This window comes from Notolepis coatsorum (genome assembly GCF_963971535.1).
Source record: "Notolepis coatsorum genome assembly, chromosome: 3".
Classification (NCBI taxonomy): domain Eukaryota; kingdom Metazoa; phylum Chordata; class Actinopteri; order Aulopiformes; family Paralepididae; genus Notolepis; species Notolepis coatsorum.
In genome coordinates, this window is record NC_140167.1 from 31,454,678 (window position 1) to 31,743,035 (window position 288,358).

At 44.6% G+C, this 288,358-nt stretch overlaps 2 protein-coding genes across 3 annotated transcripts in view; one reads left to right on the forward strand and one right to left on the reverse strand.

Moving 5' to 3' along the window:
- Positions 1-29,136: 29,136 nt before the first annotated feature.
- Positions 29,137-188,446, reverse strand: kif6 (kinesin family member 6; the record flags this gene model as incomplete). Its single annotated transcript, XM_084311142.1, has 13 exons — positions 29,137-29,289; positions 43,331-43,436; positions 76,643-76,746; positions 89,961-90,047; positions 90,501-90,644; positions 94,845-95,051; positions 107,323-107,452; positions 119,018-119,127; positions 121,190-121,337; positions 129,573-129,647; positions 132,026-132,135; positions 149,493-149,506; positions 188,323-188,446. The coding sequence occupies 13 exons, from the start codon at positions 188,444-188,446 to the stop codon at positions 29,137-29,139; spliced, it is 1,512 nt and encodes a 503-aa protein (XP_084167268.1).
- An 82,346-nt stretch (positions 188,447-270,792) lies between these two features.
- The window catches only part of daam2 (dishevelled associated activator of morphogenesis 2), a 109,476-nt gene continuing 91,910 nt past the window's right edge, over positions 270,793-288,358 (forward strand). For both annotated transcript variants that reach the window (XM_084310212.1, XM_084310213.1), the window contains exon 1: positions 270,793-270,950. In XM_084310212.1, the coding sequence (XP_084166338.1) occupies positions 270,906-270,950 (45 nt within the window). In that variant the 5' untranslated portion in view covers positions 270,793-270,905. The remainder of the gene's footprint in view (positions 270,951-288,358) is intronic.

Here is a 288,358-nt window from a genome sequence, read left to right on the forward strand (position 1 = left end):
TTGGGATTGTCTGTGTGGGTTGTGCTAGATATACCATGACATCATCAGCAAAAAGACTATGATTATGCTCGCCATCTGCCAAGCCTATTCCCTTTATGTCAACATTTTGCCTCATCCATTGGCTCAAAGGTTCTATAAACAGGGCTAATAGGATCGGTGAGGCGGGACATCCCTGCCTGATTCCATGTTCTAGGATGAAGGATTCCGACAGGTCCCCATTAATTTTGATCCTTGCGGATGGATTGTCATATAATGCTTGAAAAGTTGCAATAATAGACTCATGAAAGCCAAATCTCCATAGCACCATATATATATATATATATAAAAAATACCACCTTACCAAATTGAAAGCTTTCTCTGCATCCAAACTTACAAGGGCTGCCTCAATTCCATGTTGAGTGATGTGTCTGATCATGTGTAGTGATCTTCTAATGTTGTCTTGTGTTTGCCTTTGTCTAATGAAACCTGTCTGGTCTAAATTAATGAGGTTAGGTAGGATCTTATCTATTATTCGTGATATTATAGATGTAAACAATTTATATTCCACATTTAAAACACTTACCGGGTGATAACTACCAGAATCTAGTCTTTCCCTTCCTTCGGTATGACAGAAATGATTGCTTCCCTCCAAGAGGGTGGAATTTTCCTTTTCTATAGTACCCAATTAAATGCTCTCAGTAATGTTGGGGCCAATGTTCTCGAAATGTTCTGTACCATTCAGCGGTGAAGCCATCTGTGCCCGGGGATTTATTTGCCTTCAATCTCAAAATTGCAGAGTGTAAATCTTCTATTGTTATTTTGGTTATCAAGTCTTCATTTTGTTTATCTGTGACTGTGGGTAAATCAAGAGAGGAAAGGAATGACTCAATCTGGAAGTTGTTATCCAATTTTGGTTGGGAATATAATGTCTTATACAATTTTTCAAAACTCTGTTGAATTTTGTCTAGCCTACATTCAATTGCTCCAGATTCTGGATTCCTTATTTTATAAATTGCATTATCTGCTTGTTGCTTTTTTAGTCTATATGATAGCATTTTCAATGATTTCCTGCCTACTTCATAATATTGTTGTTTTGTAAATTGCAGTTTTTTTGTATTTCCAGATTACCTACAGTATGTCATCTATCTCGTTCCTTATATCTTTCATTTCTTGTTTCACCCTGTTATCTAAATTGTTACCATGTTGTCTATGTAGATATTTTAATTCGATTTCTAGGTCTAGTCGGTGTCCTCTAAGTTTCTTTAACTCATTATGCGCCATACCAGAGTAAAGTCGGGTTATCTCGCCGTGCGTTGAGCGTCAAAACCCGAGTATACTCAGGTTTTGATCCTTTGATATTTTCCTTTGATCCCCGTTCTATACGGTCAGCCGGAGTCTAGGTGTCCCTGATTCATCTACCTATGTTGGAATTGCAATGACGATCGAATCTCACCAGGTGGCAGTATCACTTACCTTTTGAACTGGAATGGCTTGGTGTGGATACACCTTTTCCTTTTTTTTGCAAGGGCTCCTCCTCCTCGGAGACAGAGAGACACAGCGATCGCCTCGAGATTTTGTTGCCTGAAGCCTATTTCCCATATAAATGAGTATAGACATATACACGGGTAATCGCGATGGCGATGCGATCACTTGGAATTATTCTTTTTGGAATACCTTCTGGCTAAGGTAAGGAGCTTCGTTGATGGCCTATGTTCCTTTGGGAATTTAAAGGCCTAAGTAAGTAAGTAAGGTAAGGTATATTCTATGTCTATTTTACCGAACCTGAAACATGTTTTTGTAACAATCAGTTTCATGTTTTATCGGACGTAAAACATGCTCGACAAATACGATCGCAGTTTCTAGTTTAAACGACTTGATGATTTTGTGAAGGCACATATGTACATGGTATATACCTTTGATTTTGGAGTATTTGGGGTTTCAGGCGATCAACGAGAAGGATTTGGGCTTATTGCATATAACGCGGCGTACCTTGCGATCTATGGAAAAAGACTGGATTATTTTGGAAAGGGCCGATGTTTAGCGTGTAGCGTGTAACAAACTACAGTGTGTAGAAATGAACTATTTAGTCAGTAATGGATTATGAACAATGCCTGTCAAATGAGCCATACTATTGTCTCCATACAGCTATAATACAAAATTACAGAACTGCAAACATCGCTAAAAATGGTCAATAACGCTGGCCCTAGCCAGTGCAGATGGGGAAAGCTTGTGGCGCTCAAAGAGTTAAAAGTGAAGTAATGGCGATGATTTTGCCTCTCAATACCGCTTTAAGCACATCGCATCCTAGAGCATAGTCGGTGCCACCTCCCCATTATCATTTAATTCTAAATATGTTTCAATTTCAGTCTTCAAGGACTCCCTAGTTTCTGGAATATTCAGGACATTTTAATTCAACCTCCACATTGTAGACCTTGGCTTTCTATTGAGGCACACATACATGTAAATAGGGCTACCTACAGTATGAGCAATTGGACCTATGTCGCATTGACTTATTCTGTGTAAATCTTTATTATAAATAAAGAAATAATCTATCCTTGAGTATGCGGCATGGGGGGGTGAGTAATGTGTGTAATCCCTACTGGACAGATAAACTTCTCTCCATACATCTATGATTCCCATTTCCTTCATTAATGCTTTTATCTTCCTAATTATGGGTTTTGACTCTGGGTTACCACTAGAGGCATCCAGTCTTGGATTTAGACGAACATTGAAACCCCCCCTGCAAATTAAGATTCCCTGGGATTTTGTGGCCATTAAATCAAATATCTGTCTATACAACTACCAATCACTACCAGGGGGAGCATACATTCAGTAAACGTACTAGAGTTCCCTCTATTTTTCCTATTATCATTATAAATCTGCCTTCTTTATCCTCATATGTCACCGCCTTTGAGATTAGTATTTACCTGTTTGCGGACGACTCAGCCCTGCTGGTCTCTGACAGGAACAAGTTACAGGTTGAAAAAACCCTCAGCTCGGAACTAGGCAAAATCTGCATATGACTTGCCAATAACAAACTATCTTTACACATGGGCAAAACAGAGTCCATTCTCTTCGGTTCAAATAACAAACTCAGCAAGACCAACGGCTTCTCAGTTACAGTGGGTGACAATATTGTCACAAGGAAAGATGAAATTACCTACCTGGGTTCCATCCTAGAGGCTAATCTTTCCTGTGACAAAATGGCATCCAATGTAATAAAAAAAAGTCAACCAACGAACTCGATTCTTGTACCGGATCTCCTCTCTGGTAAACAAGAATACCCTGAAGACTCTGGCAGGAGCACTCATTCAAGGGTACTACGACTATGCTTGCACCTCATGGTACCAAAGCACCTCAAAGGCATTAAAAACAAAATTACAAACATCTCAAAACAAACTGGTCAGACTACTGCTTGACCTTACTCCTAGAACCCACCTCACCCCTGCCCACTTTGACAACCTAGGATGGCTTAGAGTAGACGACAGAGTACAGCAACTTGCAATGGGCCTGGTCTACAAGATACACTACACGACCAAGGTACCCATCTACATGTCAAAATACTTCCCAAAGGTCAGTGAATACCACGATCACAACACCAGAGGGAGCTCCACAAATCATGTTAAACCCAGATTCGGCTCAAACAAGGGACTAAACACGTTTTGCAATTATGCCACATCAATGTGGAACGCCCTACCCAAAGCTGTAAAGGAATGTGAATCACTACCCACTTTCAAAACCACTCTCAAAGAACACCTACGGGAGACTGCAATTCGAAACTGGACCCTGTAAATGTCCCAACCCAACCCCCTCCAATGTACAGTAAATGATGAAGTATGGTTTTGTCAATATTCCAATGTACAGTTTTGCAGTGTCCCCCACCCACCCCTCCTACCCAACCCCGTTGACGTTAAAATAAATAACTTTTACCTAGGGATGCTCGATATTGGCTTTTTTACCGATACCGATATACCGATATTGTCCAACTCTTAATTTCCGATACCGATATATGCAGGGTTCCCCCCCCCCCCCCTAAAACGGAATAATTTCAGGTAAATAACATTACATATCTCTTGTTGTGGAATTAACACAACATTATGCATACTTTTGACAATAAATAAAATCAGAATTTGTTCTTACTTGCTTGCCTGGGTAAATAAAGGTTAAATAAATGTAAAAAAATATTATGATAATAAATATTAAAAAAAAAATTAAACCGATACCGATAATTTCCGATATCACATTTTAATGACAATATCGGCCGATAATATAATAATAAGGTGTTCATGGAGTAGTTTTTCCACAAACATGATCCTCAACGGGGAGTCCTTTTCTGCCCCCTCCTGGATTCCGTATATTCTGATATTTTCGCGCCTGGAGCGGCCCTCTAGGTCTGTTCACTTATCTTCCATTTTAGCCTGTAGCTTTAGCATTTCCTTCATGATATCATCCGTGTTCTGACTCCTCTCCTCAGTCTTCATAATTCGCCCTTCAGCCTCGTCCAGTCTTTTGTTAATTCCCCTTTTATCCTCGAGTTGGGTCTTGTTGTCCCATCGAAAATCTCTCAGTTCTTTAAGTATCAGGCCCAAGTCCACTGTATTTTCCAGAGGCGTTGAATCACCCTCATTGCTATCATAGCAAGCATTAGAAGGGGAGCTGCTATGACTTTGCTCGCTTTCGTCTTGGAACTTTAGCTGTGTTTGTTTCTTATCTTTGTTCCTACTGTAGTAGTCATTTCTGCCCTCTTTCATATTTTAATTAGTAAACTTTCATTACATTTAATTAGCTGTTTGAGGGACTTTAGAAATGCTTTTGAACGGGAGCTCTTTCTTCGCGCCACCATCCCGTCCGTCTGTCTGTCAGTTCAAAATAGTGTATATTTTTCCATCTACAGATCCACATTGATATGTTAAGAAATATCACAGATTGGGGCTATATATATTTATATATATATTTATATATATATATATATATATTTATATATATAGTATTTTATGTATTTCTGGTGGCTGGACGTGTGCTGCTAAAAATTCTCTCCACTCTAAAATGCGAATATCAGCATACAAAAAATATGTATTTTCATCCTCTTGTATTGCGCTTGGCAGACAAAAACAACAACAAAGTCATAGTTATCGAACAAAACAAACTTACCTCTTTTCCTGTAATGTGTAGCTTGCCCTCTGCGGTCAAAGAGGATGGTATCTGTCCCTCCCCCCGCAGTTAGTGATGTAGTGGATGACTTCAAGGCACTCTGGGTGGCCAGGCTGTGGCCCTGGGTGATGTTAGCCAGCTGGGCAGCAGCGTCCTGGGCCCTCCTCTTCTCCTTCTTCAGCATACTAACTAGAATACCTGGAAGGCAGCTTGTGTTAAGGAGAAGTAGGTGAGGGTTTTTGACATTGCATTGATGTACCATTCTCTATCCTCGATGGCAGCGTGTGGAATGTTTTTAGATGCCAAGCGCCTCATAGACCTCATCGATTCACATACATGCACTCACTCACTCACTCACTCACTCACTCACTCACTCACTCACTCACTCACTCACTCACTCACTCACTCACTCACTCACTCACTCACTCACTCACTCACTTTATGTAAAACCCGTTCAATCCATGACCTTCACATCTGTAACACTATTTTGTGCATAGTCTGGTTCAGTGCAGGTACACTAAAAGGGTTCTGGATAAAGGCACCACAACATACAGTATTAGGAACAATCTCACTTTTAAAACGGCACCCGCAGGGATCTCATCATGATTGTTCCTCTCCTACATGAACGAGACATGAACTGCTCGGTATTGCAATGGAAAACCAAAGGGCATTGATACTGTACCATAACAAGAGTTAAGCCCAATGCACTGCAGGTACAGCACGGTACCTGTGTAATGGAGAAAACTCAATTAGTATAATACTTGTTGGGTTGGGTACACAGTTAGGACAGCCGAAACCCGTCCAATCTTTCAGCGTCGAAAGTATTTTTTTTTTTTTTTTTACGGAACTAACCTTACTGTCATGCACTTGTCCTAATATACTAACCTACACTGTAGCACTCAACACTTTGATGAACATTGTCATTCAGCTGATTTGAGTTGTGCCCTTCCTGATGACTTGTCGTACAGAACTTGTAAGTCGCTTTGGATAAAAGTGTCAGCTAAATGACAAAGGTAAATGTAAATGAGGATGGTAAGACCACGCTAGATGTTCTTTAATAACAGCAGAATGCTGGTCTGGTGAGGATGGTAAGACCAAGCTAGATGTTCTTTAATAACAGCAGAATGCTGGTCTGGTGAGGATGGTAAGACCAAGCTAGATGTTCTTTTGGTTAGTTCAGTGCCGACATGTACTCAGAGAGTCTGACCTTACGGGCCCGGCGGGGAGATGTCATGGTCTGGGATGAATCAGGAGAAGGAGAGGAGCCGGAGAGGCTGCAGAGAGCATGCCAACATTCCACAGGATATTCTCCCGGCTGATGAGTCTCTGTGTGTGAATGTGCATGCGTGTGCGTGTGCGTGTGTGTGTGGGTTTGTGTACATGTATCGCTATACTTTTGAGGGCCAACCTTTCCAGACTAACTTCTGAAAACGCAACAGACAACAAAATGGAGAAAGGAAGTACTGTATGTATATAAATGTCACTGTGACATTTTAGACTAGTGTGAGCTGAGGATGGTAAAATGGTGAAATCATACCGGTGTTTTACGGTTAGGGTAAGGTGCTAGCGCCTTATTGTACGTCGATGCAGTGTCCTCGCGAGTATAGTAATACCAACACGTGTAGGTGTAAACACAAAGATTTAAACATTCTTTTCAGGATTCACATCCATACGAAAGAACTGCACACCCCTTGAGAGGTAACGCACGACGGGCCGACATCTTTATTCCATTCATTTCACATAGTAAAAAGATGAACGAAGCATTTCGCAAGAGCGTTTCAGCAAGTTCGTTTCTAAGGCGTATAAGTGTCTTTGTGTAATGCATGTGTGTAAATGGACTTTTATCCAAAGCGCTTTACAACTTATGCCTCACATTCACCCATTCACTCACACACCGACGGCGGAGACGACCATGCAAGGTTCCAACCTTCCCACCACTTCCAACCCGACCAATTTTCCGCTGTCGACTAAAAACACACTTCTTCAATCAATATCTGAAATTAACCTTCGTACTGTCTTTTACTATCATGCACTTTGCCACTAAATAATCTTCCTTGCCTATTACTTAATTTTTTTTTACCATGCCTACTATGCTAATATGTCTCTACTATGCTCTCAAGACTAGCACCCAAGTTTCAACACTGTTTGATGAACATTGTTACTCAGCCGAAATCAAACCGAGAACCTTCTGATTACCGGACGACCCGTTCTACCTCCTCACTGTCCCGTGTGTTTCTACTAAAGTACAGTAAATGTGTGTGTGTGTGTGTGATTATGATCTGTGGGTTTAAAAATAAAGCATTTAAAATGTGTGCATGTCTACATCAGAGAACGTTTAAGTGGGTGCAGAGGAAGGAAGAGGAAAGAAAGGCAAAAGGAATCACGCTCACACTGCTAACTCCATTACATGCTTCACTTGGCCTTTGTCCTTTAGGATAATTGCTTGTGATGTTCTTGTGTTTGACGTACAGTACGTGGTGCCAGACGTGGCCATCAGACAGACCAGGGGTGTCTGGCACCGTGTGGCTCCTTCAGCAGCTCCCCTATTTTGCATTCTTCATATGGGATGGAAATAAAATAACATTGGTTTGTGGCGGCGGCGGCGGTGGCGTGAAGGTTAGGAGGAACGGGCTGGTGACTAGAAGGTCGGTGGTTCAATCCCCCGGACCGGGAGGAAAAATCTGTGTGGGTGAGTGAAGGAATAACGCTCTCCTGTCCCACAATATCAATCGCTGCAGTGCCCTTGAGCAAGGCACTTAACCCACAACTGCTCCAGTGGGGCTGCTCAGTGGCCAACAGTGTCAGACTAATCATGCCTCATTGTTTACATGAAAAATAAAAAAAATATATAGTATACATATATTTGTCGTTATGCCAATTTGCCCTGGTTGTTGCACTACCCTACTGTCAATCTGGAGAGGGTATAGACTACATATGACTACCATATGCCTCCTCCAATACATGTGGAGTTGCCGGCCGCTTATTTTCACCTGACAGCGAGGAGTTTCCCTGGGAGAGCGTAACGCAAAGGGTACACACTACACACACACTATCTCCTCCAGATACCCTCCCTGCTGAACAGGCGCCCGACCAACCAGTAGCTGTTGCAACGACCAGCACTCATACCCCACCGGCTTCCCACCTGAAAACACTGACAATTGGTGTCCGTAGGGACGTCTGACCAAGCAAGAGGTCTCTGTGGTGGTAGGCTAAGATCTCTACACCACCCAGCCGCTCCTAGCCACTTCTAAAATCCATATCTTCCATGACCATAGCACAAGAGGAACCACCACACAGCCCTGGAACAAGTAGATCCTGAAGCCATACTGCATATAACAACCAGCTTGTTTATGTGCAATGAAAAGTGCTGACAAAAGGACAAATTGCAAATGTATGAAAATAAAATAAAATCATGATCAAGAGGTCTCTGCGGCTAGGCTAGGTTAGTTTCTGCCATCTCAACAGAAAGTATGTGATCAAATCAAAGCCTGCCACAGATTTTCTTTTTAAGTGACTTCATCCTGATTTACTTCCAAAGCTTACAGTAACTACTCTCTAGAAAGCATATTTGTGGTATATATATTTTTTTTATTTGCAGACCTGTCCTGAGTTTCAGTTTTGATCAATGCTATAACATAGCATATTTCTTATGAATTGAAGCATGAAATGTCATCAAGTATTTCACAGAGGGCTATCATTCTACCTTACATATGGAGAACAGCTTACTTCATATTTGCCTGTAGTTCCACTAAACAGTAGGGGGGCGGGGGGGGGGGGGGGGGGGGGGGCGTTTGATGTCCTACTGACAACCAGTAATTTACAGTTCATACATTAGCCCAGGGCCTCTCAGGAGATAAGAAGATGTATAGTTGTGGCTACAGCTAAATTAGCTTGGTCAGAAGACCATTTAGCCCGTTCAATCAAACCCAGTCAAAAAGGTCTGCATTTTAGAAGATGAATGGTCGTGTTTTTTTCAGGGGAGACGGAGATAATTTAATTGATGCTCCTGCCAGAGGACACAGAGGACACAGAGGGAACATCACCGTGAAGGAACTTACAACTACAATTATAGTTTCCAGACATTCTTACAGTGTCAGAATCTAAGACCAACAGAATTCTAAATTACCCATTACAAGCCAAGTCTTCAAGGACAATATGTCAACACGTGTTTTTGATGTGTGGCTCCCATGGTGTTTTTTCATAGGAGTTATTACCTCAGACAGTTGTTTGGCAGGTCGTTCCATTATTGAGATATTTGATATCCATTTATGTGCTGGTTGAACAAGGCCATAGGCTTCTAAAGTAATGTTAACTGAAAAAGTATCTTAGGGGGCTGACCTGGTGCTCATACAGTACTCCATGTGCTCCCAATATTGTGGGTTTGAGTCCGGCTCACAACCTCTATCCAATCACTCTAGTTCCCTCCACTGCGCTGTCCAATAAGGAGAATCAAGAGGTTGTGTAAAGACTAGAGATGCACAGATATGTGAAGATAAGAGAAGGCAGTGGAGAAGCGATGGGTCTTGGGGCAGGATTGGTGTTGGGAGATCAAGTGCAATAAGCAGGTTTCGGACTTGACACCGTCAATACGACAAATTAAAATATATGGGAATATTTGTAAATTATGGTTTGAATGACAATTCATTAGGCTTGAAAAGTTCTTGAAACGTGCGTGAAAAGCAAGAAAAATAGACTCAAAAGTGAAAACAGAAGTAACACATCTTGGAAAACGTGTGCACCACAGAGCTGAGACATGTGTGTAAATGGAGCTGGTGGAGACGGAGTGTTTTTGTTGCCTGGTTACGTGCGTGTACAAGACACGGCTGAGATGTATTTGGTGGAGACAAGCTGTGCCACTGAGCAGAGCAGAAGTGCTTTCTTCAATGAAACACTAATCCCATTAGGAGGCCTGGAACAAGTTCATCCCAAGAAAGAGTTCTCCTCCAAGAAGCATGCAGGACATGCCAGCAACCCGCCACCCCAACCCCCCCATGCCAGTACTGATGCCAATGCCTGCGCCAACCCAGCGGTGGGTGGCAAGTGGGCTTAAAATCAAAGCGTCATTAGGAAACATCATTCATTTCGATTGTGCCAGATATTTTAGCACCTCTCCACTTCAATTCATCTACAGTATGTCACACAAGGCCATATTCTCAAACACATAATGGGCGCACGCACAAAAACACATTACGGTACATCAAGACACTAGTCATAACAACTGTCCAAATGCATCCATCTTCTTGTCCCATTCTTGAAGTAGAATAAGTACAAGTTAAGACCTGCCAGAGAGACAGGCCACTATTACTGAGGAGCAGAGGTCAGTGAGGTCAGAGACAGAGTAAGGTAAATGGTGAATTTATACAAACGTTTTTATCCAAAGCGCTTTACAATTTGTTCCTCACATATTTTACCCATTCACTCACACATTCATACACCGAAGGCAACCATACAAGGTGCCAACCTGCTCATCGGGAGCAATTCGAGGTTTAAGTGTTTTGCTCAAGGACACTTCGACACACTGCCCAGTAGAGGAGCAGGAATCGAACTCACACTAAAAGCCCTCGTCAATACCACTTCACTCTGACCACCTGTCAACAAGGCAGACACATTTTCAGTCAGCCAAAATACCAAAAAGAATCCACACCATAACATGCAGGCAAACGCTTTAACCATCCAACACAAAACCACGGGCCTTGCGTATTTCCTACGCTTCAGAGCGGCGCGATGTATTGGAACTACTCCCAGTGTGACGCAGTTACTACGTCCTGGGGCTTGTTCCAATATGAATCAAGCAGTGGAAATACGCCAGTCCTGTGGTTTTCTGTTGTGGATGGTTAGAAATGTTGCCTGTATGTCACGGTGTGGATTAACACTTTTTGGTCTTGTGACCCCGTTTGCTGCCTTTCTGAAGCTTCCCGGTTGGCTCGAAGTGTCAAACCACTTAATATCCAAAAATCATCCAAACTATCCCTTTAATCACTACACCATCTTTGGACACTTGACTTAATATGGTTAGATAGTTACATGTCAGGTTATGTTATCACAAACACAAGTGTTGGGTGGGAGGCGCAGGCAGAAACACTCAAACAGCGAAGTCTGAAAAAAGGTTACCGTGTTTATTTTGTGGGAGCGGCAGGACAGTTTGGCCCCGCTGAAAAGTGATGGGGGAGCATATAACTGTGGGAGAATGATCAAAGAGATGACATCATGCCCTAGTGGATACCGTACATGCTCGAGAGCATGTCTTTCAGGCGTTGTGTGTGTTTATGGCCTCCGATATTCATACCAGCAGGTTGTGTTTCCTGAACAACGCAGCAATGATGATGATTTAGGGTGAAGATGCTCACAAAAAACAGAAGGGGCCACATTCATAAAAGCTCTCTCATGCACAAAAAACAATGCTGTGCACTGCTTACTAACAAATCCAAATCAAAAGTTGTAATTCATCAATAGCTCATCTTGAGGTTTCTCCAATTTTCCAGGATACAGTAAAAGCTAAAACCAATTTCTATCATTACCCAAAGTTTGAATGCTATAGATATAGTTTTCATCTGTTTTTATCATGTTCTTTTAAATGATCATACAAAGGAATCTAGGATGAAGTCAGTCAAAATGTTGAGAAATCAGGCTCCAGGAGTTTTAGGAGGACGTTAAAAAGATGAATGATACACACTATCTTTTTCAAATCCTTGATCAGCTACTGCTTTTGATACTACTTACAGGTAGCCTACTACTACAAAGCAATTACTTGCGTTGCGAAAACCCATATAGTCAAAGTGCAGACTCAAGAAGAGCTGAGACAACCGACATGGCTAGATTGGCTACCTTGCAAAAATGCGACTAAAATCATTCAAGTGAATACTGTGCATTCAGAAACTATGTTTTCTGAATGCAATCATTTTCAGTACCCACAGTATCTTAAACAGTATTTGGAACCTTACACTTCCATACATCAACTACGACATTGCTCCCAGGTTTATTTTGAATTTCCATCAGTTGGCAAAAAAATCATTTAAGTTTAAGGCTCCTTCTGACTGGAACAATCTACCTGTTCATATCCGTTCAATAACTTTAATCTTACAATAATCTTTTATTTTTTTTTATCCACTTTTTTCTCCCATCCCAATTTAGCTGTGCCAATTCTCCCCTCCCCTGTCTTGAACGTTGCTTGCATGTGCCCCCCACTGGCCGGTTGTAGGGAGGATAGAAGCCCATCGCATGTCCCCTCCGATACATGTGTAGGCAGCCAGTCGCATCTTTTCACCTGCCAGTGCGGACTCTCATTTGGCGAGGAGTAACGTGTAGGAGACTCACACTGCCCCCGCCATTTTTCCTGTCTCTGCTGTGCAGGCGCCCCAAACGACCTGTAGGAGTCGCTGTTTGCAATGTCCAGATTACCACCCATCGACTTCCCACCAGCTAACTCTGCCAATAGAGTTAGTATGACGGCCGGCCCAAGCCGGAGTCTCGTGTGTTGGTACGAGCGCAATGTCCGCTGCGCCACCCAGCCGCCTCCGTTCAATAACATCTTTTCACTTATTTAAAACTGCTCTTTCCTCTCACTTTGAGATTACCTGTCCATGTTTTGACTAATCATCATGTTTTGACCATTCATCATTATCACAGTTCATTGATGCAATGATAATACTTATGTGTTATGTGTACTGTTGTAGTTATTGTAGTTGTTACTGTTGTGTTTTCTTTGTTTGTTTTGTTTAGTTCTTTGTTTTGTTCGTTTGTCTGATTGATGTTGTCTGAACTGTCTGTAAAATATCTTGTCGTAAATGATTATTTTGTAATCTGGGACCTCCTTGAAAACGAGATGGTTCATCTCAAGGGGTTATTCCTAATAAAGAATTTCAATAAACTGCTGTTTCAAAAAACCTGTAAAGAAGATAATTAAACATTCGGCTACCTCTTGTACACTGACTGGACGAACAAGTGCTGTGAATGTTACAGAAGTACAGTATGTAGCACTGTTGTATAAATGTTATCAGTCATCATCACCCCCCTTTTGAATTCATGTATTGCCTTGTATAGTCTATACATTTGCATAGTAGTTTTATTCTGCCTGTCTGTGTCAAAGTAGTCAGTTAGCGATCCCGACCTGATACTTTTTCCTAATGTGTTTTTCCTGCCTGCGTTAATAAATACCCAGTGCTCGTCATCGGCCTCCTGTGTTTGCTATCTGCACTTAGATCCACATTCTTGTCCGGTTGTTACACCCACGCCTGTTCCAAAGGCTTTAGAACTAATACAAAGCTGTAACACTACTGTACATCTCCTCACCAACATGGGCAGTGAGCATTGCTTTAAACCCCTGTACAGGAGGAGCAAGGGGGCAAATCGGACATGGCGAGAAAATTGGGCAGACAGAGTGCCATGTGTGTCTGTGTGTACTGTGTCGTCCAATATGGCTCACAAATTCCTGCACAATCATTCTATTCGGCGAACAAAGTGGTTCTGATTTACAATAAGGTGCATCGAGGGGCGATTTTACAACTCTACTGAACTGGAGAGCAACTCTACTGAACTGGAGAGCAACTCTACGGAACTGGAGAGCAACTCTACGGAACTGGAGAGCAACTCTACTGAACTGGAGAGCAACTCTACTGACAACTCTACTGAACTGGAGAGCAACTCTACTGAACTGGAGAGCAACTCTACTGAACTGGAGAGCAACTCTACGGAACTGGAGAGCAACTCTACTGAACTGGAGAGCAACTCTACGGAACTGGAGAGCAACTCTACGGAACTGGAGAGCAACTCTACTGAACTGGAGAGCAACTCTACGGAACTGGAGAGCAACTCTACTGAACTGGAGAGCAACTCTACTGAACTGGAGAGCAACTCTACTGAACTGGAGAGCAACTCTACTGAACTGGAGAGCAACTCTACGGAACTGGAGAGCAACTCTACTGAACTGGAGAGCAACTCTACTGAACTGGAGAGCAACTCTACTGAACTGGAGAGCAACTCTACTGAACTGGAGAACACACACACCATGTGCTCGCCACTTTACGAGTTTGAGTTTGGCGCATGACCCGTGTTGCATGCCATCCTTTTTCTCCCTCTCCATTATCCTTCCTGTCACTCTCCACTGTCTGCCGTCCAGTAAAGCAGAAACACCAAGAAAAAATACCTAATACATCAGATAATAAGCATCTCTCGTACAGTAAATCCATTCCAGGCCGGAGAGAATGCAGAGAGTGCAGGCAGAGAAGACTGTGGGGCCTATAAGCATCGGCAAAAGTAGGGGCATTATTTAGATGGAGGGGTATCGGGAGTAATAACGTCTTGACGTGAGAGTGATCGTCCAGCAATTGCCAAGGCTGTTAAGGGAATCCTGGAGATCCCTGCAGATCCATGCCAATAACGCAAACGCGCCGTCACAGATTAGTTGTGTGCGTCGCGTCGTACTGGCAATTACAACATAGTATTAGCTAAATCTCTTTCTTGGATACAATCATCAATTCACTTTGGGCCAAGAGATAATAAAAAAGGGAAGACCTGCTGGTTGTTATTATTACTGCTATTCATCAAATTAGCTCTAAGGCAGAGTTATTCTACTGCATATTCTTGGATCAAGACCATTGAGCATCTCAGAGTATTTACACTTATTCCATTCTGAATTTGTCAAATAAAATAAAGTAGGATAAGGGCTTACTACAATCATGCCACTGTTGAGAACATTCTCAAATGTGTTGCAAGACGGTTTAGATCCACACAAGGACAGGCAAGTTGTAAGAAAAAGAGGTTTGGGGATTGAGATACAAAATAAATATTTCTGTTTTGGGTTTGGGTTTGCTCACTCCACTGCTATCAAGGATAAAAAAAAAATACAGACCAAAGCCAGAGTCTCCTGGGCCCAGGAGTTCAAAACTTTGAATCCCTATCTGATCGGATCAGATTTGGATTTTGGGTAGTTCAAAACCAAAAAACAGGATCAGGATCACTTTGATATCCGATCAGATCAGGAAATCAAATCAAAGCTTTAATCTGGATCAAATCTTCAAAATGGGTATTTCAAACCGACAACACAGGATTGGGATCAATTTGATCCCAAAAAACTGGATTATCTTGATCCCACCAGAGGGGTGGATTTCCAGTGGATTACCAGAGCAAAATGTACTATACAATTTATTTAAAAATATGTTTCAATATAAATAAGATGGCAAAGTTTGTTAACTGAAATAATACACAATTCAAATCAATTTTATTAAAAAAAACATTTGGTCGCATTAATGGTGGCCTATTTTGTTTTCAACCAAATGCTGATGACATAAATGTTTATGCTCATAAAAGTCACAACAAAGATCGTCAATCACAAATGTAATTTAGATTAAAGAAAAAGTATCTTCAACAAAAAAAGTCAATCTGTCATCACTCATCACCTGCAGCAAACTGAAATATCACATAGAATTCAGCTCCTCAAAGCACGTCTGGATGATCAGCTGCCTTTGAATTAATGTTTTATTGTTGTTACCCTAGTGGGAGTCTTTTTTATTACAATTCCATTATGATTTTATGTCCTTTATGTATTTAACAATATAATTAGACATTATACTGTAGATGTCTCTGCAATGTGGTGCAATGTGGTCCTTGTCTTCCTTTTTTTCCATATCCACTAGATGGAGATCGGTAGGATTAAAGCACTGATATTCAGGATCTAGTCATCTTGAAAAGTTTGAATCTGGATCAGGGTGATCCTATCCTGGATTGCTTTGAAATACCGGGACAAAATATGGCAGAGTTGTCTGATCCTGGATCACAGAAAATGGGATTAAAAAATCTGATCGAATCAGATAGGGATTACAAGTGAACTCCTGGGCCCTGGAGATTATAGACCATATCAACATAACTATTTCAGATAAACATCAGTTCCAGACCTGTTGCTGATGATCATCTGATCATCTGATGTAATGCTAAACTTAACTCCAGTATATTGGACTCTTTCTAAATTAGTAGAACATGGTACCAACACTAGGATTAGGAGTTCCATTAGTAGTTGCTTGATGCCACCCTTCCTATGCATCCCAGCATGTTTCACCCTTCCTATACTTCCTATCACCCTTCCTATGCTCCCTATTACCATCTAGCATGCTAATGCTAATCTAACTATAAAGGAAGGAATCTGTCTACGCACGTGTATTTCTGTCCGTCTCGAACCATATCTGGAACCATTTATCTGATTGGCATCACGCTCAGTGGGTGTATTGCTGAGGACCCAGGGGAGTGCAGTGTCAAATATTGTGCCATTTGGCCAGATGGTGGTGCTATAGTGCATGTCTGTCCTTCACATATTTCGAGAACCATCGCTTATAGGCCGTAAGCTGAAGGCTGTATCGTTTTAAACCCTGTTCCCACCTCCCCAAATTACACAATTTTCACTCTGGGTGAAAGATATATTGGTGTAGATTTAGGAACAAAAAGTTCTCCATTGACAAAATAGCCCATTTTGCGCAATCATAATTTTAAAGTTGGGACTAGATCTTTCCTCGCAAACGGATGTTTGGTCACCGCAGAGTTTTTGCAAAAAAATAAAAACATTTATGACATACACGACATATATACAAATATATATCATGACATTTATGACACAAATCAATCTCTAAACAATGTTTGTATGTCTCCACAATGGTATGATTCTGGCCTGGTAGGTTAAGCCAACGTTCGATGCAGTTTCTATATCTATCCCACCGTGTCTGTGTAAAATCTTGTACACGTTCTTTCTGAACGGACGTGAGATGCATATAACATTGTTTAGAAACCGTTTTGCGAACTTTAGAAGGTGTTTTCTGTCCATTTTAGTCCGTAACGTTAGTCTGTGGATGTAATTTCTTTCTTGACACCGGATCGACCAATAGCAGCTCTCTTTGTTGCGGCCGTATCCTCACAACAAAGAGGAGAGCTGCTATTGGTCGAGCGCAAGATACGTGACCGAACTCGCACCAATTGCGTCAAATAAAACTCTGCGGTGACCAAATATCCATTCGCAAGGAAAGATCTGGTCCCGACTTTAAAATTATGATTGCGCAAAATGGGCTATTTTGTCAATGGAGAACTTTTTGTTCCTAAATCTACACCAATATATCTTTCACCCAGAGTGACAATTGTGTAATTCGGGGAGGTGGGAACGAGAATAGTTTTCTAGCCACTTCTCAGCCTTCACCATACGGCATATTAGCAGGTGTCTTGCTAAGTATCCAGGCATGTGGTATAGACTTTAGTGCCATCTTGACAGATGGCGGCACTATAACAACAAACTGTACCTGGCGGGTGTATTGCAGCGGAGCCATTGGAGTGCCAAGCAGCCATACCACGGGTCGAATGTGCACTGCACTAGTAACTGTAATTGGAGAGTGGTCAAAATCAGTCAGTGTGTTTGTCTGTGTGTTTGTTAGCGTTAGCATGCTAAAATACATACATGTTGTATATACAAGGCACTTTGAATAAACGTGTCCACCAAACGGTAGGGCTGACCTTGACTAGTCGAATAGTAGAATAATCGATCGACAGAAGCCATAGTCGACTGTCAACATCGTAGTAAAAAAAAAATTAAAAAAAGTATTATATATATATATATATATATAGTATATATATATTTTAAATCATTCTTTCCAAAAGCAAAGAGGCCTAGAAGCGTGGCTAATGGCGCACAGAGGACAAGAAGCCTTCAGTCGACTTCTTCAGACATTAAGCACCCCCCACAGCCCAAATAGAATGACCCTCCCCCTCAAATCTTTTTTTTCGGCCAATCAAAGTAATCTATGGGGACAGCCCTACCAAACGACATGTGTAAAATGCAGAGAACCACTGGCTCAACGCATGTCAGAACATGTGGATAAGGGGACAATTGTGTGCCTCAATCGACTAGGGTGCATGCCATTGTTTTCACCACATTGTGAGTTTGAGTCCAGCTCGCGGTGTGGCTTGTTGCGTACAATGCCCTCTCCCTTCTCCACCATTCCTGTCCTCCTCCCCTGCTGTCCAATAAAGCTGAAATGCCAAAAATAATAATAATGATCCTTAAAACTAAATATGCAATCTCCCATAAAGTACAGTACATCCGCCAACACAGCCATTGGGCCTGAGGGGAACATACTGTATCTGACTGGAAGAGTGTTTGTTTTTTGCCTCCCCTCCTGTTACTGTATCATAATGTTCCATGTTAGCGGGCTGATGTGTCATCGTTGCAGTAGGCCGAGTTAACCATTCCCAGGTGCCCGCTGGAGTCCACCCAGTAGCGAGTACACAGGGGTGGGTAAGGCAGGGATACACCCAAGAATCCCAGGATGGCTTTGTTCCACGTGAGGGAAACTCTCCCACAATAAACCACAGGTGGAAAGAGCACTGCCATACATGGTATAACACAACCAGAAGCAAAATAGTAGCGTGTTATATACTGTAGTACTCAAGGACAAAGCTTGGCGGACAAAGACTGCTTGTGGCGCAGTCGGGTGGTCATGTCAAATATTTCCACGGGCCATTATAAGTCAAGAGGTTTGGGAATGGTCCCCTGTTTATTCACATCAACACACGTGTCAGATATGAGAGGTAAACTCCAGAATGAGAATGTTTTGCTGTAAATGAAAGTCCTCATTGTAATCACTACTGTTATAACCTAAATAAAACCTTACTCAACTATCATTAGGAGTAAATCCTTTAATACTCACTTGACTCGAGAAAAAGTACAGGCTTTTAAAAGTACTCAATTTACAGTAACTAGAGTAATTGTAATTAGGCTTGTTCCTTTCCACCTCTGCAATTAACCCTGCGGAGACCCAGCACCAGTCTGGCGACGCTGGCCATGTGGCACAGGAACCCCCCCCCCCTCCAATGTGTGGGTGGGACACATTGGTCATAAAGACATGGGAAGCGCAGTGATTAGTGAGCGGATGCAAGGTTTTGTTGTAGGCATGCCCTGGATCTAGACGGCTATTAGGGATAGGGCTGAGGGTGATGTCATCGAAATTGGTCGACCAAAGAGCTTGATTACATCCCTCACAGAGACCACCCTCGCTGACGGTTTACTACAACTCAGCCTGTGAGGGTTTCATTGTTACAGCCACCTGGCAACGTTGGCTTGAACACTGGCTGCTTCTATGACCGACACATCACTGGTCCCAAGACTTGGGAATTTTGTCCTAAAGCTGTGATGGCGAACTCGAGGAAGATCATTCAATAGGATAACGTTTCAAACTACTCCGTTTTGTTTGAATCCTATTTCCAGTATATCTGCATTTAGACAAGTGCTTTACGAATAAAGATATTGATGATGATGATTATGATGATGATCATCATAATAATAATTATTATGATTACCAAGTATTTTGACCATAAAGATACATTAATATGCAAACCATCTGTATAATGGATCCACACTCAGAAAATGGTGCTTTCAAATATACATAAAAGAAATGCTCTGCTCCATACAACGGCAGTTTGGCAAATGGGGAAAACCGCTGTTTGGACGTGTGTGACCAATTGTTCATCATTCTGAAGGGGATCCTCTACAGTGAAGAGGAAAGGATTTCACATTAAGTGTTCTCGCTCCAAGACACACTACAATTAAATATCTACACGATAATATACTATTTACTTTGGAGGTTATTAAAGTTTTTGTTTTCTTTTGCGGCTAAATAATCAAGACATCTCAATGTTCCTACTAACGCGCTGCGATGTAGCGACGGATCGCAGTGGCGCGCGGGGGGGGGGGGGGGGGACAAGCGAGAAAGAATCTTCCCGAAAAGGCTGTTTGGAGCGAGAAAGAATCTTCCCGAAAAGGCTGTTTGGAATATCATCCTCAGACATGAGCGATTATGATTAATAGCTGTAATTGCAGTCATTAGGCGGTGGAGGATATATTTGAGGATACACATTACAACAACATTCCGTGTGTATTTTGGGGGGCCCGTGCAACGAGGACTTCGACCCTGCTTAAGTTACATAATTCATGTGTTTTGTGAAAAGCGCTGCGATCCAACCATGCAATAACAGTGGCAGACGTACTGTAGGTGAAAGAAACTCTCAAGTAATACAGTTCCAACTGTTCCGCCACTAACAGCATGATTAAATTGGTTGGCTAGACACACAGCTAATAAAATGTAAATTTAGGCTGAAACCCTGAATATCCTCTAGTCATAAGCGTTCAGTATATCATATTATTTGGGACATCTTTGGTATATTCACTTTACTAAAGGAAAGTTTGACCCAAACCAAACAGAACTATAGTAGTTGAAACCGTGCTGGATAGAACATTGAGGTCTATTCTATTCACAATCAAGCGTGAATTAAAAAGTTTAAAACAGTTGAACAAAAATACACATCACTCACAGTGATGATCACAGTCAGATGTCCGATGTCGTATGTGACTGGATGGTGATTATTGGGGTGACAAGGATGATGATGATGATGATTACTGTGGTGTTGATTTGTTGATGGCAATGAGAATGCATTATAATGTACTTTGTACATTATTGTACATCTTGTTGTCACATGACGCATTCCTCTTTTAACCACAACTGCATTTTCCGAAGTAGGTTTTCAAAGGCAGACCTCGGTCAAATTGGATTTGCAAATCATTCTTAGCATTTGTTTTAAGCCTGCTGGGTGGAGGTAACCACATCAGGAAAATTCAGATCTGTAGGTTGTCAGAAAGATATTTTCTGTGAATTTGACTTCCAAACGGTCTAAACATTCTTGCACTCGTTGCATTGTCCTCCTTAGCACAAATCCACTCGACAGTTACTATACGCGGGTTCAAACAAATGCTGAAGAATTACTGGTGAATACTACTAATACTAATACTACTAATAATAATACTAGACCCAGGGCTGTTGTCAAAGGATACTGATCTCATTGTCACGTTGTGAGAGCATCTCGTTTAGCTTCATCAGATCAGTTGGTGAGGGACTGTCTTGGTTTCCTGCTGTTGGTGATGCCAGTCCGTCACCTGACACAGTCCCACTGGCCAGTTTCTCCCGAACCATCACCTGCACAGGGAAGCACACAATTCAAAAGAGTTTTAATAGCACTAAGAAGCATTGCATCTCTATTTCAGATAATTCATAGATTCTGTCAGGGTAACAACCAAATAATGCTTGTTTTTATTATGTGGTTAAAAAGAAAAGAAAATGTATCTAATGATATCTTTTTGTTTAAGAAACTGTGAGAGGGAACGATAGATTCTGAGTTATGATATATATATATATATATATTAGCTTGTGGCTAGCGGAGCCTATTGGTTTCAATGAGGAATGTTTTTTGCCTTTAAAAGGAGGAATCTGGTTATTTTCAAGCTAAACCAATTTCTTTCTGACATCATGCCGACTAAAATGTGTGTTTGCTATCTGCACTTAGATCCACATTCTTGTCCGGTTGTTACACCCACGCCTGTTCCAAAGGCTTTAGAACTAATACAAAGCTGTAACACTACTGTACATCTCCTCACCAACATGGGCAGTGAGCATTGCTTTAAACCCCTGTACAGGAGGAGCAAGGGGGCAAATCGGACATGGCGAGAAAATTGGGCAGACAGAGTGCCATGTGTGTCTGTGTGTACTGTGTCGTCCAATATGGCTCACAAATTCCTGCACAATCATTCTATTCGGCGAACAAAGTGGTTCTGATTTACAATAAGGTGCATCGAGGGGCGATTTTACAACTCTACTGAACTGGAGAGCAACTCTACTGAACTGGAGAGCAACTCTACGGAACTGGAGAGCAACTCTACGGAACTGGAGAGCAACTCTACTGAACTGGAGAGCAACTCTACTGACAACTCTACTGAACTGGAGAGCAACTCTACTGAACTGGAGAGCAACTCTACTGAACTGGAGAGCAACTCTACGGAACTGGAGAGCAACTCTACTGAACTGGAGAGCAACTCTACGGAACTGGAGAGCAACTCTACGGAACTGGAGAGCAACTCTACTGAACTGGAGAGCAACTCTACGGAACTGGAGAGCAACTCTACTGAACTGGAGAGCAACTCTACTGAACTGGAGAGCAACTCTACTGAACTGGAGAGCAACTCTACTGAACTGGAGAGCAACTCTACGGAACTGGAGAGCAACTCTACTGAACTGGAGAGCAACTCTACTGAACTGGAGAGCAACTCTACTGAACTGGAGAGCAACTCTACTGAACTGGAGAACACACACACCATGTGCTCGCCACTTTACGAGTTTGAGTTTGGCGCATGACCCGTGTTGCATGCCATCCTTTTTCTCCCTCTCCATTATCCTTCCTGTCACTCTCCACTGTCTGCCGTCCAGTAAAGCAGAAACACCAAGAAAAAATACCTAATACATCAGATAATAAGCATCTCTCGTACAGTAAATCCATTCCAGGCCGGAGAGAATGCAGAGAGTGCAGGCAGAGAAGACTGTGGGGCCTATAAGCATCGGCAAAAGTAGGGGCATTATTTAGATGGAGGGGTATCGGGAGTAATAACGTCTTGACGTGAGAGTGATCGTCCAGCAATTGCCAAGGCTGTTAAGGGAATCCTGGAGATCCCTGCAGATCCATGCCAATAACGCAAACGCGCCGTCACAGATTAGTTGTGTGCGTCGCGTCGTACTGGCAATTACAACATAGTATTAGCTAAATCTCTTTCTTGGATACAATCATCAATTCACTTTGGGCCAAGAGATAATAAAAAAGGGAAGACCTGCTGGTTGTTATTATTACTGCTATTCATCAAATTAGCTCTAAGGCAGAGTTATTCTACTGCATATTCTTGGATCAAGACCATTGAGCATCTCAGAGTATTTACACTTATTCCATTCTGAATTTGTCAAATAAAATAAAGTAGGATAAGGGCTTACTACAATCATGCCACTGTTGAGAACATTCTCAAATGTGTTGCAAGACGGTTTAGATCCACACAAGGACAGGCAAGTTGTAAGAAAAAGAGGTTTGGGGATTGAGATACAAAATAAATATTTCTGTTTTGGGTTTGGGTTTGCTCACTCCACTGCTATCAAGGATAAAAAAAAAATACAGACCAAAGCCAGAGTCTCCTGGGCCCAGGAGTTCAAAACTTTGAATCCCTATCTGATCGGATCAGATTTGGATTTTGGGTAGTTCAAAACCAAAAAACAGGATCAGGATCACTTTGATATCCGATCAGATCAGGAAATCAAATCAAAGCTTTAATCTGGATCAAATCTTCAAAATGGGTATTTCAAACCGACAACACAGGATTGGGATCAATTTGATCCCAAAAAACTGGATTATCTTGATCCCACCAGAGGGGTGGATTTCCAGTGGATTACCAGAGCAAAATGTACTATACAATTTATTTAAAAATATGTTTCAATATAAATAAGATGGCAAAGTTTGTTAACTGAAATAATACACAATTCAAATCAATTTTATTAAAAAAAACATTTGGTCGCATTAATGGTGGCCTATTTTGTTTTCAACCAAATGCTGATGACATAAATGTTTATGCTCATAAAAGTCACAACAAAGATCGTCAATCACAAATGTAATTTAGATTAAAGAAAAAGTATCTTCAACAAAAAAAGTCAATCTGTCATCACTCATCACCTGCAGCAAACTGAAATATCACATAGAATTCAGCTCCTCAAAGCACGTCTGGATGATCAGCTGCCTTTGAATTAATGTTTTATTGTTGTTACCCTAGTGGGAGTCTTTTTTATTACAATTCCATTATGATTTTATGTCCTTTATGTATTTAACAATATAATTAGACATTATACTGTAGATGTCTCTGCAATGTGGTGCAATGTGGTCCTTGTCTTCCTTTTTTTCCATATCCACTAGATGGAGATCGGTAGGATTAAAGCACTGATATTCAGGATCTAGTCATCTTGAAAAGTTTGAATCTGGATCAGGGTGATCCTATCCTGGATTGCTTTGAAATACCGGGACAAAATATGGCAGAGTTGTCTGATCCTGGATCACAGAAAATGGGATTAAAAAATCTGATCGAATCAGATAGGGATTACAAGTGAACTCCTGGGCCCTGGAGATTATAGACCATATCAACATAACTATTTCAGATAAACATCAGTTCCAGACCTGTTGCTGATGATCATCTGATCATCTGATGTAATGCTAAACTTAACTCCAGTATATTGGACTCTTTCTAAATTAGTAGAACATGGTACCAACACTAGGATTAGGAGTTCCATTAGTAGTTGCTTGATGCCACCCTTCCTATGCATCCCAGCATGTTTCACCCTTCCTATACTTCCTATCACCCTTCCTATGCTCCCTATTACCATCTAGCATGCTAATGCTAATCTAACTATAAAGGAAGGAATCTGTCTACGCACGTGTATTTCTGTCCGTCTCGAACCATATCTGGAACCATTTATCTGATTGGCATCACGCTCAGTGGGTGTATTGCTGAGGACCCAGGGGAGTGCAGTGTCAAATATTGTGCCATTTGGCCAGATGGTGGTGCTATAGTGCATGTCTGTCCTTCACATATTTCGAGAACCATCGCTTATAGGCCGTAAGCTGAAGGCTGTATCGTTTTAAACCCTGTTCCCACCTCCCCAAATTACACAATTTTCACTCTGGGTGAAAGATATATTGGTGTAGATTTAGGAACAAAAAGTTCTCCATTGACAAAATAGCCCATTTTGCGCAATCATAATTTTAAAGTTGGGACTAGATCTTTCCTCGCAAACGGATGTTTGGTCACCGCAGAGTTTTTGCAAAAAAATAAAAACATTTATGACATACACGACATATATACAAATATATATCATGACATTTATGACACAAATCAATCTCTAAACAATGTTTGTATGTCTCCACAATGGTATGATTCTGGCCTGGTAGGTTAAGCCAACGTTCGATGCAGTTTCTATATCTATCCCACCGTGTCTGTGTAAAATCTTGTACACGTTCTTTCTGAACGGACGTGAGATGCATATAACATTGTTTAGAAACCGTTTTGCGAACTTTAGAAGGTGTTTTCTGTCCATTTTAGTCCGTAACGTTAGTCTGTGGATGTAATTTCTTTCTTGACACCGGATCGACCAATAGCAGCTCTCTTTGTTGCGGCCGTATCCTCACAACAAAGAGGAGAGCTGCTATTGGTCGAGCGCAAGATACGTGACCGAACTCGCACCAATTGCGTCAAATAAAACTCTGCGGTGACCAAATATCCATTCGCAAGGAAAGATCTGGTCCCGACTTTAAAATTATGATTGCGCAAAATGGGCTATTTTGTCAATGGAGAACTTTTTGTTCCTAAATCTACACCAATATATCTTTCACCCAGAGTGACAATTGTGTAATTCGGGGAGGTGGGAACGAGAATAGTTTTCTAGCCACTTCTCAGCCTTCACCATACGGCATATTAGCAGGTGTCTTGCTAAGTATCCAGGCATGTGGTATAGACTTTAGTGCCATCTTGACAGATGGCGGCACTATAACAACAAACTGTACCTGGCGGGTGTATTGCAGCGGAGCCATTGGAGTGCCAAGCAGCCATACCACGGGTCGAATGTGCACTGCACTAGTAACTGTAATTGGAGAGTGGTCAAAATCAGTCAGTGTGTTTGTCTGTGTGTTTGTTAGCGTTAGCATGCTAAAATACATACATGTTGTATATACAAGGCACTTTGAATAAACGTGTCCACCAAACGGTAGGGCTGACCTTGACTAGTCGAATAGTAGAATAATCGATCGACAGAAGCCATAGTCGACTGTCAACATCGTAGTAAAAAAAAAATTAAAAAAAGTATTATATATATATATATATATATAGTATATATATATTTTAAATCATTCTTTCCAAAAGCAAAGAGGCCTAGAAGCGTGGCTAATGGCGCACAGAGGACAAGAAGCCTTCAGTCGACTTCTTCAGACATTAAGCACCCCCCACAGCCCAAATAGAATGACCCTCCCCCTCAAATCTTTTTTTTCGGCCAATCAAAGTAATCTATGGGGACAGCCCTACCAAACGACATGTGTAAAATGCAGAGAACCACTGGCTCAACGCATGTCAGAACATGTGGATAAGGGGACAATTGTGTGCCTCAATCGACTAGGGTGCATGCCATTGTTTTCACCACATTGTGAGTTTGAGTCCAGCTCGCGGTGTGGCTTGTTGCGTACAATGCCCTCTCCCTTCTCCACCATTCCTGTCCTCCTCCCCTGCTGTCCAATAAAGCTGAAATGCCAAAAATAATAATAATGATCCTTAAAACTAAATATGCAATCTCCCATAAAGTACAGTACATCCGCCAACACAGCCATTGGGCCTGAGGGGAACATACTGTATCTGACTGGAAGAGTGTTTGTTTTTTGCCTCCCCTCCTGTTACTGTATCATAATGTTCCATGTTAGCGGGCTGATGTGTCATCGTTGCAGTAGGCCGAGTTAACCATTCCCAGGTGCCCGCTGGAGTCCACCCAGTAGCGAGTACACAGGGGTGGGTAAGGCAGGGATACACCCAAGAATCCCAGGATGGCTTTGTTCCACGTGAGGGAAACTCTCCCACAATAAACCACAGGTGGAAAGAGCACTGCCATACATGGTATAACACAACCAGAAGCAAAATAGTAGCGTGTTATATACTGTAGTACTCAAGGACAAAGCTTGGCGGACAAAGACTGCTTGTGGCGCAGTCGGGTGGTCATGTCAAATATTTCCACGGGCCATTATAAGTCAAGAGGTTTGGGAATGGTCCCCTGTTTATTCACATCAACACACGTGTCAGATATGAGAGGTAAACTCCAGAATGAGAATGTTTTGCTGTAAATGAAAGTCCTCATTGTAATCACTACTGTTATAACCTAAATAAAACCTTACTCAACTATCATTAGGAGTAAATCCTTTAATACTCACTTGACTCGAGAAAAAGTACAGGCTTTTAAAAGTACTCAATTTACAGTAACTAGAGTAATTGTAATTAGGCTTGTTCCTTTCCACCTCTGCAATTAACCCTGCGGAGACCCAGCACCAGTCTGGCGACGCTGGCCATGTGGCACAGGAACCCCCCCCCCCTCCAATGTGTGGGTGGGACACATTGGTCATAAAGACATGGGAAGCGCAGTGATTAGTGAGCGGATGCAAGGTTTTGTTGTAGGCATGCCCTGGATCTAGACGGCTATTAGGGATAGGGCTGAGGGTGATGTCATCGAAATTGGTCGACCAAAGAGCTTGATTACATCCCTCACAGAGACCACCCTCGCTGACGGTTTACTACAACTCAGCCTGTGAGGGTTTCATTGTTACAGCCACCTGGCAACGTTGGCTTGAACACTGGCTGCTTCTATGACCGACACATCACTGGTCCCAAGACTTGGGAATTTTGTCCTAAAGCTGTGATGGCGAACTCGAGGAAGATCATTCAATAGGATAACGTTTCAAACTACTCCGTTTTGTTTGAATCCTATTTCCAGTATATCTGCATTTAGACAAGTGCTTTACGAATAAAGATATTGATGATGATGATTATGATGATGATCATCATAATAATAATTATTATGATTACCAAGTATTTTGACCATAAAGATACATTAATATGCAAACCATCTGTATAATGGATCCACACTCAGAAAATGGTGCTTTCAAATATACATAAAAGAAATGCTCTGCTCCATACAACGGCAGTTTGGCAAATGGGGAAAACCGCTGTTTGGACGTGTGTGACCAATTGTTCATCATTCTGAAGGGGATCCTCTACAGTGAAGAGGAAAGGATTTCACATTAAGTGTTCTCGCTCCAAGACACACTACAATTAAATATCTACACGATAATATACTATTTACTTTGGAGGTTATTAAAGTTTTTGTTTTCTTTTGCGGCTAAATAATCAAGACATCTCAATGTTCCTACTAACGCGCTGCGATGTAGCGACGGATCGCAGTGGCGCGCGGGGGGGGGGGGGGGGGACAAGCGAGAAAGAATCTTCCCGAAAAGGCTGTTTGGAGCGAGAAAGAATCTTCCCGAAAAGGCTGTTTGGAATATCATCCTCAGACATGAGCGATTATGATTAATAGCTGTAATTGCAGTCATTAGGCGGTGGAGGATATATTTGAGGATACACATTACAACAACATTCCGTGTGTATTTTGGGGGGCCCGTGCAACGAGGACTTCGACCCTGCTTAAGTTACATAATTCATGTGTTTTGTGAAAAGCGCTGCGATCCAACCATGCAATAACAGTGGCAGACGTACTGTAGGTGAAAGAAACTCTCAAGTAATACAGTTCCAACTGTTCCGCCACTAACAGCATGATTAAATTGGTTGGCTAGACACACAGCTAATAAAATGTAAATTTAGGCTGAAACCCTGAATATCCTCTAGTCATAAGCGTTCAGTATATCATATTATTTGGGACATCTTTGGTATATTCACTTTACTAAAGGAAAGTTTGACCCAAACCAAACAGAACTATAGTAGTTGAAACCGTGCTGGATAGAACATTGAGGTCTATTCTATTCACAATCAAGCGTGAATTAAAAAGTTTAAAACAGTTGAACAAAAATACACATCACTCACAGTGATGATCACAGTCAGATGTCCGATGTCGTATGTGACTGGATGGTGATTATTGGGGTGACAAGGATGATGATGATGATGATTACTGTGGTGTTGATTTGTTGATGGCAATGAGAATGCATTATAATGTACTTTGTACATTATTGTACATCTTGTTGTCACATGACGCATTCCTCTTTTAACCACAACTGCATTTTCCGAAGTAGGTTTTCAAAGGCAGACCTCGGTCAAATTGGATTTGCAAATCATTCTTAGCATTTGTTTTAAGCCTGCTGGGTGGAGGTAACCACATCAGGAAAATTCAGATCTGTAGGTTGTCAGAAAGATATTTTCTGTGAATTTGACTTCCAAACGGTCTAAACATTCTTGCACTCGTTGCATTGTCCTCCTTAGCACAAATCCACTCGACAGTTACTATACGCGGGTTCAAACAAATGCTGAAGAATTACTGGTGAATACTACTAATACTAATACTACTAATAATAATACTAGACCCAGGGCTGTTGTCAAAGGATACTGATCTCATTGTCACGTTGTGAGAGCATCTCGTTTAGCTTCATCAGATCAGTTGGTGAGGGACTGTCTTGGTTTCCTGCTGTTGGTGATGCCAGTCCGTCACCTGACACAGTCCCACTGGCCAGTTTCTCCCGAACCATCACCTGCACAGGGAAGCACACAATTCAAAAGAGTTTTAATAGCACTAAGAAGCATTGCATCTCTATTTCAGATAATTCATAGATTCTGTCAGGGTAACAACCAAATAATGCTTGTTTTTATTATGTGGTTAAAAAGAAAAGAAAATGTATCTAATGATATCTTTTTGTTTAAGAAACTGTGAGAGGGAACGATAGATTCTGAGTTATGATATATATATATATATATATTAGCTTGTGGCTAGCGGAGCCTATTGGTTTCAATGAGGAATGTTTTTTGCCTTTAAAAGGAGGAATCTGGTTATTTTCAAGCTAAACCAATTTCTTTCTGACATCATGCCGACTAAAATCTTGCCAATTGGACCAGCGAGGTAGAGCGGTCGTCTGGTAATTTGAATGTTCCTGGTTCTATCCCGGCTTCCTCGAACAAGACACTAAACCCCTAGCTGCTCCCGATGAGCTGGCTGTTGCCTTGCACAGCTGCCTTCGCCAATGGTGTGTGTGTGTGTGTGTGTGTGTGTGTGTGTGTGTGTGTGTGTGTGTGTGTGTGTGTGTGTGTGTGTGTGTGTGTGTGTGTGTGAATGTACCTCATTATGTTGTGAAGCGCTTTAACTCAATCAGCGCCAGACCCGAGGAAAGTCGGGTTAACTCGCCAACCGTTCAGCGCCAGACCCGAGTATAGTCGGGTTTTCATCGTTATTTCTATTATTCAATCGTTTTATTCATTTCTCTCACACAGACCTTGGGGTTACCATAGGGAACCACTCTGAGATCGCTAGAGTACAATACCAGCCGCATCCTGGTAGGTGGCAGTATCGCCCACCCTTCTAAACCTTTTTTTCACACCCGGTGTTACGTTTAATAATTTTTTTGGTCAGGCGAGTCTAGCGGTTCACTAGAGATGACATTGAAACGCGTCCAATGCCCCCGATGCATGTGTTGGCGACACGATGGACACCAATACTGGAAAAATCACGATCAGACAATTGGAATATTCTTTTTGGGGTACCTCCTAGAGAAGGTAAGGACTATATGACATCAATCCTGCTTTGATCCAACCATGATTTCACATCGATCGCAACGACCATGTGTAACGTACTCCAGAACGTATATGCCGTTGGTGACAATCAAAGCATCAAAATAAAATAAAACGACCCCCCCCCCCCCCCCCATGCATTCATGATGAAACATAATACCTATTATATACATTTGATTTGGAAATAGTAGCGTGTCCAGGCGAGCAATGCCAACGCTTTTAGTAAAATTCACGTATTGCTCCATAGCGCCTTTTTATGGAATTAGCCTGGATCACTCTGAAACTATACTTATATTCACCACGGTATAACACACAAACGTATACATGAAAAATGTATTCTTTTTCACATATCTAACGATGGATAGTTGATGTCAAATGAGCCATAGTATTGTATCCATAGCTATAATATAGAATATAGATACAGTATAGCCCTGCAAACACCGCCACGCATTCCTATCTCTTAGAGCGGTGGCACAGTAGGAACAAAGATGGGCTAGGCCCGCGGCTCTGAATGAGTTAAGGGATTTGAAGACTATGAAAAGCTTTATATGCAGTCCATTTGCCATCAACTGAATGAGTTGTAGTTTCAGGCGTTCGAGTTGACTGCAACTCTCCCCTGCTTCAGATACACGCAGTCAGGGCAAGTGCATGGTTGCTCTAAAGCTACAGTCATACTGCATACTACGTTCATACTGCATACTACGTTCATACGTTCAACATGCTCTAACATTCATACTGCATACGTTCATACTGCATACTACGTTCATACAGTCAACATTCTCTAACATTCATACTGCATACTACGTTCATACTGCATACTACGTTCATACTGCATACTACGTTCATACTGCATACTACGTTCATACTGCATACTACGTTCATACTGCATACTACGTTCATACAGTCAACATGCTCTAACATTCAATGTGTCGTCAATGTGTGAATGTGTGAGTGAATGGGTGAATGTGAGGCATGAGTTGTAAAGCGCTTTGGATAAAAGCACTATATAAATGCAGTCCATAAGGCTGCTATAATGAATACTGAAAAGCCTTAGTGCTCAATTCAGATTTATTGCACATATCAGATTATTTAGTTTGGCTGTAAAAAAAAAATGTACATTTTATTAAATTTTCTTTTTTTTACGTGGCCAATATCAGATTCCAGTGTGAACTGATCACGGTCCTGAACTGACCCGCGGTTGCAAAAGAATAACAAAGACATCACACGCAGCACGCTGTCGTACGGAAGTAACATGGAGGCCACTGACGTCAGCAATTACGGTTTCATTTATAAGTTGAAGTGCAGCAGAAGCCGGCGAACACGTGAACAGATGAGGATGAGGATGATGACTTTTTGTGGAACAATGGCTGCTACTTCTGTACGGAGGTGTGTCTGGATACGGAGTGGTGGGATTGTGAGTTTTGCTTGTACAGAAGTGTCACCCCAGATACTTATGAGGTCTAACACCTCACTGGCCCTTCACTGACCACTACCTCCATAGCAGCTGTCTTCCATGCTTTTATTCACAGAGTGACTCCCGTCAGCGCAGCATTGTGAAGAATGTCGATCTAGAGTGACGTAAAAGCATTCAAAGCATTCATTCTGATATGACTGTTCAGACTGAGGTCGCATTGCAAAAAAACAGAAAGTTAGTGGCCCAGGTCAGAATTAAAAATATCTGATTCCATGTAATTTGTGCTGTTCATATTGTTATGGAAAGAAAGAAAAATGTATCTGCTTTGGGCCACTTTTGCCTACAGTCTGAACATCAAGGCCAAAAACACCTAAATATGTCCTTTGGTTAATGGTCCACCTCTCCAGCTCAAGGCCATCCTATGAACAGCCCTCATGAACTGACTTGTGGGGGCATTTTTAGCATCTATATTCATTTATCTCTATTACTATAGTAATTATAGTAACTTTCAGGGGGCATTTTTGCACCGAGAGCATGTTTCCTGCCATTGATCAGAACGCTACTTCAGTAAGATGGACAGACGGAGAAAGACCACAGACGCGAAGGACCCGGCCAGACAAAAGAAAAAAACAAGAGCGAGAGAAAAAAAAAGAATCGAACCAGATCCAAATTCCTCCAGGACCATCCGGAGTGTGACTGGGGTGATGCGCTGCAGGAATGTAAACGTCCAGAGGAGATGGAGTTTGGAGGGGATCATAACAAACTGAGGAAGAGATAAACAGACACTGGAGAAGGTTCTGGAAGGGCTTCTGGTAGCAGCTCCAACACCAACCGAGGAGGAGAGCAGGAATGCGTCTGTGTATTGCATGCTGGTTCGCAATTCTTTTCGGGTACTTTTACATTTTTCCAGGGAATGTTGACAGAACAGCCTACTAAAGGAACGCTCCTGTGCGTATTATGTGCTGCAACGACCTTTGCTTAATCGGGCAAGGACTTCTGGGAACCCCCCCCGCCTCGCGCTCATCCAGTTACACATGCGCTCACACGCAGGAGCTGCCCAGTACGACCACCGTCTTGACACGGTGGGCCACTGGGCAGTAGCTCCACCGGAGCGGCTGGGGGTTAAGTGCCTCGCTCAACGCCACGATAGTTGCAGAGGGAGACGGGAGCGTTTCCTCATATACCATTCCAGGGGTTCAAATGGGTGACTTTGCGTTCACAAGTCCACTTCTCTAACCCGCCTCTGAAATTACCTATTCTTTTCATACATCTTGTATATGATTACAATAATAACCTTCAGCTCTATAAACCTTGCTTACTGAGAAAAGGTGTTTAGGTGTCCCCAGTTTGCGCTCCTCACTGAAGCAAGCTACTGACTAGCACCTTTACATTTCAATGCTAACCATGCTAACGTGACATTTTTAAGGGGGAAAAGAAGGAGAGGACATAATGAAGAAAAATAACCAACTGACATTGAAAATGTCCAGGGTATGGCTTTACAGACAGTAACAGACAGTGGTAGATAGAGGGCGCTGAGACACCAGATAGTACAGTGGTCTAAACTGTAGGAGTCAGAATGGTACTGTAGATACTGTAGGAGTCAGAATGGTACTGTAGGAGTCAGAATGGTACTGTAGGTACTGTAGGAGTCAGAATGGTACTGTAGGTACTGTAGGAGTCAGAATGGTACTGTAGATACTGTAGGAGTCAGAATGGTACTGTAGGAGTCAGAATGGTACTGTAGGTACTGTAGGAGTCAGAATGGTACTGTAGATACTGTAGGAGTCAGAATGGTACTGTAGGAGTCAGAATGGTGCTGTAGATACTGTAGGAGTCAGAATGGTACTGTAGGAGTCAGAATGGTACTGTAGGTACTGTAGGAGTCAGAATGGTACTGTAGATACTGTAGGAGTCAGAATGGTACTGTAGGAGTCAGAATGGTACTGTAGGAGTCAGAATGGTACTGTAGATACTGTAGGAGTCAGAATGGTACTGTAGATACTGTAGGAGTCAGAATGGTACTGTAGGCGTCAGAATGGTACTGTAGGCGTCAGAATGGTACTGTAGGAGTCAGAATGGTACTGTAGGCGTCAGAATGGTACTGTAGGAGTCAGAATGGTACTGTAGGTACTGTAGGCGTCAGAATGGTACTGTAGGAGTCAGAATGGTACTGTAGGTACTGTAGGCGTCAGAATGGTACTGTAGGAGTCAGAATGGTACTGTAGGTACTGTAGGAGTCAGAATGGTACTGTAGGAGTCAGAATGGTACTGTAGGCGTCAGAATGGTACTGTAGGAGTCAGAATGGTACTGTAGGAGTCAGAATGGTACTGTAGGAGTCAGAATGGTACTGTAGGCGTCAGAATGGTACTGTAGGAGTCAGAATGGTACTGTAGGAGTCAGAATGGTACTGTAGGAGTCAGAATGGTACTGTAGGAGTCCGAATGGTGCTGTAGATACTGTAGGCGTCAGAATGGTACTGTAGGAGTCAGAATGGTACTGTAGGAGTCAGAATGGTACTGTAGGAGTCCGAATGGTGCTGTAGATACTGTAGGCGTCAGAATGGTACTGTAGGAGTCAGAATGGTACTGTAGGCGTCAGAATGGTACTGTAGGAGTCAGAATGGTACTGTAGGAGTCAGAATGGTACTGTAGGAGTCCGAATGGTGCTGTAGATACTGTAGGAGTCAGAATGGTACTGTAGATACTGTAGGAGTCAGAATGGTACTGTAGATACTGTAGGAGTCAGAATGGTACTGTAGGAGTCAGAATGGTACTGTAGATACTGTAGGAGTCAGAATGGTACTGTAGGAGTCAGAATGGTACTGTAGGAGTCAGAATGGTACTGTAGATACTGTAGGAGTCAGAATGGTACTGTAGGTACTGTAGGAGTCAGAATGGTACTGTAGGTACTGTATGAGTCAGAATGGTGCTGTAGGAGTCAGAATGGTACTGTAGGAGTCAGAATGGTACTGTAGGTACTGTAGGCGTCAGAATGGTACTGTAGGAGTCAGAATGGTACTGTAGGCGTCAGAATGGTACTGTAGGAGTCAGAATGGTACTGTAGGAGTCAGAATGGTACTGTAGGCGTCAGAATGGTACTGTAGGTACTGTAGGAGTCAGAATGGTACTGTAGGCGTCAGAATGGTACTGTAGATACTGTAGGAGTCAGAATGGTACTGTAGGAGTCAGAATGGTACTGTAGGTACTGTAGGAGTCAGAATGGTACTGTAGGTACTGTAGGAGTCAGAATGGTACTGTAGGAGTCAGAATGGTACTGTAGGTACTGTAGGAGTCAGAATGGTACTGTAGATACTGTAGGACTCAGAATGGTACTGTAGGAGTCAGAATGGTACTGTAGGAGTCAGAATGGTACTGTAGGAGTCAGAATGGTACTGTAGGAGTCAGAATGGTACTGTAGATACTGTAGGAGTCAGAATGGTACTGTAGATACTGTAGGAGTCAGAATGGTACTGTAGGAGTCAGAATGGTACTGTAGGTACTGTAGGAGTCAGAATGGTACTGTAGGTACTGTAGGAGTCAGAATGGTACTGTAGGAGTCAGAATGGTACTGTAGATACTGTAGGAGTCAGAATGGTACTGTAGGAGTCAGAATGGTACTGTAGGAGTCAGAATGGTACTGTAGATACTGTAGGAGTCAGAATGGTACTGTAGGTACTGTAGGAGTCAGAATGGTACTGTAGGAGTCAGAATGGTACTGTAGGTACTGTAGGAGTCAGAATGGTACTGTAGGTACTGTAGGAGTCAGAATGGTACTGTAGATACTGTAGGAGTCAGAATGGTACTGTAGGAGTCAGAATGGTACTGTAGGTACTGTAGGAGTCAGAATGGTACTGTAGATACTGTAGGAGTCAGAATGGTACTGTAGGAGTCAGAATGGTGCTGTAGATACTGTAGGAGTCAGAATGGTACTGTAGGAGTCAGAATGGTACTGTAGGTACTGTAGGAGTCAGAATGGTACTGTAGATACTGTAGGAGTCAGAATGGTACTGTAGGAGTCAGAATGGTACTGTAGGAGTCAGAATGGTACTGTAGATACTGTAGGAGTCAGAATGGTACTGTAGATACTGTAGGAGTCAGAATGGTACTGTAGGCGTCAGAATGGTACTGTAGGCGTCAGAATGGTACTGTAGGAGTCAGAATGGTACTGTAGGCGTCAGAATGGTACTGTAGGAGTCAGAATGGTACTGTAGGTACTGTAGGCGTCAGAATGGTACTGTAGGAGTCAGAATGGTACTGTAGGTACTGTAGGCGTCAGAATGGTACTGTAGGAGTCAGAATGGTACTGTAGGTACTGTAGGAGTCAGAATGGTACTGTAGGAGTCAGAATGGTACTGTAGGCATCAGAATGGTACTGTAGGAGTCAGAATGGTACTGTAGGAGTCAGAATGGTACTGTAGGAGTCAGAATGGTACTGTAGGCGTCAGAATGGTACTGTAGGAGTCAGAATGGTACTGTAGGAGTCAGAATGGTACTGTAGGAGTCAGAATGGTACTGTAGGAGTCCGAATGGTGCTGTAGATACTGTAGGCGTCAGAATGGTACTGTAGGAGTCAGAATGGTACTGTAGGAGTCAGAATGGTACTGTAGGAGTCCGAATGGTGCTGTAGATACTGTAGGCGTCAGAATGGTACTGTAGGAGTCAGAATGGTACTGTAGGCGTCAGAATGGTACTGTAGGAGTCAGAATGGTACTGTAGGAGTCAGAATGGTACTGTAGGAGTCCGAATGGTGCTGTAGATACTGTAGGAGTCAGAATGGTACTGTAGATACTGTAGGAGTCAGAATGGTACTGTAGATACTGTAGGAGTCAGAATGGTACTGTAGGAGTCAGAATGGTACTGTAGATACTGTAGGAGTCAGAATGGTACTGTAGGAGTCAGAATGGTACTGTAGGAGTCAGAATGGTACTGTAGATACTGTAGGAGTCAGAATGGTACTGTAGGTACTGTAGGAGTCAGAATGGTACTGTAGGTACTGTATGAGTCAGAATGGTGCTGTAGGAGTCAGAATGGTACTGTAGGAGTCAGAATGGTACTGTAGGTACTGTAGGCGTCAGAATGGTACTGTAGGAGTCAGAATGGTACTGTAGGCGTCAGAATGGTACTGTAGGAGTCAGAATGGTACTGTAGGAGTCAGAATGGTACTGTAGGCGTCAGAATGGTACTGTAGGTACTGTAGGAGTCAGAATGGTACTGTAGGCGTCAGAATGGTACTGTAGATACTGTAGGAGTCAGAATGGTACTGTAGGAGTCAGAATGGTACTGTAGGTACTGTAGGAGTCAGAATGGTACTGTAGGTACTGTAGGAGTCAGAATGGTACTGTAGGAGTCAGAATGGTACTGTAGGTACTGTAGGAGTCAGAATGGTACTGTAGATACTGTAGGACTCAGAATGGTACTGTAGGAGTCAGAATGGTACTGTAGGAGTCAGAATGGTACTGTAGGAGTCAGAATGGTACTGTAGGAGTCAGAATGGTACTGTAGATACTGTAGGAGTCAGAATGGTACTGTAGATACTGTAGGAGTCAGAATGGTACTGTAGGAGTCAGAATGGTACTGTAGGTACTGTAGGAGTCAGAATGGTACTGTAGGTACTGTAGGAGTCAGAATGGTACTGTAGGAGTCAGAATGGTACTGTAGATACTGTAGGAGTCAGAATGGTACTGTAGGAGTCAGAATGGTACTGTAGGAGTCAGAATGGTACTGTAGATACTGTAGGAGTCAGAATGGTACTGTAGGTACTGTAGGAGTCAGAATGGTACTGTAGATACTGTAGGAGTCAGAATGGTACTGTAGGTACTGTAGGAGTCAGAATGGTACTGTAGGAGTCAGAATGGTACTGTAGGTACTGTAGGAGTCAGAATGGTACTGTAGGTACTGTAGGAGTCAGAATGGTACTGTAGGAGTCAGAATGGTACTGTAGGTACTGTAGGAGTCAGAATGGTACTGTAGATACTGTAGGAGTCAGAATGGTACTGTAGGTACTGTAGGAGTCAGAATGGTACTGTAGATACTGTAGGAGTCAGAATGGTACTGTAGGTACTGTAGGAGTCAGAATGGTACTGTAGGAGTCAGAATGGTACTGTAGGAGTCAGAATGGTACTGTAGGTACTGTAGGAGTCAGAATGGTACTGTAGGAGTCAGAATGGTACTGTAGGAGTCAGAATGGTACTGTAGGTACTGTAGGAGTCAGAATGGTACTGTAGGAGTCAGAATGGTACTGTAGGTACTGTAGGAGTCAGAATGGTACTGTAGGAGTCAGAATGGTACTGTAGGAGTCAGAATGGTACTGTAGGAGTCAGAATGGTACTGTAGGCGTCAGAATGGTACTGTAGGTACTGTAGGCGTCAGAATGGTACTGTAGGTACTGTAGGAGTCAGAATGGTACTGTAGGAGTCAGAATGGTACTGTAGGAGTCAGAATGGTACTGTAGGTACTGTAGGCGTCAGAATGGTACTGTAGGAGTCAGAATGGTACTGTAGGCGTCAGAATGGTACTGTAGGTACTGTAGGAGTCAGAATGGTACTGTAGGTACTGTAGGAGTCAGAATGGTGCTGTAGGAGTCAGAATGGTACTGTAGGAGTCAGAATGGTACTGTAGGTACTGTAGGCGTCAGAATGGTACTGTAGGAGTCAGAATGGTACTGTAGGCGTCAGAATGGTACTGTAGGAGTCAGAATGGTACTGTAGGAGTCAGAATGGTACTGTAGGCGTCAGAATGGTACTGTAGGTACTGTAGGAGTCAGAATGGTACTGTAGGAGTCAGAATGGTACTGTAGGAGTCAGAATGGTACTGTAGGTACTGTAGGAGTCAGAATGGTACTGTAGGTACTGTAGGAGTCAGAATGGTACTGTAGGAGTCAGAATGGTACTGTAGGTACTGTAGGAGTCAGAATGGTACTGTAGGAGTCAGAATGGTACTGTAGGAGTCAGAATGGTACTGTAGGTACTGTAGGAGTCAGAATGGTATTGTGGGAGTCAGAATGGTACTGTAGATACTGTAGGACTCAGAATGGTACTGTAGGCGTCAGAATGGTACTGTAGGCGTCAGAATGGTACTGTAGATACTGTAGGAGTCAGAATGGTACTGTAGATACTGTAGGAGTCAGAATGGTACTGTAGGAGTCAGAATGGTACTGTAGGAGTCAGAATGGTACTGTAGGAGTCAGAATGGTACTGTAGGAGTCAGAATGGTACTGTAGATACTGTAGGAGTCAGAATGGTACTGTAGATACTGTAGGAGTCAGAATGGTACTGTAGGAGTCAGAATGGTACTGTAGGTACTGTAGGAGTCAGAATGGTACTGTAGGTACTGTAGGAGTCAGAATGGTACTGTAGATACTGTAGGAGTCAGAATGGTACTGTAGATACTGTAGGAGTCAGAATGGTACTGTAGGAGTCAGAATGGTGCTGTAGATACTGTAGGAGTCAGAATGGTACTGTAGGTACTGTAGGAGTCAGAATGGTACTGTAGGAGTCAGAATGGTACTGTAGGAGTCAGAATGGTACTGTAGGTACTGTATGAGTCAGAATGGTACTGTAGATACTGTAGGAGTCAGAATGGTACTGTAGGAGTCAGAATGGTACTGTAGGTACTGTAGGAGTCAGAATGGTACTGTAGGAGTCAGAATGGTACTGTAGGAGTCAGAATGGTACTGTAGGTACTGTAGGAGTCAGAATGGTACTGTAGGAGTCAGAATGGTACTGTAGGAGTCAGAATGGTACTGTAGGTACTGTAGGAGTCAGAATGGTACTGTAGGAGTCAGAATGGTACTGTAGGTACTGTAGGAGTCAGAATGGTACTGTAGGAGTCAGAATGGTACTGTAGGAGTCAGAATGGTACTGTAGGCGTCAGAATGGTACTGTAGGTACTGTAGGCGTCAGAATGGTACTGTAGGTACTGTAGGAGTCAGAATGGTACTGTAGGTACTGTAGGAGTCAGAATGGTACTGTAGGAGTCAGAATGGTACTGTAGGAGTCAGAATGGTACTGTAGATACTGTAGGAGTCAGAATGGTACTGTAGATACTGTAGGAGTCAGAATGGTACTGTAGATACTGTAGGAGTCAGAATGGTACTGTAGGTACTGTAGGAGTCAGAATGGTACTGTAGATACTGTAGGAGTCAGAACAGCGTGGCTCAAAACCGGCGCGACTGTAAATTGTGCCTTTCAATCTTTAGACAACTGTGCAAGACACCTGTATCTTGGTTCCGCAAACGTACAAGTTTCGTTAGCTTGTGTCGTATTTTGTGACTCGTTTATGTGCATAGTAATGGATGTTACAGTATTATGCAGGCTGGCTGATGTGATAGGTATAATGGTTTGTCTATCATATATATTGCCCTGTCCTGTGATGTCCTAGTATCCTTGCAACATGTGTGTCAGTATGTACCTTGAAACACAGAGATTCTCTGTGCCAGTGTCACCAAGACATATCCCTGTACATGTATTGTACCTGATGAATTAAAGTGTTTTCTGATTTTGATTCTGAAGTGGTGCACCTCCCCTGAGGAGTCAGAAGGGGGAGCCATTCAAAAGAGCCGAGTGGTCACTCAACCACTTGGGAGGCAAGGGAGAGAGTGACTGTTTGTATGGTTCAATGGGGGTGGGTTGAAAAGACGAGACGTGGGATCTGATCCCAGGTCAGCTTGGGAGTACATGTGGTTCTAGAGGTGGGGTTCTTGGGTCTAATCCCAGACCAACACGAGGAAGAAGGACAGAGGAAGAGGATTTCAAAGGACAACCAGTCAAAACATACACTTCTGGGGACCACCCAAATTAACAATTCCAATATCGCTGCAGGCGGGACAAAACCTCATAACTCCAAAAACCCAACTTTTCAGCAGATGAAAAAAACGAACACAGATTTGAGGGCGAATAGAGTTACGAGGTTTAGACAGATGATTGGTTTAATGCTTTCCCATTGTGTAGACTTTGTAAAACCACACACACATGGAGGATGATCTACTGAGTTGATTAAAAAAAATATATATATATATGGAGTTAGGAGGTTTTGTCCCGCCAGCAGCAATATGTTATTTCCATGGCCTATAAAACTTCAATATAACATGAGCTACTCAAATTGTCCTCTGGAGCAGCTTCAAACTCCTTATACCTGATGACATCACAAATCAGAGTGTTAGCACCCTACAGTAGTTACTTTTTATTAGTGTTAACTCATGTCTTTTTTTAATTGTCTTGGACCATGGGAATATGAATTCTTAGATTAGGCGTCGTTCCCCTTTAATGGTGAAAGGTTGCCGCCAGTAGCCAGTTGGAAATGGCTGTGAAAATAAATCAATGCCGCTCTCCCTTTCAACAACTCCCCTTGAGGTGCCCTTGAGCAAGGCACTTAACCGCCAGCCAGTGGAGGTGCTAACTGTCCGGCAGACTGTGGTCATACCTGGGCAGCAGCCAGGTGTGACTGAGTGTGTAGGGGGACGTTGCTGGGTACGTTCAAGTCAACCTTGACTGGTTATATAAAGAAAAACTAAAACAAAACTAAAAACTCTGTGGAATCATATTTGCCGTGGTCAGCGTTTCGTGTGTGGAGACCGTCATGCTTGTATGATAATGATAATGACATGTATGAAGAAACTGTGTATACGTCCAGAGTTGTACATACAGACGGGGGATACGCATGGAGGACAGAAGGAATACATCATCAGACTATGAAAAATGACGGGTAGAGAGAGTGGAGAGTGGAGAGAGAGAGAGAGAGAGAGAGAGAGAAATATGATATATACATCATATAGAGACAAGGAAAGTGATAGGCAATGTACAGTATACAGTACATACAGAGAGAGAGAGGTAGAGATACAGTATACAGTACATACAGAGATATAAAGGTAGATATACAGTACAGAGATATAAAGGCAGAGATACAGTATACAGTACATACAGAGAGAGAGAAAGGTAGAGATACAGTATACAGTACATAGATATAAAGGTAGAGATACAGTATACAGTACATACAGAGATATAAAGGTAGAGATACAGTATACAGTACATACAGAGATATAAAGGTAGAGATACAGTATACAGTACATACAGAGAGAGAGAAAGGTAGAGATATAGCATACAGTACATAGAGAGAGAGAGAGAGAGAGAGCGAGAGAGAGAGAGAGAGAGACAGGTAGAGATACAGTATAGAGAGGGAGAAGTTAGACGCAATGCTATGGACGCCGGTTGCCATCTTGATAAGGGTCGCTGACATCATTTTGCATTGAGAAATTGTTAAACAGAGGAAGGGATAGAGAAAAAGGATCTCCAGTGATGGTCGTGAGATTTTCTGTGGCAGCGAAAAATACTTCCAAACCATCTTTTAAAGAGTCCATATTATGGCCATTTCCCAGTTTAATATTTTCATTTCCGTGGTCTATTTACAAACATTTGCATGTTTTTATGGTTAAAAAGCAACTAGTTACAGCTGTACAGACTGACTCAGCAGGCAGGCTCAGTCAACCTCGAACAAGACGTTTTGGCTCCTGTGAAAATGAGCTGCTACTGCCCTGTGCTGCTGCACTTCCTGGTTCACAAAATTCAGATCAAACTGTAAAACTAGCCATTGCAGATCAGATCCATTACGATCTTACTTCTTGCCTAAAATGTTGTCAGAAACAGTTTAGTAAACCGCTTTGGTGGGAAAAGATAAAGAACGGAGACACGTAAAGTCAGAGTCAGACCAGACCGGAAATGCACAAACACGAAACATTGTTTTTATCTTTTAGATAATGCTAAGGTAGCTGTATTCCAACACAACAAATGTTTAGTGGTAACATTACTCTAGTATATAGAATCCTCATTTGTTTTCCTGGCTCACACGCACGCACCTCATGAATCCAGCTGCGTCGAAAGGTAAACGCACACACGCACACGCCTCACAGGATTTCAGAGCGAGACTGCTGTTTGTTTGAGCTAGATTTCTGTTTCAGTGGCAAAAACAAGCACTTTTAGTGGACGTACGTTACCTGGTAACCAAATAGAAATAAGAGGGAATTATTTTCACAGGATATTATGACCGGAGAGATTTTAATTATGTCAGACTTCAACAGATGTTCAAAAAAAATTGCTGGATAACAGAAACTCTGATAGTGGCGTAGATATGTAACGGAAGAAAAGGCTGGACTAAGAATAAGTCATTTGAAGCGGTTCAGGAAGAGTGATTATTGTTGTTATTATTATTATATTAATAATAAAATATAAAAAGCATAATATGGTAACTTTAACTAAAAACCTGTATGTATGGTGGCTTGCCCTGTATGTATGGTCAGCTTCCAAAACCCTATACAATATATCGATAGACAGATACAAAGAGAGGGAGAGAGAGAGATGAAGGGAGAGACACAGAGAGAGAGGGAGAGATGAGAGAGACAGAGAGAGGGAGAGAGGGAGAGAGATATAGAGAGAGAGATGAAGGGAGAGAGAGAGAGAGAGAGAGAGAGAGAGAGAGAGAGAGAGAGAGACAGAGAGAGAGAGAGAGAGACAGAGAGAGAGAGAGAGAGAGAGAGAGAGAGACAGAGACAGAGAGAGAGAGAGAGAGAGAGAGAGAGAGAGAGAGAGAGAGAGAGATTTCAGTACCTTCAGTAGAGAGAAACAATAATGAATTTTTCTCATGTCTGCTCCTAAGGCCAGTGTGACCTCAGGATCGGGGTCCTCCAGAAAGGCCTTGACCAACTCCTCCAACCTGCACACACACACACAGACTTTAAATACTCTCCTTGAATCCACAAAGTATAGATGCCACATACTGTATATAGGATTCAAATATTGACAGAGGTGCGTGCAGTACTTTTGAGGACATCTTATGTCTCTGCCACACTGCCTGGTTACTCATTACAGTGCACACACACACACACACACACACACACACACACACACACATTCATTCATTCATAACCCCTAATTTCTCACTTTTTATGTTGTGTCTGTCCACTATGTTTGTTACTTTTGTTATTTTCCCCCCTATGTATTGTAAAGCGACCTTGGGTCTTTTGAAAGGCGCTATATAAAATGAAGCTATTATTATTTATTATTATTCAATCTTTATTTAAGCTCGAAAGATCATTGAGAGCAGGTTCTCATTTACAATGACGTCGAGAGGAACAACACATAATACAAAAACATAAAAACAAAAGTCAATTAATTAAACAATTCAAACCAACCGAAACAGTTACAGACTGACTTTAAACTGACCAATGGATACTAAAGTATTGAGTTTTAAGGTGCTTTGCAAAACATTCCACGTGTCAGGGGCACAGAAGCTAAAAGCAGATTTTCCTAATTCAGTGCAAACTGGGGACCTTAAAGGAACACACCAACATTTTGGGAAATTACTGTAGCTTACCGTCTTCTCCAGAGAGAGACAAGAAGATAGGGCAATGAATGGAAGCGGACAGTGCCGGTTAGCCTTCGGGAGAGGTGTTAGTTGGACATGCCTAGTGAAGGATGTCTATGTTTTTCAATATGTATATAATGTATATATATCGGTGTGTGACAGCGTCTACTCAGACGGATCTATAGATCTTAAAAGTAGCTGGCAGTCAGAGAGTGTGTTGTAGCAGACTAACACCACAGATAAGGCTGTTTAACATCAACAGCTGATAGACACAGCATCAAGGTCAAGTGTCTACAGCAGCGCTGGCATCACATAGCAGTGTAACCACAGAGGGGGGATAATATCAACATTGCCGTTGCTATAGTGATCTGGGTCAAATAGCTGTGGTCAAAGACAGCGCGTCACATAGTAACAAGGAGAGGGGCGGGCCTGTCGTTGCTATGGCGAGAATAATATAATGTGAGTTATTCCGGGTGTAAGTTAGACTGAGCTACGACACACAGAGGAGAAGCGTTGATCAGAGACTTTGAAACGGCTCCCTCCTCCCCTCGCAAAAGGGGGGGGGGGGGGCAGCAATGGAGAAGATGACACATCATCACTAGCAGATATGGTGGTTGGCTACGACGAGGCCCAGAACCATCGGACTAATGACAGGAGACGGAGAGAAGAGAATTAAGACTGAACAATGACAATACAGAACTGGTTTACATCTGATGACGAGGCTATGTTTATAAGAATAAACATGAGGATCTAAGGAAAGAGATCAAGTTGCAGTGTTGTTTCTTATGACTATGGATGTACTATCAGGGGTTGCAAGAAAAACACAACGCACAACAGAGAGAGAGACGAAGGAGATGATGAGATGAGATTGGATGATTGCCAGAATCCAACACTAGGCTAACCGGCACTGTTCGCTTCCATTCTGCAGCCTCTCTTGGCTTAACGTTGAAAATCGATTGTCTTTTAATATACTTGTGCTGTTCAAGTTGGTCATGAGCAGTAAAACTCCTGTTTTTATACATAATCAGATTGTTTTTAGTAATACTGTGCACGAGCATTACACTAGAGGTTCCAGTAGTGGGCAGCTTGAATTGCCAGGTCCTAAAACCAACGCTTTAAGGAGATCTTTTATTTTTAGAGCATTAACTCTTTGGAATAACCTGCCTCAAATTGTTACAGTAGTTTCATTATGCATTGTGTGTACTGACTTTTAATAATTTTGTTTTTGCAATAATAATTGTTTTTGTTTGTTTTTTTGTGTGGACCCCAGGAAGACTAGCTGGTTGCTATGGCACCAGCTAATGGGGATCCCTAATAAAATAAAATAAAATCATTCATTGTGCTAAGCTAGGCTAACGTGCAACCAGATAGCTTTCTACTGAACGCACAGAGAGGAAACTGGTATCTGGTAAGTGAGTGTCTGGTAAGAGACCAGGCTGTTTCTTTCTCTAAATAACTAACTTGAGCCCTGTCTCGATGCAATACGGTGCAGTGTGATACGACTGATTCAATTCAGTGCAAACATGTCCTTTGTGCATATTGCTGCTTACCTATGTAAAGTAGCCATGTGCTTTCTTTTGCACATGTTTACCTATGCAAAGTAGACATGTGCTTGCTTTTGTGCATATTGTTTACCTATGCAAAGTAGCCATGTGCTTTCTTTTGTGCATATTGTTTACCTATGCAAAGTAGCCATGTGCTTTCTTTTGTGCATATTGTTTACCTATGCAAAGTAGCCATGTGCTTTCTTTTGTGCATATTGTTTACCAAAAATACATGCATGTTAGGCAGGGACTACGGATGAAAACTAGCTCATTAGCTAACTCTAGCACATTTACATTGATGTGGAAACTGAAAGTGTTGATTGATGTGCATTGTCCCTGGGTAATAAATATTTTTATAAAACAAATAAATAAAGTAGCCATGTGCTTTACTTTGCACATTGTATTTACAGATGCAAAGAAGCAATGCGTTTTCCTTTGTTAGCAATCCTATTGAGTGCCCAAAGTCCCGAAGGAGGAGGTGGAGAGTTTGTTTTCTTTGAGCGAGAGATGTGGGACGGACGGGCGACATGTGATGTGAACTGAGAGGCACAGGAGGGAGAGCAACACACAATACCAAAGGAGCAACAAAGGGAATTATTAGATGCAAAAAATTATATTTGAGTGTTGCATCTGGCTTTACCAGATATTTTATTGCATCCATTTTATTCCTCCCAACTCACCTACCGAGGCTACAACCAAGGCCATGGCCCATGTGGCGATCCCCCTCCTACAGTTTATACTCAGGCTGATGCTCCAGGCACTCAAACAGTTCTACATTTGAGCTGAACTCCTGGTGTTTAAAATACGGGTCCAGTCAAAGAAAACTATTTACATAAAAGTGTGCTAGGGTTCCACTGAGCCGGCCTGTTGATAAACTATCACTAGATGATAGTCCAAACATTGGTTCTTCAAACTCTGCGAGCAGCCACTGGAAAAGACGGCCAAGGAGGGTGGGGCAACCGTCCAAAGCGTATCCGATGCAGGCACAACGACGTGCGGTCTCGTTTTCCGCTCCGGCATCGGCGGGATAGAAACATGCTACGTTTACACGAGAGGAGGACTTAAAACAAACGGGCCATTCTGATCTCAAGGTCCTGCAACTCATCAGGGCCTTTCTCTCTCCCCCCCCCCCCCCTCACTACAGAGGCTGTTAGAGGACGTCCGCCGATGCCATGTACAATATTTAGGAGAGGGAAGAATGGGCTACTTTCAACAGCCAGGATTCAGACGTTTCCAAACAGTGACTCGCCGAGGTGTGTGATTGCAGGGTAGTGAACACAGACGAGCTGATGTTGTATTGAGAACAAATTTATCGAGTTTCGCTTCGGCTGTTTAGGTCCCGTGGCACGCAAGGTTGAGAGGAATGATTAGATAGATACCAACACTGGTGATGGATGGCATGCCTGACACCAGGCTAAATAGTGTATTTACAGTAGATAGCAGTAAATCGTGTATTTAAAATAATGTATTAGAGTAACGTGTATTGGTGTTACAGTAACGTGTATCAGTATTAGAGTAACATGTATCATATTATAGTAACGTGTATCGGTATTAGAGTATCATGTATCTGTATTAGAGTATCATGTATCTGTATTAGAGTAACGTGTATCATATTAGAGTATCATGTATCTGTATTAGAGTAACGTGTAACATATTAGAGTAACATGTATCTGTATTAGAGTATCATGTATCTGTATTAGAGTAACGTGTATCATATTAGAGTAACATGTATCATATTAGAGTAACATGTATCATATTAGAGTATCATGTATCATATTAGAGTAACGTGTATCATATTAGAGCAGGGGTAGGCAACCCTAGGCACGCGTGCCTGCATAGGCACGCGGGGGCATTTTCATAGGCACAGGGGGCAGCATTAAACTTTTTTTTTTTTTTTTTTTTTATTATAGTGAACTATTTTGCACTGTTGTCTCATTTATCCTGTTGAAATCCTCCCACAGGTTCTTTTTACTACCACATATTTAATTGAGACCCTTTATTTGTTTATTATTTCAATTTAGCTGGAAATACATTGCTACATCATTCAGTAATATTTGCAGAGCCTTATAACAAAAACATTATTACGGTCACCATTGTGACCAGTGGGATTAATCAACACATTTTATTATTTATTTGTCTATTTCATTGAACATTGCACATGTTAAAAGCCATTTTTTTTACTCTAAATGTGAGTATTACCAAGTCAACCTGTGTTCTTAAAACAATGACAATAAACATAGTTTTATTAGGTTGAAATAATGTGGTTGTGTACTTATTTTTCTGTTAACTTCTTATGTATTGAAAACTGAAAACATTAATGCACAGTAACTGAACTCAATATTTTTAAGTTCTGGTAACTTATTATTATTTATTTTTTTACAGTGTAGTCTTGCGATCAATCAAAACCTATTTACACGATATACCTCACATTCACCTTCCATTCACATCCTGGTGTTCTCCTGGTGTTCTCCATTAGGCCTGTAGGTGGAGCTATGACAGCACACGTACAGTACACACACAGATGGTGTGTGATGTGTCCAAAAATGAATGGGCAAATGTGAGTGAAATGGTCGCACTGTATGCAGCCGTTTGTCTGCATTGCATCCCCCCCCCCCCCCCCCCCCAACTCAGATTTAGGGTTGATACAACCATCATAATAATATTGTTAATAATAACAATAACAATAATGATGTAATAATGTAAAAATTATCATTAAAAATACCTGATTATGAGAAAAAAAATTATGATGCATGGAATATTGTTGAGGCACACTAGTTACAACTATATTTCAAACAGGCACTCCATGTCAAAAAGGTTGCTGACCCCTGTATTAGAGTAACATGTATCATATTAGAGTATCATGTATCATATTAGAGTAACATGTATCATATTAGAGTAACCTGTATCGTATTAGAGTAACGTGTATCGGTATTAGAATAACGTGTATTGGTATTAGAGTAACGTGTATTGGTATTATAGTAACCTGTATCGTATTAGAGTAACGTGTATCGGTATTAGAGTAACGTGTATTGGTATTATAGTAACATGTATTGGTATTATAGTAACATGTATCGGTATTAGAGTAACATGTATCGGTATTAGAGTAACGTGTATCGGTATTAGAATAACGTGTATTGGTATTAGAGTAACGTGTATCGGTATTAGAATAACGTGTATTGGTATTAGAGTAACGTGTATTGGTATTATAGTAACATGTATCGGTATTAGAGTAACATGTATCGTATTAGAGTAACGTGTATCGGTATTAGAGTAACATGTATCGTATTAGAGTAACGTGTATCGGTATTAGAGTAACGTGTATTGGTATTAGAATAACGTGTATTGGTATTCAAGTAATAATATGTATTGGTATTAGAGTAACGTGTAACGTATTAGAGTAACGTGTATTGGTATTCGAGTAATAATATATATCGGTATTAGAGTAACGTGTATTGGTATTCGAGTAATATGTATTGGTATTAGAATAACGTGCATCCTATTAGAGTAACATATAACCACAGATGAATATGAACTGATGCCATCAGATACTCAATAGTGCTAAAGACAGAGCCGATCCTACAAGTTACGCCTCTGACAGGCGGTACTCAGTACTGGCAAACAACGCTCTCAATTGAAGCATTAAAGTTGTCATATCAAAAGTGTGATATGCTGTGTTTTACTGTATAAATACAACAGCTTGTGCCAGGGACGTGAGTTTTGACCCTGCCTGCTGGAACAAACGATAACATTACACTGTGTTGGTTACTTTGGCTTCTGTGATGTGATTTTAATTGTTCACTGGGGTGGCTGTAGACCACATTAAGTTATGGCATACAACAGTCATTGGCTACTGTGTATAGAAAATAAATTAACTTTCGCTTCGGCTGTTTACGTCCCGTGGCACGCAAGGTTGAGAGGAATGATTAGATAGATACGAACACTGGTTCAGATTCAGATTCAGATTTATTTGCCATATGCAACAAGTACAGTGGGATTCTTACTCTCCCGTTTGCTCCACAGCATAAAGGAATAAAAAACAACAATTAACAGAATTAAAAGCAGGTATTTATATACAATAAACTGTCTGTGGTATGTGCAATAACATAAGCATAAGTAAATAAAAATAAGTACACATTAGACAAGTTAAAGATAATTGCACATTATATTGATGCACAAGGGTGCAGTAAAGTGTCTGAGCATTGTAGCAGTATTTGAGTCCAGTAATGAGTGGATTAACTGTTCATCAGGCGTACTGCCTGTGGGTAGAAAGTGTTCTTGTACTGGTGTTTGTTTGTATGCTGCGGTACCGGTGACCGGATCGCAGGAGGGAGAACAAAGGTTATCCTATAACCCTAGTTATATGAATACTGGCTGATTATGGCCATTATGAGATGTCATCTCCTCGCACCTACTGTGCGTGTGAAAAAATTGCACATGCACGTCACTTGCACGTGACCACGCCTACTCCCGTGCGTGCCTACAAGACACAGGGAGTGGTCACGTCCCCACACAGCTCACCCACGCGTTTAGCGGAGGTGATGGCCAAAAGGAACGCGGTCTTATGACAGACGATCCAATGGCGCCTGCTCAAGAAGCTCAAACGGTGCCCCCAACAGCCTTTCCAGGAGCAGTTGGAGGTCCAGACTCGGAGACAGAGCACATTCCACAGGCTTGAGACGCCGTGCGCCAAGCAGGAAACGTCCCACGAGAGGGTGTCAGAACAGTGTTCTGCCCTCAAAGCCCACATGACAAGAAGATATAGCTGCGGCGTATACCTTCACTGTCTAGGCCGACCGCCTATCCAGGATGCTTGTATCCTTTCGGCAAGCAACAAGCCGTTCCGCGTTGCTCTGATTGGCCGAGCGCGCGCATACGCATGACGGTGGGGCTAATCGAAAGGACTGGACACGGACAAGTTAAACTAACCTAAAGTTAGTTGTTCACCAACGATCTACAGACACAAACAAACACAGACCCGGACTGTTATATTAAATTAATTGATTGCTGTTTAACGCGTCCGTGTCCAGTCCTTTCGATTAGCCCCACCGTTCATTGTAAACAATGATGCATGTAGTTACTGTGTGTTGTTGTAGCCACCGGTTAATTCGCGATTTTTTATTGGTTTGTCATGACAACCCAATTACATAATCCAACATATGTGTAAAGAAACAACATATTCCAGTTAACGGTATATATTTTAAATGATTCGTTACGTCGAAATCAATACTTCCATTTGTATAAATTGCATTAAGCGGAGCTTAGTATTCCTGCCTGGCTGAGTGGCTTGTCGCGGCTCATGCGCATGCGCACGCTCGGCCAATCGGAGCAACGCGGAAGGGCTTGTTGCTTGCCGAAAGGATACAAGCATCCAGGATAGACTGGAGAAAGGACAGAACTGAGTCCAGGGGGCATGACCGGGCCCAGGCCCCCAACCTCACACCACTCTCGAACCATACGCCAATTCCCTGCGTAAACCGCGGTAGTGGACGGAGCGCGCATGTTCTGGATGGTGTTAACCACAGTAGAGTTAAGACGCATCCCCTCCAGATTCACCCTTTCAGCAGCCAAGCCATTAGAGGCTGCCCCAGAACAGGAGGCAGAAACAGTGTTCCGCGTGCCTGAGAGAGGGCCCGCGGTGACCACGGAACAGGCCATGGCGGGGCCACCAAGAGCTGAATCAGGGCCGGGAACCACACAGTTGTGCCCCGGTCCGGCGCGACCAGGATCAAAGTCCTGTGCTCCTGACGTACCCGCCCCAACAGCTGAGCTATCCGGTGTATGGGGGGGAACGCGTATAGAATCCCGGGCGGCCACGGACCGAATCGGGACGCGTACTCCTCCCTGTCTGTTGATATACGACGCTGACGTCATGCTGTCCGTCCTGATCAGAACATGCTCGCCCATCACATGATGGCCGAGCTGTCCGAGGACTAGAAGCACTGCCTTCAATTCCAACACATTGATATGTAGTGCAGACCGGGCAGCATGGTCCTTGCCAGCTGCCCCCTACTGCGTCGGTCCGACACGTCCCCCCCATCCCGTGAGGGAGGCGTCGGTGAAGACCGTGACGTGTGACAGCCTGCTGCCCATGGGGACCCCGCTGGTGAGGGCCCCAGGCCCCCCCCAGAGGGCGAGGTCCCCCAGTACTGACATGGGAACCTTCAGCTGCTTCCACTTGACTCACAGGGTCTATTTTCATACTGAAAAACCCACCTCTGTATCCTCCTCATGAAGAGGAGGCCAAGAGGGACCACAGCTTGAGCAGATGCCATAATCCCGAGCAGGCGCATCACGGACAGCGCCGTAACCGTCCTGCCAGGACGGAACCTCCCGAGCGCGCCGAGAATATCCTCTCGCCGCCGCTCTGAGAGGGATGCCCACATAGACCTTGAGCTTAGAATTAAGCCCAAGTACTCCACCTGTTGACTGGGAAGAGGAGTACTCTTTTTCCAGTTTACAGCAAAACCCAGGCTGGTGAGGAATTCCACCACCTGCCTGGTATGAGACCTGGCGATCTCCTCTGACCGGCTGAGGACCAGAACGTTGTCTAGGGTAGAATACAATTCGTATCCCCTGACGACGCAGAGGCCCCAGCGCGGTCTCCACGCACTTGGTGAAGATGCGAGGAGGCAGAGAGTAGCCGAACGGCAGCCTCTGGTACTCGTACGCTAAGCCCTGAAACAGGAAGCGTAGGTATTTCCTAGGAGGGAAGATCGGGATGTGAAATACGCATCCTTCAGGTCTATGGAGGTGAACCAGTCTCCCACTCTGACAGCGCTTAACAGGTGGTTGACGGTCAACATTCTGAACCTTCCATGGGACAGGTCCAGTATGGATCTGACCCCCCCCCCCCCCCCGACCCTCACGACCCTCTGGATGGGTTTCTTATCCAGAGTGGTGGTGTTGCCATACCACACAGTGATACAGCTCGTCAGTACGCTCTCTACGGTGCATGGTTAGAAGTTCACAAGCCATTGCGTGCTTATGCCACACTTCCTGAGGCACTGCAGGGGGGTAGAGGAGCTGGTGGGCCTTCTTGAGCATGACCTCCATGTTGTAGGTCCACCGTAGGTCGTCGGAGATCTGGGCCCTCATTTGCATAGAAAGTGTTCTATTTTCGTTCCTACGCACAGTAATATGTATTAGAGTAACATATATTGTATTATAGTAACGTGTAACGGTATTAGCCTGTTAAGCTGTAGGGTAATCTGACTCTGCCGTGTACTTTGGCGCATGCCTCACATATCGGCATGTAACTCGAGAACCGCTGAGCGGATTTTGTCGCCTGAAACGGCAATCGACAGGCAACAAATATGGCTTTAATTCTATATATATTGTATTAAAATAAATGCACACCCGAGCCACTAGAGGTCGGCAAAGTGGCGCGTTGCGAATCGTCCTCAAGAGGGCCCACATGTGGATGCCCTTGGATGTTAAGAGGTTAGAGTAACATGTATCAGTATTGGAGTAACATGTATCGGTATTAGAGTAACATGTATCAGAATAGAACCCATAATTGAACATCACCTCTCGGATAGCCAAATGGATTTCTGCAAAGGAAAAGGAACAAGAGATGCAATCTGCCAACTCAGAATCATTGGCGAAAAAATCAATAGACCAACAGAAGAAGCTGTATATTTGCTTCATCGATTTCACGAAGGCCTTCGACAAGGCCTTCGACAGAATTCTAAATACCAGTTTCTGACCGAAGAATAATTGCCATACTGGAGGCAGAAGGCTAATCTTAGAATAGAAAAGGAGAAATCAAGATACTTCCTGGTGGAGAAGGGTGTAAGACAAGGCTGAATCTTGTCCCCTGTACTCTTTAATATGTACAGTGAATCACTGATGAAAAAAGGTCTGAGAGGAGGGAAAGGAGTAAAACTTGGCGAAGAGAACATCACCAACATAAGATATGTTATAGTCTGTAACTGTCAAGAAGATCTACAGGACATGATGAATAAGCTGAATGTCGAATGTAAAAACTATGCAATGTCGCTAAACACAAAGAAAACAAAAGTAATGATCATAGAAAAAACACCAGGAACTGTTTGTAAAATACAGGTGGATGGAGAAAAACTTGAACAAGTGAAGGAGTACATGTACCTTGGATCAGTGAAGGTGGAAGAGCTAACATGGACATTAAGAGAAGAACCGGAATTGCCAAGAGAGCGTTCTGGAACCATAAAGAATTATTGAGACGAAACATAAGTTGGAAAACGAAGACCAGGGCCCTCATTTATCAACGTTGCGTACGCACAGATATGTGCTTAACCCGTGTGTACGACCATTTCTAAGCAAAGTGTGGGATTTATCAATTTGAACGTGAACTTCAAGTCAAGTCAAGTCAAGAGTTTTAATTGTCACGGCATACAGGTATACAATGAAATGCGGGTGGTCTTGCCCGCAACGATGTGCAATACAGTGGTACATATAATAGAATCAAAAGAAGAAAACAACATTGTGCAGTAACAGGTAACAGGGAGTGACATCTCGGTATCTGTACATAGTTATTTACAGAGCATATGGGACATGCTAGTTAGCTTTGGTAGTGCAATACACTGTTCCTGTTATTCTAATTTAAAGTGTCCTTTCCTTTGGCCATAAGTGTGCGTGTGTGCGACATGAGTGTGTGCCCGCTCATGTTAAAGTGTTAAGTGGCTGCTCGTGTGTGAGCGTGCACAGTGTGCGTGTCGTGTGTGTGTTCATGTGTGCTTGTGTGTGGACAGTTCAATGTTCTGAGCACTCAATGTTCATTGTTCATGGCTCTGATGGCCTGGGGGAAGAAGCTGAGCCTAAGCCGCTCTGTCCTAGTAGCTGGGGTTCGCAGGCGTCTGCCTGACCTCAGCAGCTGAAACAGGCTGTTATTGGGGTGGTGAGGGTCTTTCATGATCCTGCAGGCTCTGGATTTGCACCTCTTGTTGTATAGAACCTGCAGGGGGGGTAGTGCAATACCCGTGGTACGCTCGGCTGAGCGCACCACTCTCTGTAGGGCCTTCTTGTCCTGTGCCGTGCTGTTTCCATACCAGGCAGTGATGTTTCCGGTCAGGATGCTCTCTACAGCTCCTGAGTAGAAGGACTGGAGTATCTTTCCCGATACTCTGAACTTCCTTAACTGTCTCAGGTGGTAGAGACGCTGTTTCGCCTTCTTTACTACTGTGTCTATGTGTGTTGACCATGTCAGGTCCTCTGAGATGTGGACCCCCAGGTACTTGAAGCTGCTCACCCTGTCCACGGTAGCCCTGTTAATCATCAGTGGTGTGTGCGTCTCCTGCTGTCCTCTCCTATAATCCACGATCAGTTTGACTTTGTGCTTATATCTACGCACAGCTCGGAGCATGCGTACCTGACGCCCGGTGGTAGAAAATGATACTGCAGACGGACGGCATATGCGCTCATCAGTTTCATGCATGTTTCAATGCGGAAATAAGCTTCCGTGCATTACTCCCGACACTGGCGCGTGTTCTGTATGAACCGTAATTCATTATAGTTCATTGTGAAATAGCGATAGTAGTGTAATTATTGCCAAACCCTAAATAGCATGTGGAATAGGTATTTCCGAATGAATTCAGCCTGGTTCATAGCGTTATTATAGGAATACTTCTCCGGTGTGCGCTCAGATGTTTTCAGAGATATAGGGTCTATTTGCAGAGAGAGAGAACATAATAATATTAAGTAGAGTTCGCTACCTGAGACACATTCTCCTTGATTTGTACCGCAATTTGAGACCCACATTGGAGCGTGGAGCAAAACGCAGTGTTGGATGTCTAATTTCCCCAACCCCACCAACCATATACAATATCCATATATCAATAACAGGAGGCCAGAGAGGATTTTACGCCAGGTTACCCAACATCATCGGAGCAATATATAGACTGTACCCATATAGCTTTCAATGCTCCATCAATAAACAAATCCAGTAATGTGAACGGGATTCCACTCGGTCAATGTACAGATAATCTGCGATGCGCATTTTGGCTGATAATGTGCCGGTGGCCGCGTCTCATTCAGGCCTAATTGTATTTAATTCAATTGTAATGTTATTACTGGGGTATCTAAAACATCACTTAAATGCAGATTAGGGTTATCCACTGAAGCCATAATGACTGACCAGAACCACGGGCTCATGACGAGCGCACATACTAGGCATTGTAGAGCGCAGAGTTGGCCTGCTGAAATTGATTTCATTTCAGTCATTACAGTGCTTAATGTCGGGTCAGCTTGTCATTTATTTCTGTCAATGTGCTGGTTCTGTAGCAGGACTGGGTCAGTCAACACCCTTGGCTCCCGGCGCACCGAAGATAGTCTACACGCTCCCTCCTCCTCAGCGGAGTTGTCTGTGAACTTGGCAACTTCATTGGATTTATTTATTCTCTAAAAATATCTATAATCATACGATTAAATATTGTTTAAAATAAAACGCTAAATACTATTATTCTGTGTGTCATGTTTCCAAATAAGATTGTTCACAACGGGAAATGCTGTGTATACGTTCAATTTGTTGGTTGGACCTCGGTGATCAATCTCGCTCTCAGTGAAGTCTCTCAGAGTTCGCTCGGGTTAGACCATTATTTCACATCCCATGGGGGTGTTTCATGACCATATATGGATAATCGGGGCGGTTCTGGTATGCAAATACTTAAAACCATGCACGAGCTCCAACGTGGGATCAAAGTGATATTTATCAAGACAGGTGTGCGTAGGACCTGTGTATGCACGTGTGATAAATCCTGTTTTTTTTGTGCGTGCACACATTCTAAATTCTGTGCTTACGTATGAAAATAGAACAATTTCTAAGAATAGTTGATAAATGAGGGCCCAGGATTTTGGAAACGTATGTTATGTCAGTCTTTTCATATGGATCAGAGGCATGGGCGCCTGCATATATCGGTATCGGAAAATAAGAGTTGGACAATATCGGTATATTGGATATCGGTAAAAAAGCCAATATCGAACATCCCTAGAATAAACAAACCTAAAACGCTCCATTCTCCCTCTCCCTGTGTGTTCTGCTATTGGGCTCAGCTACCGCCGCCGTAACAATTAGAGTAACGTGTATCAGTATTATAGTCATATGTATTGTATTAAAGTAACATATATTGTATTAGAGTAACTTGTATCTGTATTAGAGTAACATGTATCTGTATTAGAGTAACATATTGGTATTAGAGTAACTTGTATCTGTATTAGAGTAACATGTATCAGTATTATAGTAATATGTATCGTATTAGAGTAACATGCATCAGTATTATAGTAACATGTATCTGTATTAGAGTAACATGTATTAGTATTAGAGTAACATGTATCTGTATTAGAGTAACATGTATCTGTATTATAGTAACATGTATCTGTATTAGAGTAACATGTATCTGTATTAGAGTAACATGTATCTGTATTAGAGTAACATGTATCTGTATTAGAGTAACATGTATCTGTATTAGAGTAACATGTATCTGTATTAAGAGTATCATGTATCAGTATTATAGTAATATGTATTGTATTTGAGTAACATGTATTGGTATTAGAGTAACATGTATTGGTATTAGAGTAACATGTATTGGTATTAGAGTAACATGTATTGGTATTAGAGTAACGTGTTGCGATATTAGAGTAACATGGATTGTATTAGAGTAACATATAACCACAGATGAATATGAACTGATGCCATCAGATACTCAATAGTGCTAAAGACAGAGTAGATTCTACAAGATACGCCTCTGACAGGCGGTACTCAGTACTGGAAAACAACACTCTCAATTGAAGTTGTCATATCAAAAGTTTGATATGCGGTGTTGATATGTGGGTACTGGCAAAATGTTCAATCTCCTTTCATCACTGCGTGTCCAAAATCAAAAAACCTACTCGGCTTTCACACTGAACGAAGGTTTGCTGCACTATCGCTATTTTGTTGCTCAAACCCATGAATGGAAAATATGAATCTGGTTCTCTTTTCAGCAGTCAGAAGGCAAAACAGCTGTTCTGCCTTACAATCCTGATTTCATTCTATTGTATAACATTGAGAACTAATTGCTTACAGAGGCAGCTGCAGCGGGACAAGATGCAGGATGGAGAACTTTCACTGCGGCTGCCACTGTATCTCCATATGTTTTATCCACTGACCCCCAAGGAATGTTCAACATCTATACGTTTCAGTAAAAGTAATGAATTGGATGTATCAGTCAAACAAGCAAGGTATTAGTGTTGTCACGATACTGGAATTTCTCCGGAGCTATGCCTCGGACTCGGAGCATTTATTAACGTTACATTTTCAACAAGATTGCTGCTACTTAAACACTTCATGGAAACGGGGTAACGTTATGTCAAGTTCATACGTGTACTAGTGTAGTTAGTATGAACTCGACTTAACGTTACTCCGTTTCCATGAAGTAATTATAAAGGTGGCCAGCTAGCTAGCATAAGCTAACGTTAGCTAATAGCTGTATCGTTGGCACTGCTCTGTAACAACGCTTGCAAATGGGCATCGTGGCATCTTTAGCTTTTCCCGAAACGGGGTAACGTTATGTCGAGTTCATACGTGTACTAGTGTAGTTAGTATGAACTCGACTTAACGTTACTCCGTTTCCATGAAGTAATTATAAAGGTGGCCAGCTAGCTTGCATAAGCTAATGTTAGCTAATAGCTGTATCGTTGGCACTGCTCTGTAACAACGCTTTAGATTTTCCTTCGTCGTTTACTTCAAACCCGAAGTACTTCCAAACAGCACTTCTGCTGTTTTCTTTATCCACAAGCACAAGTTGCGGAGGCTCTGCACTGGCCATTATTCGGAGCTAAAATCTTTTGTTTACAAACTGAAGACAGGTCTGCGAGGGGGAGGGCTGCAGCGGAGGAGGAGGGGCAAGCGTGCTCTGCAACAGCGTGCGTCTGTCTGTCAACAACTTGCGGTAGAACACTGCGAGCAAGCCAGCTGGTATCGATACTGCAGAAAGTATCGATATTTCGGGAAATGAGTATCGAAACCGTTTTAAATATTCAGTATCGATATGTTTCGATATTTTGATATTTTTTACAACACTACAAGGTATATTAAACAGGACTTCCGGTTACGCTACAACATGTAGCACACGCATTTTGCAATTGCTCCGCTCCCACTAACGCTAATTTCGTTTAAAAACATTATTTGGACAGTAAAGAAAGAGAATAGACCACATCGTATGTATTGTTAAGACCCTCTACTAACCATATCAAAAGACAATATGGTTAAAGGTGGAAAGAAGGCAGAGAAAATAACTACGGCAACTTCAACGGCGCAGGACGTAAAAAAACGAGATAGACGCGTCCGAACCGTCGCTGGTTCTGAGCCGACGGCGACAAGCTCCGAGGAGGAGAAGGAAGAGGACAACGTACCGGGATCATCGATTACGGTCCCCGAAAGAGAGTCAATAGAGACCAACATAAAAGAAGGTACAGATTCAAGCTCCGTGAGAGGGAGAGCAGCCAGATTTATGGATTCCAACGTCACTGCATCTATCTACCATTTGCCGTCAACTGAAGTAAGCAGAAATCCACCCGATTTCAACACATTGTCTAACCTGATGGTAGAACAGTCTAACATGATGAAAGAACAGTTAGAACAGTCTAACCAGATGAAAGAACAGATGGTAGAACAGTCTAACCTGATGAAAGAACAGATGGTAGAACAGTCTAACCTGATGAAAGAACAGATGGTAGAACAGTCTAACCTGCAGATTACACACATCAAGGCGCTCGAGGCAAACGTCGAGGCTAAATTCGATCGCATCGAGGCTAAATTCGATCACATCGATGAGAAATTAGAAGAAGTCAAGAAAGCGTTCGATGCACAGTCAGAGCGAATCACGACAGTGGAGATTTCGGTGACAGAAAACACAAAAGCAGTCAAGGCGAACGAAGGTATCATGACAGTGATGGGAGAAGAGATGGAAAAAGTTAAAGATGAATACCGGAGGGAAATAAAATTGCTTAAAAACGAAGTGATGGAGAGGCAACTAGAAACCCATCGTTACCACAGGCGGAATAACATCCGCATTGTGGGGCTTGATGAATCAGTGAACTGCGATGACATCAACTTTCCAAACGAGTTATCAACGATTTTGAATAACTCCGATCCAAACAAAGTGCCAGAAGTGGAACAAGTTTACAGAATTGGTTCCCAGGGGCAAAATATCAACGGGCCGAGAGTCATCATTGTCACTCTGCGGAAAACTACAACAAGGGATGAAATCATCAAATATGCTCGCAACCAACGTGGGAAGCTGAAGTATGGTGATAAACCAATATTTATCTACGAAGATTTGAGCAGAGAGGCCATCATCCGACGTCAACCATACAAAGTTGTGATGCAAAAGCTGTACACAGCCGGCCACAAGCCAAGGCTAGCATATCCGGCGCTGTTATCATTCTTGGACAATAACGGCCGCAGGTCAGGTCCATTTACACCCTTTGATGCTGAGGATTTCCTGATTCAAAATGCAGCAAATAACCCAAAGCATGACGGAAATGCCGGAATCAGTTAAGCCTCTCTCTAAATATATACCAGTGTAGGAATGACTTTATTGTGTTCATAGAAGTCCACTATTATCCCTGTACCCAAAAAATCCAAGCCTGCTTGCCTCAACGACTACCGCCCTGTAGCTCTCACCTCCATAGCCATGAAGTGCTTTGAGAAGCTAGTAAAGGGCTACATCTGCTCCTCCCTCCCCATCAACATGGACCCCCTGCAATTTGCATACCGCCCCAACAGGTCCACGGAGGACGCCATATCCCATGTGCTGCACACAGCAGCATCACACCTGGACAAGAGGCAGGGGAACTATGTGAGAATGCTATTCATCGACTACAGCTCGGCATTCAATACCATAGTCCCCTCCATACTCATAGCCAAGCTCAGGGACCTGGGCTTGGGCTATGACCTCTGCCAGTGGGTCTTGGACTTCCTGACTGGCAGACCCCAGGTGGTGAGAGCAGGCAACTGCACCTCCTCATCCATCACCCTCAACATAGGGGCCCCCCAGGGCTGTGTTCTGAGTCCCCTCCTCTACTCCCTGTACACACACGACTGTGTGGCTCAGCGGAGTAGCAATACAATCGTCAAATTTGCTGACGACACAGTGGTGGTGGGCCTGATCTCTGCCAACGACGAGAGGGCCTACCTGGAAGAGGTCAAGGTCCTGGCGGGATGGTGCCAGGAAAACAGCCTCTCCCTGAACGTCAGCAAAACAAAGGAGATGATTGTGGACTTCAGGAGGTCGGGGGTCAAGGACTACAGCCCCCTCAGCATCGACGGGGCACCGGTTGAGAGAGTCAACAGCTTCAAGTACCTCGGAGCCCACATATCCGAGGACTTGAAATGGACCATACACATTAACAGTGTGGTGAAGAAGGCACGACAACGCCTCTACTTCCTCAGGCGCCTAAGGAAGTTCCAAGTCAGCCAGAAGATCCTTAAGAACTTCTACTCATGTACAATAGAGAGCATCTTGACCGGCAACATCACCTCCTGGTTTGGGAATAGCACTGCAAAAGACCAAAGCAGACTACAAAGAGTGACACGTTCAGCCGAACGCACAATCGGAGGGGGGCTCCCCACCCTCCAGAACATTTACTACAAGCGTTGCAAGGGGAAGGCTAAGAGAATTATTAAGGACTCGAGCCACCCGAACAACTGCCTCTTTGAACTGCTGCCGTCAGGCAAGCGATACAGGAGTCTCAAGGCGAGCACAGAAAGACTCAGAAGTAGCTTCTATCCCCAGGCCATCAGGCTGCTAAACGAACAATGAATGAACACTACACAACAACAACCACCAAACACACATAGCACACACATCCACACGCACACACTCACTTTAAACAAACACACTGCAGCACCCACTACACACACTTCATAGCACACACCCACTTTAAACAAACACACTGTAGCACCCACTCCCCACACTTTATATTTATGGATGAAGGATTGCACTACAACTCGTACACCTTACTGTAAATTGTACCTAAAATTGTACCTCATCCCATTTCTGCTTTGCACTAGATAGTACTGTACATTAGTACACTGCATAGTTGTGTATTGTATATTATATGGTAACTCAGAACATTGTACATATGTCTATACCGAACAACTGTGACCTCATTTTCTTCTTCTAAATTCATGCTATATTATGTTATTATGTTATTTGATACTATCTTGTCTAGCACAGTCTCTGGAGCGTAACAGTAAGAAGCATTTTGTATGAAAGTATTCTGTACTTCTGTATGACAACTATTAAAGAACTTGAACTTGAACTTCATCAATGAGGTCATTCCACCAGTGTTGGAATAACATTGCTGTGTTCATCAAAGTAGCAAACGATATGCAAGTCGTCTATAACAATGTTTACTGTGTATAATACGATTCATAATACATTATAATTTCAGTCTCTGGTCTCTGAGGGGACAAATAAATATCAATGCAAAAAGATCTATCTGGAATATTCTGGGTTTATCGCTCAAATGCCCTGGGTCTCTTAGATCATTCTGGAATGTAAAATAGTCTAGGCACTAGTATATTCTACAACCTTCTAGAATATAAGGCACCATGACAACGAAGTAAAATAGTCTAGGCACTAGTATATTCTACAACCTTCTAGAATATAAGGCACCATGACAACGAAGCATACAACTCTAACAATAACATTCGGTGTGCATACACATAGCATATATAAATTAAATGAAGTGCAATCAGCCCTTAATAATACTTTAAAATTATCCACACATAAACGTATGGGCACAGCAAGGTTATTCTAACAATTTAAGTAATCACTCCATTAAAGGCACATTGAAGCGCTAAAAGGCGCTGCTTTTCTATCTTATCTAATCAGTTAAATCGGTTCTAGTGGCTTCTCCACGTTGATAATTATTTATCTCTTATTCCTTATCTATATCTTTCCATTGATTTTTATTTTATTAAATTTTTTCTTCTCATCACCCTATATTTTTTAAATATAATTTAACTTACATTGTTCTTTTCCAATGTTCTTCACATTAAGGTGTCAATATTACTATATATTTTTTAAATATATTGTAACTTACATTATTCTTTTCCAATGTTCTTCACATTAAGTGTCAATACTGATCTACAATCTTTTCCTTTTTTTTTCCCTCACACGTTGGTGGAGGGTTCAAAGGAATATGTCGATAAAGGTTTATTCTCTTTTTATTTTATTTTTTATTTTTATCTTTAGGTTATTTATCACAATACTTCATTACAGTAAGGGAAGGTGCAAGACCAAAAGCGACATTCTATTGCAATAGAATGGAAATGTTAGATCCTATGGCAATGAGCATAGGAAAATTAGGATTACAATGCTCAGGTTGGGCAATCCGGTGGACCATGGGAGAAAGTCAATCGCGGAGGATGTGTTCTTGGAACACAGGCATGTTCGACTTTCTGGGAGAGGGGAAAATAGGGGATTTTTATTTGTATATATATATGTTTTTAAGCTCAGCTCTCAACGGGACCTCATTAATTGGATGTGCATCTATTGTAGCTTCATACTCCAGAAACATTACCAAAAACTACACGAAAACATGCATAGACTATGGCTAGTTTGAATATAATGGTATGGAACACCGGTGGGATAAACAAACAACACAAGCGCAAAAGCGTGCTTACACTGATGAAAAAAGAACATGTGGACGTGGCACTATTAAGCGAAACGCACATTTTAGAGGGAGACATAAATACGTTAGCGGATAACATATACCATAATATTGGTCACTCTTCTTTTGCTACGAGAACTAGAGGGGTAGCCATAGTCGTCAGACGCAAATTAAATATCGAATTGAAAGGGGTATGGTCGGATGCTGAGGGGCGCATAACTATAGCTAGGATTATACACAATAACAGGAAAATTGCATTGGCAGCGGTATATGCCCCGAATTTGTACGAAGTGGGTTTCTTCACTTCACTAACAGGAGAAATGTTAAACCATCCCGAGTACTCATACATAATAGGTGCGGATTTTAATGCCATTTGGAACCCAAGGATGGACAAAACTTACCTTTCCTTCTCCAGCGAACAAAAGAATTCATCTAAAGCATTAAAAGATTGGTCGAAATCAACAGGAGTAACTGATTTATGGCGTTCACTTAACCCCATGACCCGCAAGTACTCCTGTCGTTCGGCGAGACACAACACACTATCCAGAATTGATTACGTCTTTGCATCCCGAGAATATTTGATAAATACGAAGTGGAAATGACACCCAATGCGCTATCAGATCACTGCTACTTAATCCTGAAAGCAACATTTGGTACATTATCTACCCGGGCCCCAAGATGGCGTTTTAATTCGATGCTGCTTAACAACAAGGAATTCATTACACAAATTAAAGAAGCTCTCACAGTATTCCTACAAGTTAATGCTAACTCGGTGCAAGATCCCAGAATATTATGGATGTCGGTAAAGAGTATGATCAAGGATTTCTCGGATAGATTTACCTCCATATTGCGCAAAAATCAAAACACAAAACTGTCTGAAATGGAAACGCTTTACTCAACGCTTTTTAATTCTTTAAAATACAACAACTCTACTAGACTAGATAACCAAGTTAACATTCTAAAGACCGAGATCAAAGCAATGTACAGACAAAAATCGGAATTGCAAATACGCAGCACTAGACAACAGCAGTACTTCCAAGGTTCTAAACCTAGTCACCTATTAGCCATGCGACTAAGAATTAATGCAAAATTTGCAGATATAACTGCCATTAGGAAACAACAAGCTCTAGTAACAGAACCCAAAATAATAAACGATACATTCAAAGAATTCTACTCCGATTTATATAACTCAGAAACGACCTTTGATCAAGACAAATTAGACACATATCTTAATCAAATTACTCTCCCTAAACTTACAGATGAAGACGCTAAACAGTTAGAAGTACCGATCACATTAGAAGAACTCAAGAAGGCCATATCCGGAATGAAAAACGGCAAAGCTCCGGGAATTGACGGTATCCCATCAGAAATGTACATTTCTTGCTGGGACATATTTGGACCCTTATTACTAAATATGATCTTATACTCAGTCAAAGAGGGAAGCTTCATCGAACACCAAAATACCGCACTCATTTCAGTTCTTCACAAAAAAGACAAAGACCCCACTGAATGCGGTAGTTACCGTCCTTTAAGCCTCCTCGGAACCGATGTCAAACTGTACTCTAAGATATTAGCCATCAGATTGCAAAAGCATATGACGTCTTTAGTTCATACGGACCAAACAGGCTTCATAAAAGGCCGCCTGATCAATGATAACATAAGGCGAATACTGCACGTACTAGATACAGACAAAGAGGACATCACACCTAAGGCGATACTATCCCTGGATGCTATGAAAGCATTTGACAGGTTGGAATGGTCGTTTCTATGGGCAGTATTGAAAAGGATGGGGTTAGGAAAAGGTTTCATTGATATGATTAAAGTACTATACAAGGACCCATCGGCCATGATTACAACAGGCACAATCATCTCCAAAATCTTTCCGGTATCACGCTCTGCCAGACAGGGTTGCCCTCTTAGTCCCGGACTATTCAATTTATCATTAGAGCCTTTAGCACAATATATAAGACAATCCCAATCCATAGAACCAATCGTAATCAAGGGCACACAACAAAAAATTAGTTTATATGCGGACGACGTAATATTGTTCATGCAAAACCCCAACACCACATTGCCTCATCTGCTCAAGTTGATTGAGAACTTTGGTGATTTATCGGGATTTAAGATAAATTGGCCGAAGTCGGCTTTCCTTCCACTTAACACCCCTGCAAAAAAAGATATAACCCTCCCAGGTGCGATACCGATGGTAAAACATTTCAGATGCTTGGGAGTGGAAATATTCCCCACCATAAGACAAACGGTGAAGCACAATTACACAAAAATACAGAACAAAATCAAGGACGACCTGGACAGGTGGGCAAAACTTAAAAACTCAGTACAGGCAAGGGTATCAATAGTTAAGATGGATGTATTACCAAGAATCAATTTCTTCAGCTCAATGCTTCCGTTACCTCCTCCAGAGGGCTACTGGAAAAGATTACAAACCTCCACATACAAATTTATTTGGAATAACAAACCACCTCGCATAAAAAGATCCACCGCACAGAGAAGTAAAGCAGACGGTGGCATGGCAGTCCCAGATTTTTTACAATATTTTAATGCCTTCACATTAAGACCATTGAAGAAGATATGGTTTGACCCCGAGGCTTTAGTATCTTGGAGAAAATTAGAAGAAAACATAGTAGCCCCACAGAGATTGAAAGACATAGCATACACTAAACTTTCAATCAAGCATTGTGAGCGAGAATTTGGCCCAATAATAACCCATGCAATCAGGACATGGCGGGAAACTCAAAGGAAATTTCCTAACAATCAAGTATGGCATAATCACACTCCCATATTCAATAACAATGCTCTCTTAATGGGAAAACGACCTATAAGATTCCCTGTATGGGAAGAAAGAGGCATACACTCATTAGGGGATATTTTTTATAACAAGGGCCTCTGTAGTTATGTCGAAATATGCATAAAGTTTAACCTCACCGAGTCCACATGGCTTTTTTACATACAGTTAAAACTTTGTATGAGATCTCACGGTGTTCCATTACACATACCAATTGAACACCACAGATACCACAAATTTTTCTATGACAGAAATACATTGGGAGGTTTTGTATCAGGTTTTTATTCACAATTACTAACGTCCTCGTACGAAACCCTTCAACTAGACAATGTCTGGAGGAGGGATATACCAGACCTGGAAAATGACTTTGATTGGCAAGGAGCCTGGGCAAATGTCCGACTTACATCAAGGAACCCGGATCATCAACAAATCAATCTGAACTATATTCACAGGACATACTTGACTCCTATAAGGCTGTGCAAAATGGGGCTTATACAAAACTCCAAATGCTCCCAATGTACAAATGGGGACGAAGGAACATTTATGCACATGTATTGGGACTGCCCACCAGTTAAGGCATTCTGGGAAGATGTGTCCCAACAATTATCAATACTCGTATTTTGGAATATACCTGTACACCCCGCGGTATTGCTATTGAATGATGTTTTTGAGTTTGCAGTGAACCCACAACTAAAAAGATTGGTTTTATCGGGTATCACAGTAGCTAAAAAACTGATTGCATCACGTTGGTTTCAACCGGAAAAAATGTGCCGGAAAGTGTGGTTTCTTACATATCTTGATGTGATATATCAAGAAATATCAACAGCAAGAATTCTAGGGCTCAATGAATCCAAAATGTTAATGTGGTTAGAAGTGGTGGAGAGAATAAAAGCTAGCCTATAATGGTGATGTCTGGTTAGGAGTGAGGGATAATGGAGGTACTATCCAAGAGGGGGTCCGGGAGGGGGGGATTTGAGCTGGAGCATATGTGTGTAGGGTTTTAGAAAATAGGTATTCGGGGTATATTATATACTAACATTTATATAATTGTAACTTCGCTGGATATACACGGCATACGGTTAAAATGTTATTATTGACTATTTTTGTTTTATCCTGTTTCTGTACTTGCATATATTTTAACCACCTTTACTGAAAGTTTCATTATACATTGTGTGTTGAGTACTGACTTTTAATAAGTTTTGTTTTGCAATAATAAAAAAAAAAAAAAAAAAAAAAAAGGTATATTAAACAGATAAATAAGTTAAGATAAGATGGCTCTTTATTAATCTATGTAGGGAAATTCTGGAGTCATAGCAACAGAGGGAGAGGGGAGGTACATGCAAGATAACATTAATAAAATATGAGAATAAACAAGACTAGGCAAGCCTAATTAAAGCCGGATCTGGATACATGTATGATTAATGTAAACAACTATGTGTGTACCGTATCCAATGTCGGTGGTACAGTACTTGATGCATGCACTACAGTTTGGGGGCTGGCTACTGGCTAGCAAAGGTTATTTAGATTCAAATGTGTTAGTCCGATGGGAAATTAGAATGGACTGTATTGGTCAAAAACACAAAAACAGGCTCTCGTACAAAAAAGGGATTGTTCAATACTCAGTTGTCTTCCGGTCCAGGGTCAGTACACAAGGGGGTTTCTCAGCCAGTCTAGGGTCCAGTACACAATGAACACCTTCTCGCCTTCACCTCTCCTCTCACTACCTCTCACCTCACAAAACTCTGTCAACAACAATCTCTCTCTCCATACTTCGCTCCTACCTCACCTCCTCTCAACTATACTCTGCCTGTCCTAGTGTTTTATGGTATGTGTGTCTGGTGTGTGTGGGATGTGGGTGATCTACTGGTGCACAGGTGTGTTCTATCAGTCCTAATCAGCTGCCTAATTGCTTCCTCTCCTCCTGTGGCAGTAGTATCTCCCATCCTTCACGTAGCCATGGGACGGGGGATGATATCTGCCACAATATATACGGTAGGGGTGTAACGGTACACAAAAACCACGGTTCGGTACATACCGTGGTTTTGAAGTCATGGTTCGGTACGATTTCGGTACAGTGGGGGAAAGTTTGCAGAACGTGGCTTTCCATGTTCCACTCGGGGGTGATGTAGTGTGCAGCTATTGTTAAGTAGGGCTATCAATAAATATTCTATATTCAAAGTAATAATTGATTATTCAATCAATTCAGCCCCTGGCTGTCTTCCTCTGAACTTCTCACGTGGGCCTGAATGCGCTGCATGACGGACAAGAGACACGTGATGTCACTTTCATTGATTTGAAGAACGTGCCAGTAGTAACAACAACAACAACAACAACAACAACCACACAGCGTGATGGCAGAGAGTTCAGAACAGTGCAGTGCAGAACAAGACAGTGATTTGCACTCTGAGCAATCTAAAAGCCCCGTTTGGAAATACTTCAGATTTTGATAAACTTGTGGAACCTTGAGACAAAGTTGTATGCAATCTATGTAAACTCTACAGCTGGCCTACCTTCTTTTTTATGCTACTGTACAGTAGGGGTGGGACGATACATCGATCCAGATCGATATATCGATCTATTATCAATAATCAAATAGGATCGATGCAACGTAAAAAGATCGATTCATATTGCGATACTCTTATTTTGAAAATCCTGCGAGTCGTATCCGCCCAGTATTGTGAAACGCCGTGTAGCTCTGTACAGCAGAACAGGGCTACAGAGCGCCTATTTTGCGACGCGATATAAGTCTGTGCAGTTTTTTCCCCGCAACGGGTCAAATGCATCTAACATGCTTTGCATCCTTGCCATTACTTTATGCCCACGTCGCGTGGGCAGACCTAAATTAACGTTACGTTAGCTGCTTAAGCAGTAGCGGCCGGCCGATAGAGGGCGCTGGGGCGCTGCCCCCCCCCTGGTAAAGAGAGAAGGAGAAGAAGAAAATGTTTTTAAATTTTCTTTTATTTTAGACCCCTAAAATAAAATAAACATGTTTAAAATGAATGATGATTACTCATTTTAAGTATGTTTGTGTTTCAAATGCACAATAACGTTAATATATCAAATATAAATCATTGTTTTGTGGGTGATTCACATGACGTCACTCTCTCTCCTGATAGAGAGTAGACCTCCGAACCTGGGTGCATAGACTTAACGCGCACACTGTGCCCGTCACTGTATCGTTGCAGCCAATGTAAATAGGTCAAGCAAATACATTTCGCCTATCAGGCGAATATGATGTCTCGGGTAGGGCTGCAACGATTAGTCGACATAATCGACGACGTCGATTATAAAAAATCGTCGACGAGATTATTTTTTTTTTTTTTTTGGTGCACTACCTATCTTTGTGAGAGTGGCTTCTCAGGGTTCCAGACAACATCATAACATGATGATCCCATAGCAAATTTTGGACATTGAAAACATTGTTCCCCTGCAGAGATGATGATCAGACTAGACACACAATACATTACACACGTACTCCTCTCACTCACACACAGCGATCAGAGTAAGACACACACATACACACTCCTCTCACTCACACACAGCGATCAGAGTAAGACACACACACATACACACTCCTCTCACTCACACACAGCGATCAGAGTAAGACACACACACATTCACACTCCTCTCTCTCACACACAGCGATCAGAGTAAGACACACACACATTCACACTCCTCTCACTCACACACAGCGATCAGAGTAAGACACACACACATACACAAATTACACAGTACACACCTCTCACTCACACAGCGATCAGAGTAAGACACACACACAAATTACACAGTACACACACTCCTCTCACTCACACAGCGATCAGAGTAAGACACACACACATACACACACACACGGACTCCTCTCACACACAGCAAACAAAAGTTATTTAAAGTACACTTCCACTTTAATTTGTATTATTTAATTTATTTATCTTGTTATGAGTGATTGCTGTATTGTTCTTCAAATACATTTTCATTTAAAGTGGCTTAAAGATCCAAATTCAAATGTTTCATGAGTCATTATTTTAATTTGCTATGGGATCATCATGTTATGATGTTGTTGTTTGGTCCTGACAAGAGTCTCAAAGTCTGGGGTGATGGTAGACAAGCAACTCTGAGGTCATGCTCAATGTCCAATCTGTTCCTCTGCTCTGTCTTCAGCTGGACCAGAGCTGAGAAGCCACTTTCACAAAGATAGGCAATAAAAAAAAAAAATCATTTTTATTTTTTTATTTTTGGTTTGTTGTTGTTTACATTGGTTTTCGATTAGTCGACTAATCGAAAAAATAATCGGCAGATTAGTCGACTACCAAATTAGTCATTAGTTGCAGCCCTAGTCTCGGGGCATGTTTTCTAGCGCTCGAAGCAAGCTCTGCGCCACTGTACTCGTCACGTCGTCAGACAGAAAAGAATGCGAGGAGGAGCCAGTCAGTCCAGTAGTATTTTAATTTTGATTCAGTGCGTTAGCTTAGCTAGGCTCGTGGTTCGGTAATAAGATATAAGAAGTGTATTCTCAGGAGTTGGAGAGATCAGCACGAGATACTGTACATTACTGACAGTGTTGGATTTGGATTAATATGGAGTCTGGACACACACTTTATCAAGCCCGGACCACAAAAGCTTCTCGAAGGGTTAACGCGACGGCTCGAGGCTTGTTCCAAACAACAAGTGAGTCTAACAATATGTACTGTTCTGTAGTTACTGAAACTGATTGAATATGGCAAGTCAAGATTCAAGAGGTTTATTTGTCACATACATACACAAGGCGTGCAGTGAAGTCTGATATATGAGTGAGTGGCCAGCACACTTGATGCATAGTTTGTCCCAGTCTGCCGTCCACTGCACATCCACAACACAAGAAATAGCATCTTATATTTGGCAAGAGGAGAAAACTCAAATGTGCTAGCCTAAGCATAGCATGCAGGGGCCCACAGATCTGGAACAAGCTTGACGAGAGTCTGAACATGTCTAAATCCTTCAAAACATTCAAAAAATCACTGAAAGAGGAACTGCTTAAATCATATCTCTAAATAGAATCATAACTTAGGTATATAAATTGTCTGTATTTATGTATCTATGTTGTATGTCAGTTAGTAGGTAGGTGTGTAAGCCTACCCACGTTGTATGTTTTGTTTTGTTTTTGTTCTTGTTGTTTATATTTTGTCTATATTTGTGATCAGGCTCCCTCCAAAAGCTTTAAATAGCTTCTTGGGAGACCTGGCACATGCACACAATTGCGTCGTTGTTGTATCACATGAAGATATGTACATGTAATATATCGTGTGTGTGTGTGTGTGAATAAATTCATTCATTCATTCATTCATTCATTCAATCAATCAATGTCAGGGACCCGATGGACATCAATACTGGAAATCGCGATCAGACAATTGGAATATTCATTTTGGAATACCTCCTAGCAAAGGTAAGGACTATATGACATCAATCCTACTTTGATCCTACAATGATTTCACATCAATCGCAACGATCATATGTTACGTACTCCAAAGCGTATGCCGTTGCTGACGATCAGAGCATCACAAAACTACCCCCCCCCCCCCCTTTGATGCCTTCGTGATGAAACATAATACCTATTATATACCTTTAATTTGGAAATAGTATCGTGTCCAGGCGAGCAACGCAAACGTCTTTCGCAAAATGCACATAGCGCTCCATAACTCAGCTTCCAGGAATTAGCCCGGATCACTCTGAAACTATACAATATTCACCACGGGATAACACGCGAACGTATACATGAAAAAATCTTTTTTACATGTTGGACGAGAGATAGTGACTGTCAAATGAGCCATAGTATTGTCTCCATAGCTATAATATAGAATATAGATATAGCTCTGCAAACATCGTGACGCACCGTGAAAATGCCTATCTTTTAAAGCGTGGCCCATTGACCACAGGGATGGGGATACACGCTGGCGCTGAAGGAGTTAAGAAGAGAGAGACATTGTGATGCATGACAAAAAAGCTAAACATACTCCTGATCAGATGATTACATGCCGTGGACTACCTACATGAAACTTCTTTGCATTTCAACATTTAATAATCCAACTGTGGTGTCCGTGTAATCGCCTTCAACAGAATAGTTATAATGAGGTATAACAGCCTACGTGCAAGGCCTGCTAACGGAGCCTAAATAGAAATTAACCAGAACTTATATTGTGCTTAAGAATCTCCCATATTAAACAATACAAATGAGACCCCACCAACCGCCACCAAAAAAAACAAGGTTTCCGTCCTCTCCAGCTCTGAAGTGCTGTAAACATATTGAGACTGACGCAGCACTATTCCCCTCCTCTATGTCCTGAGATGACTGGCTCCCCGAGGACGCCTGCTGCTGCTCACATATATCTCTCTCTCTCTCTCTATCTCTCTCTCTCTCACACACGCGCATGCACGCACACACACTAACCGAGAGGCCCTGTTGGACCGAACCGTTCTAAACATACTCTTGGTTCCCTGGCCCACATCTGTCATCATCAGATCTGGAGAGAGTATCAGGAGCTGTAACGTTAAGGCTTTTGCTGTGTCAGGAGGAGGAAGTAGCTATGATTTATGATGTCACTTGAGCAGAGGCGTTATGGTGACTGAAGGGATGCGGCGGTAACACAGTTTTCTCTGCTGATGCCAAGTCTGACTGCTCTATAAACCTTGTATTGTCTACAGACGACCCGTTAATTAACTTGTACCAACTTTACAGTATAGACCAGGGCTCTTCTACTGCTTTTTGACGAAGAGCTGTTTTTCTGTTGTCTGAATTGTTCTAAGCAGACACTGTGGGTGCCGGACTATCAAATAGATCTATTAGATCTATCTGCAGCCTTCGACACAGTCAACCACCAGATCCTCCTCGCGGCTCTCGCAGGAATGGGAGTGGCTGGCTCTGCGCTGACATGGCTGTCATCATACCTCAATGACCGCTCCTACCAAGTGTCATGGAGAGGGACCCTGTCGGCCACCCGTCCCCTGCGGACGGGTGTCCCCCAGGGCTCTGTCCTAGGACCCCTTCTCTGCTCCCTCTACAGTAAATCACTGGGTAACATTATCACGTCTCATGGCTTCTCCTACCACTGTTATGCCGACGATACTCAACTCTTCCTCTCCTTCCCTCCCTCAGATATCCACGTCTCTGAGCGGATCTCGGCCTGTCTGTCCGACATCTCCGCCTGGATGACGACCAACCACCTCAAACTGAACCTAAGCAAAACAGAATTGCTCCACCTGCCGGCCAAATCCTCCCCCCTGACCGACCTTTCCATCACAGTCGAGAATGCAGCTGTGACCGTGTCCCCGACTGCCAAGAACCTTGGTGTTGTCCTCGACGACCAGTTGAACTTCTCTGCTCACATCGCAGCGACAACCAGAACCTGCCGATTCCTCCTGAGCAATGTCAGAAGGATCCGCCCCTTCCTGACAAAAGAAGCCACCCAACTCCTCGACCCACTCATCTCCCGCCTCGACTACTGCAACGCACTGCTCGCTGGCCTCCTGGCCACTGCCACTAAGCCTCTTCAACTCATTCAGAACGCAGCGGCCCGCCTGATCTCAAACCTACCGAAGTCGGCCCATGTCACCCCACTTCTTAGGGACCTGCACTGGCTCCCCATTGCTGCATGAATCCGCTTCAAGGCCCTTGACCTAGCATACCGTGCGGCAAAGGGAACCGCTCCCGCCTACCTCCGGTCAATGGTCTCTAACTACACACCCTCAAGACCCCTACGCTCTGCATCTTCTGGCCGCCTCAGACCTACTCCTATCCAAGCTCCGGGAGGGTCATCAAAGAGAAGTCGCCTATTCTCAGTCCTTGCCCCACAATGGTGGAATGAACTACCCACCCCAGTTAGGACAGCCGAAACACGTCCAATCTTTCGCCGTCGACTAAAGACGCACTTCTTCAACCATTATCTGAATTAAAATAAAAATAAAAATAGAAATATCTAACCCTAACTAACCGTACTGTCATGCACTTGTCCTAATAAACTAACCTACACTGTAGCACTCAACACTTTGATGAACATTGTTGCTCAGCTGATAGAGTTGTGCCCTTCCTAATTAGAGATGTTCCGATACCATTTTTTCCTTTCCGATCCGATTCCGATACCTAAGCTTTGGGTATCGGCCGATACCGATACTTATCCGATACCAGTGCATACATTAAAAAAATTAAACAATTAAAAAAATATTATATAAATTATAATTTTTTTTTTATTATTTTTTTATAAATACAGCTACTGTTTATATACTGTTTTTTAGTAATAACTATAACGTTTTATTCAACAACAGGTGATTGTATAGATTAGTATTAGTATCAGTAATTGAAAACTATCTCAATGAGTTCACCCACGGAAAGGTTGTTGGCACATTAGTTCCACACGGACATTATTTGCTGCACTTGCTTCCACAAGAAGGCTCCGTTTAGTAGCAGAGGCTCTGTTGTTGTGATTTTTGCACAATAAATATTCAACATTCTCTTTTGAGACTCCGCCTCAGACTCTTATCATTTGGCACTAAAAGCTAAACATTGTCGCCGATATGGCTGTCCGCAACATGTCATTAATTGTGTATGCGACGTGTAATTGTGCAATGACGACGTTACCGTGAGCTAGGTTAGCTAGCATCAGAGCTACCGGTATATGGAAAAACTAACGTTACTGGTGACATTGTGATTTAACTTGGAATACTCCTTTGCCAACCTGCTGTACTTTGCTTGCAGGTCTGCAGCCATTATTGCTGGATTATCAATAGCCCCAACTTTAGCCAAGGTAACGTTATGGCTAAACCTTTAACGTTAGTTAATGCTAGCTTTCGGTTAGCTGTTCAGCTAATGCTAATAACATCAGAGCTCCCCGCCAACAGCGCTCTGCCGGGACGATGGCATTTTAAGAAAGTATCTGCTCTGCTGTTAAAATGGCAATTGACACTTTAATTCACGGTCGATTAAGCACACGTTTGTTTTATAATGCTCACTCAGCGAGTAGGGTATATCTACAGAACCCAACGTCCGCAGTGTTGTTGATAAATTACGTCATATGGTATCGGAGCGCAACATTAGAGGGTACTCGCCGATACCGATACCAGCATTTTAGGCAGTATCGGCGGCATTTCCGATACTGGTATCGGTATCGGAACAACTCTATTCCTAATGGCTTGTCGTACAGAACTTGTAAGTCACTTTTGATAAAAGCGTCAGCTAAATGACTAAATGTAAATGTAAATGTAAATAGAAAATATTAACTATTATGCCTATTATTGTTTAATATTTTCACTTAAAATTATATTCACACTATTTTTATTAGCCTGTATCAGGGGTTCCCAAACGTTTTAAGCTTGAGACCCAAAAGAGAGATTTGGTGTCTCCCCAGGACTTACAAAAATACAGCATGAATTGCCATAACATCTACTACTGATAAAGAACACAACCAACCATGAACTAAAAGTAACCCTCATCACATGAACTAACAGTAACTCTAATCACATGAACTAAATGTGTGTGTGTGTGTGTGAGAGTGAGTGAGTGAGTGAGTGAGTGAGTGAGTGAGTGAGTGAGTGAGTGAGTGAGTGAGTGAGTGAGTGAGTGAGTGAGTGAGTGAGTGAGTGAGTGAGTGAGTGAGTGAGTGAGTGAGTGAGTGAGTGAGTGAGTGAGTGAGTGAGTGAGTGAGTGAGTGAGTGAGTGAGTGAGTGAGTGAGTGAGTGAGTGAGTGAGAGAGAGAGAGTCTCAGCCTGTCTCATTCACGTTATCCCCGCAAGATCAAATTCGGCATAGAGAACTGCTCTGCTGTGAACTGCTCCAGTGTGTTTTGAGCCAGCTTAGTATGTTAGCGGGTTACCTTTTTACCTTGACGCAAGTCTCCTCTCTGCTCGTTAGCAGTGGTTACTCTGCAGTCAGCCACTCACACACAGACAAAGGGACTCTTAAGAGGAGCTTTCACCGCATGCACACAAACAAAGGGACTCGTGAGAGGACTTTTCAAGGAGCAATGTCATATTCACTGTCCGTGGTGCTGAACAGGACAGTGGAGAGGCAACTGAACTGGAAAAAAACAAATTTCACATTCACTTATACAAAAACTAAAACTAAAACTGAAACTGATATCTATCTAACGGAGAACCCTCTTCTTCTATTTTAATTAGGAAAATGAAATCACATATAATTGTTATGTTATTTTACTCTGCCAATTGGTGACCCACTAATATTTTGCAGGCTGGATGGGAAGCTTTGGCGGGTCGGATGTGGGCCACGAGTCACCAGTTAACGTTGCATGGTAGAGACTTAGATCATTTGTTTGGGGATATGTTAAAAGCTTATTTTAATATAATATAATATACTGGTAATATATCTAGAGAATATATATGCATATACCCCACTTTGATACGGCACAACGAATCACAGATTGGGGCTTTAAGTATATACTTAAATATATATACCAGTCAAGACCTTTACTTTGGTGTGTGTTTTTATTTTTATTTAATCATTTTTGTGTGTGTAGCTGCTGTACATGCTGACACTATTATCTGACATCAAGCAGAGGGAGGCTAGTGGTGAATAGAGACAGGAGGTGACATACGTGTGGATCTCCTCCTGAGTTAGATGTTCCTCCCTCTGCTCCCCTGTCGCCATGGCCAGCTCCTCCTTCAGGGACTGAATGTCTCTCTTCAGACGCACTATCAGCTGTGAACCACACACACACACACATGGGTTAGTGGGGATGAAAAAATACAAACGCAGTAAGTGGGTACTTTCATTAGCAGTTACTGTAAGTATTGTGAGTGACACAAATACAAATCCACACACAAACACGTATACACACACAGTAGTTTCCAGTACCTAACACATATTTTAATGTAGGAACATGAATAATGCCACCAATGAATGAAAGAAAGAAAGAAAGAAAGAAAGAAAGAAAGAAAGAAAGAAAGAAAGACAGACAGACAGACAGACAGACAGACAGACAGACAGACAGACAGACAGACAGACAGACAGACAGACAGACAGACAGACAGACAGACAGACAGACAGACAGACAGACAGACAGACAGACAGACAGACAGACAGACAGACAGACAGACAGACAGACAGACACCGCCAAGTGCCAACTGATGACAGAATCCTCCTTAAAAGGATCCCGCGGTCAGATCTTACTGATGCGTTCTGAGGACAAACCTCAGCTCCTCCAGACAACTGGATGCTCCAGCGACAGAACACAGGAAGCCCTGGAACACCACACCGGAACGTAAAATAGCAGTAACCAGCTATGGTGGTGAGAAGGGACACATACACAGTCCTCCTCCTGTCCGCACGTGTTTGGTTAAGGCCCCATGTGGACCCCGCCAACAGGCTGGTTGTCGTGGGTAACCACTGGCTGGATCCTGTTACTGTAAATATACTGTATTTGTTTTTTAAAAAGCGAAAAATCTCACCAAGCCCAGATGTAGCTCCTTAAACCAATCTGTAGGAGAGTTTCATAGATAGCCATTTTCATACTGTAATAATACAAAGAATGCACATTAATGTCAAAGTCGTGGTCAGAAGAGAGACGTTGCAACGGGAGAGCGTAAAAAATAAATTGACTTTGTTTTCCTACGCAGCCTATGAAATATGATTCCTTTGATTCAACTGGACAGCGGAACGTTTCTCAGGCCGTCTACACCAGATATACTGCATTCCCTACCTGCTGACCAAATGCTGACTCCTACATAGACATTTTCGATTGCATAGATCTTTTGACTAGAATGGGGGTTCATGTGGACTTTATCACCGTCGGTATTTGAGGCATGAAAGCAAGAGTCCTGTGATGACCTATGTCTATAGTATAGGCCCTGGGTCTGTTTGTCTGAGATGGAACCTTTCATCTCTGGAGATAAGCCTATGGCAGCGGCGGTGGGACCTCCCTCTCTCCTCGTCCAGGGGCCGACGCCCACAGAGGTCAAAGCCCGGCCTGATCAGCTCCCCGTCAGCCTGGTTGGATCGGCTTGTCAGCCTGGTTGGATCGGCTTGTCAGCCTGGTTGGATCAGCTCCCCGTCAGCCTGGTTGGATCAGCTCCCCGTCAGCCTGGTTGGATCGGCTCATCAGCCTGGTTGGATCAGCTCCCCGTCAGCCTGGTTGGATCGGCTTGTCAGCCTGGTTGGATCGGCTTGTCAGCCTGGTTGGATCAGCTCCCCGTCAGCCTGGTTGGATCAGCTCCCCGTCAGCCTGGTTGGATCAGCTCCCCGTCAGCCTGGTTGGATCAGCTCCCCGTCAGCCTGGTTGGATCAGCTCCCCGTCAGCCTGGTTGGATCGGCTCGTCAGCCTGGTTGGATGGGCTCCCCGTCAGCCTGGTTGGATCGGCTCATCAGCCTGGTTGGATCAGCTCCCCGTCAGCCTGGTTGGATCGGCTCCCCGTCAGCCTGGTTGGATCAGCTCCCCGTCAGCCTGGTTGGATGGGCTCCCCGTCAGCCTGGTTGGATCGGCTCCCCGTCAGCCTGGTTGGATCAGCTCCCCATCAGCCTGGTTGGATCAGCTCCCCGTCAGCCTGGTTGGATCAGCTCCCCGTCAGCCTGGTTGGATCGGCTCGTCAGCCTGGTTGGATCAGCTCCCCGTCAGCCTGGTTGGATCGGCTCGTCAGCCTGGTTGGATGGGCTCCCCGTCAGCCTGGTTGGATGGGCTCGTCAGCCTGGTCAGATCGGCGGGCGTCAGGCCTGCTAGCACCCGCTGGTAGTTCAGAGCACGAGTGGAAAGTACCTGTAACTAAGTACTTTTTTATTTTTTTTATCGACTTTTTCTCCTCATTTTCTATTTTTATCCCATCCCAATTTCATATTGCCAATTCTCCCCTCCCCTGTCTTGAACGGTGCTAGACTATGCCCCCCACTGGTCGGTTGTAGTGAGGATAGAAGCCTTGCATCACGTGTCCCCTCCGGTACACAAGGAGGCAGCCTGTCGCATCTTTTCACCAGACAGCGTGGACTCTCAGTGGCGAGGAGTAACGCGTGGGAGGCTCACGCTGCCCCCGATACTTCCTGTCTCTGCTGTGCAGGCGTCACCCAACTGACCTGTAGGAGTCGCTGTCCACAACGTCCAATCCCCACCCATTGACGACTTCCACCCGCTGACTCTGCCAAATGAGCCAGTACGACGGCCGGCCCAAGTCGAAGGCAATGCTGAGACTGGGATTCGATACCGGAGTCTCTTGCATTGGTGATGAGCGCAATCTCCGCTACGCCACCCAGCCGCCTTAACTAAGTATTTTTGTACTTAAGTACAATCTTGAGGTAGTATTTTTGCCATTAAAAGGGGACTTTATATTTTTACTCCATTACATTTCAAACTAAATATCCTACTATTTAGTCCGCAATATATATGGCCTTTGCAGCACATTATTTACTTTGTTTTGCTACAATACATGCAACGGATTCATGAAATTATGTACTTTTAAACATACTACATTAATCATAACTGGACCACCAACCAACCCTTTCAGCTTAACCTATGATGTTTTAAATATATACATACAGAATGCTTCTTTCAATTTGTAATACTGTAGTGTAGAATCTTTGAGAGGACACAGAGGACCTTTCAGGGTATTATTATTAGGGATAGTACTATTCTATTCTATCAGGGTATTTCTATTCTCAATGTACTATTATCAGGGTATTCCTATTTTACTAGAATACTATTATATCAGGGTATTTCCATTTTTACTTTTGGGTTTGGATTTTTCAAGGCAGGTTATGGCTGAAGTGAAGTAGGAAAGGATTCTTGACAGCAACAACAGGTGCTCAGATGGGACGTACCCTAATCATGTCTGGCTTTGGACCTCATACCAGTATCCTCCAAAGCGTTCTATCCACTACTCTCTTTGTATAATGAGGCGTGTCAGATAGGGAGCATTTCACTTTCAATCTCATTCATTCTGGTTTCCAAATTCATACTTCAGTACTGAGAAGCTTTTGGTATGACAAAGGTATTTGGTATGTCTAACCTATTAACCAATAACTGAGAATGAATGTGCTATCATTGGCACATAACTTAAATAAATATATAAATAAATACAATTAAGTGATTCACAGATCACTAAGTCCTTAAAGGGGAATATAATATAAGAGTTTATATTATTTAGGCAATACAACATGTTAGAAAGAAGCCCTCATGCGGTTAGGTGGCGTAGCGGAGATTGCGTTCGTCACCAACCCCGGAGCTGTGAGCTGGATTCGCCTGTTCGAATCCAGCTCACAGCTCCGGGGTTGTCACCAGCTTGGCTGGCCGTTCACACTAATACAATTGGCTGCATTAGAGGGTGGGAGAAGCTGGCAGGGTGGGTCCGGGTCGTTGTAAACAGCGACTCCTACAGTTCGGTCGGGGCGCCTGCTAAGCGCGGATAGGACCTGAGTGGGATAGTGTGATCCTTCCACATGCTACGCCCTCTCAGGGAGGATCCGCGCTGCCAGGTGAAAAGAAGCGGTTGATTGGCTGGCTGGACGTGTGTCGGAGGAAGCACGTGATAGCCTCCACTCTCCCAGATTATCTGACTGTGGGGGGTAAGTGCGCAGCGACCAGGAAGGGGTTTGTTTTCCAGTGTCCATTGATTTAGTGAGTTTACCACCAAAGGGAAGTCAGGACATCAGTGCAGGCAGGGCCGGTTTTACTGCACTTTACTGCTTGATACATGTTGCAGTTACTCTCAATGTGCATGTCCTGACTCAAAATGACTATTGCGACTATTATCACCATTGCTACTCTCACTCAACCCTACACAACACTGGTAAGCATGACTTCTGAATCTGACTTGTAAACAAAAAGCAAATCGACCAAATTGACGAGAGCACCGCTCGTCTGATGTAGCCTGTGTCCTCCAACCACACAGTCTTCTGCCATGCTTTAGAGGGCAAGCTTACAAAAACAATGGCCACGGGAAAACGACCAAACTCAGAAGTGTTTCCTCTTCCCGAAAATGGTACACAGCCTGTAATTTAATCTGAATTTTAAGTTTTAATTCCACTTTCATTCCACTTTCATTAATTTCCTTGTTGGGCTGCCTGGCGAGATTCTGGTGATGGCGCTCTCCCCACAAGGTCGCTCTCAGCACAGGCAGGAGGACAGTGCACCTGTACCTACTAAATAATACACATTTTCAAATGGCCGTTGTTCCCCTTTAAGCCATTTGTAACAGAGCTTGATTTATTTATTTATTAAACAACTAATGGCCAATTAAACAAATGATCCGTTGCTGTTGGATAAACCCCATGTCTACAATGAATTAATCCATCCTTATTTTTTGTATATTTCTTTTGTTCCTCGACTTTGCACCAGCACAGTCTTTCCAGTGGAATGAGATCAAATCCTTAGCCTCTGGGTCAAAGATCAACCTACTCAATATGCACCCCCCCCCCCTCCCCCCCTTTGATGTATGCCAGTAAGCTGGTACCTCATGCTGGCTTACTAGCCGTTGCTTTTGTAATGTGCCATAGTTTGAACCCGACACGCTATGCCTTAAATGTGTATATGTCAGCACGGGCCGGAGAAGGAGTGAGAGGACGGAGAGAGAGAGGAGAGAGAGAAAGGGGGAGGGGGTGTTTATGATATAGTGGTACAGCGTATTTTATACGACAGCAGCTGATATTGACCAGAAAACCAACATTTCTGTGGCACTGAAACCTTCCCAAACCTCCATCCTCAGCACACATAAAAAAAAAAAAAAACCCGAGACAGACTGTGAGACTGGAAAATGCCACAGCGCTACTAGCAGACAAACACAACAGAAAATGGCAGCTATTCGCCAGAGTCGCTGACACTGAGCTGCTAGCAGCTGAGGGTCACTGGAGGTCCACCCGAGGTCGGAGGTCGGGCGAAGTGAACTGAGCTAACTAAACTTAGTGACGCAGCGCCACTTCTAGCACCTCCATCCCCTTTCACGTCAGACGCCGTAACCCTTTCACTACCACACTACAGAAGGTTAACCTTTCACTGCCACACTACAGACGGTTGACCGCCTGTAGTGTGGTAGTGAAAGGGTTAACCGTCTGTAGTGTGGTAGTGAAGGGGTTAACCCTGTGTCGTGTGGCAGTGAAAGGGTTAACCGTCTGCAGTGTGGTTGTGAAAGGGATAAAGCCAAGGGGTTCCTGAGAAGAGCCAGTGCTGCCGTGTGGGTTTGTGTAGGTGCCACTTGGGCTGAAGGCAGATGTTATCTCTAATCCACCCCATAATGCCCATGTCGTGTTATTTTTTTACACTGACTAATCATATTCAACCATCCCTTGCCCATAGCCACTCCCTGGATCTCCTTCCTTGCAGCTTACACACCCTATGGTCTGATGTAATACTCCCAGCTGTGCCCTCAAAGACTCCACTGCCAGTCGTCGGTCAGCGGACTTTGGTCGGACTCTATTTCGGAGCGTGGAGCCCACGCCGGTACCACAGCAGCACCACAGCAGCCTAGCATGCGCTCTGAATAAAGCCTGGCTCGGATCCAGTGATGTCAGCGTATTTTAATGGCGCACCGGGTCAAGACTGTGTGGCGGGACGTGAGCCGGTGCGGCGCTGGCGGCGACGCGGACGATGGGGTATTAGCTACTTGCTCTCTGCTGAAAATGTATGCATGGCTGTCTGGGTACAAGTCCAGTAGATATAGAGAGGTAGTGAACCAGCATTGTAGACATGAATAAAAAGTCTCGTGTTCTCCAGTGTTTTAGAACAGGGGTTGGGGATCTCATGTTTTCGTGTCAGGATCCCCCCCAATAGAAACTCACCAGACTAGGGACACTATTAGATATGTCGCTGGGATCCCCATCTGAGTTTTTTTGTTGTTAATTATGATTGAGTACATGACAGAGAGGAGAGAACAGGCGGGCGAGTGAAACCTATAATCAAAATGGTCATTCTTAAGACATTCCTTCACGGTGCTAACTTCCAGTATTTAAAGCAAGAGTGAAATTTTAGCCTACCGTAAGTGCTGCTCATCGTCAAGGGCCCTTCCTAAGGACACCTGGGGGGAACCACCGACCCCACTTTGAGAACCACCGTTCTAGCAAATGACCCTCCCTGGACAGAAATACTACCCCACGCACACATTAAACACACATACTGTAAAGTGCATTGCAGCAAAACAGCAGATCCGACTCGGTATCCCCGCATCGTGTATCAAACCGCTAACAAACAAGGTGCTATTATGGGGCCCCTTTTCTTTTTATGGAGGAGGCATGTTTTTGCTGTTTGAAAGAAAAAACTTAGGTCTATTCTAACCCCACGACAAAGCAGGAACACATGCGGGTTGTGTTCCGTGTATGGCATCATTTAGAGCACGTGGAAGGCCCTAGGGGAGACGTACTGTACCCCACAACCACGGGAGTAACGAGAGCTGCCGCTTCCCTCCCCGTCGGCCCTAACCATGCAACGCTGCCCTGACCAGAGGGGGGGGGGGGGGGGGGGATGGGAACAAGTGACCGCAGGAATTTTCACACCCACTTCCCAAACATGTCTCTCTGGCGGGTTAGAAACAGGCTTCTGTTTGACTCACAGGTATGCTCTAATCAGCACTGTCTGCCTCAGGGGAAGGATGGAGTGTGTGTGTGTGTGTGTGTGTGTGTGTGTGTGTGTGTGTGTGTGTGTGTGTGTGTGTGTGTGTGTGTGTGTGTGTGTGTGTGTGTCAGTTGAACAGGGTCGCACAGAGGCTCCTGTTTGCCACCGCACATTACTGCCCAACAACCATGGGATCAACCGTTTCCGCCCTCAAAAGGGGGAAAAAATTGATTCTGGGGGCGAAGTTTTGGTGATGGCTCAAGCACCGCACAGCGGTCCATACGTAAAATGTGGTGCACATTCGGTACGACTGGAGACGAAGAGAAGCGGTGTGGTGAAGCGGTGTGGTGAAGCGAAGCGGTGTGGTGAAGCGGTGTGGTGAAGCGGTGTGGAGAGTTGCTCGGATCCGGACCCTGATTTTGTAAAACGGAATGCAATGCAGTCTGATCATCAGACAAGAAATAGAGGAGAAGCTGGGGAATAACAAGTATTAAAGCACATACTCGATATATATATATATATCCATGCAACAGGATTTCTTTAGTGCAGTATTGGTGCAGATATTAACAAGATCGTTTTCTTCAGAGATCCCCGTCATTGAGATGCGAGTCCATACGGTGCTATCACTCCGTACTTTAGAGAGGCTTCAATGGGAAGGGTGCTCGTGAAAAACATCCATGAGATATGAAACTGTGATTATGGGTGAAAGCGACTCCTAGTAAGAACACTGTACGCTGCAACCATGTAGTCTCTCCGTCCTTATCGGCAAAAAGGGATACGATTTGAATCAAAAGATTTGGTCACTTGAAGATCTACTTTGCTTTAACAATTGTATGTTGTTATTGTTAGAGTTAGGCAATGGAGGCACAGCTCGAAAAGAACGGAGTCTCTCTCTCTCTCTCTCTCTCTGACACACAAGTCCTCTATCTCAGACTTTTGGGGATTTGGGATGGTTCTCCTTCAGGTTGGGATGGATAACAATGGTAGTTTGGAGACGGTTGTTGGGGTGGGGGGGGTGATTGCAAGCACTGGGCGGAAGAACTGAAGCAGACATCTGACTCTCTGATGACCGGGGACCAGGATTAGTCTAGGGGTCTACATGGCGGATTAAGATGGAAGGATTAAGAGGAACGTATCATGTGCAGCCTAATATGGCCCGGCTCTCTCTGTAGCCCACTCTTGGATGATCTCATCATGTCACTTTCAGCACCCCTCCCGTTCCCGCTCTCCACCGCCGGGTCAAATGTTATGTCTGCTACGCCTGCCGTCTAAAGCTCGACTCAACACTTGAGAGAATTTCAGCGCCGTTCGACCCAAAATACTCGACATTTCTAACTCCAAACTCAAACCGAGGCCACTTGGGTCTAGTTTGGTCCGAACCCAAGCCTATAATGACAGCTCAAAGCTGCTAATAATACGACGAATAACAACAACGCTAAAGATCCATTAACCATTCATCTATGTCGGTATTTACAATAGAATAGAAGTACTTTATTAATCCTGAGGGAAATTCAGCACCACAGGTCGCTCACAATAAACATTTAGGTAGTCAAAAATAAGAATACACAGTCAAGATACACATTCTAAAATATGTATATACATTCTAAAATATACAGTCCAAAAAAATATAATATAATGTCAAATGTACCTGAGCCAAACCTGGTTAAAGGAACACACCAACATTTTGGGAAATTTGCTTACCGTCTTCTCCAGAGAGAGACAAGAAGATAGATACAGTACCAGTTTCCTCTCTGTGTGTTCAGTAGAAAGCTATCTGGCTGCATGTTAGCCTAGCTGAGCACAATGAATGGAAGCGGCACTGTGCCGGTTAGACTTCGGGAGAGGTGTTAGTTGGACAATGCCTAGGCTAACCGGCACTGTGCCTTTGCTGTCGCAGCCCCTGAATTGTGGAACAGCATCCCCACCTCCATTAGGCTTGCCCCCTCGATAGATGCCTTCAAATCTAGGCTCAAAACCCACTTCTACCTACTAGCCTTTCCCGTTCACTGACTCATGCCCTGTTTTCCAATGTGTTTGCCTGTGTGCCCTCCCATAAAACGGAGTGTGATTGTTGTCAATATGTATATCTACCCTCTGTACAGCACTTTGGTTGACACGTGTCATGTTAAATGTGCTATATAAATAAATCTGATTGATTGATTGACTGTCCACTTCCATTCATTGTGCTAAGCTAGGCTAACGTGCAGCCAGATAGCCTTCTACTGAACGCACAGAGAGGAAACTGGTATCTATCTTCTTGTCTCTCTCTGGAGAAGTTAATTTCCCAAAATGTTGGCGTGTTCCTTTAAATAAGTAGGATTTTGAGCTCAACCCAAGTTGAGTCTGTTTGGGCATGAATGTCAACCTCATTGCCGTCCTGACCCATGCTATTATGTTTACCTTAAAGGCCAGTGAGTCCATAATTGCACCCTATCGAGCTACAGTCGCCCCACCAGCCACCACTGATTTATGGGACTGCAGACATTTTTAGCTGTTACCAAGCAGATACTATAAATCCATCAGTCTGTCCATCAATCCAGCATTATTTAAAAATAAGCTCCGACTGATCCAACTTGCGGCAGAACTTGTTGTCGAGAACCATTCCTTTCATATCATAGCCTAAAGGCTACGGTATTGGCTTTATATGGTCTGGTTCTGTGGCCCCAACGCTGAATGTTGTAAAAAGTAGGTTCCAAAAGTCATGAAAGGAACCGGCCAAGGCACCAGACAACGTGCCTTCAGACAGTCTGGCCAAAACGGTAGTCTGACTGTCACCACCAAGACGAATTAGATCATTCACATCTAAACTACACAGCAGCATTAATTTGTGCCATATCCAAGGGGGGGGGGGGTGAGCGAGAGAGAGAGAGAGAGAGAGAGAGAGAGAGAGAGAGAGAGAGAGAGAGAGACCCTAGATTGACACACTTGTGTAAAAAGAGGCAGGGTGAAATAGCGAGAGAGAGTAAGAGAAGATGATATGAGAGGAAAAGAGAAGGAGAAAGGAGACGACAAAGTAGCAAAAAAAGAGAGAAAGAAAGAAAGAAAGAAAGAAAGAGAGAGAGAGAGAGAGAGAGAGAGAGAGAGAGAGAGAGAGAGAGAGAGAGAGAGAGAGAGAGAGAGAGAGACCCTAGATCGACAGGCAAACTGAGGCAGGGAAACAAGAAAAGCGAGAGAAAGAGCAAGAGAAGAAGAGATGCAAAGATAGAGAGGAAATGGAAAGAGAGAGAGAGAGAGAGAGAGAGAGAGAGAGAGAGAGAGAGAGAGAGAGAGAGAGAGAGAGAGAGAGAGAGAGAGAGAGAGAGAGAGAGAGAGAGACATTGGCAATGTAAACGTATGTTTCCCATGTCAATAAAGCCCATTTGAATTGAATTGAGAGAGAGAGACAGACCCTAGATCGACAGGCAAACTGAGGTAAAAAGAGGCAGGGAACTAAGAAAAGCGAGAGAAAGAGCAAGAGAAGAAGAGATGCAAAGACAGAGAGGAGATGGAGAGAGGAGATAAGCTAAGACAAAGAAGTACTGTAGCAAACAAAGAGAAAGAGAGAGAGAGAGAGAGAGAGAGAGAGAGAGAGAGAGAAAATAAAGGAGATAGAGAGAGAGGAAGAACAAGGCAGACAGAGAGAAGAGGGGTGAGGATTCCACCAGAATAAAAAAGTCATGCAGTAAAGAGCGTTGAGGAGCTTTGCCCACATGGAGCTGGGCTTCGCCCGGAGCTGTAACCGGGCCGGACCCAACTGGGAGCCGCCAGACACCGGCACAATTACTGAGCCGGCCGCAGACTCTCTTAAAAATACCTCTCCGGGGTTTGCAAAGTGGCCAGCCAACCCCCGGTGCAGTAATACAGTAGTAGTAGCAGCAACCGATCCTGATGTATGTGTGTGTAATGGTGATGGCTTACTTACTGGATATTATATTCCCTAGGGAGACAAGGGGCCTGTGACAGGTCTGTTTAACTAGGGTTAAATGGTACAGTAAGAGAGGGAGAGAGCTAAGCACTAACCGCACTGTTTCAGATGAGTCTGGTGCTCTCCATGACAACAGAAGGAGTCCAAATGAATCTAACCGATAGGTGATGACCAGAGGTTTACTCTGTTGTGTGTGGGTCCTGCAAACCATTAAATGGCAATACCCCAATTTAGCACGCAAGCCTACTGGGTCAAATGGCAGCTACATTTGCTAGACAGCCACGCTACAGCTAAGCTGTAGAACGGTCTAGATGAGAGAGAGAGAGAGAGAGAAAGAGAAGAGAGAAGAGAGAAGAGAGAGAGAGAGAGAGAGAGAGAGAGAGAGAGAGACATTGGCAATGTAAACGTATGTTTCCCATGTCAATAAAGCCCATTTGAATTGAATTGAGAGAGAGAGACAGACCCTAGATCGACAGGCAAACTGAGGTAAAAAGAGGCAGGGAACTAAGAAAAGCGAGAGAAAGAGCAAGAGAAGAAGAGATGCAAAGACAGAGAGGAGATGGAGAGAGGAGATAAGCTAAGACAAAGAAGTACTGTAGCAAACAAAGAGAAAGAGAGAGAGAGAGAGAGAGAGAGAGAGAGAGAGAGAGAAAATAAAGGAGATAGAGAGAGAGGAAGAACAAGGCAGACAGAGAGAAGAGGGGTGAGGATTCCACCAGAATAAAAAAGTCATGCAGTAAAGAGCGTTGAGGAGCTTTGCCCACATGGAGCTGGGCTTCGCCCGGAGCTGTAACCGGGCCGGACCCAACTGGGAGCCGCCAGACACCGGCACAATTACTGAGCCGGCCGCAGACTCTCTTAAAAATACCTCTCCGGGGTTTGCAAAGTGGCCAGCCAACCCCCGGTGCAGTAATACAGTAGTAGTAGCAGCAACCGAAACCGATCCTGATGTATGTGTGTGTAATGGTGATGGCTTACTTACTGGATATTATATTCCCTAGGGAGACAAGGGGCCTGTGACAGGTCTGTTTAACTAGGGTTAAATGGTACAGTAAGAGAGGGAGAGAGCTAAGCACTAACCGCACTGTTTCAGATGAGTCTGGTGCTCTCCATGACAACAGAAGGAGTCCAAATGAATCTAACCGATAGGTGATGACCAGAGGTTTACTCTGTTGTGTGTGGGTCCTGCAAACCATTAAATGGCAATACCCCAATTTAGCACGCAAGCCTACTGGGTCAAATGGCAGCTACATTTGCTAGACAGCCACGCTACAGCTAAGCTGTAGAACGGTCTAGATGAGAGAGAGAGAGAGAGAGAAAGAGAAGAGAGAAGAGAGAAGAGAGAAGAGAGAAGAGAGAAGAGAGAAGAGAGAAGAGAGAGAGAGAGAGAGAGAGAGAGAGAGAGAGAGAGAGAGAGAGAGAGAGAGAGAGAGAGAGAGAGAGAGAGAGAGAGAGAGAGAGAGAGAGAGAGACTGTACTGTAGGAAGCATAATGATCCAATCAAATGAAAACAACCTATGTGTCCTCATACGTATAGTAATCTAACAGATCTGCAAAGCTGTGCATGCATTTGTACATGTTTCCACGTGTGTAACAACGCGTGCGTGCGTGCGTGCGTGTGTGTACAGACATGTATACATCGTCTCCAGCTGGACACATGAAGAGCAGAGACAGAGCAGTCAAGTATTGTGGTAGAGATACCATAACACAGTCGTGGGTATGTAAACAGACATAGACGGAACTGTCTAAATAAATAACACCACGCGACAGACAGACGTCTACATGCTAGAGGTGGAAAATGCTGTCTTCCCCGATGACTTGATGACACAGGGAAAAGTGATTTATTGTTGGACCTCCAGAAAGGACACATGAGGACAGAGTGGTTTACACTGAGCCAGCAGTTATACACTTATTGGCCATAATTCATGATCACTAAAGGGGCAGTTCACTCAAAACACACGCACACACACGCACGCACGCACGCACACACACACAAGAAAAACATGTTTATCCCCTTACACGGAGTATTATCTTTCCATCCTGATAGTGTCAGTGTGTTTGCAGAAGTTTGGAGATACCTGATACAATGAAGCTCAATGGGCCTTATCTTGTGACGCTCAAATTTGAAACACTCGACGGCAATTGTTTTGGGGGTTTTGAGTGAACTGCCCCTTTAACATTTTTTTTTTTTTTTTTTTTTATCCTTAACCAAGCCCTCTCCAAGAACTGTCAAAAAACCTTTAACGTCAGTGTTTTTGCAAACAACAGCTAACACTAGCCAAACCACTAGTGTGAAAACTTTTTGCGGAATGTTTTAAGAGGTTGGTTGGTTATTGATCAAGCCATTAGGCTTTTAAAAGAAAGCTGGAAGCTCTGAGGAGGGTCTGGCCGTAAACTACAGTAACAGCACATAAAAATTATGTCAGTGTGGTTTCCCAGTTCTGCAGCAGTGCCAATTAGTATTGAGTGTTATGGTGCTTGTCTCACCAGAGCAGGGTCCAGCTCTTCATTCAACAAGGCCTCGTTCTTGATGAGAGCCACACGCTGGGCAAAGCGACATGTGGAGATGGACTCCTGCAGGGCCCAGAGGAACAGGTCAAGACGCGTCAATCCAAATGGCATTTTACAGTTTATACTTGAACCGTCTCCACATGGCATTAGTATTGACAGGCGAGGTCTTGGTAACGGTAATTATCACCTGGAAGCCTCAATGAATGTTATGCCGTCTGGTAGATGTCAGTTTTTTTCGCCAGCTAGCTACCATAATAAAATCCCAGCCAAAAATACCAAGATTTTTTTCCCCCAGAAAAATCTAGGGTCCTCTCCACTGTGATCTAATTTCAATCCACAGCACTATTTTGGCATTAGACCCACATCACTATGTGTGGATGCACTATTCGGATTATGTTTTGTAAGCCTGTGTGGACTGGGCCTATTTTGATGCAAGACGCTAAACCATTCATTCATTCATTCATATTTTCCATGCTAGACAGCTTCATCTAAACATGGCTATAGGCCCTTACTTACGTCAATGTTCGTCTTATCCACTGAGACAGTAGCAATCATTGTGGTCATGCAGTTTCCACCCACGCTGTCCCTCAGTACTGAGGTCATCATGGAGTTCCTGTAGGGGATGTGGGAGCGGTTCTTCTCCGACAGCGCTATGATCACCTGGAAGGAGGGAGGGAGGGAGGGAGGGAGGGAGGGAGGAAGGACGGAAGGAAGGAAGGAGGGAGGAATGAAGGAGGGAGACAAGGGGAGAAGGCTTTGTTTTCTTGTTGGATTTACACAACGAGCAAGGAAAGTGCAACGGTCACATGATGATCTGTAAACAACATTGGAGACACCTGTAATTGCTGGAGATGCCCAAATGAGGCATTTGGGCATTTTAACCCACAAGCTAAAAATGTACCAAACACAATTTTGAAAGATCAGTGATACCAGGCGTCTCAACACCGTGTCATCAAATGACGTGCACTTTCCTAGAGGAGTGTTTGTGAAAGAGTACAGGAGGCTGAAATGTTATTCACCTCGTGTTATAAAAGCTGCATGCTCTTTGGTCCCAAAAACTACTCATAATGAAGCTCAAAGCATTGTCTAATGTGTCTGAGCCCCATGGCCTTCCTCAGGTGAGGAGAAGAAGACCTGACCTGATGTGTCTGAGCCCCATGGCCTTCCTCAGGTGAGGAGAAGAAGACCTGACCTGATGTGTCTGAGCCCCATGGCCTTCATCAGGTGAGGAGAAGAAGACCTGACCTGATGTGTCTGAGCCCCATGGCCTTCATCAGGTGAGGAGAAGAAGACCTGACCTCTTGGTCACCAACCAGTCATTATAGTTTGTCAACGTATTCAATAGCCGATATAATTCCATATCTCACATTGTGATCTTTCTGCAGATCAATGCAGTCATGCAGAGTGACCTCTAAATCTAGTGCCAAAGCATATTGTAAATATTTATGTGATGCCAAGTAATGCTATACCATTATCCAGCAATGACTAATTTACTAATAACACATTCAGCATTAAGAAGAATTTTATTATAATGAATGGCTAATTAAATAAACAAAAGTGAACAAAGACATCCTGACGTCTCATGATTAGTCAACTAACTGACAAAGTGGGAGAACTCCTAACAAGAGGGGCGCTGAAACGCGCCGGTCACTGACGGCAATTCTCTATGACTAACATGTTAATGACTAACAACGATCATAACAATCTGCAGCCAACAAAATAAAGGCCTTGCTATGCTCGACTCACTTCAACACTCCCTGACGAAGACAGCTTGAAGTCGCAGCGCGTTGGAGCGTATCCAGGTTTGACTAAAAGGACGAGTGCCTCGGATCCCTTCAAATCTGCCCACCTCTACTTTGGACTTCCATTACACGTGAGCTGGAAAGTGTCTGTATTGAATGGTATACTAGCCGCCCCGTCCTTGAAGAGCACCAGATTGTTCTACTTCAACATTACCATCATCAGATTTTTCTTACCCGGTGCAGTGCTCTCTGTTTTTTCTTCAAAATAAAAGACCTCTTTCCCTCTTTTTTCACTGGAATGTATCTTTCCTCGTATCGCTCCAAGATATACACACTATATGCAGAGGTGAGTGAGCCAGAGCGAAGGAGATAAAGCATGAGGGATGTCCATGGAGGATTATACTGGACGCCATTAACTATGCAAGGTTGATTAAAGAGAAAGATAGAGGTGGCTTATGAATCCCAGACGAAACATAATTAAATGCCTGAGTGATAGTGTGATTACATCTTCCAAGCCGATGGCTTATTATTACAGCTAATATAATGACGGTGCCATAAATCAAAATGCAAACTTACTTTGACGTGAACTGAACTGAACGGTGCTGAACAAGCTCACCTGAATCGAACTCAGCTGGGCTGAATTAGAAGCCTTATTTAGTGTATTTTCCATATTATTTCCATACGTGTAAAACATCAATCCAACTATAAAGGAAGGAATCGCTGTCTGCGTCGGCGGGCGTATTGGTGAGGATCATGGGGAGGGAGGGTCCAGTGTCGAATTTGGTGCCATTTGGCCAGATGGTGGCGCTATAGTGTGTGCGTCTGTCTGTCATTTGCATATCTCAACCGTTCATCCAATCGGCTTCATGCTCAGCAGATGTATTGCTGAGGGCCCAGGGGTCCGATTTCGAATTGTGTGCCATTTAGCCAGAGGGTGGCGCTATAGTGCGTGTCTGTCCGTAGCATATCTTGAAAACCGTTTATCCGATCCACTTCACCTTTGGCCGGTGTGTTGCTGAGGACCCGAGGGAGTGCAGTAACACGTGTGAAGTTGAGCGATGAGCGGTTCTCAAGAATGCTGCAAGCAGCCATACCATGGGTCTCCACAACACTACCAGCAGCTCTTCCGGGAGCACTAGGCCAACTCTGAATGGGCACATGTTCTGAATGGCCACGCGCTTCGACAACGTTGCAAGCAGCAATAGCAAAAGGCGAGCAATTGGGCAGGTGTTCCGAACGGCCACAGCCGAAACAGGCACTGCACTGCTAATGCTTTGTACTAATGCTTGGTACTGTACCCCCCTTCCTGGGTCCTCAGTAAACACCTGCGAGCATGAAGCCGATCAGATGAACGGTTCTCAAGATATGCAAAGGACACGTCTCATCCCAATCATGGACTGTTTTATCTCCTCCCCTCCGGGAGATGCTATATATATATATATATTTATTCTTACCGTATACATATCTATCCACATCTGTCTGTACATACCTGCATATAATCCTTTCTACATATCTGTAGATACAGTACTATATCTATATCTGTACATATCCCAACCTGCTCTTACGAGTTACGCTGCTGGCCAGTATGATTTACTACCATAGTGTCTTTATACCTGTATCACTGTAACACTTAATACTTAATACTACAACTCTGTACATACATCTGATTAGCACTATTGGCTCAGTGGCTCAGGAGGTAGAACGGTTCGATTCCCGCTCCTCCCTGGCAGCGTGTCGAAGTGTCCTTGAGCAAGTCACTTAACCCCTAATTGCTCCCGATGAGCAGGTTGGCACCTTACATGGTTGCCTCAGCTGTCAGTGAACGAATGTGCGAGTGAATGGGTAAAATGTGAGGAACAAAAATTGTAAAGCGCTTTGGATAAAAGCGCTATATAAATGCACCATTTACCATTTATTACTCAGTAGTACTAATTTATAGATTTTATATCCAGTTGAATCACCTGTACATTGTATATTACTATTGCACTTTACTGTTACATTTGCACTCTGGTTGGATGCCTTCTTTTCGTTGTACTGTACTTGTGCTGTATAATGACAAAACATTTTAATCTAATCTGATCTAATGCTTGGTACTAATGCTTGGCAACAGCCTCCTGTTGGCATATGTAGTGGATATCAATGGGGAAACAAAAAAAGAAAAAAGATCCCATCAAACAGTTCAAATGTTTATTCTCACTATCACTAGAGCATATTGAAGTAAATGTCTTGCACGCAACTGGTTTCAAAAATCTTTGAGTGTTGATTACCCCCATTCTCTAGATTGATTGCTTTGGACCTACAGTAGGAACAGACCGTGTGAATTCCTGTTCCCCTATTTAAATGGGTCCTTTACAAATGTTTATTCAGATACTTGGATGACCAAAGTGTAGAACTCAATAAAGCTGATTGTAAGTGAAGACAGTGTGCGAGACTGTAATCATGAAAATGAAAGAAAAAAAAACTCTTAACTATACCCACATGACTCACGCATGCAGTTGAATTTCTTCTGACACAGTTATTTTCTTCAATCGATATGAATGCATATCAAGTGGTATTTTTAGGGCAAGATTTTACCATTGAGGTGAACGGGTGCTTATGTGTCTTTAGTTTACCACCCTGTGGTGTCACAGTCAACCAATATGGTGAGGGAATAAACCAAATACCGGTAGGATAGTCTTCCACACATCCTGAACGTGCCCTGCAAATAGAGTAGGAGAAGTGGCTATACCTGCTCCAGACAGTGTAAACAGAGTAGGAGAAGTGGCTATACCTGCTCCAGATCGTGTAAACAGAGTAGGAGAAGTGGCTATACCTGCTCCAGACAGAGTAAACAGAGAAGTGGCTATACCTGCTCCAGACAGTGTAAACAGAGAAGTGGCTATACCTGCTCCAGACAGTGTAAACAGAGAAGTGGCTATACCTGCTCCAGACAGTGTAAACAGAGAAGTGGCTATACCTGCTCCAGACAGTGTAAATAGAGTAGTGGCTATACCTGCTCCAGACAGTGTAAACAGAGTAGGAGTAGTGGCTATACCTGCTCCAGACAGTGTAAACAGAGTAGGAGTAGTGGCTATACCTGCTCCAGATCGTGTAAACAGAGTAGGAGAAGTGGCTATACCTGCTCCAGATAGTGCAGGGATAGGTTGATGTACTTGGCCTCTGTGAGCTGCTGGCCGCCCACGCCGGCCTTGCCCACCCTCTCTGAACCAGCCAGGTCCACCAGATGCAGCTTGGAGCGCCGCACGGTGGGAGAGCCCGGCTCCCGCCCACACAAGTGCACTGTGAAGATGCAGTGAGAGCGCGTGGACGCCTGGTTCATGGGGGTCTGAGGAGAAGGGGAATGAGAGCGTTAAAGCAAAGAAACCACTGGGGGCACATCCCCATGGTTCCCACTGAGGGGAACCGTCTCCTGGCACAATGTTATCATGCCGCTTCAGCCACAATACGATAACATCAATTTGCCAGTTATGTCTTCTGACGGGGGAACGTTACATGTGGTGGACACACACACACAAAAACACAAAATGAAAGGGAATTTTGATACTTCCATCCCAGGGACTTTCCGTATTCAAAGAACAAAAAAATCCTTTTTTTTCTCCTCCGACTGGGTGGAAGATCAAAGCCCAGGCCATGTGTGACTGATGAACGGTAAACACATGGCGGCAGCTTTTTACACAAAGCTGAGGTCAACGTTACAGATGTTGACAATAACAGCAGGAGTCAGGTCTGGCCCAGGAGGAGACAGCAATGAGGACGTGACTCGCCCGGCCAGACAAACAGGCTTTATTAACTAGGAGAGGATGGGTCACTTGTGATAGACCTATTGAGAGGACACAGGGCATCTACCCTGAAGGACTGTCTGTAACCCAACGCAACCTGCCCTCTACCAACTACCCCACCCTCCATGCATACCCCACCCTCCATGCATACCCGCTGAGCACCAACCTTTCCACGCCCATTCCCTGGCCTCGCCCACATCACCCCAACTGAGAGGAAAACTGATTACTGTTGCAGTTTTATTTATTCAAGTCAAGTCAAGTCAAGAGTTTTATTTGTCACGGCATACAAGTATACAATGAAATGCGGGTGGTCTTGCCCGCAACGATGTGCAATACAGTGGTACAACATATAATAGAATCCAATAAAAAACAACATTGTGCAATAAACAGGTAACAGGTAACATGGTGGGACATCTCGGTATCTGTACATAGTTATTTACAGAGCATATAGGACATGCTAGATCCTTTGGTAGTGCAATACACTCAAGTTCAAGTTCTTTAATAGTTGTCATACAGAAGTACAGAATACTTTCATACAAAATGCTTCTTACTGTTACGCTCCAGAGACTGTGCTAGACAAGATAGTATCAAATAACATAATAACATAATATAGCATGAATTTAGAAGAAGAAAATGAGGTCACAGTGTTCGGTATAGACATATGTACAATGTTCTGAGTTACCATATAATATACAATACACAATACTATGCAGTGTACTAATGTACAGTACTATCTAGTGCAAAGCAGAAATGGGATGAGGTACAATTTTAGGTACAATTTACAGTAAGGTGTACGAGTTGTAGTGCAATCCTTCATCCATAAATATAAAGTGTGGGGAGTGGGTGCTACAGTGTGTTTGTTTAAAGTGGGTGTGTGCTATAAGTGTGTGGAGTGGGTGCTACAGTGTGTTTGTTTAAAGTGAGTGTGGTCACGGCATACAAGTATACAATGAAATGCGGGTGGTCTTGCCCGCAACGATGTGCAATACAGTGGTACAACATATAATAGAATCCAATAAAAAACAACATTGTGCAATAAACAGGTAACAGGTAACATGGTGGGACATCTCGGTATCTGTACATAGTTATTTACAGAGCATATAGGACATGCTAGATCCTTTGGTAGTGCAATACACTGTTACTGTTGTTATACTATTTTTAAAGTGACCTTTCCTTTTTGGCCATAAGTGTGGGCGTGTGCGGCATGAGTGTGTGCCTGCTCATGTTAAAGTGGCTGCTAGTGTGTGAGTGTGTGCTCATGTGTGCTTGTGTGTGAAAAGTTCAGTGTTCTGTGGCACTCAGTGTTCATTGTTCAAGGCTCTGATGGCCTGGGGGAAGAAGCTGAGCCGAAGCCTCTCTGTCCTAGTAGCTGGGGTTCGCAGGCGTCTGCCTGACCTCAGCGGCTGGAACAGGCTGTTATTGGGGTGGTGGGGGTCTTTCATTATTCTGCAGGCTCTGGATTTGCACCTCTTGTTGTATAGAACCTGCAGGGGAGGTAGTGCAATACCCGTGGTACGCTCGGCTGAGCGCACCACTCTCTGTAGGGCCTTCTTGTCCTGTGCCGTGCTGTTTCCATACCAGGCAGTGATGTTTCCAGTCAAGATGCTCTCTACAGCTCCGGAGTAGAAGGACTGGAGTATCTTCCCCGATACTCTGAACTTCCTTAACTGTCTCAGGTGGTAGAGGCGCTGCTTCGCTTTCTTTACTACTGTGTCTATGTGTGTTGACCATGTCAGATCCTCTGAGATGTGGACCCCCAGGTACTTAAAGCTGCTCACCCTGTCCACGGTAGCCCCGTTTATCATCAGTGGTGTGTGTGTCTCCTGCTGTCCTCTCCTAATAATCCACGATCAGCTCCCGATCAGCTTATTGCCGTGTTGCTTGTATTGCTGTTTGGACCTGGATTCTGTTACAGTATGCTGTCATTTATTATAACCTCCTTTTTCTGTTCCACAAGTGCCACGTCAGACTTTGCACAATATGCCACTTTCAACTCGAGAATGTGTTGCTCTACCAAGCTCAGAACGTATTTCGTGCTGCTTATTCTACCAAGCTCAGAACGTATCTCGTGCTGCTTATTCTACCAAGCTCAGAACGTATAAATGTCCTCCACAGCCACAACCATATGCACCAGGGACGTGCACAGGACTTTAGAGGGGCAGGTGCTCAAAGGCTGCTGAAAAGGGCACTGGGCCTGTGCGCGTGCAAAGCGAGTGCGTGAAGTGCGCAAGCCCAATTTTTGGGGGCCCTTTTTGGCAGGGGGGGCCCCTTTTTATGCTTTTTGGGGGGTTTTGGTGATCAAATATTGAACTATAATAATCAATGCAGGAGCTCACTTATCCTTGAAAGACACTTTTCTCACTGACTTAAAAGGCCCATACATCTCCATAAATGTTAAATAAAAGAATTTAAAAAATACATTTAAAAAAAATACTTGGCATAAAAAGGGCACTTTTTTATGAGGCACAAAAGGGCAGGTGCTCGAGCACCCTTTGGGCTCTATGTGTGCACGTGCCTGTATGCACCACTAATGTACTGTAACTTACATGAGGTTAAATGTGTGGAGAGAGATGTTCGTAGTGCTGTCCCTGTGTGTTCTGTATGTGAGGTCCTGTTGTCATTGCACCACATGTGTCCGTCAAATTGAGGAAAGTCGCCAATATGTCTGTCGTCACCGGGACAAATTCCTGTATATTCTTTGTGTTTGGCAAATAAAGCGAAACAAATGCACAAATGTGTGTGTGTGTGCATGCGTGTGTGTGACGTAACAACAGACAGGACAAAGGGGGTGATATCAAAGTAGGCAGCCACTGCCATTGGTTAGTCCAGAAAGGTCAAACTCAGTAGAATACATGTTGCCTTCACTTAGCTACTAACAAGGGTGTTTCCTGGAAAGGCATGTGGCCATTAATCTCAGATGCAGTCGTGACTCTCTCCTCCTGCTGCCATGAAGAGAAGATCACACACATTCCAGGTTATGCCTTTTCAAAAGGTTCTCTGACCCCGACGTGCTCTTGGTGTAAATGTGCCAACACTTGCCTGTTAACATGAGAACTTGTGACAGATCTTTCACTATCGGTACCCTCCCCACAGTCCAGTCCTCTCTTTCCTCACTCCGCACCCCTGCATGGGGTAACCTTTGCAAGCCAAGGTGAAATCACCCCTCCAATGCTAACGGGGGATCAAGAGTGTAAGGAGATTGTATAATGGGATGGGAATGATATGGAATCAGTTTTGCAATTTAACAGTTAGGATTTTAAGGAAACGACAACTACTGCAACAGTCGGGACGTGTCAGTGGAAGGAGATACTTAACAATGAGGAAATGGTGGCATAGCCGACGAATAAGGGCAAAAATTACAGTACTTACTGTACTTTGGACTTACAGTAAGGTTTTAACAATTAGGTAATGACCGAATGGGCAAGAGACCTCTTCATCAGAGCATACCAGTATAATGGGACTCAGGGACTGTGTGATGGAAATGCTCGAAAACCGGACCAGTTTTCTGATTTCTCCTGCCGACAGCCAAGATTCTGCTCCTCATCGACGCTGACAAGGAACTTCCCCCCTTTCTCTTCCTCAACCGTGTCCCACGTCATCTCTCATCTCCTCTCTTCCCCCTTGAAGAATGGCGGCATGACGACCACTGCGCCTCGCCGGAGCCACTTCCTTCATCTTCTGAAGAAATGACTGTACTGTACGTGGGCCACATGTTGACCTGACACTGCTGACCACATGCTGACCACACACAGAGCTGGCAGCGAGTCAGCCGAAAGAAAATAAACTCCTGACCAATAAAAAACAAACACCTGATTCAATAAGTCACTGAAGGGGCGGTCGGGTGGCGTAGCGGAGATTGCGCTCGTCACCAATGCAAGAGGCTGCGGTCTCGACTCCCGGAGTCAGCATTGCCTGCGGCTTGGGCCGATCGTCATACTGGCTCGTTTGGCTGAATTAGCGGGAGGGAAGTCGTGGGTGGTAATCTGGCGTTGTGGACAGCGACGCCTAAAGGTCAGGTCTGGGGGCCTGCTCAGCGAAAGGCAGGAAGTGGTGAAGGCAGCGTGACCTCCCACGCGTTACACTTCACCAATGAGAGTCCTCGCTGCCAGGTGAAAAGAGAGCCGCTGGCTGTCTCCGCATGTGTCGGAGGAAGCATGTGGTAGACTTCAGGGTTCCCTTGTACCGACCAGTAGGGGGAACATGCGCACAACGACCAGGTAGGGGAGGGGGGGAATTGGCATAACGACTAAATTGGGATGGGGAGAAAAGCATAGAAAATCAGGTGGAGAAAAAGAGGATTAAAAAAAAATAAGTCACTGAAGGCACGTTTATTCAAATAGGGGGGAACAATCCATTTAACCCTTTCACTACCACACTACAGAAGGTTAACCTTTCACTCTGTCTGTAGTGTGGTAGTGAAAGGGTTAACCCTTTGTCGTGTGGCAGTGAAAGGGTCAACCTTCTGTATTGTCGCAAAAAAAGATTTGAATAGATTCTAACATTTTAAAATCGATGCAGTTGAATCGTCACCTTAGGATCGATGCATTGTGATGAAAATTGCACATACTTTCACCTTTGCTGAAATATTTGGTAGTTATTTTCTGCCGATTCACCACTGCCATCAGCTTCCGGTGTATTTGAAAGTGTGTCTTAAACACCACATAAACTGAAGAAAGTCACCATATTAATAGACTAAATGTTTACTAAAAGGCCGTGCCAACTTGTTTTCTGAAGACGACACCAGTCAAAGGTTGTAAAGAGTGGAGGGGATGAGCATTTTATTCTGCTTAGAGAGAGATGATCAAGGTATCAGGACATTTAAATTCCCCATCCACCGTACATCGTTCAACATCTGGACAGACATCTGGTTCTACCAAATTACCACTTTCCGTGGCCAAGGGTTCTGAGCAGAGATTGGTTTGGCCAGAGAATTAATCAGTTATGCTTCAATCTGATAATTGAGTTGGTTTAATGTTGCTTTGTGGTGGAAGTTCCCTTAAGATTTTTAAAGTCAGAACACTATTAAGGCATCAATGATGAGCGATGGTCCACACCTTAACAAAAACAAACATGTCTAGGACTTAATTTCAAAGTTGATAGAAGAAAGTATAATTGTATCATTAATGTGGGGAAAAAAGATATCTAGGATATTTTAATTTCAATTTGTATTCTATTTTCCATTATTTTTGCATCAATGTGAAGCAAAAAAAAGGAGATATGTAGGATATCTTCATTTCAAAGGTTATTCTATTTCTCATTATTTTATAATCAATGTGAAGCAAAAAAAAAGACATGTAAAAGTTTATTCTATCTTTCATTATTGTATGATCAATGTGGAGCAAAAAAAAAGAATAGAATAGATCTTTATTGTCCAAACCGTGTCTGGTTCCTTAACCTCACAGCAGCAATGGTAAAACAACAAGACAAACAATAAAAGCAGCACAGATAGCAGCCTAAAAAGACCAACAATAAATAGCATAAAAAATACAATACAGTATAATACTGTATAAACATGATACTACATTGTAAGTAACTAGTGTGGATGCTTGCTTGTTAAAACCATTATGTGTAGAACCCAAGCACCCCCCAGTCGAGGAGGTGAAGGTAAGGAGGAGACATGGGGAGAAGAAGGGGAACAAGGCCCACATGTGAAACAGGCGGAGGTGAAGGATGGAAGCAGTGGAGGGAAGGAGAGAGAAAGGGACCAGATGAGAGGTTTCCCGGTGTGGCTGAAGGAGCAGTGAGGGGGTCGGGAAAGGTGTACTTATTTCCTGTCCCATAAAACGAAGGAGGGAGGAGGGCCGCCAAGTCTCCGAGCGAGTGAGCACATGGCCTTGGGACCGCGGATGTGTCATCTTTTGTCCACATGGCGGAACGGAAACGTATTGAGGACAAGCGATCCTCTGAACTTTTACAGTGAGTCTTTGTGGAATCGGGAGCGCAGGGACGAGTCCTTGGCGTTGATAAATTGATGATGCCGTCGGTTCTTTGTTTGCTTGAAGCTCGGGGGAGGCCTTCCGGTGAATGAGCGGGTCCCGATTGAGGGGCCGCAAAACAAAAGCCTACGCGTGGGCGGACTATGATGGAATAAATCTTGGGTTGCTGAGGACTCCCCACTGAACCCTGCAGCTCCCTGACCACCTGGTCAACAGTCCAATATAACAAGCGAGAATGTGTTTTCCCGCTTTCTAATGCCCTCAGCTTCTACAGCGCAGGAGTGAAAACCCCTGATGTTTTAAGGTCGTTAAAGTAAAGGAGAAAACGATCAGATATATCTTCACACGTGATATTGAGGATGTAATACTGGATACCGGACTAAAGTCATCATGATACTCGCATTATGTGTAAAACACGGGCCACGTCAGGCCCATCACGCTCTACTCAGGGATTGTATGAGTGCTCTACAATGTTCAAAACGTAACTGATGTTAACTTCTTGGTCTCTACACTGTGAGATGGTACACTGGTCCAATACACTACTGGACACTCACTTTCCTCCACAGCTGCAACCATAGATTTGAAGATTAAATTAAATGTTTAGATTGCTCAATAAGACCTAAAGTCTGTGCCTGGTCACATATGTTGCCCTGCTAATGTACGTAGCGTATTGTCCATGTACCGTGTGCACCGTACCGTGTATGAGGTTCTGTGGTCTATGTGCCTAACATAGTGTGGAACTTTGTAGGTTGCCGACACATGTATGTCTCTACACCATTCTCACCATGCCAAATCCCTGTACATGCATTGAACTTACTGAATAAAGTGTTCCCGATTCTGCTGCACACATAGATTTATTTGTGGCGGCTCACCGCAATATCAGGCGGACCCACTGCAAATAGACTTCCCAAACTGACGGAACAACATAAGAATGTGCGGCATGTGCACAGTCCGGTCCGCTGTTCCGTTCTGTGTACTGTGTGCTAACCGGCCCCCGGCTCGCCACCGCCACAAAATATCCAACGAACCTGTGGGCAACGCTGTTCTGGGGAAATTCCCCCCCTTTGAACCCCAAACTAAACTATAGTCTGGTTGTGGGTCTAGTTTCCATGCGAGGTCATCTCGGCTCCACGAGAGAATGAATTTGAAATACTCATTCCACAACATTTTCAGGTCCCCCGTCCAAAACCCCAAAATGGCCTGGATTCACTTTCTGCGGCCTGATATTTACTTTCAAATACACAGACCGCCGGTGAGAGTAAACGGGGTGAGGTCAGCGCCTCTTTTAACCCCCCCTCCCAAAAAGCTCACAACGGCGGAGGTGACCGACACGACCACAGATGTCTCATCGGTGTGGTGGAGTCAGGGTGTCTGAGCAGAGGAGAGAGAGCAGCCACAACGTCAATAGAAATTACAGAGGGAATGAACAACATTGGGATTTTTACTAGAGGAAAAAACGGCTACAAAAAAAATAAAATCATCCCACAGGTGTACCAAAATAATATTCTAGAACTGTCATGGGGTAGGTATGTGGTGCGTAGTGCATTTGTGGGTTTACAAAAATAACATGTCAGATCCTTTTGGGGGATTTATCTTTTCAGGATACTGCCTACAGGTGGGTTTTCGTCTGGGGAGGATGGGGGGGTTCCCTGGCTTGAGTACACAGACGAGGAACATCCGACCCCTTGGCTATTCTGGAGAGGCAGCTGTGCAAAGATTAAATATACATTTAGTGCATTGGACTGGCTACCACCTGAAGTGAGTGTCCAGTAGTGCATCGTGAGCAGCTACCAGGAAGTAGTTTGTCACAGGATTAGACGACCCTTCACTGACCCCACATCATGCCCTTGAGTTTTCGGATATGTGTGACATGTGCAAAATAAATCAGCATTGTTTTTTTGGTGAAGTTGCCTTTTAAAAAGCAGAAATGTTATTGATCTGATTTTATGTTTACAACTGATATTTGGGCATTTGTAGAATTGCCATTTGTGTGACCTACAGAATACAGAGTTTAGCTCAATGCACATGCCAAGTCAACAAAATTGATAAGGACTATTACATTTCAGTTAATTTCTCCTTTAATACAGAAACAAGCATTTCATCGTAAAATATCTGTGACAATTAATAAAGGAACTTGAATATACATGGTTGGTGCCTTGTTTGTTATAAGGAGTGTTTTAACCCCCTTAATACTCCATACTCCTCCATTATCTGAAGATAGGCATGTTTTGAACTGTAAATGGTATTGGTCGATACGGGTAGTTGGTATCTGCATCAACTAAGGCCAACACTCGACATAACACTACCTCTTACTGAGTGCATTTATATGCACACTATATTCTGGATATACTGTCAGCCAATTTCACTGCAATGATCTTATTCAGAATATGGTGTTACTGTTTATAATATGGTGTTCGCAAATACAGAATATTCCAAATGGGGACATTGAACCTAAAGTATAGAGACAACAAAAAAATTATAATAATAAAAAAGAAAATGTATTTCCTCCATTCCTCAATATTCCGGATACTATCAGTATATCAAAAGGTATTTGGGCTTCTCGTAATCAGGATGCAAACGTATCCAGGTTACTGTATTGTAAACGGATAATGATGATTACATAAGCCAACCACAAAATTGTATACTTGAGGATACTGCCGAAAAAAGGAAGTCCTTATTATTATTATTATTATTATTATTATTATTATTATTATTATTATTATTATTATTATTATTATTATTATTATTATTATTATTATTATTATAAGTGTAGTGGTTATGTCATTGCCGTTTTTCGTGTTCCACCCTCTGTCCAACAAAATGTATTTCCCCATTGCCCATTTCTAAATCGTCTCGTTTAAAACAAATAAAGCATTAACATTTGCATGGTGTACCTTTCTGTGCTTATTCATCCACAATCTATAGCTCAACATGAAAATATTCGCAATTAAATCATTAAAAAAAAATCACCAAATTTAATTTCAACCAAAAATGCTTAAAGGGGAACTCCACTTTTTTTGGAAATTAGCTTATTTAACATCTTCCCTGGAGTTAGACAAGAAGATGCATACCTTTTTTGTCTCTGTGCGTGCATTTTAGCTTTGGGAATAGACGCTCCGTTAGCATAGCTTAGCTTCATCACTGGAAGTGAGGCAGGACAGTAGCCTTACAGTGCCTTACAGTGTATTGCAAGGTCTGACATTGACCAAACTTGATATGCATGACCTTGGTGGGCTCTAGGTCAACTCCTGAAAAGGGGGTCAATGTCAGACCTTGCAATCAAAAGTTAGGGGGCGCACTGAAATTATGGCAAGGGTTATTAGCCCCCTAACTTTTGATTGCAAAGTCTGACATTGACCCCCTTTTCAGGAGTTGACCTAGAGCCCACCAAGGTCATGCATATCAAGTTTGGTCAATGTCAGACCTTGCAATACACTGTAAGGCACTGTAAGGCTACTGTCCTGCCTCACTTCCAGTGATGAAGCTAAGCTATGCTAACGGAGCGTCTATTCCCAAAGCTAAAATGCACGCACAGAGACAAAAAAGGTATGCATCTTCTTGTCTAACTCCAGGGAAGATGTTAAATAAGCTAATTTCCAAAAAAAGTGGAGTTCCCCTGGGAACTATCTTATAAATGGCCTTTTTGAGTGTTTAGCATTGTTTCCTAGCTATGTGAACTTATATTAATATGATCTATGTCTCGAATTCTCATATTGGCGCATTCTTCCAATTCTCCTCTCACAATATTCACCCTCACTGAACTGAGTCATCTGAAAATGTGATGATCTGTGATGTCAGAAAGACACCGCTGCATGTTAATGGAGAGGTACAAGATGAGCTGCACACAGTGGTTGGAGCCCAGGCTCAAAACGGCTTAAGATCTTGAGGTAGAAAAATGCTGTTTTTGAGGACTTGATTAGAAATACAAAACAATGAATAATAAAAAATAAAAAAATTACAGAGGTGTTCCATACACTCACAGGAATTGTGTAAAAGTGCCCAAATAGTGAAAGAAATAGTAAAATAGTTAATAATGTTAGTGATAGAAGGGAACTCATTTTGTGCAAAACATTTAAGCTTTTAAATTTCCATGCGGCAGAATTGTTACAATAGCCCAGGGGTGGCCAACCAGTCAGAGAGAGCCACAAAAATTACTGTGGTACCACAAAGAGCCACACCATATAGCGTTTCTCAACCTTTTTTTTCAGTCACGGCACCCTTCATGTGTTTATAGGTCTCACCCTCTGGCCTCTGAAGTTGCTAATGTCTTTTTTATTTGGGCCTCACAAGGTTAAAAGTACCCTGTGAGAGTGACCCACAGTTGCAAAATTACAAAATCACTTTTAGCCATTTAAAAAAATAATGTTTATTTAAAAAATGTTAAAGGGGAACTATTTGACTATTTCTTTCACTATTTGGGAACTTTTACACAATTCCTGTGAGTCTATGGAACACCTAGGTTTTTTTTCACACAAAAAAATGCATTGTTTTGTATTTCTAATCAAGTACTCAAAAACCGCATTTTTCTACCTCAAGATCTTAAGCCGTTTTGAGGCTGGGCTCCAACCACTGTGTGGCCTGGTGCCAACTGCCACATCAACTGCCACATTATTATGCAGCTGAGAAATCTCTGACATCACAGATATGCACATTTTCAGACTCCTCAGTTCAGTGAGGGTGAATATTGTGAGAGGAGAATTGGAAGAATGCGCCAATATGAGAATTAGAGACATAGATCCTATTAATATAAGTCCACATAGCTAAGAAACAATGGTGAACACTGAAAAAGGCCATTTATAAGATAGTTCCGCTTTAAGCACATGTATAGTCAATTGGTCCTGTTGTTCAGCCTCACAATGCTATTTGATAGTAAATGTGTTTATATGTCCCACCCTCTGGCCTCTGAAGTTGCTAATGTCTTTTTAATTTGGGCCTCACAGGGTTAACCTCTTAAGCCCGAGATATACAGTAAAAGTGTATATTTTCAGCATTACGTTTGTTTACCAATTATTTTAACTGTTATTAGTGAAATATAAGATTATAGAAATCTCAGGGCATTGAGTCGGAAACCGGCGCATATTGACAAGAGGAAGTGGCACATCCAAAAGTGAGTGTAGTCTTTTGAAGGAAGAGACTCAGGGCTTTCAAATTTCGAAAAACTACCCTACCCAGCTCACACCAGCCCCTGTCAATCATCTGACTTCTGGATTTACTTTTTTATTTCTCTTATTTTTTTGGATTATCTCCCACAAACCTGAACGTTATTGCCATAAAACAGAACGCAGTTAGTTTCTCTACCTTTCTGTGAACGTCTTGCAAAAAACGGTGTTGCAATATGATGAAAAATGGTGGAGAAATTTACATTATAAAAAAGATGTCAGAATTCAGTACTGTATCTACAAAACCTTCTGTTTAATCATCTTACCTTTATTCATTTGCTTAGATTTTTCAGGTCTGGTCAATTTTAGCATGGTGTTATTCACAGTCAAAGATAAAAAAAAAATGTTAAATAGAATTGATATTCTCCTTTGGTTCATTACAATTTACTCAAGTCTAGTAACAGACACACTATTTCTGACACTGATCCTATGTCCCTAGATTCAGATACCAAGAACATGCAAATGGACATTTAAAAGAAAATTGTAAATGTTTATTCTACGTCCTCATGGAATGAGTGACATAAAAAAAAAAAAAAAAAATATGGATGGAAGAGCCGCACATTGACGGGCAAAGAGCCGCATGCGGCTCGCGAGCCGCGGGTTGGCCACCCCTGCAATAGCCGATAATCCATTTTCCCAATGATAAATCCCTATACGGGTGGAACAACCAGTGACGTCAGACTACACCTCCCTATAGAAGCCCTAGGTCCCTCCTCCCTTACCTCTGCAATCATGCGATTGGTGTCTCCCAGGAAGAGCAGGTTGAGAGCCTCCTCCTCATTGGCTGACTGCTGAAGTGACAGGTTCCTGAGGTGGATATTTTGTTCTTGGTCCTCCATGATGGTCACCTTCCTGGAAAAGATCATGAGACAATGTCCATCAGCAGGTCACTCCTGCATGTGCTTTATCAAAGCATTTTAGTGTCCTATTTTATGCCATTGTCTGTTTAGGGTGCGGTTTAAACGTAAGAGGACAGGAACAAGATCAATAAATTGATCAGGAAAGCAGGATCCATTATTCGCTTGACCCCCTGACTCTCTAGATGTGATCATGGAGCAAATAATGGGTAGGAAGCTCAAGAGTATGTATGTTTTTAGCGAGCTGAAGAGCTCTTTTAGTGACAGGCTTGTTATGCCAAGGTGCTCTTCAGAGAGATTCAGGAAGTCCCTTGTACCTGCTGTGGTAAAGTTTTGTTAATGAACATTGTCGTTGACTGTCACTGTTGTTGATGATGATTATGTTGATGATGATGATGATGATGATGATGATGATCTGATGATGATCTGATGTTGATGACTAGGATGGTGGATATACTGAGGATTGGTGTTGGTGTTCATGAATATGTTGATGTTAATGTCTTCTATAGCCACTAACATTGTAGTTACATTATTTATGATGGTGCTGTGCTCTCCCTTTTCTACTGCCTTGAGATGTATATGCTTCTTTTTCTATTGTCCCGTCTGTTCTACATGTATGGTGGTTTCAGTTTCCCCTTGAGGGATTCATATTTCATATCAATAAGTATTTAATATTGATGCTCTGATGAAGGTCACAGAGACAGAATGCTTGCCAGTAATGTGAAGAACTGCATGGATCATCAATCTCAATTCATGATGAACATTTTAGAATAATACATACAGACGGGGGACAAATTAAAGGAAAAAACTGAATAAACTAGTGTAGGAGAAACATAAGGATGTGGCCGGATGAGTCATCAAGTGGGCGATGCAAGGTGCCAACCTGCTCATCGGGAGCAATTAGGGGTTAAGTGTCTTGCTCAAGGACACGCTGTCCCCTTAGACCAGGGGTGGGCAATTATTTTTCCCGGGGGGCCGAATGAGCAACTGAAAATATGTTGGGGGGCCGGGCCAAAATTCCAAACTCAATTATGCATAATATAAATTTTATTTCTATATAAAAAGCAGTAAATGGCATTGTTTTGACCCCTGGTAAGAGTGTATGTTATTATTTGGCAATTAAAAGGTGAGGTTAGCTTTCAAAAATATAATTTATTCAAATAGAATTTATTTCCAAAATGATAAACAAAATGTGAAACATTAATAACAAAGGGCATTTTGAGTTTCATATACTATTGAAACAAGGATTTTCTTAGCTTTCTAAAGACATCACATCATCTTATAGCAAAAATAAACAAGACATGTCACTGAACTGTGTAAAGAAAAGTGTCCCAGTTTTGTAGCCTTTTTTACTTTACATGCCTATATTAAACATTTAATGTTTTCAGAACTGTGCAAAAAAAAGAAAAAAAATATCAAGTGTCCCATTTCACTTGTTATATTTCCACATTTTAGTGTTCTTCAGTTCTTTTTTTTTCATTCAGTGTGAGAAATACAGTCTCTGTTGAGCTTTAACAAGTCCATCAAAGTCAGGTTGCATGTCTGAGGTGGAGATGCGAAGCACAGCTGCCAGATGTTCATCAGTGAGAGAGGATCTGTACATGGACTTGGTAAACGTCATGACTGAGAATGTCTGTTCACATATGTAGGTGGATCCAAAGAGAACCAACATCTTCTGAGCATGTATCCTAAGCGTATACTGTGCGTGTGAACGTTGACATGAAGAAAAAAAAAAAAAAAAAAAAAAAAAAAAAAAAATTTATTATTTTTTAATTTTTTTTATTATCGTGTAATCTTTCGCGGGCCGGTCAGAATCATCCCGCGGGCCGGATTCGGCCCGCGGGCCGTACAATGCCCAGGTCTGCCTTAGACGGAAGGGTCACTGAAAATCAATACAAAGTTATTCTGAGTGATCACCTTTATCCTATGATGAAACATTTCTATCCTGATGGGAGTGGTCTCTACCATCCACGACCCCATCCACACAAGGCACGACGGGTCACTGAATGGTTTGATGAGTATGAAAATGATGTGAATCATATGCTATGGCATATGGAGAGATTTTGGACTGAGTTAAGACAGCGCTCTCCACCACCATCGTCAAAACACAAAATGAGGGAATAATGTTTTGGAAGAATGGTGTTCCATCCCTCCAGTTCTAGAATCTATGCACATCACATTGAAGCTGCCCTGGTGGCTCGCCGTGGGCCCCAATAACTCACTAAGACACTAAATGTTGGTTTTTCTTTCAATTTGTCACCCGTCTGTGTATAACGCGGAAATCATAGACACAAAGTAGCCCTGTCAAAGACCAAGAAATACGACAGTGAAGCAATTCCGCCTCCACCGCAACCCCCCCCCCTACCACCTGAAATCCAAACAAACCACATCTGCAAGTCAGTGTGGGCCGGGGCGCTGGGCTGGGCTGGGCCTGACACATATGCTTTATCTATCCTCGGATCATAACGTGATAATAGACAGGGCTCCGCTTCTATAAACAAACAGGGGGATGAGTTACTGGCCACATCAAGCGGCATGGAGCGCAGAGACGGCTCGGACCGATGGCTAGAGGGTTGCGCTGCGATGATGCCGTCCCACCGGGGCAGTAACGGTGTGGCCCGCCGGATTGACATGTCAAAGAGGGCGGGACTTAGGGAGAACGGATGTAGTACAACTGCAAATGTGTGTGTGGGGGGGAACAGAGTGGAAGGAGCTGTAGCTCGGTAGCATGAGGTGCAGCACGCAGGGTGGTCTGCAATCGTTTTTCCCGACCCGGTGGGAAGCTATAGAGTTCAGCAAACGCACCCATAATTAATACGGAAAACGTGCACATTTTGACGGACAAATTTAAATATACAGCACTCAAGCATGCTTTTATTTCCTCTAGGCTTGACTACTGCAACTCACGTTTCACCTGTCTCACTAAATCATCCACAGACAAACTACAAATGGTCCAAAATGCTGCAGCCAGGCTACTCACTAGTTCAAAAAAATCATGTCACATCACTCCCATTCTGGCATCCCTGCACTGGCTCCCGGTACACTATAGAATTCACTTCAAAGTCCTCACTTTTACTTTCAGAGCACTCCACGGTCAGGCCCCTATCTACATCACTGAACTCATCCATCCCTACACCAACACCCGCTCTGCCGATCAGCACCTCCTGGTGGTCCCCAGATCCAGGCTCAAAACAAGGGGTGATCGAGCCTTCGAGGTGACGGCACCAAGGCTCTGGAATGCTCTCCCCCTGGACCTGCGAACTGCCCCCTCAGAAAACTCTTTAAAAAAAAAAAACTAAAAGCACACACAGACAGGCTGGTCATATAATAGGCACACTTTTTGTCCTCACTGTTCCTATAGTTTTTAATTAGTGACTGATGATTTTATTTAAATTCTTTTATTCTATTATTTTATTTGGTTTCACTGTTTTTAACTGCTGTCTGTTGTTGTTGTTGTTTTCATTTATTTCAGATTTGTTTTTGTTTTTATATGCTAGCTGTAGTGTAAAGCACCCTGTGCATTCGTGCTGTGAAGGGTGCTATATAAATAAAGGTCATTCATTCATTCAAGCGGTGTGCTTTGGACACATTTTGAATCTTTGCCACACCAATAAACACTGCCACTGGGGGTTGTCACCAAATGTGCCCTCCCTCTTTTTCTCCACAAAACTTGATTCTGCTTTCACAGGCTTTTGGGATGGAGTGGAGCAGCAAGCAGCAGGAGAGAGCATATGAGTTGCATTGGTCCTTTACCTAATGCAGCCCCTGGTGTCTTAACCCACACATGGGAAGATACTCAAGTCCTTCTACTCCGGAGCTGTAGAGAGCATCTTGACTGGAAACATCACTGCCTGGTATGGAAACAGCACGGCACAGGACAAGAAGGCCCTACAGAGAGTGGTGCGCTCAGCCGAGCACACCACGGGTATTGCACTACCACCCCTGCAGGTTCTATACAACAAGAGGTGCAAATCCAGAGCCTGCAGAATAATGAAAGACCCTCACCACCCCAACAACAGCCTGTTCATGCTGCTGCGGTCAGGCAGACACCTGCGAACACCAGCTACTAGGACAGAGAGACTTCGGCTCAGCTTCTTCCCCCAGGCCATCAGAGCCTTGAACACTGAACTCTCCACACACAAGCACACATGAGCACACACACACTGTACACGCTCACACACTAGCAGCCACTTTAACATGAGCAAATACACACTCATGCTGCACACGCTCACACTTATGGTCACTTTACAAAAGGAAAGGTCACTTTAAGAATAGTATAGTATAACTTGAGATTGTATAATATAGCATTGTATAGCAGTGTACATAAAGACCCAGTGCCTCATCCATAGCTAACAGTGTATTGCATTGCATATTGTATTGTAGTGTTCTTTCCATCTCTCCTGTGCTTTCCCTCCTATCTCTACCTCTCAGTCTTCCAATTCTCGCAATAAAAGACACAAATCTTTTCAAAAGTTCCACTTCAATCAGTCAATATGATTGGGATAATATGTCTCATTGTTGTTGTAACTGAGGGGTACAATTCCCTGACTGTATTGAATAAGTATGGTATCATTAAACCACTACCGAGTTATGTACATTACTACTGGCCATACAGTACACATGTATATGAGATGAACACCCACACAATAACACGGCTTAACAAGAAAGTACTGTTTATAATATTTATTAGAAGAGCACCAAGATTATCTTACATTTATTAAGATTGAGAGTTGCGCTTGTAAGGCGAAGAATGTGCATGAATAGGTCAAGAGCGTAAGTCCATGAGCATATTACGAAGGGGATAATTAATACCACCTGTAGCATAAGAATTATATATGGTACACTAGTAGGTCAGCTGGAGATACTAGGGGGGTTCCCTCCGGTTGTAAGCCAGCAGGGGAGAGGATTTGTCGGTAGCAAAGGTCTGGATCAACGAGGAATAAAGAGACTCCAGGTACAGGAGACAGTGCAATAATCCCTTGGTCCGTAGACAAAGCAACAGCTATTCTCCGGTGTGCAGTGCCGCATGGGTGAAAGCTAGCCAGCCTCAGAGTCCTAGAGGCGGGCTCGACGGTGCTCCTCACAGGGTAAATCCCACACGGTAGTGGGGGTAGACGATTCTCTGCTCCAACAGCCACAGGACCAAAGCAATATAATCCAGCCGAAAAGGGCTCTGTAGTCGTCGGTGTAGGTTATCCAGTGTACATATCCACACGGTTCTCGTCTAGGGCTCCTCGGATGACGGCACAAGGTTAGGCCGCCCAGCCTGGATAAGCACACTAGCTCGGTACGATGAAACGTTGGTAATGCTGGTCACTGTAGAACGGTAGCCGCACGATACACTATACATAATAGACTATTACTTAATAATAGAATAGGTCGAACTCGACGATACAGCGTTAAACTCTGACACTTCAGCTATCAATTCGCACGCGGTCTCAAGGCTCTATTTCGGGGCAAAACGGGCCCCCTTCACAGCACGTTGTATCGTGGTGTGAGGCTTCAACTTGTTGGTTAACATACTGCTGTATCCACCTGCAACGTATTTATACGTAAGGTGAACAATCTAGTACCAGCCTTATTTCTGTCCCATATTACTGCGCAAAGCCGGGCATGTACAGACATGTCTTAGCGGTGACTTTGAACTAGACATTGGGGGGTATGGCCGTGGCGCCTAGGGGGTCGCTGTCCAATAGGAGAACGAACATTATGGTCTGGCCTGTACTAGGTAAAGGGATATTCCGTGTATATGTACAAAGAATATACAAGGGATATCAGACGATATACAAATACTATACAATATATCTCAAGTAATAAATATATATTCGGTTTAATCTGACCCTTTGTAACAGTTGTCATTGCAATGTCATTTTCCTAAAGTAAACGGCCAAACCCATTTCCACATATCATTTGATTAATTTGGCTAGAATCTATGAATAATAAATGATTGATTAATTTTATTGGGTAAAAAAGTAGACATCCCAGATGATAACAGATAAAAGCGTACTTGTTTCCAGTGTGGTCCTCGCAATAGATCAGGGTGTTCTCTCTTGTTCTAAACATCTAAGTAGATGTTGTGTCAAATCGATTCACACAGCCGGTAGCGAAGGAGACTTAACTGCGGTGGTGTGAGGCTAAATCGGTAGTCACCAAGCGGCAAACAAAATGGGACACATTGTGGTTTGATGCTGCAATAGACCTCCCAACATCGACTGTGCATAAACAAGCTTGTGGACAGTGAGGGCGGATGGAAAACATCCACACAATGCTAATTATAGGACATGGTTTATCAATGGCTTTAGAGGGGGAAAGGGAAGGAAAACTATAGCTTGCTTATGGCTGTTTTACCAAACAGTGTTTAAGCATTGCTTTGGTGAGAGAGAGAGAGAGAGAGAGAGAGAGAGAGAGAGAGAGAGAGAGAGAGAGAGAGAGAGAGAGAGAGAGAGAGAGGGAAGAAAAGAGAGTGAGACACAGAGGAGAGAGATATGGAGAGAGGAGAGTATGAGGGAAAGGAGAGGAAAGGGAAAAAGGAGAGTGAAAGAGACAGAAAGGAGAGAAGAGAGAATGGGAGAAAGGAGAGAAGAGAGAGAGAGAGAGGAGAGAAACAGACAGACAGATAGAAACAGCCTCAGACTCTTGAATCAGCAGAGTGACCACAGCATGGTCAACGGCGGGCACTATTTCCAGAGGACTGTGATTTGTGGCTACTTAAACCTGGAGTCCAATCTCCTACGAAAGGAGAGTAAAATGAGTTTAAATAGAACGTGTACCAGAACAGAATGGGACAAAGCTGTGGGGCATTGGTAAAAAGTATGGGCCACCGGTACTCGCCACAGAAAACATTAACTTACACAGTAACTTGTTCTTTTCCTACTGACTGAGCACTTTCGATTCACCCTTAAGGTATCCTGATTTTGGTGTCCCGATCCGATGTCCCGGGGGCCGATCACATGATTTTCAGAAGATTGGGAAAACAAAATTGAGATATTTTTTTTTATTTTTATTCAACAAACATGACCATGTTCACGTCTTAAACTCATACTGAGGCCATAGTTTTGGTTTTAAATTACATATCATCATTAATTTATTTGTCGCACAGAGCAGAAGAATTTGCTAAAACAAAGGCTGCTTTCACTTTCTTTTTAGCGCCGTCAGATCAGAGAGTGAGAGCCTCGTGTCTGAGTCAAGATGGATAAGCTGGGCGGCTAAGTGGCGCAGTGGGCAAGGCGCTCGCCACTAACGCAGGATATGCTGGGTTCGAGCCCAGCTCTCGGCGTTGCTTCCGGCTTGGCTGGCCGTTCATACTAACACAATTGGCAGTGTTAGGGGTGGGAAAGCCGGTGGGTGGGGATCGGATGTTGTGGACAGCAACTCCTACAGGTCGGTTGGTGCGCCTGTACAGCAGAATCAGGAAGTATCGGGGGCAGCGTGAGCCTCCCACACGTTACTCCTCACCGCTGAGAGATCGCGCTGTGCAGGTGAAACGGCTGCCTCCTCGTGTACCGGAGGGGATACGTGATGCAAGGCTTCGTCCACATTGCAGCCGACCAGTGGGAGGCATGGTCTAACAACGTTCGAGACAGGGGAGGGTAGAATTGGATAATACGAAATTGGGATGGGAGAAAAATTGAAAATGGGGAGAAAAAGTAGATCAAACAAAAAAGATGGATAAGCTAACAGACAGATAAAATAGTAAAGGGAGAGCTTTTGAAAAGTTCCCAATGCGTCTGGGAAAGCGGCATTTTGGAAGCATTTTGACCGCAGGGAGAACGCTCGAGGAGAGGGGAACAGCGCTGAAGCCATTAACGGTGGATGAAATTATTTTCATCCACAGCGCCTGCAAATTAACAGCAGACCGGAGTTTAACCAAAATCTGAGGATGCAGATGGTCATTCCTAAGTCTCCTCAGGAAGAAGAAACACTGCTGAGCTTTCTTGACCAGGGTCGAGGTGTTGAGGGTTCAAGAGAGGTCCTTGGAGATGTAGACACCCAGGAATTTGAAGCTCAACCTCCGTCCCGTTGATATGGATGGGCGTGTGCACTGGCTTTAGTCTTCCTCAAGTCCACAACGAGCTCCTTCGTTTTCTTGGTGTTGAGGGCAGGATTGTTGTCGGCACACCATGCCACCAGGTGCTGAACCTCCTCGCTGTAGGCCGACTCATCATTGTTTTTGATGAGACCCATCACTGTTTATTGAATCAGTTTGTATGTCTATCATGAGGATCAGTATTTATTTTAGTATTTATTGTAGTTATTTAGTATTTAAATGGCTATAACAGAGACCTGAGTACTGTATCTCGTGCTTCCATGTCAATGAAAGAATTACAATAAACATAAAATAAAAATATCAGAGCACACAAGAGCTGTAAACACTGTTGCTCGGTTGCCGTCGCACATATCACCTGTGGTAGCGAACTAGCTAACTGACTATGTTAGCTATCCAACCAGGGAGAGAACACTGTGGAACCTCAAAGGGGGGGGGGGGGCTAATGTCTCCAATTACCCAAGGGGGCCTGACTGAAAAGGGTTGGGAACCACTGGTCCCCTACCTGACATACTGGGGTCTGTTGGTTAGGAAGTCAAATATCCAGTTGCAGACGGACGGGTTGATGTCAAGACAGAAAGGGATGAAAAAGATAAGAGAGAGAGAGAGAGAGAGAGAGAGAGAGAGAGAGAGAGAGAGAGAGAGAGAGAGAGAGAGAGAGAGAGAGAGGAGAGAGAGAGAGAGAGAGAGAGAGGAATTTATGATAAACTGACTGATTGGCTGCAGGAAACCTCTAAGTTCTACTGCTTATTGCTGCCTGGATACATGTTTTCACCACCCTCTGCAGTGCTTTCAGGTCCGAGGCAATTGCCATACCAGACTGTGATGCAGTTAGTGAGTATGCTTTCAATGCGTGATGGTAGAATTTAACCAAAATCTGAGGATACAGATGGTCATTCCTAAGTCTCCTCAGGAAGAAGAAACACTGGTGAGCTTTCTTGACCAGGGTCGAGGTGTTGAGGGTTCAAGAGAGGTCCTTGGAGATGTAGACACCCAGGAATTTGAAGCTCAAGCTCCGTCCCGTTGATATGGCACTGTATGGCACTGTATGGTACTGTATCCATTATCTACATGCAATTAACGAGTGGCAGAGACCAGTGTTACAGACTAAAGATAGCTGGATATGTATACAAACTGTTGTGTCAGTCGGACATGCAATTGCCTTTCAAAGTTGTACATTTTTACCTTTGATTGTAGTGCCACCATTTGGGCAACTGGTGTGAGGTGTTGTCATTGTTGCAAATCATTGTTATGGCTATGATGTGTTCGAATTACACAAAACGTTGCACAACTCTTCCCCAGCATAGAGGAAACGTATGTGAAATTTGTGTTCACGAGAAACACAATGAGTTTTTCCAAAAATCCATTGGATGTGGCGGTCATATGGTTTGGCCTAGCAACTTTCAGAATTACACAGTGAAAGATATTCATCCTTAAATAGCACACAGCAGGTTTTGTGATAATCTGGTGGAAAACCTTAAAGAGTACTAGGGAGAAAAGTAATTTTCAAAATACACAAAATGGTGGAAAATCCAATATGGCAGACATGGGTATTGGCAAAGTTAGAGACGGAGGATAGCTACGTATTTGCATCCAAAAGCTGGTGTCAATGGAACTAACTGTATGAGTTATGGCTTTTCAAATTTTCCATTTTAATCTTTGATTATAGCACCACCATCAGGCTGATTGTTGTGATATTTGGTCCACCGATATCTATCACTGTGGCAAATTGCATGTCTCTAGCATGTACTACGTCGTGGCAAACACCATATTTTTTTTATTTTTGAGACAGACTGCACGACCGCAAGGCCGCCAGACAGACAAGACTTATACTAGCCGCGATCGGTTGCAGCAAAAAAAACTGCTTCGCCACACGACCGGCTTAACACTGCGCTCCAGTGGTAAAATCAGCTAGCGGGTCAGACGTCCCACAGCCTCATTATGTCAGTTGACAGTTAGTAGTGGGATGTCAAATACTAGAGGAGAGTAGGCTGCGTGTTTCACCACACAGCGACTGCGGGGCTAAGCTGACAAATGGGCCGTTCGGAGAATCAGCCAGGGGCCTAAAGCCCACTAGTGTTTAGAGGGGAACCCAGGAGGCAGTGGTGATTTGTCTTTAGAACTTGAAATAAAGTCTAAAGTAGCAATCACTCTCGAGTCTAGAATGTCTTTGGTGCGGAAAAAATGGATACAGTATTATTTAAACCTAAAATGTCAAATCTGCCATGTGAAAATAAATATGCGTAGGCAGTCAGTACAGCGTAGGCTAAGAAAAGATAGACTTCATATAGGGTTAGGGCAGCACTTGTTGCTTCAGTGTGGTTTTGTGAACATGCGATCATGCCAGCAGGAATCCTGCATGTTTTCCACTTTTTAATGAATTCCATACTTTTCCCCCCAGACCTTTCATTTCTTAACTGGATGGGAAGACTGTCAGTCTTCGCTATGCAAATAGAATCTGGGTAATATATATATATATATATATATATATATATATATATATATATATATATATATATATATTGTGGCAGATATCACCCCCTCTGAAGGACGGGAGATATTATTGCCACGAATGGAGTAGGAACAATTGTACTGATAGAACACACCTGTGCATCATTAGTTCACCCACATCTCACGTGCACACGCCCCAGACACACACACTACAAATACACTAGGTTATTCAGAGGTAAGTTGAGTAGAGGTGAGGTTGGAGTTGTGACATAGAGAGAGAGATTGAGATATTCGGAGTTGTGTAAGGTGAGAGGTAGTGAGAGGAGAGGTGAAGGCGAGAAGGTGTTCATTGTGTACTGGACCCTGGACTGGCTGAGAAACCCCCTTGTGTACTGACCCTGGACCGGAAGACTACCCTGAGTATTGAACAATCCCTTTTTGTGTACGAGAGCCTGTTTTGTGTTTTTGACCATCTGACTGTATTACAACTATTCTCTTTGCCTATCGAACTGAATTCTGCCCTTATTCAATAAATATTCGTATTAATTGATATTGCACTTGTGTGGACATTTGAATTTGTTTGTTTTGGAACCGTGGCGAGTCTGAACCCCACCAGGCTCGTCACACAATATATAGTTACTGTATACATATCACTCTCTACATGTAGGTGAAGTATCACAAATATGTCAATGTGACAATGTGTCTGCATCTACGCAAAAGGTCTATGGGAATGAATATTTTTCCATACTTATCCATGATGTTTTAGTGTAATTCCTACATTTTGAAGCCCTTAAAAGTACCAAGTTTATTTTCTGACATCCTAGAGCTTCGTAGGAACGCTGTCAGGTCTCAATGTGATCTAAAATTCAACATAGTCTTGACTCAATTTGGTCACAATGCAAATACAGTGTGCAGTTTAAAGATTTAAAAGATCCTACTGATCTAGGCACACTGCTCAGGTCACATGGCCATATACACCTCACTTTACGTCTTTACTATACGATGCTTCATAAGTAGGGCCCCAGATCTGAAGAGACGGCCTTGAAATGTATCTTGTATACTGACGGAAGGTCTTCCAGGCGAGAGGCTTCATGTCTGGGGTCCAGCAGGTCGTAGCCCACCTCGTTGTAGATCTCCAGGTAGGAGATGTGGGTGGTGTACACCATGCTGCTGTCCTGTGGATCAATAATTTAATAACCCTGAAGTCTGTTATGACATTTTTGGACAGCCCATGTATTTGCAATTGTGAAGTTACTCTAAATCACTTGGAGTGTGAATGTGATAGATCACAAGAAACTACTCAACCTTGACTTGTATTTAACTAAGAGTGACACAACACCCTAACTTACCATCTTTAGATAATAAAGTTTGAAAACATTGTTCCTCTGAAAACTTAAAACAGACTTAAATGACTTCTTCTGATACTTGATTAATCTTTTAGACAACGATATTTGTAATGTTTTTGACTCAGCATCGTGGAGTGTTATGTACAGTGCATTCAGAGTTAAAGGCAATAGGAGGTCGGCTTTGTACTTGCAGGTGATATAAAACATTCACAGTCAAAATGATGTGTACTACTGACTACACAACAGCATGTGCATAGGCTGTTCAAAACATTTCAAAGCAGAATCATGACACAATTATAGCATAATAAATAATAATATATTATATGATGTGGCAAGGTGCATAAAATAAGAGGTATTGTGCATTAATGTAATTTGGCCAATCTCAAATTGCAATGTATTGTAATCCAGCATTGGGGTTAAGTTGCTTTTAACCTGTTAAGCTGTAAGGTCCCCCAACAGACCGTATTAGATCCCCACGTGGGGTATCATTGGAAAGCCACAATCATTGGCTACAACCCTGTCCAACATTTCTCGAGATCGCCAAATGATTGACAGAGCTAGAGCCCCAGGAGTCGGGGGTGGTAATGTGTACTTTGGCGCACGCCTCACATATCGGCATGTAACTTGAGAAGCGCTGAACGGATTTGCCTGAAACGGCAATCTACAGGCAACAAATAGGGCTTTAATTCTATATATATATTGTGTTAAAAGAAATGCACACCCGAGCCGCTAGAGGTCTGCAAAGTGGCGCGTCGCGAATCGTCCTCAAGAGGGCCCACATGTGGATGTTAAGAGGTTAATGTTGTGTTTCTTTTTCAAATGTAGCCAAGAGTAAATACCTTAACCCTATCAAAACAGCAGTCAAAGTGTATATTTCCATTTTTTACTGATGTTTTTAAGATTTACCGAAAATGCGAATTTATCGGAAAAATGCGAATTATATCTCTTTTATCGGAAAACCGTGAGGAAATGACTAAATCCAGATTTAACACTGCCATTGGAAAGAGGAGCATTTTCCCTATCCATAGATGTATGATTTGGCCACAATAAGGTCACGGTCAAGTTCAAGGTCAAATATGAATTTATAATTCAAATGGATTATAATTGATTACTGTATCTACAAATCCTTCTGTTTAATCATCTTCCCTTTATTCATTTGCTTAGATTTTTTGTACACTTGATCTCAAGAAGGTGCTGAATGAGCTCAGTGAGCGAGCTCGGATCCAGCACAATTGTAACATGGTGTTATTCACCGGCACAGATGCAAAGAAATATCATAATTTATATTCTCCTTTTTTTTTCATTACAATTTACTCAAGCCTAGTAACAGACACAATATTTCTGACACTGGGAATACCCCCAGGTCCCTAGATGTTCCTATATACCAAGAACATGCAAATTGACCTTGTAAAAGTGGAGCAATCTTCCATTTACTTAGGCATGTACCTTTAGGCGAAATGTCTGAAAATAGGGCTACAGCTTAACTCAGGAAGTGTATTTTCCTCAGATTTCAAATTAATAAACTTCAGGCATGAAAAGGTTGCAGCTCTCCCGGCTACAATTCAATCCAATGGGGCAACTGCGCAATAGAATGTTTTTTCTGACATTTTTATCTGTTGCATGGTTGCCTTGTTGGATGGAATTGAACGCCAACTGGAGAGCCCAGAAAAACACAAGGTGCTCATTCGGGGGCCAACTGGTCTTGGTCCGAATTGATCAGTACAATGTCAGATGATAGAAAAATATGGTCTAAATTTATAATAATCCGATTTTATCCTTTGGAATCATGAACCAAGAAATATGGTTCAAATGAGTGCGGTAATTTAAATTATATTTCTTGGGGTAATTTGTTTGTGGGACAAAGCAGCAGTAGATAAGGGTCTGTGCTGACCTGGCTGAAGTACTGGTACAGGTAGGACAGGGTGCGGGGGATGATGCCACGGTCGTTGTACAGCTCTGCTCCTCCTGTAATGGTGAAGGTCTTCCCGCTGCCCGTCTGGCCATAGGCAAAGATGGCGCCATTGTAGCCTGCCAACACACTGACCACACACACACACACACACACACACACACGTCTAGTGACACACTAAAACAGTGACAAAGTGGACTCCTTTAATCACTCTTGCTATAAATGTACTGAATTTGCATATTAAAGATAAGGTCTACTGACTGACATGATGAGAAGGTTCCTCCGATGGATATGGTGATGATACTCTAGTATTTGTTTTATTTTTTAGGGATAGTAATTTATTTAGTCTTGTACTTTGTACTTGTAAACACATTGAGGCTGCTATTCATGTATTTTTTTGTTGGTTTCCATAATGTTGTGGCTGTATTTCTATTTCTATTCCTACCATGGCAGCTGATGCCAACATCACTCGTCCAATGCTTGGTTGTCTTTGTTTTTAGTTGTTGCTTCTTTTTTTTTTTTACTCAAACTGTACATCGCCATAAGAATAACAAAATAATGAACATTCATTTTGAAAAACAGTTATTTTCAGACAAGAACATTTCAGTCAGGAGAACTTTCACCACAGCTCTCTCATTTACCACATTGATACTTTCACGTGGAAAGAATGAAGCTTTGATTATTCACTGATAATTACTACTGAAGTTTCGAAGCCCAAAAAATGGTAATAGGGACAGCCCTAGGATTTACTGTATGTTTTGGATTCAGTAGGCTATGGTTATATTATATCATATTACATTGATATTATTATATTATTGATATTGTATATATTATAGCTATACTGTATAGTAACTTATTATAGTGTGCATTTCTCCAGACCCGTCTCCCTCCACTCAATTCCAACCCACACATTAGACCAACATTTATTTTTAAACAAAGTGCAGTATAAAGAGGGGCTCTTTTGCAGAGAGGTCACTGTTTGACAGCATTACAGATTCTACCTTTACAAAAAAGTTTCGAGCCCCAACAGGGTCGTTTATCAGGTATGTATATTGTCTATTTAAAGGAGACATGCATTGCTATTCCTAGCACTATTTGGGAAACTTTACACAATTCCTGAGTCTATTGAACACATCTGTAAGCTTTTATTAAAAAAAATGCATTGTTTTATATTTCTAATCAAGTACTCAAAAGCCACATTTTTCTCACTTTGGTGTTGGCCTGGCTCCGCCCATAAGCACTTTGAGTGACAGTCATCCACACAGTCTGCGACTGGCACAGAGAGAGATAGAGAGAGACTGAGGGGGATACTAATTAATTTTGCCGCAGGGGGCATAATCCCACGGGACAATGCATTGGTAACTTGTTTCAAATGACAATATATACCCCTGTGATTATTATTGTACGGATCGGAATACGGGCGTGCGCGTGGGAGCATGCGCAAAGATATTACAGTGATATGCTGGTGCTCGACTGCGAGGGAGAGAGAGAGATAGAGAGGGAGAGAGAGAGGGGGACACACGGAGGCACGGAGCACTGTGTAAACGCTGCGTGTGTGTGTGAGAGAAGACGGGTCCCTCTCTCTCTCTCTCCATCTCTCTCCCTCTCTATCTCTCCCTCTCTCTCTCTCTCTCTTGCTCGTCCGCTCCCTGCTCGCAGTCAAAACCCGTTTGAGGAAGTATCGGGTTACACTATGCGCTCTCTGCCTCGCTCTGTTTGAGGAAGTGAAGAAAATTTCCACTCGCTCTGCTGTCGCTGTCAACCGTAGAGGGGGCGTTAGTTATGCAAATCAGTACCCTATTCACGTCAGCAATACCGTCAAATCAGAACAGCTTAGTTGAGTGAGGGAAGATCTCGTGAACTCGAGACTAGACTGATGAGTCAATATGGTAATTAGAGACACAGACCCATTGATACTAACCCCTATTACTATAAAACCATGCTAAACACAGAAAAAAGCCATTTATAATGCATGTCCCCTTTAAAAGGAACACACCAACATTATGGGAAATGCACTTACCTGATTGATTGATTGATTGATTGATTGATTGATTGATTGATTGATTGAAAAGTTTATTAACAGATTGCAGAATGGGTACAGTACAGTACAGCTCAATACATACAATTGTTAAGAGGATGCAGACCTGAGAAAGACTTTCGTCTTGTTTCCATCAGGGTCCCCCATTTTCAATTCATCATATGACACACATGACATACAGATAGACAGTACTGCTACATCTATACATTTATGACATACCAGATTTTCAAATACAGTACTGTTTGTGATACTAAAAAAATCCAGAAGAAGAGTATATACATTTGACATAGAAACTGTGCATTGGGGGAGGTTGGGTAGGTGGGGTGGGGCTGTACATTGTAGGTGGGGGGGGGGGGGGGGTTGGGTAGGGGGGGGGACACTGTACATTGGAATACTGACATACATTTGACATGGAAACTGTACATTGGAGGAGGTTGGGTAGGTGGGGTGGGGTTGGGTGGGGCTGTACATTGGAATACTGACAAAGCCATGCTTGGTCTTTATTGTACAACTGGGTTAGGACATTTGTAGGGGCCAGTTTTGAATTGCAGTCTCCCGTAGGTGTTCTTTGAGAGTGTTTTTGAAGGTGGGTAGTGATTTACATTCCTTTACAGCTTTGGGTAGGGCGTTCCACATTGTTGTGGCATAATTGCGAAACGTGTTTAGTCCCTTGTTTGAGCCGAATCTGGGTTTTACATGATTTGTGGAGCTCCGTCTGGTGTTGTGATCGTGGTATTCACTGACCTTTGGGAAGTATTTTGACATGTACATGGGTACCTTGGTCGTGTAGTGTATCTTGTAGACCAGGCCCATTGCAAGTTGCTGTACTCTGTCGTCTACTCTAAGCCATCCTAGGTTGGCAAAGTGTGCAGGGGTGAGGTGGGTTCTAGGAGTAAGGTCAAGCAGTAGTCTGACTAGTTTGTTTTGAGATGTTTGTAATTTGGTTTTTAGTGCCTTTGAGGTGCTTTGGTACCATGAGGTGCAAGCATAGTCGTAGTACCCTTGAATGAGTGCTCCTGCCAGAGTCTTCAGGGTATTCTTGTTTACCAGGGAGGAGATCCGGTACAAGAATCGAGTTCGTTGATTGACTTTTTTTATTACATTGGATGCCATTTTGTCACAGGAAAGATTAGCCTCTAGGATGGAACCCAGGTAGGTAATTTCATCTTTCCTTGTGACAATATTGTCACCCACTGTAACTGAGAAGCCGTCTGTTTTGCTGAGTTTGTTATTTGAACCGAAGAGAATGGACTCTGTTTTGCCCATGTGTAATGATAGTTTGTTGTCGGCGAGCCATATGCAGATTTTGCCTAGTTCCGAGCTGAGGGTTTTTTCAACCTGTAACTTGTTCTTGTCAGAGACCAGCAGGGCTGAGTCGTCCGCAAACAGGAACAAGTTGCAGTCACAAGCTGATGACATGTCATTTGCATAAATTAGGAACAGTAGTGGTCCTAGTATGCTTCCTTGTGGAACACCACAGTTCACTGTGAGGGGGGGGGGGATAGGGTACCGTTTACCTCCACCATCTGTTCTCTCCCCTCCAGGTAGGATTGTATCCAGCTCACTGATAAACTATCAAAACCAATTGCTTTTAGCTTGTCAATCAGAATGGTGTGATTGACAGTGTCGAAGGCCTTTTGTAGGTCTAGCATGACCATGCCGCAGTATTTGCCCGCGTCCACCTCTTGCTTGATGTGGTCGTTCAAATAGAGAAGGCATGTGTCAGTGGAGTGGGATGTTCTGAAGCCAGATTGGAATTCGTAGATTAGATTTTTATCCGTAAGGTACTTTTCGACCTGTTCGTATACTATTTTTTCCATGACTTTCGAGATGGATGTAAGGATAGAAACAGGGCGGTAGTTGCCTGGGTCTAATTTGCTGCCCTTTTTGTGCAGGGGTGTTACTCTCGCTATTTTGAAGTCCTTGGGGACGTGTCCCTGTTTTATGGAGAGGTTTATTATGTGGGTGATGACTGGGGTGATGGCGGCTGCTGAGCCTAGCTTAGCACAAATTAAAGCAATACAGGTCAGCTAGCTCGCTTCCATTAATTTGTGCTAAGCTAGGCTAGCTTGCAGCCGGATAGCTTTCTACTGAGCGGAGATTGGTATCTATCTTCTTGTCTGACTCTTTCCCATAATCTTTGCGTGTTCCTTTAAATGAAAAACACCTAAACATGTTTGATTCACTTCATACATACAGTACATGAGCCCATGATGGCTCAAAATGTTGTATTTAATGTAATAAAGTTATAAAAAAACAAGTGCAGTGCCAATTTGAGGCGTGGCCATTTGGGGTGTGGCCATTTGGGGCGTGTGACCATTCAGAGCATGAGGCTGTTTGGAACATGTGCCCCTTCAGAGTGGGACGGTTGCTTGGCCCCTGGAAGTGCTGCTTGCAGCGTTGTGGAGACCCGCCATATGGCTGCTTGCAACGTTCTCGTGAACCACTCATCCGATCGACTTCACATTCAACCCTAAACTCCCTTGGGTCCTCAGCGATACACACGCCAAAACTTAAATATAAAGTTTGTTGTTATAGCGCCACCATCTGGCCAAATGGCGCCAAATTATACACTGCACTCGCCTGGGTCCTCGGCAATAGACCGGCCGAGCGTGAAGCCGATGGGTTGAACGGTTCTCAAGAAATACAAAGGACAGACACACACGCCCGCAGACAGAGATTCCTTCCTTTATAGTTAGATATCAGGAGCTACTATAGTGTTGCGAGTCTTTTTGAATTGCATAGAATTAACCATCCTGCTCTTATTTTGCATCATGTGCCTCAGTCTGACCTCACCATCTCAATTTGCAGTAGTGTGTCTGCCAGCATGCAGTAGTGTGTCTGTGTGTGTGTCTGTGTGTCTGTGCGTGTGTGCGTGTGTGTGTGTGTGTGTGTGTGGCGGTAGTGGTGGTGGTGGGGGCACCAAAAGTCTGAGCGAATCGAACCTGACACTCTAAATCCACAGGAAAAAGACGACAGCGAGTGGAGGGCTGCTATGGCGACAGACATCTGCCCGGCAAAGGAGGGAGGAATGTCTCAGAGCTTGATTGAAGGAAAGGACCCAAACCCAGGCAGGCAGACTAGGCAGGGCCCGCAAACTTTTGGTTTGGCATCGATCCGGACCACCGCACATGCGCAGGGCCACGGGAGAGGAACCTGTGTTACTTCTAACCTCTATTTGAGAGAAATGAACATCCTGAACGACGACAGTGAATAATGTGAGAGGGATAAGGGAATGGGGGGTGGGGTACGTTGGTCAAAACAAGGCTCTCCTGTTCTGTTGTCTTGGAGAAGGACCAGCAGGAAAATTGCTAAATGACAGAGAGGCCCCCCGACACTCGAGCTTGGATCAAAAAGGTGAAGATAAACTCTGTCCTCTCCGAGCTGCCAATTCCAAAAGAACAAGATATCATCGTAACGCCACATTCTTTTTCACTAGGAATTAGAAAAGAAGTCAGAGAAAAAAGGCTCAGCCTCCACTGCCTCGGGGCTATTTCTAATGGAACCGACCAACCCTGTATGAGAGGTTGTGCGGCTTTCCCTCCCCTGTGTGTGCGGCGTACAATTCCACACACCCTGGACCGAAAAGGGTCGACTGGCGTGTTGGTTCGTATAAAAAATTACGTCCGTTTCGTGAGCGCGGTGGTTGCTCATTCTGACTTGGAAGGCCATCGGGGGCCGGGCCACCTCACCCTGCGTGAGTCACGGATGGCGATTGGCAGAGCGACGGGGATAAGAGACACAGGCCCAGTGTTTAGTTTAATGTCAGTGCTAATGATGCGGCCTGGGCCACGCCGCTGAGGCCTGGGCGTTTCCTCAATGCTTGTTCCTGTTTACACCTCAGCCTTCCTGGAGACTGGCAGCGCTGCCTCAGCCAGGAGGAGGACACTGGAGACCTCAGTTCTCCCAGCGTCCGCGTTTTCTTTTCTATTTTTAAAGGGCAATACCACCCAAATCTAGAATAATTTATATGTGTTCTTCACGTGGTCCTAGACACTCTGAAGATAATACGATCAATTATTTATCGTATTATCGAATATTAACTTTCAAAGCCAGCCCAGAGAACAAAATGTTTTATGCGTGACGCCATTGAGTTGCATAACACAAATCACCATAGGACACCAATGAATAAAAGCAACGAGACAAATGCATAAGAGAGCTGAAAGACTCAAACGACTGTGGTGGGGTTTTAAAATGGGGATTAGCATTCAAAAGAGTGAGGCAGAGCCTCCTGGGTCAACTTCAGAGGGCCCGTATGACTGTGAACCAACTAAAACAACCACCGCACAGTTATTGCTAGTTGATAGGTGACCAGTGGCGTGGAATTGCTGGGGCTGTCCTTGATGTTAAGAGTGAATGACAATCTGTAAATCAAAACGAATACGAACGTGCAAATGTTTCCCCGACATCAGAGGCTGGCAAGGAAACCAATGTATGTCTATTCAATTTAAATTGTTGATCCCCGTGACCAGGGCATGCTACTGTATCTGGTACCGTTTCAACATCAACATCAGCTACGCTGCATCAACAACCCAAAATGAATAGATAGACCCAAAACCCCCGGGTCACATCATGTAATTTTGCCTACGTCAGTTTGAGCCCGAATGCCATGTCAAAATGTCCTTCAATACCCCACCATGTGGCAAGGATATGAGGTCTAAGCCATGCCACCGCACTCCCTCTGATTATGTTTGAAAGGCAACGTATTCCAACAGGAAATGGGAGACGAACAGAGTGAGACGAACTCGCAGGCTGCATTTCAGCCACTGTGGTGAGACTGGATTTGAAAGGTTAAGACCCTGAAGAATTCAGAACATTCCATCAAAACTCTGTAAATGGGCATCCCACAGAGGGGTGCAAGGAACTAACGGCAGACTACAAAATGTCTGACCGCAGGGACATGAGTGGTTATGACCAGCGCATGACGACCAGCTATGTGTGTCATAGTTATATCAAAGGCCTAACAAGGACCCCGGTGTCAGACTGATATGACATGGCTTAGTGATGACTGAAAGTCTTCAGCACTGACAATTACCATCTGCCACAACAAAAGGAGGGGGGGGGGGGGTATGCTAAGAGGTCAGCTGTGCAGGGCAACTCAATACTAAAGGAACTGAGCCGGTCTGAGTCAAGGCAAAGACATCCGAGTCCTTAGTCAAGCCAACCCCAGTCAGTCTCACCATGTTGTTTACACATCCCATGATAGTGAAGATAATGGAAAGCAGTTGTGGGATTCCACAAATAGCCCCTATTATGACTAAAAGCAGCAAAATTTGGGACGGGAGCAAGAGGGGGGTTGAGGAGATGATATTGGGCTCAAATTGAGCCAGGAAGACAAGAGCGGTTTGAGGGGTGGAGGGGGTGGGGGGGTGGGAGCCTTCTTGCAATAACAACAACATAACCAACACCGGATCACAGGAAATTCCAAGTAAATTCCCTCGGCTCTTGGCTGTTCTCTTCCCTGATTTAGACTAACCTCTGTGAGGAAGGGGGGGGGGCAAGCTCTGTCAGACACCAGAAGAGGTTCACCCTTTGTTGAGTCGGGGTGAAAATTGGGTGCAGGGGTGGCTTGGAGGTTAGAGAAGCAAGCGATGCATTTTCACCATAAAGCCCCGACCGTGCCGACTGGCTGATGGAAATACCGTGCTGAACCGCGACTCACTTCACCGAGATGCCAGAGTATATTATTCTTAACATGAGTGTCTAACCTTGCATGCGCAGATAGCATTGCACCCTGCCACCCTAAATTCATAGGGAATTTGATAGTAACCATTACTCTCACTCTGCGGAGCCTACGGTAGTCTACAGTACAGTGCTTGTAGCCTAGCATAATAAACAACAGCTCAGAAATGAGTGAGTGACTTAAGTCGAGCACTCTGTTGTGGCTTGAAGATCTTCTCACATACTTTGCGATGGCAGAGTGAGCCACCCCGTATGCCAGCCTGGCCCACTTAGTGGTTTAAGCGCGAGGGAGCAGGCCAAAACTCACACGCTTCCTCCATTTCCGTCTTAGAGTAAGCTCAAGCTTTACTGTCTTCCCGTCAACTGCTTCTGTGTGTGTATGTGTATGTGTATGTGTGTGTGTGTGTGTGTGTGTGTGTGCGTGCGTGCGTCCTGGCCACAACACTGAAAGAGGAGCACTGGGTGTAGGGTGGTTGTTAGTCCACTGTTTTGTTATAACTTGTTCCAAGTCACACTTTGTGATTAGGGGTGAGGAAAACAAATCTTTAAGGAAGATTTTAGGGGAATATTAGGTTAGCAGTTTGAAAAATAAATGTTGGTACCAAAAGTGTACCGCAGATACTTCAGTAGTTACTAGGACTTCACCTGTCCGCGACTGGCTTGGCGATGGTTTCAAAGACCTCCTCTTGTTTGACAGTTTGATCGAACACCTTTTGGAACCTAGACGTGAGGGTTAGAAGAGCAAAGACATCAGTCCACTGACACTCTGGCTTCCCACTTGTCTGGCAGAGATCTCAGGCTTTTTAATGCCGTGTTAGTAATCCAGAGGTTAACCAGCCGACCAACAGCTGAGCAGTTCCATTAAAGAAGCAGCAAGGAGGAAGCCAGCCAAGAGAAAGAGTGGGTTTGTGTTCTTGTGGCTTTGAACGCAGAGCAGAAGACATACCTTAACCCTGTCTTTATTTAGTCTAAAACCACCGTAGCAGACAGCTAAAACTAATGTTGCTGTTTCATCTCAAACATGCAGGGCCTAACACAATGACCCACAGCATCACTGAATGAGGACACAAAGCAGCCCTTCATTTCATTTCCCCAAGTGGACGAGGAGGAGTTTAGTCACTCTCTCTTCAAAGCCGGCCCCACCCCTGCATGTATTATCCCAGGGAAAGATGAGAGCGGAACCCGCCCGGGGAGGACTGTAAATGTGGACGTTTTATTCCTATAAGGGCACAAGGGAACCTCCGCAGGCTATTATAAGATCCCGCGGTTTAAGAAGGCTCTCAATGTCCACTGCTGCCTGACTCGCAAACTGTGAATTTAGGGCTTGGAAGCGTGGCACGAGCCCTGCCCAGTGGGTATAAAAGACGAGCGGGTTCACCACCAGGCTGAAACAGATGTTCTGGCTTGCCAATGACAGAGTTGGTGGGTGAATTATTCACGGACAGAATTCTTCTTACGCAACTCTGAGGGTCTGAATATAGGTTTGCTATGCGCCAGTTTGCTATATTGCTGGCTGAATTGGCAACATGACAGGTTTATAGACACTGTAGCTTAATAATAGACTATTAAAAGCCAATAGTCAATGTGCACATGTCAGACAGGTGTTAACCCTTAACTTTCACTCTATACATTTCTGTAAGCAAACTAAGGAACTGTGGCTAATGAAAAGAGTTAAGAGCATTGGTGTGACTGGACGGCCTGGACACAGAGAGGAGGTCCACTAATACCCAGAGAGTGGAGGGACCGAGGGTGCTCACTACCACACACTAGGGCTGAGCCCAAACGTTCGAATCTTCGAACCTTCGTTCGTTACGTTGGCATTCGAATTCTAAATCAACATTTGCATTTTTTAATAATAATTTTAATTTTTTTTTATATTTTTTTCTATTAATTCTGTTTAAACCAATGGGGTTTTTCTTCACAGTTGCATATAAAGATTAGGCTACACTAATATTATAGTATTAAAAGAAACTGATGAGTTATATTCATTAAAGAGAGTTGATTTAATTGATTTAGTTGGGCTGGGGCTTCTCTCTGGGCTGGGTCTGGGGCTGGAAAGTTGATTTAATAAAAATAAAAAAGACTCAAATTTAATTTTTTTAATTATTATTATTAAAAACTAAAGTTCGAAACGTTCGTTCGAAAAAACCCTGACCAAGTTCGAATCCCAAAAACAGGGTTCGGCGACAGCCTTACCACACACTGCATTGTGGCTGGCCATGCGCTCTGACCTCTCCGATAAATGCATACTGTATCTGCACACGGGGCTACAGTGTATGTTACTGTTTCTCAAACCAGATCTTTAACAGGCATGTGCACACTGTTACTTGCAAGAGATATGATCGGGTTTGTGTGCCGTGACATCACCAACCTGTCTGCATTGGTTGCTGTGGTAACGAAGTAGACGGCAGTAAGTATGTATGCTGGTGAGTGACATGTCTTTCCAACGTGGAAGCATGATAAATGGAGATCCATCACCCCGCCCCCCTCCCAAAGTGCCAGCAGACTATTTATTTCAGTGTCAAGTGTCTGTCTGTGTAGTACTGTTGTTTTCGGTATTGTCCACCATGTCCATACCACTCTCTTGCTCAGCCGCTATGATGCACTTCCATCACTCTGGATTAGACGTCGTCGTCATGCGTCACGTTTCAAGTGACGTAAAAGACACTTCTGAGTCCAATCCAATCTGAGTGGCCAGAGCGTTCGGACTGAAAGGAATCTGTAAAATTCCGGTTGGAATCATATTTCAAACTACCTCCAAATGTGGTTTGGATCTGATTTGCAATCGAATTTCATGTTGTTTTCTTTTCGCTGTCCAGACTTTCTGAAATCAATCTGGATATGCCAACAAATGGATTTGGGCTGGGAGTCTGAACAAGGCCTGAGAGAAATACTGTAATACAGATTCCAAAAGATCAATAAACTAAATATGTAAATAATGATGCAATGATGCAAAATGGAGGACCCTTATGTAAACAAGATGAAAGTATTGGTCATTTGGAATCTGATGAAAGATGAAAGTTTTCTGGTCTGCATCCTCTTAGCAGGTGTAATACAAACAACTGTTAATAAAGTTTTCAATCAATCAATCAGTTCACCTGAACTTATATCTCTCCTTCTTGTTGTTAATGAAGCCATCTGCCAGGTCTCTGGGAACCACAAACTCAAGAGAGCCACCTGTCTCCTCTTCGTTGTCCACAGAATACACCTGAGGGAGCCAGAGACAATGCAAGATAACAAATACACAACACTGCACATTATATTCTATCATATAGAATTCAATACTGGGTAAACACTAAACTTGGCTCCTGTTTATTAAGCACAGTAGAATCCTCTCCTCACTAAAGGTGACCCCCCCCCCCCCTAAGGGCACACATGACAAACAGCCCTAATGTCCTCTCAGCTTTGAACAGCAGAGGGCATTTAGAGTGAGCTCGGCCCGGGGCAATTTTGAACACCCCCACCTGCAGTTTTTGAGCTCCAACATATGTCCCGACATATGTTTCTGATGGACACTGATGCAATCGCCAGTCCCAGGGGTCTGAGGAATCAAAGATAAGGTCTAAATTATTGGACTGGTTTTCCCCGCCTGTGGTATTGCCTTGACCACTGCTGTTCTGTGTGAGTGTGCAGATGTGCAGAGGCCCCAAAAAGCCCACAGGGCGGTTAGCTGTGCTCCATCCAGTTAGCTGGACAGTATCAAGCCACGCTTAAAGGGCCACTTCAGCACAAAAACAATGCCGATTTATTTTGCACATAAACTCACACACATCTAAAAGGTGAGAGTAAATTTATTTGAATATGGCCATTGGGTGCCTTGATATGCCCCTATGATTGGGTGTCCCATCATAGGGGACATTGAATCCTTGTGTTGTGTTAATTACAGCTCAATGAAATGATGATAAGGTAGCAGACAACGTATTGCTATTTTATAATCTAAATCATTTCATGGTGCTAAAATGAACACAACACAAGGATTCAATGTCCCTGATGATATCACTGGCGGTACTCTAAATAACTGCCAAACTAAAAGAATGTGTACAAAACTGTTTACAGTTGTTGGATGTGTGCGAGATTATGTGCAAAATAAATCAGCATTGTTTTTTGGTGAAGTGCCACTGAAACCCTCCCATCAGCTGCTGTGTTTTAGACAATACATTTGGGCTGTATGTCTGCTTGGGAAGAAAGGGACTTTGGCAAGGATCTTTCTTCTTTTATACTTGTGATAAGACCAGAAAGTGAATTCTGTGTTTTCATAGTGCATGAGGCTGCGTTCAGATTCCCGACAGGATATTTAAAACCCCCTCCCGTCCAGTTATAATTTCACCTGAGCATGGCCAGGCTATAATAACCTATGTAACAGTTAGTAGCTAACCAATTGTGACTAGGTCCATCCATCAGCCTCCATCTCTCACGGGCATTTTCTACTGTTCTCATAGTGCAACACAGCTGTTGTATAAACGAGCAGCATGGCTAACGTCTTGGGCTGACAGTGAAACCCAAAATAAAAACAGCACGAGCATTCTTCAACTTAATCAAGGTGGGATTTCATTTAGCACCTGGTGCTGCTGCTGCTGAAGCTTGGGGACACTGTTATGAACGTGTAACTTTAAACAAATGGCAACTTGACCAAATAGTTGCCTTTTGTTTAAAGTTACACGTTCACAACGTCAACAGGCCACCTAACTAGGCTAACACTGTTACTGGAGCTACTCAGTGATGTTGCACGTTGCGGGTCGCCCACTTACCGGCGTAGTTTTCGTAGTGGGTTTCACGCGAGCAAATATCTGTATCGTCTGTTTCACCATTTTTTCTAATGAAATGGGAATTCTACTCGAACTTCTTCTTACTCGAACGAACCTTTACATACAGGTACGTTTGTTAGCAAGAATAACACTTGCTGTCGTTAGCATCCAAACCCTCTGCCCCACACACTCCCTCCTGCTCTGGGTTTGTTGTAGGCCGTTGCCTGGTGAGGAGTCACGTGATCTAGAGTGGGTGGTGGGGCTGTTTGTGCTCATCACTTTTGGATCTCTCCTAAAATGACCAATAACATCTGATTTCCTATATTACCAGTTACCACTGTACCTAAACTATGCTGATATGTCTATCTATACTACTATTCATTCAAGACTGTAGCACCCAAGTTCAACACTATTTGACAAACAATGTTACTTGGCTGCCAGAGTTGTACCCTTCCGGCTGACTTGTGATTGATTGATTGATTGATTGATTGATTGATTGATTGATTGATTGATTGATTGAAAAGTTTATTAACAGATTGCAGAATGGGTACAGTACAGTACAGCTCAATACATACAATTGTTAAGGAGATGCAGACCAGAGAAAGACTTTCGTCTTGTTTACATCAGGGTCCCCCATTTTCAATTCATCATAACATATGACATACACAACATACAGATAGACAGTACTGCTACATCTACTGTACACTGTACATTGGAATACTGACAAAGCCATACTTGGTCATTTACTGTACAACTGGGTTAGGACATTTGTAGGGGCCAGTTTCGAATTGCAGTCTCCAGTAGGTGTTTTTTGAGAGTGTTTTTGAAGGTGGGTAGTGATTCACATTCCTTTACAGCTTTGGGTAGGGCGTTCCACATTGATGTGGCATAATTGCGAAACGTGTTTAGTCCCTTGTTTGAGCCGAATCTGGGTTTAACATGATTTGTGGAGCTCCCTCTGGTGTTGTGATTGTGGTATTCACTGACCTTTGGGAAGTATTTTGACATGTACATGGGTACCTTGGTCGTGATTTGTGGAGCTCCCTCTGGTGTTGTGATTGTGGTATTCACTGACCTTTGGGAAGTATTTTGACATGTACATGGGTACCTTGGTCGTGTAGTGTATCTTGTAGACCAGGCCCATTGCAAGTTGCTGTACTCTGTCGTCTACTCTAAGCCATCCTAGGTTGTCAAAGTGGGCAGGGGTGAGATGGGTTCTAGGAGTCAAGTCAAGCAGTAGTCTGACTAGTTTGTTTTGAGATGTTTGTAATTTGTTTTTTAAGTGCCTTTGAGGTGCTTTGGTACCATGAGGTGCAAGCATAGTCGTAGTACCCTTGAATGAGTGCTCCTGCCAGAGTCTTCAGGGTATTCTTGTTTACCAGAGAGGAGATCCGGTACAAGAATTGAGTTCGTTGGTTGACTTTTTTTTATTACATTGGATGCCATTTTGTCACAGGAAAGATTAGCCTCTAGGATGGAACCCAGGTAGGTAATTTCATCTTTCCTTGTGACAATATTGTCACCCACTGTAACTGAGAAGCCGTCGGTCTTGCTGAGTTTGTTATTTGAACCGAAGAGAATGGACTCTGTTTTGCCCATGTGTAATGATAGTTTGTTGTCGGCGAGCCATATGCAGATTTTGCCTAGTTCCGTGCTGAGGGCTTTTTCAACCTGTAACTTGTTCTTGTCAGAGACAAGCAGGGCTGAGTCGTCCGCAAACAGGACCAAGTTGCAGTCACAAGCTGATGACATGTAATTTGCATAAATTAGGAATAGTAGCGGTCCTGAACAGAACTTGTAAGTCGCTTTGGATAAAGCGTCAGCTAAATGACTGCATTTCCATTCAGAAATGTCTTATAGACTGCTCAGAAAACCACGTGAAAGACATGCAGCCAAATGATCACTGACCAGTCCACCAGAGCTCCACATTAATTGATTTAATCTGAAAGATCAAGCTCTCATTTTACAATGACGTTGAGAAGTACAGCACATATGATAAAAAAAAAAAAAAATCTAACCCCGACTAACCTTAATGTCATGCACTTGTCCTAATAAACTAACCTACACTGTAACACGCAACACTTTGATGAACATTGTTACTCAGCTGATAGTTATACCCTTCTTGCTGTCTTGTCGCACAGAACTTGTAAGTCGCTTTGGATAAAAGCGTCAGCTAAATGACTAAATGTAAATGTAAATGTAAACATATAAAACTATAGAAAGAGAAAAGTCAATCAATTAAACAATTGTAATGAATTAAAACAACTACAGACTGGGGTGAAATAGTTGGCTATTATAGATTTAAACTGACCAATGGATACTAAGTAAGTATTGAGTTTTAAAGTGCATTGCAAAACATTCCATCTGTTGGGGGCACAGAAGCTAAAAGCAGATTTTCCTAATTCAGTGCAAACTCTAGGGAATAAGCCATTCACCAGAGCAAGTATGATAAGGTCCAATGTTCCAGTCCAGTAATGAAGTAATGTAGGGTGAAAGATCATCAAGATTGGCTTTATACAGAAATAGATGCCAATGCAAGTCACGTCTCTCTGCCAGAGAGGACCACCCAACCTTACCATAGATACAATGATGGGTAACATAACTGTCACCGGTGATGAACCTAAGGGCAGAATAATGTACAGAATCCAAAGGCTTTAGAGTAGAAGCAGCAGCATGTCTATGAGTTACGTCTCCATAATACAAAACAAATAGGAACATAGGTTTTGTTTCTGTATAAAAAGAAATGCCAATCTTCTGGCGCAGTTTACTTGCAAGGTTATCTACATGGCATTTCATTTCTCATCAAGCAAGATGCCAAGCTATGTATATTCTTTAACTCTCTCAATAATAGACCAATTCACAGTTTAACTTGGTGTTTAGTCCCTTGTTTGAGCTCAAACAAGGGACTAAACATGTTTCACAATTATGCCACAACAATGTGGAACGCCCTATCCACAGCCGTAAAATAATGTGAATCCCTACCCACCTTCAAAACCGCCCTCAAAGAGCACCTACAGGAGGCTGCAATTCGAAATTGGCCCCCATAAATGTCCAAACCCCACCCCCCACCCACCCACTCATCAACCCCCTCCTAATGTACAGTTTCCTCCCCCTTGAATGTATATATTTCCTGTTAGGATCTCTGTTAAACAGTACTGTATATTTGTATATCTTGTATGTAATAAATGTAACAGTACTGTATATATATGTCATGTATGTCATAAATGTCATGATAAATATCTGTATGTTGTGTATGTCATGAATGTCATTATGAATTGAAAATGGGGGACCCTGATGGAAACAAGACGAAAGTCTTTCTCTGGTCTGCATCCCTTATTGAGTCATACTGTATTGTACCCATTCTGCAATCTGTTAATAAAAATGTCAATCAATCAATCTATCAGTCAAGTTTAAGATTAATAACATTCATAGAGAAACAATGAATGCTGATAATACATTAATTTACATACCGGCAACATACCGGTAGAAGGTGCCTCACACAAAACAGATTTAAGATTCAAAACAGGCCATACGAGCATACAAGTTAAAAACGGCTAATTGGCTAAACCAAAACATGTGTGTGTGTGTGTGTGTGTGTGTGTGTGTGTGTGTGTGTGTGTGTGTGTGTGTGTGTGTGTGTGTGTGTGTGTGTGTGTGTGTGTGTGTGTGTGTGTGTGTGTGTGTGTGTGTGTGTGTGTGTGTGTGTGTGTGTGTGTGTGTGTGTGTGTGTGTGTGTGTGCTCGCGTGTGTGTGTGCTCGCGTGTGTGTGTGTGTGTGTGTGTGTGTGTGTTGTGTGTGTTCTTTGAAAGAATGGATTAGACAGGCTCACAGCCATTCCACAGTGCTTTCACCTCACGTTCTTCCTCGCTGACCACGTTTTAAATGCGTTATATTTGGAACAAAAGTTCGCCACAGGTTCAGTGACTCATTCCGTGAGTATATTGACAGAAGTGCATAGAACACAGGCACCACAGGCGCCCACACACGCTAGGTCAACAGTGCTTGCTCATAATATAAATGACTGAAACCAACCAAACTGCCATACAGTATTTATTTGACTGTAACAGGTTGGAATTCTAAAGAGAAGGAAATGGACCCTGATGGAGTAAACATGCTTAGACTGACATATTTCTTTATCAGTACATTAACATTGTTGGCTTGTTGGCAAAGCATTTATTTAGCTTCTTTTCCACAACTGCTGAGATAATGGGCCTTTGTTTTATAGGTACTTCAGAGAAATAAATGGCACACCATAAAAAAAAAGATTTACAGTAGCCTGGGCCTTAATAGAAGCAGAATCAGAGACACTTTCTTCGACTGTGTATGATATGGTTTATATGTACTAAACAGGGATTTGTACAACATATCATTTTACCATGCATGCTGTGTACACGGTACGAGAACAGTATAGGAGCTCACAGGAAAGTGCCAGACATTTTATTGACAGTCACAGTATACTTTATGCATCATTAAACATAAATATTTAATGTATATTTTAGCAGCATGGCATAGGCTGTGGGTGCGGGTCATTGCTCCAACAACCAAAATGACTGGGTATTTACGAGAGGCAGGTAATTAATTGCCAAGACAGTGTGATCTCCCAGGCTTTGAGACCAGAGATTTATTAGACCCAAAGGCTATTTCCATGCAGAATATGGTCACTTTCAAATAGTCATTTTATATGATTATATTATGGTGTCCATGCCCTCCAAACATCCATTTAATGTATGCCCTGCCCTGACCCAAGTTTATGATGCATGACTTATAATTGCTATAGAGATACAATAATTCTGCTGGATCTCTAATCAAATATTTAGCCTATACATGGTATGTTTAGTGGTTTGCAAAGGATGTGGTATAAAACCAAGTGCTTGATACCGAGTTGTAACTTTTACTTGTGTGTGGTGAAATTGGGCTAAAAGGATCCGTGCACAAATATATACTGTACTGCGTGGAATGCAACATGCTCTTGTAAGGTCACCAGTCTATGTTAAATTTTCTGTCTTCATCTTCTAACACATTCATTGGTTTTGGTGTACTGTAATACAGAAATAAAAATAAATCATAATAATAAATAGTATGAAATGTACATGGGATCTGTCTTGGTGACCAAAGCAAGGTGGAAAAGCAAGTCAACAATTTACAGTACAAGAGTACATGAGCTTCCCTGCATACAAGACATCTACAACAGTTGGTGCATTAGCAAGGTCCGGAAGATCATAAAAGACCCCAGCCACCTCAACAACAGCTTGTTCCAACTGCATGCTGCCTTCCGGGAGGCGTTACCGCAGCCTCAGAGCCAGGTCCAGCAGGCTCAAGGACTCGTACTTTCACCAAGCCATCAGACTCATGAACACTACTTAGTCATTCAGATTTTATTGTATATATTTATGTATTCGTTTTCAACTGACAGTATACAGTATGTATCACTCCATGTGTACATTTAGTGGGATTTCTAGTTCTTCACTGATCCAGCAAAAATGTGCTACTGGTATGTCTGTCTGCCATCACTGGTCCACTAGCATCCTCCCACCCACCAACAGAACAGCCTCTGCAGGGATGTAGTGGATGGTAAACCCACTTAATCATTTGACCTACCTTTCATGAGTTCAACCCACACAATGACAACAGACACAAAGGATAAGTTTAACAGATTCCATAGAAATCGATAGTTTATTAGCAACAATGCAACAGCCTGATGCAGGCGGCTTGGGGAGGATGCACATGGAGCCGCGCGCTCCTGGGCAGGTGCGCTCAGTGGGGATTGGATGAGGGAAGGGAAAGGAAAGGGGACCTTTCACAAGAGCCCTCATCTCTAACTCTAACTGTTAGAGTATGCTCTGAAAGGGGGACGAGACTGTTAGCATACAACGACATTTTGTGAAACACCTTCTAAAGCAGATGTAAATTATAATTTCGTAGTATAGTAGAATGATGTAACTTTTTTGTTCTCTGTGATTTTTTTTTTTAATATACGAGTTATTTGCCTTATTGCTGACTGGAGTCAATCATTTACCCACCTTTGTATTTACCACTACACCACTGACCCCAGCAGAAAGATACAGTAGCATTATTCTCCAGCTACTTATTGGGAACTGTGGGTTTGTTGTTTCTCGTTTGATTCCTCATTTTGGCAACTAGCTATTTTTGGCAATGTCATTCTATTGTTGTTATAAATCTATCTGATAAGAGCATCTGCTAAATGCATAAAATTTAAATGTTTTTGTGGAAACTTTTCAATAGTAGCACAATGAAAGGAGTTACATTATGGAAAGGTAACACAGCTTATACATAAGGGGATGTAAAATATACCCTACAATAAAAATGATAAATACACTCTTATGTCTCAAGGAACACAAATCCATTTCTCAACTGGTTTATGCTGAACATATGTCTTGTTGTTTTATTATGGACTATGTCTGGGTCAACCCCCCTGCCCCCTCCCCAACCCCATCTCCTGTTTCAGTGTGTGTGTGTGTGTGTGTGTGTGTGTGTGTGTGTGTGTGTGGGTGTGTGTGTGTGTGTGTGCGTGTGTGTGTGTCATGCTGTCTCTGGTATTTCACCTGAACCCTGGATGCCTCCCTAATAATAGCTGCTTAGGAAGCCTATATACCTCCATGTTATGTTACCAGGAATGATATGTGTGTGTGTGTGTGTGTGTGTGTGTGTGTGTGTGTGTGTGTGTGTGTGTGTGTGTGTGTGTGTGTGTGTGTGTGTGTTTGTGTATGTGTCTGTCTGTCTGTGTGTGTGTGTGTGTGTGTGTGTACACGTGTTTCTTTATTTGTTTGATTGCACATGATGTGTGTATGATTGTGTGTGTGTGTGTTTGTTTGCCCGTGTGTGTGCATGTGCGCGTACGTCATGGTATTCATGGTATATTAAGCGCCTTGGGTTTCCTGAAAGGCGCTATACAAATCCAAGAAATTATTATTATTATGGTGTGTGTGAGTTTTAATTTGTTTGCTCCGATGCCATTGTCAGTTGCTCATTCCATTCCCCATTTTCTATGGAATTTTATATAGTGTATAGTGTATAGTGTGTGTGTGTGTGTGTGTGTGCACGTGCGCGTGTGTGTGTGCACATGCCTGTTCTTTTGATTGATTGAAAACTGTATTAACAGATTGCAGAATGGGTACAGTACAGCTCAATACTAACAACTGCTAAGAGGATGCAGACCAGAAAAAGACTTTCGTCTTGTTTACATAAGGGTTCTCCGTTTTCAATTCATCAAGACATTTATGACATACAAGACATACAAATATACGGTACAATTAATGTGCATCGTCCCTGCAAATAAATAAATGAATTGAGACTGAAACTGTAACTGAACATACAACGTTTGACCTTCCATTATGCCCTCAAAACTAGCCAAGATATCCCAGCAGAAAGCTTTGTGCTGCAGGGTCCACCGCTACTCCACGTGTCCCCTCGTACCTCCTGGGCCTTGTTTAGAAAGCAAACGTTTTCAGCACTTATCAAATTAGGGGGGCAGGGGGGATGCCATGCATAACGTATTAGCTCAGCAGTCGACTTGCACAGGGGTGAACGTTCACATGGGTAGAGGAATCACACAGGGAGGGCGCAGGATTCAATAGGACGCGTTTGGTTCTTTATGGCACAAAATGCTACCCTGCATTCTTTTGGCTTGACTTGTGTTCTTAGGACCCTTGGTGTTATGCAACGGTTAGAGTGGTGTGGTTTGGTGTGGGGGTGGTGGTTGGTTCCAAGGGAATGCAGTGCAACACTGTGGAGGACCACTCCTGACACGACAAGGGCCAGTGGTGGAAGAAGTACACAGTTCCTTTACTTAAGTAAAAGTAGATAAGTATTTGCTATTGAATGTACTAAGTATCTAAAGTAAAAGTATGCATTCTACATGATGTTTGTGTAAACCAGTGCTTGACCTCTAGAGGTGATGTGGTATGTGGTCCAGTTATACATTTGACCATGTTTTCTATGCAAAATCTTTTTCTTCAAAGTAACTAGTAAATGATGGGAGTAAAAAGTACATTATTTCCATTGAAATGTAGTGGAGTAAAAGTATAAAGTTCCCTAAAATGAAAGGTACAAGTAGCTCGAAATTGTACTTAAGTACAGTACTTGAGTAAAAATACTTAGTTAATGCTAAGTTCTCATGCTTAAAGTTTTGCAATCTTTGAATTTAGGCCTGTGGGTGAAATTACATTTGAATAATTTGAATCAGAAGTGACTGCCAATTAAATATTTCTGAGGAATTATCACCCAATGGGTAACTGTATTAAAGGGGAACTATCTTATAAATGGCCTTTTCCAGTGTTTAGCATTGTTTCCTAGCTATCTGGACTTATATTAATATGATCTATGTCTCTAATTCTCATATTGGCGCATTCTTCCAATTCTCCTCTCACAATATTCACCCTCACTGAACTGAGTCATCTGAAAATTTGCTGATTTGTGATGTCAGAGAGACACCGCTGCATGATAATGTTCAGGCGAGGCAGTGGTTTACCATTGTGGTTGGAGCCCAGCCTCAAAACGGCTTAAGATCTTGAGGTAGAAAAATGCTGTTTTTGAGGACTTGATTAGAAATACAAAACAATGAATTAAAAAAAAATTTAAATTACAGAGGTGTTCCATAAACTCACAGGAATTGTGTAAAAGTGCCCAAATAGTGAAAGAAATAGTAAAATAGTTCCCCTTTAAATATGGCCGCAAACCATGTCCTAATCTACTCCACAACGCACACATCTGCTTTTGCTGTTAGCTAGCATTAGTGCTAACATTAGCTACCAAACAGTAGAGCTAATGTCAGCTACCAAAAGTTACAGCTACTCTTAGCTACTACATCAAAGAACAAGTTTAGCAGAAATGAATTGTCAATATGTTAGGTTTCATTTGCATATTTTACTGTAGGCTAATTCAGCAAGGTATAACACCGCCCCTTGGTTTAAAGGCAGAATCTGTAATGCCATCAAACAGAGACCTCTAGGCAAAAGAGCCCCACTTGGTGTTGCACTTTTTAGTTTTGGTCTGATGTGTGTGTGTAAGCCCTGCCCAACGTGTAGACAACTAGAAAATAAATGTGTGACTACCGCCTGGTGGACATGTTCGCTCTACTGGGCGCATCTTTTCTTTTTCCCCCTCCATTTTCCTCAGATTTTCTCCCATCCCAATGTTAGTCGTTATGCCAATTCCCAATCCCCCTTCCTGGTCGCTGCGCACTTACCCCCCACAGTCGGTCTGGGAGAGTGGAGGCTATCACGTGCTTCCTCCGACACACGTCCAGCCAATCAACCGCTTTTTTTTCACCTGGCAGTGCGGATTCTCATTGAGAGGGCGTAGCATGTGGAAGGATCACACTATCCCACTCAAGTCCTATCCGCGCTTAGCAGGCGCCCCGACCGAACTGTAGGAGTCGCTGTTTACAGCGACCCGGACCCACCCCGCCAGCTTCTCCCACCCTCTAATACTGCCAATTGTATTAGTGTGAACGGCCAGCCAAGCTGGTGACAACCCCGGAGCTGTGAGCTGGATTCGAACAGGTGACGAACGCAATCTCCGTTACGCCACCTGACCGCCCTGGGCGCATCTTTCTAGTATTTTATTGTAACTTATTATAGTGTGAATTTCTCCAGACCTCTCTTGGCAGAGCCTCAGACAAATCCCATACATAAGACCAACATTTATTTGTTTGACAATGTGCAGTGCAGTACCAAGAGGGGCTCTTTTGTCTTCAGGTTGCTGACAGCATTACAGATTCCAAGTGATTTGAATTAGAAGCAGAACCAGACGGGTCTATTTTCTACAATTACACACCATATTTAAATCTGCACCCTTGACACACACCAAAAAGCATCAGCAGTAAACACCAGCTTGAGACGGGATGGCCTTGTTTTGAAGCCGTGAAAATTCGTTCTCTTTTTTTTTGGCCTACGTGTTTGTCTTCAGCTAAGCTCTGACATAGCTGTGGTTTCTCCCCGGCGGAGGCAAACCATCCCTTCGAACTGAGGGAAATAGACGCACGGAAACAAGCTTAAAACCCGGATACCAGAACCATTTTCGTTTTGACCAAAACAATGCATGAATCAGAATCGGAATCAGAAAGGTCTTTATTGCCAAGTAGTTTTCACATACAAGGAATTTGCTTTGGTAATTTTCGGTGCGACATTAACGGACAAATAATACAATAAAGAGGTGGAGTAAAATAAATTGAAATATGAACTATGTTAAGCACAATAGAATAGAATAGAATTATGAAATAAAATAAAATATAGGCCATGTCATGGTTCCTACCTGGCTACCTAGCGAGAGGTCTAGAGTGGCGTTTATGATCACCCAGCTCACTGGGCAGGCTCGAGACTGAGGCACGGCTGAGTGGGAGAAGCAGTCAGCTGTCTGATCCTCTGTGGCAGCTTTTTCCGAGGGTCTTCGGAGAGTTTTTGACCATGTTACCCCTGGACGGGAGGCTACTCTGGGACTGTTTAACCTGTGTCAAGGAAGCCAGCGAGTGACGGATTATTCAATCGAGTTTCGGACACTCGAAGCAGCGTCTGGAATCCCGCCTCTCTGACTGATGCCTTCTACAACAGGCTTTCTGATGACATCAAGGATGAGCTGGCGGCTTGGGATCCCCCAGCTAATTTGGACTCTCTCATCGCGACGGCCATCCGTATTGACGGGCGCCTCCGGGATGTGAGATGTGAGATGTGAGAGGGCAGTTACCAGTGGTCCTTGGCGCTCCCCGCATATTCCAGCGTCACCGCCCACTTTGCAGTTTTCTCTTTCCACCGGCTCTTCTTGTGATACACCAGAGCCCATGCAATTAGGCCAAGCCTGTCTGACAGCGGAGGAGAGGACTCGCCGTTTCAACTAAGACTCTGGCTTGTACTGTGGTCAGACTGGTCACTTTATATCCACCTGTCCGTTGTGCCCAGAAAAAGACCAGGCTCGTCCGTAGTCAGAGAGGTGTGTACGAGACCCCTACTGTCCTCGGATCAGTGCTACGCTGTTGTGTCAAAATCAGTCCTATGTGTTTTCGGCCTTAATCGACTCCGGAGCCGACGAGAGCTTTATCGACGTCGAGGTGGCCAGGTCCTTGGGGTTGAAGTTAGATCCACTCAACTCCCCTCTAGAGGCCAAGGCACTGAACGACATGCCATTGGCTCAAAGTTTCAGACCGTCCCTGTTACGTTATTTTTGTCCGGTAATCATCGGGAGGAAATCTGGTTATTTGTCATCTCTTGCCCTCTTACTCCCCTGGTGCTTGGTTATCCGTGGCTTAAGAAGCACAACCCGCAAGTCGACTGGACCTTGGGCAGTCGACAGTTGACTGCCACGCTAACTGTTTTTGCGCTCCCCTCAACCCTCCCTTCCTGATACTCTGTCTTCTCCACTTGAAGTCTCTGATTTGTCTTCCATTCCCAGACCGTATCATGACCGTGCCGCTGTATTCTCTAAGCAATGGGCGATATCTCTCCCGCCCCATCGGCCGTATGACTGCGCCATTGACCTCCTGCCGGGGGCTCCCCTGCCCAGCAGACGCCAGTATAACGTCTCGCCTCCGTAACAGGAAGCGATGGAAAAGTATATACAGGAATCTCTGGTGGGAGGCTTGATTCGGCCCTCGTCGTCTCCCGTGGGGGCGGGGTTCTTTTTTGTCTGCAAGAAAGATGGAACTCTAAGACCGTGTAATAATGTATTGATTACCGAGGTCTTAATAACATTACGGTGAAGAATAAGTACTTGCTGCCTCTCATCGCTCTGCCTTCGGTCCTCTGCACGGTGCCACTGTCTACTCCAAGTTGGACTTGCGCAGCGCATACCACCTTTTTCGCATTCGGAAGGATGACGAGTGGAAGACTGCCTTTAATACACCTATCGGCCACTTTGAGTATCTCGTGATGCCGTTCAGCCTACCAACGCTCCAGTAGTATTCCAAAATCTTGTGAATGACGTGCTCAGAGACATGAATGGACAGTTTGTTTTTGTGTATCTGGACGATATTTAGATTTTTTCCAAGGACCTCACCAGCGTCATGTTCGCCTAGTCCTTCAACGGCTGTTGGAGAACAAGCTTTTTGTTAAAGCGAAAAATGTGAATTGGGTTAGGGTTAGGGTTCCCTCTGTGTCCTTTCTGGGCTACATCATCTCCGAGGGACAGGTACAGATGGACCCCGCTAAGGTCTCTGTGGTCACCCAGTGGCCCCATCCCTCCTCCATGGAGCAGCTACAGCACTTCCTGGGATTCGCACATTTTTATCGGCGGTTCATCCACGATTATAGCTGCGTCGCCGCCCCCCCTCTGTGCTCTCACCTCCACTAACTCCGTGTTTCGTTGGTCTCTTGAGGCAGATGCTCCGTTTTGCAATCTCAAACGCCACTTAGTCTCCGCACCCGTCTTGATCCAGCCCGATCCCGACCTGCCGTTTGTGGTGGAGGTTGACGCTTTGGATACGGGAGCAGGAGCTGTTCTGTCCCACCGGTCCCGTACAGATAATAAGCTTCATCCGTGCGTTTTCCTCTCTCGACGTCTATCCCCGGCAGAAAGGAATTAGGATGTCGGCAACAGAGAGCTGCTGGCTGTGAAGCTGGCTGGAGGGAGCGGTCCTCCCCTTCATCATTTGGACCGATCATAAGAACCTCGCCTATCTCTAGTCTGCCAAGCGTCTCAACTCCCATCAGTTATTTTTTGGGAGGTTCAATTTCACGTTGTCATATTTCCCGGGTTCACAAAATGTCAAGCCTTATATGTGTAGCAACCTGGAAAATATGCCTATTATCCAGATGTGCTGACTTGCCTTTTATCTCCCCTTTGTGCACAAAGACATGTTGACTAGTTTCCATTGATATTCTCACGAACAATGATGCGAGCTCCTCCTTCTTCTATCGCTGGAATATGGATTATGAACAGGATTACTGGACCATACTCTATCAGTCTTTTCCCTGTGTGACTAGTTGGCGACCAGCAGGGGGCGGTGGCAGGCAGAGAGTGTCGGAGAGAGATGGAAGGAAATATATGGAAGCGGAAGAGGAGAGATGCTCTCTTCTGCTTGGGATGTTGCTGTGAACGGTCGCAGCTGCGACGGGAGGTGCTTTGGAATAGCCCCGTTAAAGAACCCCCAGAGAGCCCCGCCGGAGCGAGCGACGGGTTATCATAGGAGTATCCATGATAGTGCGTGAGTAAAAGAGTCTGGAGCTAACGAGACTAACGTCTAACGTTATCGGGTTATAGTAGTTACTGTGTGCGGTATAGTAGTATGCTGTTAACGGCTCCGTCTGACTTCAGTAGACTACCGGGCGCGCGGCGCTGAAGAGACCGGTGGTATAGCCAGCCACGTTGCGCCACAGTATAATCGTGTAACAGGTGGGCTGTTTGGGACCCAGAGTGTAGCTGCAGTGTTAGTGAGGGCGAGCTTAGATACGCGCGTGGACCAAACCAGTTGCCTACAACCAGTCTGCTCCGGCTGCCTACAACCAGTCTGCTCCGGCTGCCTACGACCAGATCTACACCTGGCTGCCTGCAACACACGGGAGTTCGTCCCGACCGGCAGAGGTCGCCAACACCCAGCACACGCTCTCAGCTCACTACTGCCCCTGCTCCAGCCCCGCCTGCTAGCACCCGCGACGAGAGCGTTCGACGCCATCTTGCCACCCGGACGGTGGTGGTGCGGCGCGGCCGCCATTTTGGGTTGAGTACAATTGAGCATCAATGCTCCGGAGCTATTACACAGTACACAGTGTGGTGCAGCCTGCGGGCGAAGTTAACGTTGCTTAATACAGTTCCTAAGGGGTACCCCATTAACAATACATGCCGGCATTAGCATAGGGCTTTTGTAAGGTATTTGTGGGCCCACCTTTTGATTTCTGTTCATTTTCTTTGAGTGTGATAACATGTTTGTGTTTAATGATAATTTCCCATCTAATTAATCCTTTCCCTGTGGGGAAGTTACAGACCTGGTGCATTATAAATAAAGCCTAGAGAGGTATTATTCTTGCCGTATAATTAAAGCCTTTTGGAGGTATTATACAGGGTGAAGACCCAGACGTGGGCGATGAGTCAAACACATTGAAGTATATTATCCCTGATATTAACCCAGAGGTGGGTGTATAATATACGTGTTTATGAGGTATGGAGTTACCAACGGTACTATAGTGGGACTTCAGTCCAATTGGTCACTAGTAGTAAATCATTGTAACTGACCAGTCTAAATAACATTAAAGAATTAGATGGGAGCTCTGTGTGCGTGTCTATCCATGAGCCGTTTAACAACTCTTTTGGTGTGGGTAACGTTAACATAATTAACCCCTTCCTATTCCATCTTTCCCTTTTCATTGTAAGGTTTCTAGGGTCATTGAGGGAGGGTACTGCTTGCGGGGGGAACCCAGGGTATTTATTTACAATTCAGTCACTAGGTGTGGGAGGGCTTAAGGAGCAATTGGGGGAAGTGGGAGCGTGTTGGGGAGTACTGCTGACCGCCCTGCTGCAGGGGAGGAAGACCAGAGTACCAGACCAGGTTGGTAAATCCCGGGCCCCATCCACTCACACTACCAGCCTCCAGTCGACGCTCCAGGCCCAAAGACGAGGGTGCAGTCAGACGGAGCTCTACTGTGTCCAGCTACCTTGTGACTGCCAGCAACCGTTCCCACGAAGCAGGGATAATCCACCCTGCTACATATGCATATGCCCAAATCGTTCGGGTTGCTTGTCTGAAACCTATATTATTTCCATATCAAAGGTTACCATATATATATGTTTCTTCACAAAATCAGGGGGGGGGGTCGTTTTACCTGGAAGCTGCGATCGTTACAAAAAGCATGTTTTAGGTTCGGTAAAATAGACCTAAAATAGATCTTACCTTAGTCAGAAGGTACTCCAAAATTAATAATCGCAGTCGTTCCATCGCGATCACAATTACTCGTGTCCATTGAGCATGGCTATAATACAGGAAACAATAGGTTTCAGGCGATCAAATCTCCGACAGATTGCTGTGTTCTGAACAGCATCCTGGTCTTCCCGGAGGTGCACCGGGTGGCGCCCGTTGAGGAGGGGGTACTGTCACGGTTCCTACCTGGCTACTTCACCCTGTTCTCTAGCTCTCAAGAAGACGTGCTCTGATCCCTGCCTGCCTGACAAACTCTCCTTGCCTTTTCCCGGAACGTATGAGGACCTGCACCCATTTTGACCCCTGTCTGGCTGACTATTCCGTACCCGTGTATCGACCCCTGCCTGTCTGACTCGCCCCTGGAGTGTACGAGTGCTCCCCCCGTGTTACGACCCCTGCCTGAATACCACCTGACCATTCTATTTATTATTAAATATACCCAAACTGGGTTTGAACAAGACCTGTCTATCATTACTCTGTATCTGCATGTTGGGTTCAATACCCCGAGAGGTAACAGGCCAGGGCTGTATAACTGTAAATAAAGAGGTAGAATAAAATTAAATGGAATATAAACTAAATTAATATAGCACAATAGAATATAGTACAATTATAAGTAACAAATGAAATAGGAATAGACCGGACTGTACAACTGGGCAAGATGTGGTCAAGATGTGGGGTGTCAGTCAGGGTCCCGAGCCTTGTTGATGAGGCTCACTGCAGAGGGGAAGAAACTGTTCCATGACAGACGATATGTAATAAGTGTTTCCTTTTGGTTGAACCTGCCCTGCCCTGGTGATTGCATTCCTGCCCCTCGGCCAAGTGCCTTATTAGTTGTTATTTGCCATCTCTTCATTACTAATTGGGCATCGTTTTCCCACAAGTACTGTCGTCTCTCGTTTCCCTCTTGTTGCTGCTGTGATTCACGGGGAAGTCAGGTGTACAGTAAGACATGTGACTCACCCTCTTGAGAGAACCTGCTGAACAGAGGATCAAGGGGAGTTTTGTGCACAAATACACCCATGCACACTCATTTGTACAGACATTTGTAGAGCTTAAACAGAGATGGACAGATACACCTACAGTACATACACACACACAACAATCTATTTAACAATCTATTTATTTTTATTGTATGTACATGGAAGTAATATAAATCATACAGTTCTCATACAAACACATAAATCCAGTTCCCCCATGGGCAAAAAGGAGCAGGAAGAAGAAGAAATTGTATCATTACCTTCCCCCTATTCCTGAACAAAAAAAAGTAACACTTGATGGTCGGCGTACAACCTAATTTACACAAAATAATAATTTATACAATATAACAACAAAACAAAGAAACAAACAAGTAAGTAAGTAAGTATGCAAACACATAAATGAATGCACACATACCACATTGTCGGGCTTCATTAAGTATGTGAAAAGTTGAAATGGGAGGTAGGCTAATAAGCCCTAGTCTTGATACTGTACAGCTAAGGGCCAGAGCCACCCCGCCCTTTACCTAGATACCTTTCACAACTTGCATGAAGGCTCAAAGGCAAAAAAACACTTGTGCTCCCAAGAGCAAAATAACCAAACCCGTTTTTTCAGTCCTCTATGCCAGGATTCAACACTTGTCTCGGAGCACTGCCCTGGCAATCAATCAAAACCGTTTGCTCAGCGTCATAGGATTTCAGCTTGGGTGTGTGTGTGTGTGTGTGTGTGTGTGTGTTTGCGTGTGCGTGTGTTTGCGTGTGCGTGTGTTTGCGTGTGTGCGTGTGTGCGTGTGTGTGTGTGTGTGTGCGTGCGTGCGTGTGTTTGCGTGTGTGTGTGTGTGTGTATGTGTGTATGTGTGTGTGTGTGTGTGTGTGTGTGTGTGTGTGTGTGTGTGTGTGTGTGTGTGTGTGTGTGTGTGTGTGTGTGTGTGTGTGTGTGTGTGTGTGTGTGTGTGTGTGTGTTGAACGCAACGTCAACACTGGACTGAGCTTAAACTGCAAGGGAAGCTTGCCTGTCTCCCTGCCGCTGACCACTCTGTCTCGCACGCAGTTTTAAAAAATGTAGCTATTGATGAGAGCATCATCATTTTCACTTTAAAAGCTAGGCTACAGGTTTTACCATCGAAGCTCAACCTTTCCATTTGGTTCCCTGGCAGTCATAGCCCACACTGCATACACCATGGTCACGAACAGACAACAGAAACCATGTCTCACATACTCAATGGTTGTCATGCATCCAAAGGGCTCTACATTTGTAGGCATGATAGTGTAGCATCCTGAATATTCTGCTAAGTATTCAGAAGTGCTGACTAACTGTTACTTTCCCTGTGTGTGTATAAAGTGTGATAAACAGTGTTCCTTTTGATATCTCGCCCGGTCTAATAACGAGGTGAGGTGCTACTCTTCTCCGGTTTTATCATGGATCACTAACATAACATTGAAGCACCTTTCTCCCTTTCTGGAGTGGTAATAATAATAATAATGGATTAAATTTGTACCGCGCTCTACAATCGTGAGAATCTCAGAGTGCTACAGGAGATATAGACAAAAGTTAAATGAATAAAACAATTTAAAGACTAACAACCAGTGAAATGGAAGAACCTAAGAGTAAAATAAAATAAAAATAATAGTAAAATGAATAGAAGTACAAATAAAAGTAAAAGTAAAAGAAAATTCAGGCAAAAGCCTTGTAAAAAAGAAATGTTTTTAGGCCCCTTTTAAAAACCTCGACGGATTGTGGTGCTCTCAGGTGGATGGGGAGAGCATTCCAAAGTCTGGGTGCGGCAGAGCAGAAGGCGCGATCGCCCATGGAGTGCAGCTTAGTCCTGGGGGATTTGAGGAGGTAGGCTGTGCCGGAGCGGAGGGAACGTGAGGAGGACTGGGGGGTGAGGAGTTCCTTGAGATAGGCAGGGGCACCACCGTGTACGCACTGGTGAGTGAGGAGGGACACCTTGTACTCAATTCTGTGTTCCATGGGGAGCCAGTGAAGGGATCTGAGGGTGGGGGTGATGTGATCATATTTGCGCACCCTCATCAGGATCCTAGCAGCGACATTCTGGATGGTTTGCAGTTTTTTTAATGCTTTTACTAGGGATCCCGATGAGGAGTGCATTGCAATAGTCCAGCCTGGAGGAAACAAAAGCGTGGACAAGTTTCTCGGAATCTGCCAGGGTGAGTGAGGGGCGGAGTTTAGTGATGCTTCGGAGGTGAAAGAAAGAGGTCTTGATGTAGGAGTGGTCCTATAGTGGTCCTATAGTGGGATCAGTTGCGGTTGCCAGCAGGGGGCAGTGGTGGCAGTGGTGGCAGGTGGAGCGGAGGAGAGAGGGAAGCAACGAGGAAGAGATGATTACCTGGGAGCCGGAGCACCAGGAAGCTCTCTTCGGCAGTGAACTCGACCATGAACAGTCGCAGCGGGCGTGTGCTCAGGAAGAGCCCCGTTGAAGGAGTGATGTTGAAGAGCCCCGTTGGAGAGCGACGGGTGATAAGAAGTACTTGCTAGTTGACGTGTTATCCTAGAAGTACCAGCGATAGTGTGTGAGTAAGCAAAACGGAAAGAAGGACTAACGTCCATAGTTAACGGGTTATAGTAGTAAGTGTGCAGTGTATTAGCATGCTGCTAACGGCTCCATTTGACTCCAGTAGACTACCGGGCACGCGGCGCTGAAGACCGGTGGTACAGTCAGCCACGTTGCGTTAGTAGTACAACCGATAGCAGGAGGGTGCACTCAGACCCACAGTTTAGCTGTGTTTAGGGTAGCCAAACAGTATTAGCTCGCGCGCCAGCATCAAACAGCAGCCAGCAGTGGACGTCTCCCCGACGCCGCAGAGGACGCCTCTTCCCACCAGCAGAGGTCGCCACCACAGCACGCTCCTCCAGTTCACCACTGCCCATGCTGTTCACCCCAGCCCGCTGGCTGTGCTCGCGGGATCGCCCGACGCCATCTTGTCACCTGGACGAGAGGTGATAAGAGTGGGTCCGCCATCTTGGCTAAGTACGAACGGTACCTCGTGTGCCCACAGCAATGTCCATTCAAGCGAACGCTAACGACCAGTGTCTAAGGGGTACCTTAGATCTTAAATCCAAATAAACTTAAACTTAAACTTAAACCCCAAACAATATAAGCCGGCTTTAGTGTAGGTTTTATTTGGTAACGTGGGCCCACATTTAACTGGTTTCTTTTGTATTTTTGTATTATTGTATTGTTATTTGAATTCCCAATGAACTACCTACTTTGTGCCTGGGTCTCCCCTAATCCAAGCGGGGTTATTACTAATGTATTGAGCATGCAGTGCCTATGATGGGAATAGTGTTCCCCTACATTACCAGTGAGAGCACCCGGTGCAGTTTTATGGATAATCTGAAGTACACCTTGTAACTGATAAACTGACCAGGCTTTACATAAAGTAGACGTAATTGGGAGCACTGTGTGTGTGTCTGTTTCTTCTATATATGCTAACCTAACCCCTGGGTAAATACTTGTGACTGGTATAATTATTTAACCCTTCCACCCCATTCACAGCATATTAATTAAAGGGTCTATACAGGTGGTCAAGGAAGGGTACTGCTTAAAGGGAAGCCCAATAACACTATTGAACTGACAGTCACCGGGTGTGGGAGGGCTGTCGGAGGTACTGGGGGAAGTGAGAGTGGGGAGCTACTGCTGACCGCCTTGGAAGGCGAGGGAGACCAGAGTACCATCCCCCAGGTTAGTAAATCCTGGGCCCCATCCACTCCTGCTGCACGCCCTCCAGAACGACGTTCCGGGCCAAAGACGGGGGTACATATAGATCCAACTCTATAGTATCCTGCTACCAGGTGGCTGTGTACTACTACTCCCATAAGCAGGGATAATCCACCCTTCTACAATAGGATCGTGGATCTGATTGCAGACAGTGTCAGTTCCACACTCGGGTCACCTGCAATAGTGCTGTATAAGCACACCAGTGTGAAGCCATATATGTTCAATCTGTGTAGTGACAATTCACTGTTCTCTGATATTTCAGCAAACACCCCCAATGTTGTTGTTGTTAATGAGAATAACAGAGAGGTTCTCATCCTAGAAGTTGGCTGTACGTTTGACTACAGTCCAGAAGAAGCCTTTACAACCAAAATATTGAAGTATCAACTGTTATAGCATACCATATCACAACTGGGCTACAACTGTAAACTTTTAGTCTTCATATTTGGAAGCCTGGGTCATGTTCATAAGTTGGGTGTTAGAGGCCTTCAGATGGCCGGTCTTCCGAAGAGAAGAGCCAAACAGTTAGGAAGATATTGCTCAGTGTCAGCTATTATTGGCAGCCGCACGATTTGGAGAAAACGCTGCTATCTGTATCCATGAGCTGTGTGTTGACTGTCAGGTTCATCATCCATGTGTGTGTGTAACTTTGGTTGCCATTGTCAATTTGGGCATGAATGTATCAGAATAACCCATAATGTACAAGTGCACTGATAATATTTGTGTCCTTTAAACATTGTCTTTATGTGGACATAAATAAAGATTCTAAATGTGTGTGTGTGTGTGTGTGTGTGTGTGTGTGTGTGTGTGTGTGTGTGTGTGTGTGTGTGTGTGTGTGTGTGTGTGTGTGTGTGTGTGTGTGTGTGTGTGTGTGTGTGTGTGTGTGTGTGTGTGTGTGTGTGTGTGTGTGTGTGTGTGTGTGTGTGTGTGTGTGTGTGTGTGTGTGTGTGTGTGTGTGTGTGTGTGTGTGTGTGTGTGTGTGTGTGTGTGTGTGTGTGTGTGTGTGTGTGTGTGTGTGTGTGTGCGTGCGTGCGTGCAATCTGCTGTGACTGCCTGGTTTGGTTAATTTGTTTTGTGTTTGTGTGTTTGGATGTTTAGCAGCGGCCTCAATGGTTCCCAAAAGGGAAGGTGGACTAGTATGCGATGGACAAAAGACAGTTTGTTTTTAGTTAAATTTATTTATTAATTTACAGTATTTCACAACCGAAAATATTTAAATCAACTGCCAAACAAAACCAAAAAAACAGTGCAATTGTTGACAACATAAACATTCCAAATGCAGTGTTATTATCAGTAGCTGACAGGAAATACACTGTCAGCTACAGTGTATTTCACCAAGCTGTTCCCCTAGTAATGGAATTCTACTGAAAAGGTGTAAAATAAAATGAAGGCACCTCAATTACAAGATTTTAGAAAAGGAAACAAGACCAAACAAGACTACATAATATGCTACGTGAGGTAGCTGTTTGTCTAGCCGGTGACTTGGTGTCACGTAATTACGATATAAACATACAGTTGAGTTCAACATTGTGTCATGTGTATTTTCTTGCCATCCTATCATCAGGTTACACAGACTGAGAAAGTGGTTCACGCTTGAATAACACACCCATACAACCCACTAGTTTGCTCCAGTCTTCCTGCAGGGCCATGTATTTAAATGAACAAAAAAGTAGGTTATCTGAGGTATGTCGCTTTCAGGAGCAGAATACTTGTTTCATATTTCATTTTTCTGTGGGCAGTCCACTCCCTTACTGTACCGCATTCCTCTGTATGGAGACAGTAGGAAGCCTGAGAGGGAGACTGAGTAGTGGAGACACAGGATAGAAGGTTCTTTATTGAGACAGTAGGAAACCTGAGAGGGAGACACAGGATAGAAGGTTCTTTATTGAGACAGTAGGAAGCCTGAGAGGGAGACAGAGTAGGGGAGACACGGGAGAGAAGGTTCTTTATTGAGACAGTAGGAAACCTGAGAGGGAGACAGAGTAGTGGAGACAGAGGAGAGAAGGTTCTTTATTGAGACAGTCTGAAGCCTGAGAGGGAGACAGAGTAGGGGAGACACAGGAGAGAAGGTTCTTTATTGAGACAGTCGGAAGCCTGAGAGGGAGACAGAGTAGGGGAGACACAGGAGACAAGGTTCTTTATTGAGACAGTAGAAAGCCTGAGAGGGAGACAGAGTAGGGGAGACACAGGAGAGAAGGTTCTTTATTGAGACAGTAGAAAGCCTGAGAGGGAGACAGAGTAGGGGAGACACAGGAGAGAAGGGTCTTTATTGAGACAGTAGGAAGACTGAGAGGGAGACAGACTAAGATATGATAAGATAAGTCTTTACACTCAAGTCCTGAGTCAAGTCCCAAGTCAAAACTTGCAATTCCCATTAAGTCAAGTCCCCAAGTCAAGACAGGCAAGTCTCAAGCAAGTCACAAGACTGGTTTTGAGTCCTAAACAAGTCCCAATGCATTCTTTACAAATGTAATGCCATTTCAAAATGTTCAAGCCAACAGAGTAAAAGTTAGTAGTATATTGCATTTAAATGATTCTGCACTGATGCACAAATTCCTTGTCTGCTTGCGCAACTTGATTGGCGGCAGACGGATTGGTTCAGGGAAATAAAGATTATTTACTTTAAAGTTTTGATGGCATACTCTTTAACATTCAAATTTATGATTTTGTCAAGTCGGGTCTGAAGTCATCAAATTTGTGACGGAAGGAATGTGGAGAGGGAGACAGAGCAGTGGAGACGCTGGAGAGAAGGTTCTTTATTGAGACAGTATGAAGGCTGAGAGGGAGACAGAGCAGTGGAGACGCTGGAGAGAAGGTTCTTTATTGAGACAGTATGAAGGCTGAGAGGGAGACAGAATAGGGGAGACACGGGAGACTAGGTTCTTTATTGAGACAGTATGAAGGCTGAGAGGGAGACAGAGTAGTGGAGACACGGGAGAGAAGGTTCTTTATTGAGACAGTATGAAGGCTGAGAGGGAGACAGAGCAGGGGAGACACGGGAGAGAAGGTTCTTTATTGAGACAGTAGGAAGGCTGAGAGGGAGACAGAGCAGGGGAGACACGGGAGAGAAGGTTCTTTATTGAGACAGTATGAAGGCTGAGAGGGAGACAGAGCAGGGGAGACACGGGAGAGAAGGTTCTTTATTGAGACAGTATGAAGGCTGAGAGGGAGACAGAATAGGGGAGACACGGGAGACTAGGTTCTTTATTGAGACAGTATGAAGGCTGAGAGGGAGACAGAGTAGTGGAGACACGGGAGAGAAGGTTCTTTATTGAGACAGTATGAAGGCTGAGAGGGAGACAGAGTAGTGGAGACACGGGAGAGAAGGTTCTTTATTGAGACAGTAGGAAGGCTGAGAGGGAGACAGAGTAGTGGAGACACGGGAGAGAAGGTTCTTTATTGAGACAGTATGAAGGCTGAGAGGGAGACAGAATAGGGGAGACACGGGAGACTAGGTTCTTTATTGAGACAGTATGAAGGCTGAGAGGGAGACAGAGCAGTGGAGACACAGGAGAGAAGGGTCTTTATTGAGACAGTAGGAAGACTGAGAGGGAGACAGACTAAGATATGATAAGATAAGTATTTACACTCAAGTCCTGAGTCAAGTCCCAAGTCAAAACTTGCAATTCCCATTAAGTCAAGTCCCCAAGTCAAGACAGGCAAGTCTCAAGCAAGTCACAAGACTGGTTTTGAGTCCTAAACAAGTCCCAATGCATTCTTTACAAATGTAATGCCATTTCAAAATGTTCAAGCCAACAGAGTAAAAGTTAGTAGTATATTGCATTTAAATGATTCTGCACTGATGCACAAATTCCTTGTCTGCTTGCGCAACTTGATTGGCGGCAGACGGATTGGTTCAGGGAAATAAAGATTATTTACTTTAAAGTTTTGATGGCATACTCTTTAACATTTATGATTTTGTCAAGTCGAGTCTGAAGTCATCAAATTTGTGACGGAAGGAATGTGGAGAGGGAGACAGAGCAGTGGAGACGCTGGAGAGAAGGTTCTTTATTGAGACAGTATGAAGGCTGAGAGGGAGACAGAGCAGTGGAGACGCTGGAGAGAAGGTTCTTTATTGAGACAGTATGAAGGCTGAGAGGGAGACAGAGTAGGGGAGACGCTGGAGAGAAGGTTCTTTATTGAGACAGTATGAAGGCTGAGAGGGAGACAGAGCAGTGGAGACACAGGAGAGAAGGTTCTTTATTGAGACAGTATGAAGGCTGAGAGGGAGACAGAGTAGGGGAGACACAGGAGAGAAGGTTCTTTATTGAGACAGTATGAAGGCTGAGAGGGAGACAGAGCAGGGGAGACACGGGAGAGAAGGTTCTTTATTGAGACAGTATGAAGGCTGAGAGGGAGACAGAGCAGGGGAGACACTGGAGAGAAGGTTCTTTATTGAGACAGTATGAAGGCTGAGAGGGAGACAGAGCAGTGGAGACACGGGAGAGAAGGTTCTTTATTGAGACAGTATGAAGGCTGAGAGGGAGACAGAGTAGTGGAGACACGGGAGAGAAGGTTCTTTATTGAGACAGTATGAAGGCTGAGAGGGAGACAGAGTAGTGGAGACACGGGAGAGAAGGTTCTTTATTGAGACAGTATGAAGGCTGAGAGGGAGACAGAATAGGGGAGACACGGGAGACTAGGTTCTTTATTGAGACAGTATGAAGGCTGAGAGGGAGACAGAGTAGTGGAGACACGGGAGAGAAGGTTCTTTATTGAGACAGTATGAAGGCTGAGAGGGAGACAGAGTAGTGGAGACACAGGAGAGAAGGTTCTTTATTGAGACAGTAGGAAGCCTGAGAGGGAGACAGTAGTGGAGACACGGGAGACTAGGTTCTTTATTGAGACAGTATGAAGGCTGAGAGGGAGACAGAGTAGTGGAGACACGGGAGAGAAGGTTCTTTATTGAGACAGTAGGAAGCCTGAGAGGGAGACAGTAGTGGAGACACGGGAGACTAGGTTCTTTATTGAGACAGTAGGAAGCCTGAGAGGGAGACAGAGCAGGGGAGACACTGGAGAGAAGGTTCTTTATTGAGACAGTATGAAGGCTGAGAGGGAGACAGAGCAGTGGAGACACGGGAGAGAAGGTTCTTTATTGAGACAGTATGAAGGCTGAGAGGGAGACAGAGTAGTGGAGACACGGGAGAGAAGGTTCTTTATTGAGACAGTATGAAGGCTGAGAGGGAGACAGAGTAGTGGAGACACGGGAGAGAAGGTTCTTTATTGAGACAGTATGAAGGCTGAGAGGGAGACAGAATAGGGGAGACACGGGAGACTAGGTTCTTTATTGAGACAGTATGAAGGCTGAGAGGGAGACAGAGTAGTGGAGACACGGGAGAGAAGGTTCTTTATTGAGACAGTATGAAGGCTGAGAGGGAGACAGAGTAGTGGAGACACAGGAGAGAAGGTTCTTTATTGAGACAGTAGGAAGCCTGAGAGGGAGACAGTAGTGGAGACACGGGAGACTAGGTTCTTTATTGAGACAGTATGAAGGCTGAGAGGGAGACAGAGTAGTGGAGACACGGGAGAGAAGGTTCTTTATTGAGACAGTAGGAAGCCTGAGAGGGAGACAGTAGTGGAGACACGGGAGACTAGGTTCTTTATTGAGACAGTAGGAAGCCTGAGAGGGAGACAGTAGTGGAGACATGGGAGAGAAGGTTCTTTATTGAGACAGTAGGAAGGCTGAGAGGGAGACACAAGAGAGAAGGTTCTGGCAAGATCCCAGGCCAGCATGTGAGCATGTTCTTTTCCAACAGAATCAAGTAAAGCCCTCAGGCCAACACAGTATCAAAATAAAAAGGTGCATAATGTATAATATTTTTTCTTATTGTAGACGTAATATATTTACATTTCGTATTGGCAAAAATCCAAAACAAACGGGCAACGCTTGTGGTTGCAGGTGAGTGTGCTAACCACTAGAGTAGACTAAGCCACCCACCCTGATACAAACACATCAATACTATGAGGACGATGATTATTTGTTATTAAACGCTAAAAAATGAAGTTAAAAAAAAAAAAGAAAAAAAAAAAGAAAAATAGAATGTTATAGAGTTAAGGTTAGGGTTCGTGTTTTTTTTATATTATTTTGGGGATTATTTAGCAGGAGAACTCAGCAGAACTTGTCACCAGAGCACCCTTTTCACATTGTTCATTACAGTGGTCAGGAGGTAGAGCGGTCGTCTGGGAATCGGAAGGTTCCAGGTTCGATTCCAGCTCCTCTCAGCAACATGTCAAAGTGTCCATTTACCTGAGCTGAGCTGCCTTCGAAATGCTAAAGTGAAACTCACATTATAAGTTGATACAATGATCTATTCAACAATTCATTTCTTTGATCTCTTAGTTAGAATACGCTTGTGTAAGCTAAGAAGTGTTGTGTTTGGGGGAAATTAATCATTGGCAAACCATTTAGTTAACAGGCTTGGGGGAAGTTATGAGAGGGGAATGGGGGTTCATAGATCCTTGCATTCTCAAGGGTGTAGGGATGCTGCTAAGACATTCAGTAGATTCGATTTTAGTTTGTCAATATAAATTTTTTAAATCACGTGTGGAGGGGATCTTTAAAATCAAGGTTGCATGAGAGGCAAGAGCAGCCACACCATTATGTGTGTAGCTGTGTACTTATGTTCACATTGTGTGTGTGTGTGCGTGCGTGCGTGCGTGCGTGCGTGCGTGCGTAGTCCACCAAGCCATAAACAGTATACCCTCCTTAGCTCTGTGCTAATGGATCCCTTATGAAGGCCTGTTGGCACGCTGTTCAAACGGAGAGTGGTTTGGATTTGGCCAGGCCATTATTACAGACTGAGACAAGATGATGCTTCACATAACTAGCTGCCTGGCTCGGTGGTTTGGTGGTTGAGGTTAGATACGTAGCTGCCATAGGATGCTCTCTGCATGCATGTGTGTGTGTGTGTGTGTGTGTGTGTGTGTGTGTGTGTGTGTGTGTGTGTGTGTGTGTGTGTGTGTGTGTGTGTGTGTGTGTGTGTGTGTGTGTGTGTGTGTGTGTGTGAGTGTGTGAGTGTGTGAAGGATGGCCACAGAGCTCTTATAACCAAATGGGACAATTACAGACAAACTTCTTCTAGTAGGGCGACGGTGTATGGTAGCCTGCACTATGTGCTATGTGTAAGCCTGGTTGTCCACACACACACACACACACACACACACACACACACACACACACACACACACACACACACACACACACACACACACACACGCACGCACGCACGCACGCACGCACACACACACACACACACACACACACACACACACACACACACACGAATGCAGAGCGCATCCTATGGTTAGGTGCATACGTAAAGTGATTTTCCCTAAGGGGATCAATAAAGGAATATATTAGCTTATCAGATCAACCATCACATGCACACACACACACACACACACACACACACACACACACACACACACAACACACATCCATGCATACACGCACACAACCTTGATCACGTTGACTTCCCATGACCTCCGCTGCACTGAACATGGACTCAGGGACATCTGTTCACACCACATGACCACTGGTGGACTCAGGGAGGGGGGAGCAAAAGTGCCCTTTTGGAGAAAACTAGAGGACGTGGCCTATTGATGCCCCTCCAATGGTTAAACCTGATGTGCCCCCAACGTTGGAAATCGTGACGCAAAAGTGCCCTTTTGAGTGTGGAAAATGAGAGGATGTGCCCTATTGCTGCCCTTCCAATGGTCTAAACTTGACCATGTGCCCCCAGGGTTGGAGACGTCATGCTAAAGTGCCCTATTGAGTGGCGAAAGAGAGAGGACATGCCCTATTGGCTGCCCTTCACATGGGAAAACATAGCAAGAAAATTAAATAACGTATCTTAATGAGTGCTCTGTTAGTGGATAAAATGTGATGCAGCTTACTATGTTACGTTGGGGTAGGTGTGTTGGACCGGTCCCAAGCGCAGAGTAGAACAGAGGAGGCGGAATGCGTTGGTTGCTCTTTCACAATAACACAGATTTTATTGTGACACACAGAGCATAATACGAAAAACAAACACTTTGAAAAGGGGAAAATAAATGGAAGACAGTAGTATTCAAAACAGGATAAACAAATACTAAATAACAAAGGAATGGAAAGGGCGAGACAGCTCAGTCTCCACAAATCTCTACATGAGAATACACTATGATAATAAAATGAAATACAATATGTAGCAGTCTGAAAATATTGGTTATTATTCAGAACTGCTAACTTGTGTTTTATATCCCCTTTGTACACAAAGACATCATTGATATTCCCACGAGCAATGATATGAGTTTCTCTTCTTTCTATCGACTGAATTATGGACCATACACAGTATCGCTGGACCATAATCAACATCCTTCCCTGTGTGACTAGTAGGTGGGACCACCAGGGGGCGGTGTCTGGCAGAGAGTGTGGGGAGAGAGATGGAACGTGATATATGGGAGCGGAAGACGGAAAGAGATCCTCTTCGGCAGTGAACTTGAACACGAACAGTCGCAACGGACGGGGGCTCTGGAGAGCCCTGTTGCAGAAGTTATGCCAGAGGGCCCCGTGAGATAGCAACGGGTGATAGGAAGTACTTGCTAGTGGACACGATATCCTAGCAGTACCAGCGATAGTGTGTGAACAGTTAGTGCAGAGCCAGGCACTAACGATCGGGTTATAATAGTTACTGTGTGCGGTATAAGTAACGTGCGGCTAACCAAGTATCAAAGTCCTTAACAATCGAGTTATAGTAGCTACTGTGTGCGGTATAGAGTGCGAGCCCCGAGACGAGCGTGGGCCAACAACCGGGCTGCTCCGGCTGACTTCAACCAGATCTGCACCCGGCTGCCTGCAATCAGTCTGCTCCAGCTGCCTTCAATCAGACCTGCACCCGGCTGCCTGCAGCCTACGGGAGTTCATCCCGTCCAGCAGGGGTCATCATCGCTCAGCACACGCTCTCAGCCGGCGCTGCCTCTCTGCCAGCTCCGCCTGCTAACATCCTCACCGAGAGCGTTCAACGCCATCTTGCTTTCCGGACAACAGTGGCGTGGCGAGGCGGCCATTTCGGATGAGTACAAATGGGCATTGATGCTCCCGAGTTATTATACAGTATACAGTGTGGTGCAGCCTGTGGGCGAAAGTAACGTTGCTACTACCATTCCATAGGGGTACCCCAAACAATACATGCCGGCATTAAGATAGGACTTTACTGGTATTTTGTGGGCCCACTCTTTTGTTTTCTGATTATTTCTTTTGAGTGTGATACCGTGTTGGTGTAATAATATTTTCCCATTCAGTGAACCCTGTTATTCCTCCCCTATCCCTCCCTTCTTTCCCCATATTACGGAGTAGAGCAGTATATGTAAACCCTTAGGGAAGGTATTGATATTGTGTCTAGCCCAGACGTGGGCCGCACTTAGTCTGGGTACAACGAGAGCACTTGGTGCCTAGAGCGTAATCATCTAATGATCAGACTGGGGAGAGTGAGGGCGTGTTGGGGAGTACTGCTGACTGCCCAGGAGAGAGGGAGGAAGACCAGAGTACCGGACTAGGTTTGTAAATCCTGGGCCTCATACACCCCCACTGCCAGCCTCCAGTTGACGCTCCTGACCCCAAAGACGGAGGTGCAGCTAGCCAGAGTTCTACTGTGTCTCGCTACCTAGTGACCGTGCACCACAGTTCCCACGAAGCAGGGATAATCCACCCTGCTACAAATAGGTAAGCACGACACCGACCGCGGTATCAAAGTTACCCTCCAAGTGGGAGCGATAACAATGCTTCAGGTAAGTACTCACGTCTGGTTGAGTGAACAACTGACAATGAAACAGCACACCAGGTGAACATTATGAAGGACAGCAAACAACACACAGCAGGCGCTAATCAGAGCAAGGAGAAGGGGAAATGGTGAAATACTCCAGGGCGACGGCAGGGCTTTTGCTCCCAGGTGAGGGCAAAACCCCAAACGTCACATACTAGGGGAAGCTTTCCCAAAGTGGGTGCCATGATGACGACAGTATAGGGGTGTTGCCAAATAGTTAAACCCTGCTTATTTTCAAAACACATTATATGGCCATTAGCAAAAAAATATTTGTGCAAGGGACCGATGGGCTAATAGTTAGCTAACATTTAGATGTTTCTCGATCTGCACTGTCCCTATATCTTTTTTCGATGTATCCTTTAGGTTAGGTTAGAGTAAGTTAGTTTAACTGTATTTGAAAGTAAAAGACAAAATAAATTGTTGGCAATGATGAAACAATAACGTTTAAAATACTCATTCCCAATCCCATTGTTGAAAACATACTGTGGCGAATGTATATCAGGTGATATTTCTCATATAATTCCACTCATTGTAGATTCACGTTAGCTAGTGAGCTAGCTACTTGGTGAATAAGCTAATGGCATTGCATCAACTAGCAAGTATTTCATACCACTTAACTCAATCAGCGCCAGACCCAATGATAGTAGGGTTATCTCGCCATGCGTTGCGCGCCAGGACCCCCGAAAACCCGAGTATAGTCGGGTTTTCATCGTTATTTCTTTATTCGATATTTCCTTTTTTTTTTATCCACTTTTTCTCCCATTTTCTATATTTTTCTCCCATCCCAATTTCGTATCATCCAATTCAACCCTCCCCTGTCACGAACGCTATTTCTTGCCTCCCACAAGCCGGCTGCAATGTGGACTAAGTCATACATAGCACAAGTCCCCTCCGGTACTTGAGGTAACAGCAGTCGCATCTTTTCACCTGCGCAGCTCGATCTCTCAGTGGCGAGGAGTAACGCGTGGGAGGCTCACGCTGCCCCCGACACTTCCTGATTCTACTGCGCAGGCGCACCAACCGACCTGTAGGAGTCGCTGTCCACAACGCCCGATCCCCACCCATCAGTTTCCCACCCCCTAATACGGCCAATGTGTATTAGTATGGACGGCCAGCTAAACTGAAAGCAATGTGGAGCGCTGGGCTCGAACAGGCAAGCCCAGCGTCTCCGTCATTCGTGGCGAGTGCCTTGCCCACTACGCCACGTAGCCGCCTATTTTATTCGATATTTCCATTCATTACAGGCACACGGACTGGTGGTTAACATGGGGAATCATCCTGAGAATGCCAAAGTGCAATACCGGCCGCATCCACCCAGGTGGCAGTATCGAGCACCCTATATCTTGGCCTGTGCGTATAGATCAAAAGTCTCTGGTCGGACTTTTCTTTGTTGGGCAAGTGGAGCGGTTGTCCCGATTGGATTGAGAAGCGTCAAGTGCTCCCGGTGCATGATGTGTGGCGGATTATGTTGGCGACTCGCGATCAGATAATTGGAATATTGTTTTTGGGGTACATCCTAGTAAAGGTAAGGGCTATATGATATCAATCCTGCTGTGATCCAACCATTATTCACCTCGATCACAACATGTGTCTGTAACGTTACTCCACAACGTATGCCGTTGGTGACGATCTAAGCATCAAAAAACTACCCCCCCCCCCCCCACCCTTTCATGCATTCATGATGAAACATAATACCGATAATATAGATTTGATTTTGAAATAGTACCGTGTCCAGGCAAGAAACGGCAACGCTTTTAGTGAAATGCACGTATTGCTGCATAGCGTAGTTTTCTGGGATTATACAGGATCACTCTAAAACTATACTCATATTCACCATGGTATAAAACGGGAATGTATGTGTAATGGAGGTACCGCGTGTCTATCCACAGTCACGATGGACAGTGTAGTGAAGTGACTGTGGACGTTAAACGGTACTGCAAGTAAACTCACTCCCCAGACGCATCCAGATCCATTACCAAGAAGTGAATTTACCTCTTGGTATAGTGGTCTGTGATGCCGCCCGCGGCGCGGGAGACCGGGGTTCAACTCCCACTCAGGGAGATCCCTTAACAGGGGTCGAATCGAAACACAACGCAGAGCAATACAACATGACATTTTTTTTCTTTTTCACATATTGAACGATAGATAGTCGATGTCAAATGGGCCATAGTATTGTATCCATAGCTATAATATAGAATATAGTTATAGCCCTGCAAACACTGCCACTTATTCCTATCTCTTAGAGCTTGGCGTGGTAAGTAAAAACGATGCTCAACTGCGTGGCGTCCAATGAGTTAATGTCTAAAAACCAAAATATCGATTTATTTTTTTTGCATTTTGTTTCCATCACCCTTCCATTCTGCTACCCTACTGTCGGTCTAGGGAGGGTGTAGACTACCACATGCCTCCTTCGATACATGTGGAGTCACCATACCATACCATACACTCATACCGCACCGGCTTCCCAGCCTCGAACACTGCCAGTTCGTAGGGACTGACCAAGCCGGAGTTACCGCTGCCGGGAAATGGACCCTGGTCTCTGTGGTTAGACCTCTTCACTACCCAGTTACCCCCAAACTATCCTTTTAACGAATCTCTGCTGTTGTTCACCAGCTCCCTTAGTGATCGAAGTCAGTTTGTTACCTGCCCAGGAGTTAATTCTGCTGCTCCTCTTAACTGTGGTGTAGCCTACAACAACCTCTATTGTCGGTCCACTGTTGTTGTTTACATAATGCTCTTCCCAATGTCTCTCACTCTAAGAGTTTATTTTCAGATGAAACATGTGTCTTTTATTCACCCACCCAGAGACATGGGTACACTCAGCAATCGTGAATGAGGAATTATGTAAAATATCAAAATGCCGAAAGCTGAATAAGCTGAATATCAAGGAAAGAAATTACCTTCTGTTTGGGCGAAAGTCAACGACCACAAATGTAGACACATTGGTTGTTTTCGAGTGAGTCACTGAAACAAGATTCCTTGGAATAACTTTGGATGGTAAATTGACTTTAGAAGTCCCACATAAACAATACATCAACAAAAATACCAAAAACAAGGATGCAGTGTCTTAGATGTGAAGCGCTTTGACACAAAGCGCATTTCCTGTGAGCCGCTACTAGGGGCGGAACAGCTAACTGTGAGTGACTGAGTGAGTGAATGTGTGACCGGTCAGAGATGCTGCTGTGCATCTAAAAATGTTTATGCTAATAGGTAAATTGCGTTTTTACTGACGTTTTTACTTTGTGTCTTATTTAACTAAACTACTTTTTTTTTTTACTAAACTAGTGCTTACAGAGGAAAGTTAGAATATATATTTAGTGCCCTTAGAGTTATAGATTCAATGCTTTGCAAGTCACTTTGAAAGAGAGCTTGGGCCCGCAGTCACAGCTTTAATACACCCTCCTGTCTGAGCCGGGCATCGAACTAGCAACCCTTATTTTACTAGTTGGCCTCTCTACCCCTAAGCCTGATGAACTGAGGATAAAGACAGACGGGTGGTTATTGTGGTGTGTTGTGGTAAAAAGGGTGACCAGCTAAGAGGGATGTTGCTGGGGTTTTTAACACAGGTTGTCCAGTCAGCAAATTCCCCACTGGCCTGCTTTGTACTGGCAGGGGGCTCCGCTTAGGTGTGTGTGTGTGTGTGCGTGTGCGTGTGCGTGTGCGTGTGTGTGTGCTTATGTTTGTTCATCCATGGGAGGGGTCCACGTGTGTTTTGCCTTTGTGAGTGCAGACATGTAGCCTACCTCATGATCTATAGTGGAGTTATTGATGAGGATAAATTATGACTTCACAACACTACACGTTCAGACCCGTATCAATCTGCCATGATAGAATATGAGCCTCATACGTCTATCTTTCCATTTCTGCATCCGTCACTCAGTCTAAACAGAAGAAGAAAGGCAGTGAAACGTGCAACGCCTCTCTCAGGCGGTCGCCAGCAGCTATTTACAGTTTCAGTCTTCCAGCAGCTCCACTCGCTTGCTCCTCTAACACACGGTTCTCTGGTTTGTCGCCGAGTCCAGGGGAATTCTTCAAGGCTTCGGTTACGCGTTTTCACTCCGAGGCTTCTCTGCTCTCTGTTATGCTAGCGAGACGCTGAGGGGTGAGGTTGCCAAAACAACAGGCTAGCAAGAGCCCCCAGAGCACAATGGACTTTTAGTCTGCGTTCCTGAAACACTGTATCTGCCACTCCGAGACACAAAAGTAGTCATATTCCAGGGTTGGACTCTGGAACGAACGAGAGGTCATGGGGAGAGAGAGAAAGAGAGAGAGAGAGTGACATTTAGCGTTTCTGAAGCACTTAGGAGTTGTTAGGTTTCTCTGTCAGTGTGGAGAAATGATCAAGGAAAAATGTGCAGTGGAGAAACACAAAGTGCAATTTGAATGATTTGTTTATGAATGTTTTTCAGTCCGTCCTTAAAATGAGTTTCGGTTTCGCTGCGGGCAGGAATATGATGAACTGTATTATTTCTTCCATGAGGCAATCTTGAATACTCCGTGCAAAACACTGAGCCACAACAAAGAGACATTGAATTATGCAAATTCAATACATGAATACGCTGTACCACACAGGAGGGTTCCTGTAGACTTAGTGTAGAGCAATAGTTTTCCCCTTATTTTCTATTCTTTATTCAAATTAAAAGAACATGCAGAGTAAAGCGAGAAGTAGGCTAGTCCACTCTGCTCTGTTGCAGACAGAGCAAACTGAGACAATGTGGATTCATGACAATCGGGTTGGTTTAAATAACAGCACAGCACCAAATGTAGTAAAGTATCGTATGACATCACCCAGACCATCACAGCTCTGTGTCATTCCCCTCACAATCTTCTCTGCGTATCTTCACTTGGTCCAGCTGGGGGGGTAGTGGTTGCTTTGCGGCCTATGGGGCATGATTTGGCCCCGGCTGTATATGCATCTCAGTGATGTTTTTAATCAAAACGTTGATTTTCTTTGATTCTTTACTAAAAACAACGTCTTTGCTTTCAATATACGTCCTCATTTTGGTGCAGTTGTTCTCAACTTTCCAACAGTGGTTAAAAACCTAAACTGAGTATGTGCGTGTGGGTGCGTGGGTGTGAAGCCACTCTCCCTCTCTCTCCATTTGCCTGTCATTTTCCTCCCTATCTCTAATAAGGCAGCGGTTCCATAGAAATAATAATCAAAATAAATGATTATCTTGTTTCACCTTCCATGGTCAATAAACATTATCATCACATTGCCCTGTGGCTGCGACCCCCCGATGGCCTCCTCCTGATAGCAGTTTGATAATGTTTTCATAACAGCTTATCAAAACACTGCCAAGACGATCGGTGACATGTCCAAGAAAGACGCTGGCCAGGAAGATGGGATGCATACCATCTCCTTTTATAGCAATTCTGCTAATGTCTAGACTTTTTGGCACGAGAAGAGAATCAGGCCATCATTTCATAACGGACACTACCGGTGGGTCGACATGTTTCGTTGACCTTGGATCACAAATCTCTCTGAATCTGGTTTGATCCATGGAATGAACCGTAATAATAGCACCCCTTTCTCTCAATTATTTGGTTCTTTTTTTTCCTGAGATACCATGAGCTGACATCTCTGGAGCTTTTTCTTTTCTGAATATCTGTCAAAACTCTGGATTCGCTACATCAAAATACCCTCATCAATCCTAAGGCAATTCTTTTGAAACCAACCCCCCCACCCCCCCCCCCCCCCCCCCAACACACACACCCACAACTGTTTTCAGTTTAAAATATTGCCCTAGGCTTGAGGACATGTGTTTCCCTCCTTGATTGATTGATTAATATAAACTCGAATATATGATTGCTATACTGCTCGTGAGGCCATGTGAGTGCATCCATCATACTTATTATTTTATTCAGTAACTACCTCACGGACGTACACTGGTCTAATGCACTACCGGACACTCTGTACACCTCCCTCCATAGCCACCTCCCGCCATGCTGTATGCCACACTGCTAACATTGATGTACAAAGTATACAGAGTGATACGTATAGTTTACTACTGTTTGTTGCCCTGTCCGCTGTAGGAGAGGCCCTGGCCTATGGTCAAAGCACTGTTTATATTCTACACACCAGTGGTTCTCAAACTTCATGTCCAGGATCCCCAAATTCATACTTGATAGGCCATGGCTCCAGGGTCCCTCATGCCCTAACTGTCAATATACTGGAGAAGATGACAGAGAAAAGAGTGAAACCTATGATCAGATCACTATTGAAGTTAAACAAATTACCCGTTCTGCATGGGACCCCCTGGAACCACCTCGAGGACCCCTTTTGGGCACTTTGAGAACCGCTGCTATACGACACAGTCTTGCCTGTCAAAGTAGAATTTCTCACCCACGCCTCTGCTCTCTCCCTCCCAGTCCATCCCATCCATCGCTGCAGGCACAGCTGTACAGTATGTGGTCAGAGACTTTGGACAGTGGGCAGGGCCTGAGCGGGGGCAGTCCTACCCGCCTCGTGGTGCTTGGCAGTGGGGAGGGAAGCAGTGTGGATCAGTCCCACCTCCCTGGGCCTATAGAGAGCCCCTGGAGCTTCCATCCCACGGCTAACCAGCAACCACCCTATCTGGACTGGTATAAATAGAACAAACTTGGGTTTCGGTAGAGCCCGCAGAGTAGCAGAGTATACTCTCTGGAGCAGAGGAGGAGAGGAGGCAGGAGTGAGGGTGAGAGAGGGAGTGTGTGAGGAGAGAGAGAGAGAGAGAGAGAGAGAGAGAGAGAGAGAGAGAGAGAGAGAGAGAGAGAGAGAGAGAGATAGAGAGAGAGAGAGAGAGAGAGAGAGTTGGAGAGGCTCGCAGAAGAAGCATTTCCCTATACGACAAATAAACTTTGACGTTGAAAGAGCAGGGAGGGACTGGAAGCATTTGGCAGAGGAGCCGTCCATAAATCCTTTCTCTGGACGCACCGGGACAAGCAGCGTTAGTTCTGTCCACATCCACGTCTCCTGACACGAGCCAAGTCCAGGTGGTTCAGCCTCACACAGATATTCTGTTATGTAAGAATCAGAGGAATGCTCTCTGCTAAAAGCAATAAAGAGCAGAATGGGAACTGAACACGAGAGTCCCTTAACGTCCCGCTGGCAATCGTGGTGCGGCAGCACAGAGGTTTCTCGAAGTCCAAATACCTCCACTCCACAGAGGGTTAGAGTTACAATGGAATACCTCGCAGTGTTGAACCCTCATGCATTTGACCTCCTATTTGGAGCCGAGTGTTGGGCTACTGTCGTCCGCATGCCATTCACCTACAACAGCCTGCATTATGTCACAGGCACCTCTGGCTAACCCAACAATATGTCCCACCAGAAAAGGCAGATCCATGCCCAGGGACCAATCATCCGACAGGGTTTCCTGTTTTGATAAACTGTAGGAAAGTGGAATTGAATGCATTGGCTGTGTATATACCACGTAGCGGTCTTGAATGCTTTGCTACACCAGATAATGGGTTTTGATTAAGCTATTATTGCTTTGCTACTATTGACTGCTGAGTTACATAATGCTAAAAGGCACATGACTTCAGCGAGTCCAACGTGTTTCCGATTCTGCCCGCAGGATCCCCGGTGTGAATCGCCGCTGTTGGAACAAAAAGCCGCCATCCCCAAACAGTTGACGAGAAACTATTTTCGGATCGACTACAATGCATTTTTCCCCCTTTATTGTTATTAAACAGTGGGTTTTGAATCATAGTTCTTGTACCGTCATTCAGTAAGGTCCAATTGTCCTCATGCCTGACATTTCAGTAGTGTAGTATGTGCTATTCGTATATCAGAGACCAGACCGCTTCCATCAGCAGCCCACGGAAAATATGCAGACCTGCGAGCTCCGAAATGAATGGAGCTCATTAAAAAGTACATGAGGCTTATTTGATAGAGCAACAGCTTTGCAATGTTCATGTCTAGAAACGAGACATTTCCACTAAACTTGGAAATCTTTTTTAAATAGATTTTTCATGATATTTTGGGGGCATATTGATGAAGTATTTTACCTTTTGTGGATGATGTACAAAATTGACATTGCTGATATTTAAGCAGTTGATTGCTATTCCGCATACTTCAGAAGTATGATATTTAGACTTGGTCCTCAAAATGAATGAAAGTGAATGAGGAGCCTGACACCTGGGAGGACTGCTGGTGTTGGGACAGGGACAACAGTTGTCCTTGCTTAATTGTAGACGACTTTAGATTGGGGTAAGACTGGCAATTATTGACAAGATCTAGTGAAATGAAATATCCCTTTAACTCTCTTTGTGTGCCAGTAATAGTACTGTGGAACTTTTTACGCCCCCATGTCACCAAGACAAGTTCCCCCGCAAATAAAGTGCTTCTGAGGCTGTGTGTCGTCTGCTAATGCTCATGTCTTGTTGTGTGTAACTGTGGCTTGCCTGCTAAATGTCTTGTTGTATATAACTGCGTCCTCTTAGCTAATTGCTCATGTTTTTATCACATACAGTATAAGCGTCTGCTTCACGTGTGCCTTACTGTGCCAACCCAGGCTGTGGAACTCCCTCTCCCCCTCCATCCGAGGCTCTGACACCATCAACCTCTTCAAAACCCACCTAAAAACACACCTGTTCACACTTGCCTTCACGCAACACGGCCCTGCTCCCAAGTAGCCCACCCCCTGACTCTTTTCTTTTAAACCACAGATCCCGTTGTTTTTGTTGTTGTTAATTTCCTTGTTACAGTTTCATCCAATTGGACTTCCTTTTTTATCTTATTTCTTTTTTTTTCTGTTGTTACTATACATATATATTCATATTTTTTTTACCCTTTCTTTTATATAGCTTCTCTCTCCTTGTACAGTGTCCTTGAGTCTTAGTTGAGTTCTCTCTTTAAATCCAATTTATTATTATTATTATTATTATTATTATTATTATTATTATTATTATTATTATTATTATTATTATTATTATTATTATTATTATTATTATTATTATTATTATTATTATTATTATTATTATTATTATTATTATTATTATTATTATTATTATTATTAACTATTTGGTGTATTTTATATTCATGTTTTGTATCCTTTTGGGGGGGGGGCTTTGTATGCTGTTCTGTTTCGTTAAGGGGCTCAGCTTGGCATCACCTTACTGCACTATCTCGCATATGTGCACGCGCACTGAATAAAGACCACAATGTACCTTTAATCCCAATATTCGTCTGACCACACCCCTCATCAGCTTACCTTCATAAGCAGGTGTGTGGTCACCTGCTCTCCTCCTTCTCGCTTTCACCACAAGGAATAAGTGCCTCGGTAGATCCCCACACTTGACACCATGATGGAAGAAGTTAGATTAGGAACAGTTTTGGGAAACAAGGATACGTTGACATCATATCTTTATTTTCTCTCTCACTATTTTCGAGAAAATACGGCGATATTGTCTTCGTACTGGAGTGTCTGGAAGATGTTGATCATTCTAAAAATCCTCCACCGGTTTTCGTATTGGGAGCATGCCGCTGCATGCTTCTCAACTGCAGTTCCTTGCTGTGTTTGTTGGGGTGAAACCTGTCAGGCCACAGCTGAACTGTCGGACATGCCGCTGTTGTGAGAAGCGGTGCGTTCCAGGTTGGGTGAGTAGTGTTTTGCTGGCAGGCTCCACTTGTCTGTTAGTGCTATGGGGGCTACTTGACAATGTTTATGGAAACCGGCCCCAGGCTAGGGTCCTTTGTTCAGCCACCTAGGCGACAGAAGGCCTTGGTCTGAAGACCATTATAGTTTTAACTAGTGGGCCGCGACCATTAACACTGGTGATCCCTGTGTGTTTTGGACGAGTGGATTCTCTCTGTCACCGTGTTAAGGCCCCATCTTTCATATCCAAATGAGAGTATTCCTTCACGAGGGGATATGTGCATGAATGTGCGATAGCGGCAGATTCATGTTCAAAGTCAGCTACACAGGCCAGTTGGTATTGTGCTGATTCCGTCGGGTGTTGGTAAAATCACCGTTGTGAAGCGGTGTTGACATCTTGTTTTCTCTTTTCTCTTAAAAAGTGAGGAGAGGTTCAGAACGGCGGCCTGTCTGGGTGAGTGTTATGTCATTGTTACAGGTTCAGTTGATAGCTGCTGTTACATCCCAATGTATATATTCCCCAGTGTGTGTCTCCATGTGTGTGTGTTCTCCATTTTGTTTCCTCCCTCCAGCCATTGTTCCCTTCCCCAGTGGTCCCTGCCAGGCCAATCCTTCCATTATTGCAACACAGCAGTGATTGGTGGTTGGCTTTCCAGACTCTAACACTCAATCAACACCCCCCAATCATGGATCACCCCACACCTGTTAAAACATGGCCTTCTCCCTTCAGTCTTTCTCTCTCTCTGGCATGAGGCTAGGCCTAGTGTTATTTTGTGGCATTGTACTTTGATAATATCCCTTTTTGTTTATAGGCCTTTGTAATAGTGAAAGTGCCTTTGTGATTGTATGGCCGCAGAGAGAGCATTGTTACCTATAGATTGTTTTGTTATGTTTCCATTTTGTTGTATGTATCATTAATGTGTTTTTCTCCTCCTTTCTCAGGAAGCACAGATGGGGTGAGCTGCCATTTCCTTTGGACATTGTTTTCTCCTGTTTTGGTTAGGTAAGAGTAGTTTAGGTAATGTAATCTCTTTTACCATAGATTAGATTGTGTTTATTTGGAGTATAGTGGTGTTTGTTTGTTGTTTTGGCCTGGGCTCACCCCTGAGCTACATGTGCTTCCTTTGCATTTACCAATAAATATCATTGTTGTTTACAAACGTGGTCCATCTTTTCTGTCAACCAAATGTTATGTTACAGCCCTTTACCCTTAGACACACAGGGGTCGTAACATAAATGGGGGCTCTGCCTGGATTTTGTAACCCGTGTTCAATTGTTGGTTGATGGATTTGGTGAACTGTGTTTGTTTACACTTGTATAGTACTTGATTTAATTATGGCATTTGTGTAAATGGCATTTGTGTAAAATGGCATTTGTGTAAAAGAAAAAATGGCAGTTAGTACTTTTGATCTGGGGAAATTCTTGAGCAATCCTACTTGGGAAGCGCTAGATAGCTGCCGCAAGGCAGACTTAGTGGAGATTGCCACACATTTTAAACTCTCGGTTCAACAAGAGCATCTTAAGCAGGATATCAGGTGTCTTGTGGTAGATAAGCTGTTGGAGCAGGGGACGCTTGTTTTACCTGCGGTCTCTGATGAACATGCAAGTCCTCCTGGTGAACCTACGGAAGCACCGCCTTCTGAGGAGCAAGCCCATGGTGCTGAAAAGGCAGGTGTGAACGTCACATTGCCACATTTTCACTTGACCTCTCCTGTGTCAACTGGGTCTCGAGAAGGGGCCCAGGTCAAGGTTAGAATAGCCCGTCTCCAGATGGAGGCTCAGGAGAAGGCACAAGCACGTGAGGCGGAGTATCGGCTTCGTAGAATGGAGCTTGAGGCAGAAAATGAAAGGGCTGTTAACATTCGTAGGTTGGAGCTTGAGCATGAAGTGGAAAAAGAGCTCAGACTGCGGAGGTTGGAGCTGGAAGTCCTAAGGAGTGAATCCAACTATGCTACACCGACTCCTCCACAAGGCCCGGGTATGTCCTCCTCCACAGCTTATTCATCACACACTTTTGATATAAGTAAACACATTGCTTTGGTGCCTCCGTTCCGAGAGACAGAAGTTGATACTTATTTTAATGTGTTTGAGCGTATTGCTGCTTCATTGCGCTGGCCAAGAGAGGTCTGGCCTTTGTTGCTTCAATGCAAATTGACTGGTAAAGCCCAAGAGGTTTGTTCAACACTTTCCCTAGAAGATAGTCTATTGTATGATACTGTGAAGGCTGCCATCCTTCGTGCATATGAGCTTGTGCCCGAAGCTTATAGGCAGAGGTTTCGCAGTCACAAGAGAGCTGTCAACCAGACCTTTGTAGAGTTTGCTAGAGAGAAGGGAACTCTCTTTGATAAATGGTGTGCAGCAAGCAAGGCCTCAGATCTTAACTCTCTCAGAGAACTCATTCTATTAGAAGAGTTTAAGAATCGTTTGCCAGAGCGTATTGTAATTTACCTGAGTGAGCAGAAAGTGTCCACTCTGCAGCAAGCTGCTGTATTAGCTGATGAGTTTGCGCTAACCCATAAAACTGTGTTTGTAGATAGGCGTGACTCGTTTCTCCCCCATGATTTCTCTCAGAGACCTTCTGTCCCCAACCATTCAGAATTCACACACCCCCGACCAAGAATGTCACCTCCACGCTCAAAAGAGGAGCGGACATGTTACTACTGTCATAAATCTGGTCATGTTATTTCTGACTGTTTAACATTGAAACGTAAGCAGCAACCGTCCTCTCAGAACTTTAGGCAACCCAAAGGGGTTGGTCTGATTAAAATGGCACCTGATTCCGATCAACAGATGCACAATGATCAGGATGTTCTCGATCCTTGTTTCAGGCCATTTACTTCCAAGGGTTTAGTTTCCTTGACAGGGGATCCAAAAGATCAGTGTACAGTTCAGATCTTACGAGATACTGGAGCCTCACAATCCTTTATCCTCTCTGATGTACTACCTCTGTCTGAGAAATCTTCCTGTGGTTCTAGTGTCCTGGTTCAAGGTATTGAGATGGGTTTCGTGCCAGCCCCGTTACACTGTATTCATGTACAATCTGATTTGGTCACTGGTTTCTTTAAAATAGGGGTGAGACCTTCCTTGCCAGTTAAAGGCATTTCCTTTATCATGGGAAATGATTTAGCTGGAGGACAGGTGAACGCTGTGCTGGAAGTGTTGGATCACCCAGACACAGATTCTCTGCCTGATGACTTGTCACAGAACTTTCCTGAAGTTTTTTCTGCAAGTGTTGTCACTCGGGCTCAATTGAAAGAGAGAGGTGATGAAATTAATTTGTCTGACTCTGTTTTTGCTTCAGCTTTTGTCAGGGAGGAGTTGCTGGCTCCAACTTCTGATTCCGCTGACAAACCACCGACTCATAGTAAGGTACCCCCACAGACAACTGTAACTAGTTCCGACGCTTTGAAGTTACCCATTACTCGTGAAATGCTAATTACTGCCCAGAAGGCTGACCCTTCTCTTGCAAAATGTTTCTCTTCTCTTGAAACAGAACAGAGGAGAGAGTTGCATTCTTATTTTGTGGATGAAGGAGTTTTGATGCGTACATGGAGGTCCCATGGTACTAGACTGGCAGAGCATGCACAATCGGAGATAGGGCTACCAGATCAGGTACCAGACTGGAGCACTGTTTATCAGATTGTTGTCCCTGCAGTTTATCGTCAGCATGTACTGTTCTTGGCCCATGACCACCCTTGGTCTGGACACTTGGGAGTCACTAAAACGTACAACAGAATACTTCAACATTTCTTTTGGCCCGGTTTGAAGTCCGATGTAGCACAGTACTGTCGTACCTGTAGTACTTGTCAGATCACCGGAAAGCCAAACCAGGTAATTCCACCTGCTCCCCTCTGTCCTATACCAGCGGTCGGTGAACCATTTGAACATGTCGTAGTTGACTGTGTTGGTCCATTGCCAAGGACCAAAGCCGGCAATCAGTTTTTGTTGACAATAATGTGTACCGCCACCCGTTTCCCTGAGGCTATCCCTCTTCGCAGAATTACAGCGCCTGTAATAATTAAGGCTTTGACGAAGTTCTTCTCCACGTTTGGACTGCCTAAGGTAGTACAAACGGACCAAGGCACCAACTTCCTGTCTAGGTTATTTGAGCAAGTGTTACAGTCCCTGGGTATCCGACATATAGTGTCCAGTGCCTACCACCCTGAAACTCAGGGGGCTCTAGAACGTTGGCATCAGACCTTAAAGTCCATGCTGCGTAAATATTGCTTAGACACAGAGAAAGATTGGGATGAGGGTGTCCCCCTTGTTCTATTTGCTGCGCGAGAGACCATACAGGAGTCTCTTGGTTTCAGTCCTGCTGAGCTCGTTTTTGGGCACACTGTTAGAGGGCCTCTGAAAGTTCTTAAAGAACGGTTCATGTCAAAGGGTGCCAGCACACCCACTAATGTTCTAGATTTTGTTAGCCAGTTTCGAGAGCGACTGCATCAGGCGTGCTCTCTCGCAAAAGAAGCGCTCTCTTCTTCCCAGAGAACTATGAAACGGCACTATGACGAGAAAGCTGTTTCTCGATCTTTCCAGCCAGGTGATAAGGTCCTAGTCCTGTTACCTATCCTTGGTTCTGCTCTTTCCGCTCGTTTTTCTGGACCGTATGCAATAGACAAGAAGATAAGTGATACAGACTATGTGGTTCGCACCCCTGATCGTAAACGTCACTCTCGTGTTTGCCACATCAATATGCTTAAACCATATTTTTCCAGAGATAGTGTGCAGGTGAAGACCTCAGACCAGACAGCCGGACTGGCCGTCTCTGCTGTTGCCTCAACTCCAATAGTTCCGGACTCTCCTGACGTTAGTGGTGAGGATGTAGATGGCTTGGAGTTGCGCAATGCAGCCCATCAGGGTGCTAGATTGTCCAACACTGAGATGTTATTGAACCTGCCCACTCACTTAGCACACTTACCTGAGGAGCAGCGAGAGGACATCACAAATTTGATTCAGGCCTACATGGCTCTGTTTGGTGATGTTCCCTCCTGTACTTCTGTATTGGCCCATGATATTAAAGTTAACAATGCTGTGCCTATCAAGCAACATGCATACCGTGTTAACATCACCAAGAGGGCCATGATGCAACAGGAGGTTGACTATTTGTTAAAACATGGTTTAGCCAAGCCAAGTTGCAGTCCCTGGAGTTCTCCTTGCTTGTTAGCTCCCAAATCGGATGGAACTCCTAGATTTTGTACTGATTTCCGAAAGGTAAATGCTGTCACCGTGCCTGATTCCTTCCCACTGCCCCGCATGGAAGATTGTATTGACAACCTTGGATCTGCCACCTATGTTAGCAAACTAGATTTGTTAAAGGGTTACTGGCAGGTCCCTTTGACCCCCCGTGCCTCGGAAATCTCTGCGTTTGTTACTCCTGACAATTTTTTGCAATATACTGTAATGCCTTTTGGAATGCGTAATGCCCCGGCCACTTTCCAGCGACTGGTGACCCTAGTCCTGGCTGGTGTTCCAAATTGTAATGCCTATCTCGATGACCTGGTTGTCTATTCGACCAACTGGCGTGACCACATGACAACCTTGCAAACTGTCTTTGACCGCTTAGCTGGAGCCTCCCTGACCCTTAACCTTGCCAAGTGTGAGTTTGGCAAGGCTACGGTTACCTATCTTGGTAAGCAGGTAGGACAAGGCCAAGTGCGTCCGGTGGATGCAAAAATATCTGCAATCACAACTTTTCCAGTGCCTACTACTAGGCGGGAATTGCGTAGATTCCTTGGGATGGCTGGGTATTACCGTGGTTTTTGCCGGAACTTTTCTTCTGTCGTCACTTCTCTCACTAGCCTGTGTAGCCCGTCCAAACCATTCATTTGGGCAGCTGATTGTCAAAATGCATTTGATAGTGTTAAAGCTCTCTTATGCAGTTCCCCTGTTCTCTCTGCTCCAGATTTCTCCCTGCCGTTCCAGCTGGAGGTGGATGCCAGCGGGGTGGGAGCTGGAGGGGTGTTATTACAGGAAGATCACGATGGTGTCAGTCACCCGGTTTGTTATTTCTCCCGGAAATTTAACAAACATCAACTAAACTATTCCACTATTGAAAAGGAGACTTTGGCAATGTTGTATGCGTTGCAACATTTTGAGGTGTATGTCGGTTCGAGCGTATTACCAGTGGTAGTATACACCGACCACAACCCATTGGTTTTTCTGTCGCGGATGTACAACCACAATCAGCGCCTCATGCGTTGGGCGCTCATAGTGCAAGATTATAACCTCAGCATAAAGCATAAGAAGGGGTCTGATAATGTGTTGGCGGATGCTCTGTCTCGTAGTTGAAATCTCTGTTGCTGTCGACTCGTTCTACTGTATATTGCTGTCGACTTGTTCTATTTTGCTGTCGACTCGTTCTACTGTGTATTGCTGTCGACTTGAGCTATTTTTTCTGTTTACTCGGTCTATGTTGCTGTGGACTCGTTTTATGTTGCTGCTAGTTTTTTCATAGCTCTTTGTTTTGGAGTGCATGTTATCTCGGGGATGTTATCTCGTTGTTAAAGAAGAAAAAAAAAACATGTTTAGTTGGTAGTTTATGTAGGCATGTTTTTTGTCTTATGTATGGGGGTGTTACATCCCAATGTATATATTCCCCAGTGTGTGTCTCCATGTGTGTGTGTTCTCCATTTTGTTTCCTCCCTCCAGCCATTGTTCCCTTCCCCAGTGGTCCCTGCCAGGCCAATCCTTCCATTATTGCAACACAGCAGTGATTGGTGGTTGGCTTTCCAGACTCTAACACTCAATCCACACCCCCCAATCATGGATCACCCCACACCTGTTAAAACATGGCTTTCTCCCTTCAGTCTTTCTCTCTCTCTGGCATGAGGCTAGGCCTAGTGTTATTTTGTGGCATTGTACTTTGATAATATCCCTTTTTGTTTATAGGCCTTTGTAATAGTGAAAGTGCCTTTGTGATTGTATGGCCGCAGAGAGAGCATTGTTACCTATAGATTGTTTTGTTATGTTTCCATTTTGTTGTATGTATCATTAATGTGTTTTTCTCCTCCTTTCTCAGGAAGCACAGATGGGGTGAGCTGCCATTTCCTTTGGACATTGTTTTCTCCTGTTTTGGTTAGGTAAGAGTAGTTTAGGTAATGTAATCTCTTTTACCATAGATTAGATTGTGTTTATTTGGAGTATAGTGGTGTTTGTTTGTTGTTTTGGCCTGGGCTCACCCCTGAGCTACATGTGCTTCCTTTGCATTTACCAATAAATATCATTGTTGTTTACAAACGTGGTCCATCTTTTCTGTCAACCAAATGTTATGTTACAGCCCTTTACCCTTAGACACACAGGGGTCGTAACACTGCTTAGCTTACGGTTAGCCAGTCAGCTGTTAACTGCTGCGTTAGCCTGCTGGGATCGCTCAGGTTGGGCCTACTGTTAGCCAGTCAGCTGTTAGCTGCGGGGCTAGCATGTCGTGATCGCTAGGTAACGTTAGCTTGCTGCTATAGGCCATGGCCTGGCGCGGGGTAGCTTAGCTTCTCGCGCGCCGCCGTGAGCTCGCTTCTGATCGCGTGCGTCGTTAGCTCGGCGTCTCGCGAGCAGAAGCAGTAGCACCCGAACGGTTGGTCGGGTTTGACCAGACCTTATAACACGTCTTCTGGTTTTACTTTTCTAGATGTATTGTGAATAACGATGTTTTTCCCAAAACGTGTGTTGCTGCAATGCATTTAGGATACGTTGCGGGTTATGTGTGAGCTGTTTTTGTCACTGGCAGTTAGCTTCTCCGTGCAAATCGGGATGTAATGATCTGGTTGTTGTGTGAGAAACATCATGGTGTTTATATGTACCGTGTACTCACAACTAAGGTAACTAACCTATGAAGCTATGCTTGGTGACAAGTGAGTAAAAGAATGTTCTTTTCTCAGACTGTGATGACAATGAACAGTGTGTTCACATATTAACAGGTTTTCCTGTTTTAACTGGCCGTATTGAGGGTAAAATAGGAGGATTGTGTTTCCCCCCGGTTCCCTGGGGACTTTTTCATCCTCCTATCAGACATGTTTGTGCACTAATTGTGTCTTTTGTGTGGTAGGGATGCGATGTAACTCTTAGCTTGATTGCTGAGGTTGTGCTAAATCTGCTGGAGAAACTTTATTTTCCTAAAAGAGAAAATGGTTTGGTCGCTGTCATGTGTGCTTAGCAAGGCTTGTGGCCGATACTAATCGAGAATGATGTATTCTCTCATTGTGAAAAAACGGCGTTCCTCTGTTGAGTGTTTTTTGCCATTTTTTGTAGGTGATGATGGGTTGTGTGTGTCATGTGACCTACAACTGGGTTGGACTGGCCACAGAAGCACATGTGTATGTTGGACCGGGGCTCTTAGAGCCCTCTCTATTCTGTGTTTTTCCTTAGTAAAAATCAGATAGCAGGTTAGCTCATGCGCTGTGTGGAGCTGTAAAACGCTTCATAGAGCTGACTATGACTGTGTCATATTCTCTTTTTGTCATTACATCGTATCATGGGTGTGTGGGGTCGTAAAGGGGTGAACTGGTAACCTTTCCTCTCCCCCTTGTTTCTGTCGGTCAGGGGTACACCCCCTGTCCTTCAAGGTTTCCGTCACGTGGCGGTTCGGCACGTTACGGGGGGGGGAGTTTCCTGGTCCCACGGCCTGGTATATTGGGCGTGTGCACCGCAGGAATTCCCCCGCCATAGAGTACGTCACCGTGCGCGTCTCTGTTGGTAGGACTTCCGTGTGCTGTTCAGGTCCATGTGATGGATCTGTTTCAGGGGGGTGGTCAGGGCTCCTCCTCACCAAGCGCCTATTCGGGCCTTCTGTGAGTTCGGACTCCTTCTTCCATGTGAGGGAGTCTCCATCAGAGTACAGAGCCTTCCTCCTCAGATTGTCAAAGTGAGTGGACCCTCTAGAAGGGTCCTATTCTATTGTATATGTATTCGATTCAATTCGTTTATTGAGTGTGTATGGGTTCAGTGCCTCTTCCCCGGAGAGCCCTAAAACCAATTTTTTACATGGCTCAAGGTGCAATATATTCTTTTCAATCTGTACAGCTCGCGTGGGAAGTCTCTCTGGGGATCCCCGTCTCCTTCCTATGGGAGGGTGGTGGGATGTAAAAATGTGAAATTTTTTACCCCGGCTGTGTAGACTGGGATACATACTGTTGATGCTTCCTTCTTTTCTATTCCAGAAGTGTTGGAGTTAGGGAGTGTCACACCCCTCTTGTCGTTCCCCTGGGCGCCTTGGGGATTCAATGACAGGTCTAAATAGCCTGTTCATTGATGGGGGTGTGTCCCGACGCACGTATAGTGCTAGCTCGCTGTAAACAGGCGATTGACTGGCACGCCTTGGTTGCTTGTGGTTGAAACAGCGTTTTTATAAAGCAACTGAGATGGGGGTTTTTCCTCTTCCGACGACCAGATCCCATGACCTGGGTTGGTTTTTCGACAGATTCTCGTTCATGTCTGGGGGATGATGACGGAATGGATCTGAACATATGTAGAGGGGTCTCACGCCCTTGGGGTGGGCCACCAGGCGCGGTTCGCCCGAACGTCTGGGTGGCGCCTTCTTTTCATGTTAAGATCAACACGCATATCTGCCCTTCTCCTGGAGTAGGCATGTCGGCGTGGTTAGGGCACGGGACTGGTTCTGGTCACGCTGGTCCAGATCAGTTGAATCCGTTGTCCGCCGGGGATGCAGATCTGCTGTTCTGGTACCCTGAGGGACTTGGGCTTTTTTCAGGGGGAAAAATGCCAGGTCGGTCTGGGTGTCACAGGGTTAAGCGCTATGGAGACCCTGGTTGGGTACGTTTTTACTCAGCACTGTCGTAATGGCTTACAGCCATGCCATTCTGTACACGCTCGATCTCGTCGGATCTCGGCCGCTACACAGGTTGGTCCTGGTTAGTACTTGGTTGGGAGACCGCCTGGGAATACCAAGTACGGTGTGCTTAGGGGCTGGTTCTCCATTATTTTTCGCTCCTCTCTCACGCATGGTGAAGAGGGGCCTGTGGGGGTGGTTTTTTGACCTCCTCTGGTGACCCTGTGCTTCCCGTACCGCCAGGCCCGGTCCGAAGTGATGTTTGCGACCCGTAGGCCTGGGTTAACCCTTTTTTGAAAACTGAAACACTTGTACTGCGGTATAGCCGGTGTATACCCGCAGGTGTGTTTTGGAGTTTTTTCTTGAGGGGTTATAGGAACAACCACCGCATTGGGTAACACCGAGGTGGTTGATTCCCTGGTGTGTTGGAGCAGTGTCAACTCCCGGGTTCACCGGTTGAGGGTGCCCCTGCACGTTCATGACGTCTGCCAATCGTGTCAGCCTTCTCTGCCTCGACCCCTCTGGGTGGGGGGTTTTAAATGGAGGCTTGGTCATGCAACACCGCCAGCTTACGCTCCTTCCGCCGGGGCGGCTGTGTTCAGCTGTCCCCTCTGGCGCCTGTCTCGTCCGCAGTCTCCAGGCTAGGGTTACCAGCCTGTTGCCTGGTTTTTTTCCCCGGTGCGCTGCCTGCTTCCGTTGGTTAACCTTTTTTGTGTGCTTACGGCCATGCTGACTGCCTGTTCTGCAGGGTCAGTGTGCCAGGCGGTGTACTATTGGGGGGACAGGGCCCGCTCGGCTTACGGCCATACCGACCTGAACACGCCCGATTTCGTCCGATCTCGGAAGCTAAGCAGGTTCTGGCCTGGTTAGTACTTGGTTGGGATACCGCCTGGGAATACCAGGTGCAGTAACTGAGGGGCCTTTGTCCGAATTACGCTGGCGATGTGGGGGGCGGGGCACTGCGTGCCCACCTGGTGGGGTCTTGATGCTGGCATCATGGACTTCTCCGGGCCCCCATTCCAGGGAGTCCAGTCCTTTTGGTGGGTCTGGGTCTTCCTTCGTGCTCCGCTGCTACGGCCTTGCCACGGGGTTGGGTTTGCCCTTGACCCCGTGATTCTGGGGGCAGTAACGAGGTTGTTCCTCCGTTCGTTCCCGGGTGGCATGCGGGTTGTGCGTGTGTGTAGTCGTGGGGTCAAGCCACGGTCTGCTCACCCTGTGCGTTGAGTTGCTTGAGTGCCTCTTCGCACGGTCGGGTCCGTCGCCTTCCCGTGAAGCCCCTAATAGGGGGGATACCCTCCATTAGGGGGGGTCGGGGGGGCTCGGCCCTCCCTGTTCTGATGGTTTTGGGGGGCACTATTCTGATGAAGTCCCAGCAAGAGCATGTTCAGCACATGAAGCAAGTATATGGAAGCAAATGAGTGACAGAAGTATTTGAATTTTATACACTGCAATTATGCATCGAATTTTTTACATTGAATTTTATTATGCATTCGAATTTTTTACATTGAATTTTAAACACAGAATTTTTTTTCACATAGGTAAATTCGGAGCAAAATAATTCAGATACATGATTTTCAAAGTAATTATTTTCAATGCTATAAATTCGGTGTCTGAAAAAAATTCAGATACATGTTTTCAAAGTAATTATTTTCAATGGGGTGTATTTGTCAGCCAGCGGCTCCGCTTGGCCTCCCCTTGTGCAGTAAGGTGATGCCAAGCTGAGCCCCTTAACGAAACAGAACGTTAGGTTATGGCTATAACCAAGTTCTGTTAGTTAGGGGCGACGCTTGGCATCAGACGGCCGCTGCAGCCCTTGACCTCACCTTGTGGTGAAAGCTTGGGAAGGAGGAGAGCAGGTGACCACACACCTGCTTATGAAGGTAAGCTGATGAGGGGTGTGGTCAGACGAATATTGGGATTAAAGGTACATTGTGGTCTTTATTCAGTGCGCGTGCACATATGCGAGATAGTGCAGTAAGGTGATGCCAAGCGTCGCCCCTAACTAACAGAACTTGGTTATAGCCATAACCTAACGTTATGTCTTCCTGTTTTGAATCGCTATTTAAACACCTGGCCCAGGGACAACAGTGGAAAATTTGCCTTTTGGCTAACATTGGTACATTTACAGCAATGTCTATTAATGTTGTAAAAATGTATAGAAATGTATAGTAAGAATAAATAAATAAACAAATCCATGTTTTGTATTGGTGTTCTGAGGTTTTTACATAACATCAGCGAAATGGAAACAGGGACAGTTCAGTGGGGATGTTTCCATAGCAACGGGCTCATGTGTCGATAAATGGGTTATATGACAGACTCAATTAGGGCATGCTTTAGTGACGAAGCACTGTGCATAAGGCTGCTGTGTTGTTGTAAGTACCCAGAGGGTATTGGAAATTCACATTCTCCCATTTACCGGAGATAAATTATTCCCACAGCCATCCATCAGTCTTGCAATCACGTGGCATCTCTCTCTCTCTCTCTCTCTCTCTCTCTCTCTCTCTCTCTCTCTCTGTCTCTTCCTCCCTCCCTCTCCTCTCTGTCCTTCTCTCTCACTTTTTCTGAGATTGTCTATTTGTCTATTGCTTACTGTATGCTATGCTACCACAGTCTGTAGTCCTACGTTCAAAACTGGAGAGTGTATAGTCTACTCCTGTCTATTGTTTGCTGTGTTGTCCCTGTGCTAAGGCTCTGAACACCTACAATTGGAAAGGCACTACAGTAGTGACATCAAGGTGTGTGTTAGGAACCGGAGACTGCTGTGCATGTGATGTCCAGCTCCAATTCTAACCAATTGTCTCCCTTTCTCCCTAGTTTTCTCCCATCTCCTTGTGTTTCCACAAAGGTCTTGCAGATGTCCTCACCAGCTGTTCATCATCAGACATCACCCCCAGCTGTTTTCTTTTAGTCATTACTCCCCTCCTGTGTATTTATGTTCTATTCCCCCTGTTAGTCAGTGCTTGTCTGTCAGTCTGTTTTGTGTTGTCCGCCCTGGCAGCTCACTAAACACACCAATATTGGTCTTCCTCATCGTCTGCCTCCTGTGTCCTCTGTCTGCAATCGGGTCCACATCTCCAGATCCCAGCCTGGTTCTTACAATACGAACAAGCCATGACAGACCCAGCGGACATGACTCAGCAACTCCATGCAGCTATCCAAGCCCAATGTACCACCATTGGCAGTCATGAGCAACTCATTGGCTCCAGCACGTCTCCACCAGTCTCCCAGCACTGCCCTGGTTTCCAACTCTCCACCTGCCACACAGCCACCTCACAGGCTGCCTACTGCCAAAGTGCCCCATTTACCTCCGATCCGGGAAGCTGCCGTGCCTTTCCCTCCCAATGCTCATTGGTGTTTGAGCAACCCTCCACACTAGGCATCAAAGAGGCTGTTGAATCTGTGCCATGGTCGGCGTAGAGTGTCGGATTATGCCATCGGGTTCTCCGCACCCTTGCGGCGGAGAGTGGCTGGAATCAGGAGTCCCCGTTCGGTGTCTTCCAACAAGGCCTGACCGGTATTGTCAAAGACAAACTAGTATCCAGAGAGTTGCCAAACAAACTAGATGCCCTCATTGCTCTTGCCATTTGTATTGGCAGCCACCTCTGTGAGCGCAGGGGAGAGAGGGACTCAGCGTCCAGGTACAACACCGTGCCTTCTTCCAGGTCTCCTCTCATCATGCCGCGTTCAGCAGTCGGTCAGACCGACACATGCCCAAGCTCTTTCCAGTATTGCCTACGTGTGTACTGTGGCCAGCCTGATGACTTCATTTCCATATAAAAGAGTAGGCTCACTAGAAGATGAGGGAATACTGGTGAGCCAATCCAACAACCTATGCCCCCGCCCTCATTCCTATTTCCCTGCTACACTCACCTGGAAAACCTAGACCCATCCTCTGCAGGCATTTCCACCGTGCCCATGGAATAAAAGAAAATACATTATGTTCTGGCAACATATGTTTGGCTAAATATGCCTCGTTTTATAAATGTGTATTGATAACATAGTGCTGTAATTAAATGTTCTAATAAATATGCATCATCAAGTTCAACAATGTGTGCTTTTTTTTTATATTCCTTAATTCCATATTGAAATGATGCGATACATAGCCTACAAGTGTGGGGTCGCCAAAGAAAATCCTAAATAAAATGGGGTCGTGTTATAAAAAAGTTTGAGAACCCCTGCGCTGGAGGTCAATGCTTGACCCCCCCCCCCCCCCCCCCCATATGTCCTCACTGCTCCTTCTTGCCCAGGTGAGTTTCCTGACTTGTTCAAAGTCCCCTCTGTCAATCTGGATGTCAAAGAGTTGCGTAAGTAAGTATCACACCACATCGCTGCCTCCTCACCATTCTTATGACTGTGCTATAGATCTTCTCCCTGGTACCATGCCTCCTCACAGGCATTTGTACTCCCTCACTGCTCCAGAGAACGTAGCCATAGAGAAGTATATCAACGAGTCTCTGGCAGCTGGTCTTATCAGTTCATCATCCTCTCCCGCTGGTGCTGGTTCTTTCTTTGTGGATAAGAAAGACAAGTAACTCAGACCCTGCGTCGCTTGCCGTGGGCTCAATGATTTCACAGTCAAGAACCAGTATCCCCTTCCCCTCCTCTCCTCTGCTTTTGAGTCTCTCCAGGGAGCCACCATCTTCACCAAGTTCAACCATCACAACACTTACCATCTAGTGTTCATCAGAGAAAGAGATGATGGCTTTTAACATCCCCAGTGGTCACTATGAGTACCTGGTCATGTCGTTTGGATTCACCAACGCACCTGCAGTGTTCCAGGCCCTCGTCAATGATTTTATAACATGCTTAACCGGTTTGTGTTTGTCTACTAAGACAACATTCTGATCTTCATCCATTCTGATGAAGTCCCAGCAAGAGCATGTTCAGCACATGAAGCAAGTATATGGAAGCAAATGAGTGACAGAAGTATTTGAGTTTTATACACCGCAATTATGCATCGAATTTTTTACATTGAATTTTATTATGCATTCAAATTTTTTACATTGAATTTTAAACACAGAATTTTTTTTTCACATAGGTAAATTCGGAGCAAAAGAATTCAGATACATGATTTTCAAAGTAATTATTTTCAATGCTATAAATTCGGTGTCTGAAAAAATTCAGATACATGTTTTCAAAGTAATTATTTTCAATGCTATAAATTCGGTGTCTGAAAAAATTCAGATACATGTTTTAAAAGTAATTATTTTCAATGCTATAAATTCGGTGTCTGATAAAATTCGAATACTTCTGTCACTCATTTGCTTCCATACAAGTATTCCAAGTTTCTTTTCAAGAAACTAAACATTCTGACTGAGGTTGTTATATATTATTATGTGCGCAGTATACAGTATATGCATGTATGTACTGTGTGTATGTATGTATGTTTGTATTAACACGTATCTTTTGAATGTATTCTGGTATTTTATAATATACATATATTTTTGTATTTTTGTATGTTTGATTTTATAAAACAGGGGAAGCTCTCAATAAGCCTCTAGGCTTCTAACTTCTCCTTCACAATGGTTATAACTTATTATGTATTGTTTTTACTTTTGTTTAACTGTGTTAATGAATAAATACAAAAAATGCAAATACAAAAATACAACTACAGTTCTATAGTAGCTCCTTTGCCTGCCCTCCACTCACGTGCCTCCTCTTTCGCCTAGGCCCCTGAGCATTCCTCAAGTTGGTTCACCTCTGCTCCCATCTTAGTTCATCACCCTGCATTTCTGCATTTCCTCAGATCCTACCACCTGGATTCGGCAGTTGGTCTGGGTGGAATATGCCCATAAAACACTGTTCACACCCTGTTCTTCCACCGGTTTGTCACCCTTCCAGTGTCCTCATGGTTACCCCCAGGAGAGGGGGGTTCCATCAGCTCCACACTTCATTCACCGTTGCCGCCATACCTGGAGGGCCCGATCCGCTCTCTGCTACATTCCACAACATTTCAGGTATCAACAGCAGGCAGACCATCACCAGATTACTGGTCTCTGATACTGTCCCGGCCAGAAGGTAGGGCTCTCCACTCATGACCTGCCGCTCAGGTTGGAGTCACATAAGCTGGCCTCCAAGTACATTGCCCCATTCCCCATTGCAGATGGCATCAACCATGCTGCTGTCCGCCTGTGTCTTCCCCACTCTCTTCGGGTGATGGGTGCATCCCACCTTCCATGTGTCCCGGGTCAAGAAGGTCCCATGGCCCCTGCTCTCCCCTGCCTCATCACGTCATTGACGGAGCAGAAGCCTACACAGTCAGGAGGCTGCTGGATGTCCATCGTCATGATAGGGGTCTTCAGTACCTGGTGGACTAGGAGGGCTATGGGCCAGCAGAATGTTGCTGGGTCCCTGCCAAGGACATTCTGGATCCAGCACTCATCGCTGACTTCTGCAGACGCCATCCAGATCCACCTGGTGGGACATCACATCGGGAGTCATCCCTAGAGGTGGGGGGTCCTGTTTTTACAGCTGTGACATCCAGCTCAAATTCTAACCTTGTCTCCCCCTCTCCTTAGGGTCTCCCCTTCTCCTCCTGTTTCCACCCAGGTCCTGCAGATGATGTCCTTGTATGTATCCCACTTGTAGTCGTGTCTCTTGTATTACCAGCTGTTTGTCATCACCCCAGCTGTTTTCTTTTAGTCATTACTCCCCTCTTGTGTATTTATGTTCCATTTCCCCAGTTAGTCAGTGCTTGTTCGTCAGTCTGTTTTGTGTTGTCTGTCCTGGCAGCTATATTGGTCTTCCTCATCATCTGCCTCCTGTGTCTCCTGTCTGCAATTGGGTCCACATCTCCACATCCCGGCCTGGTTCTTACGACATGCTCCAGGGGTGCTGCAAATGTCTGACTCTGCACTTGTATGACCTATCTGATGAAATGCCTACGTGTACTGTATGTGTTTCTCTGAGGTACTGGAGATAGACTCCAACTTACACTGGAATAGGATCCGTTGAACTCTGTTGTCTGATAAAGGGGAAGAAGTGAGAGAGAAAGGGAGAGAGGATATGATGATGTGATTGGACGGTAAAGAAAGAGAAAGAAGAGGAGAGAGGATATGATGATGTGATTGGACGGTAAAGAAAGAGAAAGAAGAGGAGAGAGGATATGATGATGTGATTGGACGGTAAATAAAGAGAAAGAAGAGGAGAGAGGATAGGATGATGTGATTGGACGGTAAAGAAAGAGAAAGAAGAGGAGTGGAAAGGTGAACAGGGAAAGGAGGAGAGAAGTGAGAGAGGAGCAGAGACTTTAAGCTGATGTTCTTTTATTAACACAACTGCACTTGCACATGATCAACCCTCCACACACACACACACACACACACACACACACACACACACACACACACACACACTGGTAGCTCATGGGTTTGAATCCAGAGAGAGAGAGAGAGAGAGAGAGAGAGAGAGAGAGAGAGAGAGAGAGAGAGAGAGAGAGAGGCCCTCGGTCGACACACTGATGTAAAAAGAGGCAGGGTGAAAAAGCGAGAGAGAGCAAGACAAGACGATATGAGAGGAAAAGAGAAGGAGTTGGAGAAGGGAGGCAACAAAATACTGTAGCAAAAAGAAAGAGAAAGAAAGAAAGAGAGTGAGAGAGGGGGGGAGAGAGATAGGGAGAGAGAGGGGGGGAGAGAGAGAGGCGAGAGAGAGAAAAGAGGAAAGATGAGATGGAGAGAGGCGAGAGAGAAAGGAGTTGAGAGGTGGAGAGAGAGGTGAAAGATATAATGACCTTGCATCCTCTCCTCTGTACCACAGAATGAAAGCTAATGTGGAATTTTAGCTAATGTGGAAGCGAAGAAGCTTTTTCTCCTTCTATCTATTTGCCCTCTATCACATACACACAGGGAGGAGAGAGAGAGAGGGAGAGAGAGAGAGAGAGAGAGAGAGAGAGAGAGAGAGAGAGAGAGAGAGAGAGAGAGAGAGAGAGAGAGAGAGCGAGAGAGAGAGAGAGAAAGCCTGTGTAATTGTGGTTTTCATATTGGAAAGATAGTTGTTACCTTTATTTATTTGCTAAGCATGGATGTTCTTCCACACATTCACACCAGCTACACGCCCCTACACTTCCACACATTCACACCAGCTACACGCCCCTACACTTCCACACATTCACACCAGCTACACGCCCCTACACTTCCACACATTCACACCAGCTACACGCCCCTACACTTCCACACATTCACACCAGCTACACGCCCCTACACTTCCACACATTCACACCAGCTACACGCCCCTACACTTTCACACATGCACACCCGCTACACACCCCTACACCTCCACACATTCACACCTGGGCATTGCCCAGTACAACCACAGTCTTCTACTGCTGGCCGCAGCTCCATTGGAATGATGGAGGGACAGTGGACAGGAGGACACAGACTTGATCGGGGATATGTGGAAGGTTAGATGGACCCGTAGAGAACGTGGCAGCCAGAGACGCACAGAGGCACGGTTGATGACCCGGTTGATACGGAACGGGCCGATGAATTTCGGTGCCAGCTTGTGGCATTCCACCTTAAGAGGCAGGTCATGGGTAGACAGCCAAACCTCCTGGCCGGGACGGTAGCGGGGAGCCGGGGTCCGATGACGGTCCGCTTGCCGTTGGTAACGGGCAACAGAGCAGAGCAGACTGGAGCGAGCCCTCTGCCACGTCAGAATATAGCGGCGGACAAACTCCCGGGCTGATGGAACACCGACCTCTACCTCCTGCTCTAGAAAAAGCGGGGGCTGGTAACCGAGCGCACACTGAAACGGTGAGAGACCGGTGGATGAACTCTGGAGTGGATTGTGTGTGTACTCCACCCAGATTAACTGTTGGCTCCAGGTGGTGGGGTTAGAGGCAACAATACAACGTAAGGCAGTCTCCATGTCTTGGTTGGCGCGCTCAGTCTGTCCATTAGACTGGGGATGGAAGCCCAACGACAGACTCGCTGACGCTCCAATCAGGGTGCAGAACACCTGCCAAAACTGGGATGTGAACTGAGGGCCCCGGTCCGACACAACGTCCAGAGGAAGACCATGGAGTCGGAATACATGCTGTACCATGAGTTGGGCCGTCTCCTTAGCAGAAGGAAGTTTGGGCAGAGGGATAAAATGGGCGGACTTCGAGAAGCGGTCGACCACGGTAAGGACAGTGGTATTGCCGTCTCGTAGGGAGTCCCATGACAAAGTCTATATATACGTGTGACTCTGGCCGGCATGGGACGGGTAGCAGATGAAGGAGGCCCGATGGCACAGAGTGGATCGCCTTGCTCTGGGCGCAGGTGGTACAGGCCAGCATGAAGGCCCGTGTGTCTGTGCGGTTAATCCCGGGGTGACAGGTGAGCCTGGAGGAGTGTGATTTGATTTTGATTTGATTTGTCGGAACCGGATTCCTCCGTCGAGAAGAGATGGGACAAAGCATCAGGTTTGACATTCTGAGAACCTGGGCGTTATGATAACGTGAAATCGAACCTTCCAAAAAATAACACCCACCGGGCCAGACGGGAGTTGAGACCCTTGGCAGACTGGAGATAGGCGAGGTTCTTATGATCGGTCCAATCAATGTGATCGTCATGACGTGCAGCAGTCTCCCGGATAGCCGCCCCCATAGCGGTGAGTTCTTGGTCCAGATGCTGTAAGGGGTCTGCTGGGTTCATTGTTGGCCAGATCGTACTGTCACAGTTTGTACTGAACCCAATATGCAGACAGGGAGACAGGTCTTGTTCAAACCCAGTGTGGGTATATTTAATGAATAGGATGGTCAGTGTTCAGGCAGGGGTGGATATACGGGGGAGGCACTCGTACAGTCCTGGGCGTGCGCGGGGCAGGATAGTCAGCCAGGCAGAGGTTAAGACGGGTGCAGGTCCTCATACATCCCGGAAGTAGGGCACAGAGAATCGTCAGGCAGACAGGGGTCAGAGCACGTCTTTATTCAGGAGCCAGAGAACGGGGTGCAGAGCCAGGCAGAACTGCGGGGAAGGGATGAGAACGGTCAAAGCACAATGGACAGAGGAACAATACAAGAGAGCAGAAATAACACGACTAACTGGGAAATACGAAGTTACGATCTGGCAGCCTCCTGACATCTGGGGCGGGGTTATATCCCTGAGGTAATTGGCCCACAGTCGTTCATGGACTCTAGTGTATTTTGCCCTTAAAGGGACAGTGCTGCTTTTTCCCGTGTGAAATAAATAATGCCCTGTTTTTGGCTAAATCTGATCACTGTCTTGTGTTGTGCTATTGGGGTCGCTTACAAACCGCAACAATAAGCCAATAATAATACTAATAATGATGAAATTAGAGAACTATAATATAGTTTAGATACATTAAGTATAATAATGACGGAGTTTAAATTGTATATTGTATAGTAGTGTACATAGGAACCAGTTTCTCAGGAACTTAGCATGTATATTTTTATCATGCACATCTTATGTCATACCTGTTTTTTTTTTCTATGTCTATTTTATTATTGTATTATTTCACAATCGATGCGGGCATGACCACCCGCATTTCACTGTATGCCCTGGTATGTATGTGACAAATAAACCTCTTGGTTCTTGATTCTTGATTCTAAACGATATTTACACTGCACTCCAAGCTTGTCCTTCTCAATGCAGCACAGAGTAACTGTCTGTAGTATAAACACTCATCACTGCATGATGCTCCTCACTTCAACTGACCCTATCCCCAACACAGAAATGTCCCCAGTGTGTAAAGGGGTAGTACCGTACACAGTTGGGGCTGTGTCCCCAGCATGTAAGGGAATAGTACCATACACAGCTGGGGCTGTGTCCCCAGCATGTAAGGGAATAGTACCATACACAGCTGGGTCTGTGTCCCCAGTGTGTAAGGGAATAGTACAATACACAGCCGAGGCTGTGTCCCCAGTAGGGCTGTCCCCGACTAAGGATTTGGATAGTCGACTATGATTGGCTAAAATGTGCCGTTTTTTTTTTTATCATTCCATTTGGGCTGTGGGGGCTTAATGTCTGAAGGAGTCGACTGAAGGCTTCTTGTCCTCTGCAAAAGCATGCAATTGGTCCACTAATCGACTAATAGGGGTCAGCCCTAGTCCCCAGCGTGTAAGGGAGTAGTACAGTACACAGCCGGGGCACAAGCACTGTCAGCCAAATCATTATCAAGAGAGAGAGAGAAAGCCTGTTGTGTAATAATGGTTTTCATATTGGAAAGATAGTTGTTACCTTAATTTATTTATAAATAACACTTCCACACATTCACACCTGCTAGAGAGGGGGAGGGGGAGAGGGAGAGGGAGAGGGAGAGGGAGAGGGAGAGAGAGAGGGAGAGAGTTAAATCTTACAGAAAGATGTGTGCATGTGTATGAGTGTGCGTGCATGTGTGTGTCTATCTGTCTGCAACTGTGTAGAGAGAGAGAGAGAGAGAGAGAGAGAGAGGGGAGAGGGAGAGAGAGAGAAATCTTACAGAAAGATGTGTGCATGTGTATGAGTGTGCATGTGTGTGTGTCTGTCTGTCTGTCTGTCTGTCTGTCTGTCTGTCTGTCTGTCTGTCTGTCTGTCTGTCTGTCTGTCTGTCTGTCTGTCTGTCTGTCTGTCTGTCTGTCTGTCTGTCTGTCTGTCTGTCTGTCTGTCTGTCTGTGTGTCTGTGTGTCTGTCTGTCTGTCTGCATCTGTGTATCTGTGTGTATGTGTGTGATTCCAATTAGTGGCTCTTATGTCAAACCCACCTCGATGCCAGACGCCTCTGAGGGGCTGAGGTGTGGACCAGACTGTTTCATGTCTGCGTCCTGCAGAAATCAAGGCCGGCCGGGAGCCAACTGTCTCCTGCCTTGATAGACATGCAGTCAGTCCTGGTGCAACCAAATCTGATAAGGCAGTGAGGCACGACACAGCTCTGCCTTAACCCTTTCAGGTGTCCGTTTTCTAGAATTCTACCTTTCAATGGCCAGTAGCTATCATCATTAGAACGTTCAGTTCTCAAAATTGTTTTCACACCAATTTGATCATTCACCTCAAAGGGTTAACAAAAATAAAATCATCTGACCAACTATTTTGTCCGGGTCTCTTCCCCAGTCCCCCCCCCCCCCCCCCCCCACCCCCCACCCCCTCCCAGTGCTGCTTAAAACCTGGAACCCTAAAGCTTTAGACAGATACCCTCCCTCTCTCACTGGGATCACTGGAAAAGTACTTAATCTCGAGTTGCGGTGGCGTCAACCTTTAAGACACTGCTCACTATGACATGGTGGGTTAATTATATGTCATGTATACTGCACTCCAAACAATAGGGCGGCTAAAATAAGCCCGGACAGACTCCTGGCAGTGTACGGCAGAATGCTTGGGTGGCGGTGGGGGGTGGGTTGGGGAGGGGTGGGGTGGGTGGAATGCGTGTGTGTGTGTGCGTGTGTGTGTGCGTGTGTGTGTGTGTGTGTGTGTGTGTGTGTGTGTGTGTGTGTGTGTGTGTGTGTGTGTGTGTGTGTGTGTGTGTGTGTGTGTGTGTGTGTGTGTGTGTGTGTGTGTGTGTGTGTGTGTGTGTGCACGCATATGGCAGTGAGTCCCACTGACTGGCTGACTAGTTCACTGACTGCTTGGCTGACTGGCTGGGTGGCTGGTTGACTGGCTGGCAGGCCAGGATGAAAGGCACAAGCTACTGTGGAGTTCCTGATTGAATGTCATTATCAACCACGAGTCTAACTTTTCTGTGATATTCTATCCAGTCTGGATCAGAGCATTGACTTCCCCTAGTCTTTTAAATTGAAGAGATGAATCTGGGTCTCTGGTTTGAGTTCCTCCCCAGGGCTTTGAGGAGCTCGTGTCTCAGCTACTGGATCCTGCCTCTATCCCTTCTTGCAGTTGTTTTTCCACATTTTTTACAACCTTTGTTTACCCAGAGAAGGTTGCCTGAACACACTTGCCCTGTTTCACACTCATAGAATTAAACACATGTATGCCTGAATGAATGAAAGAATTAATCATTGCTTGTATATAATGTATGTCTTTTCTAGACACTCTTTTCTAGGCACTTTATGATGTAAAAGCACTCGCCCATAACACCACGGAGACCCAGGTTCAATTCCCGGCAGTGGTGCTTCCGGCTTGGTCAGACGTTCCTACGAACACAGGGTGGGAAGGCAGTGGGGTATGACTATGAGTCCTGGTTGCTGCAATAGCGACTCCTTCTGGCTTGTTCAACTGGGAGGGGATTAGGGGGAGATAGCATGAACGTCCGCACGAGTTACGCTCTCCCAGTGAAACTCCTAGCTGTCAGGTGAATAGAAGCAGCTGGCAACTCCACATGTATGGAGGCATGTGGTAGTTCTACACCCTCCCCAGACTGACAGAGAGTAGTAGTGAAACGACCAGGGCCATGATACACATGGGAATTTGTATCACCACCAGCATAGCACCAGCACCACCAACACCAGCACCACCAGCATAGCACCAGCATAGCACCAGCACCACCATCACCACCATCATGATGAATTGAAAATAGGGGACCCTGATGTAAACAAGACGAAAGTCTTTCTCTGGTCTGCATCTGTAAGGATTCGTTGTTGGTGTGGACCCAATAGCAATAACAGGAACGAGAGAGAGAGACAGGCAGGACACAACGGGGTGTAGTTGAAAAAAGGCTTTACTTGTTCTTCACAAGGCTTTAACTACAACAACAAAACAATAATCAGTACCTCAGCATAAGCTGGCAGATTACAATGAATGTGACAGGATAGGTAAACGAACCGACAGGGGAGTGACAGGAACAGACAGAATATATAGGGAGACTAACTATGTGCTTTCTCACTCACCATTCGGGTCCGTTCCGGTCCGTACCGTCCTCGTTCCGTCCTTGGGTGCCAACTTCCCCCCTCCCTCTCCCCCCTCTAGTTTGCGTACACACTCAGTCTTGGTGCGCTCTGGGTTTTGTTTACGGTTTGCGTTTTGAGCGTGTAAGCTTGCCGTAGGCAATGATGTCACGCTCGAAAATGTAAACACAGGAAGAGTGTTAACACGGCGGTGGAGACTGGATGCTGATATAAAAGAAACAAATAACGAATAAATATGAAGTTATATTTTAACCTCTGTTGTCAAGCCTTGTCAATATAACCCACCCCCCTTTTCTCACAAATGGAACTGGTGTCGTGCAGTCCGCTCCAGGGTTAACGCTAAGCTAATGCTAGTTAACTTACGCTAACGCTAGTTAGCTTAGCCTATTACTAGTCTATCTAGTCTACTAGACCTATCTACTAGTTAGCAGCTAACATTATCCCATCACTCGCAGCAATTATATTGCATGTCAGTTGATGGAACTGGTGTTGTGGATTCCGCTTTGAGCGTTTCCCAGGGTTAACGCTAGTTAGCTTACGCTAACGCTAGTTAGCTTAGCCTGTTCAGCAGCTGTTCAGCAGCTAACATTAGCTCATCGCTCGTGGCAATTATATTGCATGTCATTGATCTACTGGTCGACCACGGCCGACTGGTTGGGCACCACTGGTCTAATAGAAATAAATGCATTCGAACAAGAAACCAATGTATAGACATAGCAATGGCAAACCAAATTGCCAGGCCTAATGCGAGCCAGGGAAGTGTTGTGCTTTGTAATGTGGCTTCATGTTTTCATCCACTGAGCTGTGAAGCTCCACATGCTTGTTTTGGTTGAGGTCTGAACTCGCAAATTGCCCATAAATATAGTTTTTGTGGGTATTGTCCAGTTGTTGCTGTGTGTTTTTATCTTCCCAAAATTCAAGCAAGTAACGACGTTGTGTGTGTCAGCAAGTTGATACAAAAGCCTCCCCCGCTCCCACTGGCGCGCACCCGGAACCACCTATTTCAGCGGTCTAGGTTCAGCGCCCCCGGGGACGCTGATTCGTCCTCGGGGACGGGGGGAGCGTTCTCACTAGGACAGACACACCCTTTTCTGATGCAATCCGGCTCTGATTCGACCCCGAACGGTGAGTGAGAAAGCACCCTAATTACTAACAAGACACACCTGGACAGACACAAAGGCTGTCAAACAATGACAACAATATATACAAATACAAAAGACAAGACACTAGACCAGACCAGGGAACAGAGTGGGTAACAGCACAGCACCACACCACAGCACCACAGCACCACCAGCACCACAGCACCACAGCACCAGCACCACAGCACAGCACCACAGCACCACAGCACCACCAGCACCACAGCACCACAGCACCACAGCACCACAGCACAGCACCACAGCACCACAGAACCACAGAACCACAGCACCAGCACCACCAGCACCACAGCACCACCAGCACCACAGCACCAGCACAGCACCACAGCACCACAGCACCAGCACAGCACCACCAGCACCAGCACCACAGCACCAGCACCACAGCACCACAGCACCACAGCACCAGCACAGCACCACCAGCACCAGCACCACAGCACCAGCACCACAGCACAGCACCACAGCACCACCACAGCACCACAGAACCACAGCACCACCAGCACCACAGCAGAGCACCACAGCAGCACCAGCACCACCAGCACCACCAGCACCACAGCACCACAGCACCACAGCACAGCACCAGCACCACAGCACAGAACCACAGCACCAGCACAGCACCACAGCACCACAGCACAGCACCAGCACAGCACCCGCACAGCACCACCAGCACAGCACCACAGCACAGCACCAGCACAGCACCCGCACAGCACCACAGCACAGCACCACAGCACAGCACCACAGCACCAGCACCACAGCACAGCACCACAGAACCACAGCACCAGCACCACCAGCACCACCAGCACCATCAGCACCACAGCACAGCACCAGCACAGCACCCGCACAGCACCACAGCACAGCAGCACAGCACAGCACCACAGCACCAGCACAGCACCACAGCACAGCACCACAGCACCACAGCACAGAACCACAGCACCAGCACAGCACCACAGCACCACAGCACCAGCACAGCACCCGCACAGCACCACCAGCACAGCACCACAGCACAGCACCAGCACAGCACCTGCACAGCACCACAGCACAGCACCACAGCACAGCACCACAGCACCAGCACAGCACCACAGCACAGCACCACAGCACAGCACCACAGAACCACAGCACCAGCACCACCAGCACCACCAGCACCATCAGCACCATCAGCACCACCAGCACCACAGCACCATCAGCACCACCAGCACCACAGCACCAGCACCACCAGCACCACAGCACCAGCACCACCAGCACCACAGCACCACCAGCACCACAGCACCAGCACCACCAGCACCACAGCACCATCAGCACCACCAGCACCATCAGCACCACCAGCACCATCAGCACCACCAGCACCACAGCACCAGCACCACCAGCACCACAGCACCACAGCACCACAGTACCATCAGCACCACCAGCACAGCACCACAGCACCACAGCACAGCACCAGCACCACAGCACCACAGCACCACAGCACAGCACCAGCACAGCACAGCACCACAGCACCAGCACCACCAGCACCAGCACCACAGCACCACAGCACCACAGCACAGCACCACAGCACCACAGCACCACAGCACAGCACCACAGCACAGCACCACAGCACCACAGCACAGCACCACAGCACCACAGCACCAGCACAGCACCAGAACAGCACCACAGCACCACAGCACAGCACCACAGCACCACAGCACAGCACCACAGCACCACAGCATAGCAGCACAGCACCACATCAAAATTTTTTGCGGAATTAACTGATAGAAAATGTATTGAAAATTAATAGAAAATGTATCTAATCTAATCTAATCGTGGTCAAATGAAGAGATTTCATGATGCATTGAATCGTTGCCTGAATAATCGTAATCGAAATTAATCATTGTGAGGTTGCATCGTTACACCCCTAGTACTAAGTTGATTTGTTGACAGGAAGCAGTGTCCCAGTGGTTTACAGATACTGTATGTCATGGTGACATTCTTTCACAACCTTGATACTTTACCATAGTGTTTCTTTGTTAGGATGACAACCATTCAAACAGTGTGGTAATAGGTTCACCTACTATTGACCTTCATCATTACTCAGTCTTGTATGCTGAATCAGCTTTAGGGGAGTGACCACGACCTCTCAAATAATCTTTGGAGAGAGTAGCCTATAATGAGAAGACTATTGCTGCAATGCTCCATTCTGTCAATTGACCCTATCAAACTAGCTTTCATATGAAATGAATTACTCTCTCGGAAAATAGTTCACACCAACATCTCCCTCTGTTTGATTTCAATAACCACAAGGCGGCTGGTTCTGATTTCATTCTCAAGCACAAGATATTAGTATTGATGTTCTCGGAGCCCAGGTAAAAAGAAATGAGTGCCCAGAAATGTGCAATTAATGAGGGATTATGGGTTTGAGAAGGAGATCAAAACACCAGTCCTATACCGTTTCTTTATATTTCTGCGGATTAAACTCTCAGCAGGTTGCCGGGGCCACCAGCACTTAACTGTTGTACCCATGGTAAAGGAAAACCTTTATTACTCCTCATTGCATGAGATGTCATGTAATCTACATTGTAAACAGGGTGGTGCAGTGATCAATTATGGGATTACAGTAATCAAATAAGTTTGAACTAATAAAGAGTATCGAATCCATTACATATAATGTACATTAGTACAAAAAATTTAAATAAAAGTATTATTATAATAATACATTAGGTTATACTATTTTTGTTTGAAGGGAAAACATATTTGAGATATTTGATACAATTGAAGTAGTGGTTGTAAAAGATGATAATAACTGTATTCTACAGCCTAGCGGTTTAACTACAGTTTTTGAGACAAAGTAATCCAAAAGTAACTGACATTAATCTTTTTTCATAAAATGTTTACAATTAAAGTTGCTAACAATAGAAGGTAATCAGTAATCTGTTCTGGATTACACTTTGAAAGTAATCTTTACATTGTAGAATCGTTTTTCTTATGGAATAATGCACATTTGAAGTCCTCATACAACCATTAATCAATGTAAATAGCCTGAAAAGTGGAAACCAAAATCATTATTTTGTGTCAAAGTTCACCATTCCGTCTATGCTTGATTATGTGGAGGAGGGGCAAACAGGCATCCCTCTATTTCTAGGGGTTGCAAACCAGAGAACCACTGACTTAATTGATTACAGGACCTTCATTATAGCAGTAGGTTATTTACTAGTGGCAATCAAATTACCTTAAAAGAGGAGGGAGGTAACCTAAGTGCAAAAGGTAATTCATTATTGGTGATGAGGCCGTTGTTGTAAAATCCAAACATATATATCATGATTAACTAATGTGTAGAAATCAAAACAATAATTCATAGATTGTGTGTGTTTACATAGACGTGATTGCCATTGTAGGCACACAGGTCGATTTAAGTGAGTGGTCAAATGATTCTATCTACGACCGCAACCCAAGGACCATCTGCCATGGCCTGGGACAATGGGCTCTGTGAGATCAAAACAAAAGACAAAAGGTCACGTAAACATGTTATTTCGCTGGAGTTTCCTGTCACACACACACACACAGTGATGAGGTTAAAAGGATCAAAGCGCCCATGAAGTGTTATCAGCTGCTTTACGGCCTGGGGGACACAGACAGACACACACACATACTCACACACACACATTTTCAAATACACATCCACACACACACACACACACTCACACACACACACACACACACACACACACACACATTCACACACACACATTCACACACACACACACACACACACAGAAGATCTCCAAACAAGCTAACTATTTCCTGGTATATTGTTAAAATAGTAATTTGAATCTTGAATTAAGTCATTGAAGTAAGTTAAAATATAATTAGGTTTGGTCATACTTAAATGCCAACAATTAGTTAATGTGTCTGTGCTATTTTCATTTATGTTCAATATGATTAATTGATTGTTCTATGTATTGAAATGTATTCTATTAAGCTAACAAAATGATTAGATTTGTTAGATATATGTTCTGAAAGTCAAACAGACTTAGTGATAAAGAAATATATCTGTGTTTAGGTAATCAATATATCTTGAGGTACTAACAAGTCAAGTAATGTGTTTAAGTAATATATATAAGGAAATGAAAATGATGCAATGTTTAAACTTTGATTAAGGTAGAATGCAATGTTTAAACTTTGATTAAGGTAGATTGCTGATACAGCCTCCATTTGCAGAAATGTGAAGAGGGTTTGGCCTATAAGCCAAACCCTTATTTTCAAATCCAGATTAGCAGGCTTGTGATTGGGACAATAATGTGATGATGTCATCAACTCCAAGAGACTGGCCTTGGCTATAATAATGGGTGTGTGATGGGGGGAGAGGAACTCAGGAACAACCGAAAGACTCTGAACCAACCAACCCACAAGGACAGGACCTCACCTACCATCTCACCCATCTACAGCAGGCAACGAGAACAAAATGACTTTTTGGAGGGAAAACCAAGTCTTTGTTATCAAACAAAGACCAGCAACAATTTATCAATTATCATTCTTTATACTGTAATATTAGTCTGGTTGTTATCAAGACGGCATAGTGTCTTTGATAACAACTATAGCATTTTCTTAATATAATTTGTATACACTCTTAAACTTTGATTAAACAACTGTTAAACTATCTTTCCTCCTAAATTCCTTCTGCCTTTCTGCCTGCACCACTGCAGTGTTTAAAGAGAAGTGATTCCCAGAGTTCTAAGGTATTGAATCACAACGCACAGTACCAGCAACAGGTTCTGATCAGAGCAGAACAGGACAGCTTGGGAATCCACTTCATTTTGGTGCCGTGCTTCAGTGAATCACAGTGCTCGTGTTATCACCACAACAACAGAATTTTTTTCTCTACACGCCGGTCGACGAGAAGAACAACTGATCGATCGTCTTCAAAGTAACTGGAAGAGTTACTGAGAGGTGAGTGTGATAATGTATGGGCGCTCAATTCGAACCGCGGAGGGGGTTGCTAAGAATTTAACCTCATGTAGACATGATGTAAGGGAAAATTAAATTGAATGTTCTGGCTGGGGAGGGCGGCTCTGTAATCACCGTGCGTAGTATATTTTAATGTAAAATGTTAGCACAATGAACGGGGCGCCGTTGCCAGTCGGACCAAGTAAGGGAGTAGGAACATGTCTTAGATTCGTGCTCAGAGTTGGACCAAGGTGGACACCGTGCGTTGTATGTCTTATAAGAAGTAGACTGAAGCACGCCGTTGCGTAGTATTTTCTAAAGTAGAGAGTTAGCACAAGTAGGTCTGGTTTTAGCCTTGGGCACGGGCGGGCGTGTTGAAATTAGACGGCGTTAGGCTGTAACAGAAATAGTGCTTAATGAAAGGTTTACCGGTCGCGCCGCGTGCGGCGTTCAAGAGACGGTAATGTGCGTGAATGCTGATTTTGTACTTTTTAATTGTGTTAGGGAGCGTGTATGAATGTATGGTTGGCGAATGTTTATGGTTAGGAGTGATTGGTGGGATGTGTGAGAGTATAGTTATGTTATTATGTAATTTAAGTCACCGATTGGCCGTGGGGGAGTTTAATGGAAACGCCGGTTTTCCGAGGCCCGTCGAACGCAGCAGCGGTTAGCTGTTGTGTTAGCCTCTGAGGCACCGGAGCAAACGGAGGGAAAAGTAGACTTAATTCAAATGTATAAGGTCGATCGATAGTGTCTTGAGATTACGGGGATATGTAGGGCACTTAAAAGTTTTCATATTCGTGGCGGATAAATTAGATGTGTAATGTTTAATGTGGTTGGGATTATCTGCACGGGGACCCGGAAGTCGTTCTAAGCTCGCCGGAAATGACGACGGAGGGGTCAAACTAGTGTTTTACTATTATGTTTTTATATTTCTGTTTAGATCACTACACTGGCGTTTTGAGGGGAATAGGATTCTGTTGTGGGGTATGTGGTATTATATTAACGTTGCGAGGGGACGGCCCGCGCGGCGAAACGGGTCGTTGGGAAGCGTTTTTATGGGATCATGGGAGAAGCTAAGCTAATGCTACCTAGCCACGCTAACGGCTAAAGCGATCGCCGGTTGTGACGTCATAAGGGTGCGCGCTAAGCTAACTGTGCTGACGTCATGGCATGACGGGACTCTCGGTATGTCTCGCGAGGGGGCGTCCATCTTGACGGGGCTCCGAGCGTCCATCTTGACGGGGCTCCGAGCGTCCATCTTGGGAGGGTGCCGAGCGTCCATCTTGGTAGGGGTGGCGAGCGTCCATTGTTAAGGGGAAGGTGGAGTTTATTGGGAATACAGTAGGGGGCAGAAGTGTACAGGATGAATATGTTTGGATTCTGCTCACAGAACGTTTTCATTGTACACTCTCTCTCCCCCTCTCTTCTTCTCTCTCCCCCCCTCTTTCCCTCTCTCTCTCTTTCTCTCTCTCTCTCTCTCTCTCTCTCTCTTTCTCTTTCTCTCTCTCTCTCCCTCTCACCTCCCCTCCCTCTCTCTCTCTTTCTCTTTCACCCCCCCCTCTCTTTCCTTCCTTCTCTCATCCTCCTCCCTCCCTCCCCCCTTCACCTCTCTCCCTCTCCCTCTCACCTCCCCTCTTTCACCCCCCCCCTCTCTTTCTTTCCTTCTCTCACCCTCCCTCTCCCTTTTCGCCTCCCCCCCTCTTTCCCTCTCTTTCTCTCTCTCTCTCTCTCCCTCTCGCCTCCCCTCCCTCTCTCTCTCTTTCTCTTTCACCCCCCCCCTCTCTTTCTTTCCTTCTCTCACCCTCCCTCTCCCTTTCGCCCCTCTCCCTCTCACCTCCCCCCTCTTTCCCTCTCCCTCTCTCTCTCTCTTACCCCCCCCCTCTCGCTCGCTCCCCTCATTTCAACACCGCCTCTCTTCCATGTACTTCCCCCCCCCTCGGCCCCCCCCGAAACGCTTCTCTTTCTCTCCTAGGTTAGGGCCTGTATATAGAGTTTTTTATGGGTTTCAAACGCGGTGTAGTGCTAGGTATATTGTTTATTGCTGTTTACTGTAAGGTTTCAAAGGCGGTAGGCTGAGTTTGGGACTTATTATGCGTATGTTGTTGTTCCATATTCAGTTTTATTGTTGTTTTTAGGGAATTTCTAGTGCTGGCAGTGGTATTGCCTGCGTTGGCGCTACGCTTTGTTCGACAAGGCGCTCGTACTTCTTTCCTTACATTTGGACGGGCCCCGGCTGGGGCTCCGTTCCAGTTCATGTTGGTGGGCCGTGAGTTGGAGCATAATTACTCTACTCGGCTGCGCCTGCGATGGGGGTGTGGGTAGACAGTTCGTCGTGGCTCACTGTCTGCCTCCACGCTTTGTGCGCTGTGTGTGACTCGTCGGTGCTCGCTGTCACACTGCGCACATTTTTCATTTTACCAGGGGTACGGGGACTGCTAAACGTCGTGGCGGGGGTGGGCTCGCTGTCTGCCACCGCGCATTAACAGGGGTGCGCTATGCGTGCACTCGTCAAAGGCTCGCTGCCACACTACGCGCGTCGGATTATATTGTGTGTGGATATTTGGGTGACTGGTTACGGTGGTTGAGTGAGGTGCTGTATGTGTGTGGCAGTGGTTGTGAGTGGAATGATTTTTGAATATCCTTGAGTAGGGGGCCCGGGGTTTCGCGTTCCAGGTTCGAAACTGGGGGTGATGCCGTGGGCCACAGGACGAGTTGGCCAGTGGAATGTCATTGGTCGGCAGGATTTTCAATGTGGGGATGGTGTCGCCGCCTGTGGTTATGAACGGGTTGTGTGACACTGTTCTAAATGCACGGGGACTTCAGTGACATGAGGCACTGAAAATTGATTTCTGTTCCCGTGAGGAGCGCGTTATTTTAACACCTAAAGGGTTAGGTGTTACGGGGGATATATAATAACTGTGTGAGAGATTGTGAATGGAAAATATGTGTGTTACTGATATGTGTAATGTAATATGAACGAAATACATACTAGGCTTTCACGGACAGAAATAAATATAGTTACACATACACATAGTCATTTGCAAAGAACGATTAGAGTAAAAGTGAGATTATTCACCTAAATTACAATGTCCGATACAGATGTTTAGAAATGATAGGCTGTAAATAACAACTTTCTGATTGACCACCATCTCAGGAAACAGCTGATGGAAAATAAGTTCCCCGGAGTGGTATTAAGGAGGATCTTGACAACAGGATTGAGAGTCTGGGTTTCCAATGGAGACAACTGGAAAAAAGATTAAGGCTGTGTCATTGATAAATCAAAAACGAAAATTGCACAAATGCTCTCATATGATCATAGTCTAGGAGATGCCCGACATTCCATGCTTAAAGACAAATGATGGATTGTGAATGGCAAATGTCACTGATAATTAAGTGTATTTTTTGCTTCTCTCTTTTCACAGCTGCTCCAGGACGGATGGCCAGCGCTGACAATTCCGAACCCCAACAGGGAAATCGAAGAGACTGTTGACAGTCAGGGGGTATAGTATCACAAGACCGAGATTATCAATTCCTGTTTACACCAATATAGAAGTGTGAGTGAAATTAACTCAAGTTTGGTAAAAATAGTTTGAATACAGAGAAACTTGCTTTCCAAACGGTGACGTTACGAGTGATTGAAGGAAGGTGAGAATGGAAAATACACAGATAGGAGCAACCGGAGGGTTAGATGCACTGACCATAGAAAGGGTAGACAATCTGTCTATTTCAACGACTGGAGATGTCACAATAGAAGTGACGAAAAGATGGCCAAAGATATTCAGGCCATTACAGAACCTTGTAGTTAAAGGAGGCCGGTGTAGAATGCGTACCCAAATCAAGATAATGCCGATAACCTCTGCAGACATTACATTGACCGAATTGGACGTTGACTTGATTGACTGGAATTTGATCGACTCCCCTTTAGTGTCCAATGAGACGGAGGGACTGGAAATAATGTCTTTTACTCCGCCACAGGGAGTCGTTGCAGCAAGCGACCCAGAGACAGCTGTATTACCCGAGTCAATCCAAGCTGAAGTGTCCGTTGCAGATGACTGCCAGTTACAGACGTGCCTCCCTCTCGAAGAACAGCTAGCCGAGGCTAGACGGGTAGTGGACTATCTCCAAGGCCTACTCCAGTCCACACAGCCCGGAGGGGAGACAGGTTCCAATCGCCTCTCTCCCTCTCCCTCTGGAGAACCAGATGGCCAGAGACAGGCCCAGTTGGGGCCACAAGGGGGTCCCGTGCCGGAACAACAACAAACCCCAATAGGACCACCCACGAGGTGGCAACCACGAGGAAAAGGTGTAGGCAAAGGCAGGAATCCGATTGGCTACCGTGTGCGGCAGGTGCACTGTTGGACGTGTGGGACCCTCGGACACATTTCTCGGAACTGTGCAGAGCAGGCCCATCTATCCACAACAGAGCGTGTTTGTACAGGAACAGGTGGCGGGCCCCTCCCAACCACGGGCCCCTCTCAAGGAACTGTGACTGGACCAAATAGGTATGTGGCTTTCTCCTCCGAACAGGCTCCAGGGAACCATGGCGATGATGGCATACCACCAGGACATGTTCTGGGCCCGATGACCCCAGGGTCATCCGGTCACAGGCAACTGACCCACCGGGTCTCACAACCCGGGGGAGACCGCCAGTGTTGTTGGGGCTGTGGTGTGAAAGGTCATATTCAAAGGTCATGTCTGCAGAGGCCACCGGCAGAATAAAAATATATGCAACTGACTAGGGTAGAGGTGGGATATATTGAATGATAAAATATGCTCCTAATTAGATTAGAATAAAAAATAAATAGAGGTGTTAGGTGATTAGATTATGAATGAAAGTTACTAAAAACGAATGTATGGGTGACTGACAAATGCATGAACTAATCAGACTAACAAGAGGATCAAATTATGTTAAACAGTTAATCGATATTAGACAGTGTGATGATGTGACACTGCGGCAGCTAGTGATCAGTAAATTATCCATGCTCGGTCAACATTCAGATTGATCAAGGGGTGGACTGCATGATTAAGAAATTGAAAAGACTCATAGTTGTTTCTAGTATTTTATAGTATTGATAGAAGCATATTAACAGTTATGAGCAATAGGATAGGTGTTTGTTTACTTTTATTTTTACTTCTCTTTTCTAGTGTGATATGAGCAATTCCTGACTTAGGCCGGGAGCGTACATTTCGTTTATTCATTTGATTTCCCTTTTTGTTTCTTAGTTAAAAATGAGCTAGAAAGCTCACAAGTTTGGTTTATTTTTTCATTTATTGGTTTGGCAGCGTTTTCTTTGTGTTTTGTTTTCTGTTTTCTTTCTTTCTGTGTGTTTTTTCTTAGGGTACCTGGCAAGCTGGGAGTGATCTCGACACATCAGGACGGGGTAGTATATGTCTGTAAAATGGACTGGGAACAGAGTGAAGGAACATGAGCTAGTTATGGATTTTTGTTCTCCGCCCATTGAATACCCAGTTTTAGGGGCTGGGGGTGTGTCGTGGTTGGTGATAGTGTTGGGGAGCATGATTCTCTGTACATTAATGAAGCTCAATAGATTTGGTCGCTATTGGCCAGATTAGTCTTGTGTAGGGTGTGAACATGTGCAATTGATAATTGGCTTGTGATGTGGAAGATGTGTGTTTAAGGCGGACTGTGATTGTTGCCATACACACAGGTTACTGGGAGAATGGATGTCAGTGCTGTCCGGCCCGGGGTGCAGCTGTTCAAAACCAGAGGAAGACGGTAACGATGTTTGAATGTGTATTCCACATCGAGAGGTGGAGGAATATAAGTATACTGTTTTGACAGCATAATATAATGAGAGCCATGTGAATTTTTCAGAATTTTGAAATTTAATGATCTAGAAGCCATGAAATATATAGATAAATGATTTGGAAAAGAAAGTTGTCAAAAGCTCAGACCAGTAAAGAGAGTCTGAGGGATGGAAATTATGGATTCTCAATCAATTGTTGTGGTAGAAGTGATCCCCACTGTGCCCCGAAGCGATATATATTCACTACAGGATACGGAGGGGAGATTGGGGGATCCGCAGTCATCAGAGAATGGTACAAGGAAGACCGAGGACTCCATCGGAACTGTTGATGCAGGACACTGGCTAGTGTCTACCCAGCGGTTCCATGGGGAGCCACAACACTGCGGAGAACCAGGAGACGCCTACCTCTCGGGCCGGGAGAGTCTTGGCCAACGCAGTGACCGAGTCTTGAGGCTTCAGAGGGAAACGACAGACAACCAACGAGGAGACAGGCAGCTAGGCCTCAGCAACAACTCCGGCTGTCAACAGAAGCAAGGCCTCAACTATTGACCAGGGGGTCAACAAGCGAGGGGGGGGAGCTGCTATCGCCCCTATCGACGACCAGGCGGAGGGGAGGAGAAACAAACCTCTTCCACTAATCCGAGGGTCAACGAGGGTCGAGCAGCAAGCGACGACCTCCCCACCGCTGTGATAGCAATAGAAGATACAGCAGGGGGCTCTACCCCCTAAGAGAGGTCAACACGAGTCAAGATGTGCTTGACAGAAGATGGGGTGTATTAGAAAGGCAATTTGCTTTCTGAGTTGCACCCAGCAGTCGTGATATTGCACCAGCTCTGAGCAATAAAGAGGAGGCAGGGTCAAATCTAGAAAACATGGACCCCCCTCCTCAAATGCTCCATTGATCTTGGTACGAGAACAAGTTATTAAAGACTGTGCACATGATCACAAAAACTGAAATGGCTAATTTGAATTTTAGGATCTGAGTGTGACAAATCAGATATATATTTTATCCTAATATGATTTAAAATGTCTTAAGTGTTATCTAGACAGTAGTGTGTAGAGATTGATATCTATGTTTGACATATTAAGGATAGGTAAACTATCCAAGTGGGGACTGTTGTAAAATCCAAACATATATATCATGATTAACTAATGTGTAGAAATCAAAACAATAATTCATAGATTGTGTGTGTTTACATAGACGTGATTGCCATTGTAGGCACACAGGTCGATTTAAGTGAGTGGTCAAATGATTCTATCTACGACCGCAACCCAAGGACCATCTGCCATGGCCTGGGACAATGGGCTCTGTGAGATCAAAACAAAAGACAAAAGGTCACGTAAACATGTTATTTCGCTGGAGTTTCCTGTCACACACACACACACAGTGATGAGGTTAAAAGGATCAAAGCGCCCATGAAGTGTTATCAGCTGCTTTACGGCCTGGGGGACACAGACAGACACACACACATACTCACACACACACATTTTCAAATACACATCCACACACACACACACACTCACACACACACACACACACACACACACACACACACATTCACACACACACATTCACACACACACACACACACACAGAAGATCTCCAAACAAGCTAACTATTTCCTGGTATATTGTTAAAATAGTAATTTGAATCTTGAATTAAGTCATTGAAGTAAGTTAAAATATAATTAGGTTTGGTCATACTTAAATGCCAACAATTAGTTAATGTGTCTGTGCTATTTTCATTTATGTTCAATATGATTAATTGATTGTTCTATGTATTGAAATGTATTCTATTAAGCTAACAAAATGATTAGATTTGTTAGATATATGTTCTGAAAGTCAAACAGACTTAGTGATAAAGAAATATATCTGTGTTTAGGTAATCAATATATCTTGAGGTACTAACAAGTCAAGTAATGTGTTTAAGTAATAGATATAAGGAAATGAAAATGATGCAATGTTTAAACTTTGATTAAGGTAGAATGCAATGTTTAAACTTTGATTAAGGTAGATTGCTGATACAGCCTCCATTTGCAGAAATGTGAAGAGGGTTTGGCCTATAAGCCAAACCCTTATTTTCAAATCCAGATTAGCAGGCTTGTGATTGGGACAATAATGTGATGATGTCATCAACTCCAAGAGACTGGCCTTGGCTATAATAATGGGTGTGTGATGGGGGGAGAGGAACTCAGGAACAACCGAAAAACTCTGAACGAACCAAACCCACAAGGACAAGACCTCTCTCACCCACCATCTCATCCAAGGAAGCAGGCAACGAGAACAAAAGGACTTTTTGGAGGGAAAACCAAGTCTTTGTTATCAAACAAAGACCAGCAACAACTTATCAATTATCATTCTTTATACTGTAATATTAGTCTGGTTGTTATCAAGACGGCATAGTGTCTTTGATAACAACTATAGCATTTTCTTATTATAATTTGTATACACTCTTAAACTTTGATTAAACAACTGTTAAACTATCTTTCCTCCTAAATTCCTTCTGCCTGCACGTCTGAATTTGAAGAGAAGTGATTCCCAGAGCGTTAAGGTATTGAATCACAACGCACAGTACCAGCAACAGGTTCTGATCAGAGCAGAACAGGACAGCTTGGGAATCCACTTCACCGTCATGAGGGGTCTTGATATTGATCACCTCAACCAAAGCACATCTCAAACACAGAAGGACAGACAGTCGGGGCACCGGGTGAGAGAGTGAACAGTTTCAAGTACCTCGGAGTCCACATATCCGAGGACTTGACAAGGACCACACACATTGACAGTGTTGTGAAGAAGGCACGGCAACGCCTCTACTTCCTCAGGCGCCTAAGGAAGTTCCAAGTCAGTCAGAAGATCCTTAAGAACTTCTACTCATGCACAATAGAGAGCATCCTGACTGGCAATATCACCTCCTGGTTTGGGAACAGCACCGCACAAGACTGTAGCAGACTACAGAGAGTGGCCTGTTCAGCCGAACGCACAATTGGAGGGGGGCTTCCCACTCTCCAAGACATTTACAACAAGCGGTGCATGGGTAAGGCTAAGAGAATAATCAAAGACTCCAGCCACCCAAACAACTGCCTCTTTGAACTGCTGCGGTCAGGCAAGCGATACCGGAGTCTCATGGCAAGCACAGAGGGACTATAAGAAGAAGCTTCTATCCTCAGGCCATCAGAATGCTAAATGACAATAACACTATGTAACAACCAACAAATGCACTCACAGCCAGGGGCGTAGCTGGGGGGGGTAGCTTAGGATGATTCCAAAGGCCCAGCACTGAGGGGGGGCCCCAAAAAAAAAAAAAAATTTTTTTTTTTTTTTTTTTTTTACTAGACATCACTCAGGTGTATTATTGATGCTCTCATTGATACTATGTTTGTTTCTGAAGTGTGTGTGTGTGTGTGTGTGTGTGTGTGCGTGTGTGTGTGTGTGTGTGTGTGTGTGTGTGTGTGTGTGTGTGTGTGTGTGTGTGTGTGTGTGTGTGTGTGTGTGTGTGTGAGATATATAGAGAGAGAGGGGGGGCTTTGGTAGACTATTGCATTGGTCCATTCATTGAAGATGAACGCAATGCGACATCCTTTACTAGGCTCACCCACCAACAGTGCAGGTGCTGAACTGCTGATCCGAATGTATAGGTAAAAACCATATTATGCGTTTTCATCAATAAAAAAATGGCCAAAACAAATTCGCTTGCGCGCTTATGCGCGCTCGCATACACTGGGGGCCTACAAATACATTCTTTCATGGGGCCCAGAATCTGGAGCTACACCCCTGCTCACAGCACACACATCCACACGCACGCACTCACTTTAAACAAACAACTCACTGCAGCACCCACTTTACCCACTTTAGAACACCTAAACACACTTTATATTTATTGGCAAAGAATTTGCACTACAACCCATACCTCATTACACCTTACTGTAAATTGTACCAAAATTGTACCTCATCCCATTTCTGCATTGTACTGTATAGTATAGTATAGTATTGTAACTCAGTTACTTTTCTACTCTGCATTGTACATTGTATATATGTATATATTGAACACTTTTGTCTACGTACTTGACTTCTATTTTATACTTACTATACTTTTTATACTTATCTATTTTTATCTAGCACAATCTCTGGAGCAAAACAGAAAGAAGCATTTTATATAAAAGTATTTTGTACTTCTGTATGACAACTAATAAAGAAACTTGAAACTTGAACTTGAGACAGATGAGAATTACAGCACGAGAATGGAGGGAGAGATAGACAGAGAGAGGGTGAGGGAGAGAGGGAGTGGGAGAGAGAGAGAGAGAGAGAGAGAGAGAGAGAGAGAGAGAGAAAGAGAGAGAGAGAGGGAGGAGAGAGATATCTCTTGTATGCACGGTACCTTTAAGAGAGGAGGCGTGGTGCTGGTGTTTTGACCGACTTGTCTGCTCATTCAGTCCCCAGCATCACTCGCTGTGTGTACAGCGACCCACTCGCTGTGTGTGCAGCGACTGAATGAGCAGGGAGAGGAATCCTAAACACTACAACCGACATCGGCTCCGTATATTTAGCACCTGCGCTGCGCCGCGGCTCTTTTAAACATTTTGATGGTGACAACGTCAAGGGATTATTGTCGAACGATAATTGTTTATCTGCCATGATGACGCCATTCGGTAAGTTTACAATAACGTTACGCATTGTGCGGAACAACTGTAAACATGTATTTCATTTGAGCGGCGCTTGTGAGAGAGTGCGCACCCCCGGGTTTCTGCGGCCATAGAAGCGAAAACACAACCTCCATCCAATGGCTGTACCAGCGAGAATGTGTGATATGGGAACTAAGTAGTAACTATTACTTTGTCGTTTAGGATGAGTACTTTTACATTTGAGATTAATTTGCACGACCATATGACTAAATGTGATACAATTATGGTGTTGGCTTGTGCTGGTTGTATTTTCTGCATTTCGTGCATTTTCATAGTGACAGACAGACAGCTGATCTGAATCTGGCTGTCGTCATTTTTAATAAAGCTATTATTATCGAAGGAAAAGAAGCGCCAGCCTGTTTCCATACAGAATTGGCTGCAGCTATAATATGGACTACCATTTTAAAACAGCGGATGGTATTAACATTAATTTCAAATGCATTTTTGTGCAAGGCAATGATTTGCCCTAAACCCAATGTTTCCAGATAAATGCTCTTTCTAAGGCTATATTTTCCTTACAGCGTGTTGTTCTGTAGGCTACCAGTACCAGCCCTCCTCTGCGATACAACTTTGTATTCATAAAGTGTTATTTATTCTGCATTGGTTGTGCGTGTTTGACGTCGATATACAGTAATAATAGGCTACTGTATTGTGATCATTGTGCGTTCAGTAGGCTAAACGGCAAGGCGTAGTTGTTCTTGTCACCACAAATAGAGGGCACTATATTACCTCGACAGCCCTGTCGTCACCGCACAGTGGAAACACAGTGCATGTTCCAGCCAGGCATGACTCCATCATCTTGTCTCGCTAAATTTGGCTCCTGTCTCGTTTCAGGTTGTGTTTTACATCACAACATCAGCACGTCTAAATATTTCTCTTTGCTACAAAGAACAGAACTCTGGTCTCGTGCTTCCTGTCCAAACATTAGAAATCCCATGTTGTAGAGACAGAGGCAGACAGTTTATTGTATATAAATACCTGTTTTTTATTCCTGTATGCTAGCAAACGGAAAGTAAGAATCCCATTGTACTTGTTGCATATTGCAAATAAAACTATCTGATCTAAGATATAAGATCTGAATCTTGTAGAATGATAAAAGGATGGATTTTTTTTCTGTTGGAAATTAGTCAAGAGTTATCCACCCGTTTCCCAAGGTGTTCTTTGGTTCCAAATTCTTGTGGTTTTGGTACTGTACGCCCCGAGAGCATAATAATTCAACGTTGTGCTATTGGGCACACTACAGTACACCCTATATCCAAAGTCGTACATTGTCCACTTCAGTTTAGGATGCCATCAAGAGCCATTTAATCTGGCTGAACATCTGGCTTCGGTGAAGCAGTCGTTGAGGCCTTAAACTAAGCATCATGATAAGTAAAAAAATTATTCCCTCGTCGACAAAGCTTTGCCCAAGAACCACTTACCACCTTCTAGATTCGCCCTAGCTGCCACAAGATTGCACTTGGGAGGGTCAAGTAAGCCACAGCGATCCTTAACTGTTTGGAGGAGCTTTAGGAAAATAAAAAACAACAGTGATTTATGGGTAAGGTTGATTGGAATGGATTAAGACACAGAAATCACATTTTAATCTGGGTGAAGGGATTGGAAATGGATTATGACATATAAATCAAATTTTTATTTTAACCCTTTCAGGAGTAAGTAGTTAGTGGGATTTGTCGGCGTGGGGAATTTGTTTCCCATGTAAAACGCACATGATTGTATAGGCATCAAAGGACCACCAGCACCGAACCCCACGGTCCACATGATAGGCGAAGAATAGACTGATTAATAAAAAACTATGCCTGCTGCTTTAATTTAACTGTAGAGTTGTATTTCTAAGCATAATTACAACCTTGCGAAATGCATTGAGGCTTTTAATGCAATTCAAGCATTCTGCAGGTTTAGCCTTTCAGCACGTTACCCCCCCCCCCCCCCCCCCCCCATATTTACTTATTTACTCAAGTCATATCTCACTCTGAATTAGAACGGTCCGTGCATGCTTTTATTTCCTCTAGGCTTGACTACTGCAACTCACTTTTCACCTGTCTCACCAAATCATCCACAGACAAACTACAAATGGTCCAAAATGCTGCAGCCAGGCTACTCACTAGGTCAAAAAAAATCATGTCACATCACTCCCATTCTGGTATCCCTGCACTGGCTCCCGGTACACTATAGAATTCACGTCAAAGTCCTCACTTTTACTTTCAGAGCACTCCGGTCAGGCCCCTATCTACATCACTGAACTCATCCATCCCTACACCAACACCCGCTCACTCAGATCTGCCGATCAGCACCTCCTGGTGGTCCCCAGGTCCAGGCTCAAAACAAGGGGTGATCGAGCCAAGGCTCTGGAACGCTCTCCCCCTGGACCTGCGAACTGCCCCCTAACCCCGACAAATTTCCCAGCTGATGGGACAATAAAGTGACTCTTGACTCTTGACTTGAAAACTCTTTAAAAAAAAACACATGTGTTTAGACAGGCCTTTGGTCATATATAGGCACCCTTTTTGTCCTCACTGTTCCTATAGTTTTGTTTTTTTAATTAGTGACTGATTTTATAAAAATTATTTTATTCTATTTTATTTGGTTTCACTGTTTTTAACTGCTGTCTGTTGTTGTCATTTATTTCAGATTTTTGTTTTTATATACTAGCTGTAGTATAAAGCACCCTGTGCATTCGTGCTGTGAAGGGTGCTATATAAATAAAAGTCATTCATTCAAGTCCTATTCTCGCAGCTGTCCCACCGATTTGGCAGCTTGGGTATTTTAGTTGTCTGTTTTGATGATGGCTCCTAATGCTAGTCCAGCTACCTGTGTGGTGTGTGTTTTGGAGGGATTGAGGAAGAAAAGCAGGTCTGGCATCCAAGAGTAACACGGCAACTGCCTGGGCTGAGTTGCTCTCCTTCTGGCTGTGTCCCTGAAGACTACAGACTGCTGACCAAGCAGAGGGTAGAGGCTTTTTGGCTGGGTAGACAGAGGTGTGCGTGTGTGTGCATGACTGCATGTGTGTTTGTGTTTGTGTGTGCGCATAAGGGTGTCTGCAGTGTGTGTGTCTGCACAGTGCGTCTGTGTGTGTGGTTGGAAAGATGATTGGAAAGCATGCTCAGCTCAGTGCTGCTCATGCACTACCAGGCAATGGAATGCCCACAGTTGGCTGTGGTGTGTTTGACCAACCTATAGCTCTGTGCCCCAGCCCGCTGCCTGCCACCCCCTAGCCACAGGGAGGCGTAGCCAGGGGAAAGACAGGACCATTGTTCCCTGCCAGGCGCTGAGGCAGAGGTTTGCGCGCTCCACCAGGGGCCAGATGTTGTGCTTGGCAAGGACTTACAGGCCAACGGCGTAAGGTGAGAAGCTGGCGTGGGGAGGGTTAATTTGGGGCTGGGCCAAGGTGCGACTGGCAGCACGTGGAGTGCGGAGGGGGGGCTAGTAGTGCTGCCTGCAATCTCACAGCTTTTGTGTCGAACTCTGGTCGTGTGCTTGGATGTAATCATGTAAACACACCCATTAACCAACAACAAGAATCCTATGTGATCTGTCAACTGTTTTTATACCGTGCATGTTTTGGGAGATGCACCTTGGATTTAAATGTAAATGACATATAGGCAGGGTAGACCCAATATGGGGTCTCTTAGGGGTCCTTGGGTTGGTGGGGGGGGGGGGGGGGGGGGGGTGATAAAATAAACAACTATTTACGTCCACGAATACTTTTTCTTAGAAGTTAGCCCAATGAGATTGTTATAATTAGATAGTTATGTGATTCCGGCGGACAGAACCAACAAATAACAAATCAATAGGCTGCATGCGTAATGATTGCCCTGTCATAAACCGTATTGCAAGCTAACGCAGTAGAGAGAGCATTTGCTTCCTCACAGTTTGTCAGTTAGCTTCACTAGTGAACATCGATGTCCCAGTCTCTCTTAATAAAAGTTCTTCTACATAGGTTTGCCAGCGGCTGGCTCGTTCTTCTCCACCTTTTTACTCGTTGCGAACACACCGAACACCCACGCCACACGCGGAAGGCCTTGTCTCCCCGTTGTGTTGTTTCAGCCCACACTCTGTTTGTGTGGTGGAGGACAAGGCAGGCAGACGGTACGCCGGGTTTACCAAATCGGCATAGAGTCTCTGGCACGGAGCAGAGGAGTCTGGGAGTAATTAGCTGTGGGGTATAATCCTACACCAGACACAGTGTTGCTGCGTCTGTTAAAACTACCCCTCCCTTTCCCCCCGCCCCTCCCCCGCCTCCACCCCACCCCTACAGTCACCTGCGTGTTCCTGGATCTACTAGTAGATATTTAAAAAGTGAAAGTGTAGTTCTAGTTTTGATTCCTGCTTCTACTGGAAACGATGCACTTCTGGCCCTGGAAAAACCTTCCCTAATGTTCTGGGGCCTGTTTGTCCAGTTTCATACTTTCATTCGCACATTTTTCACCGCAAATTTTTCACCAATTGTACACCACAGATACCACAAATTCTTCTATGAAAGAGAGACATCGAGAGGTTTTGTATCAGATTTTTATCATCAATTACTAACGTCCTCGTATGAAATCCTCCACCTAGACTCAGTCTGGAGGAGGGATATACCAGACCTGGAAATAGATTTTGATTGGCAAGAAGCCTGGGCAAATGTTCGACTTGCATCATGGAACCCGGACCATCAACAAATCAATCTTAACTATATTCACAGGACATACTTGACTCCTATAAGACTGAACAGAATGGGTCTTAAACAAGACTCCAAATGCTCCTTATGTACAAATGGGGACGAGGGTACATTTATGCACATGTACTGGGACTGCCCACCAGTTAAGATATTCTGGAAAGAAGTGACCCAGCAATTATCAAATCTCTTAACTCTGAATATACCTGTACACCCCTCTGTATTACTGTTGAATGATGTTTTTGAGTGTGCAGTACCTATTAGTGTTGTCACGATACTGGAATTTCGACTTCGATACGATACCTTGAAAACAGGGAGCGAAATTAACTTTTTGACTCACCGGCCAGTGGCGGGTAGATGGGAAGAATCTACCCGCCAAGCATATTTCTTACCCGCCAACTTTTTTTTGATAAAACATTTTTTTATTATTATTTTATATAAAAAAAATATCGCCACCTCGCTGTCTGCAAACAGCTCCACTGTCTGTGTGTATACTCGAGTGGCCTCCAGCTCCAGCAAGGATTCTCCGGGGGTGCAGCTGGACCCTAAACGCTACATTCAGCATGCAAAAGAATTCTCCGGCGCTGCACCTGGACCCTAGTCAGCAGCCCTCACTCATGCGATGTAAACCAGGGACTCGAATACGCATGTTGTTGTTGTAGCCACATTGATGCCAGGAGCTTTCTGTAGCTACTGCTGGATGGCGTTGGGACAACGCCTCAGTGAACTATTTAGTTTACTGCGACATTTCGTAGTGACTAGTTACCTAGCCAACGGAGGTATTATGCACTGGACTATTGCTGATGGATTTGTTGATGTCGGGAGCTATCCGTAGCTAGCCGGCTGGATAACGTTACACAATGCCTCAAAGTCATGTATTAAACTAAGTGAATAGTTGACTGGGTCATTTTGTAACGGTAGCTAACGTTATCTCACGAAGGTCCCACACTGACGTCACGGTGAGGCAATAGCCTCTGTTTACATGCAACAGGTGAGGAGGGGGTAGCAGCAGCAGCAGCAGTGCGCGGTGCGCGCTTCATGTGTGCTGAGACAGCGAGTGAGAACTCCGCTAAAGAATTGGATCATGATTTTCGATTTTCACATGACTATTTGATTGAGCGCCACACGGCGCTCAGACGTCTCAATGGGAGGCGCCAAACGTAAAAACTGAGCGCAAATGGCGGGTGGCGCTCTCTAGTTTCGGTCCCTGCTTGAAAAGTATCGATACTGTGAACGCGCTGGCCGGTGCGCGATTACGTTCGGGAACCGGCTCCAGCACGGAGCCTGGCCGGTGTAAAAGGGCTAAATGTGACATACATTGTACACTTGGCTTCTCTGGCTGTCAGGCTCCCTGAAGAATTCCATTGACAAGCACATTTCACAGTCTGATTGGGTAATGGCAGAAGGCACGCAAACCCAGTAAAAAGCTGCACGAGGTTATGATACCAGAGGCAGAACCATTGCCTGCTGCTCAATGATGCATTTATGAACACTTGGAAAATGTGAAATGGGTTGTTTCTCAGCTGCCCCCTCTTCAAATTGGCTAGTCAACCAAGGCTTTGTTATTCAAAGTAATTTTTAATGATTTTTTTCAACGCTGAATCAAGTTATTTCCTGAAAGAATTATTAGCCCATCTCTGGTAAGCACTAGATTTAATTTGAAATGATAGTTGATGAAAAACGTCTGTAGTCGAGGACAGTCGGCCCAAGTTCTCTCCCAATAGGCCATGACGAAAACATGGCCCATGTTATATCCGTATGCTGCTGCTGTTGTGATGGGTTTATCAGATGGATAGAAGTGTGACGCCATTATCTCTCTAAATCCAGAACCTCTATTCTTCCACTTCAGCCTCTCCTCCTGGCTTCACTTCCTCTAGAATGTTGCTGTTGCAAGGATCTTGTTTTAGACAGGCTCTTTGATAAGAAATACATTATAGATTAAAGGTTGCTCTTGTCCAATAATCCAAAGGTGGCAGTTAGCGAGAATTTCCTCCAGGTTTTTTCTTCTTTCCTTTTACCTCAGGCAACCTCGGGCAACCGTCGGCCTGGTGTTTTGTAGGTTAGAGGGCCATGTAGGCTGCGGGGGCCTTGTGTTTATGGCTTGCTGATGGTTCCTTCCAATAGGCTCTGGTCTATTTGCCTCATACAGTAGTAGTGCTGTTCTCTGCTGGGAAACACCTGAGTCTGAGAGGAATTGCAGCGTGGCAGGAATGCCCCTGTGAGCCAAACACTGCTGGCACCAGGTCAGGATGGGGCTTGCCCAACCGTGAAGCGGTGCCATGAGCCGCGATGTGATCTTAATCTGCCTTTGCCGGCACCTTCCACCTCTGCAGGTCACGATATGATCTTAATCAATTTCTGCCGGCACCTTCCACCTCTGGTCAGTCATGTCTCTTCTACAGTAGCTTCCCTTTCACACTGTTCTTCAACTCGTTCATTAGGTACTCACTTCTTTGGAAGAGAGTAGCTGAATTTCAGCTCGTGGATTGTATTGTAGGGCTGGGTATTCTGCACTGACGCCCGTTTCGTTTCTATTGAACGAGGTCTTGATATTGATTTGATTATAGATTAAATTATGCTTGATGGCCCCTGTTTTCATTGTTGTCAAAACATGTGATTTGGTCAACTGAGTTTCCTTATTTCTCATGGATGAGAAATGAGCATAATTATCTAATTTCTTTGTCTGAATGCTGTTTGCTATGTCTATAATGGTCATGGAATTCCTGGGTAGCAGGGGGGTGGGGGTTGTGAGGAATATTTTTGCAAGACTTGTGTGTTTGTGTGTTTTCTATGTGCACTGCCTTGGTTCATCATGTCAGGGATGTCATGGTGTTCCCCCTTCCTTTTATACAAATAATAAAGAAATAATTAATCACAAAAAAGAGTTTCCATAGTAGTTCAGCAAGGCAAACTTGAAACACTTGCAGGACAAGGAGGTCAATGTCAAGTTTATTAGTATGTCCCAGACTGGGCAATTCATGTTACAGCTGATAAATAGGAGCTCCAAAAAACACAGCAACATACATAACAAGAAGAACACAGACAGACATAAGTACCTGGCCACAGGATCAGATCATAACAGTCAACAAGCAACCACAACCATCCCCCCACCCACCCACCCACCTCAAAGCCGCCCTCTCCTGCCTCCTCCATTGATGGCACAAATTGAGGTAGGTATAAATGAGAATTTGTATCTATTGTATTTAGCTGCAGGGGTCTCCAAACATTGGCCGGAACCCGGAAGGCAATAATTGATACTCCGGATTTAGGGGGTGAGAGCTGTCCGCTCTAATCGATGACGCCTTCCTGAGCACCTGCTCGTCATATATAAGGCGCACTAGAAATAGCATTCATATAGATTTTTGTTTTGGTTTCTCCCCCTCTATTAAGATCACCGTGGTACACGTGAAGCAGGTTATGCAACTATGAAACTGAAAGGCAGCCATTTTTATGGGCCCTTTTTCTCCACCCTTGACTCTGAGGAGGAAATCTCCTTGTCCAATGGGATCTATTAAACAAAACAGTGGACGCTTTGCATTCTTCCTTCATCCTACCCTCCTCTTTTTTCCCTCCTCCTCTGCCTCCCCCATATAGTCTTAATTTCCTCTCTCGCAAGTCTGTTGCACACAACCACCACTCCGAAAGCTACGCAATGACTTGGTTAATTAAAATCTCATAAACCCTGCTTTTTAAATAGTAGAATATAGACGCCTCAAGTTCTGTTCTCGCATTTCCCCTCTGCACAATGTGGTATTGTTACCCAGCCCTTTGTACACACTACTGTGGCCAGGGTCTTTTCCCCTCTCAGTCCAGAACTATAATGGTGGAAACAGTTTGCTGTGCTGATCTTGGTTACCTGATTAGCTTCATATGTTTTCCACACTAGTTGTAAAATTGGAGGCAATTTAAGTCTTGGTTTCACCCAAAATTATGCAGAATCTGTCTAGAGGTGCTGCGGTGGCCAGTCTGGCCACACTGCAGAGGTGGTTATTTGCATTAAGTGTCCATGATAGCTGGATGATGGCTTCTTCAATCATATGGGAGAAAACGTGGGGAGCAGGTGCACGCCTCAGATTGCCTTTTTAATGTCTTCTGGAATTATTTCCCCATCAGGGGGAATGATTTAGCACTGAGGGTAATGGGGGTTGAGCGTATCCTAATATGTCTCTGGTTCCTGACAGCTCTATTCTATAATCTCTCCCCCTGCTTCTGCCTCCTTGCACCCAACCTTCTACTCTCTCTACCCTCCCTCACCCCGAGACCAACCTCCCACCCCTCTAGCCTCTCTACCCTCCCTCACCCCGAGACCAACCTCCCACCCCTCTAGCCTCTCTACCCTCCCTCACTCCGAGACCAACCTCCCACCCCTCTAGCCTCTCTACCCTGCCTTACCCCGAGACCAACCTCCCACCCCTCTAGCCTCTCTACCCTCCCTCACTCCGAGACCAACCTCCCACCCCTCTAGCCTCTCTACCCTGCCTCACCCCGAGACCAACCTCCCACCCCTCTAGCCTCTCTACCCTGCCTTACTCCGAGACCAACCTCCCACCCCTCTAGCCTCTCTACCCTCCCTCACCCCGAGACCAACCTCCCACCCCTCTAGCCTCTCTACCCTCCCTCACTGCGAGACCAACCTCCCACCCCTCTAGCCTCTCTACCCTCCCTCACCCCGAGACCAACCTCCCACCCCTCTAGCCTCTCTACCCTGCCTCACCCCCAGACCAACCTCCCACCCCTCTAGCCTCTCTACCCTGCCTCACCCCCAGACCAACCCCTCTAGCTTCTACCCCCCCTCCCTCACCCCAGACCCACCTCTCTACCCCCCCCCACCCCCAGACCAACCTCTACTCCCTCTACCCCCCCTCACCCCCAGACCAACCTCTACTCCCTCTACCCCCCTCACCCCCAGACCAACCTCTACTCCCTCTACCCCCCTCACCCCCAGACCAACCTCTACTCCCTCTACCCCCCCTCACCCCCAGACCAACCTCTACTCCCTCTACCCTCCCTCACCCCCAGACCAACCTCTACTCCCTCTACCCTCCCTCACCCCCAGACCAACCTCTACTCCCTCTACCCCCCTCACCCCCAGACCAACCTCTACTCCCTCTACCCCCCTCACCCCCAGACCAACCTCTACTCCCTCTACCCCCCTCACCCCCAGACCAACCTCTACTCCCTCTACCCCCCCTCACCCCCAGACCAACCTCTACTCCCTCTACCCCCCCCTCACCCCCAGACCAACCTCTACTCCCTCTACCCCCCTCACCCCCAGACCAACCTCTACTCCCTCTACCCCCCCCTCACCCCCAGACCAACCTCTACTCCCTCTACCCCCCTCACCCCCAGACCAACCTCTACTCCCTCTACCCTCCCTCACCCCCAGACCAACCTCTACTCCCTCTACCCCCCCTCACCCCCAGACCAACCTCTACCCCCCCTCACCCCCAGACCAACCTCTACTCCCTCTACCCTCCCTCACCCCCAGACCAACCTCTACCCCCCCTCACCCCCAGACCAACCTCTCACCTCTCTACCCTCCCTCACCCCCAGACCACTAACTCAATGAAATGGTTGTTTTGCTCCCCCGTCTCCCTTGCAGTCACAGGCAATTAGCTCCCGTCAAAACAGGCTGTGGGACGGAGGCTATGAGAGCGACGTCCAACCCGGCATCAGCCCCCCCCCCCCCCCCCCCCACACCACCATACTTGGCTAATATTACCCTGGGCTACCGAGCAAGGGCCAGGAAGGTTTTGTCAGTAGATGGAAGGAAAAGAGGGGGGTCCGCTCTGGACCTGTGCGCGTGCTGCCTCGCTGAGCACAAAGCATCTCTTTCACCAGGGATCTGGAGCACATATGGGTTCGTTTATCAAACCCCCAGCGTGTCAGACACCCCCCCCCCCCTCACTTGTCCCCTTCTCTCCCCACTGAAGGTTCCCCTTCACCTCCGCATCTCGAACTCACTTTACCTCTGAAATTACCTCTCAAAGTCAGAAGTCCACCTGGCTCCTTCTGTCTCTCTTCAACGTCTGTTTGTTCACTTACTGGGATTTGTCCTGACTGAGGAAACTTAAGGAAGGCTAATTTTACCTCCGTCAAAGTGGTCTAATGAGAGATTCTGGTTAGATATTGCGTGGTCTGCGTGTACACCGCCTGCTCCAATTCACTGACCGTAAGGGCATTGCTATTTGTCACTAGAAACCCCATGCCAATCACCATGACCCGATACTCTTCCGGAAATATACTTTTAAAGCAGAAAGCTTTAAACCATCTTCAATGCAATAAAACTCAAGTCGGGCTGGTGTTCAGATGGGCACATTTAACATTTAAAATATGACTCCCATGCCACAGGGTATATTTGGCATTCGTACCATTCCATGCTTCACGGGTCAAGTTACTTGTATTTGGGCTTCATTCAAGGCCAGCATTCAGTCAAGTTTGCTTACCTTTCCGTAATTGGATTAGTGTCCACACAACATTAGAGAAAAAGCAATACAACCGTAATAGAATAGCAGTGTGACATCATCTCCACGGCCGGGCCTTTAGCCGCACAGCTGAGTGCAGATAACAAGAGCAGCCTGGAAGTCACCCCCCCCCCCCCGCTGCATTCCAGCTTCTTATTTATAATAGTAGCGATATCCAACTCGGGGGGGGGGGGGCTACTTCTATAAAAGGAAATTTGAACATTTTTGCCGACCCAGTCAAAAGGAGCAGCATCGAGACATCGATCATGCTGCTTAGATAATGGGGAGTTTGGCTTAGGTCAAAGATGGCGAGATACATGACTGAATGCCAGCTGCAAGCTCTTCAGAATCCAAAGGTTTAGAGCGGAAAAGGCATAAACCATTCTCTGCAGTGTTCTGCCTACAGTATGTGTCATCCATGTGTATTCAGGCCAGGTGTTTAAGCTCTGATGTTTGAGGTTGAAGGTCTTCCTCGAGTGTGCATAGGAAGAGCTTGACTGAGGAATGATGAAGAGAAATGGTGTCAATTGGCTAATAATAGACCGCCCTTTTTTGCCAGAGGTGAAAGTGTGTTTTTGTTGAGGGTAGACTCAACACATGGTTAACTGTGTGGTGAAGGGTGACCTTTAACCTTTTGAGGTTGCCAGGTTGTATCTCCAGGAAATGGATTCTGTTTATAGAGAGCTTGTCATTATGTGCTTTGGATTCAATTATCTTGACGGCGTAGGGGTGGGCGCACCATAAAGGCCTTCAACACCAAGTCATGGAGTCATATGGCTGTGTTTTGTCCACCCCCCCCCCCCCCCCCCCCCCCCAACCAGTCTTCCCTTAACTTGAGAATTTCCTCAACCTGAGAACTGACGATTTGGTCCAGATTGTCAAATTGTCGACAGCTTGTTTTGTCCAGATTGTCAGCTCTTAGGGGTTTTATCTTGCACTGTCAGTTTCCCAGGATCAAACCCTCCATAAACGAGCCTAAACTCCCCAACCCTAACAATCCAGATGTCCTCGGTAGCCTCATGCCCCATTTAATACCTAGCAGATGGTATTTGCACTGCAGTGTTGGATTCTGTAGAACCAGATGAGATTACCCTAATGAGGTTATTTACTGATGAACTGTGAGGGTTTGGGCCAAATTGTCTGGTGGAAGCTAGACCCCCCTCCGCTCCCTCCTTTGGTTGTCTAGGTTACTCACAGGTTGCATGAGATGGTGGCAGCATGTTGACTCCTCTCTTTCAGGGAGCACACCGGTATATAGTGAGTTCAGAGGGATGGTGAGGGGCCTGTTCACAATGGATGTGAGGGTAGCATTTAGTTAGTCTCTGCCTTGTGTTATTCTAGCTATAGCATATCGCCCTCCTCCTCCCCTCCCTTCTTGTCATTTGGAGGACAGGGGTCCTTTTTCACTGCCCTGTGCAGCTCTGTTTGTTTGTTTAATTGTGGGAAAATTCCTCGACTGTCCGTGAGAGCCCCCGCTCTCTGGACCGGCTTGTCCCTGGGGGTCCACTGGGCTCGGAGGGGCCGGGCCCGCTCAGAACTCTGGACTCCTTCTCCTCCCAGCAGCCCCTGCAGATAGCAGTGGAGTCTCAACACTCATTCATTGCTGTCACAGTCATATCCACGGAGCACTCCTCCTGGTTCCTCACCAGTCCTCTTGGCTAAGTCATTTGTATCCCCGATCCCCATCCAGGGCTTCCGCTAGAAAAGATTGGTGCTGGTTCCACATATCCAGGAAGATTTCAATGTGCTGAACAAATGGGAGAAACTCCCATCAATTATACTCCCGGTCAATTATTATCCGTGTTTATTGAGATTAGTGCAAGCAATAACGTAATGCTTAATGGTTATTGTCAATCAAAACAGTCACAGTTACCATTTGTAATAATTGATGTTACATTACCTCCACTCTGTCTGCACTGCAGCAGCTCTCGCCACTCATGGAACAGCACATTTATTGAAAGAAAAAGTGTTTTGGTACAGCCCGGATGTCTTGAGTGTTTGGGTCTATGTAGCACAACCAACAGCTCAGTGTGTGTCTCTATCAATAGTAATAATTAATGTTGCATTACCTCCACTTTGTCTGCGTATCTAGGAATGCTACGCAAAGTGGGCGACATGTTGTCGGCACAATTTGAAAATGCACACAAACACAAACCATTGTTTTTATCTTTTAGATAACGCTATGGTAGCTCTGTATTCCAACGCAACACAACTTTTCGTGGTAATGTTGACCTCTTTCTCATGCTCTCAGCTTCCATTGTTCTCCTGCTCTTCCAGCTTCCACTCTTGTTTGTTTTCCTGCACACACACACACACGCACACACACACACACACACACACACACACACACACACTCTTAGTGGACGTTAGTTGCTTGGTAACCAAATAAAAATAAAAGGGAATTATTTTCACCTGCCATTATGACCGGAGAGACTTAAATGCCGGACTTCAACAGATTTTCCTGTTTAAAAACGGGTCATTACCGGATAACGGAAACCCCGTCCCCATCCCTCATTGCCATTCTCTAACTCCTGAGAACCTCGCTGAGAACCTATGGCTTTTCAGCACTGCGATAAAGAAACCCGGCAAAAACCACTCTTCACCAATAAATCACTTCAGATGGGGGGGGCCAAGATTGAGACATGGATCTTGATGCAACACAGGGCTTTGAGATCGCGCCAGACTATGGTGGGTTTACTTTGGCTTCTCGTGCAGAATGTGTCCTAGCTCCAAGACCGGATATTGAACCTGAGATCAGTAAGAGTTTATGCACCGGAGTGTGCCATTTGGCTTTTGAGGCTTGTTTTAGTTCAGATGTGTGCCATTTGGCTTTTGGAATTAGCTTGTTTAGCATAATTCGTGCCAATTTTGGGCTTGATTACTGCCTTTTTGGCGCATTTTGATGCCATTGGTCACTCGCACATTCTAGTTTACGTTCTGTTTCCTGTTTGAGAAATGGTGGAATGCCCCCACAGTGGAAAGAACCTCACACTTTCATTCTGCATTGACCTCCTTGACTGAATCACTGAAAAGCTGTCATATTGTTTGCCTCCATCAGATAAGAGGGCTGTAATGCCCTACTAAAGATAAGACTGATTTCCATGCTCTGCCCTGCCCCCACCTTCCTCAGTTCTGTTTAACCGAATGCAATTCACTTTATTGGCATGACAAACACTTGTTGACGTTTCAGTGACGTGAGGGCTTTGGGGGGGGCTTCCACACACTGTCCACCCATCTTGTTATCCCCTTTAGCCCATCACAACAGTGTGCTTTGTCCTCAAGTCTGCTGTTGACGAGTCACAAATTGAGAAATTGTCTGACCTTTTGAGATGAAATAATAAAAAAGAGGAGTTTAGTACTTTCAACTTTCAACATGAGAGTGGAATGTGTGTGTGTGTGTGTTTGTGTGTGTGCATGGGTTCACTGTAGGGCACTTGACCGTGTGGTACATGATGCTAGGAGTACAGGTATGATGTTGCATCAGTACTAGGCCAACTATGGGTACAGTACCCAGTAGGGCTGTTTTAAAAAAAAATGATTTTGGCTTCCCACAACCATGTAAATAATAGAAATAGAGATGAATGATTATTGTGCTGCATGCCGTGTTGCTCTCATTTTGTCTTGTAATAAATAGTGTTGGAAATAATTTAATAATAATAATAATAATAATTACATAATTTAACGAAAAGAAACATTCTCAAACATCTCCTTTATTTTGCATCTCCTTTACAGCGAAGTGTGTCTCAAGCCAAGCGGCCTCATAATTCGTTCTATGAGGTCTACTCTGGATTACTAAATTTGGCTTCTGCATCGTCTCATGCATTTCCTTCCAGCCCTGTAATGAGTTTATGGTGCAGTTCAAAGCACTCTAAGAGAATAGAAAACCATGACAGGCACATTTAATGCATTCTACAGGCTCTCTCCCAGGCCCTAATGCATCGTGTGAGTGAACTGCCGTCTCATTGTGTTTGAGCTCTGAGGTGGATGGAAGCGAACGCAGTTAAGCATCCAGGAATGATGACAAACTCTCATGGAAAGCCGGAGTTCTTTCCCCAACCATGGTGCCTTTTGCCATTGGGGGTGGCTTAGTGGACGACACCATCCAAATGGCGGCACCGGGGGACATAGATCCGTCATCCCGGGCAAGTGCTTTGAAAAGCCCCTCTGCTCGCCGAATGACAAACCGCATGGTTGGCAACAACCAAAGCATTCAGGGGGTGCTGTCTTTAGAGAGGCCCGCTGAAATGGGGCTTTTTGCTTTTATCCCTCTAGCGAGGCAGATTCATCTCCACATGTCCGCGCCGGTAGTGCACTTCAAAATGGACTGTTGAAAAGCCAGGCGTTTATTTGTGCTGGGTTCTCAACTTTGCCCCTTTTCCCAAAGCCACATGGCCTCTTGTGAGTCGGGCAATTCCAATTCCCTAAGTCACCCATCTACCCCTTTCCACCGCCCCTCAGTTTGTGATTTTGTAATCCACCCAACAACCTCCCACCTTGCGCCAAATCGTAGGTCCAGCCCACCCTCTTGACCCTCAGTTGGGTGTTTTCATCACAATACGGTGCATCACAATAGTCGAGAGGTTCTCTTCATAATATTGGTCTCCTTCATTGATGCACCTCAAACATGGCTCCTCGCATAGATTCTGTGTCCAGTTCTGTCAAAGTCTTGGCGGATGAAGTAGATGAGAGAGGGGAGCCTCTTCCCAAGACTTCCTCCTGATATACACTCCAGCTGTTTGCCGTTTCCCTCCCGGTGAATTATCTTTGGACAATCGCCTGTGACCCTTCTTACTAGTGTTGTTCCCTTGGAAACCGTCAGTCAACCCCACCTCCTTCCCGTCTCAAAGACACACCGCTTGGCTGCTATCGACCTCTCCGGTGCAGCAGTGTGTTGTTTGGGATTTTCGTTCCACTGGTTCTGTAAAACTAGAATCCGATCTGCCATCAGCGTCTCAGGAAGTGTGCAGGATAAACAAATGGCAGGAGCCGGCAGCGGGACTCCAAATGGCGCAACACATTTTCCTAGCGTAGAGGGCCGGTCTTTGTGTTTTGTGTAGTAGTTTTGTATGCATTTGTGCAGTCAATGATTGTAATTTACAGCTTCCTTTTTTAGTTTCAGTGCCATGACCAGTTTTGCTGAATGTTTTATGTCGTCCAGATTGTCATCACAGTTTTCTTGTCAAGCTATTGCATCTATCTATTGCATATTAATTATCATTACAAAGATGACTTGTTTTGTAGATTCATCCTTTTGTGATTTTTAAATGGAGATATTGGAATGACCAACTTCCTGGTGTATTACTGATGTAGTATGATTGACCTCTTGAGCCTGATGGAAGTGTGTGTCTGTCTGTGTGTCTGTCTGTGTGTGTGTGTGCGCGGAAAGGTCTGTCCTGTCAGCGACCGTTTGATGGAGTGATAAATAAGCCACTACTCCGTGTGCCAATACCGCCCCCCCCCTCTTTCTCACCACACACTCAACACAGGAATTGGACTACTTAAGCTACGGCAAACTGCATCCCCCCTCACCCCTCTCGGCCTCTCTGCTTCTCCCCACCCCCTCTTCCATCCCTCCCTTTCTCTCGCCAATAATGGTTTGGCATGACTGGCCATTTCCATCCCATGTCAATGTTGTACCCTATTTCTTCAGGCAAGGATCTATAGGAAATGGATTTTTTAAGTCTCATCACCAACCAACCCCTCCCCTCCCCCCCCCGAGGGGCTTGCATCCACTGGCTTGCATCCGGCAGCCCTGCGGATTAGCTGGCCCAGTAAGTGCTGTGAGGCTGGCTTTGCCTGAACATTTTGGCAGTGGATAGGATGGTCTGTAACTTGTAACCATCTAGCCACCGTGGCAGCAAGCCAGTTTTATATTCCATAAGTCTGTGTTCTAAAAATAAAAATAAAAACGCTTGACGGCACAAAAACATTAAATTGTGAATTCGCTTGCTACCGTGACTGGTTGATGAGAGGTTAGTTAGAGCGAGATATTGTGAGAGACTGGAGGGGAGTAAAGGAACCCGGTAGATGGAAGATCTCGTACGGAAAGGGAGCACAGTGAGATGTGGGGCTGAGAAATGTGAAAAGGGGGCAGACGTAAATGGAAGCAGGGAGAAGACGTGAGGAGAGAAAAATAAGGGTAAACTCGGTAGGAATAGAAAGCGCTCTGCCAGACTGTGGCCATGTCCTCCTTGACCATGTCTAGTGGGGAGTGATGATGGTGGATCTGGGGACACAGAAGGGGGGGGGGGGGGTTGCGGATTAGAGGTATTAGACAGACTGGGCCCCTGATGGAGACATTAGTGCCGCCATATCACACGCCTCCCTCCCGCCACGCCGACAAACAAATCCCCTAAATGCACAATTAACCACTAGAGTGATCTGGGCTATTAATGGAAGCCGTAACAAAAGGCAGTTTGGTATGGAAGGAATATTATATGGATGGATGGTGTCCTGAGCACTGCTTGTGGTCCCAAGGCTACATTTTGGCCAAGCGCTTAATAACAAGATGCTATATATTGGGTTTCAGTAAACACTGACACTAGGAATTCGTCGTAAATAAGTATTAAAATTGCACATATTAATCCCATAAATAATGTTCCTATTTTTCAAATGTGAATGACTTATTACGTTTTACATTTAATGAGTTTGCCTGGCGTAATCTTTCTCAAATGGTAAATATCTCCTTTTGTAATGAAACTTCATACAGTACCAAGTCGAAGCCCTTGATGTGGTGAGATTGTGCCAAAAGCACATTGCTTGAATGAACCGTGACCTGATTTAAAATTACGCAACCATGAAACGGTGATTTGAAAGGAGAGGACGCCGTCTGTATTTTGGATCTTGTTTAAAGTCAGTCAAAAAGTGTTTAACGTCCACCTGGCTCCAAAACGTTGATGCATCGATATCCGACTGAAGTCTGCCATGACTACAGCTTTCTGTACCACATTGTGTATCTTGTTCTTAGCGGAGATTGTGCTGTGATTCCATCTCAGAGTTTCAAGAGGGGATTCCTTCAAACGTGTTTGTCAAATAAAATAATATGGAAAGCGTTTTCCCAGGCAGTCTGTCTCTTTAAAATGTCCTTCCTTCTCTCCCTCTCTCTGCCTCTCTCTCTCTGAGCACTAGTGCTCTGGTACTGGGCCCTGATTAGCTGTCAGGTTGCCGTGGTGACGGGCTGCAGTACATATAGCGGGGGATGTTTGGGGAGCGCTGTGCTGCGAGGCAGGAAATCTCACGCATTCTTGATCCGTGACCTCTTGGACACTGCTCCCGCATCACTCTCTCTGTATATGGAGCAGCTAGAAGCTCTCTTTTAAAGAAAATAATAGCCCTAAATTACAGCTTTCTCTTAATGGTTTTCATTAATGTTTTAACAAAACCGAATCGTAATTTGATCTGGCTCAATATAGCCAAGTCGATCTATCCGATCGAGACATCCCTACTGGTAAGATATCCTAGGGCTGCTTGATTATGGCAAAAATCCTTATCACGATTATTTTGATTGACATTGAAATTACTCATTGATTTGAGAACATCAAATGATGGCGACTGAATTCGCTTTTCCTCTCTTCTTGACCAAAGGCTCCCAAAGGGGGGGGGGGGGCCCAGAGCGCACCACTATGAAGGAAGGGTGCGCTGCATTTCCAACACTATTTATTACAAGACAAAATGAGAGCAACACGGCATGCAGCACAATAATCGTTTCATCTCTATTTCTATTATTTGCATGGTTGTGGGAAGCCAAAATCATAATTTTGAAAAACAGCCCTAGTGGGTACTGTACCGTACCCATAGTTGGCCTAGTACTGATGCAACATCATACCTGTACTCCTAGCATCATGTACCACATGGTCAAGTGCCCTACAGTGAACCCATGCGCACACACACACACACACATTCCACTCAAGTTGAAAGTACTAAACTCCTTGGAGTGATGCTGGATTGCACTCTGTCTTGGTCTCGGCATATTAATTATATTGTTTTGAAAATGGGAAGAGCAATTGGTATTTCCAGGAAATGTGCTTCTTTTGTTGCCCGTCCCCTTTTTATGTCATCTTGACTATTGCTCTGCGATGTGGTCATCTGCTGCCAGTGGTGACCTCAGCAAGCTCCAGGTGGTCCAGAACAGGGCAGCACGGTTGGTACTGGGCTGCTCACTAAGGTCTAATGTGAGCAGTATGCATGCCCGCCTCTCTTGGCTTAACGTTGAAAATAGATTGTCTTTTACTTGTGCTGTTCAAGTTGGTCATGAGCAGTAAAACTCCTGTTTTTATACACAAACAGATTGTTTTTAGTAATACTGTGCATGAGCATTACACTAGAGGTTCCAGTAGTGGGCAGCTTGATTTACCAGGTCCAAAAACCAACTCTTTAAGGAGATCTCTTATTTTTAGAGCATTAACTCTTTGGAATAACCTGCCTCAAAACCTCTGCTGCATTGACAGTAGATTAACTTTTTAAAATAATCTTAAATTGTATTTAACACTGTAAAGTATTATTTTTTTGTGCTTGTATGTAATTTTAGCCATCTTAATTGTTAGTTTCATTATGCATTGTGTGTTGAGTACTGACTTTTAATAATTTAGTTTTTGTATGTTTAAAAAAAATTGGACCCCAGGAAGACTAGCTGGTTGCTATGGCACCAGCTAATGGGGATCTGTAATAAAATCAAAATCAAATGTACAGTATATCTCGAGCCCAGCTCTCGGCATTGCTACCAGCTTGGCTGGTCGTTCATACTAACGCAATTGGCAGTGTTAGGGGTGGGAAGCTGGTGGGTGGGGATTGGACGCTGTGGACAGCGACTCCTACAGGTCGGTTGGTGCGCCTGCGCAGCAGAATCGGGAAGCAACGGGGGCGGCGTGACCTTCCCACGCAGACCCTCGCCGCTGAGAGATCGCGCTGTGCAGGTGAAAAGATGAGACGGCTGCCTCCTTGTGTACCGGAGGGGACACGTGATGCAGGGCTTCGTCCACATTGCAGCCGGCCTGTGGGAGGCATGGCCTAACAGCGTTCGAGACAGGGGAGGGTAGAATTGGACGATACGAAATTGGGATGGGAGAAAAATAGAAAATGGGAGAAAAAAAGTTGATAAAAAAATGTACAGTATATCGCAGTGGTTCCCAAACTGTGGGGCCCGGGCGAACTGCAGGGTGGGCGTGGGGAGATGGGATGGAGGAAGAAAAAATACTTATAGTTCTATGATTGTTCCGCTAGTCTGGTGGAATGCTGGCACAGTGCAGTGTGGAGAGAGGTCTGGTTAGGCAAGACTACCAGTGGACCAAAAACATCGGAGCGTAATGAAACATATTCAGATGTAAATACAATGTGTTGCCCACGAGAGCTTTAAACAAACGCTGTTGCTAGGTTGCCGTCACACAAAATCGGTTATATCGAAGTCTTGTATCAGACTTCTATATTACTACTATGCACTCAAGTGTAGCACTCAACACTGTTTGACGGGTATACCCCTCCTGATGACTTTTTGGATAAAAGCGTCAGCTAAATGACTAAATGTAAAAATGTAAATCATCTGTGATGGTGAGCTAGCTATCCAGGGAGAGAAAACACTTGTTGACACCGTCAGGAACTAAAGGGAAAGCCGACTCATCCATAACGAGGCGCCTAAATGTTCCTAATTAGTCAAGGGGGGCCTGCCTGGAAGCATCAGTATCTCACATACACAACACGTAGAGGAACACACCCATGCATGAGCGTGCACATACACACATGCATGCGCACACATACACACTGGCCGTCATCAGTCTGTCTTCCCGTCATTCCATCCATGTGTTGAGGAAAAGGAAAGGGGGCTGAATAGGCGGGGAGGTCTGCTGGACGGACCCTGTGTACAGAATGGAAGGAAGCAGTCCTGTGTCCAGAGACCTGCCTGTGCTTGTGTGCATAGTGTGCGTGTACTGTACGTATTGATGTACTTGTGAGGATCATATTGATTTCTGGACATAAAAGGTGGGTTAAGGTAAGGCTTAGGGAATCAATGTAGTCTATTGAAGTTCCGTGCACATACAGTATACTGTAGTTTGTATTAGAATGCTGCATCGTCTGTGTATATCTGCCAGTCTGTGTTTTTTGTACAGTATGTGTACTGGCCAGGTAGATGTAGTATTTAAGCAGATGCCAGTCTCTCTCCTCTCAGTCCATCCTCCAGACCATTCCTCCTGTCTTTTTGCTTTGAAAATAATTCACAATATTCTTTCCATCTCAACTTGATCCTTGACCTTGTATTTATTTATTTTACAGAGTCTCATTTCAGCTGCACTGTCGTACCTCACTCGGAAACGTTTAGTTTTGTCGGACACACTCGGCACATCGCGGCTCTCGTTGCCCATTGTCCGCGGTGAAACTGGAGCAGTAGGCCAACGCTGACTCAGTCATTTCAGATCCCCCAAGGCAGGCTGTCGACACCTCCCCAAGCCACCGCCTCCTCTTCCTCGCATTGATCCGCTCTCTTCCTTCCTCTCATTCTTGTTTCCCCGATCGATGCTCTGTTTTGAAAGAAGGATATTCCAAAACGTTACAGATCTGTCATTTTCTTTAATGCAAAGGTTTTAATATACCTAATAATATATACTTAATATCAGTACTATTCCATGAGTTGTACCTAATATCAGTACTATTCCATGAGTTGTACCTAATATCAGTACTATTCCATGAGTTGTACCTAATATCAGTACTATTCCATGAGTTGTAACTAATATCTCCTTTCGTAACTGTTCAGCAGGGCCACACTTGTCCGATGGGGGGATATATATCTTAATTTCTTAAAAGATTATACGCTCCGATGAGAGGACGAGGTCGTCAAGTTTAATCTCGTGCCACTTCTGCATCTCTGTGGGTGAAACGGGTGGAGAGTCTGTGCAACGCGCCACAATGACCGGCACAATAAACACCACAGTCCCTCAATAAATCCAATACAATAAGAACAATCCTGGAGACCAGGGGGGGGGGGGACGGGACGACAAAACCAAAAAAACGGCAGACTCATTGTTCTGCAAAGGAAACCAAGTCGCAGGGAGAGGGGAATGGGGGGTGGGGGGGGGCAAAAAAACTAACAAACAAAAAGTGCTGACCCACATATTTGGTGCAGCATGCAACAGGACGACAATTCTGAGCCCGACACTCGACCTGAACCTGGCCATTTAACTTAAATAGCATGTAATTGGAACAATGTGTGTTGATTGTATGCAGCCGGGACAGATGGGAATAACCCACATTCGTGCAGTGAAAGTTCAAGGCCGTTGTCGAGCGGTTTTCTTTTTTTTGACTTGCCGAGGCAGGCGAACAGGACTAGTTCAAAGGTATTCTGTTCATTCGACTAGTTTTCGACGAGGTTGAAAAGGGATTGGAAGTGAAAATGCCAATACGATCCCAAACCCGGGTTCCAGTGTAGCTAACATTTCTGCAACAGTGCAGCAATTGATATTTTGCAGCAGTGGTCAAGAAACATCTGTGCTGTATTTAAATACGTCTATACGTGAATCATTAAATGATGCTAAAGTTTGGGGGATTGATCCGCTAGCTGAATGCTGCACATGACTGTGACTGCATAGTTAGCAATACAGCACAACTTCTGGTTCCCTTAGCTACTAGCAATACTAGAGTGATCAAATGTAACAGTTGAAACTGTGGGGTAGGCTACACCAAGAGGCCATCACAGTGGAAGACATCTATAATACTATATGCGCATTGTGTGTATATTTAGTCTTTGTATGCATTCTCAGTTGAATCGTATAGCAATTGTGCAATTGAATAGAAATAACTTTAATCGAAATGTCTTAACAAATCCGTGAAATTGTATTTCGCCTACATCATTGTCCTTCTACAAATTAATGGAATCATGCAGAATGACTTGTCTTTAAATATGGAGCTTATTATCATTCTTATTAATATTACTATTGGAATATTATTGTTATGTCAGATCCTTTTTCAGTAATGACTGTTGACCAATATCTCATTCTATGAAGTATATACACGAATTAAGTTACTAATGACTGATTAGTTGACTAATTAACTGAAGTCCTAGTGTGGATTTGTGTCTATGCCTGTGCAGGTGTAATTTCTCTTTTGACTGTTGATTCTATCAACGGGGGAAAACAGTTATTTTATTTTCTGACTCTTGGTGTTTGGGAGGATTCTAATCTAAATTATCACCACTATTATTTCCTCTCCAGTGCATTTTTGACTGGGGACTTTTCAACTGGTTTCATTTCGTGAAGCACTGTAGATTTGACAGCAGTGTGTTAGTCTGCCTGTGCACGTAGTGTGTGTGTGTGTGTGGGGGGGCACTGGCAAGGGGTGTGTGTTTTTTGAAAGTGTCATTGAGGAAGGCAGATTGATTTCGGGGGCGCGTGCTGCGTGGCATGCGTCTACCTCGGCAGGGGACCGCCTGGGCACAGCTGGATCTAATCACAGTCGGCGCTCGCACACCACTCAGAAGTAATTCACATACAATGAGCCCCTCAGCACTGCCCTCACGAGTCACCACACACACACGCACACACACGCACACGCACACACAAAACACAGACCGGTATGCAGGGAACATTTATCCACACTCACTTGCACACATATATTAAATGCTTTATTTGAATCTGCATATATTCACACAATGCGTATAGGATTCAAATATGACATTGTTTCAAGATGTTTATGAGGACATCTAAGAACAAGAAGCATCTTTGCTGCCATATTGCCTGGCAGCCTACCTATTACAGCGGAGATTGAACAAAAGGATTTTCTTGATGGGCCTGAAATCCCCAACACACACACACACACAAGTCTACTTCCATTCCTCCGGTGTCTTTAGTGTTTTAGTGCCTTTTCTGCAGGTAATTGCGAGGCAAGTAGTTGTGTTGCTGTATGAATGTGCATGGTATTTGGAGATTCGTAGAGTAGATTACACAGTGGTTGATAATCCTTAATATATCCCCTTTTCATCAGCAGTGTCTTTTAGAGGAGAAATAGCAGAGTGAAAAGTCAAGATTGGGCTCTTATTGATCCAGTGCTGGCCAGTCGATCGGCCTGTTAAAGTTTTTTTTAAGGAATGGTTCAGGTTTTTAAGAAGCCGACCGGTATCGACCAGGATTCCTTTCAGTCCAGCCACGAGGCACTTGCACAATATTTGTTTTGGTGGTGTGGATTATCGGTAGTAGTCTAGAAAAGATTGGCCTTCGTTTGCGATGTTGGACGTAAATGTTGGATGTCAATGTTGGATGTCAATCAATGGGGGCATAAAGCATATCTCTGATGTGGCACCTTCCAAATTCTTGCACGTTCAAAACGTAGTAAATAATAGAAGGACTTAAAGATAAAATCACACCTAATAATAAAATGTCCACTCTATTTCTATAATAACGTCTCCTTAAGCTCAATACCGGAGAGACAAGATTCTAATGATTATGTCATCAAGAAGAGATAAATCCCTGCTGCTCCATAGACGGTGAGTTAGTGGACATTATGACTAGGAATGGGTACCGAATTCGGTACTTTTAAAGGTACTTACCGAAACATACATATATATATATATATTATTTTAACTTTTTTTACTTTTTTTCTAAACTTTTTTTTTTCATGTCAACGTTCACACGCACAATATACGCTTACCTAGGATTTGACTTGATTCAACAACAAAGCAGTCGGGGCAATGGCAAGCCGAAAACTGTCGAAAGTGTGGTTATTTGAAGTTTGGATTTTTCTTTTTACAACTGAGGTAGGTAGATTACATTTTTAGAGACTAAAGTACAGAAAAAAGGTACCGTTGGGTACCGGTATCGATTCACAGGTACCGGTACCATATCGGTTCAAATGTGAACGGTACCCATCCCTAATTATGACGGTACCTATGGTGATTTTACTGTGATATGGTTTTCTGATTTCAGAGCTGAAAGCTCATTGGGATGTATTGATTCCACAATGTGGGTTTCTAAAACACTGGTGCAATGTAATAAAAAAAGTCAACCAACAAACTCGATTCTTGTACCGCATCTCCTCTCTGGTAAACAAGAATATCCTGAAGACTCTGGCAGGAGCACTCATTCAAGGGTACTACAACTATGCTTCAATAAACCTGATTCTCCCACACCCTAACTCACACACTCCCATGTAATTTTATCCTGCCCCCTCCCTCTTGTATCTCTTCTTATGCTCCTCTGTCCCCTGTGTGCTACTGTACTTTGTGTTCCCCTATCCGTGTGTTGTCCTACTGTCCTATTCTCTGAATGTACTGTCTTGTCCTGCTGTGCCTTTTTGTATTTTTGTATTTGTGTATTTTATATTAGGACATTGATTTTAAGCTTTGATTGTACAGCACTTTGGTTGGCTCTTGTGCTTTTAAATGTGCTATATAAATAAATTACTTGACTTGACTTGACTTGACTTGCTTGCACCTCATGGTACCAAAGCACCTCAAAGGCGCTAAAAAACTAAATTACAAACATCGCAAAACAAACTGGTCAGACTACTGCTTGACCTTACTCCTAGAACCTACCTCACCCCTGCCCACTTTGACAACCTAGGATGGCTTCGAGTAGACGACAGAGTACAGCAACTTGCAATGGGCCTGGTCTACAAGATACACTACATGACTAAGGTACCCATGTACATGTCAAAATACTTCCCAAAGGTCAGTGAATACCACAACCACAACACCAGAGGGAGCTCCACAAATCATGTTAAACCCAGATTCGGCTCAAACAAGGGACTAAACGGGTTTCGCAATTATGCCACATCAATGTGGAACGCCCTGTAAAGGAATGTGAATCACTACCCACTTTCAAAACCACTCTCAAAGAGCACCTACGAAAGACTGCAATTCGAAACTGGCCCCTGTAAATGTCCTAACGCAACCCCCTCCAATGTACAATAAATGGCCTATTAAACCCAATAATACACAAGACCCTCTTCTTGGAACCAAGTAAGGTTTCGTCGATAATCCAATGTACAGTTACCACCCCGCCTACCCACCCCCCCCCCCCCCCCCCACCACCTCCAATGTACAGTTTCCCACCCACCCCACCTACCCAACCCCCCCCCCCCTCCACCCCCTACCAACCTCCTAACTACCAACCACCTCCAATGTACAGTTTCTTCGTCAAATGTATACTCTCTTTTTTAGACTCTTGTATCAAAAACAGTACTGTATTTGTAAATCTGGTATGTCATAAATGTATTGATGTAGCAGTACTGTCTACCTGTGTCATGTATGTCATATATGTTATGATGAATTGAAAATGGGGGACCCTGATGTAAACAAGACGAATTGTCTTTCTCTGGTCTGCATCCCCTTAACAATTGTGTGTATTGAGCTGTACTGTATAACTGTATTGTACCCATTCTGCAATCTGTTAATACAATTTTCAATCAATCAAGTGCTTTTAGGATGGACCTGAAATTAATCTCTGTTCATGATAAACTGAGCCTCCTAAAAACCAGAACCATCCCTTTTTAATTGTTTAATAGTTGACTTACTGGAGATACAAGGTGCAGCAGCGGTAGCCTCGTTCTCATCTGCAGTCCTTCAGTTTGTGTGCATAATATACAGGGGTGTAAAGTAGTTGAGTAATTGTACTTCATTACAATACTTAAGTACTGTTTTTGGGGATTTGTATTTTACTCAAGTATTATTAGGTTTGTATACTTGTACTTTTACTCTATTACATTTCAGAGAAAAAAACATACTTTTTACTACTTACATTTAAAATGCAGACCTACAAAGTACAAATCTCGCAGGTCCAACAATTTGAATTAGTATATTTGTTTCTCTGGCTGAACTAACGTTAACGTTATTAATCCTGCGGCCGCACTTTATTTAAAAACAGCCAATCAAATCCCCATCAATGGAAAATGAACCCGCCCATACCCATGCTGATCCTGGTCCTTGTGCAAGACTAGAAAGTGGGGATCTTTGATTAAACACCTGCTATCAGAAGAATAGACAAGTCAGAGTGACAAGCTACAGAAGATGGCCACAAACGATAGTACGAGTGATGAAGAGAACGAAACAGAACATCTGATTGCCCCGGAATAAAAACGAAATTTTACTTTAACTTTTTAGTACTTAAGTACATAAGTCAACTTTTTGACTTTTACTCAAGTGTGTTTTTAGTCAGATACTCTGGCTCAGATATACCCCCTCAGATACTTTTTCTTGAGTCCGATTTTGAGACGGTACCCAGACTTTCACTTAAGTATAATTTCTGGGTACTTTTTACACCCCCACTGTCAGTCAAGAGAGCAGGAAGAAACTCTGGCCCAACCCTGAAACTATGCATCTCAAGGACCCCTCTCATATCTCTGTTTGTTCCTCTCGACTCCTAGAGGACGACGAGCACTTGTCCCTGATGGACAACATCACTTGTCCCACAGCCTGGGACAGTCCCTCTCCTCAATGTGACCGCTTGGAGGGTCTCGACCCTGCCTGGGAGGAATGTAAAGTTTAGGGAGCCCCTTCTCGGCCGAGAGAAACAGGATGTGGTGAAGGGTTCCAGATTTTAAGTTGCTAGTAGTAAATCAGCCTAATAGCCTGTCTGACCCCCCCCCCCCCCCCCCCCCCCCCCCCACACACACACACACTCCCCCATTGCCCCATAGGATGGCTGCCGCTGGATGGAGAGAGTAGGACAGACGGATTCTCTTGGGGCGCAGGGGGAACACGAGGCACGTGTACTTGAGTAATGGGGGGCTGAAGGCAAAGGTGGCCTGCGGTTTTGGAGGGGTGGGGCATTACGTGTGGCTTTGGGGGATCTTTTTAGAGACTCTTCCTTCCTTTTGTCGGCACCTTGCTCGTTTGTCAGAAGTTCTGCTGAGTTTGAGATTTTTTTGGAGGTGAGGGCGGGGTTGGTGGAGAGCATGTGTTTATATTGGATGTTTCCACAAAGATGCACCGGCTGACGGAGGGAGAGAGAGAGAGGGTGTCATGGGAAGGGGTGGTGATGTGGCAGTGCTGTGTCTATGAATTCACATTAATACTCCCATCACTGTTGGGCTTACAGTCTACGCTCTTACATCCACCACCCGACTCAGCTGATCTTGATCCCTGACTCATCTGTGAGACGGAGGAGAAGTGATTGGGATCCCCTGAAGGCTGGTAAATGGAAGCACAGTGGATCGGAACAGATCACTCCGGCCATCTGGAGAGATAAACAGGAAGTGTCGTGTTTGTTATGGTTCTGTCATCCCCGGAGAGCATATTAGATGGTTACTGTGCAGCAAAGCACCCTACCGTGCTCCTTGCTGTAGGAATGTGACTACTGAGAAGGTCATGGGTGCACTGTATAGTAAACTGTATAGTATACATTTTCACCGTTCTAGCTTGACATTTTCTTTATTTAAACTTGTACATGTAGTTGAACCCATCGTCATTGTTTTGATTTGAATGTGTTAATGGTTTTCGTTTAGCTCCTCAGCAGACTATGGTGGCTAATGCATTTGTCTCAGCTTTTAGACCGACCAAGACGGTTAAGAAAAATCATAAATGATCATTCGGAATAGAAGAGTATTAATAAAAGTGTATAAACATGTCATTCAGGATACTATAATATTTGGGTGGGTTCAGTTGGATTGGTTGTGCCCATTTGTAGGAGAAAATCTGTTGTGTGCGTGAGCTATTTTTAGTCAATCTGACACTTCCTGTTTGTGATAAAAGTATTTTAAAGTGAAGACGGACAGCTTTTTGTTACTGGGTTTTAACCTCTTCCACCCGTGGAATATTTTCTGAAAATCCGCCTAAAATATATACCAAGGTAAATGGAATATTTCTCCACTTCTACAAGGTTCATTTGCATATTCTTGGTATCTAGGGACATCTATGGACCTCAGGGAATGTATTCAGTGTCAGAAATAGTGTCTATTACTAGGCTTGCTTAAATTGTGATGAAACGAAGGAGAATATGAATTATAATTTTTCTTTGCATCTTTGACAGTGAATAACACCATGCTAATAATGACCAAACATTAACAACATTCAGTACCTTCTTGAGATCATGTGTACAAAAAATCTAAGGAAATTAATAAAGGGAAGATGATTAAACGGAAGGTTCTGTAGATACAGTACTGAATTCTCCCATCCGGACTAATGCAATTTGAAATATTATTATAGAATATAGAATAGGAGGCTTATAAATTACCTTATTATAGCCAATTCGCACATTTATATATACATACATATATTATCTTTCAAATGCCAGAGTTCAATTTGGATTTAGTATCACCAGGCGTGCATGAGAACAGATAATGAAATCTACTGTAAATACAGTAACTTTTTTATTTTGATTAGGGTGCAACCGTTTTGAAACTAATTTCAGATCTAATTGTTGCTACATGCTAACAATAGGGAAGAGAAACTAACTATCAATCAATATTTGTCATAAACGTTACCTTTTGTGGTAGAATTATCCCGAATAATAGCAGTTATTGAAATAATTCATACAGAACTCTGAAATTTTTTTTTTATCAACTTTTTTTCTCCTATTTTTTTTGTATTTTCCTCCCATCCCAATTTAGTCATTATGCCAATTCCCCCCTTCCCTTCCTGGTCGTTGTGCGCATTTGCCCCCTACTTGCCGGTCTAGGGAGCCCTGAAGTCTATCGCATGCTTCCTCCGATACATAGGAGACAGCCAGCAGCCTCTTTTCACCTGGCAGTGAGGACTCTCATTGGGTGACAGACCGGCTTCCCTCCCGCTGACACTGCCAATTGTGTCAGTATGACGACCGGCCAAGCCGGAGGCACCGCTGACAGCTGGATTCGATACCAGTGTCTCTGCGGTGGTAGACAGATGCTTAGTCCACTGCGCTACCCGGCCGCCTAGAACTCTGAACCCCATAGAACTTTAAGGGAAGTGTAGTTTTCCAAAATTTCAACACAGAACCAGACCTGTGGAAGTCCGCTACAAAATGGCAGCAAAAAAACTATAATTCCCATGATTCAAGGTTTTACAAAATGGTCGCCTCTCCCGGATTATACAGACATTCCAAAGAGGAAAATCTATCTATATAACCTATTCCTAAACTAACGTATTGATGATAATATACATTCTAAATGCTGTTGTGACATGTTCATGATGTTTATACTTGGAATACGTTTGAAATGAAAATCGCTAGTTTTATAGAACAGTCCAGAAATATTGATTTATGACCATTGACCATTATGTCATTTCGGGACCGGTACCGGTCCCATCGGGTGGAAGAGGTTAAAGGCTTTTTCAGCTGTTGTTTACTGTTAGTTGTAACGGCCGGACTTGATTCTGTGCATTTAGTTTACTTTGTCAAGTGTCTGTATCTGTACTGATATATTTTGTCACACTGGCTGATCATCCTAGTGTCATTACGCAGAGCATCTCTTATCATCCTAGCATCATTACACAGAGTATGACTTTAGATTCTCAAAATGTTGTAATGCGTCCTCTCCGTTTGGCCACAAACAAGAGCCTGAAATTCCTGCTCGTGTGAACAACAAACAAGCCCCACTCAGCAGATTCTGTGTAAATGCACACATTCGTCCACTGGCCCCCACGTCCAGTGTCATGTGACCCTGTAGTCGCGCAGACTGAGCACAGTGGCCAGACTGAGCACAGTGGTTCAAAGGGCCCCCCCCACAATAACAAGAGGTCAAAGGTCGACGGAAAGCTCATAAGGGCACGGCCACAGACGCGCACCTGTTTGCAGGGGGCGCCCCTAACGGAACAGATGACTCCCAGATGTTTCCATGGCGATACCATGACAAGCAAGGAGGGTAGGAGAATATGGGGGGGGGGGGGGTTATGGTTGAGGGGTACTCCTGCAACTTCACTTTTTTTTCTATTAGACTCAACTTTCCAGCCAAAACCTTTCCAGACACGCTCCGCCGTAAATGGACAAGTGCAGCACTTTGGAGGGGCGCGAAAGCCCCCTGATTTACAGTGTTTTGAATGGTGCTTAAGAAAGAAAGGGTATTCTTGCACATGGAAAAGCTCAGACAGAGGACTTTTCCGGGGTTCATTTACTGGTCAGTAAAGAAACGAGCGGCCTCCTTTAAAAAAAATATATATAAAAAGAAAGAAAAAACCTTTCCCCCTGAAAAGTTTGGTAGTATTTGAGCTGGTTCCTTTACTGGCAGTAAAAGAAACAGTGATAAATTGTAATGTCTGCCGCACAGCTGAAGCTGCTCTCTATTGCAGAGAGGCCCCACGTTACCAATATAATACCAACTGGAATGTATAAACCATGCTTTTGAACTGCTGCATCTGGGAAAGAAGTCCCCCTCTTCACCATCCTCCTCCATTAGCCCCTCTCTCTCTTTAACACACATGGAAGAGCTGCTCCATTATGGCAAATATCACAATTATTTTGATTGATATTGAAATCACGATTATTAAACACGGTCACTGATTGATTTGAGAATATCATATGATTTGTTTTACCTTTCTTTGCGACCAAAGGCTGCCTTTCTGTCATCTACGAGTTACCAAAGATGTTTCAAAATAACTGGAGAAACGCGCCATGGTTTCCCCCTCCCCCTCGACACGAGCTGAAACTACTGTTTGGGGGGGGGGGGGGCACAGAGCACACCGCTGTGAAGGAAAGAAGGGTGCGCTGCCCATTTACATTAAGATAAAATGAGAGCACCACAGCATGTGGCACAATAATCGTTTTATCTAGATTATCTTGTTTTCATGATTGTGAGAAGCCAAAATCATAATTGAAATTGACTGAACTTGATTACTCGCCCAGCCCTAACAGAAGGGCTCTTGGTGCTATCATTTTGAAACAAAAAGCATGAGTGTATCTTAGTCATGTGGCATCCTGTGACTCTTATCTCTTTGCAAAAAACGGGTTTTGGATTTCAGCTCTTTGGTCAGACGATGTCAGATGTCAACATTGGAGACTTTGAGGGGAAATCATATTTTATATTCTGACTTATTGCCAAAAGCCTTTCATTCAATTTCATTTCAAACCTTTATTTATACTCGTGAAAGCACTGAGGTTTCCCTCATTTACAGTGATGACGAGTTAACAAAGGACACAAATATCATACTTCAATGGCCCCCATGTCCAAAGATCAAGGCGTTACATCACTGGTTAAGATGATGAGTCAGTGGGTGGAAAGCCAGACTATTGTCCTAACATGACAGCAAGGAGCTGGCACACCTCCAGGCAGACAGTGGGAGGCATTGTGATAAGAGCGGCAGTCGGGTGACCTCTGCCCTCTGCCCCGTGCCCAGTCTGCACGTGGGACAAAAGCGCCATTCAGATGCCCGTCACTTTGCAAAACATTCCCCCCCCCCAAAAAAGGCAATCGTCCAGATGGAACGGGTGGCAGGCAGCCGCGTTTAAACGCTTGTTTCCACCATGAGTCAAATCAAGTCAAGAGTTTTATTTGTCATGGCATACAAGTATACAATGAAATGCGGGGGGGTCTTGCCCGCAACGATGTGCATAATACAATAGTAATATATAATAGAATCCAATAGAACGACATTGTGCAATAAGACAAGTAAACAAAGTAGGGCATATCGGTATATGTACATGAGTTATTTACAGAGCATGGTAGGACATGCTAGGTCCTGTGGTAGTGCAATACACTGTTAGCTACGGATGAGGCACTGGGTCTTTATGTACACTGCTATACAATGCTATATTAGTGCTGTCAGGCGATTAAAAAAAATAATCTAATTAATTACAGGATTTGTAATTAATTAATCTGATTAATCGCATTTTTTTTATCTCATAACCATTTTATGCCTGATATTCTATATAATCATATTTCAAATTGCATGTGTCCGGATGGCAGAATTCAGTACTGTATCTACAAAACCTTCTGTTTAATCATCTTCCATCTATTAATTTGCTTAGATTGTTCAGGTCTGGTAAATTTTAGCATGGTGTTATTCACAGTCAAAGATAAAACAAATTTTTACTCATTTACTCAAAGCCTATTTCTGACACTGAGAATAAATTTCCTGAGATCCATAGATGTCCCTAGAATCATATACCAAGAACATGCAAATGGCCCATATAAAAAAAAAAAAGATTGTAATTAATTTTGAGTTAATTTTCATAACGCGATAATTTGCTGTGTAATTAATTAACGCGAAAAAATGCTCCACAGGCAGTGTGGAGGAGAGAAACCTTAGAAGGGCCGTTCAAGGGGGGATCTCCCTTCTTAGATGTCTAGTAGTGTTGCAGACTAACAGTTGGTAAGCATGCACTCAAGTGTGTAGTGAAACACAGATGAGTGCATGCAATAGCAACTGAACATTTTGAAAGATTAAAGATAGAGCTGATAACTGAACATTTTGAAAGATTAAAGATAGAGCTGATAGCGAATCTATTTGAGGCACAGGGGCAGCGCAAAGAGGGTCGCGTCCTCCGTCTTAATCACGGGACATTCAACACTCCGGTCATTGCTCATTGTTAATTTTCATAACGCGATAATTTGCTGTGTAATTAATTAATCTAATTAACGCGATAAACTGACAGGCAGCCCTATATATTATACAATCTCAAGTTATACTATACTATTCTTAAAGTGACCTTTCCTTTTGTAAAGTGACCAAGTGTGAACGTGTGCGGTTGAGGTTAGTCATGTGCACCGTCACTCTTTGATTATAGAGGCATAGGAGAGTGGAGAAGGTCGGAGAAGATAATGCGCGGAGAAATATATTGTATTGGGACTGACGTGAGTAATGCCGAAGTGAAAAATTGCCACCATAGCGCTATATATCCAGGGGGTCACCAGCAAAATTGGCAATAGTTACATTTCACTAATATTTCCTTCACTATGAGTTAATTCCTCTGTTATGGGATGAGATCGTAAGTTCTTGGCCAATTATGAATCACTTTGGGGTCCTTGACATGGAGTTTGCGAGCCACTGCTGTAGAGTCTCTGTGAAGGGAACACTGTAGTACAGTGGCTTCCATCCCGACGGTAATTTACGACATACATTCAGTTCATGTGTATAAATGCACACCCCTTATTTGTACTAGCATTGTGCCAAGTGCTCTGGGTCAAGGTTCTTGGTTTACGACCCAACAAGAGCAGTGTTTTCCTCGTCTGATATTTATTTCTGACGGGGCACCAGGAAGAAGGCCTCATGTGCCGTCCCCAGGAATCCCTTGCTGACAGAAATAGAGTGCCTCTGGCCAAAAGAAACCCTCAATAATGCATTAAGGAACAACACGTAGTTAAACATGATTTCTCACAGTGATTCAGGTCTGGCGGTTCGGATGGGGACGCGGGCCAGTTTCTTTCTGTCTCATTTGGCTTCAGTGAGGGTGCTGGCAAGATGACCTCAGAGGCAGATTTATGCTGTTTTCACAAGGGATGGGCATGAGTAATGGAGTACTCGCTGTTACCACCTGCTCAACTAGAGAAATACTGTATTTGTGTAATATTGCTTTTGAAGAGGAAGGACTCTGCAGATTGGCACACCATCCTCAAGAGTAGCTGCTGCTTCCAAGATCTCTTGTTTTATTGGTTTAATTTCTGCTCGTCTCCTGTTCCACAAGAGCTGTCCCAGTATGAACATGCGTCTTTCTTTATCTGTTAAGGCTGCCAGTGGTTCTTTATAGTCTGCGACGCGTCAGCGTTAGTTTGCTCCAAGTTGGGTATCATTTCACCTGATGAACAGCTGTCTCAACGTGTAGAGGACTTGTCTCGCATGCTTTCTGTCATCTGATTGACCCTTCTGACCGAACGGCGGCTGATCGATCGGTGCATCCTTAAACTGTGATGGCGCTGTTGATATGCTGTACCTTTTCTGTTGGAAGAAGCCTGAATTATTTGGGCTGCAGTATGTTGACGTGCCCCAGCTCTTTGTCATCCACAGACATTTTCATTAAATTTTTCAAGTCATCGAGTGCTAGTGTTCGAGTACCACTAAATTACCCTACGTTTTTCACCCAGTAGTAGTAGTTGCAAATAACTGTTTGGATACTATCATGCAAATTGTCAATCACCTAACAGTGTACTTGATTGATTAGAAATACTTAACTGTAATTGTCTAAACTGTCCGGCTCTCAGTGTACTGTATGGCACTGTGTGGCAAATCCCTCCCATCTGGCACCTCGGGCCGCTAAAAATAACCCGTAAAAAGTATCTGTAAAATACTATTTGGCTCGGTTCTGTTTTCAACGTCTCCTCGCAAACCCCTGTCTCGTGTCACTTTACAGAGTGTAACTTCTCCTGCCTTTATGAGGAGATTTGTAAGAGAAAAGAGGCTCAAGCTGCTTTATAGGCCTGCGAGAGAGAGGCCGCCCCGGACACCCCGGAGCCCCGCTCCTCCGGTCCAATGTTCCCTCCGCCATTTGTCCAACTCCCTAACGAGTGCCAACTTCCTTTTTATTCTTTTTCCTTTTTTCTCTCTCTCTTCCCGGTCGTCTCGACTAAATTTAGCCCTCATTAGCAGGCCTGTGATTGCTCCTCTGCTGTAGCACCAACACCAATTTTTATGTACACAGCGGAGAGAGACTGGATAATATGGAGAGGGGATAAACATGCAATATGAGTTAAATACTGTATGAACCTGTGGTCTGAACCCACTGTCTCTCTGACCTCCAGGATATGGTAGCGCCTTTCTGTGTGTGTGTGGTGTGTGTGTGTGTTGTTGGTCACGGGCCTCTTCAACGGAGTCTTTCATCCACTAGCTTGGTGGACAGGTGAGTACTTAGCCAGGAGGACCCTAGACGGTGCTGTTCTCATAGCTGACAGGTGAGTCGACTGGCAGTTTGTCTAGGGGCCCCACATCATTTCACTTCACACACAGACGTTTTGGGGGGGCGGTGTGGGCCGGCGGGCGGTACAGGAAACGACTGAAGCGCTAGACTTCTCCAGCGTCACACTCCCGACTTGTGTGTCAGTCATGCCCATTTGCCGTCACCTGCTACTGCCTGAAACCGAGGGGTAAACACCAGCTTCGGTTACGGGGCGAGAGTGGCAGCGGCGGCGAGTGCATAATTACCTAGGGGGCAAGGCGAGTTCACCGAAGCAATTCAGGCTCCGGTGAAGAGCGAGGCCCTCATCTGCGGTCGGGCCCCTGGCACGGCGAGTGACAGTATGGTGTCGTAGATGAGAGCTGTCGGGGTGTCTACGGTCTACCCTCTCATTTTCTGCCTTTTGCTGGAAAACGCACGCTGTAATAAAGGAGTCAAAACAAAGGCACCCAAGGAGGGAGAAAGAAAGAAGAGCGAGCGGGGGGGGGGGGTAGAATCCTGGAGGAACGGAGCTTCCATGTTGTTTTTTTACTTTCCTTTTTCACGTCAATTAGTGTGATGTCATTTTCCAGGGTAATGATCGATGGTGCTAAGGGTGATTGGAGTGCACAGGGGCAAAAGTAACCCCTGGGGGTAGCTTCCCTTATTTCGAGCCTCAAGATATTCCCCCCCCTGGAGGCGGGACACCCTACACCCCCCACACTCTCTCTCTATCTCTCTCCCTCTCTCTCTGTCTCACTCCCTCTCTCTCCCCAACACTAGGAGGAGAGGGAGGCGGTACAGGGACTAGACGGTATGGAGATAAGTTGGCTTGGCTAGGTCTGAGAGCTGGGGTAATGGATAGGTCCCCAGAGTGCGCTCAGGAATTCGCCCAGGCATTATCGCCAGCGAGTCGCTGTCATCCGTCTTGAGTCCCTGGAGAAAGATGACAAACAGCATTACAACCCCCCCCCCCCCCCCCCCCCCCCCCCCCCCCCCTTACTGCACTCTCAGGGCGCATCAATGTGTTGTTTGTTTTGCACATCACAGCCTCAGTGGAGGGATTTGGCTGCCTTTTCTGTTTGTTTGGGTGCTACATGCATCTTGTTCAGTATGCTGGCGTCCTCTTCACTGTATGTCTGTGGGTCAAGTTTGACCTCGAGCGGGTTTAGTGCTCGAATATCTGCATAAAAGACTGGGGTTGCAGCATGGAAAAACACATAGAAATCGACGAATTGACTGTCGATTTGTCTACGTTGTCTTCTAGGTAGACTTATTATGACCAAATCGACTGAATAATCAAATAATTAACTTTGTTGTCCATGCACGAGCACTAAAAACATTTTGTATATTAAGGCATCTTTTTAGCCTACTGAAGGCATTGCTAGTGTGGCATTTGCTAAAGTGGGGCTACATTTCATCTGGGTTTAAGAAGATCTACTAGTCTAAATATTCAGGGCTGAATGGGTTAGGCTAGTATTGATCCAAGTACAATCATCAGACATCAGTCAGCTTGTCCAGCCTCTCAAGCAGACGGCTAGTCTTAAGACCCAATTCACATTTGACCCCACTCTTCAAATGACTACACTGGACATCCTAGAATGTGATACGATTGCACTGAGCTCTGGTCTTGGGTTTGGGTCTGGGTCAGGTCATTATTGATGTCTCCTCTGCTAGCAGCTTCACATTTCTAGATTCCTGCCATGACTTTAAATGAGAAGTTGTGGGGTCAAAGATGCAAAGAGTTTGGAGCGATTTTCACATATCTTCATTTTGTTACTGGCTTCCTCCGCTGATAAAGCTTGCAGAGAATATGCGTAGGCGGGTGCAGGGGAGTCTCCCGTTTCATTGGCTTTCCCTATGCACTTCTTGACCCCTCATACTATCACGGTCAGATAATTGACCTTCATTCCTCAAGGCCCTTTGGTGTGACCCTGCGTCCAACGCTCCCCTCCCCAGCATTGTGTGTGGATGAGCTAATGGTGTGAACCTGACAAAGCCAACAAACCTTTGTACAATCAAGTCTTCCGTGTGGGCTCAAGTTTCACGTTCTTTGTTGTAAACTAAAGCATTGATTGGACTTAGGGGAGTACATCTTCCCGCAGGGGAAGCTAATGGAGAGAGCCAGACTCATTGTGTGGGTGTGGGAATGTGCGTTGTGCTAGCAGGCCTATGTGTCAGCGATTTAAGGGATGGATCAGGAAAAGGGGGTTCCTTTTTGGGTGTTTCACGACAACGCCCCCCTCCGTGACCATGTTCTTTCCCGTCTTTTCTGCTTGGTTGGGGAGCACTTTGGGGGCGAGGATGGGGCGGGGGGATGTGAGAGGGAGGGGAGGGGTGGGGTTCGTTAGTGGGAAGCGCAGAGCTGCTGAGGGTCACTTCCTTTCATCCTGCCCTCTCCCTTGGCCTCACACAGCATGCACACACTTGTACACATACACACACACATGCATGCACACACACACATACACACTCTTTTCTTTTTTGCACTGACATGCTGTCATATGCTGAGGCTGGAATCCAGAAAGGGAGGGGTGTGTGAGCCAGAGCAAGTGAGGGAGGGGGGGAGAGAGGGAGTGGAGGCAATGTCAACAGCCCAGCAGCTCCCAGCGCAGTCAGCTGAAATCCAGACCTCGGTGCGGTAGCTCCGGAGAGGGGTAGCCGGGGAGACGCAGCTACACTCGGCAATGCCTCGGAACTGTACCACCACCACGAAGACGGGACGGCTAGAGGAGAGACGTAGCAGACCAGAAGATACAGGAATGCTCTAAATATGTTCTCTGAACTTCTGCTGTTGCTGACGAGTGCTTTGGGTTTCTGAGACCCTTCCCACTCCTCCCGCCCCCGGGGAAACGGCACGCATTGGGGAAACTCCGACTCCGAGGGCAGCTTGTGTCAAGCAGGTAAGCTGGAGATACTTGATCTTGATACTGATATCCCTCACTACCCGAACCTCCACTCCCTCACGGGGAGTAGTGGCTCGTACCGTGAAGCGATTGTCGCCCCGGCAGGAGTTTGCCGACACAACGGGACCCAGATGTTTGTCGAACGTAAACCCGGCTCGTCTGTTGCACCGCGTCCCGCCGTTCCATCCCTTGCGGGATCACGGGGCCCCCTGGCCTGGTGAGAAAATAAACGTTAAGAGATGGGAGATGGGCTCTGTGGAACGTCGAGCTAGGGAGAGAATTGGGAGGGCAGGGAGGGCTGTCGAGATGGAACCAGTTCCACATTTTTGTCCTGACTTTGTTGTGATTGGGAGGGAAGGCGGAGCAGGTTGTACATTAGGAACTTTTACAGAAAGTTTTACTCGAGCTTTATAGGCCGTAACCGGTAGTGTAAGGTGGTGTTAAAAAGTTAGTTCTCTTCACCACCGGCACTGACAGCACGCCTTGCCCTTGCTATGTTGTGTGTGTGGTGGTGGCGCGTTACATGAGTGAGACTCTCTCGACATATTGGTTGTAGCTTTGGGATTGGGTTTCAGCTGAGAGCTTTGCATCGGACCCATTCGCTTGGAAACGGAGTAGTGTCTGTGGCACGCGAAGCATTCAAAGGGAGAATACATGTCAAGTATGGATGAGGGATCGGAATAGTGATGGTTGGATGGATAGAGTTTAAAGGGACTGACATCCATGTGGTGGAGGAAACCGCTGCCTTCTGGGAATTCTGGGGACCCGTGTAGAGACTATGAAAACCTGTGGAATTTTAGGAATTAAGGGAGGCTGGGACAGTGTCATGTGTGATTACTGACCACAGGCCTATTTTTGGTCCAAGACGTGAGCTGATGAAATTTTTTTCGGAATCAGTGCCTTGGTATAAATAATGGCCCCCGGCAGCCAGACATTCCCTGTTCTGTGCATCTCCTCCCAGCAACAACTTGGCCCAATATGGAACATTTCTGTTATCTACCATTGCTTCCTGTGACTGGATAGTGGGCGGCCTTCCAGCTACAGTATCTCTAAGCGCAGCCTCTCTAGAGGTGTTAATACCATCTTTTTTCAGTGTTTTACAGACTAGCGCTGCCAGTGCTGCACTTTCCCTCAAGGGAATCCGATCCTCCATGGCAGCTCTCACCAACATAAACACCCTGGGGAATTAGTAAAGCCTCTCCACACCCCCTCTCTCCATGCCTCCTCTCCATGCCTCCTCTTCATGCCTCCTATCCATCCCCCCTCTTCACACCTCCTCTCCACGCCTCCTCTTGGCGCTTCCTCTCTGCACTTCTTCTTGGCACCTCCTCTCCATGCCTCCTCTCTGTCTCCTCTCTGTGCCTCCTCTCTCCACGCCTCCTCTCTGTGTCTCCTCTCTGTGCCTCCTCTCTCCACACCTCCTCTCCATGCCTCCTCTCCACACCACCTCTCTCTGGGCCTCCACTCCATACCTCCTCTCTACTCCTCCTCTCTCCATGCCTCTCTCCACGCCTCCTCTCCGCCCCTGGCAGCTTCACCTTTACCGGTCCAGAAGACTTCATCTTAGCCGTAAATCTTAGCGAGCGCATCGAAAGCACCGTGATGAAAAGTTCACGCACCAGGCCTCCAAATTTACACCTGTGAAATCAGTTAGGGATGCCTGCTTTGGGGTTGCCTGAGCACAATGGTTTTATGGGTGGAAAACATTCCAGAAAGATGCCCTCAGTGTTTGAGAACTTTCTGTTTGATTGGGGGGGGGGGGGGGCATACTGTACAGTAAGACAGACTAGAACGGTGCACTCAGTAGATAATTTCAATGGACAATGATCACTATGGCATGTTGTAATCGGGTGCCATAGAGCTGATCACCAGTGAATCTGCATAGTATCACTCTTGTGTTCAAAAGGTGTAACTGAATGTGTTTCAATGGAGGAAATTATTTACATTCATACTTATTGTTGACCGATTTTGAAAAATTCCAGAATTCACGCCCCTGGCCTGCTGTCAGCCTACAGTATGTACCAACTTACATCTGCCACAGCTTTGTAGTTGGCGTGATTTCCTCCGGATATACATGGACACACAATCGATTGCATAATCCTCCCAGGCTTCATCTGGTGGAGATAATAATTGACCTACAGTATTCCTTGCTGTTGATGGTTGATGTGGAGCATGTGGTGTTTTTTTTAGGAACATGTGGTGTTTTGTTTTTTCTTGGATGTTTTCTCTCTTGGCATTGTGAAAGAGATAATATCCATTTCCATCCCATTTAAAAGGCTTACTACTGTACCCCCTGGTCAGTCCTGCTGGAAAATCCTCATGTACTCACGTGAGCCGGGGCCGAGCCATGCGACATCGCTAAAAGATTCAGCATGTTGGGAGGGCATTAACCAAAGACGAGGACACGCACATGTGCGCGCGCACACACACACACACACATGAGCACATGTACATGAGCACACCCTCTGCTGCAGTCAGCGCTCTCAGGGCTTTTCATATTTTATCCCCCATTACGGATGCATGAACTGCTCTCTCTCCGGATTAGACGGACTGCGAGGGAGAGTTGGGGCAGTAGGCTGGCTGCTTTTATCACTGCAACCATGGCGCTGACGAGAAGCTGTACTGCCTTCCTATTAGAAGAGGGAGAGGGGGGTAGGGTCTGTAGAGCCGTTTTCCGATAAAGCTGCTTAAATACAAGGGTATCAGACGTGGGATTATTGTCGTACTGTATTTACAGTAAACTGGTTACGGTTTCTTTTGGAATTGGAGATCTGACATTGCGCGGCCAGTCGGTGTTGGAGAGACTGATCGACAGCCTGTTATCAATCTGATATCAAATCATAGCTCTAATAATGCTCCCATTGTATTTGTGCCGGTGACACACTTTCTGGGGGGCTTATGATGTGTAAGCATATCTCCTCTGTACAGTGCTTCGAAGGGCCTCACTGCAGGCTATTTTAGAAAAGGCTGGTCCACTTCTGAGGACCGTCCCTATAGCGTTGCTATAACCGTACCAGATGATGCATTCCAGACATTACCCACAAGCCCCGGGACCTATGTCCTCCATGCTGCAGCTGTTGACCTTTTACCCCGTTGAGATGTGGCAGGGCTTAACAATGCACAATATGGAGTGCCCTGACCTACTGTAGTGCCCTGTCTGTCATTGGCTCTTGATTGACATTGGCAAAGACTGTGCCCACTTCCACAGCTTTGTGGAAATTACCTTAAATCCGAAAATGATGGTTTCCGTCGCCGGTTTCTGAACCTGTCCCGGCAAGCTGACAAAACACATAACAGCAGAAAATAGGCAAGCTTAACCAGCTAGTGTTGTCATTAGCTTCGGCGCTTATGGAAATGGAAATAATTGCTGATTAGCAGTTGAGTCAATGTTTTTGTTGCGTTTTGGACGTCCAGGGCTTGTTCGCTCTCACCCGCCCGGGAGAGCTGGTGGTTCTCATGTCTTCTGTGTGTTATTTTGGTGACGGCAAACTGTGGAAATAACTGCCGCCCCCCCCCCCTCCCCTCAAAACAGGACCCGGAGACTAGATGACACTCTGGGGTGTTTGAGGAACTTTTGAGTCCCTGGGAAGTTCAGTCTTTTTCTTCCCCATTCATGGTAACCAGCTCCGTGGTTGCAGTCATGCCAAAAGCCTCTTCTTCTTTTTCTTTTTTCTTTTTTCCATGCGTATAATAACATGTCTTTAGTTAGACTTGAGGCTTGTGACTCCAGCGCGTTCCTCCCATATGAAATAAGAAAACGGTTTGACACGGCAGGGGTAGCACTCTGGGGTTTAGAGGGGGCGGGGGGGGGGGGGGCAAAAAGGGATGCCAAGTATTGTGTTTCGCCTTGAGCCCCGTTTTTAATATGTGGGAATGTTGGGACCCGTGGAATGCGCCGCTGCCCCGGCCTTTCTTCCCATTCCCAGTATTAATAGCGTAGATACCCCAGTGATCCAGCGTGGCTCTGGAGGCGGAGATGCGAGCATCTGCCAGCGGAGAAGTGGGTCAATGGTGAGACCTCTGAACCCTCGGAACCTCTGACGCAGCCGGAGACATCTGTATTATTAGGCCTCATGACACAAACTGGTGGACAATCCCTGTGAACCGCTTGTGTCCAAAAGCTTCTACCGCTTACTATTTAATAGGCGTTTTGAGTGTATATTCACTTAGAACATGTTCCTTCTGAAAATCGGAATCGGAATCACTTTTATTCGCAGAATAAAACACAAAGCGTTTGATGTTCAAACAGTTTTTTTTTTACTATTATATACTATGTCTATACTATTTAAATTGTAAATGGTCTGCATTTATGTAGCGCTTTTATCCAAAGTGTTTTACAACTTGCCTCACATTCACCCATTCATTCACACACCGGCGGTGGAGGCGACCATGCAAGGTGCCAACCTGCTCGTCAGGAGCAGTTGGGGGTTAAGTGTCTTGCTCAAGGACACTCCGAAGCGCTGCCGGGAGGAGCGGGAATCGAACCAGGAACCTTCCGATTACCAGACGACGGCTCTACCTCCTGACCACTGTCGCGCCAATGTACTATGCTACTCTACCTATACTAGTACTACCTACTATGCTTATGTCGATACTACTATGCACTCCGTGTGAAGCACTCAAGTTCTGCACTGCTAGACAAACAATACCACGTACCCTGTGTGTACCCCTCCTGCTGACTGTCTTGTTGTACAATTGTCAATACAGTATACTGTACTAGTTGGAACACCAGAGAAATGGAACAGGTCGTGGAACGCACCACGGTTGCCTACAGACGCTGTTGAGATTGACGTGTTGGTGGACTGTAACGCATGCTAACGGCAGTAGAAGCTCTCATGCACAGTCATGGTCTCTGGACATTGTTCTAAATATGGCTACTGCACTCTGGAATAATAAAATGTAAAGGTGTCTGGTTAGGTAAGAGAGACGCCGAACTGACGGGCACTCGTGATTCGTGAATAAAACATTTGGAGATGTGTCCTGAAAAGAGATCTCCCCCCACCTGGACTGTAGCCTCTTTGCCTGGATACGGTATTTGCAGTAGTTTGCAGTTATCAATAATCTATTTTAGTTTCCTGTTTCAACTTTCATGTGTCCGATCAGTGTCTACAGTCGGTGGCTTTTACAAAGGCGCTTTGACATGCTTAGAACTTAGAAGTTAGAAGAACTTGCTACAAATCTCTTAACTGGATGCAGGGCTGCTGCACAGCGCTGCTCTGTTTGTTTTTATCAAAGGCACTCGCCATATTAACAGCGGGGAGGGGTGCTGTAATACATCTCTGGCTCCTCATGTGGTCTGTTCTCTTCATGAATATTCCTCACCAGATCAGGAAATGGCTTATTTATTTTAATATGTGAATCAAACTAAATTAAATATCTATTAATGACATCCCTGGAGGATGGAAAGTATCCCGGCTCCCCCCCAGTGGTTTAGTCGAAGTATTTTCTCTTTTCTGGGTGAGGTGGGTTAATGTGCCTCACAGCCCTCTTTAAACCGGCACTGCTGCTATGTTTGTTTTGAAAGAGGCTAGAAGCCAATAAGGCCCCTGCGTGCATTCTCACATGTTTTGGCTCCAAGGCAAATTCTGAGTTTTTTTGTGTGTGACGTATGGAATGTTTTAATACTGGTTTCTCAGATGTATATATATATATACATATATATAACATTGTTCCTTGTGAGACCCATGGGATCCGAATGTCGTCGTATGAACATTGATGATGATGACTCTCATTGACAGAAATAACACTTGATGTTTGACACAGATGAACGGTGTTGGGACAAGCATCTGCTTTGTTTTGTTTTTTTCCCTCACAGCAAGCATGTGAGCTCATTGTGACGGATCAGCAGATAATGCTATCATATGAACCCTGGAGCAGGTTCACAGACGGGACCCTCCCTTTATCGGCTTCGGGCCAAAATCTGTTTGTAAACAACAATGATGAATCGCTCACCCAACGCAAAATGCAATTCGCGTTTTGCCTTTAGGGGCGGTCTGGAAATGTTTAAGCAATAGCAGTAAGCGCAACCTATTATGGTAATTAATAATAATTGTGGTTATGGTCGATTTAAGTGGAAGTATTTTGAGTCATGCATTTCTTCCACAAAACAATAATTCCCTGTAATGGTCTAATAAAACCATCTCAACCCTGCCTTTCTTTTTGGTTATCTATTGTTAATATACATTTTTTTAGAAGTATCTATTTCACTCCCAAGGTTCCCTGAAATTAAATGTGTTTTTTTGCTCAAAGTGATGATGCGGTGATGAGGACGGTTGTCTGGATCGGGCCTTGAGTCAAAAGATTTATTGCGGATAATTCTTAGCGTTTCTTTCAACCATTTTGGAGTACCAGACGGGTGGGATTTGCTGCATACGGTCTACTTGGCAGAACGTTTAGACTGCTTTGAAAGTAAATTTATTGTACAGGTACTTCGCTGGTAAAAACAAATGCTGATTTACATTCAACCTAGGTTTCACTCAAATATTTTCTTCAATGGCGGCGACAACATAGTTCTGCCCTCAGCCCCTCACCACTTCCCTTATCTGTTTGAAGAGGACTGAGGGAGAAAGTGAGTGAAAGAAAGGAAGGAAGGAAGGAGAGAGGGAAGGGTGGGTATTTAGATCTTCCGATCCCCCTGGCTCATCCCGGCAGAGGCACGTAGGCACGCTGGTGTACAGACGAGTCTTATCGGTTTTGTTGCTCGTCTCAAACCACTTGGGGAGTGTGTCCGTGTGGGTGGATGGGTAGCTTATGGCAAACGCCTCAGGCTTGTGAAGTTGCTAAAAAAAACGAAACCTTTTTTTGGACAGCTGCACATGTATAGTATCTTGCTGTGCATTTTCTAAACATACCTGACCTGTGGGTTTACATTCTCTTGCGGCCAGAATGTTGAGGATACATTTAATGATGAAAATAACACTTGAGGATAATGTATTGCTACTCTTGGTGTTAAAAGCTTGGGTTCGCTTTGGAGGGATATCAAAAAAGAATAATAATAATAACTTTGTTTTATATAGCGCCTTTCATAAAACCCAAGGTCGCTTTAAAGGTCGTGAAAAAAACTAAAATAACAAACATTGTGGACAGACACAACATTCAAAGTAGGAAATTAGGGCTCAAAGGCCAAGTTGAAGAGGTGAGGTTTGAGGAGAGTTGTGTCCAGAGTCGGGCCGTTGCGGAGTTCTGCAGGGAAGGAGTTCCAGAGGGTGGGAGCTGCCACACTGAAAGCTCTGTCCCCAAAGCTCTGTCCGCGGTCTGGTTCGCGGGATGGAGAGCTGACCAGTGTCTGAGGATCGCAGGGGCCGTGACTGAGTGAGGGGGTGGAGGAGGTCAGTGAGGTACTGAGGTACCAGAGCATGGAGGGATTTGTAAGTGAGCAGGAGGGTTTTGTAGATGATGCAGGATTTGATGGGGAGCAAGTGGAGGTGGCTGAGGGTGGGGGTGATGTGCTGCCAGGGTTTGGTGCGGGTGAGAACCCTGGCAGTTGAGTTTTGAACATACTGGAGCCTGTCCAGGGTTTTGCTTAGAACCCCGAACAGGACCCTGTTGCAGTATTCCAGGCGGGAGGTGACAAAGGCATGGATGAGGGTCTCAGCTGTAGAGTCAAAAAGTGATGGTCGTCGGAGTCTGGAGATGTTTCTGAGGTGATTTGGTGACTGAACTGACATGGCTTGATAGGAAAGGGTGGAGTCCAGGATGACACCCAGGTCATGTGATTCAAGGCACTCCCAAGAGTTAAAAAGCGTTTCTCTTATTGTATCCAAAATACTGTACGTTAGCAGTGACCATCTGTAACTTTCTGTTGTGACTGGGCAATGGTGGGCAATGCTTTTTAAAGGCCTTTGTCTTTGGAAGCCTCTTTTTCATAGAATACTGAATTTAAATTGTATTTCTGAAAACCACTCTTGTTTCTCGTGCCTATTATTTAATTAGTTTGTTGTGCCAGTAAGACTAGCCAATAATTCTCCAGAAGGAAACCAAGCTGTCACTGCTATAAATAACAGCTCACTGCTGATCACATACAGAAAGACAAAAGCTCTGCAGAGAGGATACACAAATACCATCAACGCATTCATCTCCGTACATTATACTACTACACACACACACACACACACACACACACACACACTATACACAGTATGTGACAGAACTTCACATAATGGCAGCACGATAATACACAGTAGACTACATATTACTTGTTGTAGCAGTCAAGTGCGGCGTGTTCAGTAAATGGTTAATTTAGTAAATGATTAGTTCAGTTAGTTTTAATCGGTATTGAAATGAAATGAGCTCCAGGCTTGCGTAGACAAAATGCCTGCAAAATAGTAGCAGCAAGAGCTTTTAGGACTACACACCCGTAGAAGCCGGGGGCGGGTTATTTAACGCCACACTATGCGTGTAACCCCGGTTTGGCCCCAGTAGAATATAGTCAGTTCAAATCCTCTGCCCTCCACCCCCCATTGTCCAGTTTCACATGAGAAAGTAGAATCCGTGGCGTGTACTAGCTCTCATGAAAGCGTTCCCAACTTGAAATCCCTAGCAGAATGTGCACCTTGAAAACGAGTGCGGAATGCTTCGCATGCAAATGTAGCGTGAAATAGCGGGTGGCCTCCTCGGCCGGGGAGGTTCACTCGTTTGTCAGTGGAGCCTTGACGCCCAATTAAGACGGTGATGTCACACCTCAGGAATGTAGTCACAAGTATGTGTGTGTTTAATTCGGTGCTGTGTGCTTGTGTATGTCGAACCGTGTGTGTACATTTGATATGTTGACATGAATTCTTATTAACTTCTTCAGTCTGCGTGCTGTGTGTCATCTCCAGGCCGTGTCATGAAGCTTCTCTGGCCATTAACCCTTTATGGTCACGACTCACAGGCGGCTCGTCTGAGCTATCGTCCCCCATGAAATCGACGTCGATGAAGATTTCAACTTTCCCAGCGTTTTCTTCAGTGAAAACTGCTACGGCTAAATATGGCCACCCATGTCGCTTTTGCCCCACTCAAATGAGGAAGTGATGCATGGATAACATGATGACCTCATCACCGTGAGCCCTGACTGAGTGGAACAGCAAAAAGGGAGTGTGGGGGATAGGGTTTGTGGGGCCTTGCTTGCCTCTACGCTAATGTAAGCGATTAGCTCCACAAGGTGAACTTTCACCTCGCCAGGGAGACTTGATGTTGATTGTGTTTTCCACAGGGGTCGGGCCACTGACTGACTGAGGGTGTGTGGGTGGGCTATCTAAGGGGCATGGGGTAGGGTGGGGTATGCGCCCATGAGAGGAATAGTTTTCAGTAGCCTGCTGAGACCGTGGTGATTTGGCTTTGAGCCAGCGGCTTTGGGAAAGTAGGAATTGGAGGTTAGGGAACTATTAGTCATCGGGACAGACGGCCAGACTGAAGGAAGGGAGTTTTCGGGGGAGGTGGGTGGAGGGGTGTTCTACTGGAGAGGGCATGTCTGGGGCACAGCGCCAACATATCCAGTGATGGGCCAGTGTGAATGGAGATAGTTTCCTGGCCAGTGTTTTATTGTTTTCGAAGAGGTGTGAGAATGTGAACATGATTGCGTACAGAGCATGTTGTAGCGCAGAGCTGATTTTGTATTTCTTGTATTTGATGTGTTTAAAAGATCCGATTTTACAAAATGGTGCATGCATTCTCAGCAAGACATACACACACGTGCATTCACACACTCATTCACACTCACTCTATTGTACACATTGCACACAATCAATATAGATGGCAAATGGATTTTTTTATTTTTTTTTTACATTCTCTTGTGCACATGCATGCTCATGGAAATTGTTCCGTTGCGTGTTTCCCACACGTGCTGCTCACACCAGAGCAATGACCTTTGTCTATACATGACAGTACCGTCCTTGTTTACCACGGAACGTCCACAGCCAGTGTTCCATGTACTCTGATGCACCCCCCTCCCAGCTTCATGCCAGTGCCTCGCCAAGGCAACGCCAAGATTACACCCGGGCAACACAGAGACAACGCCAAAGCAACACTAAGACAACACCAAGAAAACACCAAGGCAACATCAGGCCTCTAATCTGCCCCTGCAATTGATCTTGCACACATTCTTTTTCCTTCCTGTGCCAACGTGGCAGTGCCCCTCTGTCCCCGGGCACTGGGTGCTTACATGAGCCTGCACCCCCTCTCCTCCTCCTCCTCCTCCTCACCCCAACACCATGGTCCTCATTTTATATTAAAAAAAATATATATATTTTTTAAATGATTATTTAACACATCCAGTGCAGTTCAGCAGAGGGCGCTGTGGGCCGTGAGTGCCAGCGATCTGTTCAATGGGGATAAATGCCGGTGTTTGCAGTGCTAAACCTATATTAAATATTATAGCTATGGATCTAATAACAGTCGATTGTCAGTGAGTTTCTTCCGGTCAACATGCAAAAAAACTGATATTTTTTCATCCATACATTTCCGTTTTATACCGTGGTGAATACGAGCATAGTTCCAGAGCGATTCTGTGTAATCCCAGGAAACGCAGCCAAACAGCGCTTTACTGTGTTTCACTATAAATCGTGCCATTTCACGCTCCGATCGCGGGGAAAAAATTATCGGATCAACGCAAGATTGATAATATATAGCCCTTACCTTGTCTATGATGTACTGCAAAAAGAATAATCCAATTATCTGATCGCCATTCCAAATACTGATCGCGATCATGTTTCCAACATAATCCAGCAATGAACAGGGGGGGGGGGGGGGGGGGGGGGCTCGTCGAGGCAACTGTGGTAACCGCTTGTCTTGCCTGAGTGTTCAGACCTCGCCCCATGCCACAGCTCGGCCCAGACGCCATGCCACATCGTTTAAAATGGAGTGCAATAGCGGCCGCAAGGCGTTAGGCGGCGGTATTGGCCGTTTGCGATCTCAGACCCATCCAGGACAGCATGCATAAGGTGCCTCGATGGATTATAAATGGCAATAGTGAATAAAAGAAATAACGACCCAGAAACGAGAATCTTCGTTTTTCAGCACTCAACCGCTGGGCCACAGGAACGAAATTTCTCGTGAACGGCACTGAAAGGGTTAAACAACAAATGTATGTTTATTTTGCAGCAATTCTTTGTCGTTGCCGCCATCTTTAGTGTTACAGCCCATCACACTCCAGTTCTCAGGCTGCAGCTGATTTGAAAGCGAAAGTACCAAAAAAAAGTGGCTGTGGCTCCAGGGGAGTTGAACAGTTCTGGCTCTGCTAGTTTCTTTTCCATCTTTTGGTGCTTTTTTGGTGGACAAACCACTCATGACTGGAGACTAGCTCTGCTAGCACACACATAGCCTACTGTGTACAGACGGTTTCAAACAGTATTTTAAATTAGAAAGCAAACAAAATAAATGGACAAGAGAAAAATAAATCCTAATTTGGTCAGTATTGCCATTTGAACAAGCAAAGCCATTATTTTAAGTTGCAGGCAAGAAAGTCTGTCCACTGTCTCTGGTTTTAAAGCTGCCCTGTTGCAGGTCACAATAAAAATGTTAATTATTTTATTTATTATAAAAAAAAAGAATATTATCCATTATTAAAATATATCACGATAATTATAGTTATCGTTTTATCGCCCAGCCCTAATGTGATGTCCCTCCTCCTGTCATTGTACCATGTGTGTCTGTTGCACTGTACTGTATGTGATGTCCCTCCTGTCATGGTACAGTGTGTCTGTTGCACTGTACTGTATGTGATGTCCCTCCTGTCATGGTACTGTGTGTCTGTTGCACTGTACTGTATGTGATGTCCCTCCTGTCATGGTACCGTGTGTCAGTTGCACTGTACTGTATGTGATGTCCCTCCCGTTGTCATGGTACCGTGTGTGTGTATGTTGCATTGTACTGTATGTGATGTCCCTCCTGTCATGGTACAGTGTGTGTGTCTGTTGCACTGTACTGTATGTGATGTCCCTCCTGTCATGGTACCGTGTGTCAGTTGCACTGTACTGTATGTGATGTCCCTCCCGTTGTCATGGTACCGTGTGTGTGTCTGTTGCATTGTACTGTATGTGATGTCCCTCCTGTCATGGTACAGTGTGTGTGTCTGTTGCACTGTACTGTATGTGATGTCCCTCCTGTCATGGTACCGTGTGTCAGTTGCACTGTGGAGCCCTGTACGCTATCGAGATGTCATTGCACTTGATTCGATATTATCCTGATTTTATAGGAGAAATGTGGAAAAGATATCTGGGTTATTATGGGTTATGGTTAATTAACCGAGTCAATCAGCCTCGGTGTCCCTTTTTACCGTTGGGTTTTGCGGTTGTACCCGTTTCCATGGTAACTACTACAGTACCCATTGCCTTGGCAATCGGAGCACAACAACTACTTTGTTGTTTGTGTCATTCTCGTTTGTTTTCCTGGCATTCGCAGCCATCTTTGTAGCTATGAATAAAACGTTTAAAACAAAGATTACGGCACTTGAAAACAAATGAGTCAGGTAATCATGAGTATATAATTCCAATAGTGTATTCTGTCAGTTGTCGTTACTGTTTTGGTTTTGTAACGTCGTCCTCTCAGCTCTGCAGCCTTCGCTCAAGACTGGTCTTCCAATGCCTAAGGCTTGTGGGTACTGTAGTTGTTACTATGGAAATTAGTAAAGATTCAATTGCATTAGGTACATAGTCTCATACCCATGACTCAAATGCAAAAACATTATTTAATCATGATCAACTCTGCTCAATCCGCTAACTTGAGAAACTCCTATGGTAAAAGACCATAGGCAAACATTAGTCTGGCAGGTCTTAAAACTGTCATGTGACTCCCCAGATCTATAGACTTATCTTTGTATGTTTGTTCCAGAAAAAGACTATGACAGATGTGTTAAGGGAGAGACTGAGAAACGATGCAGGCGCAGATGTATGAGAGATCGCTCCATAAATATCTCTCTCTTTATCTTTCTCTCTCTCCCTCTCTTTTTATCTCTCTCTCTCTCCATTTATGGCATATTTCTCTGTCAATCTCTCACTCACTCTTTCCGTCTTTATCTTCTCTCTTGCTTCGTGCATCTGCCTCACTCTCTTCCTCTCTATCTCTCTCCCTCTCCTTTTTCTCCCCCTCTCTCTCCTCTCTCTCTCCACCTCTCCCCTCCCTCTTCCCCCCCCTCTCTCTCTCTCCTTTCTCTCTCTCTCGAAGCAGCAGCAGCTCATCTCTCCTCACTACCCCTCCTCCTCCTTCTCTCCTCCACTGACCTACTTCCCTGCGCTGAGGCTTAGGAGATGAGGTAGTGTTCTGAATGAGAAGTGGCAGCAGCTCTCTCCTCTCCTCTCCTCCTCTCCTCCTGTCTTACTCTCCCTATCCCTCCCTGTATGTCTCTCTCTCTGCGCGGCTGCTCTCTGCAGCCATCACCCACACACCCAGCAGGCTCCTCTCTGCTGCAAGGATCATGGTGTGTGTGTGTGACTGCCTGCCCGCACATGTGTCTAATGTGTATACACGCGAACACATACACATGTGAATCTCGAGTAGGTGCGTCAGTGGATACAACTGTGTGGGTGTGTGTATGCTCGTGCACGCAAGTTGATGTATGCATAGTACTTGCTTAAGTTGACAACTTGACATTGAACGGTTCTGTGTTTGTATGATTGTGTGTGTGTGTGTGCGTACTGCGTAGTAGAAAAGACTCACTCACATCCAAAGTATAGTCACAGGTGCTTGACTCAAATAGATATGTAAAGTTGTAAAAAAAACTTGAAAAAGGCCACAGGCCGAAACGTTGTGTTAAAGTATATTAAGTGTGTGTGTGTGTGTGTGTGTGTGTGTGTGTGTGTGTGTGTGGACCCGTGTGCGTGTGCACGTCTCTCACAATTCCATGCACAGGAACTCTGTCTGCCAGCCAGTCACGTTAGTCATAGTCAATCTAAGTCAAGTGTCACACACACACATATTGCTAGGCTTGCCTTCCACCGACTACATTCATTATCTTGCCCTCACCCCAACATATCTAATTCTAACCCTAATCTTAACCCTAAACTAAGTTCCTCTTTTATTTCCACAACTCAAACCAGTCCTTACAAGTCCACACACAGGCACATATCACATGTATGTATATGCACATATTTTCTTGCATACACACACACACGCACGCACACAGTCATAATACACAGGCACACCCACTCAAGATTCACAAACGCATACACGCATCACATGACATACACACACATGCATACAGCCTGTTTTATTTAGCAGTAACCTATTGGGATTGTACTACGTACTACTACTCATACTACTGTACTACTTGCTGCTACTCTTTTGCTCCACTTCTCTCGCCCCTTGTTACAGTGACAGGCACTCTGACTGGCTTAGAGAAGTGTGTGTGTGCGTGTGCGTGTGTGTGTGTTGGAGAACGTGTACGTGCATATCTTCTGAGTTGTAAGCCCGGGGAGGCGTAACAACCCACTGACTCGAAAAAGAGCGAGAGAAAATGGAGCAGAGTGGAAGGGTGAGAAGACTGAAGGAGAGGAAGGTGAGAAGACTGAAAAGGAGAGAAACGGGTATAATGTCAACAGGAGGGATGGAGGGCGAGAGCAGGCAGGGTGGAGGAGAGATGGAGAGAGGGGAGGATGCAGGGTGGAGGAGAGATGGAGAGAGGGGAGGATGCAGGGTGGAGGAGAGATGGAGAGAGGGGAGGATGCAGGGTGGAGGAGAGATGGAGAGAGGGGAGGATGCAGGGTGGAGGAGAGATGGAGAGAGGGGAGGATGCAGGGTGGAGGAGAGATGGAGAGAGGGGATGATGCAGGGTGGAGGAGATGGAGAGATGGGGAGAGGAGAGCAGGCAGGGTGGAGGAGAGATGGAGAGAGGAGAGCAGGCAGGGTGGAGGAGAGATGGAAAGAGGGGAGGATGCAGGGTGGAGGAGAGATGGAGAGAGGAGAGCAGGCAGGGTGGAGGAGAGATGGAGAGAGGAGAGCAGGCAGCGTGGAGGAGAGATGGAGAGAGGAGAGCAGGCAGGGTGGAGGAGAGATGAGGAGAGGAGGCAGGGTGGAGGAGGGATAGAGAGTGAGAGGAGGCAGGGAGGAGGGGGGGATGGAGAGAGGAGAGCAGGCAGGGAGGAGGGGGGATGGAGAGGAGGCAGTGTGGAGAAGGGATGGAGAGAGGAGAGGAGGAGGGATGGAGAGAGGAGAGGAGGCAGGATTGAGGGATGGAGAGTGAGAGGTGAGGAGGCAGGGTGAGAGGTGGCAGGGTGAAGGAGAGATGGAGAGAGGAGAGGAGGCAGGGTGGAGGAGAGATGGAGAGAGGAGAGCAGGGTGGAGGAGAGATGGAGAGGAGGCAGTGTGGAGAAGGGATGGAGAGAGGAGAGGAGGCAGGGTGGAGGAGGGATGGAGAGAGGAGAGGAGGCAGGATTGAGGGATGTAGAGTGAGAGGTGAGGAGGCAGGGTGTGGATGATGACCGAGACGCAGAGAAAGATGACAGGAGGAGACGGGGTTTGAGGAAACAACAGATGCTATGAGCAGACTGAGAGAAATGCCACTCCATCTACCCATCCGTCTGACTTGGTCTGTCTATCCATCTGTCTTGTCTATCAGATGTGACAGGGAGCGTTGAAAGTGATAGAAAAGCGGGGAATGGAGCAAGAGAGTGGGGGTGTAATGAAAAGGTAGAAGACAACTCTTGTTTGTTTAGGTGGAAATGTGAAAATAAAAAAGGGAGCTGTTTAGAAGAAACCTTTTTTTAAATGTAGGGGATACAGAATGAATGAGCGTAGTCAATGGACCATACAAATATGTGTGTGTGTGTGTGTGTGTGTGTGTGTGTGTGTGTGTGTGTGTGTGTGTGTGTGTGTGTGTGTGTGTGTGTGTGTGTGTGTGTGTGTGTGTGTGTGTGTGTGTGTGTGTGTGTGTGTGTGTGTGTGTGTGTGTGTGTGTGTGTGTGTGTGTGTGTGTGTGTGTGTGTGTGTGTGTGTGTGTGTGTGTGTGTGTGTGTGTGTGTGTGTGTGTGTGTGTGTGTGTGTGTGTGTGTGTGTGTGTGTGTGTGTGTGTGTGTGTCTTGGCCTACTTTTCATGGGCATGGGTTGGCAGTGGTCCAGCAGTACTGTGCTGAGTGAGGAGTGTGGCGCTCTGTGGGAGAGTGGAGATGGAGGCAGGGCCACTCACACACAGTTGCGCAAACACACACACACACACACTTGCACATATGCACACGTTCTTTATCTCTCACACATACACAGACAATTCCCCTCTACTTACACTTTACCTCATATAGGCTACTTATTTTATTACACTTGAGTACACGCATGCAGTGTGCACGGACTGCACGCACACACGCACAGAGAGAGAGGACAGGAGGTTTGGATGTTTTCTTGTCCACCCCTGCAGAGAGGCCGCTTTCCCATTACTTAGGCTACACCAGCTGTCCTCAGCAACACAAACTCACTCACTCACCACCACTAAGACCTGGAACTGGATCACCACCACTAAGACCTGGAACTGGATCACCACCACTAAGACCTGGAACTGGATCACCACCACTAAGACCTGGAACTGGATCACCACCACTAAGACCTGGAACTGGATCACCACCACTAAGACCTGGAACTGGATCAACACCACTAAGACATGGAACTGGATCACCACCACTAAGACCTGGAACTGGATCACCACCACTAAGACCTGGAACTGGATCAGCACCACTAAGACCTGGAACTGGATCAGCACTGGATGCTGGAGCTCTAAAACTGATGGGAAGCAAGCGGAGATCAAGAATATTTTCCCACAACCAGTCTTACTATCTTACATATTCTAAAGCACTGTGTCGATACTGCTCTTGTTTATAACTAATGAACTGGCACTTCAATTAACCCCAAAATAGTCTGTTGGCATTGATTGCATCCCTTGTTTTTTTGATACCCGGTAACGAAATTCATAGCACCGCACCGGCCCATGGTCAATGTCACCACGCACCACCAACATTAACATCAGCTAATGACTTACTCCAATCCTACTTAGTCCTGGTTCAATCCTACTGAGTCCTGCTCCAGTCCTTAGATTTGGCCATTAGTGACCATTAGTTTGTGGTCATTGGACAGAACATGGAGACATGGGCTATATCATCATATCTGGAGGAATAATCGATATAACAATATTTTCTTCTCCATCATTGTAATGTCTTTAAACAAAGGCCATCCCATGTTGCTGAGCACAGAATATCCTACACACATCTTGACAGTTCTCTGAGATGATCACGACTGCCAAAACAAATCTGAACAGTGTTCAAGTCAGTATCGCATCAAAGCTGGCACAGACCCGACCCACTAGGTGGTTTCTATGGAGACAGAGATTGAAGGAGAACGTCACACCCTTTGTGCCAACAGTGTTGGGATTGTGTCACCATGGCGATCGTTGCAATTTTGTAGGCAAAAGTACAAATGCAACAAGCACACAGGTGCAGGATCTCATACATGCATTACACTCCAACAACACATGCATGCCTGCACACACACACGCACACACACACACACACACACACACACACACACACACACACACACACACACACACACACACACACACAACCACAGCATGTCACATGCTATAAGGGTCCCAACAGCACACTGATGCAATAGCATGCAAACAACCAAAGTAATGGACTATTCATCAAAAGAGCGCATCGGAGCGCTTTAGCAAAACGGAGACCACTTAAGTCTGCACGTTCTGAGACCACACGGACCGACAAACAACTCATTTGGAGTTGTTTGTCCAATTTCGAGTGAAGCAGGCTGAAGTCCATTTCCAGCAACACACGCATACAGCTCTGTTCTGCTTACAAAGGCAGAGCAGGTTCCAGGAGGTGGAAAAAAATAATAAAACTAAAAAGAAACTAGGAGGCTAAATGGAAATCTGGTGTTTTTCCCTTTTTTGAATTTTTTCCCCCTCAAGCCTCAGTCGAGCGCCCAGCATATTCATAAAGAATTTACCGACTGTCTATTTTTAGCGGGCGCAGAGAGAACTCCTACTGTATGCACAGCCAGTGTGTGTGTGTGTGTGTGAGAGAGAGAGAGAGAGAGAGAGAGAGAGAGAGAGGGGTGTGCTTGCCTAGGTTGAGATGTACTAGTAGATTGTGGCGTCTGTCCTCATGGAAATTTTAAAGTCATAAACGTTCACCGCTACATTAAACCAAACAGGTGCAAAGCTGTAACTTTTTCACAAGGCGTGTCCTGTTCGCTCGTTTGTCAGTGCGCTTGTGTAAATCTCAGTGGCTGAGAGGTTCAAGAGGTAGTGGAATTATGTTAAATTTATTAAAAAAAAAATGAATTATTTAGCTTGTGCTTGGTCTCTTGTTTTCTTTGGCAGCTAAATGGCTTTATAATTGCGCTGGTGTCCCAAGTTAAGACAAGTTCCCCCTCCTTGGTCAAGGACATTGGCCTGGTTTTTGTATTAGACACACTATTTGCATATTGCATGTATGCAGGCACAGGTACTACCATTCATTCACAAATGCAGTTAAGTTTTGGCATAAATAAGACTGTGTGTGTGTGTGTGTGTGTGTGTGTGTGTGTGTGTGTGTGTGTGTGTGTGTGTGTGTGTGTGTGTGTGTGTGTGTGTGTGTGTGTGTGTGTGTGTGTGTGTGTGTGTGTGTGTGTGTGTGTGTGTGTGTGTGTGTGTGTGTGTGTGTGTGTGTGTGTGTGTGAGAAAGGACATGGCAGTGTAAGAATGCCATTCAATACAGTAGCTTACAGACCACCCATATCCCTTTCTCAGCATTGAGGAAATCCTCTGGGGTGCCTAGGCCTATTCAGACCTCTGCCCTTGTTGTCATTCACTGCTGTCTCTTGCTCTCACACACACACGCACGGCCACACAAACACACACGCGCACACAGTGCGTTAGTGCCACTCCATTGAAGGAGCGAGTGCATCGCCGGGGCAGCTCTCGGTGCAAGTGTACACAGAGACGCATACACGTATCGTACGGCCTGCGCCATTGTGCCTCACGAACAAGAAGCTTCTTTGTGGAGGACCTTATTGCCAGGGCAAGGATTACAGTGCCAGTCCCTGCTGCCTCCGTCTCGTTAGAAGTGTGGCATTTGTCGTGGTATAAACAGTGGTACATGGTAGTAGAAATAGATGGTAATAACGTATTGTTGACTTTTGATGCCTTGGTGGCACTGAGGACGCACATCGAAGACCACTGATCTCCGCGCCTCACCTGATTCTAACCACGTTCTCCTTCCTGTTTCAGATCATGCCCCCTAGATAGCAGCCTCGCCCTCCTCCCCTCCACTCCCCTCCCCTGTCCCTTTGCCCCTCCCCTCCCCTGCCCCCCCCCCCCCCCCTACCCCCTCCCCCCTCCCCCCCCCGGGACCCTCCTGGCACCCTCCTGGCACCTGCGCACCAAAACGTCTGGCCTGCACCGTGCCCCTCCGCCGCCATGCCCCCAGGAAGAGGACGCGGCCGGGCCTGGGCTTCCTGTGCTGCTTCGGCAGCAGCGAGCCTCCGGAGATCAACCTGAAGGACAGCGTGCCGCTGCAGCTGCTGGAGTTCAGCGCCCCCATGCCCCCGGACGAGGAGCTGAACGCGCGCTTCTCCGAACTGGTGGTGAGTAAGGCTGTGGCGTGTCGGGAGGGATGTTGTGATTGGATCTAGGGTCGTGGTGGTAAATGGATAAATGGTGCATTTATATAGCTTTTTTTTTTATCTGAAGCGCTTTGCAATTTTTGTTCCTCACATTATACCCATTCGCTCACACATTCACACACCGATGGCAGAGACGACCGTGCAAGGTGCCAACCTGCTCATCGGGAGCAATTAGGGGTTAAGTGTCTTGCTCAAGGACTCTTCAACACGCTGCCTGGGAGGAGTGGGCATCGAACCAGGAACCTTCCAATTACCAGACGACCTCCTGAGCCACTGTCTCCACTGGTGGGGTAGTTTAGAGCGACAGTCAACCTTATATTTTGTTGGATATTATGCTTTTGTTCATCTGCATTCCCATGAGCTCTGTGCTCACAGAAGATTGAAGCATAATGCCTGCTTAATCAAACAAATTATGCCTAGATGTCTTTTAACCACCTCAGATCTTAACAACCTTTTTTGAGGTGAGGAAATATTTGACAAACTCGCTGACAGACCTGCTTTTTGTGTGGTGCCACACGGCTACTACTGCTGGCACCAGACAAGCTCCCATACTACATAATGCATGACTTGTCCTCACTCTGTGATCTGTGAGCCAGCAGTATGATGGCTTTGTGACCGCAGCCAATAATGTTATGCCTTGTGCATTTCCGCAGTGTGGATACAGGTGGGCTACAGTTATAAAACGGGCATTTCATAGCATTTTAGAAAAGTTTGTTTTACCTCTACTTATTGTATATTGTAATGGACACATTATATTAAGCGTGGAGATGGGGGGAAAAAATCACCACCCGCCCCCCATGAACCTGCTCAACTTCACTGTTGCCTTCTACTGTGCCGTCTGCCTGCCACACACCAGGGACCCATTTCCAGAAACAAGTCGGCGTGCAGAAATGGCCTTGATTGCTTACGTTAGCAACCGAGTGAAAAACACACGTGAAATGTGTTCTGGAACGGGCTCGGAAACAGTGCAGCGAGCGGTACGATATAAATCCTGGGATTCCCCCCCCCCCCCCCCCCCCCTCTTTCCTAATGGGAAGCAGCCCCGGTCCTTTTCCCTTTGCATGTCGTTCATCATCCCACCCCCTACCACTACCCCCCCCCCCCAGTCTCCCCACCCTACCACCACCCCAAATGAGATTAGAGAAGGGGAATCGGGGACCCGTGGTGGGGTATCTTGACGGTCGGATGAGCTGTCCCCTCAACCCCCCTGACCCACCCATCCATCGCCCCTCTTTTACAGCACCCCCAGTGCCACCTCCTCTAACGCACCATTGCTTTAAACAGTGCAACAGGCAGCACCACAGGATTGTCTTTGGTGCTGTCTAGTCTCTAACCCTCCTCGACCGCCTACAGGAAATGGTACCCTTCCTACTTTCAAAATCAACCGAGGATATGAACTGAAGTTCCATTCCTGATAGGAAACGTCTCATTATTATGCAGGCAGATGTTTCCCCCGATGGGGCAGTGAGAGAATCGACCTGAAATTAGCCGTCCATGGCTCGTTTATAATGACCATAACACTATCCCAGTCGTCTTGTGTGCGTTTAATGGCTCGATTAGGGAACACTAAAAAAGTTAGGACTGATTCTAACCAATCTGCCCTTTTGAGTCTCCGTTTCCACACACTGAGCCGATGCCCTTTCACCTGTATGTTTTGGTTTTAACCATCGGTAGCTGATTACTTGACACACTTGATGATGAGATTCATGTGGAATCGATGAAGAGTAATTCCAACATCAACCCCCCCCCCCCCCCCCGGCTTTCGATGATCACACGAAACAGGTCTTTGGCGTGGAGGGAAAAAAAGGTCTCGCTAACATAAAAGAAGTGAGGCTAAAGGCGCGTGTTGCCGGGGAGGGAGGGAAAACATGGCCGGCATGTGGGAGCGCTTAGTGAAAATCACGGCAGCATCACGGTTGAGCGGATGGAACGACCCGCAGCTTGTTTAGGGTAAATAATATATAATATAATAAATAAATATCTGAGCTTAAGATGGAAGTCGACACAGATGCCTAATGACTATATATCCATAAAACTATATCGGAGGCAAACTTTTTATAATTGAAATACTTGTGATTTCAATCAATCAATGCGATTTCTTTGCGTTGCAATTTCTTTGCACCAGACTATATAGATCCTTGTATATCTTCCTGTACATTTGACATTGTACTGTATATTTTTGGACTGTATATTTTAGAATGTTTATACATATTCTAATTTGAATTATCTAAATGTTTATTGTGAGCAATCTGTGGTGCTGAATTTCCCTCGGGATTAATAAAGTAGGCCTACTTCTATTCTATTCTATCCTATTCTATTCTATTCTACGGAGGGACCAGGGGGAACGATCCCTACTCCTCCGGCTCCAAAACATATAGCTCTTGGGTTCTGGACGGATTTGGCGAGGATTTAGTGTTCTCTGATTGGAATTAGGCCCCCGTTGTCCACATGTTGTGAATATAGTTCTCTCTCTCTCGAGATGGTTTTCTGATGGTCCGATACACAGGCAGAGATGTTTGGCCTTCTGGTTAATGTCTTTCCGTCTATTTGGGGCGATCCGGCCTGTGGTTCCCAGGAATGTCCGTGCGGCAAGGTTGTTTGAAGAGTTTAATTCCAAAGAACTAGATATCAACAGTTTTAATAAGAATCAGAAATGCGATTTTAGATAAATGCGTCGACCAAATGGCTTATGTTATGTTGTGCATCAACAACTTATAAGAGTTCTACAGTATGACTCAAAATTGCAGATGTCTGGATCATGTTTTTGCCCCGATCGGAGTCATTTAATATTGAATATCTGCCGATACCGAGTCCCAATCCGATATTAGTATTTTCTCAAGATAACACAGCTGTACAGTGCACACACCAAGTATATTAAAGTTAGTAAAAAACAATCCAATCCAAATATATACTTGGTACGCTTGATTTACTTGTATTTGAATCACTCTGCTTACAGAAGAAATTGCCTACATTACCACTTTCCCTTAATTTTCCCTAAACACTTTAAAACAAAAGAGGATTAGAATTTGATTAGGCTTACTGTAATATAGCTAATCAATTGATACAAATGAATAATACATACTGATCAATTAAAATAATGCTGATCTTTCCGATCCGTTCGGGACATCCCTACTCACCATGACAACAGAGCCTCACATGCAGCACACAGGGACAGCGACACAATCAATAGACAGTAGGCTATAAATATCTCTCTCCATACAGTACATTTGTCTCCATGTAGCCTGCATCAATGTCAGCATGGCCTACAGCACAGATGCAGCTGTGGATGTCGAATCCTTGTGTTGTGTGTTACAGCTCAATGAAATGATATGGCAGCAGTCCCTATAAGACGAGATATTGCTATGTTATTGATTGTTTGATTGATTGATTGAAAACTTTATTAACAGATTGCAGAATGGGTACAATACAGTACGGCTCAATACAAACAACTGTTAAGAGGATGCAGACCAGAAAAAGACTTTCGTCTTTTATCTACCTCATTTCGTGGATAACATAAGGATTCATTGTCCCCGATGACATCACTGGTGGTCATATCCAAACGAATTTACTCTCAATAAGTGTCCAACTAAATTAATGTGTGCAAATGGGTTTTGGGATGTCTGGGAGATTATGTGCAAAATAAATCAACATTGTTTTTTGGAGAAGTGCCCCTTGAAATGTAGCGGGGGAGGGGGGGTTCCTGATCAATAGTCCCATCAGCTTGTGGCCCAGTTGGTGACAACTTGACTCATGTGCGCTGTCATTGGACGGATGGTCTGCTCGTCTGGCCAAGCCATCGCCCCCCCCCCCCCCCCCCCCCCCCCCACACACACACACACACACAACCAAAGCACATACACACACACACACGCATACATCTGCTTTACCAATCCTGCAGCCAACGTGCTGAAAAGTTAGACCAGTCGTCCCGGCATCTGTTTGATCGGACCTCCTCCTCCTAGTAGTCGAACCAAAGTCCAGGGGACACGACTCGCTTTTCATACAGAAACTCGAGACCCGTTGTCGAGAGGCAGGGAGGTGAGAAGGCACGCGGGATGGGGAGAGACGAAGGAGAGGGAACATAACAGTGCGTTTCCATGCCAACTAGAGGGATGGAGAGATTACAGTTATGAAAAGCGTGGAGGAGGTCTCCGGAGTGGGAGTGACAGATCTGGGCCAAACGGAGGTGCAGCGTTGAGGACCACCTCCACATGAGTGCACCCTCGCCGCGGCGTGTTCTACTGCGTCTGCAGACTCTAGGCAGTGCACACCGGTATCTGTATTACACGCTTTATGGCAGATGTAGCGGAAATGAACAGTTCCTGACCGTAAACTTGCTTGGCGTCTATAGGACATCCTCTGTTTATGATATCTACTAAGACATTCTTTTTTTAATCAAGAAGGTTTTTAACTATCAAAAGGTATTTTCTTACAATGAAATAACCTCGTATTGTCCTCACTATTTTCAGTCGAGTAACTCCACACAGTAACTCCACAAAAACCACACGGCAGGCTACATGTTTTGGGTGCAAGCCCGGCAAACCCCTCTCTGCAAACGCCCATCACGTCTTTGCCAAAACGTGCAAAGTCATCCCTTTCAGAAGCCCTTGAAGCAGAGAGAACATATACCAGGGTTTGCCATAAAAGCCCTTTGACAGCGCCCATATGAAAAGCCTCCCTTTCCACTCTAGTTAACTATACAAACCAATGTAAATGAACCTGGAAGCAATTGCCATTGATTTGCACACGTTGAAAGAGAGACCACATCTGAGAGACTAATGGAGACCACTAATCAACAATATCCACTGCCAGCCAGCAGCAGAGTTTCCTGATAGTGTCTAATGTCTTCAGCAGCGACTTCTCTGGGCAGGTTTCTTTTTAACAGCCGTTTCAAAAGCACGCACGTGGATGATGCATGCGCCACGTGTGAAATCTAGCAACATCTCTGCAGCAACTGACACCTTGTTTCTGTTCAGGCAGTCCGCCCATATGACTGATAACATTTTATCATCAAATGTGAAATTGCTCTTAACATTTGGGTAATTGAAAAAGGGTTAGCTGCAAACGCGTGGATGCTTAGTTGTGACTTTGCGTGCGTGTCTTTGTGTGTGTTTGCGTTTTTCCCTTTTTTTTTTTTTTTAACATTTTTTATTTCTTCAAAGCGTAGCTGAGTGTGCAGAGGTCTTGTGTGGACAAGACGACTAGCGTTTTCAAATCTCAGCTGATAAACCAAAAGAGAACTTAAAAAAAATATATATATTGTTACCGTGCAGGGAAAAAAAGGTCTGCATATGGTCCCCATGTGTCGATGGCACACAGTGCTCTATGTTTGCAATGTTCCAAACCCAACCCGGACCAAACACCACTAGAGTACTGGAAACTTTAAATTAAGAGAGACTGAGGAGGAACGAGGAAAGGGATACGAGGAAGGGACCAACATGTTCAAACAAAGTAGGGCTTCAACTAACGACTATATTGATAGTTGATTAATCTGCTGATTATTGAAACAATTAATCGGATAAAAAGAGAAAAAAGCTACATTTACGTTAACATTATTACACAAACTGATGGTTATAAAACAAAAAGTAAATGTATGTGATACAAAAAAAATTATATATAAAATAGTCTAGTCTTTCAGTTTGAAAGGAGCTGAACAGTTTAAATAATAGTAAAGAAAAACATAAAACATAAAAGTGTTGAGGCTTTGCTATACATCAAATAGCAGCATAACATAGACTCAACTAAAACTAAATTGATTAGTTGGAGATTTAGTTGTTGCTTGCAGCCCTAAAAGAGAGGTATCAAGTGCACCACATTTGGGAGTGACCCTGGAGGGAAGAGGCATGACGTGAGGTGAGGGATGGAGTAGTAATTAATTTCAATAACAAACCACAGACTTTGGAATACACATGCCTAACTGAACGTGTGCATATAACTTTGTTTACATGTATAGTACATACACGTGTATGTTACAACTGGATGGTCTATTTACTCCATGGAAAAGTAAACGAGCAGTTAAATACATTTAAATTGTTTCAAAGCAACGTTTCAATCCAACCACGGTAGTTTGGAATCTAAAAGAGATGATTGTCGTTAAGTTGAAATATTAAATGAGATCCACTTCATTTGGAATAAGACTGTTCGTCCTAATGGTGGATAATTACAGTAGGCTGCATATAAAATGGAAGTGACTGTTGGTGATGTGCCGTCAGTGGGAATGTCTTTTTGCCTATCCACGGTTAAATTGGTGCGACAACAGCCAACATAGCAGGCCAACATCTGGTATCGTGCAGACAACACATTGGTCTGCATTTTCCCGCCATTATTCTCGCTTTTCCTTCCATCAAGTTTCTTTATTAGTTGTCATACAGAAATACAGAATACTTTTGTATGAAATGCTTCTTTCTGTTTTGCTCCTGAGAGTGTGCTAGATAAAATAAAAAGATAGTAAAAATAAGTATAATATAAGTATAAAATAGAAAGTCAAGTACGTAAACAAGTGTAAACAAAACAAAAAGGTTCAATGTACATATACAGTATATACAATGTATACACAATGCACAATGCAGAGAAGGTAACTGAGTTACAACAATATACAATAGCTTAGCTTGTGGTGCCACCTTGTGGTTGTGAGGTGCAATGAGGTATGAGAGATGTTCAAATAAGTGGGTGCTACAGTGAGTTGTTTATTTAAAGTGAGTGTGTATGTGTGGATGTGTGTGCTGTGGGTGAATTTGATGGTTTGTTACATAGTGTTATTGTTCATTGAGCATCCTGATGGCCTGGGGATAGAAGCTCCTTCTGAGTCTCTCTGTGCTTGCCATGAGACTCCGGTATCGCTTGCCTGACTGCAGCAGTTCAAATATGCAGTTGTTTGGGTGGCTGGGGTCTTTGATTATTCTCTTAGCCTTACCCATGCAGTGCTTGTTGTAAATGTCTTGGAGAGTGGGAAGCCCCCCTCCAATTGTCCGTTCGGCTGAATGGGCCACTCTCTGTAGTCTGCTACGGTCTTGTGCAGTGCTATTCCCAAACCAGGAGGTGATATTGCCAGTCAGGATGCTCTCTATTGTGCATGAGTAGAAGTTCTTAAGGATCTTCTGACTCACTTGGAACTTCCTTAGGCGCCTAAGGAAGTAGCTGGCGTTGCCGTGCCTTCTTGATAACACTGTCAATGTGTGTCGTCCATGTCAAGTCCTCAGATATGTGGGCTCCGAGGTACTTAAAACTGTTCACTCTCTCAACCGGTGCCCCGTCGATGCTGAGGGGGCTGTAGTCCCTGATCCCCGACCTCCTAAAGTCCACAATCATCTCTTTTGTTTTGCTGACGTTCAGGGAGAGGCTGTTCTCTTGACACCATCCCGCTAGAACCTTTACCTCTTCCAGGTAGGCCCTCTCGGCGTTTGCAGAGATCAGGCCCACCACTACTGTGTTGTCAGCAAATTTGATGATTGTGTTGTTGTTCCGCTGTGCCACAGTCATGTGTGTACAGGGAGTAGAGGAGGGGACTCGGAACACAGCCCTGGGGGGCCCCTATGTTGAGAGTGATGGATGAGGAGGTGCATTTGCCTGCTCTCACCACCTGAGGTCTGCCCGTCAGGAAGTCCAAGACCCACTGGCAGAGGTCATAGTTCAAGCCCAGGTCCCTGAGCTTTGGAGGGGACTATGCTATTGAATGCTGAGCTGTAGTCGATAAATAACATTCTCACATAGTTCCCCTGCCTCTTGTCCAGGTGTGATGCTGCTGTGTGCAGCACATGGGCTATGGCGTCCTCCGTGGACCTGTTGGGGCGATAGGCAAATTCAGGGGTCCAGGTTGATGGGGAGGGAGCAACAGATGTAGCCCTTCACTAGCTTCTCAAAGCACTTCATGGCTATGGAGGTGAGCGCTGTTTTGTCTGCATCCTTCCTTCCACTGTACCCGTCTTTCTGTCCACTTTGTTCCTCCATCTTTCTATGGATTATCTTTTTAGTCTGTCTCTCCATCTCTGCCGTCCCACTGTCTCCCTTCCTATCTGTCTCATCAATCCATCTTTATCTCTCTGTAACTCTCTCTTTCTTTCTCCCTCTGTAGTTAACTGTCTGTCTCTCTCTCGCTTTGTCTTTTTCTCCCTCTGTAGTTAACTGTCTCCCGCTCTCTCTCGCTTTGTCTCTCTCTCTCGCTTTGTCTCTCTTTCTCCCTCTGTAGTTAACTGTCTCTTGCTCTCCCTTTCTCTCTCTCGCTTTGTCTCTCTCTCGCTTTGTCTCTCTTTCTCCCTCTGTAGTCAACTGTCTATCTTCCTCTCTCTCTCTCTCTCTCTCTCTCTCTCTCTCTCCTCTCTCTCTCTCTCTCTCTCTCTCTCTCTCTCTCTCTCTCTCTCGCTTTGTCTCTCTCTTTCTCCCTCTAGTTAACTCTCTCTCTCTCTCTCTCTCTCTCTCTCTGCCTCTGTGCACTGCAGCCCTTTTGGAGTACATCAAAAAACCCATTAGACACATCAGCACTACTATTAATATCACATCAATTCGGTCCTATTTCTTTGTAAGTGAAACGAGTATTTCGCATTTGGATCGTCAAAGATTTATAGTCGATGAAATATGTGCCTGTTCCGGACACAAATGTCTCTCTTAATGTGCTTAATGAGATGGTATAGTGGCTAAGAACTAGGGATGCACCGATCCAACTTTGGACTGTCATTTTGGGGTCATTGGACAAAGATTTTTGAGATATGTCAAAATGCAGCAAATCAAGTCACTTTGCTTTGATTTCTGGCACGTTGGACGTGTTTCTTGGTATCACGTTTTAGTATCTGGGAAATTCGCAGATACAATATTATATTTTAGCCTGGTATCGGAACGATATCCGATATCGGTATTTGTGCCCGTCTGGGACTAACTGTACCCTTGCTGGCCTGGGACCAAATCCCACAGGAGTCATCTCTTCTGTGTCTCTCCTACTCTGTCTCCCTCCCAGCCTTACTGTCTCAATAAAGAACCTTCTCTCCTGTGTCTCCCCTACTCTGTCTCCCTCCCAGCCTTACTGTCTCAATAAAGAACCTTCTCTCCTGTGTCTCCCCTACTCTGTCTCCCTCCCAGCCTTACTGTTTCAATAAGAAATGTCTCTCCTGTCTCCCTCCCAGCCTTCCTACTGTCTCAATGAAGGGAAAAATACTTTAGGAAGTGGACAGAGACCGCTCTCCTTTTTTTTTAAGGAAGAAATCTGCCAAATTTTCCAAATACAAATTTTCTTTGAATGTTTCGTCCAACATAGTGAATGGTCATCTGAAGCGGACACAGAGTTACATAACCGAGTGGAACTATTCTCTACCCGCCCAGCCCCCCACCACCACACCACCTCTTTGGCCCTGGGATGCATCCTCTTTTCTCTCTTCCTGTTCTCTCTCTTCCTCTCGCTCTTCCTGTTCTCTCTCTCTCTCTCTCTCTCTCTCTCTCTCTCTCTCTCTCTCTCTCTCTCTCTCTCCTCTCTCCCTCTCTCTCTCTCCCCCTGTTCTCTATCCCTGTTCTCTCTCTCTCTCTCTCTCTCTCTCTCTCTCTCTCTCTCTCTCTCTCTCTCTCTCTCTCTCTCTCTCTCTTTCCCCATGGCTTGTCTGGCACTTGTCTCGTCTGGCCAGCCAAGCCAGCCCTCTCCTTTGTCCTGAGCCAACCTTATGGCTCTCTGTCCAGGTGTGTTTGCTGGACCAGAGCAGACCTAGGCTCGGGCTGTTAGGTTTTTCCCTATTGCACAGCTGTACCAGACACTGGGCCCTAATATGAATACAATATCCGACTCTGTTTTGGTTTTCCATTGGAATACCGAGCAGATGTGCATTGTTCCTACAGTACATCATTGGTGTAAGAATGACATTTCTGCCGGCACTCTTTTGAAAGGGGATCAATCGGATTTTAGATTTTTTTAGTACTTAGTTTAGTACAATTATTAGTATAGTAATTTAAAGTCACCATGTTACACGCATAGTAAATAGGAATACATGTTTCCCTCCCTCTGAGACAGACATAATTTCACTAGAGAGTTCCTGGAGCACGGAGAGGTCACAGTGCAGAGTCCTGGATAGGGGTGGGAATCACCAGTTTCATCACGATACGATACAATATCGATTCTTTGGACAACGATACGATATTTTCCGATATCACAAAGTCTGCCACGATACGATACGATTTGATTCGATTCAGGTGCCTGCGATCGATATGAGATGATATTATATGCCCATTTAACACAATCAGTAACATTTAAATCAACAAAAAAAGGCAATGGAAATATCATTTGACATTTTTATTTTTGAGCTCTTCCAGACATTTAAATGATGGAAGAATAGCCCCAGCACTGCTGTGGCTAATGGGGATCCAAATAAACATAAACAGAGCTGTATTTTGGCTGGAAAAGGCATATTGGGAGTCCGAAGGTGCAGTACCGGCCAGATCCTGTTAGTGGGGCTATTTCGAGAATGCACCCTCCTTCCCAGTCCCCACTTCTCTCTGCCTATGGCTCTGGGTTAGCTTACGCTAACGTAACGTTATTTTCTATCTTTAACGTGGGCATAATGGAATGGCGAGGATTGCAAAGCAGGTTAGATGCATTTGACCCGTGGCGGAATAAAACAGCAGGGACATGTTTTGGGTTGCAGAATAGGCACACTAGCCTCGCTCTAGTGACGCTCTAGAGACGCTAATGCTGTGTGCTGTTGATCCGAGCCGAGCGGATACGAGGGATTTTCAAAATAAGAGTATCGCAATATGAATCGATCTTTTTACATTGCATCGATCCTATTTGATTATTGATAATAGATCGATATATCGATCTGGATCGATGTATCGTCCCACCCCTAGTCCTGGAGCATGTACCTGCTAGCTACCTCTCAAGGACAGAGAAGGAGACTATTCTAAACCACCCACTGTCACCAACACATTTGGGTATCTTACTTAAAGAAACATTATGGGGAATGAAAGCAGATACGGATCGTCTAGCTTTAAGCTAGGCTAGCTGATCCATATCCGCTTCCATTCGTTTGTGCTGTGCTAGGCTAGCTTGCAGCCGGATAGCTTTCTACTGAACATTTACATTTTGTCATTTTGTCATTTACCCGACTCTTTTATCCAAAGCGACTTACAGGTTTTGTACGACAAGTCTGTAGGAAGGGTACAACTATCAGCTGAGTAACAATGTTCATCAAAGTGTTAAGACTTGAAAGCACAGAGGAAATTGATATCTATCTTGTTGTCCGACTCTGGAGAAGACGGTAAGCACATTTCCCATAATGTTGCCGTGTTCCTTTTAACACATTGACCACCACAGCAGGGGGCGCTGATACCCCATTCATTGCCAGGTCTTTATTCAATGGATATAGTTTTAGACTGTGACATTTGCGAGTGCTTAAAATATATCTTATATTATATCTATGGGTCTAATAACGCCGTCGGTCTCAGTGAGCTGCTTCTAGTCAACATTGCAGAGACGGATTGTTTTTTCATCCGTACATTTCCGTTTTATACCGTTTTGAATAGAGTATGGTTTGGGTGTTTTTCAGTCATTCCAGGAAAAGGCGAGAAATGCATTTTACTGTAATCCAGTCATCACGTTGTAATTTTTCGACTGATTATCTAATCATCCTGAAATCAACGCTAGATTATCACTGTCTCCTCGTCCATACATGAAATGACCGTCGTAGCGGGGCGCTCCCCACCCCCACCGCAGCCAACGGTAAACAGCATTACACGGTCCACACAGATAGCTGTGATCGGTGTAGAAATAAATGTCAGATCAACGATCAAATTCATATATAGGCTGTTCTTACCTTGTATCTGATGTAATGCAAAAGAGATAATCCAAATATCTTATCGGAATTCCAAATAATGCTTGTGGAGGTCCGCACCACACTACCTACCGTTTCACAATGACGGGCGGGCGGGCGGAGTTACTGATGCCATCGTTGTATAGAAGTGGCTCGCCTGAATATTTAAACCCTGCCCGCCCGGCTCAGATCGCCTCCTAAAAGACACAAGCCCATTTTCAATGAGATGCAATAGCTCCGCCTGGCAGTAGAGGGCGGTGTTGACCGTCTGCCAGCTCAGACAGGGTCTGAAGACTATACCAGAGGCTGCAGCTATAAATTATGAATAGATATAGCGAATAAACGATATAACAATCCCAAAAACGAGTAAACTCATTATTGGCGTTATTCGATTGGCGGCCAATAACGAGTAAACTAGTTTTTGGCGGGGAATGTGTTAATTATCATACTTACTGCCAGTTCCGGTGTGAGTAAGGGACTACAGCCCCCTCAGCATCGACGGGGCACCAGTTGAGAGAGTGAACAGTTTTAAGTACCTCGGAGTCCACATATCCGAGGACTTGACATGGACCACACACATTGACAGTGTTGTGAAGAAGGCACGGCAACGCCTCTACTTCCTCAGGCGCCTAAGGAAGTTCCAAGTCAGTCAGAAGATCCTTAAGAACTTCTACTCATGCACAATAGAGAGCATCCTGACTGGCAATATCACCTCCTGGTTTGGGAATAGCACCGCACAAGACCGTAGCAGACTACAGACAGAGAGTGGCCCGCTCAGCCGAACGCACAATTGGAGGGGGGCTTCCCACTCTCCAGGGCATTTACAACAAGCGGTGCATGGGCAAGGCTAAGAGAATTATCAAAGACTCGAGCCACCCAAACAACTGCCTCTTTGAACTGCTGCGGTCAGGCAAGCGATACCGGAGTCTCATGGCAAGCACAAAGAGACTCAGAAGAAGCTTCTATCCCCAGGCCATCAGGATGCTCAACAAACAATAACACTATGTAACAACCATCAAATCCACTCACAGCACACACATCCACACGCACACACTCACTTTAAACATACAACTCACTGCAGCACCCACTTTAACCACTTTAGTACACCTAAGCACACTTTATATTTATTGGTAAAGAATTTGCACTACAACCCATACCTCATTACACCTTACTGTAAATTGTACCTAAATTGTACCTCATCCCACTTCTACTTTGCACTGTAGTATATTGTATGGTAACTCAGTTACTTCTACTCTACATTGAGCATTGTATATATGTATATACTGAACATTTTTGTCTACATACTTCACTTCTATTTTATACTTGCTATACTTATTTTATACTATTTTTGCCTAGCACAGTCTCTGGAGCGAAACAGAAAGAAGCATTTTGTATAAAAGTATTCTGTGCCAGGGCGGTTAGGTGGTCGAGCGGAGATTGCGTTCGTCACCAGCCCCGGAGCTGTGAGCTTGGTTCGCCTGTTCGAATCCAGCTCACAGCTCCGGGGTTGTCACCAGCTTGGCTGGCCGTCTGCACTGATACAATTGGCTGTATCAGAGGGTGGGAGAAGCTGGCGGGGTGGGTCCGGGTCGTTGTAAACAGCGACTCCTACAGTTCGGTCGGGGCGCCTGCTAAGCGCGGATTGGACGTGAGGGGGATAGTGTGGTCCTCCCACACGCTACGCCCTCTCAATGAGAATCCGCGCTGCCAGGTGAAAAGAAGCGGTGATTGGCTGGACGTGTGTCGGAGGAAGCACGTGGTAGCCTCCACTCTCCCGAATGATCTGACTGTGGGGGGTAAAGCGCAGCGACCAGGAAGGGACTGGGAATTGGCATACGACTAACATTGGGATGGGAGAAAATCGGAGGAAAATGGAGGGGGAAAAAGACCAATAAAAAAAAAAAAAAAGTATTCTGTGCTTCTGTATGACAACTACTGTAATAAAGAAACTTGAAACTTGAACTTGAACTTGAGTACAGTATTGTATACTTTTTGCAGTGAGAAACGAGCCAAAAACCCCCAAATATGACTGATCCAAAATGGGAGACTGTAACTAGCTTGAAATGGGACCGTGTGAGGGATATCAAGAAACTGATCAATACATTTTCACCAAATCCCCTGAGTTTCCCTCTCAGCCGTCCTACTGTCTCAGGAGAGAGGACATGCTGGACCCTTTATAAACATCGGATTCTGCATGTGACTCGGCTGGAGCGAGACCGTGTGAGTGATGTTTGAAAAGGGAGGAACAGCCACTTAGCAACTCTCAAGTTTTCGCCTAACCCTGAGATCTCACGCTTGACCTCTTTCCTTGGGGTGTGTTTCATGTCTCAGACGAGAAACACACCTTTGGCCTTGCGTGAAGCGCTGCTGGACTGGCTGGCGTGGTGGGCCTGGTTGTGTGTTTGTGTATGTCTGTCTGTCTGTTTTATTTGAGTGAATCCTTGGTACACTAACACACACACAATGTCTGGTTTCGGTCACTAATGGCGACTACGCCTTCCTGCGGATCCCCTCGAGGTCTCCTATGACTTCCTGCCATCTTGCCCGTCTTTCCTCTGCCTTCCTGTCCCGCCCTGGGAGAGCCACACAGGATGCCCTGTGTGTGTCTGTGTGTGTGTGTCTTGAGTGCTACCTTGTGTGTGTGTGTGTGTGTGTGTGTGTGTGTGTGTGTGTATATGAGGGGAAACCAAATGTAATTCACTCGAATTCCAGTTGAAAGACTTGTGTGTGTGTATATGAGGGGAAACCAAATGTAATTCACTCGAATTCCTGTGTGTGTGTGTGTGTTTCCATCAAATGGCACTTAAAAGTTGACACACACACAGTTTGACCACAGAGAATCATTTTGACGACCGCACGCATTTCCCATTGAGGCACAGCCCTAGCACGCTCTCAATCACCTGCCAAAGTGAGACAACCCCACTCCCACTCCCATGCCAGCTCCTCCTGTCACACCTACTCAGTCACGCCTCTTCCTTCCCCTCTCTCTCTCTCTCTCGTTGGTCTCTTTCTCTCTCGTTGGTCTCTCTCTCTCTCTCGTTGGCCTCTTTTCCTCTGTCTCAGATGCATGTGGAATGGTCACACCCAGACACGCACCAATTCCCTTCCTCTCTCCTTCACACACTCACTCCTCTCGTTCTCTCTCCTCTGTTCGCTCTCTCTCCATCTCTTGCTCTCTACCTCCTCTTCCTCCCTGTCTGTCCATCCATCCCCATAGACCCATCCCCCCCTCTCTGGCCTTTCTGTCTCTTTCTCTATCAAAGTCTAACTCATCCCTATCCCATCTCTCACTCTCTCTCTTGGTACAGCTCCTGGATGGATACATAGTCTAAACCAGTGGTTCCCAAAGTCGGGGTCGCGACCCAAAGGTGGGCCGCGAGCAGCCACGGATGGGCCGCGAGATGATTTAAAAAAAATAAAAAAAAAAATAAAAAAAAATAAAAAAAAACTTTTTTTATTTTTTTATTTTTTTTTATTTTAATTTTTTTTGTCAGGCCACTGAACTTAGAAGCAGGCCAGGACAGTGTTTCTAGTTGTATTCTAAAATTCTATTCTATTGTATTCTAAAATGTGACTATATGGTTTTATATTAACTTAATAAATAAACAAAAACGAAAAATCTACTTATTTCAACGAACATTTCAAACTAAATAACAGATTATGCACATAAAACGCTGAAAACAACCGAAGCAACAATAGTATTTTAATGAGGCTATTATTATTATCATTATTATTTTGCAACAAGTTAGCCCTCTCATAAATAGCACATATAAATGAATAACTAACTTGAACTAACTTAATAGGATTGAAGTGATATTTGGCTTAAAAAATCGGTCGCCTGACAAAAAAAAAAAAAAAAAAAGCCAGACGATGTGCATTGGGCCGCGGCTCTCTGACGCCTTATTTTCTGGGCCCCGGCCTGAAAAGTTTGGGAACCCCTGGTCTAAACAACAGTAGCCTGTATTTAGGGTCCTCTCTCTTCATCTCCCCACTTTCTCCTCTATTCCCCTCCTCTCCCCACTTCCCCTCCTCTCTCTTCCTTTCCCCTGTCTTCCTCTCCTCTCTCTCCTCTCTTCCCCTCCTCTCTATTCCTCTCCTCTCTCTTCCTCTCCACTCTGCCTATATGGTCATTATTTTATGGTTTTAAAAGGCAAGTCATACATTGAAATACAGTTTGTTTGCTTTTTTTATGGATACAGTTTTAAAGAATTTGTGAAAGATTCTAGATATTCTTGAAGGACAGGGTTAGTGTGTTTAGAAGTCGAACCTATTGATCAATAAAAAAGCGTCCCTCTTAGGACAGTTTCCATACCATCAGCTCTTTTTTTTCTGTCTCAGAGAAATGGGTACCAAGCTTCCTGGTAGCCTTTGTTAGTAACACTAGTGCAGTGGTGGTTGAAACGGTATCTATCAAAATCACATATGTTGTTACAGTATGTTGGCTTATAGGCCCTACTGGCTTAGCCAACAAAGGATGCTGTTTATTTATAGGCCCTACTGGTTTAGTCAACAAAGGAGGCTGTTTATTTATAGGTCCTACTGGCTTAGTCAACAAAGGAGGCTGTTTATTTATAGGCCCTACTGGCTTAATCAACAAAGGAGGCTGTTTATTTATAGGCCCTACTGGCTTAGTCAACAAAGGAGGCTGTTTATTTATAGGCCCTACTGGTTTAATCAACAAAGGAGGCTGTTTATTTATAGGTCCTACTGGTTTAGCCAACAAAGGAGGCTGTTTATTTATAGGCCCTACTGGCTTAGTCAACAAAGGAGGCTGTTTATTTATAGGCTCTACTGGTTTAGCCAACAAAGGAGGCTGTTTATTTATAGGCCCTACTGGTTTAGCCAACAAAGGAGGCTGTGTATTTATAGGCCCTACTGGTTTAGCCAACAAAGGAGGCCGTTTGCTTGTAGGCCCTACTGGCTTAGTCAACAAAGGAGGCTGTTTTTTTTTCAGGCAAAAAAAGAGACACCAGCCATTGTGAAAATATTTTAAATGTTCTAAGAGGGAGCTTCATTTGAGATCAGTATGACAGGCTTCTAAACATCTTGGACTCTCTAAGTTTACATGATAAGCTGAGAAGGTATGATTGGTGAAATTTTTCATGACAGATTTCTTTATAATTTGTACCTAATTTAAACCTACCAAGGACCCTTTTACCCCCAACACAAATACAAAAAAAACTCTTATGAATTTGATATTTTGTTCATATCTGCAATATCTGCTTTATCATCTCTGCCGTTTTGATGAGTCCCCCAGTCGTGAGAAACAGGAAATTGAACCACAGGGCCAGTAGGTAAGTGAGTCTGCTGCGCACGTCATCAAACCTCCAGACCTCTGACACCCTCTTTTAATTTGTAACATCATTCGATAGGCGGTTTTTAGCAGAAATATGAAAAGCGGGACTCCAGAGGGGCCAGGGTAGGTATGATCCCCCTCCCCTTCGCTTCCAGAGCAGCAGGTGTATCAATATTAGCTTTGGTTTATGTTTGAATTCCCCAACTGTAGATCATCGGTCTGAGCAGAACATTTCAAAGGAGAGGCAAGGTTTATAGACTAGAAAGTGGTTTTGGTTTGGTTTTGGAGGATCG